This window comes from Calliphora vicina, chromosome 5, assembly GCF_958450345.1.
Source record: "Calliphora vicina chromosome 5, idCalVici1.1, whole genome shotgun sequence".
NCBI lineage: Eukaryota > Metazoa > Arthropoda > Insecta > Diptera > Calliphoridae > Calliphora > Calliphora vicina.
The window spans coordinates 34,679,831-34,968,188 of NC_088784.1; the positions used below are offsets into that span (position 1 = coordinate 34,679,831).

At 30.1% G+C, this 288,358-nt stretch overlaps 8 protein-coding genes and 1 non-coding gene across 19 annotated transcripts in view; 4 read left to right on the forward strand and 5 right to left on the reverse strand.

Moving 5' to 3' along the window:
• Positions 1–26,817: 26,817 nt before the first annotated feature.
• On the reverse strand, positions 26,818–163,409 carry cora (coracle). 2 transcript variants are annotated; one of them, XM_065510647.1, is made up of 17 exons: positions 163,266–163,409; positions 162,879–163,178; positions 74,748–74,914; positions 53,941–54,148; positions 53,425–53,870; positions 50,101–50,253; positions 49,674–50,032; positions 49,481–49,608; positions 44,466–44,613; positions 44,354–44,403; positions 43,333–44,005; positions 38,417–40,674; positions 33,736–33,960; positions 33,397–33,504; positions 33,050–33,220; positions 27,322–27,432; positions 26,818–27,246 (listed from the first exon to the last, which is right to left on the reverse strand). In XM_065510647.1, exons 4-17 carry the CDS (start codon positions 54,079–54,081, stop codon positions 27,181–27,183), a joined length of 5,037 nt encoding a protein of 1,678 aa, XP_065366719.1. In that variant the 5' UTR covers positions 54,082–54,148; positions 74,748–74,914; positions 162,879–163,178; positions 163,266–163,409; the 3' UTR covers positions 26,818–27,180. The 2 variants fall into 2 exon arrangements, with proteins under 2 accessions (XP_065366719.1, XP_065366718.1); XM_065510646.1 differs by lacking the exons at positions 33,397–33,504; positions 43,333–44,005 and adding an exon at positions 48,829–48,963 and having other exon boundaries at positions 38,417–38,986.
• Positions 163,410–175,545: 12,136 nt separating this feature from the next.
• Paip1 (Poly(A) binding protein interacting protein 1) lies at positions 175,546–187,158 on the reverse strand. Of its 2 annotated transcripts, none has more exons than XM_065514217.1 (3): positions 186,872–187,158; positions 186,385–186,728; positions 175,546–178,170 (listed from the first exon to the last, which is right to left on the reverse strand). In XM_065514217.1, exon 3 carries the CDS (start codon positions 178,084–178,086, stop codon positions 176,479–176,481), a length of 1,608 nt encoding a protein of 535 aa, XP_065370289.1. In that variant the 5' UTR covers positions 178,087–178,170; positions 186,385–186,728; positions 186,872–187,158; the 3' UTR covers positions 175,546–176,478. The 2 variants fall into 2 exon arrangements, with proteins under 2 accessions (XP_065370289.1, XP_065370288.1); XM_065514216.1 differs by having other exon boundaries at positions 175,546–178,173; positions 186,872–187,157.
• A 905-nt stretch (positions 187,159–188,063) lies between these two features.
• Positions 188,064–189,899, forward strand: Rpn13 (regulatory particle non-ATPase 13). 4 transcript variants are annotated; one of them, XM_065510918.1, is made up of 5 exons: positions 188,064–188,199; positions 188,255–188,464; positions 188,537–188,862; positions 188,929–189,131; positions 189,204–189,899. In XM_065510918.1, the coding sequence occupies exons 2-5, from the start codon at positions 188,276–188,278 to the stop codon at positions 189,635–189,637; spliced, it is 1,152 nt and encodes a 383-aa protein (XP_065366990.1). In that variant the 5' UTR covers positions 188,064–188,199; positions 188,255–188,275; the 3' UTR covers positions 189,638–189,899. The 4 variants fall into 4 exon arrangements, with proteins under 4 accessions (XP_065366990.1, XP_065366987.1, XP_065366989.1 ...); XM_065510915.1 differs by having other exon boundaries at positions 188,929–189,899; XM_065510917.1 differs by having other exon boundaries at positions 188,944–189,899.
• A 10,164-nt stretch (positions 189,900–200,063) lies between these two features.
• On the forward strand, positions 200,064–260,930 carry AGO1 (protein argonaute-2). 5 transcript variants are annotated; one of them, XM_065510621.1, is made up of 12 exons: positions 200,064–200,133; positions 211,704–211,746; positions 214,918–215,138; positions 249,760–249,946; positions 254,669–254,743; positions 256,487–257,272; positions 257,328–257,550; positions 257,628–258,039; positions 258,107–258,446; positions 258,516–259,201; positions 259,274–259,443; positions 260,593–260,930. In XM_065510621.1, the coding sequence occupies exons 4-12, from the start codon at positions 249,832–249,834 to the stop codon at positions 260,729–260,731; spliced, it is 2,946 nt and encodes a 981-aa protein (XP_065366693.1). In that variant the 5' UTR covers positions 200,064–200,133; positions 211,704–211,746; positions 214,918–215,138; positions 249,760–249,831; the 3' UTR covers positions 260,732–260,930. The 5 variants fall into 5 exon arrangements, with proteins under 5 accessions (XP_065366693.1, XP_065366696.1, XP_065366694.1 ...); XM_065510622.1 differs by lacking the exon at positions 214,918–215,138 and having other exon boundaries at positions 200,115–200,133; XM_065510624.1 differs by lacking the exons at positions 211,704–211,746; positions 214,918–215,138 and having other exon boundaries at positions 200,074–200,133.
• Positions 245,331–245,631, reverse strand: LOC135959636 (uncharacterized). The gene has a single exon (XM_065510628.1). The coding sequence runs from the start codon at positions 245,629–245,631 to the stop codon at positions 245,449–245,451; it is 183 nt and encodes a 60-aa protein (XP_065366700.1). The 3' UTR covers positions 245,331–245,448.
• Positions 245,664–251,181, reverse strand: mRpL53 (mitochondrial ribosomal protein L53). Its single transcript, XM_065510627.1, has 3 exons — positions 250,936–251,181; positions 249,544–249,671; positions 245,664–245,887 (listed from the first exon to the last, which is right to left on the reverse strand). The coding sequence occupies exons 1-3, from the start codon at positions 251,079–251,081 to the stop codon at positions 245,697–245,699; spliced, it is 465 nt and encodes a 154-aa protein (XP_065366699.1). The 5' UTR covers positions 251,082–251,181; the 3' UTR covers positions 245,664–245,696.
• Positions 260,931–271,432: 10,502 nt separating the features above from the next.
• Positions 271,433–271,504, reverse strand: TRNAQ-UUG (transfer RNA glutamine (anticodon UUG)). Its single transcript has one exon. It is a non-coding gene; the product is annotated as a tRNA-Gln (tRNA).
• A 6,352-nt stretch (positions 271,505–277,856) lies between these two features.
• On the forward strand, positions 277,857–282,222 carry Snx6 (sorting nexin 6). 2 transcript variants are annotated; one of them, XM_065512132.1, is made up of 7 exons: positions 277,939–277,956; positions 278,104–278,556; positions 278,620–278,741; positions 279,353–279,797; positions 279,878–280,060; positions 281,667–281,776; positions 281,842–282,222. In XM_065512132.1, exons 1-7 carry the CDS (start codon positions 277,954–277,956, stop codon positions 281,930–281,932), a joined length of 1,407 nt encoding a protein of 468 aa, XP_065368204.1. In that variant the 5' UTR covers positions 277,939–277,953; the 3' UTR covers positions 281,933–282,222. The 2 variants fall into 2 exon arrangements, with proteins under 2 accessions (XP_065368205.1, XP_065368204.1); XM_065512133.1 differs by lacking the exons at positions 281,667–281,776; positions 281,842–282,222 and adding an exon at positions 281,263–281,446 and having other exon boundaries at positions 277,857–277,956.
• A 2,483-nt stretch (positions 282,223–284,705) lies between these two features.
• Positions 284,706–288,358, forward strand: part of LOC135960308 (uncharacterized) — a 5,664-nt gene continuing 2,011 nt past the window's right edge. The window contains exon 1 of the mRNA XM_065511566.1: positions 284,706–285,009. Within this exon, the coding sequence (XP_065367638.1) occupies positions 284,806–285,009 (204 nt within the window). The 5' untranslated portion in view covers positions 284,706–284,805. The remainder of the gene's footprint in view (positions 285,010–288,358) is intronic.

A 288,358-nucleotide genomic window follows, 5' to 3' on the forward strand; every position in this document is an offset into this window, starting at 1 on the left:
AAAATGTGAACAATTTTATTATAAAAAGAGTCACATTTCGAATTAAAATCATAAAGTAAAACCAATTTTATCAACAAAACAGTATCAACTCAAAATAAAACCAAATATAAATAAAACAATTTGATTATTTTTAACTAGAATAAAGGCTCAACTCAAAATAATACCTTTTTTATGAAAATATACGATGCATTTCTATTTCAACTTTTGTATTAACTTAAAATAATACCTTTTTGTTGTATAAAAGTAGTCACTACATTATCACGAAAATGGTATCAAATGTTGTTTTCGAGATGAAAGAGTAATCGGAATACGTTGAAATTTTTACAGTAGATAGATATTGATGTTGTTAGTTAATTTCTTGAAAAAAGTGAAATTGTCAAAATTTTGAGTTAATACCCTCTTGTTGATCAAGAAAGAAATCGCACTTCTTCATTAAATTAATCTAAAAATAATTAATTCTCATATGAATGAATTCAATACGTTTTGAAGTTCGTAGGAATTAATTCATAATGAAATCTTAAGAGAAAAAAATTAATTTCATTTTATTAACTCAAATTAAGAATTAATTCTTTGGAACCTTTCTATTTTTGATATTGATTAAAAGTGATCACAAAATTTGATTACAATTTATTAATTAGTTCAAAATTCAAATTAAAAATAGCCAACATTTTAACATACATATATACGAATATAGAGTGAAATAGATTTTGCAAAAATAAGAGTATCTGAAAAATAATTTGGTCTTTATGTTCCATTCAGAGGGTACTATATTTTAGAATAGTACATGTAGAAATATGCGAAAATTTCCGAATCGTGAGAGGCGTATTAATTTCTTACACAAAACGAAATCTTTTTCCTTTATAATCCATCATATTTAAGTAAAAACAATCTTTGAGTGATTTTATAATAAACAAAATTTAATATCGTACGTGACATACCGTACGTGACAGAATTTTCTCTTATAATAAAACAATATACATATATTCTGTAAATATATGTATACAAAAACTAAAAATATGAATATAAAATATTCATTCGGTTTCAAAAAACAATTTTATAATAGCAAATAAACAATCAGAGTCAAATTAATTTTTTACTCCATATATGATAATTTGTAGCTTAGTTTTAACCGCAATTTTAGCCTAAAACATGCCAATTAAATTAAAAAATTAAATATATTCAGTTTAAACTATTATTTTTGCCAGTAATATGTTGTAATAAGCTCTAAATACTTACACATAGTAATATTTTAGTGTTTTCTCCTATTCAAATCATCTTGAAACAAAGTTTAAAGGGTTTTTGGGTTTTCAGTCGTGGTAGTCATTCTCGTGGGATTGCCCATTTGTAGACCATATATCGCCTCTCTTTACAAGTGGTGAGACCTAGCACGTTTATAAAGTTGAAACATACAAAGTAGTTCATTGAATAGTCGACTCTTACCACTTCTAATCCCTTTACACATTCGATTTTTCCATATTTGATTTTTATTAACTACAAATTGTGCCATTGTGTTTTCTTCTTCACACAAACTCATTCTATGTTTTGAAATAAAGGGTTAAACGTTTATTGGAATATTTGAAAATTGGTCAGTTAAGGCTTATATTTTTATGGCAAATAGAGTGTGTAAATTTTTATGGCAAATGAATTTTAACAAATTGCAACAATAAATGTGCGTATTTATTGAATGTGCATGGAATTTTAAAATAAAAACAATTGGATACCCAACAACTTAGTATTCAAAGGACTAAGTATATATAGGTAGTAGCCACCACCCTCATTTCCTTACAACCATTTTATCCTTTGTATGGTTTATCAATGATTTTTTTTTTACTTTAGCTACTCTACTTATTAAACATAATTAGTTGCTAGTTTTTCACTTAATTACTCTAAACAGTATTAAGGTAAATATAATTAATAAGAATAAAACCAAAAGTTTACCAGCCCACCTTTCAACTAGATCAAATATTGTGCTAAAACCTCTAGATATGTACGTAAATATAGTAAAATAATCATTTTTAGTTCATTATTTTTATGCATTTGTCATTTATTTTATTCTCGTTATACTTACTAAATATTTTACTGTTTTTTTTTCATACTTCCTAATGGTTTTTAGATGATTTTTAAAGGTTTTGTCAAAATACTCCCTCTCCCTAGAAAAATTACAATTCAAACATTCAAACTGTCAATCATGCGAGTACGTTACCAATTGTTTTTATTCCTCATTAACCTCATAAAGCGAAATTTCAAACACGTGGTTCTAATGACATATTTTCAGAAAACATACATACATATTTATTTTGTATGTAAGTATGTACGAGTACTTAGTTCTACTAAGTATTTATTTAATTACAATTAAAAATTAATGATTTATAAACATGCGTAAGTAGTTAAAATGGCAAATTTTGGAAAATAATAAAAAAGGGTTATCAGATATCTGGATTATGTATGACAGCATTTTCAAGCATAGTACAGATTATGTTGAGAACAGCTTCCTCCCTATTGTGACAACTTATACAGATGTCGTTCTAGAGAACATTCAACTTTCCCATTTCTAGCCAATGAATACGCATCATCACAGTTACCTCAAACAGAAACCCATGCACATTAATCACAGTTTATAATGACCCATCATCTCATTAAGAGTTATTCTGCATTTCGGAAACAAAATTGATATCATATTTTACACGATATTATATATAATGGAACATGTTCTTCGCAAAACTGCTTATATATAAGGTATTGCCTATGAAATTAAATATATTTTCAAGATCTATTGGAATACCCCATTGTAGAATTAGCAAGGTACAATTATTAGAAAGTATGTTCTCAATTATACATTCCCTATAACGTCAAACAAAAGAAAATTAAAAAATATAAAAAGGAAATGCCAAAAAAAAAATAATTGAATTTAAATTTTTATTACAAAAATTTAAAGAAAAACCATATTTTTTTTAATAAGTGTGTATAATTTCAGTTAAGACGTAACAAATTTAAAAAATATCGCGGTAACAAATTAAAAAAAGTTAAGTGATTAAATATATAGTTTGACGTTTTAGGGGTGAACATTGGAAACTCTCTCTAATAATTGTACCTGGTAACTGATTGTACCATGGGAATACCCTACACTGAGTAAATGAGCAAAAACATTTCTCGTTTAAAATTTCAATAATTTATTTTTGTGAATGATTTTCGAAAGTGAGCCTTATATGGGGGCTATGAGAAATTATGGACCAATCTCCATGAAATTAGGTTGTGTGATTTATTTCTAAATGAAACTTATTTTTGTTACATTTTATTCGGAATTCAAAATGTTTGAGAGATTAATGTTCGTTAAAGTGATTATAGAAAGTGGGCCTTATATGGGATCTATGAGATATTAAAGAGCGATCATCATAAACTTAGGTAACATGACTTGGGGGCAAATTAAAATTTGTTTCGTCTAGCCATATGATCTGTTTTCCGGCTCTAACGAAATCGTTAAGAAGTCGAACATATTCCTTTCGCTTGGTTTTATTAACATAATTATCCATAGTCGTTGGTTCAGGGTGCACCCCTTTAACGATGTACATTCTTCCATGCAATGTATTACTTATCGTTGATTGAGCTACCCTTTTCTCAAATTGGGCAAATATTTTTTCAGAAATTTGTTTTAAAGTTAAATCCGACTTTTCCTCAACCCAGCTTAATATTACATTAATTTCATGTTCACTAAGGATCTTGGGTTTATGACCACCTCTTTGATGAGCACATTCTTGAGCTGTAATAACCCAGTGGTGAGCGGTTTTGTAAGAAATACCTAATGACGCAGCTAGCTCTGTCCAATCGTTGGCACGATTTGCCGCTTCTAGAACACGACTGCGATCTTGGTCACTATATGTTTTATACTTTTTTCTTTGAACAATTTCTCCATCTATGAAAATTGTTAAAATTGTAAGTGCACAAGGCAATTATTTATTAGTACTTACCGCTAATTGATCTCCTGCACAAAGGTCATCGGAGATTTACTGAAGAATAACATTTGTCATGGAACAAATGCCCACACGGGATTAGTTTTCGGACAATTCCCCTAAACATTTTACACAAACAAATAGCACATAAATCTTTAAATTCCATTATTTTATTAACACTATTTTATTTAACTTTTAACAAAACAATGAAAATCTAAGTATTGTTTTCTTATGACAATAAATTTCATAGCCTACTTGTAATTTTTGTCCAAATTCTGATTTTTGTATATTTTATTTGTTAAAACAGTAAATTAAATATTTCTCTTAAAATTCTCATTCTAATTTTCATTTATTTTTTTCTCATTTTCAATTGTTCTTTTCTGAATTTCAAATGAAAAATCTCATTATCAAATCTTTTTTTCTGAATATCAAATGAAAAATCTCATTATCAATTGTTCTTTTCCGAATTATAAATGAAATTTCTCATTTTCAATTGGGATTTTCTGAATATCAAATGAAAAATCTCAATTACAATTGATATTTTCTGAATTATAAATGAAAATTCTCATTATCAATTGGGATTTTCTGAATATCAAATGAAAAATCTCAATTCCAATTGATATTTTCTGAATTGAATTGAAAAGTTCTCATTTTCAATTGAAAAAGGTGTAGTATAAAACAAAAAAAAAAATTAATTCCAATGTGTAATTTGTTTATATATAAGATCAGGATTAAAAACATTAATTTAAAATATTATCGTTAAAAAAACGCATAAAAAAACTTACTTATTAATTTTGTTTTTAACAAAACGTAATTTTTTTCTTTATTTTTTAACAAACGGTTCTTTTTCCGATATTAAAATGGTTTTATATCAAACATCCGAAATAAATAAAACTAATTTTCCCAACAATTTTAAATGTGCGAAAAAGTACCTTTTGTTCTGCGGCTCCTCATATATTATCAAAATGAGCTGATATTTATAATGTAAATAGTCCTAGAGAAGATGTACAAAAAACATTCATAAATATGTAGGTTATCCCTTTTAGGTCAAGAGTTATTTAGGTTTATTTTTTTATTTTGCTCGATAGTTCGAATTTTTTTTAAACATCATCTATATTTGTGATAAAATTTCGAATACTGTAAAAATAACTTGCTAACAGTTATCTTTTCCCTATAAAAAGTTAGACGCATCCAAAGTTGGAACATATAAAGGGAGCAAGATTTGTAGAGCTTCTGATGAATAAGTATAAGCTTTTTGTATAAGTAGTTAGTATTGGTGCAAACCGTAGGACTTGAAGATTACCCCTAGCTCTGGCACTATTTACATATGTAAATATCTGAATTTTAAAATAGCTATGTATTTTTGGTCCGATTTGTAAATGATTTGGAGTCAGTGACTAATTTTTGACGCTCTTCGTGCGTCCAATGAAGTAAATTAACCGTTAATTTTAGCAATTTTGTTGCTTTTTCTTCATTATCTGCCACTATTTACATATGTAAATATTTTTATTTGAGGAGCTTTGAACAGAATAATTGACTTCATAGGCAGCCTAGGCCTATTGTGGTGATATTATGGATAGCTTCGCCAGTATCCCTAACGGTTTTTGAGTATCCCTAACAACAATCTACATATGAATATATAAGAAATTACATATATTTACAAATGTAAATAGTGCCAGAATTCGTAGAAAATTATTGGTGCCAGAGCTAGGGTTAACAGTTTAGTAAAATGCAGGATGCACTAAGTAAGGTGAAATCAACACCACAGCCGATTTTTATTTATCTATTTTGAAAGTGCTTGTGTTTTGTCAAACTGAATTTATTTTGAAAAATAATAAATTTTATTTTCAAAGAAAAAAAAATTTTAAATCAAAAATCGTGAATGAAAATGTGAATAAAAAGATTTCATATAATGAAATTTGGATAAAGCACTATTAAACCGTTGTTCTTTTTAATATGCAAAAATAAAATTTGTTAATTTTTTATTTGAAAAATTGAATTTTGACAAAACCTATGCTCTTGTCAGAAAGAAATAATGTGTTTGTTGTGTTTGTTGTCGAAACGCTCTCACCTTACTTATTACATCATGGTAAAATGAAATAATTTTAAAAATGGAAATTTCAAAAAATTAAAAAAACAAAATGTACATAAAAGTTCAAAACAAAAAGCTTTTTTTAAATAATAAAACAACATTTTAAATTATATTTGAAATTTGTTTTATGGTACGAAATTTAAAATAATAGTCAACTTTATGGACTTAAAATCGACTTTAAGGCTTTTATAGTTATGCTGATTGTATTTAAAAAATAATAATATTACTTGTTATATACATCGTTTTTCACCATATGCTTATACTTACTATTTAGTATTCATATCATTCTCTCCCATGGGAATATTTGCCAAAAATAATAAATATTTTTGGAAATACTTATTATTACCTTTCGAAATAATGTACCCAATAAACGAACAAAATATATCATTCCTAATTACGAAACGATTATTAGTTTTAAATATTACATAGTTTGTATTACTTGTATTAAACACCGGAAATAGTCCACTTCCTTTAAACGGAAGTAAATGCTTAGAAAGTGTTTACACTTGTCATTCATTATTGTTTGTATTAAGGGGAAATATGAACAGCTGTATAACAGTTTCAAAGGACTCTCTCTCTTAAATTAATAGAAGATTACTTTTCTAGAGTTTTTTTTTCCAGACATGCGCTTTAATTAAGGAAATTTTCTAAAGAGCATAACCTTTTCTTTACTGTAACTTGTTTTACACGAGTAATTAAAAACGTAAATAAAAATATTCGTATATTTACTACGTAATTATTATTTTGGTGCGGGTTTGTTTACAAACAAATGGTTTTGCAAACTTTTCTTTTTAATTCGCTGACACTAGAAACATTTTAAAATTTGTGAAAGTCAACACTTGTTGATGTGATGAAAAGATAACATTCATTCACAGTTTTATTTTTACAGTGTACGTATTGGTGTTACTATATGTAAGTAAATTGAAAAGTTGTAATTTTATTGTCGGAATTGACAGTTTTTTGTTTTTTTTTTTACTAAATGAGGCAACATTGTATTAAAATAAAGGAAAATTGCGCGGTTGTTCCTGGTATACATAGTAGAATAATTCTAGTATGCATGAAAATTAATGGAAGTCAGACACTTGAATTTTTGAAGTCTTCTTTTCAGCTGCAATTTTTTTAATAATTAATAATTGAAAATGTATCGTTGTTGAACACGTCCCATAAATCTAAAATTGCACATTGGTGAACATTTTCTAATAAACCTTTATCTTTGGTGAACATTTTTTATAGATAAAAATAATGTTGATAAAATATTCTGTAGGAACTGTGTCGTTGGTGAAATATTCTACAGAATACATATAATTGGTATAATATTCTATAGAATAGGTATTTATCGTTCGTGAAATATTGTATATTGCTATGAAATTTCACTATCAATTTGAATTTAACAGTCTGTAACCACTGCTTAAAATATTCATTATGTTTATAAACATTTACATCAGTAGAAATTTCGACTTATCAACAATGTTGGTAACACGCAGTTATCAGCATTGTTTGTAAGTATGGCAAAATTAAATGATAAAGCTGCTAACATTAACATTGAAGCTGCTGAAAGCTCTAGAAATAGAACTTTCTAATTTTGTTCGTTAAGATAATTCATGAAACGACTGGAAGATGATACTGTGTATATAAATAGTGGTATCGGGTTCGTTATAGGCGCTGTTAAAATTAACATCAACTGCATTACCAGTGTATTTTATAAAGTGTGTAATATAAGTGTGTGCAGTTAAAGAAAGTGACTATTCGGTCAAGCCCGACCATATAATACACTACACTAATTAAAGAGGGAAAAAAATTTTCTTTTAAAATTTCAATAATTTATATTTTTGAGTGATTTTCGGAAGTGGGCATGGGGGCTATGACCAATTATAAACCGATCACCATGAAATTAGGTCGTGTGATTTATGTCTATATTAAAGTTAACTATGTTGAATTTTGTGTGTTTACCAATATTTTTAAGCGATTTATGCACGTTAAAGTGATTTTCGGAAGCGGGTCTATATGGGAGTTATGACTAATTATGGACCGATCGTAACAAAATTTTGTGACATGAATTTTGTGTATATAAAACTTATTTGGAGCGGAATTTGTGGAGATACATATATAAATTAATCATTTATGACCGATAAAGTCCAATTTCGGGAGGACATTTGTATGGGGGCTAGGTGAAATAATGGACCGATTTCAGCCAGTTTCAATAGACTTGGTCCTTGAGCCGAAAAAATAATATGTATCAAATTTCATCGAAATATCTTCAAAATTGCGACCTGTACTCTGCGCACAAGGTTTACATGGACAGCCAGCCAGCCGACCAGACGGACATCGTCTAACACCCACCTTTACTTTAAGGTGGGTTTTAGACTAATATTTTTGGGCGTTACAAACATCTGCACAAACGCATAATACCCTTCCCACTATGGTGGTGTAGGGTATAAAAACTACATGATCTGTAAATAAAAATTAATAATCTTCAATGCGAATTATTTCAGAAACATCTAGTAGAATAAAGGCTCCTAGTTTTGATGGCAGCTCATCTTTTAATGTTTTCATATTTCAGTTCGGAAGAAAAAGCTATAGAACTGATTTTGCCCTTGAAAGGAATCTCAGCAATCGTTCTTGAATGTGTACCAATTATCTGGTGGAATAATTATGATGACTAATGGTTTCAGTATAATGTACCCACAACGTAAGAAAGGACTGTCTCCCAAAATACAAATCCATTGGGATAGACCATACATGGTGATTAAGAAACTAAACGACTCACAATCAAAATTTTTTGGAAATAAATCTGGCATTTCTAAACGGCTTGTCCGACATTCGTGTTTAATTTATTAAAATGGACTCTACAAAAGTTCGAGGGGCGGCGATATGAGTGCTTAAAGTAGGGTACCTTTGACATGTAAAATTTTTAAAAATGTTTTTATGCCGATCGGACTAGCCGTTTAGAAACGCCAGATTTATTTGTTACGAATATTTATCATTGATGAAATATTCTATAGAATATTTTTCGTTCGTTAGATATACATACATTCATTGTTAAACATTTTATACAGAAAATTTTCCAAAAATTAATTTTAAAAAAATATTGAAATTTTAATACCAGCCATTCATTTAAAAAATTTACAAAATTGCACTAACCTTGAAATCAATATTTCATTCCATTCATTATGGTTCATTAAAGTTAGACCCAAATAAATTTATTATCCTATTGTAAATTAGAACAACATACGGACTTGGAAATTATGGCTTTACAGACATGTAAATGTGTCTATAATTGGATCATTAAATTTTAAGTTAATAAAAGTTTGCATGTTGGCGGCAAATTGATGTTAATTGAAAAATTATAAAAAATAACAGAGTCAAACAAAATGACGACAAAAAAAAATTATAATAAATCTGCAAAAATGGCAAGTTTACACAAATGATAAAATTGTGAAAATCTATTTTGAAATCATAAAAAGATAGTTGTAAAGTGGTGGGTTATTAAAGGTAGTAAAATTTATATCTTTAACTACATAAAGTATTTGTAGTAATAAAGTTAGTTTAAAAGAAAGGCAAGGTTAACTGATGGTATCTCTAAACTTTCATTGAAAAATGGATGAAAAGAATGGGTTAAACTATGTGAATAACACACAATCAAATATTGATCCAGACTAAACAAATTCTTTAAATCTTACTGAATTAAATATTTTTCTTATATCCTTTTTTTCAAACGTTGCATACAAAACTCAGTCACACTTTATTCCTTTTATTATTGTAGGGCGTAATAAAACAATAGTTTTTTTTTTGCAATTACCAGCTAAATATTGTACAAGCGAAAAAATACCACAAAATCCAAGTTTGAAAGAAAAACACATCATGTCAACAATGCAATTTTGTTGCCAACATTATTATTTAGAACACTACGAGTACAAGAAAATTGCTTTAAACAAAAAAAACACAATTTTGCTGAATGGAAAGGGGACTTGCAAAATGCATAATATCCTTTTGCACTTTAGACTCTTATTAATATTTATTAGGGAGTTCACAGATACGCCACACAGGCTGTGACTCACATTTGTTGTTTGGAACTTTTCAAACATGCGTTTATTCTTGAACTTTTCCATTTAGAATTTTTCATTATATGCAATATGATTAAGTTTTTTCAAACTCCATTCACCACCTGTGACCACCCTTAATACTCTTTTTTTGTAATTCTAACTAAAAATCAAAATAAAGTGCAAAAAGCGTCTCTCTGGAGTTTTGCATGTCTATGACTGAAAGAATGACTGACCGATTGAATGAATGACTGGCTGGCTGCCTGCCTGCTATTGAATAAAGTGCATTGTGATACGTCGCGTCATTGCTGAAGCGTAATTGCGATTAGATTTGCGTTTCGATAGTGTGTTCATTTTGTGGTCTGCTAATAGTCTCATATTTTCTGCAAAAAAAAAAACAACTGAAAAACAGGCATTTCTCTTGTATTCAAATGTCGGACATAATTGCACGATAAAATATTTTTTTGTTGCTGTGAAATTCTTAAGGGGGTTTTAACTTTTTTTGAATTCGCTTAAAAGCTTATAAACATTTCATTTCATTGCTGTTTTTTGCAAATTGACATTCCATCAAAATAACAACTCAAAATGTTAAAGCAATTTTTCAGAACAAGTGAAAAAAAAACCTGATAAAAGTATAATTAAATTGTATTTTCAAAGGCGAATTATAAAACAGAGATGGGAGCTCGGTGTGGTCGCTTGAATGTTGGTATGGAGGTTACAAGGACTATCACAATTTAAATCTATCTCTCTCTATAACATATATATAAATGAGTCTGTGGTATGGTTTGTGTGTATGTTTCTAAGAGAAAGGCTTAAAATTTGAATGATTTATTTCATTACCATTATACGTAGTTGGCTGAAAAAGTGCCGGATTGGGCTAGTGGGCGTGGCACCTCCCATACAACATATATAGTTATTTGGAGAACAATAATTGTGAAAATCTAAGCTTAATACGGATTTATTCCATACCCCTGTACGAAGTTTAGCTAAAAATGGACGTGATCAAAACCGTGAGTGTGGTACCTCCACTACAAAGAAAACCGAAATTTCGAGAGTTATAAGCTTTGTCTGAACCAATTTCTTATATTTTTACGATGCACATAGGAGCATTTTACCAGAAAACCTGAAGAAAATCATTAGAAGTGGGTGGGACCAGAACATTGGAGTTATATCTACCATACGAAGTATATACTTATTTTCGAATATCAAGTGAAACGTAATTGTGAGAGTCTTTGATTCTTAATGATGTGCTCAAACTCTTTGGATAACGCAGGCAATATTGAGATAGGTCTTAAGTCAACTCGTCTGGCAACAATCTTAGATTTAGGTACTACTCCTAAATCTAAGACATTGTTAATAAGATGCAATGTAACATTTCTTATCAACATAAAATATTTGAAAACAACAGACATACCTAGATTGTCTTAGAATATTATAAGGACCCAGCATATACATTAGAGTTAATTTCAAAAATTTGATTTGCGGGTATCATAATTTTTCTGAAGGTTTTTGCGTAAATAAAAATAATTTCGTACTTTTTTTAGAGCAAAAACGGTTGAATATATTGCAAATCTGATTTCACCAATGGATTCTGCATCAAAAATTAATACAATTGATGTGCTTTGAATCCTTAAAAATAGTTCCACTAACCCACAACAGGGGGCGCAAATCTCATAAAAAAATGTTTTGCTAAGGCAAACTAATACAAAAATTTCTAAACTTTTTTTTACCAAATTTTATTTTCTTGTTAAATAAATAACTTTGAAGCCTTTTTAATGGGTATTGATAGAATGAAAATATTGGTGCCGTTTTGCTAAGCTTAAAATGCCTTTTCATCGTGCATGTTTAAAAAAACTAAAAATCTTTTTTTTTGTTTTATGAGATTTGCGCACCCTGTTGTGGGTTTGTGGAAATATTTATAAGGATTCAAAAAACATCAATTGTATTAATTTTTGATGCGGAATTCATTTTTGAAATCAGATTTGCAATATATTCAACCGTTTTTGCTCTCAAGAAAAATGTGCTTAAAATCCGCGTCTTTAGGTGCGTTGAACCACCACACCACAAGGAGTAAAAATTTTCCAAAACAAAGGACGACGCAAAAAACTTCAGAAAAATGATGATAACCGAAAAACAAATGAAGTGACCTGGTCACAAACGAACTCTAATATACATATATAATTTTGATATCTTACAAACGGAATGATAAAATCAATATATACCCCATGTTTTGGTGGTGGGTATATACATATATATATGTTTTAAATTATTCAGTTAAATCACAACAAATCATTCTCTGCAGAGAAATCATGATATATATATATTTGCATTTTAGGATAAAACATGTAAGAGAGCTATATTCGGTACAGCCGAATTATACTTCAAAATAAAAATTTTAAATATTTTTAGGTAAACAAAATTTATATTTTTTCCAAAGTTGCTTTTTCATTTTTTGGATTTTTTTTCGAATTGTTTTTTTAAAGTATTTTTTTTAAATTTAATTTTTTTTAAGTTTTAAAAAATGTTTTTTTTTGCTTTTTCCATTTTTTTAATATTTACCGAAAAAAAACCTTTGGTGAAAAAAATCAGTTTAAAAAATATAGTAATCCAGATTAGTTCAAAAAAATCGAGGTTGTCCTGGTTTTTTCCTTATGTTTCAGCCATTTTGGACCGATTTTCTCGATTTTAAATAGCAACCGAGTCGGAAGAGTTCCGGAGATATTGATGTATGAATCGTGTATGTAAGGTATTTCGGGGCTTCGGAAAGTTGATTTCAACAGACAGACAGACGGACATGGGTTAGTCGACTCCGCTATCTATAAGGATCCAGAATATACATATATACATTATAGGGTCGGAAATGTAGAAACTACAAACGGAATGACATTCTTATATATACCCTTCTCACGAAGGTGAAGGGTATACAAACATATTTATTTCCTTTTTAAACAGTTGTTCTTGTTTTGCAGGACATTCATGCTTGAATTCCAACCCTGTACAATACTGAAGAAATTTCATATCGAGGTAAAATGCACTTTATCAATATTGAAATGAAAACATGTTTCGTGTGCAATTTGCTATATAAACCACATACATACACATCTACTATAGCAGTACATATAACAGTGGGACAGAATAAAAATATTTTGGAAATAATTATGCCATTTCTAAGACCTCTTTCATAGAAGATATTTGCGAAAAAAAACAAGAATTTCAAAATTGAAACTTAAACTACAAAACTGGTCACAAATTTCGTTTCCTTAAAGCATATGTCTATCTGTACGATTTGTTCGCACATCATTTTGCAATCGGACCCGTAGTTTATAAGATACAAAATTTTTACCAATATTTTCCGATCGACCCCACTATGCACTGTGTGGTCTTATAGTATGGCGCCTTAGAAATGTTTATTGTTTAACTAACAAGAAAAATCTTAATAAAATCGGTCATAAATAGTGTCCGATATTTTGAAAGCCGGACCAAGGTATGTTAAAATTTTTAAAGATAAAGGGCTTTAAAAATATATATTAAATATATTTTTGATTTCGGAGGAACCACAAATAATTTGCAGGCTTTCAAAAATTTTACAAGTCCCACAGGGCCGCTATTGAGGATACTCTGAAATCTGTCATAAAAACTTAAACTCGAAAACTCCTCTGCTAATTAGCCGGTTAGGAATGACAGATTTCTTTCCAAAATATGTTCATTCAGCCCTACTGTGCATAGTTACTAAAGTCATACAGGGCTCATTTGTATACATATGCACGTGAATGCAATTGCTATATTATTTCAATTTGCAAATGGTTTTAAATTGCAAAACAATTTCTATTTTATAAAAAAATGTAACTATTACGAGGATAAGAAAATATATACATTAGACTACTGCTAGATTATATGGAGGGAAAATATATTGACTGTAGCCCCCCATATTGTTCATTTTATTTCAAAGACATGTTCTGTCCCAATTTAGTCTGATCGGATTGGCTCTGAAGTTGGGAAATGAAATTACAAAATATATTTATTCAATTCTTGCTAAAATGGTTGTGATTATGGTGGATAGGGAGGATAGGGAGGACATTCTAAGTTTAAATTATAGATCCTCAATATACGGAAATATGTTGAAGCAACCTAATGCCCTTATGAGGGATCCATGATCATCTCCGTAAAATGAGATGCTAAATATGAAGAACAACAAATAACATAGAAGAAGGCTAAATAACTTAGTACCGATGGATCCGCAAGAGATATTACCCATTCTAACAATACAGGTAAGAAATCTAATACTACAATTAATAATACCAAAGTATACTTTAAGAAAAATATTAAAAACAATTTTTGGTTAAAAAAATTTTGCATATATCTCATTTGTGGGCCGATTTTCTTTTCTTGAATAGTAATGTAAGTTGGACTATAGCGTATATATTGATGTATCAATCATTTATGTAAGTTATTTGGTGGCTTCGGAAAGTTGATTTCAAAATAAAACCACTGATGAAGTGGACAAAATGATTAGTAAGTGCTACTCTCCAGGGAAATATAGCGAAAAATAACCGAATGTAAAGTCAATACAATGCTTTATGACCCACAGAATCAAAGATTTTTGTAAATAAATCAGGCATTTCTAAACGGTCGGTCAGATCAGGATAAAATTTGACGTGGGCGTATCCAAGGATTATTCGAGTTTAAGTTCTTAAAATGGACCATACAAATGATCCAGGGGCGGCGCTATGGGTACCTTCGACATGTAAAATTTTTAAACACGTGCCATTTTTTTGTTTCCCATCCGATTTCAAAGATTTTTCTATTTTTGGAATGCGCTCGGCTAGTCTTCATTCCGCCTTTCAAAAATATTGCACTTAATCGGACTAAAATATTTGTATAAATTTGCATAGTATTTTATTCAATGGTTCTGACTTAGAGCTAGTTTCTGGGATAGAGATAATCTACATTCTTCGCTTAAACCTAAATTAAACTAAAAATTGTGTTTCTCACTTATTGTTTATATGCTATATAATCTAGGTTTAACTGAGCATCATTGGTGAGTTAAACCTAAGTATAAAATGCCAAAGCACAAACAGATGGAAAATAAAATAAACAATTCAGCACAGCAGCTCTTTGTTTTTATTTGCTTTATTAACATCAATATAATTTTTAATATACATTTTATATACTTTTATGTCGCTTTTTCTTTTAGAAAGTTAAAATTTACAAAAAAAGTTATGTACGCGGTTGCTTTTTCTTATAAAATTTAAAGTGTTGCCATATTTATATGAACAAATTTGAAGAATAAACATGTGATTTGACTGAAAAGTATGGCAATGCTAACAAAATTAATCCACTAGTGAGAAACACAATCATTGGTTAAATTCCGGCAAAATATGTTTCAGGATTAATATAACAGCGTGTTAAGCTGAGTTTAACTGACAAGTAAGAAACTAGCTCTTAGTCATTTTAAAATATGAAAAAGTCACATATTTTTGAATCTAATTGAAATATTGACTTGAATTTGTCATTCTAAATAACATAGGAATTAATAAAAAAAATGGAGCGAAAATCTCAAAAATGGTATTTTTAATGTTTTGCCTATAGGGTGAGAAAATACTTTGGAAATAAACAGGGAACACAAATTTGAAATTTTGTTAAAAAAAATAGGTCAAATTCCGAAGGACGTAGTTTCGACATATTCGAAAAATAGGACATGTTTTTTATACCAAAATTTTCTCAGTAAAGATACCGGAGGTTTTTCATAAAAGGTTGGGGCAGAATGTAGAAAACTGATGCTATTTTTGGAAACGTTCGGCAAATAGATAATAAATGAGTTGTTTAGTCAACTGTTCCATGACATATCTAGACAGAATGGTGAATGATTTGTTCACAACTGCGGCCATCTACTCTAAGGTAGGCTTGCATTATCTAAATGCCACAATAAATGCAGATGACAAAGAAGAATCACAATCAGCAATACAACCATGGGAGTAAAACGGCAATATAAGGTCTGATGTAACAAAATACACGTTGTTTTGCTCCATGAATGATCAAAATTACCAACTTTTGTTTAAGTTTTCTTTTCTCGCCAGAGTTGTCAAAGACAGATACCAATTACTTCGGAGTTCAGAGATCTTGCCCCATCAGCCAGAAATATAGATAAGAATATGTGGAAGGGAATAATTTACTAGATTTTCTAAGCGAAAACTATCATAAACAGGAATAAGAAAGAAAAGTCATAGGTGTGAAATTATCTTAAATCTGAACCATTTTTCGGACACTCGATTAATAATCTTTACTCAGAATTACCAACCCTCACAATTCATAACGTTTTGGTCAAAATTACGGGCATATCCTAAGATCCGACTCTCTGGTCACAGAGAACTTGCAGACAGGATACAGGCCATAGATAGAGTGATCGAATTGCTAACACTCAACTTAATTGGGACTTTTGAGGAGTGAACAACACTTAGAAATAGAAGATCAACGAGAAAAAACTTGGATCGATAGGAAATCCTCGAGAGCAATATAGCGTTCAACGACGTATTCAAAGTTGTAGCATCATCTGATATTGTGAACCATTTTTGGGCCACCTTGTAATTTAAATTGTAATGTTTGAATATGTTAAGAAAGCACCACCCTTTCACGTTTTATTTGTTGTGCAAAAACTAAATGTTAAAATGTAACTTTTAACTTTTTTGTGTCAATAATTAAAAAACCGTTATTAGCGTAATTGCTACTTACCTTGACTTAAGCGCCACCATGGTCAATAAGGGTTCTTTGTTAGCATTATGTGTACGTACGTTATTTTGTCTACTAGCTAAAAAAAATAATAATTTCTATGTCAAACTGGCTTTGTGCAGGTAATTTACTTTAGTCTGTATGTATTCAATAATATTTGCAAAGGTTTTGAAATTACATACATTGCAACAATAAACAGTGGGCGATTATGTGTTCTCACAGAAAGTTTTAATGGAAAAAAGTTATCACTGAAATCTGATTTTGGAAATATAAATATTATTTAGATTTTTTCGGGAATCTTTGTTTTAACTACTCTATCTGCATAAGTTTATTCGTTTCAAGTATTTATATTTAAAACTATATAAACTTAAATTCCCCTATAACTAATTGTTTAACCATAGATAGGACGAATCCTTATGTCTAAGGATCTTGTTCGAAGTAATATCTGTTATACTGTAAACAAAGTGTACATTCCATTATTATCATTTTACTAAAGTCACTCAATGTTATGAAATATTAGCGTAAAGGGTGAAGTTTTGGAATTTAATGCAAAAAAGTGCAACAGAAAATTGAAGGCGCCTGTCAATGTGTGCAATAATATTTACTAATATCTGACATTAGTCGTAACAATTTTTACATGTTTGAATTTGTGTTCGAGTAAATGGTCATTTTATATGTATTGCATGATTAATGTCGTAAGTTTAACCAACTTCTCACCCCAATTCGTGTATTGTTCCTTGTGTATGACGAGTTTGTTGTTGTTATTTTTAAGGAAATAAAAAAATCACTTTTAGTTCTTGAATACACTATGAACACTTTATTAGTGGAGGGAAGTCGCTGGGTTATTTTAATTATATTATTAACAATTAGGAACAAAGAGAGTATTTATGCTGTTGTTGGCAATGATAATGGTCCAACACTTACCTTTAATTAAGTAAACCGTTCGATTCTGAATCTCTTATTTAGTCGATTTAACGATATCCCTCAGTCTGTCCATGTAAACCTGGTTATGTGATATTTGCCCCATCTTGTTGAAATCAGTCCTTCTGGAACCGACCAAATTCTAAACTAATCATTAGTTGAGTATTTAAAAATTGGTTCCCTATTTACTCTCTAAAATAATATAAATCTATAAAATTTATTATATGGAAAAAAAATATATAGGTAATTACTTTTTATTAATTTTCTTTTTTTTTAAATATTTACCAAAAAATTTCCATTTTAGGATTTCGAGTTGTATGAATATGAGTTATTGGTCAAAAACCAGTATGTAGAATGTAATAAGGTGCTAAAAAATGGACAACATTTTGGTGATTATAATTCTTTTACCAGTGCCACAAGGCTACATTACATAGACTGGTTTATTGCGTGATTTGAGTTTTTTGTCTACAAAATAGTATGAAATAATTTGTTCCACCAATTTTTATTAGGATACATGGTCTAAGATATACATTTTTGTAAGCGGAAAACAATATATTTTGCAAAGGTACATTTAAGATCATTCGTGAATATTTCCAAACTTGACTTAAATATAAACAAGTAAGAGAGCTATATTCGGCTGTGCCGAATCTTGTATACCCTTCCCCAAATTATACTTCAAAATACAAATTTTAAATATTTTTAGGTAAACAAAATTTATTTTTTTTCCATAGTTGTTTTTTCATTTTTTTTTAAAAAAATTTTTCGAATTGTTATTTTAAATTTTTAAAACTATTGAAATTGCCAAGGTTTTTTATGATTTTAAAAGTTTGGGGTCATTTTAACCCCAAGTGCCATTTAAGAGTTAATTTTAATTTTTGTTCTATTATTATAAATACTAGACTTCATGTTATATTTCTCTTAAGTTTCATCAAAATCGACAAAAAAATAAATAACATCCCGCTATCTTAAAATTAGAAATTCCAAATATTGAAAAATTTGAGCTTTGACCGTCACGACTTAAGGTTTAAAGTTCCAATTTTAATAAAACTTCCAGAGTCTATTTAGAATTATTTGGGCTATAATATTCTGAATAGTTTTTACTTAAAATTCATAACAGTAATGAAATAGAGCACATTCGCCAAAAAATGGCCATATAATTGGTTTTTCTCGAAATTTTCAAAATTTAAATCGCAGGTACGGAAAAACTATAAGGGATATTTTCATAATTTTTTCATATTTTTATTCCCTATTATGTTCTCAATAAATCCCAATGAGATGATCAAAAAATTCTGAAATTTGTTTAACAAAATTTTTAAAAATTTGTAAATGGAGTTTTGAAACTGCCGTTAAAAAATTTTTATTTTTTTGTTCATACCTAAGAATAGGTTAACGGTAGCTTACGAAGACAAAAACTCATATACAAGTATATATGGACATATTTAAAGCTTTTATTTTAATATTTATCAAAATATGTTAATTTTGTTCCTACCTTTCTTGTTTTAGTGGCCTGAGACACGTTAATGGCCTGGCGAATTTTTTATAACTTTAACATTTTTTGACCAATTTCTGTTTTGTATGTCTCATTAGAACGACAATTACGTACACATTTCTATTATTTTAAATTAAATTGTAAAAGTAATTTTTTAATGGCAAAATTTTTACAAAAACTGAAAAAAATGCTTATTTTTCCCTTGTAAATGCATCTCAAAACATCAGAGGGCTTGCGGCACGTTTTAACCCCAACCGATTTACCTAAAATTTTTTCAGGATGATTTTTTTACTAATGTTCACCAAACTGGGGGGTGAGAATGGCCAAATTCCAACATTCGTTTATTAAGTCCACCCTAATGTATATCAGGGAATGGTATAAATGTAATAATATATTCGGATCCTAAAGATACACATTTTTACACTTACTAAAAGTTCAGAATTTATGGTAGTTCACACTTCTCCTGAAGTTATGCTCAAATGCCTCTATATGACGCTGATACCATTTCGGAATGGTATCGGATATATGCGCTTGATATAAGAAGCCTATAGTATTACAGTCAGAGATTCTGTTGATTAAGGAAGTTGAGCTTATCTATATAATGGGGGGATTGCATGGATATATCCTAACTCTCCTGTAAACTAAACGGAGTGTAAAAAGACGATGAATAATCGACAACGGTTTGGGTAACAGTTCAAAAAATTTTGTAAATATTATCTTCACCATGATGATATTTAAAAAACTTAATTTTGTTCAAATTTAAGTAAATTTTTTTCTTGATTTTTTTATTGAAAAAAAAAAATGATTTTTTTAACTATATTACAATAAAGAAGTACCTTTTACGTTAGTTTTAAGAATGAAAATCAAAATATCTTCAATATTATATGCATTGTAACAATTTTAACGGTTTTTAAGAGTATTTTTGAATATAGCTGAATATGAGCAAAAATGTATTGGTTCACTAATCGATTTATGTTTTAAAAGAAATTATTCAAAGAAAGTTTGTCATAAGCTCTATTGCATTCAGTTTTGAAGAGCGGGTGTTTAACCTTTGGCTATTATAAGGGGTCAGTTTTGGATGGTCCCAAGTGGGCTGCTGAACAGTGTCTGCCCACGAACCTAACCACCCTTACTTTAACTAAACTATATATTTATTGGCGGATTTTGATGAAATTTCGGTGAATTGTTTATTGAAGTTATTAAAAAGTTTGTATAATTTGGAACCCAAGTGAATAAAAATATAAAAGATACCACAAAGGTAAAACTTATACTTACCATTTTAAACTATAGCTTTGCAGTAAAACTTGAAATACTTTAATTGTATAATATTAGTAATTTTTAATAATTTATTAGCTTTTATGTTTTAAACTTAAAACTGATGTCAATCGTTAATTTTTTTAATGGGATCACGTACATTTAAACCAGTTTTTATTAGTTACATACTTTCAAAAAGGCATTCAAAATTTAAAAACAGCTAATATTAATGTTTATTTCAAACAGTATTTTAAATTACATCAATATTTGGTTTAATAAAAGTTTTTAAAATTGTAAATTTTGTTTCATAAGCTATCATGTCTAATAGAAAACATTTTTAAATTAAATAAAACTCTATTAAACTGATAGATCGGTCGTTATTAAGTCGTTTCTAATCGGGCGTGGAAAGTTATGCATCCTTAAAGAGTTTCTTCAATTAAGTTAAAAAGAATTGAAAGGATATTTAAGTAATTATTTTAAAGGGATGTTTTTCACATTTTTGAATATTTCAAGGAATTTTGAAAACCTTTTTTATTGTAATTTGGTTACATGAATAAAGGATTAATTAATATTGTATTAAAAGACTACATAATTTGAATAAAGTGCTACATAAGTTTGACTTTTACAATGTATATAAAATGTTAATTTAACAGTTTGTAAACATTTAAATAAATATTTGTTTTTTTTATAGATTTTATACCAAATGATAGTCAATTTTTTTGTAAATGGGAGTTTTCTTTTTTTTGTCAAATGTTTGTTTTATAATAAATTTTTCAAGTCCAACAATTGAACACAATTTAAGTACAACAAATACATGCATTTTTGTTAGTATTTTTAATTAATTTTTCATTATAATTTTTGTTTTTGGGGGTTAAGCTTGTTAAAGGGTTAATAATTTTAGGTTTAATAAAGGATGGCCATTATATATTTTGGTATTTATTATTTTAATATGAATATATGTATGTATGTATTTATGTATAAATAATTGTTAATTTTTGTGTTTAAATAATTTATTTGTTATTGTTTTGTTTAAATATTTTAACTATTTCTTTATTAGGAGAAGAGGTTTTTTAATTATTAAAGATTCAACATCAAATATAAGGCTGGAATGGAATTTATTATTAATTTTTGTATTGTTTAATTTAAATTTTGTATTTGTTTTAGCAAAAAAGCTAAGAGTTTATTATACATATATTTATTTTATATTTATTAAATATAATTTAGTTATTATTTTGTATACTTTTGGTCTTTGTTTTATTTTATATAGTTTTATTTCACTTTTTTTTTAATTTAAAGGACCTTTTTTGGTGGGAGGATCATATTTAATTTTTTTTTTTTGTTTGTTTGTTAATAATTTGTTATAAATTTTATTATGTAAACTTTCCCTTTTGTAACTATTTAACTACTTAAAATAGTTGAATTTGTTTCATTTAATTTGTTGTAAAACCTGAGTCCTCCCTTTTTTTTAAATATTTGCATAAATATAGATAAAACACATTTATATACAACTAGGGACAATTAAAAAGAAATTTATTTAATATTTTGGTATTGTTCTAATTTAATTTCTCTTTGATTTTGTAGCATTTTGATTATTTTGGTTTCGAATTTAAACAAGAATAATGATAATAAAGCAGTAATATTGAAATCAGCTGTTAGGTCTTCAGTCCTTAATACTGATTCTCTTAAGATATTTTCCAACTTCATATGTTATTTATGTACTGCTACTTTTGATGTCTTTCTGACACAAATAGGTTTGTCAATTACACAGGGCAACAAAATCGAAAAAATGTTGGAGGCATTTTAAACTACTACACAATTTTGATGTATTGTTGTTCTAGTAGTACAAAAATTTTTAAATTATTAAATTCTATGGATAGATTTTTTTTCCTAAAATTGTGTATTTTTTTAAATGTTTCTCCACATAATTTATGATAACTCAAAACGGTGAGTCCGATATTATTGAAGTATACTTAAAAAAGTTCAAATTTCCATAACCTTTAATCCGGTTATATATTGCGTTTTAATCGGCTCAGTAGTTTCCGAGTTATAATAACAAATTGAAGCAAAAAATATATTTTTTATGTGAAAATATAAAATTTTTTTGTTTTAAAAAAATAATGAAAAATCGAAAACGGTAGAAATTGTTTAGATTTACTGCTTTACCGCAAAGCCACATGTAATTGGAACAAAATGAGATATCGATCATAAAAATCGATGGATTATTTTCGATATTCTTAAAGTTACAAATTCAAAAAAATGATGTTTTTAAATTGATTTAAAATTGTTTATTTAATTATATTATGCTTTACCTTTCAAACAGAACAGACTTTTTGAAAATCGGTTTGTGAATCAAAAAATTAAATTTTTTCAACAAATTTTAATTTTCTTCACACTCTAAATTGATCGTGAGGAAGTATTTCTTATCTTAGTGAAAAAGCATAGTTTCCATGCTTTCAAAAACACAAAAGTAACTAAAAATCAATTAAAAAATGTTATGCTAATTTTTGTGATAGAATGTTTTTTGGCTTTTTCGGTTTTTTCTCATAGCTGATAGTATTTTGCTTTAGTTGGGGATTATCCTGACTTTAAAATACCGTAACTCAACCATTTTCCAACCGATTTTTACAAATTCTTTTTCTGTTTACCCGTAATTCAAGATTTTGAAGATGTTTGGCAAATTTCAAAAACAGATTCTTGTTATATTCGATAACACCTACAAGAAAAACAGATTCACTTCCCAGGTATTTCTACTTCATTATTCTAAATTGTTTATCATTAATGGCATAAACATTCCAATTCTATTTGATTTAATAGTTTTTTATTCCAAACTGAAAAATTTTATTCATTCGATTAAAAATATTTTTCTACGATTATTCGAATGACAATCCTAGACACAAATATAAGAGCTTGTTTGATGGGTTTTTGCGCTTTTTAGAACTCATGACATTTCAGTGTTGGCAACTTTTGCATTTTAGAATGTACTGCGCATCAGATGCAGCGCATGCATTTCCGAATATTGGAATAATTTTTTCCACGAATGGTGACGTTTTGCCTGACATGAACAGACTTATACAGCAGTTACGTAATATTTATTTAAGTATTTGATAATCTGAGTTTAAGCTATTTATAATTTGAGTTCTGTGGTGCCATCTTCCTTCAATTGTTCTCCCCGGCATGTCCATTTCTGCATTTGTAATAGTTTATTCGTCAAACCTAAGTTTCGGACCCAATATTGGATAAATAATCGATTGAATGAACCTTTCTGTGAAGTGATAACTTCTTGTACTTATTGGCTTTAGGTATGGGATAGAAATCAAGTGATTTATAATAGTTAAAGGCAATAAAGATATACTTGCAACTTGACCAAATTGCCGAAGTCCGAATAGAATAAGTGTTTCTATGAATCGGCATCTGTGTTCATCCACATTTGAGTTCAATAATAAAACTAGAAAATACTAATCAAACGCGTTTTGGAACAAAGTATTGAACTCCTATAGCAAATATAAAATTTAATCGTTTAGAGTCTGCCTAAAGGAAAAACTATGCTTTCGTTTATTTCATGAATTAAATGCTAACTACATATCGTCACCTAAAATGCAAAACAACGTGTCATCAAAAAATTCGAAACTGATTTTATTATTGATTACGATTCAATACTTCATATTACATGTGTACAAAATTTTAAAATTTTACTATCAAAAATAACCAAGTTATAACCAAAATTGAAACTAAAGTATCATCAAGTATATGATTTTCTTGAACAAAATAACGTATACGCTTTGAGGAATTAATTAATAAATCGTTTTTACCTTATTTTAGGTAGTATCCTAATTTTTTTTTAATAAATTTGTTGCAATTGAATATTTTTTGCAGTCTTAATGAAAATTTAATGAAGAAACTTTTTTAGTTTAAAAAAGTAGTTGTTAGTAATTAAAATAAAAAAACATAATAAAATTAAAAATGTATATATAAACAGCTTTTATTTAAAATAAAAAAAATATTTTTATTTAAGTTTTTATTTTTTCATAAAAATTTATATTGATGATACGTTTTGTTGTTTCAGAAAATAACAATTCAAGCTTTAATAATTTTTTTTCAAATTGTATAAATTTTAATTTTAAAATGTTGAATGAAAGTTAAATCTTTGGAACAAACGGTGGTATACATAGTTTGGAGGACTTCTAGCTGTTGGTTAATGTTTTCATACACAATGTCATTTAATACAATCATTCTGTTCCAAAGTTACACAATTTTCACATGCACACAATTTTTATATTTTATTTGATTTTTATTTCTTATAAATAAAAGTAAACAAAAGCAGCTGATTCATCAAATGCACAATAAATTCAAGTTTGCGAGTCTAAATTGTCGCGCAAACTTATTGGAGTTGTGCAAACGAATTTCCATACATTTTTTGACATTTCATTTGCGAGAGTGTAAAAATGCACAGATTGCACAGTTTGCGAGGCTTTTAAGCGTTTACATGAGGACCCTTATTATATTTGATTGTATATCGACCGTTATTTTTAAATGTTTGTTAAAAATGTTGCATATTTTTAGGCTTAACAAAAATTAAAACAGCCAAATACCCTTGCAAGCAACTATTTACTATAATTTGTGGGTAAAAGAGCCAAAAAACTGGTGATATCACAACCTCTTCGAAAACTCGTTCTGTGGAACAATATTGTGATTCTGAAATAGTTATTATACATTGGTTGTAGACTACATTGTTCAATAGATTACAAATCAATTCTAAAAAAATTCATAGAACCGATTAAAAACCTTTTAAATTGTCCTTAAAAAAACATGTTAAGAAAATCGAGTCAAATGATATGTTTAACATTGTGATAATCAAGTATACATATGTCAATGGTGTATTTACCATTCGTACATTTTCAGGGAATTTGTAAAGTGGATTTTTAAAATCGAAAGAAACGCTAAATGAATTCAAGAACCTTTAAGTGAATTTTTTTCAGTAAATATAAGTATCTAAAACGATTTCTGTATTGCAATATAACAGCCTATTTTTATTTGTTGAGTAACGATTCCTAAAAATAAGCCTGACAAATTCGAACGATAAACATTCTTAAGAACTAGTTCCCAGGCTTACAATTCCAACAAAAGCTCATAATAAAGTTTTTACTTCATCGTGAAAATTTACGTGCTATGATTTATTACGACTTTCGATATTGATTAGAAAGACAAAAGTTACATTAATAACATAACAACCAGTTTGAACGGTAAAATGGTATCCTGCGACAATTTTTCTACTCGTCATTACAAATATTTTTTAAAACTTATTTTAAGAATAATTCAGTATTTTATCATCTCAAAAACACGATTTGCATTTTCTCCGAATAGAGCTGATTACTATGTAGACTAAGTCCCATTTTCCCAATATCTGGTTATAGTTTTTCGTAAGGATATACTTCCAATTAACATAATAGTTGTATGAGAACCGTCAGAGATTGAGAAAAGGGGGCTATTAATTATTAATATTACAAAGAGTATTAAATATATTCTGGTTATCTGTTGGTATACCATTTTTCTCAATTAGAGCTGATTATCGTACTGATCTTGGATTTATAAATAAATTCTGCTAGTTCTTAGTTAGAAAACTAAATGAATTCATTAAATTAAAAGAAAAAAACAATAATTTAGTGTCACACAACATAATTTAAAATTATGATTTAACCATTTGATTTGCGGCTATTAATCTAGGTTTTTTTAATTTACCAAATTTAATTATGAAATATCTTAAACAGATTTCCATTTAATTGTCCCTAACTGTATTAATTGGTATTATTTAATTTGTTTTCTTTTTTTGTTTAAATATATTTATTTTGTTTTGTTGTTGTTTTTTTTTTAAATCGTAATATACAAATAAAAAAGAGAATATAAACATTTAAAAATAATAATCAAAAGAAATATGTAATTAAATGACATAAAAAGTTACATTTATATATAATTTCAGCTTGAATTCTCAAAATACGTAAAATTTTTAATAATAATTTTTTGTTTATTGTAATTCATTTCATTTCATCTTTTTTCTTTAAACTTTAAATATTTATTTATTTTGTTTATTTATGTATGTAAATAGTATTGTGAATGTATATTTTTCTTTACTTTTTTTGTTTTATTTTTTAATTAAATATTTATAAATATTTTTCAAATATATTCGGTTGGTTTGTATTTGTTGTTTTGTTTTGTTTCTTTTAAATATTTTTAACATAAAAATTATAAATATAAACATATAAAAAAATGTATTAATATTAATTGTAATTGTATTATAAACAACATTAAAAATTTATAATTTTATTTCAATTTTTTTTAGTGTTAAATTTAATAATATTATTTTCTTTTTATTTTACTTTCAACATTTATAAGCTTAAATTTAATTATAATAATAATAATAAAAAAAATTAATAAAAAAATGTATAATTAATTAAATAAAAACATAATTTGTCATATATATTCATTCATTCAAGTATTCTTATTGTGGGCTTAGGTATATAATGGTGTGGAGAAGGAAATAGAGAGGGCGTGGTCGGTGTTTATTCTATATTTTTTATTTTTTTTTTTGTTTAATTTAATTAAATTTAAATATTTATTTTGTTTCTTGTTTTATTTTACTGTGCATTCTGTGCTCGTTTAGAATTTATTTTATTTGTTTATTTCAATGAAAAATTGTTTTTTTTCAAATTCCTACATTTATTGGGTTTGTTGTTGAATTTCAATCTTTTCCACTGTCATGTCTGGATTCATAGCTGTTGCCTCCTGTTGATTTGAAAACAAAATAATAATTATTTTAATAAAATTTCAAAGTTTTAGTGTGTTTTAAAGTAACTTTACCTGTATTGCCTCAGCTAAAGCTCGGTCATGATCAATTGGATCTCCATCTGATTGTATGGTAATCTTTTGTTCTACACGGGTTTCAACAATGCCATCTCGTTCGGTTTTATACTGAAAATTTTAATTGAATAAATTAAATAAGTGAACAGGAATTATATTAAATAATAATATTTTAAATGTTTGACCCAAATTTTCAGAAACATTTATTTAAAACACAAAATTGGTCTTAATTATTCCAGTTCTGAATGTCCTACAAAACCCTTATACTTTTCTAAATATTAATCTAAAAGACATGACTTAAAACGATATATATACTGTTATTATTGAAAGATCGTCAACCATTTTAAAATGATCATGTTATGTGAATATCATGTAGCAACCACAATTTCAAATTGTTCACTCCAGATTTTCACTGCGACAACTAAACTCAAATGACACCAAACAAATTCCTAAATTTTCAACTTGCTAAAATTTTACCTATTCAAGAAAAGGACTACCAGACGATAAAACATTTCTAGAATTCGTTATAAATTTGGTTTTTATAAATCACAAAAAATTATTTATGCGGAATTACTGCGAATCCAGGTTATCAATAGTTAATTAGAAAAGCTTAATGGGTTTCACCACATATGGTTACACCGACGATTTGGTTATATCTGTTACCTAATGTGACGATGGTATGATATCTGTGAATATTTACGAGGTTTCATAATGTATATTGAGATGTTCGATATAAGTTTGATTTCGATCAGAGCTTCGAATTAATTAAGTAATACAATTTGAGCTTAATTCACTAAAATCTTAATTCGGAATTAAAAAATGTTAGTCATTCATTACATAAATCCAATCACAACATATAATTCTTTAGATTCCTTTAAAGGCTTTTATTTAATTAGAATTCATTCATTGTTGAATTAATTCATAACAAAATTCATTCCAACTTCGAATGATTCAAATTTTATTAATTCAACAAATTGAATTCAAAATTTTTCTTTCACTCTGTTTTGTTTATGTTTTGTTTTCAATAATTTTCAAAACGAATTGAAAAAAATGTACTCAAGTCTTTTTGTAATAGATTTGAATTAAAGAAATATTTGGGGGATTCAAACGGTCTCCTATTAGGTCGTATTGTCATAATGTCCTAAAATATTTTTTTAGTTTAAACAAATTTTTGTTGGATTTTAAACAAAAAAGTTATAAACTAATAAGACTTTTTGAACTATGTTTATTGGTTTGTCACAACATGTTTAAACTAAAAAAATATTTTACGACATTATGACAATACGACCTAATAGCAGACCGTTTGAATCCCCCAATTAAATAATTTTTAAGCTATTTTTGTAATGGATTTGAATTCAAGTAAATTTTAATTATTTATAAGGAATGAATTCTCAAAGAATTAGAATTAATTCTTTTGATCTGGATAATGCTGTAGACAGAGTTATGAATTAACTAATTTAATATAAGTTTAGCTCAATAAAAAGTCATTCCGTATAACCACTCCCAACATAACAAATTCTTTAGCTTAATACAAAGGTTTGTATTTAAATATAATTCATTCACTGTTAAATTAATTCATAACAAAATTCATTCAACCTTTGAATGATTAATTCAAATCTAATTTTGAATGAAATTTGAATCTAAAATTGAGTGAAAATATTATTTCATCATTCAGTTTAGTTTTGGTTTAGCTCGTAATCACTTACAAAATTAATCAAAAACAAGTAAGAGAGCTATATTCGGCTGTGCCGAATCTTATATACCCTTCACCAAATTGTACTTCAAAATAAAAATTTTAAATATTTTTAGGTAAACAAAATTTATTTTTTTAATTTTTTTTATTTTAAATTTTGTTTTTGTTTTTTAATTTTTTTTTTTTAATATTTAGCGAAAAAAATTTTGACCCATTGTAGGTCCAACTACTATGCACTTATATACGTCGTTGCAAAGGTCTTTGAAATATCTATCATTAGATATCCATATTGTTTATATTAATGACTTAGTAATCCAGATATAGATCGAGGTTGTCTTGGTTTTTTCCTTATATCTCAGCCATTTGTGGACCGATTTTCTCGATTTTAAATAGCAACAGAGCCAGAGATATTGATGTATGAATCGTGTATGTTAGTTATTTGAGAGCTTCGGAAGGTTTATTTCAACAGACAGACATACGGACATGGCTTAATCGACTCCGCTATATATAAGGATCCAGTAGCCCGTTTCTGTATTTCTCGAATCGAAAAACTTTCCGCAAATGAAATGAAACAAAATATGTTTTTTCTCGCACAAGTGTTTCTGTATCTTGAGTTTGCGAGAATTATCTGTCATTTAAATAATTTTCTTGCAATTATCGGAAGGATGTGAGAAAAAGTGTTTCTGTAACAATATTTTGCGAAAAGTTTCTCACAAAAACTGTCAAAAGAAGTCACATTTGAAATTGGTGTGAGAAAAACAAAATTTTAAAAAATATAGATATTTTTAACTTCGTATGTATAAATATGGAACCCAAATCAGCCGAAAATGTAATTAGCACAGAGTTTGAATAAAATAACTTTATAAATAACACTTTACTTTTTGTTTTATATTTAAATGATGACAATCAATAAAACACAATTGTTATATTTTGGCATTTTAAATTTTTTTAGCCTTTCACTGTTCAGGTTTTATTATATTTCTTTCGTTGACGTTTGTCTTGCATTTGACACTTAATTACTGGAAATATTCCAGTAAGAACAGAATCTGTGTTGTCTGTTTTCGCATTCAAATACAGAAACACTTTTTTCTCGCACATCGAGAAACGATGGTATTTTTTTCACACTTCATGTGAGAAGTTTTCCGATGCGAGAAATACAGAAACGAGCTACAGAATATATAGTGGGGCAGAATCGGAATTTTTTGGAAATAAATCTGGCATTTCTAAACGGCTTATCCGATCAGGATGAAATTTTACATGGGCGTAGACAAGGAGTATTCGAGTTTAAGTTATTAAAATGGGGGCTCAAAGTAGGGTACCTTCGACATGTATAATTTTTAAACACGTGCCATTTTTTTCCCATCCGATTTCAAAGATTTTTACATTTTTGGCTAGGTCTTGAAAAACAATGCTTGCGTATGCTATTTATCTCTTAAAATTTCCAAGTATTTATCTCTTAAAATTTCCAAGTTATAGGCATTTGAAAATTGAAATTTAAAAATTTTGCCATACCTTTTTTAAAATGGAATCGATTATTTTTGTTAGTTAGACAACTAAATTACCAATAATATGTAAAAGATTTCAGAGCAATTTCAAATGCGGATCCAAAAATAAACGATTTTCAATTTAAAAATTAAAAAAATAGTAGATTTTTGCTGTTTTTTTGGGAGAAAAGGTGATTTAACCAATTTTTTTTATTAAAAAAAAAACTTTCTTTAAGAACGTATACAAATTTTATGTTTTTCTGTAAGGTATCTTTACGGAGAACATTTTGATATAAAAAACATTTCCTATTTTTTTAATGTTTCATCTTTGGGCCACATGTTCTAAAATCCCAAAGCTGGGATCAGAAAATTGAAAGTAGTTTTGGAAACCCTTGTGTATTCCCTATTTATCCCCAAAGTATTTTCCCAGCCCCGAAGGAAATGTGGACTATATGGGCAAAAATGTAAAAAATAAAATTTTTGGGATTTTCGCTCCAATTTTTAGGAATTTCGGGATTCCCCTTGACCTTTTGACAAGTTTTTTTACAATTTGTTATTCAGAATGACATGTAAAAAACAGAATGTAAAAAACATTGAAAATTTCATTGAGTTTTGTTAATAAATAAAGATTTTATTACATATTTATTGAGTTTCTGAAACGAAAATTTGCATACAAATTTTAATAGGAATGCAATATTTGGAGCAATTTTATCCGCATTTATTCCGAATTAATTTTTTTTTGTTTAGACAAGTCAATATCTCAATTATATTCAAAAATATGCCACTTTATTTTACTCAGAATCAATAATTCAAATCTTTTTTAAGGATTTTTGCGATTTTGATCTTGAAGATGAACTTTTTTGATTTTATATGTTTTTCTTTATGACATGGGCTACATCTTTTCCTCAGACAGTAAATGTAAATTCCGAACTGTTTGCAAGATATGAGCCTGAGAAAATAACACTAGTTTACAAGGTTTTTGCTCATGAATTGTATTTAAGTTTCGGAAAAAATATTCAAAAAAATCCTGGACGTCAAACTTTTGAGATATTTATTAAAAACGAAACATAAAAATTTACATTAAATTAGGACAAAAAAAATTAAAAGTGGAGTGTTTTAGTCACATTTTACACCCATCAGTTCAAAATTATGTAATAAATTCCACAAAGCAAACTAATATCTCTGTAATTTTTACTTTTCTTATTCCCCAAAAATTCATGTACAACAAGTTTAAAAGAATTCCATGCTGCTTTTTCAACATCGGTTAATAGACGCTCAAATTTGGTATCACCCAAATTTTTTCTTATTTGAGGACCCACAAATATCCCTTCTTTTAATTTAGCCTCAGAAAGACTCGGGAACACGCTGCATAAATATAGAAATGCTGGTTTTGTCTTATCTAAAGCTTTTACAAAATTTTTCATTAAACCTAATTTAATGTGGTGTGGGGCGGCAAAACTATTTGTTGTGGGTCAACCAAACTGACATTTTTAATGTTTATTTTACCTGGAATATATTCACTACAATAATTACCACAATTCGGTACACTACAGTATGCATTAATTAGTAGTACTCAGGGCTGGTGAAAAATAAAAACCCATATATCTCAAAATTTTTAAGTATAGGTGGGAAACAAAAAATGGTCAATTAACTAGCGCCCCTAGCTCTTCTCAAAAATATAAGTTTCATTCCATGAGCAAACAAAAATGTTTGATTTGTAAACTAGTGTAATTAATCGAACAATTTCTTACGAATATTTTTTTTCTTTATAGCAAGGGCTACAACTTTGCCTCAGAGAGTAAATAAAAATTCCGAACTGTTTGCAAAGAGCCTGAGAAAGTTATCACTTTTTTGCAAAAATGACATCGAGGCCCCAGATCTTTGGGGGCTCATAAAAAAGTCTTGCTCTTTTTTTTTGGGCAAAACTGGGAAACACGGGTCTTTTCTTTTTTGGTCTTTTATCACGTACTGGTGTCCGTATATGGTTATATTTCCATGATTTAAAAAATTACATACAGTGCTATCGAAAGTAGAAATTTATACAGTCAGATTTTATGTTCAGAAAGATATTTTTAATGTAGACATTCTTCCATTAGCACTCAACTAGTCTAATTGGGTTGTCAATGTAGCAAACATTTGGTAGGTAAATTCTTATTTTAATAACAAATTCTTTGTACAAATTCTGCTTTTAAGTAGCAGTTCTAGTTTTGTTTAACAAAATTTTAAATATTTTTGTTAAAATATTTAAATTTTTACAATATAACTTATTTAGAAAATACAGTTTTAGTAAAATAACTGTCTCTACTGGAAGACAGGACACGACATAAAATACAAAATATAGGACAACAACATTTAAGGACACAATTATTGAAAACGTCACAATATAAAATTACAGCTATTTTGGTATTTACGTTATATACAAACGATTCTGAACACAATCGTATCAAGTAAATTTACAAAACTTACACAAAACTCTTATCCCAAAATGCTAGAAAAGAATAATCGCCCAAAGGAATTTGTTAAGAAATCCCCGTATTTAAGAAATACTTACGGTAATGGTTTCGACGGTACGTGTTTTGCTGCTGACCGTTTGGCTGGAGACAATTTCACCTTCGGCCGTATAGCCGGGAGAATTTTCACCTAAAATAACGCGGGTTTGTTCAACACGAGGGCCGGTGGTGGTAGCTGATGTAGAGGCAGATGTTTGATACATAGGAGATTCCTAAATAAACACGGGATTAGTTTTGTTAATAATTTAACAGATTATATGGATTAGAAACCTATATTAGTAAGTAATTTCTTTTAAAAGAATATAGTTAATTCTACTTTAATAAATTCCAAGTGTTAAAAGTTGCTAAAAAAAATGTGTTTAATTGTTATTAACTAAATAAAACAAACCTTATATGAGGTGGTATTATAAATAGCAGTGGATCCATCATAAGGACCATCGATGGGTGTACCAGAATCTCCAGAACTTGTGGAGGAAATACTGTCACGTCTTTGGAACTGGTTTTTTTTTTGTTATATGCAATTGCATTCCAAATTTTCAAGTTTTCAAACATTAACAACAAAACAATAACGTACAAATTACAAACATAAAAATCAGGCAGTCAAGGTTTTTTTTAACAAAAAAAAATAAAACATAAAAACAAATAAAGAGAAATAAAATAAATTTGTTAAAATCATCATGCTAATTATTTAACTCATGCCTGGTGAGGAGCAGGTCCCTACACTTACCTGATCTCCACTGGTTACTGTTGCTGTGGTCTTAACTTCTTGGGTTACAACACGTTGCTCTTGTTTGTTGGGATCGTGGGTTCTTGTGGTGGCCACTGTTTTCTCTTCCAACTGTTCGGTTTTGGCTTTTTTACCCAAATCTTCGTGTGTGGTGGCTGTACGAGTTGTTACTGCGGTGGCAGTAACATAAGCACCACTGGTCAAATCGACGGCTGGAGCATCAGCCTTTATTTTGATATTTCATACGATATTATGGATTCAGTATGGGCATCAGTTAGGAACAAACGTTCGTTAGTTTGAAGGGATATTTTTTATGATTTTTTTTTTGGTTTGGGTGGGGTGAGGAACAAGCATTATTTAATAAAAACAAAAATAAATATATATTGTTAATTATGGAACAAAAAACAAAATTTTATAAAATGTATTAACAAAACGTATAATATAATTAATATTTACACTAAATGTTAGCTGACGAATTAAGTTTTTTAGGAAAGCGAACTAATTTAATGGGACATATTTTTAAATTTAATAAATTATTGAGCTTTAGGTCACTTTTATAATAAACAATGTTTATTTTATTTCCAATATTTCACTACTACATTAATTAATTCTTAATTCAATGTTCAAAATCCAATCAACATTTATATTTTATTCATTCCATTAAAGCTTTCATTATGAATTAATTCATAGGCTTAACTCCTTACTACTTCAAACGTATCGTATTTATTCCTATCAGAATCCATTATTTATAGAATTAAATTCAAATTGTCTTTTATTTAAATCTATTACTAATTAGCCAGGCAACCAAAAATATGCAACATCATATTATTTTCTGTACGTCTTTTAAACATATGAGTTAGTTATTTATCCATTTCAGAATATTTTAATAATTTTAGCATTGATTTACTATTGCATATTTTTGCATATATTGCTCTTTACAGCATACATTTGCATATGCTTCTATCGGCATAATTTTGATGCATATACCAAAAAACCCAAATTGTGATTTATATTTTTGTGATAAAAATAAATCACTGAAAATAACAGTTATAAAATGATTTTTATTTAAATGGTTTGGTATGATCTTTATTCGTTTTTGTTGTTTTTTAATGGTTTGGTGTGAGATAAACAATTCATTTGTTCTTGTTCTTAATAACTTTTACTTTCTCTTTTATTTACATACAATAACATATTTTTAGTAATTTTTAACAAATTATGGAATGCGAAATGAGAATTTTTTTAAATTGTTATTAATATTTTGATAAATTTTATATATTTAAGCGTTGATTTGCATCAAATGCATTTTGGCGATTTATTTTTCATGTTCGCAAATAAAAGTTACAAGCTGACCTTTACGAAAAAAATTAATTATAAATCACTCATCCAGATTATTTGTGTTTGCTTCTATTCTGTTTCTCTCAACCCTCAAAAAATTATTTTTAAATGGCTGCGAATGAGAATTTACCATTGAAATGAAAGTGAACCCGTTATTTTCGGTCTCTGATAGAAAGTGCCATAGTTGGTATTTTGAGTGCGATAAATCATATTTTTGTGATTAAAATAAAAACAAAAACAATATGTAATCAAAAAATATTCTAATTCAATTTGGAAAGGAATTCTGTTATGAATTAAAACCTTTGAATGAAGCCATATAACTATGATCTTGGAAATGAAATTGCTAACATTATTTTTACTTTGAATTAAATAATGCGAAGCTCTGTTTGATATTTTAATAATTCCACTAGAATATTAATTACGAATTATTTCATAAGCTTAATTCCTTGGTACTTATTCATAGCTTTAAGAAGTCATTATTTATAGAATTAAGTTCAAATTATCTATAATTAAAAACCAAACATATTGAATCATTGGGCTTTTCTTTATTTTTCAATTCGTTTTGAAAATGATTAAAATAAAACCTAAAACAAATTGTATGAAGAAAAAATACTTATTTTAATTCAATTTGGATTAGATTAGGAATTAACAAAAATTTAACCATTTAAAGGTTGAATGAATTTAGTTATGAATTAATTGCTTTATGAATTATAATTCAGCAATGAATGATTTATTTTTAATTAACATGAATTTTTTTTAATTTAATGAAGCTAAATAATTTGGTTTTTTGGTATGATTTTATGAACTGAATTGCTAACATTATTTTTATTCTGAATTAAGATTTTAGTACATAGTTTAATCATTTAATTAAAGCTTTCATAACGAATTAATTCATAGACTTAATTACTTAGTACCTTTAAGAATTCATTCTTTATTGAATTTAAACCTTATTAAATCATTCAAATTGTCTTTAATTCAAATGCATTACAATTTAGCTAAATACAACTTGATTAAACTTTAATTTTTTTCTTAATTGAAATTTATTAAAAATTAGTTTTGAAAATTATTAAAAACAATATTTTAATTCAATTTGGATTCGATTTGAATTAATTAAAAATAATAGGAATTCCATTCAAATTAAACCCTTTGAATGAAGCTAAATAATTATTTTTTGGAAATGGTTTTATGGAATGAATTAATTGTTGATATGATTTTATTCTGAACTAAGCTTTCAGTGAATTAAGCTGAAATTTCCAAATATTTTAACAAGAAAACAATGTTGAAATTTTTTCAATAATGCTGCTATTAAGTAGCACAATTTCTGCCAGAGGACTGTTTCTATCGAAATCCATTTTTTTTTGGATTTCCGATGTTCCTATAAGAATCATAACCGATAAAAATAGTCTGAGTCAGATTGAAATCATCCCAATTTTTACTGGAATTCAAGTTGAAAGCAAGCCTTGAATTATAGTCAAGCAATTGTGGTATTACACTTTATTTCAATAGCATTCTCCAGTAAAATGGAAACATAAATTCAAGGCATACATATGTTTTATATAATTTTTCAAATATTTTTCAGGTTTAAAACATAATTACATTTGCATTCAAGCCAAATTCCAACAAAATGTTCAAGTGCTTGAATTTTTAGGGCTTTGGTGGTTATTGGGATAATTTTTCTGGCATAATACAGGAAATGGAAACGATTAATGATGACTCATGGAAACTAAAAAAAACTCTGAACAGAACATCGATCCTAGCAATGTAATAAAATCTGATGCCTATTTGAATTTTACTTTCCAATGGGCTACGATGCATCAAGATCGAATTCTGTAACTACGTAAATCTGCATGATCTATCTACATTGAAAGAGCACTCAGCAAATTTGGGATCAAATAGTGAACGATTTGTGCTTTCAACGGCAAATTCATGCCGAAATAGGTGGAAATGTAATGTATGCCAAACTTGTTGATTCTGGCTAAAAATAAATTCTTCTGGATCTCTACACACTTTTAGTAGGTGTAGTAGCATATTCTTAGAACACGGAGATGGTTTTATTCACAAGGAGAACAATACCGAACTTCAGGACAAATCTCTAATGGTTTCAAAGGATGCAATGTTTTTAGTTGTGAATAGCGATAGTAAACTCGAATAGACTACTAAACTGAATAAATTGCCAGCATATGTCAACTATTTATATTTGAAAAGTAAGGTACAATTTATTGGATTATTACACCAAAATTGTCACATGGATCTCTGCTTTGATGCCAGAGTTAAAAGCAAGAGAATAGAATAGTTACTCAGAGTATTCCAGGAGTTAGAAAGTCTACAGCAATCGAGACAATGTGTAGAATACTGGAAATCGATCGGTTTCATCTCTACATCAAATAATATGCTCTTAGCATTCAATACAGATTGAGAACTCAATAGTAGAGGAAGTGAACACAAGAATTCTTCCAAGAGAAAGTCCTTGAATCATAATATTGAAACTATTAAACCATACTTAAATCCATCGGGACAAGGAGATCACCCCAAGAATTCTTCCAAGAAATAACTGGTAGTCCTTGAATCATAATATGTATTGAAGCTATTAAAATAAGTTAAAGACATAAAATGGCACCAGAATTTTGGGATTAGACTATAACGTTTGGTGTTATTAAACGTTTTGCTTTAAAATCTCGATTAAATTATTGAACACAATTAACACTTTCTCTAATAGAGCTAATTACTTTCATGTTTAAGAAAATAACTTTTTATCACACATTTTCAAGAAGAAATTATTCTATAATTTTGGGATCAGTAGGACAGTATTGTAACAGACTAAATTATAAATACAAAATGCCAAAGCAGGTAAAACTTAAACAAGATTACAATAAATTAATTGAAATTATTATGAGTAAATTTGTAAAGCATTGCAAAACTTTATAAAAAACAAAACAAAATAATAACACTAGGATGTTTCAATTACTATTTTCAGATTCCGAGGAGCATGGATCAGCTCTCGAAATTTAAAAAAAGTATATAAAACACCCTATTATAACTCTATATATTATTTAAGGGGGTCTCAAATCTGACAAGTTTTAATTTAAAAAAATCATGCTTTAAATAAAAAAAATCTAACCATATACTTACTTTACTTTGTCTAATTAAACTAAGAAACTGTTTATAAAAATTAAATTCTAAAATTAACCAGGGGTTGGCAAACTAAACAAATAACAAATTAAAAAAAAAACTTAATAAAACTAACGCTCTAAAGCCAGTAATTACTACACAGCTGCCAAACTCTATAAAAGCTTTTTTAACACTAATAATAAATTATGAAAAAAAGCTATTATGTTATCATTCAAACCTTGTGTTCCTGTGTTGAATAGGTCACCTCACCGGTACCCAGATTGCGTACTTCTTCCTCAACGTTATGTGTCACGCCATCATCGTTCTTGGTCAATACTTGTTTGGTTGTTGTCTTCACTACCGTTGGTGTGCTCACATATTTGCCCAGATTTTGTGTTGCGCTCTTCTTCGGACTGCCCATCACCATTTCCTTAACATTTTCCGTTTCGTATTCGTGTGTCATGTCATCTTCAGAGCTAGCCTCGGAATCACGTCGTAGCGCATTCTTGCCCATGTGTTTGACGCCATCGAAGAATTGTTGTCTGGTTATAGGTACAGTTTCAGTAGTAGTGCTCACTTGGGCCTGTTTGCCAAAGTGTGATGGATCGATTTGGGCATAATTCAAGATCAATTTACCGGTCACGGGATCCTTAATAGCGGTAGCCGGATCAATGTCTCCGGTATTGGGATCAATGTCACCGTATTCGCTCTTAATGCGTCCGGTTACTGGATCAATTTCGCCAGTCAAGGTCATGGTGTGGGTAACGGTAGTGCGGGCACCAGCAAAACGAGGATCGTTGGGGTCCACCTGTACAATTTCACCGGTAATGGGATCAATCATATTGTATACATAAACGGTTTTATTAAAGAATTTCAAGACGCGACCCGATACTGGATCAATTTCGCAGGTTTGAGGATCTACTTCTTCGGGACGGCCTCTTTCGTCGACCTTAGAGATAAGCAAGATTCTGACAACAATCAGTTTGCCTGTCTTAGGATCAACGCGAGCCAATTTCGTGTAAACTTCACCAGAGTCGGCATCAACTTGTGTGGTAGCATAGAGTGGTTCACCGGTAGCAGCATCTAAATCACCAGTAGCTGTGTAGATTTTGCCAGAAGAAGGTTCAATCTTAGTGGTATTAGGATCAAGTTTGGTTTGTTTTTTGATTTCGTTGGTTTTGGGATTGAGATAACCGTAGATGGTGATGACATAGCCAGTCTTGGGATCAACAGCACTGGAAATATATTGTTGTTCCTTGGTGGCTGGATCGAAAGCTCCAGTAGGCATCCAAATTTGATTGGATTTGGGATCGATAACAATTTCCTTGTCCTTGGCCGAGCTGACTTGGCTAATAGGTGCCTTTGTCTTGGGATCCACACGTTGTTGTACAATGCGCAGCGATATTATGCGAGCATAGTCTTTGTCTGGCTTATTGTTTTTGGGATTAATTTGATTCTTTAGCACAATTTGTCCAGTAGCGGGATCGATTTTGATGTCACGTGTAACTGATTTTCCAGACTTGGGATCGGTAAAGGTAATGGTGTGTTTCACTAAATCGATTTGACCATATTTGGTATCAATCTTGCCGGCCCTGGGATCGAATTGACCGCCCGAGGTTTCCACAAAAGCTGTCTTGGGATCGATTACGTTCTTCTTTGAATCATATTTACCAGCCAAAGATGTAACCTCTACAATGGGATCAATCTGTTGACCCACTTCAATAAGGCGTGCTTGGTTTGAGTCTAATTTACCTGTCTTAGGATCTAATACACCCATAATGGTAAGTTGTCCAGTGGCTGGATCAACCTTGACATTCTTGGTGACAATAATTTTGCCTGATTTAGGGTCAATAGCCTTAAGTTCGCCAGTTCTGGTATTGATTTCACCGTATTTAGTGTCCAACAAGCCAGATTCCATATTCAATACACCCAATGATCTCTCAACCTCACCATTAACAGTGTCAACTTTGCCGGTGGCAGGATCGATACGGCTTGTAATCACGGTCAATTCCACAACGGGATCATCTTGAGGAGTAATGGCCATAACAAGACCCAAGGATTCATCCAAACGTCCGGTAGATGGATCAGTGACGCCAGCAACCAGTTGAATATGACCCGTTTTGGGATCAACTTCACCTTGATATGTTTCATTATTGCCAGTCTTGGTGTTCAAGGCCATTAAAGTTCCCTTCTTAGGATCAATCACACCATATTTAGTGTCAATAAGTCCAGTAGCAGGATCTAAAATGCCAGTAGAGTGTTCAACTTGACCACTTTCGGTATTAATTCTCTTGGTGGAGGGATCAAATCTAGAAGTGATAACCATGATCTTAACACGTTTCTTCTTGGGTTTACCAACCGCTGTGGCGCTACCAACTCCAGAGGCAGCAGTTCTAACGGGTGTTGGTGGAGGAATAGAAGATTTACCCACAGATTGAGGGGAGGCAGTTGATGAACGACCTTCCTTAGTGGGAGTAGAATCAGTAGAGGAAGCACCTCTACCACCAGCCAATTCCAAAACATCTTCATCTAGAGGAGCAACTGTAATGAGTTGTCCCAATGAACCATCAGAACGACCAGTCTTGGGATCGACCACACCGCTAACTAAATGGATTTGGCCGGTCTTGGGATCTACGTTGCCATTAACATTTTCATGCTTGCCTGTGGAAGGATTGTAGGCCACCAATGTACCCTTTTTAGGATCTATCAAACCATATTTAGTATCGACAAGGCCAGTGGCGGGATCTAGAATGCCAGTAGTAATATCCAAAGTACCATTATCGACATCAATTTTCTTCGACTTGGGATCGATTTTGGAAGTGATGATGGTGATCTTGACACGTTTTTTCTTAGGATCTTCTTGGGTGGTGATAGCCATAACTTGTCCCAGGGAACTATCGAAGCGACCAGTCTTCGGATCAGTAGCGCCATTCAAGAAATTAATGTTACCAGTCATAGGATCTACTAGACCATGATGTACCTCTTTCTTGCCTGTCTGGGGGTTCAACGCCACTAGAGTACCATTTTTAGGATCAATTACACCGTATTTGGTATCAACAAGACCAGTGGCAGGATCAAAAGTACCCGTAGAGTGATCTACAGTACCTTTGTCGGCATCAATTATCTTAGTCTTGGGGTCAACTCTGGCGGTAACAACGGTAAGCTTAACAGGTTCCTCTTGAGGAGACACAGCAATTACTTGTCCAAGTGAGTTGTCCAAACGTCCAGTTCTAGGATCTGTAACACCGTGCAACATATGAATATGACCGGTTTTGGGATCAACATTACCCTGAATGGTTTCCTTCTTGCCACTCTTGGGATTTACAACCACCAAAGTACCCTTCTTTGGATCAATAAGACCATATTTAGTTTCAACCAGACCAGTAGCTGGGTCCAAGGTGCCAGTGGTTTGATCTACAGAACCATTCTCAACATCAACGCGCTTAGTTTTGGGATCAATTTTCGAGGTCACAATTGTTATTCTAACAGTCTTCTTTTTGGGTCCAGCCAATGACACGTCAGAGTCATCCAAAGGAGTGACAGCAATTATTTGACCCAAACTATTGTCGAAACGTCCAGTTCTGGGATCAGTAACGCCATTAACCAAATGAATGTTGCCATTTACGGGATCAATATCGCCTTGGTACAATTCCATTTTACCTGTCTTGGCATTAACAGCCACCAGGGTGCCCTTTGTGGGATCAATTAAGCCATATTTAGATTCTACAAGACCAGTTGCAGGATCATAAACACCGGTTGTAAGATCCATAGAACCATTTTCAGCATCGATCCTCTTGGTGGTGGGATCGAACTTCGAGGTGATGACGGAAATTTTAACACGTTTCTTTTTGGGATCATTCAAAGGTGCAAAAGCAAATATTTGACCCAAAGAATTATCCACACGACCTGTCTTGGGATCGGTAACACCATTCAATAAATTAATATTGCCAGTTCTGGGGTCAAATTCTCCTTGATATGTTTCCTGTTTGCCAGTCACGGGATTTAGAGTAGATACGGTGCCATTCTTAAAATCGAGCAAGCCATATTTAGAATCGACGATACCGGTGCTAGGATCGTAAGTACCAGTAGATTGGTCAACAGAGCCGTGATCAGCATCAACGGTGTTAGTTCTAGGATCAATGCGAGAAGTGATGGCGGTAACCTTAACAGGTTCACCATGAGGGGCAACAGATATGATTTGTCCCAATGAATTGTCCAAACGTCCGGTTTTAGGATCAGCCACACCATTAATCAAATGAATATCACCAGTCAAGGGATCAATCTCACCTTGATAGGTCTCCTTTTTACCGTTTTTAGGGTTCAAAGCAGCCAATGTTGCCTTTTTAGGATCAATTAAGCCATATTTCGAGTCAATAAGCCCAGTAGCAGGATCTAAGCTACCAGTAGAATGATCCACTTTGCCATGTGCGGCATTAATTTTCTTAGTTTTGGGATCAAACTTGGCAGTGTTGACGGTAATCTTAACATTGACCTTCTTGGGAGAGTCTTCCAAAGGTGTGATGGCTAAAATTTGGCCCAAAGAACTATCGGGATGACCAGTTCTGGGATCAACCACGCCACTCAACAAATGAATATTGCCAGTTTGTGAGTCAACTTCACCTTGATGAGTTTCCTTCTTGCCCGTCTTGGGATTTACAGCCACCAAAGTACCCTTTTTGGGATCAATTAAACCATATTTGGAGTCAATTAAACCAGTAGCAGGATCCAAGGTGCCAGTTGAATGATCCACAAAGCCATTTTCGGCATCAATTCTCTTAGTTTGGGGATCGAATTTAGAGGTGACTGCGGTAATCTTAACCACTTGAGGAGCAAAAGCAATAATTTGACCCAAAGTATTATCGGGAGCACCAGTTCTGGGATCCACGACACCATGCAATAAATGTATATTGCCAGTTTGGGGATCGATGTCACCTTTGTGGGTTTCCTTTTTGCCAGTGCTGGGATTTATGGTGACCAAAGTACCCTTTTTGGGGTCAATTAAACCATATTTGGTATCAATGTGACCGGTAGCTGGATCCAAAGTGCCCGCAGAGTGTTCAACAAAACCATTTTCGGCATCGATTTTCTTTGTTTTAGGATCAAATTTACCAGTGATGACCATTACTTTGACTTGGTTTTTAGGTTTCACCAGACCAACATAGGCCGGCTCCTTGTTATACCTCTCGGAATCCAAAAATGCTGAAGTGGGATCCACCAAAGGCTTGTAGCTGCCTGGAGCACCAGAAGCATAACCTTGTGTAGGACTCTTGGAGGGAGAATATGAACGCTTTTGGGCATCACTTAATGGTATGGCAGCAGCATCTACAGCACTGCCTTGCAATTTGGCCTTTGTGGCGGGCGAGAGATTGGCTTCTTTCAAAAGTTTTGCTTTTGTTTTGGGCGACAGTTGGCCCTTGTTGAGCTTGTCACGGGTACGTGGTGATAATTGTCCAGATTTTAGCTTTTCGGCTTGTTTTTTCAAATCCTCTTCATTGCCGGGAGCATAATTGAAAGCCAAACCAATTTTCTTTTGCTGAGAGCCAGGCGACAATTGTTCTTGGCCATCATGGCCACGTTTGCCATCTGGATCTTGATCATAACGGAAACCGCCAGGAATGTAAGATTTACGGGTGGGACTGTTGTCACCATCGGCATCGGTGTATTCGTAAGGTTTCGTGTAACCTGGAGAAGTAGAATTGTTCTGATCACCAGAATCAGCCACAGCCAATTCTAGTTCACCAGGTCGGCCGGATTTATTCTTGTCCTTACCCTCTTTAGAAGGTGAACCACTCTTGCTCTTGCGACCCGAAGAGAATAAACCAACACCCTATTGTTCATAATAGGATTTCGATAGTATGGACGTTGATCAAGTCACAAATTATAATGAAATTATAAAAAAGGAAATGAAAAAAAAAGAAAAGAAATGGGAAAAATAAAAAAAATTAAACTACAATAAAAAAATTATAAATATATTTAACTAAAATAAAAGAAATCATATTAGTTGAATTAATAAAATAAATAAAACTATATGACTACATACAAAATTAAAATTAAAAATTTAAGAAAAATTTTAACTTTTTCATATTGATTTTTGATAACGAACCACACTATACTTATTTTTATGATATAGCCTATTTATAATATACAATTTCAATCAAATTCAATTAATACTTACACGTTTACCAGGTTTATCCGATTTCTGAGAATCATTCAAATCATCATTGCCTAAGAGAACAGAAATATAAGTTTCAAAAATTCTATGTATTAAAAGGAAAATCGAAATTTACCATTCATGCCTCCAGCTGCCTTGTCCTTAGCAGCCTTTTCCTTGGCTTCCTTTTCTTTCTTCTCTTTTTCTTTCTTTTCCTTTTCTTTGCGTTCCTTCTCCTCCTTTTCCTTTTGTTTCTTCTCCTTCAATTTTGCTTCTTCAGCAGCCTTTATTTTAGTATTCAAAAAAGAGAAAGTTTTAAGAAATTATTTATATATCATGATAAAAGTTTTGTATATCGTTTGATAACATTAAGACATTAAGCTTTTAAGCATGCTTTCATACAAATGAGAGAAATAAAATAAACAAACAAAAAAAAAAACAAAAACTAAAAGCTTATTTCGTTTGAGAAAGCAAACAAAAAAAGAGAAGAGTTTAAAAGCGAGATTTATATCATTTAATAAGTATCAATGATGAGATATTTGGCGGATCGGTGTGTTCCTCTTTAGGGATTTTTTATTATCAAGAGTGTACTATTTGTTTTAAAACTTGATAATATGATTGCTTGAATGAAAAAGTCATAAAGCTTGGGGTTGGGCACTTTTGAGGTTATGAAGTAAATTGCTTATAGAATGATGAAATGTTAAGAATTGAGCTGTCAGCTTTTGACATTTATTTTGCGAATTTTAACCATGCAACTTCTTGAATACATAAAACGTTTGTGAATTGGCATTTTAAAAAACTGAAGACCTTTCGTAAACAAACTAATGTTAATAAAACCGATCTTTGGTATCAGAAAGACGCCACCATGAGCCCCACAGCCAGACAAACTATAATATTGTTTAATGAGCAATTTTCCTTTAGCATAATGTATCGGTTTGGCAATGTTAATTGCCCGCCTCATTCTTGTGATTCTAGCGGCGGGAATATATATTTTCAGGTACTATTTGAAAGGCTGGGTTAACGAAAACAAACTCAGACAGCTGATACGGTGAAATTCGATGTCAAATTCACCAAATAAGCGAAGCTTTTTTCCAAATTGTTGTTCAAAATTTTATGATAAGAGCGGACATCTGCAGATGTGCTTGAGGTGGACATTTGATCGACATCACATTTCGTTATTAATTCCCATATTTCTCCTTTATATTGGTATCAATAAAACTCAAACTCAATAAAAGAGTTTAAGTTATTGAAATGGGTCCAACAAATGCTCCAGGATAGCGCTATAAGGGGTAAAATTTTCGACATATAAAATTTTTAAAATCTTTTTTGTTTTCCATTCGATTTCAAAGCTTTTTATATTTTGGGAAAGCGCTCGGCTAAATCTTGAAAAAACATAGAGTCCCCATTTCCTTTGGGGCTGGGAAAATACTTTAGGGATAAATAGGGCACATATCAAGGTTCATAAAGCTGCTTTCCGTTTCTTGATCCCAGCTTTAGGATTTTAGAACATGTGGCACAAAGTTGAAATTTTGATACAAAAATAGGACATGTTTTTTATACCAAAATGTGCTCCATAAAGATACCTTACAGAAAAACATAAAATTGTTATATGTTGTTAAAGAAAGTTTTTTTTTATAATAAAAAAAAGGGTTATGTCACCTTTTCGCCCAAAAAAATGGAAAAACATTAAATTTTTAAATTGAGAATGTCCATAATTGATATTGCTGTGAAATATTTTGTTGTTGTCTAACTTACAAAAAAAAAATCGATTCCATTTGGTCCAATAGTATGTCCTATATTTTAAAAAAGCGGACAAAGGTATGGAAAAATTTTAAAATTTAAATTCTGAAATGCCTCGGAAATTATAAGAGATAAATAGCACACGCATGTTTGTTCAAGACCTAGCCGAGCGCTTTCCAAAAAAATTTGATTCTACCCCACTGTGTACTGCCACACAGTGAGCAACAATAGTCGTAATTTAATTTATTGTTCTTGTATTTTTTTAAAAACGTTCGATGTCCATTTAATATTCGAAAATCGTGGTGTAGTAAGTCCTTTTTAAATGTAACACAACAGCTAATATAACCTCACTTGAACTGAGATTCGAAAACAAATGAATGTTCTCTAAAGTGAAAATTTCTCGAAACTTAGAGACTCGCTATTGTCTTCAAGACGAATTTATATACAAGGTGGTGTTGGTGGCGAATTCAGGAAAATACAAGCGAATTCATTAATTTTTTATATATGGAGTTTGACATTCAAAACCACTCTCTCATTGTTTCGAATGTCAAACTCCATATATAAAAAATGCGTGAATTCGCTCGTATTTTCCTGAATTCGCCACCGACACCACCTTGTATATAAATTCGCCTTGATTGTCTTCTTGTCGTCTTCGTTAAATATTTTCGAATGTTTTATCCCGAAATGTTCAATGGCGATTTCATTATCGAAAATCGTGTGGGTTATTTGTATTATACAAAAAGTAGTTAGCGATATTGCTAAACACTCAATTGAAAGCTTGATATTTCCAAAGCATCAAAATCGAAATATTTGCTGTCACATAGAGAGCTCTAGGAGTTCGCACTCTTGTCATCTTCGATTATCGTTCCCGAATGCGTTATTAGAGAAATGTTCGAAGTTGATTTCTTAATTGTAAATAGTGATCAAGTGACAAGTCTATTATATAAAGTTTTATTTAAAAAAAATTAAAATTCTTTTTAAATTAGTCGCTTTTCCATGCCAAATCTCTTACTATTTTTCTCACTTTTAAACTCTTGAAAACTTTTAATGTAAATTTGTATAATTGATTTGAAAAAAGAAAATAATTTTATTTTTTTTTTTGTATATTAAATGCAACTTGGATTTGTGTGTGTTTTAAGTATAAATGTATTGTAGTAAAAACTGTAAGTGTATTTCAAAATAGTAGTATAATTAGAAAAAGAGGTGGTAGAGTGTGGTTTGTGTTTAGACAATTTTGAAACAAAACATTTAAAGAGTTAAAATACACATGTAGTAAATGCCAATTATGGTAACATGGACTCACACAAATCCTATTTTAAGGTAAATATTAAGTATTTTTTTATAAATTTGTATATATTAATATTGAATAAGCTTGGTTTTGGTATAGGTTTTATTAAATAAAAGCAAAGTTAGTAAAAACATTGAGAGCTTTTAAAAGACATATAAATAAAACCAAGCGATATTTTAAAGGGAGGATTAGAGATAATTATTATTTAATATTATTTACATAATGAAGAGTAAGGATAGTTATTTATTTAATAGTAATACATATATTTAAAAAAAGAAAGGTCAAAAAGCATTTACAGACAGATATAATGGAAGAATTATTAATGTTTTTTTTAGGTAGTAAAACATTAAAAATATTAATTATATAAAAAAAGAAACACATTTATAATAAAATAATATATAAATTTGAAAAGTTAAACAATTTTGGAAATAAAGACAGAATTTGTTTTTTATTTATTGAAGTAATAGTTTTGCCTTTTAAATAAAAGATCATAAGTCTTAAGCGTTTAAATATTTGTGAACTGGCAAATATTTATTTTTGTTCTCAATACAATAAACTACTTTAAACATTAACAAAAAAGTTTAATAAAGAAATTATAAAACTAAAAAAGCCTCCAGTGAACTGTGGTTCCAAATCAAAATCTAGGTGGACAAAATTATAAAAATCTGTATCTTCAGAATTTGGAAAAATTAAGTATTTTCAGCTGATTAAAATCAAATTTTAATTGTTGATAAAAAATAGGTCAAATTCCGAAGGGCGTAGGGGCGACATATTCTAAGAATAGGACATGTTATTTCTATCAAAATGTTCTCCGTAAAGATATCTTTCAGAAAAACATAAAATTGTTATATATTCTTAAAGAAAGTTTTTTTTAATTTAAAAAGAGTTAAGTCACCTTTTCGCCCAAAAAACAACTATTTTTGAATATTTAAACTGAAAATCGTTTATTTTTGGATCCAAAACTGATATTTTGAAATCAGATAAGAAAAAAAAAATTTCACGTGTTTAAAAATTTTACATGTCGAAGGAGCCGATAGCGCCGCCCCTGGATCATTTCGATGACCCATTTTAATATCTGAAACTAGAATACTCCTTGGCTACGCCCACGTCAAATTTTATCCCCATCGGACCAGCCGTTTAGAAATGCCAGATTTATTTCCAAAAAATTTAGATTCTGCCCCACTGTGGAATAGGAGACACCAATTCTATATAAAAAGAGCGTGAAATAATGTTGTCCACCTAGATTTTGATTTGGAACCACAGTGCAGTGTTTGAATAACAACCAAATCAATCAAGTAAAGCCAACAAAATCTAACTAAAGAGAGAAAACAACTAAAATTCAAAACTAAAAAGTGAAAAAAACAACTCAAATAAATTAGAAGTGGAAAGAAAATAAAATAGAAAAAAAATACATAAGTATCTATGTATGTATGTTTGTATAATTATAGCAGAAAAGTTAGAAGATGTTAACCTGATCATCAGGGCCCATTAAGGCGGCTGCTGCTGAGGCAGCATCGGCCGCAGCACCGGTATTGGTCTCGTAATCACCTTCGAGGGAGCTCTGCGAAGAAGCCGAAGCAGTACCAGTGCTAGATTCACGTATCAACTAAGAATAACCAACCATAATTGTAATGTATTTTGGAGACACATACATAAAATACCAGGGCAACATAGTACAGATTTAATTCATTTATTCATTTATGTTTTTTTAAGGAGTGTATTGTTTTTAGGTTGTTTTTGTTTTAAAGGAAAAAGGAAGAAAAGTAAGAAACGCGTTTTAAAGCGTGTTACATGTATTTAAAAATGTGTTATAAATTTTGATTATTTGTGTTAAGTGTAAGTGTATTGGTTGATATATAAGAGTGTGTGGGTGGGTGTAAGGAGTTGCAAATAAATAAATGCAGGATTAGTGTTGTAGTTTAAGTAACAAAACAATCAAACCGTTGTAAAGGATTTATTAACGAAAGTAAACAAAAAAATAGGGGAATAGAAATCAAGGATATTTAGAAAAACGTTAATCAATATGTTTGTTTTCTTATTCATATATGAAAACGTAAAGAAAACTGTTTAAATTAACCATAATCTCTAAGTTAAGAGGAAAACTAAACCTAAACTAAACTTACCTTCTCCTTTTTATCCTTTTTCAAAGGACTGCGGCTACGTGGTGAATCCAAATCGGGTATATGCTCTGGTGGATGGCCCATGGTATGACGTTTTTGTGAGTCCTTCTCCTTTTCAGCCAAGGCCAAAGCTTTATAAGAATAAAAACACACATTTTTAGTTACAAATAAGTTTTAAACTACCATATTTACATACCATCCATTGAGCGTGAGGTCAAACGTCTGCCCGACAAACTTCTATCGAATTTGGGTGCCTCACGATCTACCGGATTCTTGCGGCTCTCATACATGGTGCGTCCCGAGTAGCGATATTTCGAACCAAAACGTGGGAATAGCGTAGATTTGTTTGGTGGCTCTGGTGTCATCAAACGGAAGAAGGTATGATGCTCTACACAAGATTTCCACAACTTTTTCGCTGCTCTATGATTGGCCAATTTGAAACCAATGGTCACCTCATGCTGTTCAAATTCACCGGGACGTATTTTGATATAGAAATGATGACGCTTATAGGAGATTTTCAAGATTTTTGGCCATGCAAAACGATTAATGCGTAATCTGTTTAAAAGCATTTTAAAATATTAATATTTATGTATTTAATTAAAGAAAAGACAAAAGATACTTACTTGTCTCTGTACACCAATAAACCGGAGGCACAAACGCCCAACATGATGTCTACGCCTTCAGAATCCTTGGCTGGATGTAAGTCCACGCCATACATGGCCAATTTCTTGGCATTTTCCAAATAATGTAATTCGGCCTCAGCTGGTGATTGGCCCCTGCAAGAAAAAAATAATATTTGTTAAGGAGCAATTTATTTTAAAGTAATTATTAGAAGCACAAATAAGTCTGCTAAAGTGAAATTAAAATAAAAGTAGTTCAAATACGGCGTTACTAAATCAATGGTATGCGAAATATCATCCACTTACAGCAATCTTAAGCCTCTAACCGGCCAATTTTATTTCGTGGTAAAATAATATACCAGGTTATTGTTTGAAAAAAAAAGAAATACGTTGGAATAAAAACAAACAAAAGACAAGTGCACGTTATTGTTTATCACTATAAGTAAATTGTTTGTCTCTTTACACATATTTACCGTTATAACGGGAAAAATAACCAAATAAAGCAGCATTTCATATATTTAACATACCCGCCTAAAGGCAGCCTTGCCGGTTAGAGGGCTAAGATACCAGGGAAGCAACCAGAGTCTCAATCGACCAAAAATTGACAACTTAGCGACAACTATATAAAACGGAAGATTTTTTCCCCAGAAGAACGAGAACAACAAATTCGTAATTTAATGAACTCCAACTTTAGGTCTTGGTAAGTAATGGTCTACAACTCTCTTTAATTACTGTGTTAAGGATCAAGGTGTCGCTGACCTGACAGCACACAGTGGTTTAGATACTTTTTTTTACGCATTATATGAAAAAACGTGCAAATTTGTCAAAGGGGGCAAGGTTTGTGAAACTTCTGAGGTGTAAATTACGACCTTTTATATAAGTATTTGATACTGTTTAAAATATTATGACTTTAGGATTGATATTTTAGTAAAATTAAATAATTTTATAAAATTTTGGGACTTCATTTACCTTAAAAACTAAAAAATTATAATATGGTGATGTTCCACGAATGAAAATATAAAATTTGAATTAATGTAAAATTTTAACAGTTAAAAATATCATAACAAAATGTGGATCCAATATAGACCTAAATGTCCTTAAATCAATGGTATTAGAATTTTTGACATTTTTTATTTTCAAATACCGAAATTATCTTTCCGGATCATATAAAAATTCTATATAGTCCCAAAGAAAATTTTTTTCTACAAAGGATAAAATATATGGGCTTTTTTGGGAAAAAAACGTTAATAATACGACCCTTTTTACAAGTTCCAACTTTGGATGCAAAAAAACTTTTTATAGGGAACAGATAACTGTTTGCAAGTTGTTTTAATTTTATTTAGAATTTTATAGCCAATATAGCTGATATTTTAAAAATAAATTTCGAACCGCCATATCTAAAGAACCATAAAAAGATCGAGCAAAATTAAAAAAATAAATCAATAAACCTGAATATCTCTTCAACTAATAGAGATAACCTACACTTGTAGGCCTTCTAAATGACTATTTATATTTAGAATTTCAGCTCATTCGGATCATAAATGAATTTTTGGCGATTTTTTTAAAAAAAATTTGAGACCGACAAATTTAAGACTCGACAAATCGCTAGGACGCTGAACAAACGTAAAACACCTCAGCTCAAACCATTTGAAATTTCGTAACAATATCTCTAATAGTTCTTAAGATACCGTATTATTTCCAAAAAAAAAAGAGTTTCTAAACCACTGGCAGCAGCTTCTTAAATAGAAAGACATGCAGGAAATACACCTCCGTTGCCAACAGGATTGAACATAAATTGACTCATAGATCTCATGCTTAGAATGTGAACATGGGTTAAAATGCTAGTGTCTCTCGGGTTTAGCTATTGACGATCATGAAGTTATGTAAAGTTCGACGCGAAAAGAAAATTCGTAGGAGCACTGCCATCTTTGTCGACAGTCTTTCTTAATTTGGCAGTGCAAGGAAGAACTGTGAGCTAGGATGTCTATCTGACAGGCGATCTATGATGTAGTTTGGGTCTCTGGCCAATGAAAGATCCATGACAATTGGATTTTCGCTCCGGAACAACCCGAGCCTCAGTCAGACAAAAATTTAAATTCAGCTACTATTTTATGCAAGGAAGAATTGCTGTCTATTTGTGAGCTAGGATGTCTATCTGACATCCGATCTATGATGTAGTTTGAGTTTCTGGGAATAGAGACTACTACGGTAAAGAGCAGTTGGGCGAGCTGGCCAAAGAAATATCCATAATCACAAGATACTAACGATACTTTTCGCATGAAAATTGGATTTTCGCTCCGGAAGTCTTAATCAGACAAAAATTCAGAACTCATCAACTATTTTATCAACTGGAAGGGGTTTTCTCCTGAATAACACTCCAACTTTAGGTCTTGGCAAATAGTGGGAGCTCTGCCATCACTGAAGTCGGACTAGCTGGCCATCTGTGAGAGGCAGTATATGTTGCAATACCACTTGGTAATATACGATCTCTTCAGACACTATTTTCCAAAGTCTGAGAATAGATTTTGCAAACTTAGACATGAGAAACGAACTATACTACTCTTGAATAGAAATCGGTATAACATTTCGACTCTAATGACAGTGTTAATGGGCCAATGTTGATCGGTGAGCACGCATGCACACTTGAACTTCCAGATGTCCAAGCTGACGGAACCACGGAAAGGAGTAAACTGTTCTTCGCCTTCTCGGAGAATGTCTGGGTCTTAATTTGTGACCTTATTGAATAGCTTAATGCAACAGGAACTAATGTTACTAATATCTAGTCTTAATCTAGTTAATCAACCTTATTGGGTGGTGTTATCTTCCCAAAACATGATGTACGTCCTTTATTTCAGAGTCGCCAATTACTAGAACTTTAACACTCCCATTTCAGATACCTTAAACAAATTGAATGTCTTCTGGTCTTCATAAATTCTGGTTCTCAATCTGAGTATAATTGATCTTGGCTTTGACTACTAAAGAGAAGCTGGATTGGAGCTACTACAACAAACTAGTATTGTTAACTCAAACATATTTGATTGAGTCTAACTCATAATGAAGTTATGTTATTTGAGTTCCAGCTATTAAAGATTTCCAGCTTATGATAAATCCAAAGAGTTTATTAGGGATTTCATATGGGAGCTGGTCGTCTTGAAAGTAAACTTATTGAATAATTTCAGTCTCCAAACTAAAACAATTGTAAATCGAAATATAAGGCTCCTTTACTAAACCAATCGCTTAAAAAGCGAAAATTTTCCAGCAACAAAACAAATCCTAAATTAATTATTTTTAAAAATTCCATCGTCATTTTCCCAACTCTGTACTCACTTGTGTGTTTTATGTAAATCCATAACTTTATCCTCCAATTCCGTAGATTGATTTGGAGCAATTTTGAAATCCTTCAAATAATTGCGATTGGGCATATCCTTGGGATCGTAATCACCCATTTCCGATTGTACCAAATACGAGCCCAACAAGGCATGCGTGACAAATGTGCAGGGCAGACGGCCCTCCAAAATATCATTGCGTACTTGCAAGCACAAATGATAACGGGTGATGTCCTCTTGCAACTGAGATGGCTCGGGAGGATAGAATTTCACAGCGAAATTCAAAGCCCAAGGATCAGTGCGAAAGAATTTTGATACTGGCTTCTCCAAGTCCAGCCAATTTCTGGGATCTGTGGGCGTTTCATAGGTGAGACCAAAGTAGTCTTTCTCCAGGATATTAAGGCCAGCACAAATGGAATTTATTAAATCACGGCCCTTGGCTTTGCGCTATAAGGAAAAAAATGTACAGATATTAACACTTAAATATTAAATATGTTCAATCAGAGAAAATACTTACATCAATGGTTACATCCAAAATGGAGCCATCCAATAAGGTGATGCGCGCCAAAGCCGCCTTTGAACTATTGGCAGGCGATTTTTTACCCTTTGTGGGTGTTTCCGTTTCTGCGGCGGTTGCTGTTTTAGTTTCCGCCGGCATTTTATCTCCTTTTAATACTCCTTTTAATTGTTATAGTTAAAGTTCTCTATTATAAATTATATTTAAGCTGAAATGATATAAAGCAACAAATAAATGGATTAATTAAAACTGACATTAACCAAATCAAACAATATTAAATGATTTAATCTGTTGTGTTATGTTTAAAATAGATTAAAATTTATTTCAATTAAACCCAGAATGTGAGCAATTCTTTCTAATTGAGTGTACAAGAGATGTGTCATTTGAACTTCAGCCAGTCAGTCATCACAGAACTAAAATAAAATACAGTTAAATTTTGTAAATCATTTTAATAAATGCTGTCATATTTTTTTCTATAACGTCCCACCACCAACAACACCACAACCGTCAATTGTACTTGGTTACAAATACAGTGAGTTGCATAAGTATATACATCTTTACGAAATATGGAAGTGACCTAGGCAAGGTTTGAAATTCTACATATTTTATTTTAGAGATGATTCATTACAGCTTATATGAGGATTCATTAATGAACAATTTAACAAAAATCCCAATAACTGATTGCTTTTATAACTCACTGTTTTGAGGCAGAGTATTTATAAAAAAAAAAAATACAAAATAGTAATTGTATTATGATGATGACCGCAAATTGTTAAATCAAGTGTAAATTGGTGCAATGACTGTTTTTTATAAAGCCTCAATAAACGTTTACATTTCAGTTAAATATTCTATTTGAAAATAATAATTTATTTATCAATAGCCACCGCGTATTTATTGAGAAAAAAACAACAGACATTCGATAATGCAATAAAAAAATGCAGTGACGCGCCACTGTGATTCCATGTTTGAAACATCATTTAAAAGGAAATTAGAGAAGTGGAAGAAATTTGCATCAATTGTAAATTTTAAACCGTATTTTTTCTTCGTTGGACTTTAAGAGCTCATATAACCAGATATATTTCTAATCCAACATGACTTTTTCTCTTGTCTGTAACATTCTTAAATTCTCAGAGGCATCATCGTGCATCGGCATGTATTTTATTCCAACATTTCCTAAATCAACTTGATGCTATCCAAGACCACAATGTGGGGTAAATATTCTTATATCATTCTTTCCGAACAATAACATATTTTGGAATTCTCCCCTGGACAGAGTAATGTATGGTTTAAACTGCCTGAGACCAAATAAGTTACCCTATTGTAGGACCAATTCTGACTCATTCCAAGAACGAACTATTTTCCTAGCGTATCCCCACAAGATACCAAAGAAAGTTCGTCAGGCCGCCTTATTAGTGGAACTATCGGTCGATTAATTCTCAGCATATCCCTCTCCAATGTCAACACATTAAGCGTTCCGTATTCGTTTAGAGCTGTAACTCTACACCCAACCTTACTTAATAAGTAAGCCCCTTAATCTGCTTCTCAAGCACTCAATAAATCTATAGGCGAATAGTTCTTCGAAAGATTTGGTTATAAATACAGGTCCCAAAAGACCTGATCAACATTATCATTATAATAAACTTGATCCGACAAATGTTTCGCTTCAGAATATCTATATACCGATATCTCTTCTACCAATAGCTGACCTGACAGCAGCTTCTTACTAGCACGATTGCCTCAAGGATTGTACATAACTTGACATAACTTGGGTAAAAAAGCTAGTTTCTCTCTCTATCGATGGAACGAGGCTATCAATATATACGGATGGGTCCAAAAAGGGGGAAAGGGTCGGCGGGGGTATATACATTCCTGAGTTCGGAATAAGAATATCTTTTAGACACCCAAATGGATGCAGCATCCTTCAGGCCGAGATATGTTTATACAACATCGAACATGGTCCAGGAATGCCGGACATCCTTAAATGAGATGGCGAGACATTCGACAGTTGTACTCACTTGGGTACGTGGACACAGGGATAATGAGGGCAATTGTATTGCTGATTACTTGGCGGGAAGAGGAGCCTTGATGTCGGATGACGAAATAGACTTCCTCTGCGGAATCCCGCTGTCTACTTGCAAGGGAATGATACATGACGCATATTACGAACTTGGTGGGGAAATGAATCCACCTGTGCCACCACGAAGATGATATGGCCTGCGTTGGACTGTAAATGCACGTCGTACCTACTTCGATTGCAAATAATACGACTGAGCAACATGGTGGCAGTGATCACCGGGCATTGCACCTTCGGTACCCATGCTGCAAGACTTGGGTTACCTTACCACGACTACTGTAGAAGTTGTCATAATGAGGAAGTGCCGGACAGTTACACTTCTTCTGTAACTGTCCGGCACTGGGTGATCTACGTGCCAGGCATTTAGGTGAACGATGCTTTAGCACCCTTTCCGGGTTATCCGTGAAGTATAGACGCCTTTATTAGGGAAAGCGGATGGTTTATAAGACCAGACTTGCAAATTATGCCTCTTATGGACCCAGCAGCCATCCCATGATGGTCTGCGTTATTTCGAATTCTATGAATTCTTGACCCCTCTCCTCCTTCTTTTCTCTTTTCATATACATTCTACTCTTGAAATTTCACTATAACTTTTCTATAGATTTCCCTTTTCCTAACTTCTATTTCCCTTTTCCTTCTTTCTGTTCAAATTTTTCTTCTTCAGGTAACACAAAGGGAACTTTCATTGGAACCAAGTGAACTGTACGAGACGAAGGTTTTGGACGGCTGCCTGTATACCATACCATAGGCTGAGTTATTGACGATCATGAAGGTATGTAAAGTTCGACGCGATAACAGCATTCGTAGTACCACTGCCATCTTTGTCGACAGTCTTTCTTAGTTTGGCAGTGCAAGGAATAACCATCTATCTGTGAGCTAGAATGTTAATCTGACATCCGATCTATGATTTAGTATAGGTTCCTGGGAATAGAGGCTACTACGGTAAAGAGCAGTCGAGAGCGCTGTCCAAGGAAAGAGCCGTAATCACAAGATACCAAAGACACTGTTCGCATGACAATTGGATTTTCGCTCCGGAACAACCCGAGTCTCATTCAGACACCTGATCATCATTATCATGATAATTAACTGGATCCGGCTAATGTTTCCTTCCAGAATTTCTTTAAAATTCCACTACACCACCAGAATAGGTATAATATTAGCTAATACTTTAATACAATACTCATTCTCAAAGATCCCCAGTATTCACCAATGTTGCCTGGTTTTGCTAAGGATTTACTGGTAGATACTCGCACTTAAAATGGTTGGTGTTAATTGGAAATGTTTTTCAAAATTATGAATCAAAATGCAAGTGGTGTTAATTGGAAAATAAAGCTACTCGTGTATGTACATGAAGGTCAAACAATTAAGTAATTTAACTTAACTCTCGTCTTCTTAAGAACATCAAAAACATTTCATTCTCCACAAAGGTCACATTAACATCTATGTACATTAGGGAGGACCCAAGAAAAGTCCATAATCTGGTTCCTTTGTGATCTATGAAAACAATCATGCTTCGATCCTCCACGAAGATGTACGGTTCGATGCCACACCCATTGCAGTGAATCAACGAATCGATCCTCCGATTATACACCACCGATTAGAAAATGCAGAAATGTATGGATCCAAAGATAGAGGTGGTGTTTCAATGAATCCTCCTCATCATTATCATGACAACTTCTATAGTATTTATGAAAATGTAGATTAAACTGTACCCTGCAAACAAAGCTACCAGAACCCATAACCAATGCCAAGCCACTGATGTACAATAGGTAATCATATTGGAGGCAACCAAGCCTCGATGACGAGCATGTCATCCCATGTGAACATTCTCAACATGTTAGTTACACATTCCAGTATTTGGCATGACCAGTATTTCCAGGTTTCTGTGGCCCTGCAATACTAAATCTGACTTCAGAGTTCAGGAGAGGTCATAAGTTCAGCCTGCAGCCAATAGCTCAGCTCTGATCATCAGTACAGAAGTCCACAGGATCCTTTTGATGATCCGGCAGTGGGAGGATTTATAGAGTGTTATCAACCCAACTACTACATGCATTCCTTGGTTCCCTCAATTGGGTGTAAAGGTTTCCACGACTGTTTGAAGTCCAGAATGATTCCCAGATAAGCCTGATTTCCACCCAATTAAGGTACGGTAATGGAAAAGGTGGCTTCTTGTACTTTCTTGCGAAAATTTCACACCTTTAGACTTTATGAAGTGTGAAGGCATGGTGAAAGAGTCACCAGAAACAGCCATAAGCTAAGAATTAATCGGGTTGTCAAACAATCCAATCATTGTCGGAATCGGTTTTAAAAACGACAAAAAATGGTACATTTGACTTATGAAATTCAATGTAATTTTTTGTTTAATCGATAAAGAATTTAAGTCTAGATCGAATATAAAACCGATAAGTTTCTATTTCATGAGACCAATGTACTTTTTCTATCGTTTTCAAAACCGATTTCGACAATGATGGGATTCTATGACGTCCTCGAATGACAATGTTGCCGGTTCGCTAATCTATATATACAAGCAGTCCCCATTAGTAGAGATAATGATTTTATCTGCAGAAATCTTTTGAGGCTGAGACCCAGTTCCTCTAGTACAATTATGACCGATATCGTTTTCGCATAATTAAAGGGCCGTTCAATGTCGAGAAAGGACACTAATTCATACACTCCATGCTCGAGGTATTTTTGTGGATTTGTCAAAGGCCAACAGTTATTTTATTAGCGGTAATCGTACTGAATATATTATTATTATTATTATAAAGAAAATAAACTTTAAAATCAATTTGATAACATTTTAAGGGCCACCCTATTGCAAAACACATTTGACCTTTTTCCAGTCTTCAGTTCAAACAAAATTACTCAGAAAATTGCTTAATAATTCTTCAAAAACAACATGTCTTTGAATAATTAACACAATTTTTCTTTTGTTGTTGCTAAATAATTAACTGCAAATTGGGTTAATTTGAGACCTTTGTAAAGTTTTTAACTAATTGAAACTCATTAAGTATGAAACATCATTGTTGGCATCATCAGCTTTGAAAGTGTCATGTAAGTATTTAGAAATGAGTGCATGAACATGACATGTTTGTAACCAAAGAGAGTGATGTATGAAGCATAGAAAAATACACATAGATTGGAAACTCTGCTGTCAAAGACCTAACTCAAAAAACTATGTGAAAACAAAATCAACACTCGTATGAGTGATCATTGTGAGTTATTTTTTTGTTTGAGTTTTTTTCAAGTTTCCACTCTATGTGTACTTCTCTATGGTATAAAGTATAAGTGTCTAATAAGTTAAACGTTATAAACGACTTGTAGGAGTAACTCGTGTAACAGTTAAAATTAGGGTGCAGAAGTTAAACATTTTCAGATAGATTTCAATTAATGTTCAATTTGTCGACTATTTGTTTTGGAAAATCTCTAATTTTTTATATAACAGTGGGGTTTGTAGCAAAAATAATGACTTGTATATGGCCTAGTAGATGAACCAAATGAAATGTCTGGAATTAAAATTGACTTAGAATCAAAACTGTTTCAAATTGAGCAGATATGGAACTTATTTTTGATTGATCTTGATGCCAGCCTTTACTAGGGATGTCAAACGGGAAACGGATTTTCAATGACGGTCTTAGTCACGGGGTCTTAGAGTGTTTACCGCTTGGCACACGCTGTTTATAACAAAACAGGATTTGACGAAAACCATGGTTCACAGTCAATGAAAAATTATTAATAAACTAGTGTATAGGCCTGACAATGCCAAATAAACCTGCAGCTCCCGGATTGAAATGTGCGATTAATATTATATGTGTTCCGAATTTTAGTATTTTGGGTCTTTCTCCCAAATTATCAAAAATCATTGAATCATCATTAAATAGGAAGAAGGTCGGAAGAGGAGAATAGTATGTCATTTGACGGATACTAGGTCACTCCGTGGATTACTATTCCTAATAATGACATTGATGTGATCTAACTTCATGTCCGATAGCTCAGAAAGAATATTTAAGGAACGATGTCCCAGAAACCTGATGCTTAGATCATCTACTGCCGGACAATGACAAAGAAGATGAAAAATGGGCTCATCCTTCTCTTCATTTTGACAACTTCTACAGAAGTCATTATAAGGCAGGCCTAGTTTCCTCGCTTGGTTGCCAAATAAGCAGAGTCCGGTTCATAATTGTGAGCGTGACAGGCCAAGCAAATATATTGTCCGCCATCGGTTTAGTGAGGGCCAATTCATTCTGGTATAGTCCCCATCTTGTTTGAGCGAGCTCATAATAAAATTTGCTAATCCCGCATAGGAAGTCTATGTCTCTGTCAGGCATCATTACGCCTTTTTCTGCCAACTCATCAACATCATCGTGTCCCAAAATATCTCCGTGTCTACGCACCCACATGAGTACCCGGCATTGCTGGACTATGTTCGATGTTGTGTTCACACCTGTCAGAGATTTCATTACGGCTTGACTATCAGTAAATATAAGAATATCCATATTTGACATCTTGTTACAACTGAGCCACCCTTTTAATAGCTTGAATATTTCAGTTTGAATAATGCTATATCATTTGGAATTCTAAAAGATAACCTAATTCCGTATTCCTAAATGTAGACACCTCTGCCAACTCGATCTCCCTTTATAGCCGTCTGTATATACTGAGACACTCGTTGTGTCGTATGAAGGTCCATCCATTAATTCCATGTTGTATGGAATTGAGAAACCGAAGGTCCTCGATAGGAAGGGCCTGGAAGTGCAGTAAACCAATATTATGTGGAAGATTCTGTATACTTCCGATTATACTGGCGTGACCGTATGGTACATGTTGTAATGCAGTTTAATTTTCCAGCTGAGTTATGACTCAGTCTGTCCAGGTTCGATTCAGAGGTTTCCTTTTTTTGGATGTTATATATAATCTACTTATTAAATACTTAAATCTACGAAGGTATTCAGCAATTTAAATTCGTTGAAGCGATGAAACGTAGTAGCGGCGGGACGTTAGAAACTTATACGATGATGAAACGGCGGAGTCGGTGCACAAGGTGAGTGGTGAAGCGATGATGGAAAACGGTTGATCCTCGGCTTAGTGAAAAACAGAAAACAAACGAGAGTTTGTAATGAAATATTAAAAAAGTTCGGGTTGTTTAGCAGTCTAACATCTACAGTTAGCTAAACTACAATTAATTCAAGAAGAATTCGGCTATGAATGCAAATATACGATTGTAAGAAGAATTCGGGAGTTCTTACGATCGGTTAAAACTACAGCTAATTCGGCTACGTATGCAAAAATACGATTATAAGAAGAATTCGGGAGTTCTTATGATCGGTTAAAACAACAACGAAGTCAAGAATTCGGGAGGCTAAAACTACAACGAAGTCAAGAATTCGGAAGTTCATGAATTCGGCTACGTATGCAAAAATACGATTGTAAGAAGAATTCGGGAGTTCTTACAATCGGCTGCGATAATTCTATAATACGGTTAGTACGAATGTAAGAAAAATTCGGGAGTTCTTACAATCGACAAACTACAAGAGCAGGTATTGGGTTAGATTCGGGTTATACTTTGCAAGTACAGCACGAAGGCAATCACAGCTCTTCCGTTTACCATAAAACTATGTCTACTTATCTAAAAATAAAAATAAACTACTTGGGAATTATATCAACACACATCAAACTGTAAATACTTAAGTGCTTAGACAATAAGGTAATTTTTGAAATGGTTTTAGAGGCCTTTCCAAAGCAAGTCACACCTTGTACCAAACCAATCTCATGTACCCCATTTTCTTTAAAGAAATCATCTCAAAATTCGCTTCTTTTCGAAAACAAGACATAAAATTTTAAGTTAAATTGTAGGGTACAAGAAGAAGTTCACCCAAAACCATGTAAATAAATAACTAAGAAGCTTTCATAATTGTTTGTTTTTTTTTTTAATTTTTTTGCCTTTAAATTGAAATGACCCATATGGTGGGTCTTTAATTAATACACAATTATGTCTTGCAACATTTTGTTACTTTATTTAGCAATACTACATGCTCGTGTGCAACATCCATACAATAGAGCAGAATATATTGTATTTAAGTGCCGCATTCAGACAAGTATTGCTGCACACATGAATAGAGTTAATGCCAGCCAAACTTAAAAGAACATGTCTGCGTAGTCGTCGTACCCATGCATGAATGAGTGGAGTGGATGGATGGAGAATTTGAGTCTTAAAGTTGTTTTTCTTTGAGGGAAGGTAGGCTCAGCAACAACTATTTCTCTAAAATTCCAATATGATTTTAATACAAATATGGTGCAGAGTTTCCATTCCCTTGTCTTTTAGCATTTACATGCTAAAACCTAATTGTTAAGAATAGTAATAAAATACACATAAGAAATTAAATTTGATTGCTGTTCTTTTTTTGTTTCCATTGTTGTTTCTGTTCTTAAGTAAATTTACCATGTCGCAAATGTAGGTAAATGAGTTTACGGCAAAGTTTGCAAAATTCTTGCATAAAAATTTAATTTTGCGAAGCACAATGACTGACTGACAAGCCAACAAAAAACGACTTAAATAAAGCCCCAGGAAGCAAAACAGAACAAAAAGAAGAAAAAAACATATCAAAACTAAATGAGAAGAACAAAGTAGAACTTGTAACGGAAGTATATTTAACGGAAGTAAGTATCATTATTTTTTTTTGTATTTTTAACAAGATGAAGTGACTTTTTGTAAACTCACACCTACTTGTTAGTTAAAGGAAATGCTTTTGTTATCCTTTTCAGCTCTTTATTATGCTGGCAAAGAGAAAACGCTCCAACAGGTTGCCAGAAAGTTAATGAAATATTAATTTAAAAATTTTGTTTAGATATTTCTCTAGGTATTGTTGCAAACCTTTAACTTCCTCACACATTCCTGGACTAAAAACTTTCTTTCCTTACAAAATTGCTTACAGTTTATAATCTCCCTAAAACATGTCTGCTGTTACCAATTGTTGGCAGTTTGAGGTCACAACTCCCTCTCTCTCTCTCTTGCAAAAATAAAAAAAACTCCTGCCGTACATTAAAACATTTTAATTACACCTTGGGGCATAATAATTGAACTCCCCACAGTCTAGACTGGTGCGTACATTTCAATGTATTCAAATACACTTTAGAGCTCTATTAAATACTTAATTCAATTTGTCTGTGTCTTTGGTTGGAGAAGGCCAGGAACTGTAAGTGATGGCGTGTCTACTGGTTGTAATTTTTGTTTGTTTTGGCAAAAAGTTGCCCAAAATTTCCGCATAAACAAAGTTGTAAAAAAATGTATTGCTAGTTTTTGCTCAAATATTGTTTAATTATTGCTGTGTTACAATTAAGGTTAAGGCTAACAAAGGTGTGTTGAAATGAAACATAAATAAATAATTGCAGTAATTAATGGTGAATTAAACAATTTTAAGGGAAATCGTTGTCGTGTCTCTTAGGAGATTTCAAGGAGATGGGGAAGATAGAGGACTAACAGTTTTATTAGTCAATCAGTTCATTGTACGTACAAATATGTTATGTTAAGTTATTTTCATATACACTTTTATCTCAGATACAAATATAGGCTTTTTTGAGTCCACTAACTACCTTAGAGGACTCAAAAATGTCTGCATCACCTGTTCATAACAGTGAATATAGGTAGTGTTAAACATAGGTTCCATTGTGATCTCTGTAATAAGTCCTTAACCAAACCATTCAGTTGTACGAAGTTCATGGAAAACAAGACAACATGGTGTCTCGAATCTCCGCTCTACTAAGGCGAGAAGATGCTCAACCGTTTCCCCCTCTTTCTCATTCCAACAACTTCTAAGGAAGTCATATGTTATATTCAACATCGTGGCGTGCTAGCTCCCGCAATTAAGCCGGCGGAATATTCGTTACAGCAATCGTTCTAGGAAAATTATATTCAGGCCATATCGCCCTTGCCACCCTTCAACTAGTCTTTGTGGACCATTTGGTTTGAGCATAATGTAGAACCGACCGAAAGTTTTGAAACAAAAGCAGCAATTAAATGTGTACGAGTGAAGACCAGCGAAATTTATGTAATTCTATCTTTAGCTGGAGGGTATTTTAAATTTGGCACAGCAGCATTCAAACTTGTTAATACAGAAATTGCTGAAAATATTTCCTGAACTTTCCTTTAATTTAATAAAATATGAATTTTGTTTGCATGTTCTTTTGTTTCACAGTTCTTAATTATATTTGTCATAACATTTTTTTATATTTTATGTGTTATTTGCTGCTGTCACTGACGCCACAAACAAATCCTTTTAGACTTTTGCAAATTACACACAAGTCAGTCTGTCTGTCTGCTGTGTGTAGTCACAGTCATATAATTTTGAGTCAAACATTTTGCCGCCAGTTGGCGTCATAAAATGTTCCTTTTGCTCTCTTTCTGTTTGTTTTCATGTTATTATTCTTTAATTTTATAGACAGATCCTTTTAACTAAAGTAAAAGCGGAAGTTTTGTTATTATTTTTTTTTTGTTAGTTTGTTTGTTTTATGTTGTATGGATGGATGGTGGTATACAGGAAATTAAATTCAAATTGCTTTAATTTAGTCCTCCTTTCCCTGCAAACAAACACATGTAATAGTTAAGTTTAATGTTGACAGTCTTCAATCATGCTATCATCCATGTGTGGTCCTAAACCATTTACAGTAAAATTTTAAAAAATGGCTTTAGGAATCATAGGAATTTTGATTCAATTGATATACAATTTTTTGTTGAATTTTTACTTTTTAATTAGAGTTCATTTAATATGAAAAATAAGAAAAAATAAAAAACAGCTAAAGGTTTTTATGGAATAAGGTGGTTAGTTTATTAACCACCATTTTCAATTTGTTTGAAAACTCATCGTATTGACTAAATTCTGAACAAAACAAACGAAACAGCCGTGTAGATGAGACATTCTCCAATTATTTTATATAATTTGGTATAATTTTGTAGATATTTCTTAATCCGAATCAAAATCTCCATCATATTTTGACTGGATCCCCGAACGTATGTCACCGAGCCCCATAATCAGAATGACTTGCTCCTAATAATTCTCTTCTTCGTCCAGTTCAAGACTGCAGACACATTCCATCCGAAAGCATACCTTCGAACATAATATCGTCAATTTGGGTACATGCGGCATCCTTACAAAATAACATAATATTGTTGGGAGGATCCATGTGAAAGCGGGCAGCAGTCGGATTTACAATCTCCGATTTTACTGAAATTTACCACATACATAATGTATCCAATATGTTCCTCATATCAGTGACTTTTTCAATGGAAACTCATTCCGATGTAAAAATATCGCGATTTAAAAATTGAAAAATTTATTAAATTTGAATAAAATTATATACACATAATTGTCCATAACTTTGAAACTACTCAAAGACCAGCATAATTTTTGACTCCATTTTAAAGCCAAAGATATTGTCCTTAAAATGGTGTGAATAAAATTGTTTACTTCCAAAAGGTTAAAGGTTAAATTTCGGAGTATATATGTCAATGTAAAAATATCAAAGATCGCGGTGTTAAAAATTAATAAAGAATTTGATTAATAAAGGTATGAAAACGCCTAAACTCTCTACTATATTCCTGCTAAAAAATGTCGATAGAGACTCGATTAGTTCAGGAGTTATAAAGAAAAACGTTATTAAAAGTACGTTTTTGCATATAAATTCATGAATTTATAAAGAAAAACATTATTAAAAGTACATTTTTTCATACAAATTCATGAATTTATATGCAAAAACGTACCTTTAAACTCATCCACGACTGCAACCTCTGCCACTATTTATAGACACGCCATCTTTCGTGAACCTTCTCTCAATCATCTTAACGGACAACTACTATGTTAAACTTTCAGTTTTGCCATACATTCAAACAATGCTAACAACCGCATGCTATCAATATTGTTGATAAATAGAAGCTTATACTGATTTACCGTTAAATTCAAATCGCTAGTGCAAATTCGTAACAATATTATGTAGAGAAACATATTATATAAAACCTATTTCAGTCACAGTGGTTAGTATTCTAACCACCCTGTTTATTACGTTTCTTATCTCAAAGAGTATAGTAAAAAATATTACACTGAATAACAAAGTAACACTGAATTTGATGAACAATAAACCCTTAGAAAATCTGTGATTTACTATATTTTCAAATTAATATATTAATCTAACCACAGCAACTTGACGGCAAGGTTTTGCCAAAAAACTTAACATAAATTTAACTTAAACGATGACTTAAAAGGATTTTATTGTTTAGCAAAATGCCAATAGATGTAACTAAACTGGAAAGAGATGATGTCACTAATAATTTTTTAAAGACTCTAGAAAAGGTGGTTATAAAAGTACCACCACTAAACCGGAAAGAGTTAAGAAAACGTTACAATTCAGTATATTTTCATAATGGTAATACATATATCGTTTAAATACTATAAACATTTGATTGTAAGCCATTGCTGTTTGGAAATGGTGTAGTTCTAACGTAATACTACAACATGTCCTGTTCTCTATTTAGTATTCCAAGTACATAGTAAATATCTACATACATATGAGTACCTAAATGAATATGTGTTTCTATGTATAAATGTATTTGCCTAAGTTTATTTTCTAGTTCGTTTTATGTCTTGACAGGATATTGTGTTTTAATTTGTCTTGTTTGTAACGCACACAATATACACTCAACCCTGCTTTAAACCCCCCATAAACCCATAAATTTTGGCGTCACATTTTATGTCACTTTCAGCTAAACTACTCGTATATCTGAGTATAACTGTTTGTCTCCCATTTTCCATTAAATAGTTACTACTTGAAGTCTCGTTGTCTACGGTCAACTATATTTATGTCTGTAATTTACGCGCTTTTCCTTTTATAGTTCAACCATAAAGTTTGCAAAAATTTATTATGTTTGTTTTAGTAAAGAGTAAATTGCATTTTAATGACAGCTATTAAATCATGGTAAAATTGATTTGAAAGTTTAGTATTTTTTTTTAAAGGAAAAAGTTTTAAAATAACATCATCACTTTATGTTATTTTGCAGAGGGAGCTTTTATTGAGCGCAGAAGGCTAATTAATATTAAAGAGTTACATGGTAGAAAGCCAAAATGGAAACCACTTTTCAATACTAAATGATGTCAGAGTCTCTGCTAAACTTTGCTCTGATTTCATAGAAAACCAAAGTGTCGCTGCCTGTCTTGCTCGTACCTTGGTTAGAAACAGCAATGAACTTATGACATCAATGGTAAAATACATGGAATTACAATATTGAATCTATCCTGCGAAAAATCTTCAGATGATTATCACAGATTATTACAGATATGAAACAAATGACAGTTGTCAAAAAAGTTTTCAATGGTTGTGATTTGAAGAGCGGGAGAAAAAATTGAATTTTCAATAGGAAACGTGTATGAAATATATGTATTTGTCGTTCTTTTCAAACCACAACCATTTTGACATTTTCTTTCGTTATTTTTCTATTGCCATATTTCTGAAACCAGCTGATTCATATCTGTATAATTTGTGTGATTATAATAAATCTTTAATACGTCTTTTTAAAAATTTCACATTTTATATAAAATTGGTATTATATCATTCGACAAATTATTCAAAAATATTACAAAATAAATACTCAGGCCTATTCCTGTTCTTACTTTCACCATTTTGGGAACTAATTTTAACAATATTATGTAATTTCCTCAGCATTTCTAATTACAAATAATTTTAGAAACTTAATTTAATAATCATTCAGAGATTTTCGAATTCGCAAACGCGATGCACGTTTTCTCGAATAAGACCAATTGATTTAATTAATTTAATTTAGATAATATGGTTACGAATGTGAATTAGCGATTTGAATTTAACGGTCTGTAACGACTGCTTGCAACATTCCTGTTCTCGAAACGAAACTATTACTTATCTACAGTGTTGATAACACGCTGTTATTAACATTGTTTATAAGCATAACAACATTAACTGTTAAAGCTGCTAACATTAACATTGAAGCTGCTAAAAGCTCTAGAAATAGAACATTCTAGTTTTGTCAGTTAAGATAGTTCATAAAGCTACTGGAAGATGGCGAAGTGTATAAATAGTGGCAGTGGTTACAGTCAGCAATTAGTTGATCATAGGCGCTGTTAAAATTAACATCAACTGTATTGCCAATGTATTCCTGTACATTATAAATTGTGTAATAAAAGTGTGTGTATTACAACACAGAGTGACTATTTAAACAGTTTTTGTGTACATTTGAATAAATAAAGACTTGTTACAATTTTTAAACTGTTTTTATTTGCAATCAAAAGAATACGGTTTACTTAAAGGAAATAAACCACCATTTTTAAAAGGTAAAAACTTAACAATATCACATTTGAACTTCACACATAGTTTTACGATGTTGGTTCTTACAAAATGCATGTTTGTGTTGCAAATGCTATTTTCTGACTTTTTACATTGTTCTTCCTTATAAATAAACAATCGTAATCCAGATATCGTACTACAGGAGTTGCTGTAGATGAGATTTTATTAGACGAGTTCCAGATTGAACTAGGGGTACCACCAGACTCCGATATTTTTCATATATTATTTATTATTTTTCCTAATGACCTTTTTTGTCATATTTCTAACCCTATCAGTTCTTTTGCAGATAATAGCATAATTTGGCATTCGCACTCATTCAATTATAGGCCATGCCTGTCAGAGAATTGAGCAAAATACGCCTAATAGGTGTATTGTGACAATAACTGAATGGTGTTGTGTCAAAAATGCACGACAGATGGTGTTGCTTCATCTGTTTTTATGGCCTATATAAATATTAAGGACTCAGAAACTCTTGATATTCTAGACATGCGATAAACTCTGAACTAAAAACATTTTTCAAGAAAGAAACACATTCAAGTATCTCAGTTTTTTGTAACAGTGTTTGAATTACTTCACATCATTTGATATCCTTACAATTTACACAACTTATATCCGATCGAAAATGTAATACAACTCGCATGTATGGACTGGTTAAACGAAGTCAATTTTGGAGTTACACCACTGGCTACAGGAGAGAACGAAGGTGCTTATCGGTGACATTATTCAATACTATTGATTCACTGGAGTATCTTTGAAATGTGAGTTGTGTTTCACCGGTGTATTGACACTACAATGAAATGTTCTGCTGAAATTAGGCAACTTGTTACTGATAACAATAGTACCCAAAATATGTAAGTGGAAGAATCTTTGACGGAATATCCAGTCACGGATGCGGGAATCACCAGAATGTTTTCAGTATCGTAATTGTTTATTGCCTCAGGTTAAGTGTTCAGAACCAAAAAATGAGGTTAGAATTCTTACTACAATGTGATGTTCAAAATACTTTAAAATTCATTAAAATTTTTAATGTTCGAAATTGGAATATTTAATAAATAGACCTCAAATTAAATTAAAATAATTTTTTTAAGAATCCTCATAATATAGAGATTATTATAACTGTTTTCAAAAATGTTCGAACATAATTTCGAATTTAATTTAAAATTTTCAAACATAATATAAAATGGTTATTATAATATTTCAACAACTATAACAATTTTCGAACATAACTTCGAAGTTTCCAATTTAGTTACGAATTTTCGAATATAGTATTGCATTGTCAGCAGAAATATGCCAAATTTCAGTCTATTCGGGCTACGAGAACTTGTTCAAAATTCAATTTTAATTTTTTTTTAACATTTAGTGAAAAAAAAATTCGGGTTAAAAAATATTTTTTCCGATTTTGACCCATTGTAGGTCCAACTTACTATGGTCTTATATACGTCGACGACACAGTTCTTTGAAATATCTATCATTAGATATCCATATTGTCTATATTAATACTTAGTAATCCAGATATGGGTCAAAAATAGGTCAAAAATCGAGGTTGTCCTGGGTTTTTCCTTATATCTCAGCCATTTGTGGACCGATTTCTCGATTTTAAATAGCAACCGAGCCGGAAGAATTTCGGAGATATTGATGTATGAATCGTGTATGTAAGTTATTTGGGGGCTTCGGAAAGTTGATTTCAACACACAGACTGACATGGCTATATCGACTCCGCTATCTATAACGATCCAGAATATATATACTTTGTGGGGTCGCAAATGAAAAATATGTACACCCTTGCCACTCATGCTGAAGGGTATAAAAATAATACATTGAACTTAACAAGTTCTTGAGTTCTTTGCTAGGTTTATTGAATTTTAACGGATTTTAACATTGAACATAAATGATAACTCAGATAGTCGAAAAGCGGCTTTATAATTGTGATTTAAATTTACAAATGCTCAGTCAATTTTGTATCTTAAAATTCCATTTAAAGCTTCGAATATAATTATGCAGAATAGGCGATATACAAATGTTTGGATCCTCGCTTTTAAATTCTTCAAATTCCTATGTTGATCGTCTACAGTTTTGGGTTAATTGTACTTTTAATGTCTCCAAAATAATTTAAAGTAGGCAAATTCTGCCATTTGATTAATTAAATGCAGACTATTTATAACAAGTTCAGATGTTTTTACACAATTTGTAAAAGATCACTATATTAACCTTCAAAAATTTTAGAGAATATAATCATAAACTCTTTCTTAACAGCAAAGGTTGAGCAATGTGAAACATTTAGCATAATATGAAAATTACCCATGTAAATTGTTACATCATTGCATAATTAACATGATTCCATACAAATTCCTTAAGGTACAATTCTTGTTTAAAATACATCATAACAGTTTAATTTTATTCAGTTTATTTTTAACATTTAAGGCCAAATCACTGTACAACAAGTAGTTGTTGCTCCTACGTAAAATAAATAAATGAGATAAATATAATTAAACCATAGTTGGCAATTGGTATCGAAAGTGTACTCAAAAAGGTACAAAGGATTTTACCTGAACTATTGCAGTTTTATCAAACTATTTAAATTGCTGCAAATAATGTTTTGCAAACGTGCAGTGTGTCTTTGCTTATTCGGTGTCTTAGCTAAATGTTTTCGAATACAAAATGGCGTTTACCAATGCATATTCAAGACACTTAGAACATAGTGGAAACACTTCCTCAGGATTTGCACAAAACTGGATAAAATTTCTGAAGATTATGTGAGCAGTCGCAGAACAAAAGGTACTTTTTTGAAAATTTAAAAATTTTGGGTATTTGTATTTTCCCGAAGATTTCAACCCAAATATTATAAAAATACCAAAAAATCAATTTGTAAAAAATTCGAAAAAGTACCTTATGTTCTGCGGCTCCTCATGTAGAAGAATAAAAACTATTTCAAATCCACAAAATTTGGAAAAATCATTTTAGGGTTAAACAAATATTTCGTTTTACATTTTCCTTTATTAACAGCATTTACATTTTAGGCCTTTCTCTGTCTCTCTCTCCAACATATTCCTGCATACAAATAGATAGATGAAGTTGTCAGCTTATTGCTCTAAATGGGACGATAAAGTGACAATTTTGTTTTATGTGTACTGGCGGCAAAACGGCATCGTTAAAATGTTTTAGCAGTAATTTCTTTATTTGTTTTCGACATGCGTGAGCGTATGAGCCAGTGCTTAAATGGATGTATGTATGTATGGATATCTTATGTTGTGGTATGCCACATTATAAGGCGTTAAATTTAGTAGACATTATCATTGTAATATGATTGTCACAATATATGACTATGTAATGTTGTAATACAAGAGGGAAAACTTACATTAATCATATGCGTTATGTACACAAAGTTGAAATTAATTTAATTAAATCATATTTATGACAGGGAAAAGAAATAAATTTTGTGAAACTTATCATTTCAATTGAAGACAAGAAACAGTGGCACTAATGAAAAGGATTAAATTATTATAAAAAATTGTATATAGATTAAAAAAAGTCATGGGGGTGAGGAAAATTCATGTAATGAGATAAGAAATGGTTACACTTATTCAAGAGATTTGCTACATGATTTCCTATTCGCTGCAAATCAGGTTTACAATTGTGAATGCAACACTATATTGTGCCTTCGCTAACTTGATTAAGGTGTCTTTGCTAAATGTCTTCGAAAATAAAATGGCGTTTGTCAAAGCATATTTTACAAAGTAATATCACTAGTACAGCCGATTTGTTGTGAAATAAAAACAACAGACAGAATTTGACAGTTAAACAACACTTTAGAAAACAGCTGCTTGACTTTTGGCAAATACCTTATTAAAAGCACTTCGAATTAATTTCGAAAATTCGAATAACAAAAAACTTATGGTAAACAATTCGACATTATCTACCCAAAACTACTTGTTTTGATCATAATAGAAATACTATGGTTCCACTATGATCAAAACAAGTAGTATGTAACAAATTATATCATTTCATTCTCAAGTAAGGAAAAGGTGTCGACGAAAGTTGGCCTAGCGGTAAATCAAGATTAAACCATGAATCCTCGAGACTGGGAAAATATGTGAACGTTGGTCACTATAGCATTGATGGGTACTTGCGCAAGCAGATGAATCAGTTCTTGGAGTGTTTGAGAGCAAAGTACCTAGAAATATATATGGACAAAACTGCGACGGAGAGTATCGATATCGAATAAATCATAGTTAAACGAATCAAAAAACAACGGCTGATCTGGCTAGTACTGCGCAGGGAAGACTATGATTCAGCGATGAAATCATTCGTTTTTAAACCAGAAGGAAAACGTAGAACGGGACGACCAAAACTCAGGTGGAAAGATCATGCTGAAGTAGACCAATCAAAACTTGGTGTGAGCAACTGAAGAGGAAGTGCATTAGTTAGACGAGCATGGAAAGAAATTCTTAATCAGGCGACTGACCTAAAATGTCTATTGCCATTCCAATAAGCATTTTTACTGGAATTCAAGTTGAAAACAAGAGTAATTCAAGCCTTGAATTATAGTCAAGCAATTGAATTACAGTTGTATTACACTTTAAAAATATTAAATTTTTTCAAATATTTCTCAAGTTTAAAACATAATTTCATTTAAATTTAAACCAAATTCCAGCAAAATGCTAAAGTTCTTGAATTTTGTCTCTAAATTAGGTGATTGCCAAAAGCTGATGATGAACTGTCAAATTCTGCCTGATGATTTAGCTGTATAGGAAATCAAAAAATTACAAAAGCCTTTATATTTCCAAATACATTTAGCTAAGACACCAAATACATTTAGATAAGTAACCAAGCGAAGACACAATACAGTGTTGCAGTGACAATCAATGAGAATGAAGTATAAAAACAATCAACATTATTATTGGCTTAATTTTTTCATATCGTTTGTTTAGATGAACGTAAATAAGGAACTGCATTGATAGATCCATTTGACATATGACATTTTGATTTTAAGCCCTAACTGGAAGAGAGATTTCTTAGATTTTCTTCAAGTAGGTCAATGTTAAACGTTTGTTTGAATGAACATAAAGGATGAGCAACATTTACAGATCCCTTAACAGTTGATACCTATGTATTTGATTCCTTTCAAGTAGGATAAAGTTAAACCCAGAGTCTCTGGCGGGAATCGAACCCGCAACCCTTGAATAGATAGTCCACCACACTATCTCTCTGGGTACCCTGTACATGTTTTTGTATGGCCCATTTGAAAGGGAAATTACAAATGTCTTTGATTTCCCTCCAAATAGGATAAAGATAAACGCGCTAGTATGAATTCAAATGTAACGATTTTAACGGCTGATTTAAAAGTAACCTAATGCTTTCAAATAAGAGTGCTGTAATAGCAAACTGTAACATATCTGTGGGCATTATTAACATTGAATAAAAGCTTTCAGTTGACCATTGATCGTAAGTTGGCAACGCTGTTTGCTGCGACCGTATATTCGAATTCGAATATTCAGTTAAAGAACATTGTAGAAAGTATACCACAGATGGCGTATGTATTAGAAACCTCTAGACAGTTAAAGAGAAATCTAGAGTGAAGATGGCAGAGGTTGCAGTCGTTAGTCAGTTTATCAGAGACGCTATTTGAATAAACATCAACTGAGTGCCTTAAAGTGTGCTGTGTTTTTCAGGTGAATTCGTGTACATTATAAAGTGTGTCTGTATTTCTGCGAATTTATAAAAAACATTGAGTGGCTATTTAATTCTGTTGTTGTACATTTTAAATAAATAAAGAGTTGTTACAATTTTTAAACTACTAAACTGCTTTTATTTGCAATCAAAAGTATCCGGTTTATTTAGAGGAAATAAACCAACGTTTTGAAAAGGTTAAAACGTAACAATATTTTACAATACATTTAGCTAAGACACCATAGGCAAACCAGCGAAGACACAATACTACAGTGTTGCAGTGACAATTTTAGATAGGGTTGATAAAAACTGTAATGTGAACGCTTGACTATTTTGAAAAATCTCAATGTGAATGAAGTATAAAACAATAAACATATTTGCTCATGGCAACAATAAACAGTATTTTTTGATTATTTTTTTTTAATTTGAAATAATTTAAATTTTGTTTAATAAACAAACATAATATTTAAATTGAAATTTTTGTGTTTTCCAAAACAGTGGCACCTTTCAAATTTTTAACATATGTATTTTATTATTTTATTATTTCTTTAATATTTCTTTATTATTCCAAGTGAATGTTTATAATTTGATAAATCTAAATTCTATATGAAAATTTATAATATTGTTATTGTTATTTATTTAGAAACAAATAAGAGAACACAATAATAAATAGTTATAGATATAAAACAAAGAAAGATACACTTACATTATAAATGTTTATTCTGGTTTTTGTGGGTTGTTCATGTAGTAAAAATTTGTATAACTCAGATGATATTTTTTAGTCGTTTTCAAGATGATAGTGTTGCTGTCGGTCTAGATGTGCTTGTTTTGAAAATGATGTGGATGCTAAATTATTGTTGTTTTAAATAAATGCTGCAAAGAGAGAAAACCACAATAAGAAAAAAAACATTATTAGAATAAGATAAAAATATGTAAAATATAAAATATATTTACAAAAATAATTTCAAGGTTTTCTGGTTGATTTGTATGTTTAGTTTATTTCTCTCTTACGTTTATAAATGAAAGGGAAAATGATGGCATCATAATGAGATAATAAAACTTAGAGATACAACAAATAAACAAACAAACAAAAACCGGTATAATTTGTTATTTTTTTGTTTTTTGTTTTTACTCTGGTTAAGAATTTGAAATATAGATTTTGTTTTTTAATTTAAAATGTTCTACAATATACATTTCAAAACGTTAAAATAATGATGACGTGTGTCACGCGAAGAAATACGAGTATAATATGATGAGGTCATTTTACTTGAAGTTTTTTTTTGTTTGTTTCTAACCAGTCTAGTCTGTAAATCAATAAAACTCAGAGATATATGTTTAGATAAAATGTAGAATGTAAATAAGAAACTTGTATAAATTTAAATTTTAACAATAAAATTTAACATTAAAATAAGCAGTAATTAAAAAGTTAAGATTTATTACAATTTTGAATGTCATTTGATTTATATGAACTTTAAAATGTTGAAACTTTTCAACAAGAGTTCTAATATTAAATATTTTAAACTTTAGAATTTGAAAAAATCGCCTTTCCCACTTCAAAGATTTGGTCCAAGATACATAATTTGTTCAAATCGATTGTTTTGCTATATGATTTCTATACATTGAGATTTCAGATACTCTGTATTGTGTCTTCGCTTTCTTGCCTAATGTGTCTTGGCTAAATGTCTTTGTAAACAAAATGGCTTTTATGAAAGCATATTTCACAAGTAGCTCAGCTGATTTCTTGTATAGCTAAATTAACAGGCAGATGATGATAGTTATGCACTACTTTAAGCCAGGTACTCTGTTCAAAATTTCGTGCGAAATGCTGTCAAACTACATATAAAATATTTGGAATGAAATATATGCGAAATAATTTCGCAAAAGTTGTACTCTGTTTTTATTGTGGAAAACATGTGAAATACATCTGGCAACCTTACACGAAATAACATACGCAGCACTTCTTTCGCACGAAATTAAAAGCAACAGCTAGCTGTCAAACAGCATATAAAATTTTTCGCATGAAAAAACAAATATGAACAGAGTACTAGGCTTTAGAAAACAAAATTTCTGTTGATTTGCTGTTGACAATATGAAAATTGCCAAAAGCCAAACACTAGATAATTTGTTTTAAAATCTGATGCTTAACTGTCAATTCCTGGCTATTATAAGTGATATCAAACGCCATTGTATTTTCAAAGACATTTAGCTAAGACACAATGAGTAAATAAGCGAAGACACACGACAGTATATCATAGACAAGTTATATTTTGTAGTAACTCAAGTTTTTTCCATCTTTATTTACATAAACGAGCAAATTTGACTGACCTACATGAAAGAAAATAAATGAAAAAAATTGCATTGATAAGAATCACTCGCTGCTTTTTTTCATAAAGATTTCTTTGATTTTTTTCAATTAGGTCAAAGTTAAACATTTGTTCAAATAAATATAAGGGATGAGTAACGTTTGCAGTTCCATAAAACTTAATCTATTTGATTCTCTTTCAATATAACGTTTGTTTAAATAAAAGTAGGAGCTGCATTGATACATTTGATATTTAACTCGAAAATTAAGACATGTTAATTCTATCCTTTTTAAACATTTGTTTAAATGAATTTGAATACGAAACTGCACTGATAAGTCCATTTGATATTTGACTTAATAAAATATGACATTTTGATATTAAGCCCTACCTGAAAGGGAGATTTCTTTGAATTTCTTACAAGTAGGTCAAAGTTAAACGTTTGATTAAATGGATATGAAAGTCGAACCTTTTTTTACAGATCCATAAATCTTGATATTTCGTTGATTTTATTTCTAGTAGGTCAATGTTAAATGTTTGATTAAATTTATATAAAAGAGAAACTATATTGATTGATACAATTGATAAAAGAAGCATTTTTTTAAACAAACTCAAACTGCGAAGCGATTTGATTTTCTGCAGAAACAGTCAGAGTCTCTGGCAGGAATCCAACCTGCAACCCTTGGATTGGTATTCCAGCACGTTATACATGTTTGTTGTATGATCCATTTGAAAGGGAAATCACAATTTCAAGTAGGTCAAAGATAAACTTTTGTTTAAATAAACATAAACAAGAACAACTTCGATAGAAAATACAAAATTAAATTCTTTTTAAAAATTCTAATTATTCAATGATTGCACTGTAAGTAACTGTATCTCATTCGCTCTATAGTTTTATTTGTATATCTTCAGCAACCAGTGAAATGATAATAGGAACTAGCTTATCCCCCAGCAATAAATTTAACTGAATTTATCTGGGAAGAAAGCACGTTGTTAAATTTCAAAAACTTACTATTGGGTGTATGACTTAAAAATACAAGATTTTTTAAAATTTTGAACAATATAAATTTATTCAAAGAATTGACCATTGACTTTGGTTGGCCGAGCTTCACATAAGATCTCTTACGTTTCGGGTAATGATTCCGAACATCGTCTTTCAAAGTCTCTCGGCTTCAATTCGTATGGTACCAAATTACTCTACTTTTGGATGACTCCTGCTGCTCGCAAACCTTTTGAAATTGCTGCTTGAGTTTTTCCCAATGACTTTTCAAGCTCTTGTTGAGTTTGACCTCAATCTTCATGGAGTTATGTCTCCAATTCTTGGTCTCAAACTTTTTTGGCAGGCCGGGGCGATCTTTGTCTTCCGTATCAAAATCACCACTTCTGAACCGAAAAAACCATCTCACGAACGTTGAAACCGATGGAACACATTCACCGTAAGCTTTGTTGAGCAATCGGTGTGCTACAAATTAAAGAAGAAAAGCAAAACTTCCAGCCTATAAGAGCTGTAAATGAATCATTCATTTTTGAATTAATTCGCGAATTATTCATGCACTGAATTGGCAAATTTTGAATTAATTGCAATTCGTTTCCAATTCAAATGAATTGCAATTTATTTCCAACTCATTTGTATAGAATTGATTGAAATTTGAATTGATTTGGTAAGTAAATCTACAGTAATCACTGTCGTTTTGTTATTCAACTATTTTTTTATGTAAAAGATAGTATAGTATAGTCCAAAGACGAAAAATTCTTAGATTTGAAATTCCCATGATATACTGGAATTGTCAGGTAGCGGCAGAATAGGAATTGAATTATTAGGTATCGGCGAAAATTATATCAAAATGGAAAAATTTTGTTTATTTGCTAAAAGAAACTTAAATTTTTATTTTTCATTCCCCCTAGATCTGCTCTTGAATTTGATTGATTGCAACTCATTTTTGATTTCATTCACTTGAATTGCAATTTATTGTTCCAATTCAAACATATTGGAAATGAATTGCAATTCACTTTAACAAAATCCATTTGAATTGAAAACGAATTGCAACTCCTTTTTACAAATTCATTTGAATTGGAAATGAATTGAAATTCATTTCTGCCTAATTCATTTGGATTGATTCAAATTTCTTTCAATTATTTTTTGTTGTGAAAAGAATTAATTAAAAATTTTGCTAATTCGTAACGAATTAAAATCAAAATGAAGAATGATTCATTTACAGCTCTGCCGCCTATGACGCTTTGTTGTTTACACTATAATGTTCAATAACTAAGTGAGAATAAATGACAGATATGTACACTTCAAAATGACATATAACACATTAAAAACAAAAACCGCTTTCAAAAGATACGCCATCTATTGTAAATCCCGCATTTTTTTAGTCATGCACCCAATAAAATGTCAACATTTGAAATGACAACAAAACGCCTGATTTTAAACTTATCTTTTAAAACGGAGTATACCAATAGAATCTACGACAATATGAGAGTAAATTTATTAATCTGCATACAATTCACAACATATTAGATCGTTGATGATGACCTTGAGAGGGTAGAAAATTCATTCCAAATTTGCCAATTTTCTAAATTACTTTTGAATTTATTCTTTGTATTTAGTCATATATTAAAAGTATCATATTAAAATTTATAAGTTCAAATAATTACAAAAACATCAAAAATTATTAAAAACATTCTAAAATATAGATCATTATTTATCTAAATTAGGGCGTGGCTGAAATTATCAATTAAATATTAAAATCGTTTAACAATATTTACCGCAAAAATGATTTATATTTGCCTTTGTTGCCATACGTTTTAATAATGCTTGTATTTCTTTATTACAAAAAAAGAATTAAACTATTTTTAAAAACTTAATGCCGGCATATTATAAATAATTTATTATGAGAATGAAAGATCGTTATTATAATTATAACTTTATTTGTTTACTAATAAAGTTTAAGTGAATAAAATCACGTTGTTATTTTATAAAATTGTTTCTGTTTCTAAATTAATTCTTGTTTTTTTATAATTTAAATTGTATTGTTTTTTATAAATTAGCTGAATTTTTTTATAACAAAATCCAATGATGAGGTTGCTGATGATGATCATGTTAATGATGACATAAGCCCCACAAATTCGTCTTATTCTCTCGATCTATGTCTTTATCTTCTTCTATAGAACTAAATAATAAAGAACGCAAAAAACATTACGAAAAAAGCCGGCTACTGAAAACAAAAATTGAATAACAAATAAATTTGTTTTGAAATTATTTCATGTGCAACACATTTTTTATTTTTATTTATTTTTTTGTTTGTATCCACTTTTGGTTTAGAATTAATTTCAAAAATGTGTTTTTATTTTGGTGGTGTCTATAGAAATTCAAAATAAACTTGAACTAATAAGAAAATGTTTTATGATGAGTGAGTATTTTTTGTGTGTAAATTAATAAGAAACACAAATGACGTAAGATGCCAATAATTTTGCTTAAATTAAAGAAAACCAAACAAATTGTTAAGATTTTATTTGATTGCAAGATAATCAAGGCTGAAAATAACGAGCTGTTTTTCTGTGACTTTAAACTGATAATTGCGTTTTTTACATTAAAACTTGGTAGCACCTTAAGTAGTAAATAGCTGAGTGTTGATATTTAGCGATTAAAATTTGGCTTATTAAACGATTTTGAGCATTAAATTAGTTTTAAATAAAAAGTAACTCTCATTGAAGAGTATTCAGGTTTATTTAATTCAATCATGTTTTCATTGAGAACCTTAAGAATATTAAACTTTTTCTAGATTTAAATTTTTCCTTTTAGATTCGTTACACTCAATTTACAACGCAAAATAAATTCGTTAAATTGTATTCATTCCGGCGTTCAAGTATTTATAGTTATATATATATTTTTTTTTTTTAAATGCCAGACATATTAAAGTGAAAATATTGTTGGTTTTTATTTATTTATTAAATAAATAAATGAAAAATAAAAAAAAAACTAAGAAATTCCATTGAAAAATGGGCAACAAGTGGTGGCAGTGGCAAGCAGGCATTAAACATTGTTTGGATAAATGATGATGAGAGTATGTGCTTCTCATATAAATTTCATGATTAATTGAACAATTTCAGCTGCAGTCCGATGGTCAAGTGGAAAGAAATGCTGGCTAGCGGTGGCGGTGATGAAGAGGCCTGACTGCAATTTATGAAAAATTAATAGAAAAATAAAAAAAATTTCAACAAATTTGTTTTATGATTTTTTATGAATTTTATATGCAAAACTCAAATGTAGAAATATTGGGAAAATGTAAAAAAAATCATAGAGAAAAACATAGAAAAGAAACTTGGTTGATAAAATCCTAAGTAGTGACAATTTAAATAAAAACTTTATTCGCAGTTTTAATCTCAAATTGAGAATAATTGGAAATCTAAACCTTTCACAAATGTGAACATTTGAAAATAAATTGATAGAATTAAAAAAAATATGACTTTTTTCACAATTGAATCGTTTATTTCAAAAACCAGTCAAGCAACAAAAAATTTAAAATTGAGTTATTGGGCGATTAATGTTTTGCAAAGGTAAATGCATCGTTTAATGCAAACAAAATTAAATATTGCCCCCTATTATGGTGCCGCAAAGCCAAGAAATCCTTGTTTAGTGCAGAAAGAAGACAAGTGACAGCGCTTGACTGGTATCTGCATATGTAGTAATAGGACCTAATCTATTTTTTCATAAATCTTTTAGGTCTCAATAAATGTGGAACAAAATAATAGATTTACAAGCTCTAAAATCCTACTTGTTGGTTAGTGATGAAGAGTTTTATCAAATCAAAGCCTTTCGCAAATGAAAACGTATGAGAATATATTGATAGAATTAAAAAAATTATGACTTTATTCACAATTGAATCGTTTATTTCAAAAACCAGTCAAGCAAGAAAAAATCTAAAATTGAGTTATCGGGCGATTAATGTTTTGCATCGTTTAATGCAAACAAAATTAAATATTGCCCCCTATTAAGGTGCCGCAAAGCCAAGAAATCCTTGTTTAGTGCTGAAAGAAGACAAGTGACAGCGCTTTACTGATTTCTGCCTATGTAGTAATAGGCCCTAATCTATTTGTTCATAAATCTTGTAGGTCTCAATAAATGTAGAACAATATAATTGATTTACAAGCTCTAAAATCCTACTTGTTGGCTGGTCATAAAGAGTTTTATGAAATCAAAGCCTTTCACATATGTGAACATTTGAAAATATATTGATAGAATTACAAAAATTATTGATTTCTTTACAATTGAATCGTTTATTTCAAAAACCAGTCAAACAACACAAAATCTAAAATTGAGTTTTTGGGCAATTACCGGTTTGTAAAGGTAAATTCATCATTTAATACAACAAAAACGAAATACTGTCTCCCTATTAAGGTTTCGCAAAGCCTAGAAATCCCTGTTTATTACAGAAAGAAGACAAGTGACAGCGCTTGACTGTAGTAATAGGCCCTAATCTCTTTTTCATAAATCTTGTAGGTCTCAATAAATTTGAAAAAAAAGATTACAAGCTCTAAAATCCTACTTGTTGGTTGGTTATGAAGAGTTTTATGAAATCAAAGCCTTTCGCAAATGTTAACGTTTGAAAATATATTGATAGAATTAAAAAAATCATGACCTTCTTCACAATTGAATCGTTTATTTCAAAAACCAGTCAAGCAACAAAAAAATATAAAATTGAGTTTTTGGGCAATTACCAGTTTGTAAAGGTAAATTCATCATTTAATACAACAAAAACCAAATACTGTCTCCCTATTATCGTTTCGCAAAGCCTAGAAATCCGTGTTTAGCTAGGACGATATCTTTGATTTACTCAAAATCAATAATTTGTTACTTGACTGGTTTTTGAAATAAACGATTCAATTACAGATGGTTTTCTCAAATATTTTTAAAGATTTCATGAGGATATTGAAATTATATTTGATATCAAATGACAAAGTCATAATTTATCAAAGGTTTGAGTTTAAGTTTGCTGTATTTCAGCATTTTGTAAAAAGCATTTTTGAGTTTCTTCTCTATGTGCATTACTCTATGCCTACATACTAATAAAATGTGAAAATTTTTAGTATTTTTAATGTAATTATAACCTTGTTTTTTTATTATTTCATTGTATGAGTTTTATATTGTATTTGATTTGCAAGTCAATTCAAATGATAATAATGTGAATATTTTCCATTAAACAACTATGTTCAATTGTTTTTCCTTGGGTAAGTCATTCGTTATTTTAAAAAGTTAGAAAAAAAAACCTAACGAATTACGCAAACGGAAATAACAGAGTTTTTGTTTAAATTTTCGTTACTATTTTTTTTTTTTGTAAATTTCAAACAATAATAATAATAATGATAATGATATACCTAAAATAGCAATGTATTTAATTAGTGAATAATTAGCATTCTTATTATTTTAATATAATTTACAACTTTAATTAATTCTCACAGCTAATTTAGAGTTAAAATGTTTTCTATACTTAAATTTTAATGAATAACTTTATTGACATTTTGAAAATTTTAAACAGAATTATGAGTCATTATAAATTTGTTTGCTAAAAGCTAAATTATATATAAATACTGGTATTTTTAAATATAAAAAAGCAAATTTTACTTTATAAAAAATTACAGTATTTTGTTGTTTGATTTGCTGATTTCGAGAAAAAAAATTGACTTAATTTCTTTCAAAATGTCAAATTAAAACACCCTAACATATTTTTAGTTATTTTAACCATTTAAATTGTTATTTATTTAACAGCTTTTGTCATTTTCACACCGTTATGGAACAATTCTGCAAACAATAGCAAATTTAAGTAAATAAATTCAATGTACTACTTAAGTCAATATGTTGCTCGTTAAGAAGATTAATTTGTTACAAATTAAATGAATTTTCTGTTATTCTTTCAACAGTAAAAATAATATATTGTTAAATACATATTCTGTAGTTGTATTTATACAATATTTTTCAAGTTCTATTATTTATTTATGAACATAAATATACTAAAAATAACAATACATAATTTCAAAATTCTATTTGTAGTTTTTTGCTTGTTTTTTCAAAATAACAAAAAAAAATAAAGAAGCCATTTTAGTGAGAGATGCGTTGCGATACGTTACGCATTATTCATTTGCACCGTCACAAACTAGGGTACTAGTGATGGTGGAATTATAGGTAATGGATAACGAGTATTTGTATTTTCAATGGACTTGAATTACTCGGTGATTTATTTTGAGAATTGCATGTTAAATATTAAACTAATTTAAATCAGTCAAATCTTTAGATGAAATATTAATATTAACCTTAAATAAATATCAAAAATTTACATTAACCATTGAGTTAAAAATACTTTATTATTTGCTTGGCGCATGGGACAACTATTTATTGGGTGTATGACTTAAAAATGGGGGACTCTACTTTTTGAAACTCCCAAAAAATTTAAAAGTCTACTTTTTGCGGGAACTGACAGACTGACCATTTCTTAATTTAAATTAATTTTTTATGTATTTTTATCTTTTGGGCTGTACGTTTTGAGTACATTAGAGAACTTTTTTGTGTTTTTTCATGTGTGTGCAACATTCATCGTTAAGCTGGTCATTCATTGTCTTGATACATTTTGAATAAAAAATACTTATATTTATGTATATGATGAATATACATTAAGACCTTCAAAATAATTTGTACATTGTACATGTAGACGCATGTTGGCATATTGTTTGATTTAATAATTTATTTGGTTTACAAGAGTATCTATTTTCTCATAATGAAATTAATTTAACATATTATTAGGGATACATTATACAATACAATTTCAATTAAGTTGTTGAATATGATGTGTGTCTTTCGAATATTGTGAGAAAATGTGGGAATCTAAGACAATGTTTAAATTTTCATATTTCTATATGCTTCATTTTGATTAAATACTGATACCTTTAGAATTTTAAACAATTTAATAAAGAATCCATTAATTAGTTACTTTAAACAAATTTCAGTTTCAAAGATACATATATTAAAACTCAGAAGAGTTTAAAAATAAATGGGCTTAAAACTTAATTAACAACGCCTAATAAAATTGCAGGGTGAAAAATTTTAAAATTCATTTTAATATTTTGCATTTTCTATTGATGTTTAAACATCAAAATATACAGCGCCATCTTCCAGCTGCTGCATGAATCATTTTAACGGACGAAACTAGAATGTTATATTTCTAGAGCTTTTAGCAGCTTCAATGTTAATGTTGTCATACTTACAAACAATGTTAATAACTACGTTTTATGTTAATAACTGCGTTTTTCTCTAAACCGAGTGACGTTTTCAAAACGAATTCATACATAGGTATGCCGGTAATTAGGAAAGTTTTGGCACATGGTCGAACGCAATCATGCTTTATTCGCGGAACTAGTGAGTAGAAAAAGTATCTGAATATTACCGGACCATGACGTTCTACAGATACGGAGGAAATAGATCCTTTGCATCTCTACATTAAAGAATGTGTTCAATTAAGATTAAGACAGTATGATCAACTCAATATGAGAAGATTCTGACAATGATCATAATATCCAAATATCACTTAGAAATCTCCAAAAAAATCTGCTCAAGTTCATTGAAACTAGGAGATCAGCAAAAGCTTTCCCCCTAGAGGTAGCTAGGAGTTCAGGAACCATAATATTTTGATATATTTTTGGACGGTTCAAAGATATAAAATGGAACGGGAATTGAAGGTTGTTGTATGAATGTGAAGTAGAGTAAAATTTATTTAACATTTTTCTTTTTTTCCTGTTTTATATTAAAAGTTTTCGGTTTTGGGAGGGGAAATTTCTTGTTTTACCCTCCCCCCCCCCAAGGATCCACGAATGTTTTAGTGATTAGATATTTATAAAATTTTCAAAATCAAATAAATTTTGACAGTTTAACCTTTCAAAGGCCTAATTCCTTAATACTGCAAACTCATTGAATTAATTTCTTCAAGAATGAATGAATTCAAATGAAATCCTTTAAAAGAAGCTAAAGAATTAAACGTTGGGAATGGTTTTATGGAATGAATTCCTGACATTTTTAACTCAAAATTATGATTTTAGTGAATTATGCTCCAATTGAATTGATTAATTCGAAGCTCTGGTCCAGACTGAGAAGCACATGTAACATGTAGCAGCTAAGCTGATATATTCATGTGATACACAATATTCATAGATAGTCCGGCAGTCATAAAAGCATTAAAATAGGCTCAAATTTGTTGACTCATTTTTCAGCTTTAGTATTATCCATTGGTAATACTAAAGCTGGCGAAACTTTCTTGAAATAATCTAAGGATGACTAAACAGTGGGATCCTCTTTTAATGTAACAGAAAACTGTTTGAACAAAATTCATGGGTTTAGAACTCAGCACTTTAATATTCCATTCTTTTCAGAGCTGTATTTAAAGTTTACAAATTATGGAAAAATATGTGTTAATCATACTCCAAAAACTACATACGTATTTTTACATCTGAAGGTTTCTGTTAGTTTCTCAGTTTAGCTAGAAATTGTTTAATATTTTTATTTTTTTTCTTCTTTCCAACCCTCAGTGGATGCCCCTACTCATGCAATGAGAACTAGGAAAATAGGTTATTGAAGGGAGAATAGTGGAGTAGTGTTTGCGGACTTTTGATTTGAATTTTTCTATATTGAAAGTGACTGTCTCAAGAACGAATTTTCCCTGTAATGTGTTGTGCGATCCACTGTAAGTCGACAACGAATTGATGAGTCCTTGCCGAAGAACGTGAATTGCGTAAAATACTAGGGGTTTCGGGAACATGCTCCCTTATTTCAGCTAAGAACATACCATTGTAGTATCGATAGAATACTACAACCCACATTGCGACGATGTTCCAGTGAGAGCTGGATACCCTACTGTCACCGATAAACTCCATTATGGATCGGATACAAGTGGTGTAAATAGTAAGAAGATTAGATCGAGTGAAATATTTCCTACACCGTTTTAGAAAACCAAGGCACTCTTTCGACACTTGAAAAATGTGGATCATGATGGAGCAACATGATCTGCTGTGCGTTTAACATACAACATTGAGTCTGGCGTGTATTAAAATTTACTATATTCCCAAAACCCCATTCAGAGATGGTCACAAGATCTTGGTTAAGCGTAACATTCATGTTTTGCCTTATTGCCCCCAATCTCCGACAGGCTTGATTTATAATTTAATGAATATGAATGGCAAATGTTGCTGTCATCTGCAAAAGAATATATAGGGTTGGAAGTTTGACGTAGAAGATCGTTTAGAAAGTGACCATGTGTTTGGTTAAATTCTGCTGGTCTACAAACCTCAACTTTGTTAATTTTCCTGTTAAATTAATCCTATTGTTCAATGTGAAATTGGGTGTAAATCGATTGTTGTTACGAGTTTTAAATTTACACAATTAGTTTAATTAATTTTGAAGTGCCCCTTTAAAAGATCTTCATAATATGTACCATATCCCTGTGGGTAATTTTCTTAAATGTATTTTTAATTACAGCAATTTCCTCTACAAAAACTAATAAAACAAATGTGTAGCTAAAATTTCAACAATCAATTGTTGCAAGACTGAAAACTAATTGTAAAAACAACTACAATGTACAATTTAAAATTAACTTTAAAAACAATTGTTAATTTAACAAAAAAAAAAGTTTCTCCCAAGTTCCAGCAAACACTAATTAAACTAAAATGTATGTAAGTGGAAATTAGTTTTTAGAAAGTTTTAAAAGGGTTCAATTGAAAATTGATGGTCATCATACATGAGCCAGCAATAAAAAATCAATTGAATGGATTGTTGCATGGTGAAAAACAACTTGAGGCAGCATTGGTTAGTTTAAGAGTTTGCTTTAAAACTATGTATCGTCATAAACTTGCAACAATTGAACAGTTTTATCAGACACTAAACAGCCACGGAGAAGCCCTCCTTTTCTTCTCTCTCTTTTTGGTTATCAGCACTATGGGCATGACCGAGCTGCTGTTGGTTGGAATTTAATCACAAATATTGTTTGAAATATACGATTTTCTCATTGTTTTCTAACTCTTGATGTGATTTTTAATAGACAACACAATTGTATTGTATGGCCAGGCCGGTCAGTATGGAGAATTTTCTTATTTGAGGCATGAACCAGCAAACAACCTTTCCTCATTCTCATCATACACAAATGTAATATTGTTAGAAAACTTATCGACTTTATTAAGGCACCAACCAGTTGCGTGTTGCAACATGTCTTTGTATTGTATGTGTATGAGTGTGTAAGTGCGTGTTGAATGCAACATGTACAGTTTTTCTGTTTAATTTTTTTAATTGTTTTTACAATTTACTTCATCATCTACAGCAACTAAAAGTGGCCTGATAGTATGGTAAAATAAAACATCAGCGACGAGGAAAAATTTCAAACAAATTGAAACGTCAATCAATCATGAAAGTTACAAAAGCATATAAAAAACAACAACTACAATAATAATAAAAATAATATTTCTATCGTTTTCAATGATTTATTACTGCTGCGTAAAGAAAGAGAAAACCTAAAACCAAATACTCATGTTCATATGCAACATTGTGTGGCACAACGATCTTAAATAACAAAGTTAGTTAGAGACAAGACAAACAAAAATGCTTAAAATACGAATGACAGCTGACAGACAGTAGAGTGTTGAAAGTGCCCTAATTAGCAGAGGCACAAACCGACAATCATATCATACTGATTTAGGAACAATTTTACAACTGTCCAGTTATATTAATTTAATTGCAAATTTAGTAAACTGGGGATTTGGTAATCAGCACACAGTGGGGAAGAATCAAAATTTGTTTGGAAATAAATCTGACGTTTCTAAACGGCTGGTCCGATCGAGATAAAATTTGACTTGGGCATTGACAAGGAGTATTCGAGGGTCGCTATGGGGCTAGAGTATCCAACACTGATACCGAAAACCGGTCAACCGATTGTTTCATCTTTGTAAACTCCACCGGTTTCGGTTTTTTGACAAACCGGTTTTTGTAAGACGGTTAACCGGTCTTAATGAAATGTATTAAGCTCATTCAAATACACATATTTATGAAAAACTATGATTTATTTTATAGAAAATTATAGTATTTAACAATAGATCCTTAAGAATTAAAAAATGCTACACAGAGAAAACAGATTCGTGATAGCAACCGAATTTGTTGCCAATCGAATGATTCTACCTTAGTGGCCGAATTTTACAGTTGTGGCTATAGAATTTTAAAAGGGTTAACAAAAGTTTTTGTTGCTTTAATCGAAATTCTTCTTTGTCAACTGGAAACCGGTTTTTCAAATTTGCCGGTTTTTTGGGCTCAAAAAATTTTTGTTTCCCATCCGATTTCAAAGATTTTTTTATTTTTGGAAACCGCTCGGCTAGGTCTTGTAAAATGCTTGTCTGTGCTATTTATCTCTTTTAATTTCCGAGTTATAGGCATTTCAAAACTGAAATTTAAAAATTTTGCCTTACCTTGGTCCACTTTTTTAAAATATAGGGCGTACTTTTGAACCGAATGGACTGGAATTTGTTTTGTTAGTTGGACAACTAAATTACCAATAATATACAAAAGATTTCAGAGCAATATCAATTACGGATCCAAAACAAACAATTTTCAAAAAATAGTACATTTTTGCTGTTTTTTTGGGCGAAAAGGTGACTTAACTCTTTTTTATTAATAAAAACTTTCTTTAAGAACATATAACAATTTTATGTTTTTCTGTAAGGTATCTTTATGAAAATCATTTTGGTATAAAAAATATGTCCTATTTTTCGAATATGTCGTTTCTACTCCCTTCGGAAATTGACCTATTTTTTATCAAAATTTCAACTTTGGGCCACATGTTCTAAAATCCCAAAGCTGGGATCAGAAAACGAAAAGCAGTTTTGGTAACCCTGATGTGTTCCCTATTTATCCCCTGAGTATTTTCCAAGCCCCGAAGGAAAAGTGGACTATAAGGGAGAAATTGTAAAAAATACCATTTTTGGGATTTTCTCTAAAAATTTTAGGAATTGCGGGATTCCCTTTACACTTTGTTTTTTAGAATGACAAATTTAAAAAATTTAAATTTAAAAAAGTTTTATTGAGTCTTGTTAATCGATTCGAATCGATCTTTTAATATCGATTATGGATCCAAAAATAAACGATTTTCAATTTAAAAATTCAAAAAAAATAGTACATTTTTGCTGTTTTTTGGGCGAAAAGGAGACTTAACACTTTTTTTATTAAAAAAATACTTTCTTTAAGAACATATAACAATTTTTTATTTTTCTGTAAGGTATCTTTACGGAGAACATTTTTTTATAAAAAACATGTCCTATTTTTCGAATATGTCGCCCCTACGCCCTTCGAAATTTGACCTAAGACCTTTTTTATAAAAATTTAAACTTTGGGCCATATGTTCTAAAATCCCAAAGCTGGGATCAGAAAATTAAAAGCAGTTTTGGAAACCTTAATGTGTTCCCTATTTATCCCTAAAGTATTTTGCCAGCCCTGAAGGAAATGTGGACTCTAAGGGCAAAATTGTAAAAAATACCATTTTGTGGATTTTCTCTCCAATTTTTAGGAATTGCGGGATTGCCTTTGACCTTTTCACAAGTTTTTTTACACTCTGTTATTTAGAATGAAAAATTTAAAAAACGTTTAAAATTTCATTTAGTTTTGTTGATAAATAAAGATTTTATTACATATTTATTGAGTTTCTAAAACTAAAATTTTTATCAAAATTTTAATAGGATTGCAAATATTAGCAACAATTTGATCCACATTTATTCCGAGTTATATTTTTTTTGTTTATATAAGTTAATTTTTAATCTTAGAAATAAAAAATTCAAGTCAATATCTCAATTAGATTCAAAAATATGCCACTTTAAAACTCCGTCCTTCAGAAATATTGCACTTTTTCATATTTTAGTATAAAATGTCAGAACCATTGACTGTTAAATAAAATATTAAGAAAATTTATACAAATTTTTTATTATGAAAAAGTGCAATATTTTTGAAGCATTTATTTCCAAAAAAATTTTAATTCTGCCCCACAGTGCAGCATTATTTAGCCTTTTGAGTTCATCTTCATTAGATTGTTTAACAATTATGTTCTTTCATAAGGTAGAAAATATGACAACCAAGGAGATTTTATACCAGGTGGTGGCAGTGGCGAATTCAGGCAAATACGAGCGAATTCATTAATTTTTTATATATCGAGTTTGACATTCGAAACAATTACCCTTATCGTGATTGGCGTAAACGTCTTACGCCTATGACAGTTTAGTATTAGATTAATGAAATAGTTTTCATTTTATATTTAATCTAGTACGAAACTGTCGTACCACGATAAGGGTGAATGAATTTAATGAATTCGCTCGTATTTGCCTGAATTTGCCACTGTCAGAACCTGTTCGCATTGATGCCAAAGCAAGTTTTATTTGTTTATAAAATTGGAATTTTTAAGAAGTGCAAGTCGGATTATTATGACATTTGATATAATAGTTTCAAATTTCAGAGCCGATGCGAACGAATTAACTTTTTTCGATTTATGTACTTCTAATTTTCAGCGTAGCAGTTTTATACCAAGTGTCACACTAATCCGATCGTAGATCCTCCGTAAGAAGGAAAAAACGTTTAAAAAAAGACCTAATGTGAATATGAATATATTATCCCCCTGCCTATACTTGATAAATATTTATCATAACAATTAATGATGTTTGTTGTCAAGACAAAGTTTTCTGAGCAAAAGCACTAACAATTTGGTACTAACGAAGTAATAATACTAATAAATGAAGACTATACCTGATGATTTTTTATTTTGACAACAATTTTGACGTTTATCATGATAAAAATGTATCAGTTATAGACTAGCAGTAATTGATAATTTAGCTGTCAGACTCTTCTAAATAAGATTTCAAATAAAAGTATGTAATTTTAATAAATTTGTTGCATATTTTAATTCAGCCACTTGCTACTTAAATGACATCATTACTACATTATTTTCCAATATTGCATATTCATATTTTTTCACACTTAAATTCTCAACTTCATGGTTTTCCACTAAAAACAAACAAATTAATTACAAATAGCTAAAGAAACTATGTACATAAATAGAAAAATAAATAAAATACTGTATTTTCTTAAACTAAATTCAGTTCATAATAAATCACGTTCATTTCTTAACGCTGAATGGAAATAAATTATTTCGCTTTTTTTGCACTGCTTGCTACACAATTAATGTAATTTTACTGCAAAATCAATATTGTATTGAAAACAAATGATTGTTTATAAATTGAATCGAACTAATTAATATTCATGCAGTATGTATTTGTAATCCTCTTTTAAAAAATTAAAATAGACTTCTAATTTATAGTAAACAGAAAATAAAATAAATAAAAAAACTAAATTCCAATTGCTATGAATCATTGCAGCTCAGCTCAGTGCAGGCAGGCAGGCAGGCGTTTATCTCATTTTGCTAATTTTATAAATGAGTTGGTATACTAAATATATAATAAATATTATGGAACGTGGTCAAACCCCTAAACCCACAAAACAACAAGAGTTCTATATTCAGCTGTGCCGAATCTTAAATACCCTGCTACAACTACACTGCACAGTTGGGCAGAATAGAAATATTTTGGAAATAAATCTGGCATTTCTAAACGGCTGGTCCAAAAATAAACAATTTTCAATTTAAAAATTAAAAAAATAGTAGATTTTTGCTGTTTCTTGGGCGAAAAGGTGACTTAACTCTTTTTTTTATTAAAAAAACTCTCATTAAGAGCATATAACAATTTTATGTTTTTCTGTAAGGTATCTTTACGGAGAATATTTTTATATAAAAAATGTGTCCTATTTCTCGAATTTGTCGGCCCTACGCACAGTGCTTTGTTCAATGGACAAAAATCAAAAATAAGAACATGACATTGATGTTAATGAAATTACTATTTTTGAATACCTAACTAAATAACTCAATCGTGTAATAAAGATTTTTTTTATAAATATCTCTTTTTGTCGTCACTAGAGGTCGCTAAAGTTAGTACATTTTTAACATAAATTTTATTGAGAAAAATATATTTTTTTAAGGTTAACTAAAATAATTGTTAAAAAATCGTTTTAAAAGATATCAACTTACTATTGGCTGCAAATGAAAGAATATGAATGTGAAATTAAGGGACATTGCCGTTTTTATCCAAAAAAGGTTAAATGTTTAATCTGCGCAATTTTTAATAATTAACTTTTTTTTATTGTAAGCCTGAAATTCCAAAACTTTGTTGGAATATTAGTAAAATACGTGTTAATCGATTTTTATTATGTTGTACCTTAGAATAGCTTTAGGTGTTATATTTAAGAAAATGTAATCATTGGTTGTCCTTTCGTATGAAAACTATTAAAATTTAGTTTTTGGTTAAATGTCTAAATTCACATTTTGGAAATTTTCAATTTGATGATTTGGGAAAATAGCTACAGATTTTTTGTTTTTATAAAATAATACCGTTTTTTTCTTTTTAATAACTAAGAAATATTGCATCATTTGATAATAGTAGTTTTATGACATAAAGTGTATTAATAGTTCTTTATTTGGTTTCTGAAGTTGTAAATTTTTTAGGTGAAATCCAAAAAAATACAAAAGTTTGATTTAATTTTGCAAAAAAACATGTTAATCAATTTTGATTTTTCTTTAATTTTATCTAATGCCTATCTCTTATTTATTATAATGTGAAATCATTATTTGTCCGTTTTGACTAGAACTTTAAAAAAAATTGTTTTTGGTGGCACCCATAAATAATACATTTTTACAGTAAATGTAAGTAACTCAATCATTTTATATAACCTTAGGTTGAGATAGTAATATGAGCTTCTGCTGATATTATGAGCACATAAAGTATAATCCAGCATTCAGTTTCTAATATTACAGCTGAACTATCATCTATGAACATTTCAAAATGTCCGTCCATCCGTCCTTCCGAATTTAGAAATTCGATACAAAACGGGAGCATATTTCAATAGCCTAATTTTAAATAAATTGTGTACTTATTTATACAAGTTTGTAGGGAATGATGTTAATTTGTTTAACTTGGTACAAATTTTGAAATAATTAGATGATTTTAAAATCATTTGTAGTTTTTTTAAAAAAAGGATATATAGCAGCTATGTAAATCCTTGCTAGAATTGAAATGATAATAACTAAATTAAAGCTTGGTTCCAAAATAGTAAACGATTTTTACGAATTTGTAAAAAAAAAAATAAGATGTTATACAGGATATTGAGATCTTGATGTATCGGAATTATGAATATCCTTCCGATGACATTTTCATAATTTTACATCTAATATTATAAGAGAACAATAATTTCTGAAAATTAATGATTTTATTGAGGTTTCTAGGTTTTTTAAGGAAAACGATATATGGCAGCCACCCGAATCCTTGCTGCGATTGTAATAAAAATTTTCAAAAACATCAATAACTTTATTAAAATGAGTATAACCAAATTTTAAAATGTTAGGAGTATAACTGTAAATTTTATTCAAAATTATATGTTCAGGATATATGGGAGGTACCCGTATCCTTGCATGGATTTTTTTAAAATTTATATTTTTTCTTAATCTTACCAAAAGGTAATATCCTACTAATTTTTATTCGTCTGCGATAACTCCTTCTATTTTTGTCCATTGCTTATATGAAAACAAAGCACTGTGCTACGCCCTTCGAAATTTTACCTATTTTTTTATCAAAATTTCAACTTTGGGCCACATGTTCTAAAATCCCAAAGCTGGGATAAGAAAACGGAAAGCAGTTTTGGAAACCTTGATGTGTTCCCTATTCATCCCTAAAGTATTTTCCCAGACCCGAAGGAAATGTGGACTCTAAGGGCAAAATTGTAAAAATACCATTTTAGAGATTTTCTCTCCAATTTATAGGAATTGCGGTTTTCTTTGACCTTTTTGACAAGTTTTTTTACACTTTGAGTTTTGTTAATAAATAAAGATATTATTACATATTACATTTTTATTGAGTTTCTAAAATTAAAATTTGTATCAAAATTTTAATAGGATTGCAAATATTACCAACAATTTGATCCAAAAAAAAATATAATTCGGAATAAATGTGGATCAAATTGTTCCTAATATTTGCAATCCTATTCAAATTTTGATACAAATTTTAGTTTTAGAATCTCAATAAAAATGTAATATGTAATAAAATCTTTTTTTAAAATTGTCATTCTAAATAACAAAATGTAAAAAAAGGTCAAAGGGAATCCCGCAATTCCTAAAAATTGGAGCAAAAATTCCAAAAATTTCCTTCTGGGCTGGGAAAATACTTTGGGGATAAATAAGGAACACATCAAGGTTTCTAAAACTGCTTTCAGTTTTTTGATCGCAGGTTTGGAATTTTAGAACATGTGGCCCAAAGTTGAAATTTTGATAAAGAATAGGTCACATTCCGAAGGGCGTACAGGCAACATACTCGAAAAATAGGACATGTTTTTTATACCAAAATGTTCTTCGTAAAGATAGCTTACAGAAAAATATAAAATTGTTATATGTTCCTAAAGAAAGTTTATTTTTAATAAAAAAAGAGTTAAGTCACCATTTCCCCCAAAAAACAGCAAAAATAAACTATTTTTGGAATATTTAAATTGAAAATCATTTATTTTTGGATCCATAATTGATATTGCTCTGAAATCTTTTGTATGTTATTCGTAATTTAGTTGTCTAACTAACAAAAAAATTCGAATCCATTCGGTCGAAAATTACGCAATATATTTTTAAAATAGCGGACCAAGGTATGGCAAAATTTTAAAATTTCAATTTTGAAATGCCTATAACTCGGAAATTATAAAAAATAAATTGCACACGCAAGCATGCTTTTTCAAGACCTAGCTGAGCGCGTTCCAAAAATATAAAAATATTTGAAATCGGATGGGAAACAAAAAATGGCAGGTGTTTAAAAATTTTACATGTCGAAGGTACCCTACTTTGAGCCAATATAGCGCCCCTGGATCATTTTTAGGGCTCGTTTTAATAATTTAAACTCGAATACTCCTTGGCTACGCCCACGCCAAATTTTATTCCGATCGGATGAGCCATTTAAAAATGCCAGATTTATTTCCAAAAAATTTCGATTCTGCCCCACTGTGCACTGGCGCAACGCCTTGAAAATAGTACAGTAGCAATAAAAACAATAGGATATTGCTACTCAGAGTAGAGTCTTTAATTTTCAATTATCACCTTTATTAGTTGGTAACATATTTACCCCCGTCTTGACAAGTCATAAATTTGTTTACTTATAAGACATGCATTTTTGTAGTGTGGACAGGAACATAACACTGACAAGAGGTGTCCAAACGCGTCAAATTCATATGTGGACAATAAATTGTGCATAAGAATTGAATTGAAATGGGTTTTGTCCCTTTAACATGCTATAAAATGAAAAGTATTGGCATCTTTGTTTTTTCAAATTCTACTCCCTTTTCTCTTTTAGCTCATTAGAAATGTAATTTTCTCAATATAAAAAATGTTGCAAAATTGTTTGTATGAATTTTTTATAATTTCATAAAATAACAAATATTATATTATTTCAAAGAAAACTGCAAACATACATACATATGTTTACATATGTAAATATATATTAAATAATACAGTTCAAGTACTAGATTACTAGTTTAACTAGAGAAAAAAACAGTATTTTTTCTTTCTATATATTTATCAGGCGCCGCAATTTTTTCCTTTTATATCCGGCGCTCTAAATTTCATACTAAATAGTATGAATTTTACTACACAGTAGTAGTAGTAGTAGTACAATTTTATATAATAGCTCATCTAAGTATGTTTGAATGTATGTTCATGCATGCCTGACATGCACTTGGTTTTAACATTTTTTATATAAATTATTCATTATAAAGTGTTTTTATATAATATGAGTAAAAATATATAGAAAAAAACTATTAAATAACAAGAAAAACTAACGAGAAACGTATGTTTTTTTTATAAAAGCATTTGTTTGTATTGAAAATTTCATTATTTTGCATGTTAAAATGTCATTTTCTTTTAGTGAAAACTTTTCTTTTTTTCGCATGAAATTTGAGTTTAGTATAAAAATATTTTAAAATAAATTTAATTACTACATGTGATGACACATTTACAATGAAATTTTTGTTTAATGAATCTGCAAAAAGAAATTAAAAATTATTTGACATTTCATATGTTAGAAAAGAAAATTTTATGACTGTACAAGAGAAAAGAAAATTTGGATATTTATCAAAATGGTTTACTGTCTATACTTGACAAATATTTATCATAACAATAAATGATGTTTGTTTTCAAGACTGAGCAAAAGCACTAACAACAATTTTATCATGACGTAGAAATAAATGGAGGTTATACCTGATAATTTTGTATCTTGACAACCATTTTGACGTTTATCATGACAAGAATAGACATTCGTCAATAAAATTTCGGATTGTAAGACCTATTTTAAGAAGTTCTAAGTTTTTTATTAGAGTTTTAATAAATATAAAAAGTTGTTTATTAATTAGTTTAATACCATTAAAACGTTTACAAATTATTTATATCTATTACGCCTAAAATACTAAAAACATATTAATATGAATTGCCCCCAGTTTAAAAATAAACAACCATTTAATAACAAATAATTTATGGCCATTTATAAGATCAAACGTCATTGATATTTGTATGATAAAATTGAAGAAAAAATAGTGTTTTGTATATTTTTTCTAGAGAATTTGTTTCAATAAACAGCATGAGGTGACAAAAAAGGTTAAACATTCTCAAAGATTTTATTGAAAATTTATTTAAAAAAAACAACAAGAAATGTGACATATAGGCGGTCAATAATAAAATAAATGCATTACACAGAAAGAAATAACAAATTAAAATGAGGTCAATAAAAATGATTTTATGCTTAAAACATGAAAAATTAAATTAATAAAAAACAAGTAACAGAGCTATATTCGGCTGTGCCGAATCTTATATACCCTTCACCAAATTATACTTTAAAATAAATATTTTTAAATGTTTTTAGGTAAACAAAATTTAATTTTTAAATTGTTTTTCCAAATTTTTTTAAAAATTTTTTTTCAATATTTTTTCCAAATTTTTATAAAAAATTTTTTGAATTTTTTTCTAGTTTTTAAAAATTGTTTGATAAAAAAATATTTTTCCCGATTTTGAACCATTGTAGGTCCAACTTACTTATGGTCTTATCTACATCGTTGCAATGGACTTTGAAATATCTATCATTATATATCCATATTGTATATATGAATGACTTAGTAATCCAGATATAGGTTTTTCCCCATATCTCAGCCATTTGTGGACCGATTTTGCTGATTTTAAATAGGAAACTTCTTGAAAGGTTTGGATCCAGAAGATATCTGGGGTCTTCAGAAAATTGATTTCAACAGACAGACGGACATGGCTTAATCGACTCCGCTATCTATAAGCATCCAGAATATATATACTTTATAGGGTCGGAGAATTATATTGTGGAAATTACAAACGGAATGACAAACTTATATATACCCTTCTCACGAAGGTGAAGGGTATAAAAAACTTTAGAGAAAGAGTTGAGGTCTGTTAATATTTTATATAGGAAACACTGCCTGTAACAGCATATCAAACAATTTGACAGTTAAGTACAAATTACAATTGCGAGTAGTCAGTGACAGAGCACAGTGGGGCAGAATCAAAATAAATCTGGCATTTCTAAACGGCTGGTCCGATCGAAATAAAATGACATGGACGTAGCCAAGGAGTATTCGAGTTTGGGCAATAGATATGCTTCATGGGCGCATAATTCATATCAATATCTCAATTAGATTCAAAAACATGACACTTTAAAACTATGTCCTCCAATAATATTGCACTTTTTCATACTAAACATTTTTTTAAAATCAGGGACATAACTGTTATAACCAATATTGGAAAAAATCCTGAAATAATTGTTTATCAAGAATTTTTGAAAAATGGTCCCTGAATAACAGTTAAAAATAACCAATATTATTTTGGTCTTTGGTAACCATTATAAACGATTTTTATTCTATTTGGTCTTCAATAACCATTATGATAGATTTTTATTTTTTTAGGTCTTTAATAACTATTATTAAAGATTTTTATTTTTTTTGGTCTTCCGTAAACATTATGAGTACCAACAAAGTTTTTTGGTCGCATGGACCTGGTTTTCTTGTATTTTAAAATAGACAGAGAAAGATAAATTGGTTCAGAATTTCATAAGAATCAAGAATATTTATGATTATAAGCAGTTTTCTTTTAATATGTGCAATATGTGGTAGCTATGACTAATTATGGACCAATCGGCATAAAATTAAGTGACATGTCTTCTGTATATATGAAAGTTATTTGTGCTAAATTTTATTTGAATACCAACTTTTTTAAGAAATCTATACTCGTTAAAATGCTTTTCGGAAGTGGGCCTTGTATGGGAGCTATGACTAATTATGGATCAATCGTCACAAAATTTAGTAGTGAGAGTTCGGCTTATATAAAACTTATTTGTGCTGAATTTGGTTTGGATATCTATATAACTAAGATATTTATGAGGGATTATCTATTTTCAGATAGGACAATCGTTTGGGGGCTAGGAGAAATAATAGACCGATTTTAACCAAATTCAATAGACTTTGTCCTTGGGGCACTATACGAAATATCACTATGGTGGTGTAGGGTATAAATATTTGTAATAGCTATAGTCTATCGAAGACCAAAAAAATAAAATTTTTTTATAATGGTTATCAAAGACCAAAAAAATAAAAATCATTCATAATGGTTATTGAAGACCAAAAAAAATAAAAATCTTTCATAATGGTTATCAGAGACCGAAATAAATAAAAATCTTTCATTGATTATTGAAGACCAAAAAAAATAAAAATCTTTCATAATGGTTATCAAAGACCTAAAAAAATTAAAATTTTTCATAATGGTTATCATAGACTAAAACTTTTTTGAGTTATTTATAATTGTTATTACGGGACCTATTTGTTTGCAGTTATTTTTTCTATAACCAATTGCTTATTTAAAAAAAAAATAACAGTTATTTCGGGTCCCTGTTTAAAATTTTCTTAATATGAATATGTCGGAACCAATGACTTGTTGTTGAATAAAATATTAAGAAAATTTATAAAAATTTTTTAGTATGAAAAAATGCAATATTTTTGGAGGACAGAGTTTTAAAGTGGCATGTTTTTGCCACTTTAATATGAAATTTTTGTTTGACCAAAAATTAACTTATCTAAACACAAAAAAAAAATAGTTTGGAATTAATGTGGATCAAATTGTTCCAATTATTTGCAACCCTATTAAAATTTTGATACAAATTTTAGTTTTAGAAACTCAATAAATATGTTATATGTAATAATATCTTTATTTATTAACAAAACTCAAAAAAATTTTCAACGTTTTTTAAATTTGTCATTCTAAAAGTGTAAAAAAAACTTGTCAAAAGGTCAAAGGGAATCCCGCAATTCCAAAAATTGGAGCAAAAATACCAAAAATTGTATTTTTTACAATTTTGCCCACAGAGTCCCCATTTCCTTTCGGGGAAAATACTTTGGGGATATATAGGAAACATATAAAGGTTTTCAAAGCTGCTTTTTGTTTTCTGATCCCAGCTTTGGGATTTTATAACATGTGGCCCAAAGTTGAATTTTTGATAAAAAAAAAATAGGTCAAATTCCGAAGGGCGTAGGGGCGACATATTTGAAAAATTTGACATATTTTTTATACCAAAATGTTCTCCGTAAAGATAACTTACAGAAAAACATAAAATTTGTTATATGTTCTTAAAGAACGTTTTTTTTTTAATAAAAAAAGAATTAAGTCACCTTTTCGCCAAAAAAAACAGCAAAAATCTACTATTTTTTTTAATTTTTAAATTAAAAATCGTTTATTTTTGGATCCATAATTGATATTGCTCTGAAATCTTTTGTATATTATTGGTAATTTAGTTGTCTAACTAACAATGAAATTCGAAAAAATTGCACGTGTTTATAAATTGTACATGTAGAAGGTACCCTACTTTGAGCTCCCATAGCGCCGACCCTGGAGCATTTCTAGGATTCATGTTAATAACTTAAAATCGAATTATCCTTGGCTAAGCCCACGTCAAATTGTATCCCGATCGGACTAGCCATTTAGAAATGCCAGATTTATTTCCAAAAAAATTTCAATTCTGCCCCACTGTGCAGCGTCAGTTTTCAAACAGCAGATATGTTAGTAAGCACAGTGAATCAATTACAATTGCGCGTAGTCAGTGGCAGTTTTGAAAAACATCTGGTGCCGAATTACCGCATACGTGAGCGAATGATCTTTCGAATCGAAAAATAATTTCGATATCGAAATTATATTAATTTGTAATAAATTTCTTGCTCGATATCGAATGCCGTAATCTCAAATAAGAAAATTACCATAAATTCGAATGCGGTTGATATATTTTGGGTCATTTGTCACGTATGTGCTCTTTGTAGTGCAGAGAGAAGTCAATTGGTTACGTTACACATCCCAGGTAATCTAGCGTGAAGTCAATTGTCACTTAGGTGTCTCTAAGTAATCTAGAGTAAAGCCACTTTAAACGTTTTGCGAGTAATTCATACCAACTGGTTTTATACAAATTCTATTGATATAATTCTCATACAGTTTATTTTCTTTTGGCTTAAGTATACTGAGATCTCATGTAACTTAACGTGAAGTCAATTGTCACTTTATTGTCTCTAAGTATGTAGTTATTTTACACACCAGAAGTAATATATTGGAGCTAGTTATGTAACTACTACTTCGGGACAGTCTCCTAGAACTCCTGAGGTATTATGGAGTTATTGTACCAATATTATTTGTGAAATTTTGAATTTTTATAAAGTTAGAGAAAATCTATGCCATGCCTAAAAGCAACAATAAATAGTTCAATATTTTATTAAAACATTTGTTAATTTTTTATTGAATTAAAATGACTTTGAGAACCCCGGCATTTCACACGTTCACATTGAATTTTCTTTTTTTTATTAAAAAAAAAAAAAACTGCCTCGTTTTTCTCCACACAACTGCATGATGTCAGAAAGAAATTCAATTAATATAAATCAATTTTTGCTGCTGTTATTAATTCAGTTCATTATTAGCACATTTATATTCATTTTACATTTTACATTGTATATTTTATTTTATCTTTCTTTTACTCCTTTTGCACAACACTCAGCCATATTGAACTTTGTGTTTTTCCATAAAAAAAATCTATGATTTTTTTATCAATGAAAACAGTTTTCAATGAAATGACATCATGAATGAGTGTGAATGAGTTTAAAATGCTACCATATTTTGTTTTATCAATTTGAATTAAATAAATTTAATTTAATAATTTAACAGTAATTTTACACTGAGGCTTTTTAAAAATTTCTCTGGATTATTTCTTAATCTACATTTAATATAATTAATGCCATTTTTTGTTTATCAATTACATTAAATCATTAATATTTAACAAAAAAATATATTGTTACACTTTTAAAATAAAATTTTTTTGCTTCACACACATGGCGAAAGGAAATAATTAGCAACAATTTCCGTTTTAATTCTCAACGGACATTGAGGTTTTATTTCTATTGATTAGTAATAAATACTATTTTCGTATTTTAAACAAATGAAGAAAAATAAACAAAATGACGTTTTGTTTTCATTTCATTTGCTTTGATTAGATTTCTATTTACTTTTTTATTCATTATTTCAGTATTATTTCTATTTACATTTATATTTTTGTGTGCCAAAATGTCAATAACTATTTAATTTTATGCTTCATTTAACAATAAATTGTTGATTAAAGATTATTTGAGTAGATTTTAACAAGATGTTTATGATTTTCATTTCAATAAACATGAAAATTTAAGGTGTAATGGAAAATGTAAGTAAATGGATATTTTAAAATGGTTTTTATTTACTTATTGTAAGTAGAAATGAAAGATATGAAAGTTAATCACAATCACTTAAATTGCACTTAGTTAAAGCAGAGAACTTTAAATTGGCCACACTGCTTTCTGTGACAGCCAGATTTGACAGTTGTTGGTTGTTTTGGAGTAACAGCTTGATTACAATTGGAACCACAGCCACAAAAATGCGTTGTGGCTGGTGACATCGTTGCCAAAATTACAAATTGCAACTGAGTGTGAGTAAAAACAAATAAGAGAGCTATATTCGGCTGTGCCGAACCTTATATACCCTTCACCAAATTATACTTCAAAATACAAATTTTAAATATTTTTGGGTAAATAAAATTAATTTTTTATTCCAAAGTTGTTTTTTTTTCATTTTTTGGAAAAAAAAAATTGTTGAATTGTTATTTTAATTTTTTTTTTATTTTAATGTTTTAATTTTTTTTTTTAAATTTAACTTTTTTTTTAAATTAAAAAAATTTGTTTTTTTTTAATATTTTTTCCGATTTTGACCCATTGTAGGTCCAACTTACTTATGGTCTTATATACGACGTTGCAATGGTCTTTGAAATATCTATCATTAGATATCCATATTGTCTATATTGATGACTTAGTAATCCAAATATAGGTAAAAAAAATCGAGGTTGTCCTGGTTTTTTCCACATATCTCAGCCATTTGTGGACCGATTTTGCTAATTTTAAATAGGAAACTTCTCGAAAGCATGTCTGACAGAATTATTGAAGATTTGTATCCCGAAGATATCTGGGGTCTTCAGAAAATTGATATCAACAGACAGATAGACGGTCATAGCTTAATCGACTCCGCTATCGATAAGGATCCAGAATATATATACTTTATAGGGTCGGAAAATTATATTGTGGAAATTACAAACGGAATGATAGACTAATATATACCCTTCTCACGAAGGTGAAGGGTATAATTAAGCAAACTGCCACAGCCATATTATAATTGACTTACATCCCCATCTCGACTAGCCATAAATTTGTGTTTGCCCATGAACTTGTCTTGTTTGGACACCTTTTTGCAATGTTATGCTGCTGTCCACACGATACAAATTCATGTTTAGACATCAACAGTTGTGCTCTTTAAAATATCAGCTTTTTTAGGAAAACTGACATTGCAACCGATAATTTTGCTAAACTGCGGATTACAGCTGTTTTCAAAGGCAAATGTCAAACTCTATACGTAAAAAACAATTTCACGCTTGTGCGATTGGAAACCCCCATATATAAAAATTAATCGAATTCGTTTGATCTCTTCCAGCTGTCAACGTGTATAAATTGGGTTTAGGAATTGCATATTAAACAAGTAAGAGTGCTATATTCGGCTATGCCGAATCTTATATACCCTTCACCTTTGTTGTGGATGCATTATTATTTTTTATAATTAGTATATATGTATGTACATTAGAGTGCTCCAAAAAAATAAAATTGCGAATTTTGACCGTCCCCCCCTCTAGAATTGTTCTATGTATTGTAGAAACACGTTGTGTAAAATATTAGGATGATAGGATAACGTTAACTGGTGGCGCAACGACGCTGAAGTTTTGAGGTGCATTTACAAGGGGAAAATATGCAATTTTTTCAGTTTTTGTAAAAATTTTGCCATTAAATAATGACTTTTACAATTTAATTTAAAAGAATCGAAATGTGTACGTAATTGTCGTTATAATAAGATATAAAAGACAAAAATTGGTGAAAAAATGTTAAAGTTATTAAAAAATCGCCAGGCCATTAACGTGACTCAGGCCACTAGAACAAGAAATTTATGAACAAAATTAACATATTTTGATAAATATTAAAATAAAAGCTTATTTTTACTTAAAATATATCCATATTTACTTGTATATGAGTTTTTGTCCTCGTAGGATACCGTTAACCTATTCTCAGGTATGACCAAAAAAATTAAATTTTTTTAACGGCAGTTTCAAAACTCCAATTTCAAATTTTTAAAAATTTTGTTAAACAAATTTCAGAATTTTTTGATCATCACGTGGGGATTTATTAACAACATAATAGGGAATAAAAATGTGAAAAAAGTATGTCAATACCTCCTATAGTTTTTCCGTACCTGCGATATAAATTTTGCGATTTTCGAGAAAAACTAATTTTTTTGGCTATATTTTGGGGAATGACCAGAATTTCCTTACTCTAATGATTTTTAAGTAAAAGCTATTCAGAATAATATTGTCCAGGTAATTTTAAATATAGTCTAAAAGTTTTACTAAAATCGGAAAACTATAACCCTTAAATCGTGAAGGTCAAAGGTCAATTTTTTCAATATTTGGAATTTCTCATGGAAAGATAGCGAAATATTATATATGTTTGGGTCGATTTTGATGAAACTTAAGAAAAATATAAAATGAAGTCTAGTATTCACAATAACAGTACAAAAATGGAAATTAACCCTTAAGAGTACTTGGGGTCAAAATGAATGTGTTTTTCGTGATTTTAAAAGTTGAGGGTCATTTGGACCCCAAGTGCTATTAAGGGTTAATTTCCATTTTTGTACTGTTATTGTGAATACTAGACTTCATTTTATATTTTTCTTAAGTTTCATCAAAATCGACCCAAACATATATAATATTTCGCTATCTTTCCATGAGAAATTCCAAATATTGAAAAAATTGACCTTTGACCTTCACGATTTAAGGGTTATAGTTTTCCGATTTTAGTAAAACTTTTAGACTATATTTAAAATTACCTGGACAATATTATTCTGAATAGCTTTTACTTAAAAATCATTAGAGTAAGGAAATTCTGGTCATTCCCCAAAATATAGCCAAAAAAATTAGTTTTTCTCGAAAATCGCAAAATTTATATCGCAGGTACGGAAAAACTATAGGAGGTATTGACATACTTTTTTCACATTTTTATTCCCTATTATGTTGTTAATAAATCCCCACGTGATGATCAAAAAATTCTGAAATTTGTTTAACAAAATTTTTAAAAATTTGAAATTGGAGTTTTGAAACTGCCGTTAAAAAAATTTAATTTTTTTGGTCATACCTGAGAATAGGTTAACGGTATCCTACGAGGACAAAAACTCATATACAAGTAAATATGGATATATTTTAAGTAAAAATAAGCTTTTATTTTAATATTTATCAAAATATGTTAATTTTGTTCATAAATTTCTTGTTCTAGTGGCCTGAGTCACGTTAATGGCCTGGCGATTTTTTAATAACTTTAACATTTTTTCACCAATTTTTGTCTTTTATATCTTATTATAACGACAATTACGTACACATTTCGATTCTTTTAAATTAAATTGTAAAAGTCATTATTTAATGGCAAAATTTTTACAAAAACTGAAAAAATTGCATATTTTCCCCTTGTAAATGCACCTCAAAACTTCAGCGTCGTTGCGCCACCAGTTAACGTTATCCTATCATCCTAATATTTTACACAACGTGTTTCTACAATACATAGAACAATTCTAGAGGGGGGGACGGCTTGTACCTAGAAAGTTTTTTTCGTCCATACAATCTTGGAGGACTCTAATGTACATTGCCCACTTTCAGCGTACAGCATCCTAAATTTATCAAGAACACAAAAAACAACAACAACGCCAAACGAAACAAAACACCAAAAGAAAAAACAAAAACAAAATACGCAAGGCAATGAAACCAACACTCATCCAAACATACGTTTAATTGTATAAAAAACAACAACAACGACAAAAGAAACAAAATACGCAAAGCATGCACATTCAAACATACGATTTGTTGTTTTTTTGTCAAAAAAACCAACACACAACCAAACAAACGTTTAGTTGTATAAAAAACAACAACAACGCCAAAAGAAACAAAACACAAAAAAAAACAAAATACGCATAGCTTGCACATCCAACCATACGTTTTGTTGTTTTTTTGTCAAAGCATGCAATACATTGTGTTTTTTGATGAAATTTTCAGAGGTTGTCTCGGATTTTTGCTCATATCTCCGTTATTTATGGACGGATTTTGCTGATTTTAAATAGCAAAATTCTCGAAAGTATGTCTGACAGAATTGTTGAAGATTTGGATCCCGAAGATATCTGGGGCCTTCAGAAAATTGATTTCAACAGACAGACAGACAGACAGACGGACAGACAGACAGACAGACAGACAGACAGACAGACAGACGGACATGGCTTAATCGACTCCGCTATCTATAAGGATCCAGAATATATATACTTTATAGGGTCGGAAATGAAAAATGTAGAAATTACAAACGGAATGACAAACTTATATATACCCTTCTCACGAAGCTGAAGGGTATAAAAAGCTATCTCTTTTTCTGCAAAACCACAACTATGGTAAGAAGGTGAATTTAACACGGTGACAGCAGTGGTGAATTCAAGCAGTGATATCCCAATAAGCTTTTTTACTGGAATTCATGTTGAAAGCTAGTATTATTCAAGCCTTGAACTATAGTCAAGCAATTAAATTACACTTTATTTCAATAGTATCCTACAGTAAAATGGAAACATAAATTCAAGCCATATGCTTATTGTTTGAAAAATATTTGATTTATTCAAATATTTTTCAAGTTTAAATCATTTGCATTCAAGTCAAATTCGAACAAAATGTTCAAGTGCTTGAATTTATGGGGCTTTTGTTCTGATTTAATAAGCTATGTCTATACTTGATACATTTTTGTCATGATAAACTTCAAAATGTTTGTCAAGATAAAAAATTATAAGGTATAGTCTGTATTTATTAGTGTTATTGCATCGTTAGTGTTTCAGCTCAGACAACTTTGTCTAGACAACAAACATTATAAATTGTTATGATAAATATTTTCCAGTATAGAAAAGGAGTTAAGAAGAGTGTATGAAAATTGAACCACGTCCAAAATAGGTCATATATTCCAAATCATATTCAAATATTAATCCCGAAACAGAAACTGATTTCCAGCGAAAAGTATGAGAAAATATGACCTCCAGATTAGGCCATTTAATCCATTTAATTAAAGCTAATATCATCCGATTAGTAATACTTACAGCTAAAAATTTAAATATTTATTTTGTAGTTTGTACCTGAAAATATAAAAGGAAAAACAATTATAAGTAAATGTGTTGTTATATTAAATAAGATATACGTATCTATTAACGTTAAATTAAATAAATAATATTGATAATAATATTTAATCTTATAACCCGTTCACATTGAGTTCAGATTGCCAAGTGATTTATCAAACGTCATCCAGTGATTTAATGAATACGGCCGTTCACATTGTCAAATTAATATCAGAAGTAACTAAGGTGAATTTATAAATGGAAGAAGTGGCGAATTCAGAGACATTTTTGTTGAGAAATTTCTTTATATTTCTGTACAGATGAAACAGATTCGCTGTGATTTGTTGTCAATCTAATAACGCGATTATAACCATAAATAATTAACAGAATTCTTGACAAGAACAGAATTTGTATACCCTTCATATAAGACCATAGTATGTTGGACCTGCAATGGGTCAAAATCGAAAATTTTTTAACCCGAATTTTTTTTTTCACCAAAAGTTTTTTTAAAAAAAAAATTTAAAAAACAAAAAATTAAAATTTAAAAATAAACAATTCGAAAATTAAAAAAAAAACAATTTGAATAAAATTTTTGTACAAAAAATTAAAAAAAAACTACTTTATATATAGCAGTCTTGCTTGTTTTTATTTAAAGTAGGAAAATTAACATTTCTAATAATTTGGTACTAACAACGAGCTTTCAAAAGTTAAAATTTAGGTAACTTTAGTCAGGCTGAAAAGCTAATTTAGGGACAATGATTAAATATGAACTACGTTTAATCAAAAAGATAACGTTTAAATAAATGTAAGCTTGGAAGCTACAGTTAATTTAGGCAACAGTGGTCGAGCTGAAAGGTTATTTTAGGGGTAACGATGGTGGCTTAGCGATAACGGTAGCCAACATTTTTTTGCAAATATAAACTACGTTTAACCTACAATTAAAAGTTTAGTTAAACGTTTGCTTTTATCTTAATATAAAGTATTAAATTGATAGAAATTATAAATTCATTTTCAACAGGAAACTTACTTTTACTTTTTTTTTGATTAACACACTAATTAAAAGACTTTTTTATAAATCATTGCTAACTTAATTACACAATAATTTATTGTACTACAGGCTTTCAAAGAAAAAGTAGTGTAATTTAAATAAATTTTCCTTTAAAGCAACTACTTTTTTTTAATAAACTAAATTTCTATTTATGTTGATGATTAAATGTTAGCGGACATTTTGACATGAATGTTTTTTTAACAACTTCTTGTTAAAGTTGAAACATAAAACAAAAAAAATTATTAATTATAATTTCTGTAGTTAGTCAGTTGGCTGGTTAGTTATGAGCAGCAATTTAGTTTAGTTAAGCTTTCTCTTTAATATTTCTGTTTTTTTTTGTTGAAATTATTATTATAAAGAAAAACAACAGGTAATAGTTTTTAATATTTTTTTTTTTTGTTTAATGTGTGTAATAATTTTTATTTTATTTTATTTATCTATGTTTTTTAAAGTTTATTGACCATAATAAAGCTGATGTTTAAAAAAAATAAACTTTAAACCTCCAAAAAAATAGAATAGAAATTATCAGGGGTTTAAATTCAAATATCTGGGAGAAAATAATGAAAACTCATGCTAAGTATACATTTATGAGAAACTTTAATTTAAATACTGTTTATTTGCTTTATATTTGTTCAAGAATTTATTTTGTTACGTTTGAAAAGCTGTAATATTTAAACCTCAGCGAAGCGTAACATTTCACCTACACAGCGGATTAAAATGTTCATAATAAGCTTTGGTTTTTATTTAATTTTCCTGGTTTTATTTAAAAAGCAAACTAAATAGTTAACATATGAACCTTTAGATTTACCAGCAACCTTAATATTTTATGCAAATAATAGAAATAATGTTGTTTTTATAACTCATGTAGAAACATTAAACAACCTAAGAGAAATGTTAATAAAATATCATGCTGGTAATCAGATATTCTTTTCTGCGGAAGTCTTGTTTCCTTAAAAGTAAATAAAACACCCTTAAATTCAAACTTACAAAACTCGCTTAATAATGATGTCTATTATTTGTTATTAAGAATTTGGTAACACTTTTTTATATGTAAATAAGCTGGGAATACAAATTTATTCTTTTGTTCATTTTAAACAAATAAAACCTCAAAAAACCGGTAATTAAACGGTCAAGACTACTAACTAACAGTGTAATGTTTGTAATGTGATATTTTTGGTCAAGTTTCTAATTCGGAAGTAACAATCACGGTCATTTGGGGGAAACATTTGTTTAAAACATTTTACAACAACCCCTTAAAATGTAAAAATCAATGGCGTCATATTTATTAACACTTTGTAAACAATTAAACATTTTGTTTAAAAGCTTTAGATACTTATTTAAAAAAATCAATATGAAATGCTAAATAATGCTGTCATTGTTTTACATTTCTTTCGTGTAGACCACTTCCGTGTTACCAAATTTGCAAACATAAGAGATTTAAATGTAAACAAAGCAAAAATACAGAGCTGTATTTCGCAATTAACAATTATCTTAAAATGTTTTCTTTAAATCTAATAAGACTTAAATTGGGGCTTTGTTTTGCAAATTTATTAATACTTTTTTAATATTAAAGGGTGTCTTTTTCTAACAAATATTTTATTATCATTTGTTATTTATGTTTGTCAACTTGGTGGTGGCCAGCCATTAAATGTCATTTTATGTTGTCATCAGTTGACAATGGAGAGAGAGCCTCTCTCATATATCCGTGATAAAATATGTGTATGACATAATTTATTTTTATGACATAATCTACAAATATTCACACTTGTTGTGTTATTATTCTATTGCCATTTATTTCGTCACCCTCTATTTTATTGGATCATTAAAGTTTATTTCTTATTCATGTTTACAATTTGTTTAAGACAATCAACTACAACTGCTACTTGTTACAAGTTAATAATAATAAAATTATTAAATTATTTAAAGCTGAAATTGTAGTTCATAATGAATACTTGAACTTGAATTTTAAGTGTAATGAATTAAACGAATTAAAACTAATTGCTGGGGTGCGGTTTTTAATACACAAATATAATTTTGAGATCAAATCATACAAAATGTTTAACAAATTCTTTGTATTTCTTATATCTTGTAGATATTTAAACTGTCAAAAGTATAATAGGGACACAAATCTGTTAATGTTCATTGGTGTGGGGAAATCATATAGTTACTCTTGCGCATAATTTATATTTTAAAGGCGGTCTTTTTATATGAAAATGACATCGACAAGAGTTGTACACACGAGACAAATTAATATGCGGACAACTGATTGTGTTCTCACGATAAACTTCAAAATGGTTGTCTAGATAAAAAAAAATTATCAGGTATAGTCTCCATTTATTAGTATTATTGCTTCGTTATGATAAAATTGTTACCCCCTGTCTATACTTGACAAATATTTATCATAACAATTAATGATGTTTGTTGTCAAGACAAAGTTATCTGAGCAAAAGCACTAACAATTTGGTCCTAACGAAGCAATAATTCTAATAAATGAAGACTATTCTTAATAATTTCATATCTTGACAACCATTTCGACTTTTATCATGATACAAATTTATCAGGTATAGACAGGGGTTTAGTGCTTCTGCTTAGACAACATTATCTTGACAACAAATGTCATTTATTGTTATGATGAATATTTGTCAAGTATAGACAGGGGATTAGCAATATCTCGTTGTAATATGGTATTCAGAATAAATTGTTTTGCTAAAAACTAATTGATTTGCTTTTATATTATGATTTACGATCATGTTTTCCCCTACTAAACCATTTTTTTTATCCTGTAAACGGTACATTTGTATCAATCAAGTGAGGTGTAGTCTTACCCTATTTTAAAGCCATCAATTTCTTGTCCACACATAAATATTTATCCTGTGAAAAGGAACATAACATTGACAAGAGGTGTCCAAACGAGACAAATTCATGTGCGCAAACAAAATTGTTCGTAAATATTAAACAGTTTTGCATTACGTATTTGCAACACTTAAATGGTTTCAGCTTCTTTGAGCATGACTCGTTTCTTTTAATGCGCCGTGAACGTCATGCTTATGTCAAACCGTAAATTAATCTGGGTCAATAGGATTGTTCAAATTTTTATTTTGACATAAATTAATTCATATGTGCATAAATACATATGTATTTAATTTTAGGCCAAAAAGTTATAAATTTAAAAAATATGATAATTGAAAATAAATAACTTAAGTATCGTTGCCAAGCTGTGTCATTAAATAATTTTGTCTAGTGACTAACAATCTATTAACACGTATGTTTAACCTAATCACCCCTCTGTCTGATGGTATATAACTGTGCGTGTTAACAAGAAATCTTGTGGAAAAAGAATTAGGTCAATCAATAAATTTTTAAATTATGTATATATGTACGAGGAGTTTTCCCCTAAAAATCATACAAACTTTGAGAAATAAAAAGAAAAGCTATTAGAAATTCTGTTAGAAACCTTCTAAAACAAATTGAGTGTCTGTAATTCTCATTCGCTCTATAGTTTTATTTGTATAATAGATTTAGTTTACCTAATGTATTTGGAAAAATGTTTTCTGAAAATAAATGTTATTCCCAACAATAAATGTCAGTGAATTTATTAATAATTAAATTGAGAATTTAGCTCAATTAAACTAAATATTACTAAATAAAAATTTTGTATTCGTAAAAATAAGTTTTGAAATTGAAAATATCGTGGCTGACATTTCTATCGATTTGTAAAAACCCTTATTAAGTTTGTCATTCCGTTTGTAATTTCTACATTTTTCATTTGCGACCCCACAAAGTATATATATTCTGGATCGTTATAGATAGCGAAGTCGATATAGTCATGTCCGTCTGTATGTTGAAATCAACTTTCCGTAGCCCCTAAATAACTTACCAAAGTATAACAAGTAGTCCAACTCTTTGACAACAGTACCTAACTCTATACATGTGTTAGTAAAAAAGTACCTAACTCTAAACATGTGTGAGTAACAAAATTACACATGTGTTGGTAACTTTTAAATTTTCTACAGGCAACAGAGTTTTATAAATATGTTCTAAATTTGAATTTGTATGAATTTTTAATATCAAAAATTGTAACTCTGTCCTATAGTTTAAATTCTACAATAACAAAAAATTACATGTCAGAATTTCCAAAAATATTTTTTTTCTTGATTTGTGCAAAATAGAAAGTTTTTAACAATGAAAGTGTGCTAAAAGTTTTTAAAAAAAATATAAAATTATATGTGTTAAAGTAATAATGTGTAATAGAACGTTATTTTATCAAAAATTAAAATTTCAAGACATTTCATTTGTTTACATTTCTCTAAGCTCACACGGTACCCGTATATGTGAGAGAGTAATTTGAAAAAATTGAGAGTTGGACTACTTGGTATACATCGTAACTTACATACATGATTCGTATATCAATATGTCGGGAATTCTTCCGGCTCGGTTGCTATTTAAAATCGACAAAATCGGCCCACAAATGGCGGAAAAAAACCGGGAAAACCTCGATTTTTGGCCTATTTTTTATCTATATCTGGTTTACTAAGTCATTAATATAGACAATATGGATATCTAATTGACTTTAAAATTAAAGTCAATTGCAACAATTCATATAAGGCTATAGTAAGTTGGACCTACAATGGGTCAAAATCGGGAAAAATATTTTTTAACCCGAATTTTTTTCCATCAAAATTTTTTTTTGTCATTAATTTTTCCAAAAAAAAAAAATTTAAAAAAAAAACTTTTTTTAAAAACAATTTCGAAAAGAAAAAAAATTTAAAAAAACCTTTTTATAAATAATAATTTGGTGAAGGGTATCTAAGATTCGCCACAGCCGAATATAACTCTCTTACTAGAGTGTCCAAAAAACCGGCAAATTTGAAAAACCGGTTTAACCGAAAAAGTGTATTTTTGAAAAAACCGGTTTTGATTATTGTATTTTAAAAAAGTCGGTTAAACGGTTTCGGTTTTTGTCTTCAAAAAACCGGTTAACAGGTTTATATTAAATTTTTATTTAATATTTAATATGAAGAAGGGCTCCTTAAATTTATTTTTATTTGTGGACGCTAATAGAAAGTGTGTTACGAATTGTGTACTAAATCTTTGGAAATTTAGAATTTTTGAATTCTTAATGCTCTATCTTTATGCAATAATTTTATATCTTCTACAAAATATTGTCAAATACTAAATTTTCTATAAAAGAAATCAATATTTGTAAAAATGGTATGAAAGTATTTCATAAATATATTTGAATGAGCTTTAGAACATATATTTCATTAAAACCGGTTAATCATCTTACAAAAACCGGTTTGTCAAAAAACCGAAACCGGTGGAGTTTACAAAGATGATAAAATCGGTTGACCGGTTTTCGGTTTCGGTACTTGTTTTCATCTACATATGTGAAAATATCAGCTGACAAAGTCTTTTGTTCATAAAGCGAACAATTTCTTGTGCGCACATGAATTTATCTCGTGAGGACCACTCTTGTCAATGTTATGTTATTGTTCTAACAGCGTTGCCAGAATATTTGTAAGCACAAAGATGTCTGCTATCTAATGTTATTTTCTATACAAAAATACAGCTATTTACAATAACAAAATTACACAGAAAATTATTCTAAAACATTAACAAATTTGTGACCGTTATTTGGCCGATTTTTTATATAAATCTCCTTATCTCCACACCATCTAGCCTAAACTTAACTTTTCCCCATTAAATAGTATTTCCATTTTTAAATATTCATAAAGCTTATTTTTTGCTATTAAATTCCATTTAACCAAGACAACCATGTTAAACTAAACACAGTTTATGTCACTTGTTTAAAAATTTATTGAACATAAAGACAACCAAAAAAAAAAAAAAGTTTCCTGTCAAACGACAAGTGTTTACTCCTGAAATTAATCAAGTTTTTAGTTTTTTAAAGTTTGAGGTTTTTATTATTATTTTTTTTGTTTCTTCTTCTTTATAATAAAAAACATAATAATAAAACCCGTTTTAATTTCTTGTGGAACGTGAGAAAAATTGCCTGTCAAGTGTAAAAGTACGAGTATGAATGTTTGCCATGTACATGACTAACGGCACAGTTTGTTAAGTTTGCACTTGTAAACTTAGCGCATTGATAAGGTTGGCAACTTTTAACAGTTCCGTTCCAATTACTCTTCAATATTTTTTTTTCATTTGCATTTTTTTATTATTTGCAATTGCTTATGTACTGATGATACTTGTATTTAAATTTATAAGAAAAATTAATCAACTGCGTTTTAAGATGAATTTTATTTATTGATCTGATCATTTGAGTACGATGACTAAAAGAAGATGAAAGAAGAAAATTGCTGTTAAACAAATTTGTGGCTGCAAGCTTAAGAGAAAATTTGCAATTAATTAAAAAAAACGAGTTCATGAAGATTTATTAAGCCAAAAACACACTGAAATAGATAATAGTTAGGTTTTAAAAGTCTGATTTATATATGATTTGGTCATAATAAATGAAATGTTAGGAGATTCTTAAATTTTTTCGATATTTCCGATCTGAGATATCGTTTTTTGACAACCAGCTGATTGGTTACGAAATTATTCATTAACAGAAAAGAACTTCAAAAACAATAACAAGAAAAGCTGTTTAAAAAGTGGTGCCTTTCTAACCCTTTGATAAAATTGAGTGTAAAACATGTAGCATATTTTCGGGGTTTTCGGGCAACATTATGTGAAAATAACACGGTATACTCTTGTCAGAAAAGAACACAAAGAAGGGTAACAAACTGAATAAAGGCATAATTTATGCCAGAAAAGAAAACGCCATATCAGAATAACAAGAAAAATTGGAGAAGGACGCAAAATGTTTCTCCGTGCGATATTTATTAGTTAATTTTTATATATTTATTAATGAAATTCCATATAGTGGTGGGTACTGAGATATTTTTCGATGTGTAAGAGTTAATAGCGTAGAATTTTCCATCCCAGGGATAAACTGTCAAAAAACTCGTAGCTATCAATATTGCCAACTATTTATTGTACCATAAATGGTATGGTAATCAGGCAGCCGTCCAAAACCTTCGTCTCGTACTCTCAATCCCATCCAGTAGGAAGAAGGGTAATCAATATACCATAAATAGTTTAAAGCAGTGGTCGGCATTCATAGCAATCATTCGTAGTATGACTATTTAGATGCACACATCAAGAATGAGAGCGATTCTCGTTAAAATTATAAAAAGGGGGACAAATTGAAGATTGAGCATCAAAACTTTAGCAGAAAATAAATTGTAAACATTACATTATTCTGGTCTGTGCCGACCACTGGTTTAATGGAACACAACTCAAAGTTATTCACCCCTATCGCGAATCAATATTTCACATGAAATGTGTTCTCTTTTCCCATTTTTCGTACATAAATTTTGTTCACGTAAAAAAATCATCAACATGGGAATTGTTGATGGAATTTTGTAAACAATAAACAGCTGTTACGAACTAAATCAACTATTGTGAATGAAAAGTTCAGGGGAATGTCACAATAGCAATTTTACCTTCCAGGGAAAAGGATATTTCATGGGAATAAATTTCACATGTTTTTCACGATAGGTGTGATTAATTAAACCAAAATAATTCCCAAAGAGTTTCCAATTGAATGTCTAAGAAATATTTTAATAAAACTTGCCTGAAACCACAATTATCAATTTAAACCCAATTGACCAACTAATTGTTAGCGTAAGCTTAACTGTCCACATCGCTTAAATAAAGTTTAACTTAACCACTTTAATCATTAAGATAAATGATTATTAAAAACTACAAGTTTAAATTAAATACTTAGATATCAACTAACAAACATAAATAAATAAATAATTTAAAAAGACTTGTAGCAAAAAATATTAAAAAAAACTTTTAATAATTAATTATATTTTTCGCAATTTGTCTTATTTATGTTTTTTTTTTGTCTTTTCCTCAATGAATTTCAGTTTTCATTGACTTTGATCGACAGTTTAATAGTAAAAAGACTCGTTTAAAAGAGCTGTCAATTTTGGTACAACTTTTCATCATGACGTTTCTCTGCGACACCATGATTGTTTGGAGTTGAAACAGGAAATTTTTTGCTCTGTTAAAAGAAATTGTAATTTACTGTTAACTAAAGTATACATTTTGTTGCAAGTAGTGTAAAATAGTAAATTGGATTTTTCACAACCACGCACTAGGCTTTGCATAAAAAAATATGTTAGTTTAGTTTAGCAGTAGTATTTCCTTGTCTACACACACGCATTTGATTTACAAATTTGATAGATAAATTTTGTTGGGAGGCGCCACAGTTTAGACAATTTAATAGTAATTAAATAACACAGGGCAACAAAATCGAAAAAATTTCGAAGGCTTTTTAAACCACAACACATTTTTGATGTATTGGGGCTGCAGTAGTACAAAAATGGTAAAATTTTTTTCATTCTAAAATTTTTTTTTCTAAAATTGTGAATTTTGTTAGATGTTTCTCCACATAATTTATGATAACTCAAAAAGTGTTAGACCGATATTATTAAAGTAAACATAGGAAAGTTCAAATTTAAATAGCCTTTAATCTGTTAGTATATTGCATTTTAATCGGCTTATTAGTTTCGGAGTTACAATAACAAATTGAAGCAAAAAATATAATTTTTACGTGAAAATAGAAAATTTTTTTGTTTTAAAAAAATCATAAAAAAACGAAAACGACAGAACTTGTTCAGGATTATTATTTTGTCGCAAAGCCGCATATAATAGCAACAAAATGAGATATCGATCATACAAATCGATTGATTATTTTCGAATTTATTCACAATTAAGTGAATTCGCACATTTTCACAAAATTTAACTTTTTTGTTTGATATAAATAAAATTGAGTAGTTAATGTTCTTCTTTCGAAAACATTTTCCCCATGCTATATACAAATTTTCACATATATAATGTGTTTCAATCGACTCAGTAGTTTCGGAGTTATAATAACAAATTGAAGCAAAAAATCTATTTTTTAAGTGAAAAATGCAATTTTTTTTGTTTTATAAAAATCATGAAAAATCGAAATCAACAGAAATTGTTTAAATTTATTGCTTTATTGCAAAGCAATAACAATGTTTTTGATAAAATTTTTGTTACAATAACAAAACACATGTAAAATTTACACTCAAAGTACACGCTTGTACGCACATACTATTTTCTGAAAATAAGCGAATTCACTTAATTGTGAATAAATTGGAAAATAATCCATCGATTTTTATGATCGATATCTCATTTTGTTCCTATTACATGTGGCTTTGCAATAAAGTAATAAACCTGAAAAATTTCTGCCGTTTTCGATTTTTCATGATTTTTTTAAAACAAAAAAATTGGATTTTTTTACATTAAACAATATATTTTTTGCTTCAATTTGTAATTATAACTCCGAAACTACTAAGCCGATTAAATCGCAATATATATGTGAACATTTTTAACATAGCTTGGGACAAATGTTTTCAAAATTCAATTAATCGAGAGAAGATTATTAACTATTCAATTTTATGTATATCAAACAAAAAAGTAAAATTTTCTGAAAATAAGCGAATTCACTTAATTGTGAATAAATTCGTAAAGAGTCAATCGATTTTTGTGATCGATATCTCATTTTATTGCTATTATATGCAGCTATGCGAAAAAGTAATAAACCTGAACAAATTCTGCCGTTTTCGATTTTTTATGATTTTTTTTAAAACAAAAAAATTTTATATTTTTACATAAAAAATATATTTTTTGCTTAAATTTGTTATTATAACTCCGAAACAACTGAGCCGATTGAAACGCAATATATATGTGAAAATTTGTACATAGCATGGGGAAAATGTGTTCAAAATTCAATCAATCAAAAGAAGATTATTAACTACTCAATTTTATGTATATCTAACAAAAAAGTTAAATTTTGTGAAAATGAGCGAATTCACTTAATTGTGAATAAATTCGAAAAGAATCAATCGATTTGTATGATCGATATCTCATTTTATTGCTATTATATGCAGCTATGCGAAAAAGTAATAAACCTGAACAAGTTCTGCCGTTTTCGATTTTTTATGATTTTTTTAAAATAAAAAAATTAGCTATTTTCACGAAAAAAATATATTTTTTTTCTTGAATTTGTTATTATAACTCCGAAACTACTGAGCCAATTAAAATGCAATATATTAACAGATTAAAGGCTATATAAATTTGAACTTTTCTAAGTTTACTTCAATAATATCGGAATAACCATTTTTAAGTTATCATAAATTATGTGGAGAAACATCTAACAAAATTCACAATTTTAGAAAAAAATTTTTTTTTAAAAAAATCTATCCATAGAATTCAAAAATTTTACCATTTATCAAATCTATATAGTGGTTAGTGAAGCCTTTTTTTGCTGTTGACCTGTGTAATATTTATAAATATATACTTAAAGAAGTAAGAGATTGGATAGAGTTTCGAATTTTTGCTGTGAAAAATTTAGAATTTGAAAAAGTTTTGCACCAAATGTCTTATTTGAAAACAAGTGAGCGATGAGATTTTTTGATCACTGTTAGAAATAAACTTTGACATGCCAGCTGTGTTTACTTCTCGTTAATCCAGAATTGACCATATGCCTAGATGTCTAGGTACAATAAACTAGTACATTCATTAATTTATTCTCTCCATTTCAGCCACACATTCATTAATTTTATTTTGTACAGTCTAGAACAATGATGTTTTTATTTAATTTTTTTTTATTTTACATATAAAAATAAACGTCTAATAAATTTAAATTTTATTATGTTACTGATGCATTACAATTCTGACCCATTTTCTGCCCTAATGAATTCCACAAAACAAAAAAAAAAAACAGCAATAAACAAATTTTCTCTATGTGCCACAAATAAATATTATATGTATTTAGTACTTTAGCATTAAATTTTTATGGAAATTTGCATTTCATACTTTGTTTGCTTGCTGATGATGATGTTGATGACAGCTTTTGTGATGACGACAATGATGATGTTGATGATTTTTCACAATGTCTCTTTATAGATCATTCAACTTTTGTATTCGTAGAAACACAAATCTAATGTTTAGGAATTTAACCTAAAAAAAAAACATCAACAGCCAGCAGCAGCAATGTAGCTAAATTATGGAAAACTATTTGAATTATTTTTGTGACTATAGAAAGAAAAAAAGAAAGCATACATGAATGAATGAATGAAAATGATACCGAGTAAATTTTGTAGTACTAGCAAGTTTTACTACAATAGCGTATAATTATATAAATTATAAACAATGTCGGCTTTTGGCAAAGATTTGTTACGAGTTCAAACAAAAAGCCAGCTGATTAGAGAATAAACAGGGTTGATTCAAAACCGTATGTTAAAGAATTTTGTGAACAAAATATCGAAGTTAAAAGCTGTATATTAAAAGTCATGGAGAAATACACATAGAGCGGAAACTGGAAAAAATCTCTAAATAATTACACATACGAGTCACAACTTCCCAGCTGTTCTAGGAGACAATCCCGAACTAGTGATTTTACCCATCATTTAGGGTGACAATAAGTTATATAACTAGCTACGTGACTAGTTATTTTAACAAGTGCATGACCCTTTTTGATTAAAAAGAGACTGTCCGATAGCTGGTCCAAAGAAGTCGATGCATGTGATTCACATTCTTTTTAAATAGCGTCAGTTATCTTACTAGCGACCTAACTCAAATAGTCAGCTAAAAAGACATTTCATAGACAGTCCAATAACCGATTGCTTATAAACAAAACTTCAGCCGACAAACTCTCTAATAGATTGCTTCTGGTGGGTAAAATAACTACATACTTTCTAAAGTACAGTACAAAACAAACGCTTAAAGTGATTTCACCATAGGTTACTAAGAGACACTAAAGTAACTATTGACTTCACGTTATGTTACATGGGATATCAGGATACTTAAGCAAAAATATAAATAAAATTATATCAATACAATTTGTATGCAACCAGTTTGTACAAATTACTCACAAAACGTTTAAACTGACTACACTCTAGATTACTTAGAGACACTTAAGTGACAATTCTCTACAAGCTAGATTACCTGGGATGAATAAAGTAACCAATTGTCTTCTCTGTACACTACAAAGAGCACTTAGTGTCAAATTACCAAAATATATAAATTGGAGCCAGCCAAGTGAACAGACATTAGTGACAAATACTGTCTATAAGATTTAAGTTTTTGACAACTGAGTTAGGTCTTTGACAGAAGAGTTTTCGATCTGTGTGTATTTATCTATGGTATTACGATTTCAATAAAATTCTGAGTATATCATTCCTATGGTTTTAGTAATAATATTCTCCGGATTGATTTTATTAATGCCGAGTAAGAATATAAATAATAATGGCTTATATGCCATATATAGCCTTTTTCTCGAAATTATAAAAGCTTTTGACCTAATTTTATTGAATTTTATGATCGATTATATTCTGAGTAAATTCATATATTTTTAGAATTTGTTAAACACTATGTTAAAACTTTGAAATTGAAGTTATGAAAATGCAATAAAATAATTTTTGGCCGCAGACCTCAAGTGAATAAAATGGTAATGACTAATCGTTGTTCTATTGGGTGTTTTTTTTTTGCTTCGAAAATGTCGAATTTTGTGCCAACAAAGCGTCATATGCGGGAAGTTTTGCTTTACATCTTTAATATTGTTACGAAATTGTACTTGAATTCAAATATAACGATTTTAACGGCTGATTTAAAAGTAGCCTAATTCTTTCAAATAACAGTGCTGTAATAGCAAACTGAAACATATATGTGGGCATTATTAAATAAAAGCTTTCAGTTGACCATTGATCGTAAGTTGGCAACGCTGTTTGCTGCGACCGTATATTCGAATTCGAATATTCAGTTAAAGAACATTGTAGAAAGTACACTACAGATGGCGTATGTATTAGAAACCTCTAGACAGTTAAAGAGAAATCTAGAGTGCAGATGGCAGTGTTATAAATAGTGGCAGAGGTTGCAGTCGTGAGTGAGTTTATCAGAATAAACATCAACTGATTGTGCTGTGCTTTTCAAGTGAATTCGTGTACATTATAAAGTGTGTCTGTATTTCTGAGAATTTACTAACGTGTATAAAAAACATTGAGTGACTATTTAATTCTGTCGTTGTACATTTTTAAATAAATAAAGAGTTGTTAGAATTTTTAAACTACTAAACGGCTTTTATTTGCAATCAAAAGTATCCGGTTTATTTAAAGGAAATAAGGATGAAAAGGATAAAACGTAACAATATGAAATAAAATGACGCTGAAGCCACCGATTGCTCATCAAAGCAGAAGTGGTGATTTTGACACGGAAGACAAAGATCGCCCAGGTCAGCCTAAAAAGTTTGAAGACTAAGAATTGGAGGCATTACTCTCTGAAGATTGTTGTAAAACTCAACCAGAACTTGCAAAATCATTGGGAGCTACTCAAGCAGCAATTTCTAAACGTTTGCTAACAGCTGGATTCATCCAAATGCAGGGAAATTGGGTACCATACGAATTGAAGCTGAGAGACCTTGAAAGACGATTTTGCATGTTCGAAATAACGCTTGAACGCCATAAATGACAAACATTATTGCACCGAATCATTGCGATAACCCGGTACCAAAATGGCCCTATTATGAGCTGCTGAAATCTGACCAGACCATTACAGGGAAGTTTTGCCTCACCCGCCTCATAGTACAGACCTTGCCCAGTCTGAATAATATTTGTTTCGATCGATGCAGAACGCTACGGATACGTTTCCCTTCAAAAGAGAGTATCCGAAATTGACTTGATTCGTATTGAAGCCAAGATACCTTGAAAGAAAATCATTTTTGCACCGAATTGTTACTTGGGGTGAAAAATGTATCCATTATGATAACGCGAAGCGTAAGAGACCGTATGTGAAGCCCGGCCAACCAGCTGAATCGACACCAAAGCCAAATATCCATGGAGCTAAGGTAATGCTTTGTGAGCTATGAGCTGCTGGCCAAACCATCACAGGGAACCTGTACCAAAGGCAACTGATTCGTTTAATGAAATCATTGGCCGAAAAACGCCAGAATATGCAGCCAGTCATGAAACCTTAAAATGTCATCATGACAACTCATGGCCACATGTTACAATAACTGTTAAAAAGTATTTAGAACGAAGTGGTTGGGAAATTTCGCCTCACCCGCTTTATAGCCCAGAGCGTGCCCCGCTCTCTGGGATACGCTTCACTTTGGAATAGAGTATCCGATATTGGCTTGATTCGTTCTTGGGCTCTTTCTTTTGGCTCAGAATCCATATGTTTTCAAAAAGATGGTAAAATGTCATAGCTAACAATGGCCAATATTTTGAATATTATTATATTCGGTAACGATTTTTGTTAATAAAATTTACAAAAATTAAAAACAAATGGACATTTTACATCCATTTTGATCCATTTTCACGAGTTTGGTTAAATTTTAACTTCAATTTGTACTGTCTGTTTTAGAATGAAAACTGTCACTATAATTTCAGGTTAAAAAATAAATAGATTCAGCCCAATTATGAAAAAAAATCACCGGGAGTTTTTACCCATTTCTTACACAAAAAAAAACAGATTCGTGATAGCAACCGAATTTGTTGCCAATCGAATGATTCTGTCTTAGTTCCCGAATTTTACAGTTGAGGCTACAATATTTTGGAAGAGGTAACTAACGTTTGGTTGCCTCAACTGAAATTCTTCTTTATCAACTGACTTTCTGTTATTAGAACTTAAAAATTCAATATGTGCAACCGAATCATTCGATTGGCAACAAATTCGGTTGCTATCACGAATCTGTTTTCTCTGTGTATTTTTAACATTGAATTTGTATAGGAAAAATGGCAAAAGGGAAAAAACTCCCGGGCAATTTTTTTCATAATTGGGCTGATTATTAAACATTGGGATTAAACTTGTATAGATTTCAATAGACTCAATCAGGGAATATAACAATGTGTGTTTTAGTAATTTAGAACTATTAATGGAATAACGGTATTTTATATGGTAATTGCAGTAACGATAGTCGAACAAGCCAATCTAGATTTCTCCCTTTGCATCTCGGGTTAACATTATCGGATTTTACCAGTCATGTCGCAATACAGAACAGGATCAAAAGATCTCATAAGTGGTTCTAAACTCTACTCAGTCAGTACCAGGAAAGTTGAGAATATTATCTCCAATTTGAAAACCTTGAAAGCTCTTTGGTCCATTATATCTTTGTTAATACTGAAAACTTTGTACAGTAAGTTTGGAATACCTTACACAATCGTTCGGTACCTTCGATATCATTCAAAATTGCTGTTTTATAGCAAGTTTAATACTAATCCGACCCGTACTCCTCGATTTTCAAAAACTTTTTATAACTTTTTGTTGAAAATCGAGGAGATCAAACGTGATTTACAACCATGAATATTCTTAAAGACAAGTTTAAACATTAAATCAACACTTTCATAACATGATTAGCCATCTTTAAGTGAAAAAAAAACTATAGAAGACATGCAACTAAATTCAAATAAGAATAAAAAAAAAACGAAAGAAACCTCAAGAAAAACTATCGAACAACTAGGTAAACAACCAACAACAAAACAACAACACTTTGCCATGACAATGAGCTTAAACTTAAAGAACTAACAAAGAATGATGAAGGAAGGGGGGGAAAAAGAAAAACTTTCTTTGATTGTAATCTCAAAACCTCAAAGAAAGCTACAACAAATAATGAAAATATAAGAAGAAAACAACAAAAAAAAAACAAGCTGGTCAACAATTGCTACCAGCAAACATGTGTAAATATTCTATGAATCCAAATAGTAAAACGATTACAACTTTAGATACATAAATACGTACAGAGAAATGATTATTAACAATGTGGTCTTTAGTAAATGGTAGTAGAAATTTAGCAGTGGTAAGAGTAATGACTGCGAGTAGTTACCAAAAGCCACTTAGTACCAAAATCCAGTCACGCACTTAAAGTTAAAAAAAACAGTTTTTCATTTCAAATGAAAACTAACAAGAACTACAAAGCAACCTACAATTGAAACCACAAATTGGCCAACCAACTACACACCATCATCTTCCTCAACCTGTTCAACTACCTCTACTACTCATGCAACTTGTAGTTTAATCTTTTAAATACTTTGTTACTGAATATCAAGTAAATGATGAATGTACTCTCGCATCTAGAATCTAAGTAGTTTCTTCTTTTAGCCACGAATGTGTTGCTTACATACGCATTTGTTAAGTCGGGAATCCGTTTGAGTTTTACTTCAAAAGCGGCATGAGGTAGATATTTGTTGTTGTTGACTGCCTGCACTTTTATGGTAACTCCAACATACGACTACAAACTTGGCTAGTGAATAAACAACGAAATAAAGTTTATAATAATCCATGTTTGTACAAACGAGTTGTGTAATAATGTGTACATTTTTTGTTTTGTTTTAACTACAAAATAATGTGGATTTATGGCTGTACTAGGGCTATATTTGGCTAAGCCGATTTTATTTGTTGGCTTCGGAAAAAGTTTAATAAAACAGGGCCCTACTTTAGGACTGATTTGTACAATAAATCGATGGTCACATGAGCAGACCTTGTAACTAACAAAATATTTGTTCAAATTAACATTGAATGATCCGCAAAACTTTATATTTAGAGTAAGTATCCCCCAGAAACAGTTGCCAATTCAGCTATTCCTGCTCAAATAAATCCTTGCAGTGTTGTGCAGACTCATACGCATCCTCTCCTTCTCAAATTCAAACACTCTGAATTTAACATCTCCATAAATACTGGAGATATGTACTAAATGGACATCATTGGCGCCAGTTATCATCCGAGCAAATCCCATCACTTGCAAAGTGATAACAATATCATATTTGGCGATTTCAATACACTCATTATGAGAGAAGAGTTGGTATTCAGAATAACCGAATGATCCTCGCGGTATATTCATTGGAAACAAGACAAATGACTGCAATTAATGAGTATAACCGCTAGAGGCTCAATTTCCCCATTGTTTACTGGGGCCACTTAGCTACTCCGCCTAGCAAAACCAAACTTCCCTTCGCTTAGACCACATTTCCATTTTGATCACTGTACAGAAGTCCAGCAACTTTGTGGAGCTGGCAAGGCTTCATGAACTTTAATGACAACTTCCACCGTTGCTTGCCGCCGACCACTTAGGAGGAGGCTCGATTCCTGCAGGAAGATTCCCGAATATTCCATCTCATGCAGCACGGCTAGCACAACAAAACGATATCCTATGTGCTAGCAACTCGGCTAATGAGCAAATTGTGCAATAGTGATTTACGAAATCGTCAATGAATATCGCCCTAGTAAATGGTTAGACCGTCTCAACCATGGCTCAATCTAATAATCGAACCCAAAACCAATTTTTTTCTTAACTTTGACCACATTCCCATTTTGATCACTGTAAAGAACTCCAGCGACTTTGTGGAGCTCGAATAGCGAACGTTCGCAATTATAAGAAAGGCTACTGGCAAGGCTTCATGAACTATAATGACAACTTCCACCGTCACTTGTGCCAATTAAGAGGAAGCTTTATCCCTGCAGGAAGATTCCCGAATATTCCATCTCATGCAGCATGGCTAGGACAACAACACGATCTCCTACGTGCTAGCAATTTGGCTGATGAGCAAATTCTGCAACAACCAAAAGCGCACGTTCGTAAGTGAAATTTAGGAGGAGTCTTTATTACTGCAGGAAGAGTCCCCAATATTCCATCTCATGCATCACGGCAAGCAGAACAACACGATCTGCTACCTGCTACCATCTGGGCTGATGAATATATTGTGCAGCAGATATTTACGAAATCGTCAATGGATATCGCTCTATTAAATGGTTAGACCATCTCACCAATTGCGCAATAAGCTCTGGGATTCTATAAAGAAGTAATATATACAATATATACAAGGAAATATGCATCACATTTCAATTATTAGAACATCTCGACATGCAGAATCAAACCAAAAGCGCTGTAGTTCGGAGAACTAAGAATCGGACACGTTATACTGAGCTCTACTCATTTACTTCCAGTGAAGAGGAGAATACCATCTCTAACCCGAAAGCTATTGGTACTGGTTTCGCATACCTTACACCTTACACAACGTCTATGTCTCCCGATTTGCCAAGTACTTAGTTGTTGCCGATATCTGGAAAGTTGCCTGTATAATTTCCAGTATGAAATCCGATTAAGCCGCTACTCTTAAGAAAAGTTTTGATATCCCGAGTACCTATTACAATCTTAGAAAGAGCATCTTCGGCATGCCACTCACCATCAAGGATTCAGGGAGACACATACCACAAGAACAGCTCTTAATTTGATAAACTAACAGATCGCCAACGGCCTCACTAAGCATCACCCATATTAGTGTATAATTGATGTTGCTCAGGACTTATTCAACTCATCTAAATCCATTTATAAGGTTGATCACTCCATGCATCACGAACTCTTCCCTTCCAAATAGTATCAAGCGATTAATTGCTAACTTCTCAGTGGCAGATAACCGTTCAGAGGCCAGAAATGCAAAATAATGGGCTGTAGCATGCCCAGTTTAAGTACTTTCACAATTGCTCTTCATTGTATATCTTGCAAGGCGAACATGAAACCCAAGAACGCAGATCAGCTCTAAACTTCAACAGCATAAGTTCCAAAATTACTCAATATATAACAACCATGACAGACTTTTTTCAGGAACCTAAATTTAGGTTATCAACTTCGAAATCCACGGTATACCTTTTCATATCTTGGACCAAGAAAGTACAGATTGTACTAAACATCTTGGTCGAAGTCAGACTTATAACTACGTTGCAATAACCGAACAATTTAGTTGTAGTCTTCGACAGTCTGTTTCACTTTTACTCGCTCACCACGTTGAGAGACCAAACTAAGATCCTAAAAGCTGTCGCGAACCTCTTGTGATATGCATAAATAAAGCAATTGGTTGCCCTCTTCTAAGAAATTATGCTAACCCAGTATGGATCTCATTCCTCGGCGGAATCCAATGGTGAGATTTACAAACAGTCCAGAATAATGGACTCCGTATCCCAACCGGATGTGTCATGCTGACAAATGTGGATCATCTTTATGAGGTGACCATAAAGTCTGCTGTCGGCCAGACAACACAATGTGTTGTTTACCAAATACTTCATATTGGTTTGTCACACTATTCAACCATCAAATTCTAATGTAGAATCTCATTCCTCGACGCTTTTGTAGTAACACCCAAAATATTCTATAATAACTGATTAGGAATCGTTGCATCAAATGGCAGTCTTCGGGACTGTAGATGCAACAAGGTCCTAAACGAACTCTCGCCTGCAATCTCGGATAATGAGAAGCTATTTCGCAGGTATACAGGAATTGCATTTTGCACTTTATCTTATCATGAATCTAAAATTAACCGTCTGCTTTAATGCTCGGAACAAAAGAATCTCTGTGACTCTCTGAGTTGTTCAACTCAAAACAATTTAAAAAAAGTTCGCGTACAAAGCACTTGGAAGCAAATGTTCGCCTGATTCTTCGGATCGGCTATGTAACAAAAATATGTCTCCAACGAGACAAGGACTGTTCTCAACCTATTTATCCCAACCATCCGATTCTGATTCCTCGACACTAATGCATTGACTTCCGATGCTTTTGTATTAACACGTAAAATATAATAATAATGAGCGTTGCATCAAATGGCGGTCTTCGGGACTTTAGATGCAACAAGGTCCTCAAAGAACACTCGCCTGCAATCTCTGATAATAGGAAGCTATGCTTTTTGCACTTTATTTTATCATGAATCTAGAATTAACTGTCTGGTTTAATGCACGGAACAAAATAAACTGTTAGACTCTCGGAGTTGTTCAACTATAGTCAGTGCGTACAAGGCACTTGAAAGCAAAATGATTCTTCGGAAAGGCTGTGTACAAACATATTTCGCCAACGAGACAAGGACTATTCTCAAAATTAGGCTTAAACTTTGAGTGAAGTTTTGGAGATTTCAAAACTGATTTGATTCCCAATATTTTTTTTCTCGAATTAAGACAGAAAACTAATCTGATAAGTTTAAAACACCATGTTCTAAGAAATTCTTTAAAAAAATGTGTAATATAAAAGAGCTCCTTTTGTTAACTTATGTATCCTTAGTACCTTCCTCTGAATACCCATATACATATATTATTAAAGTGAACGCAAAATTGTTTACAAAGTAATTAGTTACTCAAAGTAATTTTCTTTTCTAATTTCTATCGTTTTATACGCATTCGCAATGCATTAATCATTTTACTGCAGAACATTTTTCAAATTTATTTAAAACTTAAGTAAACGCACAATAATGCGTTCTAAACAAAATATTTAATTTACCAATTAAATTGTATTTTTAGAAATGCAATCATAAACACTAATTATAATTACAACAGAATAATAATAAGAATAATGATGAAGAATAGTTTATTGGTGGTACATATATGATGTGAATTTAGAAATAAATTTCTAAGGAAATTTCATAAAATTTGAAAAGAATATTAAAAACTACAAAGTATTATGAAAATATTTAGCAATGTAAAGAGTTTTAAGAGGAATTTTGAAATGTAACACATCTTATTGAAACCGACGGAAGAATTAATTTTGAAATGAATTTAAAAATAAATTCCAAAACAATACATATTCAAAATAAATCTAAGTATGCAATATTTTTATACAGCTTTGAAAAGGACTCCTTAAATTTTTTTTTATTTTTCTACATACTGACTCCAATTTATATATTATGGTCATTTGGTACGTATGTGCTCAATTGGTTACTTTATACATCCCGTGTAATCTAGAGTGAAGTCAATTGTCACTTAAGTGCCTCTAAGTAGTCTAGAGTTTATAAAAATTGTCAATCGTCATTTTAGTGGCTCTAAGTAACCTAGAATGTAGTCACTTTAAACGATTATTTTGTACTGCACTTTAGAAAGTAGTGATTTAACAAACCAGATGTAATCTATTGAGGAATTGTCGGTTTGTTTACAAGCAATCGGTTATTGAACTGTCTATTAGATGTATTTTTAACTGACATGCACCCGTACATGTTAAAATAACTAGTCAAGTAGCTGATCAAGTAACCAGTTAGGTAGCTAGTTAGGCAACTGACTCCATGTATCCGGTATGTAAATACAATGCGTTGACTACTTTGGACCAGCTATCAAACAGTCTCACTGTAATCAAAATGGGACAATTGACCGCTATCTAATTTTAACACGCACAAGTCCTAAGACCAATTGACCCTTTGGATTACAATAAGACTGCCTGATAGCTGGTCCAAAGTAAACAACGCATTGGATTCACATACCGGTTAAATTATGTAGCTAGTAAGGTAACTGACCTTACTAGCTACATAATTGGTTATTTGATAACCGATTGCTTGTAAACAAATCTTCCACCGACAAACTCTCCAATATATTACTCTCTAATATAACTTTTTAAAGTGTATTACAAAACAAACGTTAAAAGTGACTACACTCTAGATTACTTGGAGCCACTTATGATACAATTGACTCCATGTAAGATTACATGGGATGTATAAAGTAACCAATTGACTTCTCTATGCACTACAAAGAGCACATACGTGTCAAATTATCCAAAATATATCTATTAGAAGTGATAGCCAAGTGATTAGACATTACTGTCTATAAGGCATACATTTAATACTTGCTTAATTCCTGGGTATTTACTTAATTACAATTGCCACTGATGAGTAATTTTTTACAAAAATTATTTGGTTTTTTCAAAAACAAATGCCTTATTTATACAATTCTTTTTTCAATTCTACATATCTACATGAAAAAACCCATTGACAAAATGTATGTCAAAATGCGTAAACAATTCGCCTCAAATCCGTTCAATGCACTTTTACATTGAGCTCAAATGAAATTGATTGAAATTTTCAATACGCGTCTCACAAACAAACAAATATGTATGAACGTGCGTACCACAACAACATACAAAAATAAACAACAACACCAGAATTTTCTCGGTTTTGAAATGCTGGTTCTTTGGCTATGTTTTCATTTGTGTTTGACATGTTTACGAGCGACCGTATGCAAGTTGCAGTTGAGAGAGGTGTGTTGTCATCTGTTTAATTTTCATTTTATTATTTTATTCGTTTTATTTTTTGTATTTTACTTTGTGTTTTGTATGTTAATTTTCCAATTTTACTTCTTGTTCTTTTTCATTGTTTATATTATTATTGTTATTCTGATTGTGTCCCACTTTAACAAGTCATTAAATCGTGGACAGAGTGGCTGAAATGAGGGGACGCAGTAATGAATTTAGAGAATATTTTGTAAACATTGAAAACACATATTGTGTGAAATCTGGTCGGTGTAAAATATTGTTGAGTTGGAAAGTGCGTCAGAAATGAAAAAGGGGAGAGATTTCATAAAACATTCCAATTAATTTAACAAATCGATATCTTCCGATCTGTGCTTCGTTACTTTTGCATTAAAAATATTTCGTAATTTTTTATTATTAATTTATTTTCTTCTTTGAATGTTTCGAATTTAAATTGGAATTTTAAAAAGCTTATATTCTTAAACTTCATTGAAAATACTTTAAAAATCATGAAGATTTTGAATTTTGTTTTGAAAATTTTTAAGTTCGAATTTGGAAAATGTAAGAAATTGACATCAAATAAACTTAAAATTAATTTTTTAAGAATCCTCATGATTTAGAGATTATTTTAACAGCTTTTAAAAAATTTCGAACATAAGTTGGAAAATTCGGATTTAGATTTTTCGATCATCAGGTTTATGTATGGTCTACAGATTATTTTAGCAGCTTTAAAAAATTTCGAACATAAGATCGAATTTGATTTCGAATATTAAATTGTCATCAGGAATGCCAAATTTCAACCTATTCGGGTTCAAAATTCAGTAAATAATTTTGATCAACAAAATAACAGGCTATAGTCAAGATTTGCAAAAATTTAAAAACCAAAATAATAAACGATTTTAATACTGGATAGAAGCAAAATATTATTTGTGATAAATATTAAATTAATGAATCAACATCGTGAGACAACACTCCATATTTGGGAGCAAGACTTCGTAGAACTAGTCCAAGACAAATTAATATAATAAATTCTCAATATATTTTAAGAAATTCTCAAAAACGACTCCCCAAGAGATTATCAATAATCTATGGTTATGGTTTTTAAGGCATTGTTTAATTTTTTAACATTGTTTATAAGTATATCAACATTAACTGTTAAAGCTGCTAACATTAACATTAAAGCTGCTAAAAGCTTTAGATAGATAATTCATGAAACTACTAGAAGATGGCAATGTGTATATAAATAGTAATAGCAAGTTGCAATTAGTTAGCGCTTTTATTTGCAATTAAAAGAATACGGTTTATTTAAAGGAAATAAGCCACCATTTTTAAAAGGTAAAAACGTAACAATATTAATGAACAGGACAAGTTTTTAAAGCTTTTAGCCTGAATACTAAGTTTCTGCATAGGTTTTAGAAAACAATGCTATTTTAGTTGAACCTTGCATTAATATAAAGTTGGAAAGCCCTCTGAAGTGATTACTGAATTTCCAATCAGCTCACTACTTTCTGCCATTGGTCAAGTATTCCCTGATAATGTCGCGCTGATTACCCAATCTGACAACAGCTAGAGTGAGAAGGCGTTCACTTTGCTGAGTAACCTGAATGGAACTTTCAGCGTGTCACATTAGCCGCATGTAGGGTAGCCTGCAAAGAGGCTGTTGGCAGCCCCAACACTGTCAGCCATCCAATAAGTCACCCATCCTAAACATCAATAATTAGGGAAACCACAGCATGTAATATAAACCAACATGACGACATTTAGCATGAAAAGGACAACGAGAATCGGAACTTGGAAAGTGCGCTCTCTTCTTGACCCTTCAAAAGTCGCTCAAGTATGCAGAGAGTTCACGAAATTTACCCTGTTACTCCTAGGATTGTGCGAAGCCAGATGGCCAGGAATAGGCGAATACAAAACATCTGACAACCTCGCACTTCTATACTAAAAGAGGGTCGGACTGTTTTTCCGATCACCACCTTTTAATAGCATATATCCATCTTAAGGTCGCTGCAATTCAAAGACCCTAAACATGTAAGGAACCTGATAATAACTGCTACGAGATATAACTAGCGCATTTTGAGGAAGCTGCTAGAGAGCATATTGGTTACAGAACACTAAGGAAAAAGCAATGGATATCTAATGACACCTGGCATCTAATACAATCAAGAAGAGAGGCTAAATCTTAACTTAAAGCTGCCAGAACTCGATCGGAGAAAGTTGCGCATAGGAAGACTACAACATGAAATATGGAGAACACTCCTCTAGCTTGCTAACCAACCCACCCTTTGCTACGTCAGACAAGAGGCTCCAATTGAGGCTCCCGAATTTAATGAAATATTAAACACTGTCTCAGCCTTATAGACAAATAAGGGCCCTGGAGCAGATAACATTACTACTTTGAACACTGCCTTCGCAACAATATTGAGAATTTTAAAAGAAAATGATTAAGTATTAAAAATTGCTCAAGACCTAACCTACATTAATGTTCTCTTCATATACCATAATATTTAAAAGCTTTTTTTTTATAAACAAATCTAAAACTAAAATAAATGAATTTTTAAATACTTTACGATCTAAAAAAAAAAAAATAAAAATAAAAGAAGACATCGCAACTAATAGAGTCTGTTTAAGATATACGATGCCCTTATTTGTCTGGATTTTATGATGGATGCACGTAAGCAGGCACGTGTTTTACTTCAATTTGGCTAAAAGCCAAATACATAAATACAAAACAACTTATATTTAGACTAAATAAGGGAGATAAGAGGAATGAATATATTAGTAGATATTAATAAAAACACCTGTGAAATATATAAAACAATACTTAAATGAAAATAGCTAAAGGAATTTAAAGTGTTTTTAAAATAAACATTAAATTACTCGTATAATGATTTCAAAAAAAAAATATTTCAAAAAAGAAATAGAGGTGTGAAAATCGGGCCTTGATTTTAGTTCCATAACAAGTTAATTTAAATTACATTTTAAATAATAAAACTTAGCAGATATGTTGTTGGGTAAAAAAACATAAAAGTGTTTTAAAATCTATAAAATTTGTTATACTCACTAGCTATTCTTTTTAAAATTTCTGTTTCAAATATTTACCTGTAAATAAAAGAAATTGAAATAAATTAGATTTATTGTTTCTAAATATGTGTACATCAAGAAAATTAAATTTTCTCTTTATTATTTTAAATTAAACTTTGTGACATTTTCTGCTGACTTTTCTCAACCCAAATGCCACACAAAATAAAATAGCTGTGATTTTATAGAGGCTGTCAATCTGACATTTTTTTCTATTTATTTCCTAATACCAAACCACTCTATTTTTAAACTTCAAATATTTCCCCCATCTCCAATAACAGCTAGAGAGAAGAAAAAAACACCCAAATAAAAGCCATCCATTCATTCATCCATAATCTCTGAAAATATTTTCTGTGCAGACATGTAGCCAGTGTTTTAAGGAAGGAGACATTTTTTGCTGACTGACACATGCATGAACGAACGCATTTTATTTTTATCTTAGAAATATTAAAAATATTGTTTGCCTTCTTTTTTTTGGTCTGTTAAATCTTTTTTAAAAAAAGTTTAATTTTAAAGCCTTTTAACGGTTCATTCACTGTGACATTTTAATAATAAGTATTGATTTTTTGTTTCCTTTATTAAAAGATAGAGAAAATAAAGGCTACAAAGTGTTTTTGTTCTAAAGAAATTGTTTAAAGAATTTTATAAGCCATTAATAAGATAATCAGTAATTCAAGCATGTCGCAGGTGTCGTACGAAAGTTCACATCAAATTGTAACATTTTAGCAAGTTTGGATACCGTTTATATACCCTTTCAGCTCAATTACCGTTACCGCTAAGCTATCGTTGCCGAAATAACTGTTTAAAATACCGTTACCCATATAAACTCCTCTCGAAGCTAATTATACAGGACCCTAAATGATGCCTTCGGCTTTCAACTGCTCAATAATGAAATCGTTAAGCCTCTCTTGTTTACCCTCGAGGTTGCGGCTCAGTTTATCTCAAACAATCATGGAAGCCACTACCTACTAATACACCTCGATAACAACAATGTGAAACCTTATATAAAATATTTCCTCTCCAAGAAGGAACTTAAAGATTCCAATTGCCCACCCAATTTTGAAACAAAAATTCCGTCATTAGTAAGCAATTCAAAATTAAAGGAAACTCCTCCAAAAAACCAAAAAGAATCCGTAGAGAAAAGAATGAAATGGCTGCTTAGAAAGTTTTAAAAAAAAAAACAAATAAGAGAGCTACAGTGAGCCTCAAAAGTGAGTAAACACCAATAATTATTTGATTTTTTTAAGATAATGAAAATCCTAAAATCTATCCATGGATTCAAATTTAAAAGTTTCGGTTTGTTGGAGATTGAGTTGAATAATAGATTCGGTTCGAAAAAAAAAAGATTTAAGTCGGAATATAATGATTTTCATAAACATAAAAAAATCAAAAAATTCACTGGTGTATACTCACTTCTGAGGCTGTGTGTATATTCGGCCGTGCCGAATCTTATATACCCTTCACCAAATTATACTTCAAAATAAAAATTTTTAATATTTTTAGGTAAACAAAATTTATTTTTTTTTGGTTTTAATTTTTTGTAAAAACAATTTTCAAATTGTTATTTTAAATTTTTTTTCTTCTAATTTTATAAATTAATTTTTTTTTTTTTTTTTTAATGAAAAAAAAATTCAGGTTCAAATTTTTTTTCCGATTTTGGCTTATTGTAGGTCCAACTTACTATGGTCTTATATACGTCGTTGCAAAGGTCTTTTTTGAAATATCTCTTATTAGATATCCATATTGTCTATATTAATGACTTAGTAATCCAGATATATGTAGGTAAAAAATCGAGGTTGTTCTGGTTTTTTCCTCATATCTCAGCCATTTGTGGACCGATTTTGCTGATTTTAAATAGCAAACTTCTCGAAAGCATGTTTGACAGAATTATTGAAGATTTGGATCCCAAAGATATCTGGGGTCTTCAGAAAATTTATTTCAACAGGCAGACAGACAGACGGACATGACTTAATCGACTCCGCTATCTATAATGAACCAGAATATACATATATACTTTATAGGATCGGAAAATTATATTGTGGAAATTACAAACGGATTGACAAACTTATATAAAAAATAATTTTTAGCGAAATTAGAAGAATTAAACCAGTTACCACCTAATTCTAAAGTTTTCTACAAATTTATTTTTGCAGGTAATGAATATTTCATGGCGAAATATATTGTTAAGAAATTGTACTTGAATTCAAATATAACGATTTTAAGGGCAGATTTAAAAGTAGCATAATGCTTTCAAATAACAGTGCTGTAATAGCAAACTGTAACATATCTGTGGGCATTATTAAATAAAAGCTTTCAGTTGGCCATTGATCGTAAGTTGGCAACGCTGTTTGAATTCGAATATTCAGTTAAAGAACATTGTAGAAAGTATACGACAGATGATCTAGAATATTCAAACTTTGACAGTTAAAGAGCAATCTAGAGTGCAGATGGCAGTGTTATAAATAGTGGCAGAGGTTGCAGTCGTGATTGAGTTTATCAGAGACGCTTTTCGAATAAACATCAACGTTCGTGTACATTATAAATTGTGTCTGTATTTCTGAGAATTTATAAACGTGTATAAAAAACATTGAGTGGCTATTTAATTCTGTGGTTGTTGTACATTTTGAATAAATAAAGAGTTGTTAGAATTTTTAAACTACTAAATGGCTTTTATTTGCAATCAAAAGTATCCGGTTAATTTAAAGGAAATAAACCAGCGTTTTGAAAAGGTTAAAACGTAACAATATTGCTACGAAATTGTATTTGATTTCAAATATAACAATTTCTAACGCCTGGTTTCAAGATACATCATGTTTCTCAACATTTCTATTTCTTTAGACTTCTAATTGTGGATAATGTTGTTTACCGACCGATTAAAAGCAGTTAACATAACTGTGGACATTATTAACATAGCAGTGAAAAAACAGCTTAAAAGCTTTGATTTGAAATAGAACTTTCATGAAACATCGAAAGATTGTGCTAGAAACATCTGGATGGTAATGCAGTGTATATAAGGCGGCCGTGAGAACATCTACCAATTAGTCTAATTTGAAGAATTGTTAAAGCAAAGACAAATTAACTGCCTTACAGTGTGCTGTATAAGTTGTGAATTATAAACGTGTGTATATATTAAAACACAGAGAAACTATTTAAACTGTTGTTGTGTACATTTGAATAAATAAAGAGTTGTTACAAATTTTAAATTACTAAACTGCTTGTATTTGCAATCAAAAGAACAAGGTTCATTTAAAGGAAATAAACCACCATTTTTAAAAGGTAAACGTAAAAATATCTTTGAAAAAACCTTCATGGTAAACAACCAACACTCCAAAAGTTTTGGTATCACTAAATACCTTATCCACACTATGAATTAAACACCTGCTGAGGTAACAAACACAATTTAATATTCATAATCTACAATAACATGTAATGCAATTCACTGAGAAGTGACATCAAAAGACACAGTCTTGCCAATACAAAGCCAATCGTCTGAGGGATATCATTATGTTGAAAATATGAAAATATTTCATTTATTTAATAGATTTGAAGTTAATTGAAATATAGCCAGAAATCGAAGCTCAATATTTCGATATATTAAAATATATTTCATGATTGAACCAACAACTGCCAAAATATTTTTAATTTTATGTGAACTTTTTTGGTTGAATTTTAAAAACTTTTAACATTAACCAACCCAATAGAATTAATCTCATGACTCACCTCTAAGAAACTTTATACGCGTACCACAAACAATTTGGAACTCCAACGAAATCTAATATTGTTTGGAATATTAAGCCGTTTTTTTTTCAAACCATAAACCTTTGTTTAATATTTAGCAATCAACCAAATAGTTTTTTTTTTGTTTCTTGTATTTCTTTTACAATTATTTAACATATACTACATAAATAAAATCAATAATTTTTGTTTATCTTATCACAATTATTACAAAAAAAAAAATATCAATATAAGAATTGTTTGAATTGTTAAACACGAATGACTCAATAAATATTATTAAACTTTATTAAAAAAGGGAATTTCTAAACAATTAAGACAAAGTGTTAATGCACTTGTTTTAAACTAAATACAAAAATATCTACAAAAACAATTTATTAAATTGAATTTTGCAATAAATTTCTACCAAACAAAAATGTAATAAAATATCTAAATATTTATACGTCATTTTTATAAATGTGTTGTTTTTGTAGATAATAATTTTGTTGGTTTTTGGCCATTATTTTTCTGTTTTTTTTAAGTATCTTATTACAACAAGTATTTGTATGAAACTTCTTGGCACAATTTAGTTCAATCGTTTTAAATTACTCATTTATTTCGATAGATATGAGTAAATTTGAAAATAAATATAGAAATTGAGCATGAACATGAATTTTTAGAAAGATTTTTTTTATTTCATTTAACCCTGAAATTATTAGTCATACACTAGAACAAAATTTGATTTTATATTTGAAATTGTTAAAGGTATATTTAAATCCCCATTAAATACAACTTCCGTTGCATTCCCCTACAGTATGGCGATTTTTTCTAGCACTAACCATCTGGCAATACATCTAACATAAAATGTAATTCACTGAGAAATGACATCCCCAAAACACAGTGTTGCCAATTTTCTGTCTTAACAAACTTAAGTTCGCAGGATTTGTGCTGGATTTGAGACAGACATATTTTGAAACTTGAAGCAAGTCTGAGTTTATGGGAGAGAGGAGAGAAAGTTACTTTAATTCTCTTTTATTACTTCATTCTCATTAGTGCGTCTATTAGGTTTTGACATACCAAATTGAACACAGACTTGCTGTGTAATTTTAAAAGAGAATTGAGGAGACTTGCTTCAAGAAAAATTGCTATGTGCAGACTTAATAATGTTTAATATCTATATTACGGATGCCAATCCCGATTCCGGCACCTTGCTAAAGCTAAACTTCTTAATAGTCCATTCAAATGCTATTACCATTTCCCTAAGTGTAGTTTCTTAACTGATTTTTCACTTAAGTTGTTATTTTTTTTTTTAATTTTGCTCTTCAAAACTTTAAAGACAATAAATAAATGTTGACATCATATTTCAATAACAAATAATGGAGAATACACAGCACAACAACATAAAAATTTATCTTATCTGCTGTCAAGTCAACTTTATTTTACACATTTCAATTGAATTTCAATGCAACCACGATTGTAAAATGGGGGTAATATTGTTTTTTTTTTCAGTTTGCCATTTTTTTTATTATTTCTTCAAATATTGTAATTCATAACATTGCTGTGTGTTTATAGAAATTGTTATGATTTTATTTTCCCTTTCGGAGTAAATAAATATTTATTTATTTGTTTGTATATTTCAGATAAGAGTCAGCGAAATTTGTGTACAACATGTGTATTGGAAACAAAATAAATAAAAGTTGCAATCTTTTATGAAATGTTATAGAAATGTTAGACGTGTTTTTAATAAAATGAATCATTTATTTTATTAGACTTTGCCAAAATAATTTAAGGAAACAAGTTCAAGGTTGTTTTGAAAATTGATTTGAATTGTTTTTATCAAAGTAGTTCTGAACTTAACTAAATTTTAATTACTTTTATTAAGTGTGTTTTTAATTTCTTTGTTTTCTTATAATTGAACTCCTTTTGTCAATGTTGAGTTCCTGTCCACACCAGACAAATTCATGTGTAGACAAGAAAGTGTCCGCTAAGTAAACAAATTGATGGCTTGTCAAGACGCATTAATATTTTCATATTTAAGTTAAAATTACTGAAATATAATTCGAAATTTTTGTAATGACAATTGAACATTTTTAAATAGAATTGGAATCTAAAATATAATTAGAATTTTATGAAGTTTAAATAAAAATTTCTGAAATATAATTGAAAATTTCTGAAATTTAAAAGAAAATTCTGAAATATATGTAATTGGAAATTTCAATAAAAATTTCGGAAATTTGAATATAAAATTCTAAAATAATATTAAAAATTTCTGAAATATAATTGGAAGTTATTGAAAAATATTTAGAAAATTCTGAAAATATAATTAAAAATTGGAAATTTCAAAAATAAATTCTGAAATTTGAATATAAAATTCTAAAATGATATTAAAAATTTCTGAGCACAATTATTAGAAATTTCTGAAATATAATTGTAAGTTTTTGAAAAATAAATAATTAGAAAATTCTGAAAATATTATTAAAAATTTCTGAAAACTTAATTAGAAAATTCTGAAATACAATTGAAATTTTTTTAAATAGAATTAAAAATGTCTGAAATATAATGGGAATTTTCAGAAATACAATTAGAAAATTCTGAAATTTAAATATAAATTTCTGAAATCCAATTGAAAAAGTTTCTTCCAACTTTAAGGCCAAATATTGTGTTGAAATCTTTTAATTTTTTTTTTCTAATATATTTCAATATGTTTCAACATTTTATGTTTGAACTTTTTTTACATTCTCATATTACCTTCATATTGTACTAGTTTTGTTTTTTCTCGTTTGCTGTAACTCTATAAACCATATTTTGATTTCAAATAATACAAAAAAAAAAACAACTAACAACCGCAGTTAACAGATGTTACAAATAAATAAATAAAAAAAAACCATGCTGGTTTTAAACTCAAACTCGTTTAGAAAATAATACTAAAATCCATCAACTTATTTGACAATGAAGCTTCAAAAAGAAGTTTGACAATACAACAAACAAGTTTTCAAAAAAATAACAACAACAAATTAAAAGGAAAAGATCTAAAGTATAGCTACTTCAAAGAACAAAGTTTCTTTTTTTTATTCGTTAACATTTAATTTTGTTCAGTTTATTGGTTTTGTGAAGATGTAGAAAGAAATAAGGGTTTAGGCTTGAAATGTAAATAAAAGAAATTTTGTTTAAGAAACATGGTTTTATTTTATTATTGAAAGCACAAAATGAAATATTTGAAGTTTGTTAGTTGTATTTTTTAATAAGTTAATATCAATATAAAATAAATAGTTTGAATAAACTAAATCTAGATCTAGTAATCAGAAATTAAATTGCCAAATTCGCTATAGATTGAAATTTTCATTTAAATACTATAAAATGTAAATACTAAAGGCCTAGATGACAACTAGATAGTTAACTGAGAGCCGAAAACCTAAGTCTAGTGTCAAAAACCTAATTAATTAGAATGTGTTGCCATGTATTTTGTATTGTATCACACATATGGGCAATTCCACGAGAATCGCTACCACGACTGAAAACCCAAAAACCCTTGAAACTTTTTTTTAAAAATGATTTGAATAATAAAATGTATTTAGATCATATTACAATATTTTAAAGACAAAAATAATAGTTTAAACTGATTATATTTAATTTTTAATACCTAAATGTTTTAGGCTAAAATTCCGGCGAAAACTAGGCTCTCAATTAACTTGTAGTATGAAATGAATTTGACTCTGATGGTTTTTTTGCTATTGTCAAATTGTTTATTGAAACCGAATGCATATTTTCTATTCACTTTTTTTAGTTATTGTATACATATATTTACAGAATATATGTATATTGTTTTATTATAAGAGAAAAATCTGTCACGTACGATATTAAATTTTATTTATTATAAAATCATCGAAAGATTGGTTTTATTTAAATATGACGGATTGTAAAGGAAAAATATTTCGTTTAGTGTAAGAAATTAAAAGAAAACATAACGCCTCTCACGATTCGAATATTTTCGCATATTTCTACATGTTCGTCAAAATGAGTTCCGTTTTATGTCACGTACGATATACTCTTATTTCGCTCAATATTTTGGACAACAATATTTCGAAAGAACTTTTTATTATTTTAAAATATAGTACCCTCTGAGTGGAACATAAAGACCAAATACTCTTATTTTTGCAAAATCTATTCCACTCTATAGGCGTACAAATGTCACGTACGATGATATGAAATTGCCCATATGTGTGAAAAGAGAGCAATTTTATTTGATTTTTTCATTGACATTTCTCTCTTCACCCGTTCTATGTATTTATTCTATGACTAACTGTTTTTCAGTTGGGAAAATATTGCTGATATTTTAATAGATATTAACAATACTTAAACCACCACCAAAGAACTCGGCCTATAGGATATTTTGTGTAGCCTTAAATAGTTCATCCTAACAGATTTACGCCAATTATTCTATTTGGTGAGAGATCAATTACATCTCCCGGGGCCATAAAGACCCTTCCGAGCCATTTAGTTCTGCATATTGCCAGCATTGGGCAGTCGCCTATGACATATTTAGAGGTTTCAGCTGGAAGTTCACAAAACCAGCATTGTTCATTCTCAACATTACCTAAAATAAATTGGTGATACCTTAAACCACAGTGTACGGTGAATCCATGAAGTATTCTCAATTGAGATCTACGTTTGGATAGAGTAATGAACCGTTTGGACTGTATAAGTCCTGGAAATTGACCCAAAATCGGGCAAATTCCAATTCAACGAATTAGTTCCATAGTATATCCACGTGGGATGCCAAAGAACGGTTCAGGACCTATAAACCATTGTCGGTCCCTATTGGCCTAACAATCAGCACTTTTATCACCAGCTTGGCATTCATGTCCAGGTACCCAGCAAAAGGTTAGTTCATTGTGCTCACCGAGTTTATTCAAAGATGTCCAGCAGTCCATAACAACAACAGACCTCACTTGGCTATCCGATATAACAAATATCTTAGTATTCCTCAATTTCCTTCTTTAACATTCATTAGAGCATATAAGGAGGTCGTAAATCTCGGCCTGAAATATTTATGGGAAGCTATCCATTGGGCCCATAAATACCAGCCCAAGTGTCAACATTAGCCACTTTGAAACTATCGGTAAACCACATTTGATCGGCATTATCCTGTCACCATTTCTGATTTATCCACTCATCGCTTTCAGGTATAATGACCCTAAACTTCCTATGTAACACCAAAGTTGGTGACATATAGTCTGATATTGCAATACTAGGATCATTTCCAAAGATGCCTAGAATACGCCTGTGCCCAACCAGATCACTCGACATTACACGGGATATCCCTGGTAATCTGGATGCACTCCTATAGGCTTTCTCCATTATCAATATATGTAAGGGTGGGATATGTAAGATTGCACCCAGAGTGGGGCAGTTCCACATGGACACAGTAATAGAAATACAGATGAGGCGATAGACCTTATCAAGTACTGATTTCGCAGTTCCTCTTTTTTCCACCATACCAAGGCGTCATATGTTATTATTGGCCTTATCACGTTTTAACAAAAAGTCGCTGGCAGGCATATATTGCCCTAGTAGCATTTTTGATAGTGTTGTATAAGTGAGGGTCCTATCAAGAAAGCCCTATAAATGAGTCATTCAATGTAGGCTCTATGACACTTATAATTGTCTTGGCTGGGTTGATGGTCAACCCTCGTTCCAAGCTCCACTTGGTAGTTATATTCAGAGGAGTATGCATCCTATCCGATATTGTTACGTCATCCCACCCAGTAACTACCTAACCTAAGTTGTTAAGTTCTTCCAGAAGTTCATCAATAACCAGAGACCACAATAGAGGCGATAATACGCCACCTTGTGGACATCCCCTACTTGCTCGTATGGTTCTCTACTTAATAAGCCTCGATGACAGCAATTCCAAAAATCCATCTCTTTATGATGTACGGAACCCCTTTCATTTCCTATATGGAGCCAATTCAATCGTAACATGATGAATCGCAGTCATAGTAGATTTACCAGGTTTATACGAAAACTAGATACGTTGTATTGGATTCATCAAAAGATAAATATCCCTTATATAACTATCGAGTAGTTTCTCCATTGTTTTCAAGAAAAACTAGCAGCCTTAGGTATAAATACCACATTAACATCATGCAATACAAAGTTGTTTAAGCTTAAGCACTAACAATTTTGTCATGATAAGACATCAATTTGTTTACGCACCGAACAATTTCTTATCCGCACATGAATTTGTCTCGTGTGGACAACTGTTGTCGATGTTATGTTCTTGTGCGAACAACTATGTCTGACATCAAAAGTCATTTTCACATAAAAAGACCGCCATTATAAAAAATTACAAAGAAACCTATGCACATGAATATCGCCACGTTTTCCCCACATCGAAGAACATAAACAAATTTGTGTCCATAATTATGTATCATCATGTCTAATTCCCAAAAGAGGCCTCATGTAATTACATAAATGTGAAAACTCATTACAACTTAATTATGTGAATGTAAGCAAATAAGTATTTGTTTAAATGTAAATAAATAAACATATTTATGGCCACAAACATGTATATTTTATTAAGTCTCAAAAGTCTGCATAATTAATGCACTTAAATAATGGAAATAACATTATGGAAATTGGTCATGTTTCCTCTAATCCAAAGACATTCACTATGACTTCTTTAATAAACTGAAATTGGTCACTCGTTTGTGTAGTTTATTCCAATTTGAACTCATGCGTGTGTTGTCGTCTTCTTAGTTTGTGGTTGGTGGTGGTAACGGAGTTGACACTCCCTATTAGATGAATCTTTGTTTGTCTTTTAGGCCAAAAAGTTTGTGTATTTAAGTTGGTTGTATCGCGTGTTAACAAGTTTCTTACAAATATTCATCTCTTGGGTATTTCTTGTTTTTGCTTACTACTACCTGATGTTATAACACTCTCAACACTCCCACATTTATTTTGTTAATATTTATTATGTATGTTTTTTATTGCTGTAATATATGAATACTGTTGTTAAAAGGATTGCCATTTGTTTTTTATAGAAACTGAAAACAAACGAAATATATTTACAAAGCTCTTGTTAAATTTGTTATTTGAGCTGTGATATTAATAGTGGCCAGCTATCACAAATATTCCAACCCCCTGAGGGCAAAAAAAAGACGATGCAAAGTGGACAACGTTTGGCATCAATGATAACTTAATCTGTTTCTTATGAATTTCTAATAAATTTCTAATATTTACTCCATATCAAGGAACTCAGTATTAAGTTCGAACAGCCTGGCATCCAACCAAGAACCCTCAGACTGATAGTCCAGCACGATATCACCAGTTCTATTAAGGCCTTTGTATTGGAAATATTGCGTTAAGCAAAAGAGGAAGGTTTTCATCCTGTTTTTCAAATGCCAATTGTATTCATTAAATTTGAGGTCCAGCAAGTCGGAGATTGGAGGCACAAGGATCAATATGAATGATACGCTTAATCAGCTTAATATTTAACAATCTCAGAAGCTCTTAATATTCTGTCCATAAGAATTAAGTGTGTTATCCGCTTAAAATATGGAAATAATAAAATAGATCCTCAACTCCATCTAATATTCTTACTGTTTATATCATCAATATCCGACCAAAATTGGAACAGATTTGGTGATACCTTAAACCACAGTGTCCGATGAATAATCAAGTAAGTATTCTCAAATCACTCTTTCCGAGCGATAGCAACAATTGTGATTTACATTTGGGTAGAGTAATAAACCGTTTGGACTGTCTAAGTTCTGGTAAATAGGACCAAAAACGGGCAAATTCCAATTCAACACAAGAACGAATACGTTCCATAGTGTATCCATGTGAGATGCCAAAGAACGGTTCATGACCTATGAACGAGTGTCGGGCGTCCCTATTGGATAGACAATCAGATCGTTTATTACCAGCGTAGCATTTATGCCCGAGTACCCAGCATTTATTGTGCTCACCAAGTTTATTCAAAGCTGTCCAGCAGACCATAACAACACCAGACCTTACTTCATATGATGATAAGGCGCTAAGAGCGGTCTGGCTATCCGACATAATAAAATCCTAAATATCCTAGTATTCCTTAATCTCCTTCTTAAAAATTCATTAGAGTATATAAGGATGGTGTAAATCTCCTCCTTAAATATTGATTGGAATGTACCCATTGGGATACCCCTTTGAAAATTGGGTCCATAAATACCAGCCCCAGTGTCAACATTAGCCTGTTTGGAACCATCAATTTATCCTCTCATCCCTTTCAGGTATAAGGACCCTAAACTTGCTATGTAACACCAAAGTTGGTGACATATAGTCTGATACAGCAATACTAGGAACATTCCCAAAGATGCCTACAATACGCATGTCCCCAACCAGATCACACGGCATTACACGGGGTATCCCTGGTAATCTGGATGCACTCCTATATGCTTCCTTCATTATTAATATATGGAAGGGTGGGATATGTAAGATTGCACCCAGATCATGAGTGGCGCAAGTCATCATGGAACCAGTAATACAAATACTGATGCGACGATAGACCTTAACAAGTAATGATCTCGCAGTCACATGTTCCACCATACCAAGGCTGCATATGTTATTATTGGCTAGTAAATCTTCTTCCTTTTAACCTCCACGTTTAACCAAAAAGTCGCTGGCAGGCATATATTGCCTTAGTAGCTTTTTTGATAGTGTTGGATAAATGAGGATCCTATCAAGTGTAACTGCAAGATGTTTTACCTCCTTAGAAAACCCTATAAATCCCCATAACAACATGACGGTGATTGGTAGATGTCACCCTAAACAGAATTAAGACGAAAAACGCTAAAATCTGTAAAACAAAAAAATAATCACAATTTTAACTCTTCAATACTTGGATAATGAAGATAAAACTTAATCTTTTGACTGCGAGTTAACCGAAAACAAGGTTCTAAAGGTTCACATGTGAAACCTATATATCATAGCTACCGAAGGTACACTTATATACTGTCCCACGAGCTTACAATTCAGTTGCACTTAGCATTTAATCGGAAGAGTCGCACCGTTAAAGTCTCCACTGAAACATATTTGGAAAGAAATTTATGTATAGGAGGAGAACATGGTTAATCTATGAGATAGCAGATTTAAGCGGAATACTGCTAACCAAACAAAATCGTACTTCTCTAGGTCCAGTCGACTTATGGAATAAGCCTGTAGGTTGTTGTTGCTGTAACAGTTCCACTGTTTCCCAAAGTCCTTTCATGGGGAAAAAACTTTCGGTTGATACAGCTGTCGCTGTGTTGACAATCTTTGGTCGAGTAAGACTCGGATCGTTCTGGAGCAAAGATCCGATTGTCGTGGAAGCGATGTAATTTAAACCCTGTAGGTATCTCTTATTGGTGTCTACACGACATCTAATCTGGTCCTAAAATATATTCTACAGTTGGTCTCTTCTGGATATCGGGAAACCAAAATGTAAATTGTATTGCAGATACTTTTGCTAAAAGAGAAGCCTCAATCTTGTATGATCAGGTTGACCGTTTGGATGGTATATCGCTCTCATCATGAAAATTATGGGTCCAGAGTAAACTTGGTAAATTTGCGCAAACCAGCTGGTCACTTGATACCAGAATTGCGGCGACAAGGGCCATATGGTCTGAATATGACTGTCGCCTAACCTCAACACTGATAAATATTCCACCTGATCGACTACGGAATATGGTTGAGGAGATCACAGGTCACTGCCTTATCGGTGTGCTTACTAGGAGATTTAATCGTTCATATAAAGACTACTATAGTTGTTGTCATGATGAAGCAGAGGATCAGACTGTAAAGCAACTCCTCTGACAGTGACCGACCGAACATCTGGCCGAAATTTTCCTGCACGACCTGACGGATTTATTAAGAATAGACGTGATATGGCTAGATGCCTTCTGTTTGAATTCTTAACTCAATCTGGTCTTTTATGGGGAATTATTTTAATCACTATCTCTTTCTAACTGGCTATATCAATGGCTGCCAGTTTAACCTAACCCAGTAGCAAGATTCCTTAGCATTAACTTCAATATAGAACCCCTGGATTGGAAACAATGCTAAATCCCTTTTGGATCATACAAAACTTCAAGTCAGAGAAATTAAAACTATCTGGTTGTTTAGAATAAAATTCAGGCTATTTGGCAACCTTAAGCACCGTTGCCTTTTGATTTTCCTACCAACATCTGGCCTTCCTAAATTACTATCGAAATTTATATCTTTTTACTAAATTGAATTCACTTTAGGTTAAACTAAATGTTTCATTCAAATTATTCTCTACAAAAAGTAGTACTTTCTTTTATTAGTTATTAATCGTATACATTAATATTTAAGAAATTAATCCCGTCCACTCCCCTTGGCGTTTTAGATTTCTCAACATGTTTTCCCCAAAATATGTATAAAAATAATAAAAAAACGATAATTTATGATGTGTTGTTAATAAACATTTCCAACAAACCAGCATTACCTTTTTCATTTTATATGGGGTTTGGGTCGAAACAAACAAAACAAGGTAGAACGTTGTCTAAATATTATAAATGCAAACATACTTCATCATCAGGCTCATTATTACCAACATCATCATCATCATTATAATCATTATATCCATTATTAACATTATTCTGTTAGACGTTTGAAGTTTTGTTTTATTATAAATATTCAATCATACTCTTAAAGGTAAGAAATAAACTGAAAACGGTTGGCTGGATCTAGAAAATTACACACATAGATAAATACATTCACACATTTCCATATACATAGATACTCGTACATAGATTTTGTAAACATTTTCATATTTAGGTCAAAGTGTCATTTTGTTGTTTTTTACTTATTTGTACATATTTATACATGGCTGACTGACTGACTGAGTCTCTCTCTCTATATGTCTATGGTTTATATAATAAACACTCATACATACTAGTTTTCCTTTTAAACCATCCTTCTTTCTTAATTCCGTCTGGGTATCGTTTTTTTTTTCATGTTATTTGTTGGCACATTTGATTAACACTCTTCTCATTATGGCCCGCATGGCCTTTCCAGCCATTTATGAAGTGTGATTATTGACCATTTTCGTAAACTTTATATTTGCTTGTTCTTGTGCCTGGGACTGTGTGTGTTTTTCCAATTGATATTCTTTTGCCAGTTTTTTTTTTTTTAACGTTGCTTCCCATTTGATCTTATAAGGTCAATGGCATACATTCTTGTTTTTCTTTTTAATTTACAATTGAAAATTTCAAATTAACAGTGGTTTCTGAACATGTGGGAAATTGGAAAAATTAACGTCAATATGTTAGCAGAGAACTTTAATATTCCTAACTGGATGTCTAATGTATTTTTCAGCTGGATCCAGTGTTAAACTCCAAGACGAATTTCCCTGAATTCGCCTTGATGAATTCTATCAATAGACTTAGGTTAGATTAAAACCCATGGAGAACCTTGAGATCCATTATGATGCCCTTCAGGAATGGATCTAGTTGTAATAGAATGAAAGAAGTTAGGGGAATTGAGAATTAATTCTTTCGGACCTTTGGAAAAAGTCACCAAACAAGTACGAACGTATTTTGAGGATGGTGAGGGTTATGAAAGCTATCCTGTTATAATTGATTATCAACAGACATGATGGCAACGCAAATATCCGCGCGAACACGTCAATGAGGCTAAATGCCACGAAATCATGGAAATATATGGACTATGTTCATTCAATTTTAGCTATCATCAATATAGATCTTCCTCTTAACTTCACAATACCTGAACCAGTTTTTGATTCAGATTTAATGACGAATATACCGGATATATCTGACTAAGACAATGACATCTACCTTCCAGAGAACCTGATGCAAATATTCACTGAACGAATAAGGTCAGTGAATAAAATTAAAATTAAAAGGTCGAATGGGGTTTCTATTCGGACCAGTTGAATTTGAGACTCTCCCTTATGGTAGTGTCTTTCAGAGAGCAGGGATACTAACATATTTACAGTTAGCAAAGCGGTCATTAGATCCCTAGAAAATGTGTCTATTACATGCATGAATGGCTAATGTTTCCAGAACGAAACTGAAGAGCTAATGAACTGGCGAAAGTTAGCAACTCCTTAAATTTTAACGAATTCGGTCATGATATTAGCATAACTCTCTTAAGGATAAACAACACATACTTGTGTGGGTTCTTGGACCTGTAAAAGCTTCAAGCTTCAAGTTCTGTCGTGACATTGACATACCACTCTTGAGGGATAAACAACTAATTTCTCACAAACTTCATATCATTGCAAAAGAAATATTGTAGAAAGAACCCCCTTGCAAGGAGACCAGCAATATCTGGTCAAATATGGGAATGTGTAGGACATGACTTGCATTATAGCGGTCATAGTGAATCTCTTACAGCGATTTATGTAAAGTTGTAACCACGAGGAAGAAGAGGAGACAACTGAACATCTTATATGCCATTGTTCGACATTTGGGAACTGTAGACGTAGAATGTTTGGTCAACAAATACTTATCGAAAAAACCTGTCTCTGTAGGGATGGCTATATAACGAGTTTAAACTATTCCTGAGAGATACATCAAGGATTTACAGCATCAGCCGAACTTAAGTTCGAACTAGAGTTGATCTACCAAACCCCCTGATTTGCCTTTTAGTTTTAGTTGTAAGATTGGAATACTTATTGTAAGGCCTAGGTATTAAACGCAAGTTCATTAGCAACTGCCGAAGTCAATAAAATAATGAAAAATTCTGAAGAAAATTAAGACATTTCTAACAATTTATACTTATAGATCGATAGGCCATTCCTTAATTAAGAAATTTTATTTATCTCAGCAAGCTAATTACTGCCAGGAATCTTATAAAAGAACACAGATTGAAGTGGAAAAATCTGTTGAAAGATCAACAATTGATTTAGAAATTTCTACGTTACAAAACAATTGATTAGTGTGTAAATTGTCGACTAAAGGTCTCACGCTTAATCCTAAATTTTGTGTGAAAATTTCTCTAGTAAAATAGCCATATTTCTTTATTAAATGTCACTAATTAGTGTGAACATTTATTTACTAATTGACCAACAGTTTGTATTGAAATTCTTTTACTAAAACCCGCATAATTATTGAGAAAATGCCTTTATTAATAGACCCACATTTGGTGTAAAAATTTCTTTACTTTTTATGGAAAGGAGAGCTAGTTGGCGTGGAAAATGATCTACTAAAATACCCTGGATTGTAAAGAAAATTTCTTTACTGAAAGATATTATTTGGCTGTTGACATCTATGAGCGGATTTAAATGGATATAGAAGGTCTTTTCCCAATCGGTTATGACGGAATTATTATGGATTATTTCAGCAAATAGCCAGTGGTATATGCCATGCCGAATCAAGAAGCTAGAATGGTTGTAGACGTATAAGTGAAGAGCTAAATCTGCCGGTACGGAATTTTATTACAATTACACTCTGACCAGTGTAAACATTTGAATCTGCGGGGTAAACGGAATAAGAAAAACCAGACAAACTGTTAAAAATATGTTCTTCTCTCCAAATCATTGACATTGGCAACATTAAACAGTTTCAGGAGTTGGGCTTAAACTGAACGCATTAGAGAGAATACATCATTGGGAGAAGAATAACAAAGATTCTTTGGAGATACCCAAGGCGAATTTATACAAGGTGGAGTCAGTCAATCAGCTGACTACTCTTTTTTCGCTTGTTTGGTTCTAACACCTGTCAAAGCTTGTTTTTATACTTCAATATCTATAAATTCTAAGCTAATTAACAAAATATTTATATTTTGCATAAATAAGTAAAGCCCTCACTATTCAATTATCTACACTATATTTAGTTTTAATACATATTTGTTTAATTTTTAATTTCTGTTTTTTGACATTTGTTAAGACCATTTGTTGTTTTTGTAGAATTACCACCACCTTGTATAAATTCACCTTGGAGATACCCTGATAGAAGAGCAATATACAGAGAGCGAAACAAAGCTTCGAATTTATTAATAAATTTTGAGCTTAATTCACTAAAATTTTAATTCATAATTAAAAATGACAGCCTTAAATCCATTCTCAACATCTAATGCTTTAGCTTCATTTAAAAGCTTTTTTTAAATACAATTCATTCATCGTTGAATTAACTCATAATTGAATTAATTCATAACATAATTCATTCAAACTTTGAATGATTAAATTTTTGTTAATTCAAATCTAATACAATTTGAATTAAAATATTTTATTTTTTATTAATTTCTGTTTTTCATTTGCAAAATGAATTGAATTGAAAAAAATTGATTTAAGCCTTTTTGTGCTTAAATCAATTCAATACATTTTTAAAGTTGTTTTGTAAATAATGAATTTTCAAAGGAATGAATTCAATACATTTGAAGTACAAAGGAATTAAACCTATGAATTAATTCATAATAAATTCATTAATGGAATGTTTAAGAGATGAAATATATGTTGATTTCGAAAATGGAATTCAGAATTAATTCTTTCGGACCTTTGGAGCGGAAACTGTTTTTTTAATTTGCATAAATTATTTTATTACTAAAACTCTTAGGTTTTTGACAGCAGAGTTTGTCTTCTGTGTTTATCTCTATGGGCAAGACGGAGAACCTTCTGAAAAGAAATAGACTGGATCTTAGAAACCTGTATAACTTCAACACTGGTCCATAAGCAACAGTGGGAATAAAATGCTTTAGAACAGTCATCTTTAGGGATTCCGAGATGGATAACGAAAGCCAGGTTTATTTTCCGTAAGCAGTACCTTTTCAAATAGCTCATTTGGGTCCCTTGGAAACTAAGCTTCCTAACTGATAAACTAGTTCTCTTATGCCTATTTTCATTTGCATAAGGACTGGGACTCATAAAAGCCGGGGAAATTTTTAATAACTCGAAATTTTTTTAACCGACTTTTCACTTTTATATATTTTTTTAATGATAATGCTGTATTATTATGATTTCGTTATAATTAAATGTCAAAATTAATTTTTAATAACATTTTTTTTTTGAAAAAATCAAATATTCTCCCTTGTAAAGGCATTCGATTTGACTTTTCCGCAAATTTAGAACAAATAAATTCATATTATTTTTCAAGTCGTCATACGGTATGATACAAATCTGTTCTTTTGCTTTTTATTTTTACTTAATTTTCCAATATTTTCTGCCAATTTTTGTATTAAAATTTTTCTAAAATTATAAATATTTAAAACTAATACTTGAGGTTTTAATTAGTTAAAAAGTACACAATTAATCAAACTAAATAAAAACATATATGCAACAAGTTTGAAGTGAATTTTTTTTGTTCAATTTCAATTAAAATTGTTTTAAAATTTAAAAACACTTAAAAAGTATAAACTTTTCCAAAAAAAAAATTATACATTTTATAAGGCCATTTTTGCCAATTAATTTTTCTTAAATCATTATAAATGATTCCTCGAATTAAATAATTTCCAAATAAATAAATATGGTATCACAGAGTATTTAACTCATTGGCACACATAACCAGTGTTGCCACCAAGAAAATTATAAACTACACATGCCTCATGCCTAAATTACACATACGAGAAAAAATTACACACTCAAATAAATTTTCGTGATTTCAATAGGAGAAATTGTCTAAAATTGTCATGAATATAAAAGGTTTGTCACAGTGGACTCTGGGATGTTTGGACCAAATACGATCACTTTATTGTCAATGGACAATTTTCACTTGCGTTGATTTTAATTTATCCAGGAATTGGATATATGAGGGGTATTAAAGCAAGGTTAGCAATCTCAGCCAATCAGCAGCCAAAAATGTCAATCCCAAATACGCTTTTATACAAATATTAATCAATGTCCATTCGGAAATTGTTACATTTCTATTAAAAATTTAACAATATTTAAAAAAATGCACACTGTTTGCTTTCGAATTTTATTTTATTCCTAATTTATATTAACTGCTTTGAAATCAGTTTTATTTTCAGTTTCAAAGATAAATATTTTTTACTATTTGTTTAAAAATTATAGCTCTGGTCATTTTCCTTCCCAGTAAATACTTTACCAGTAATTTATCTTGTAACATTTATATTTTTAAAATTTGTAGTTATAAATTTGAAATAAAGCTTCCAAAATAGTAGGTAAATTTTATTGTTTATTATTTAAAACACAAACCAGAAACCAGACAGACAATAGCATAAACACAAAAAAGTTCTTACGGGTATAAAAAATAACTTGTAACAATTTGTAAATAAATTTTTCTCACACAAATTCCTACGTTCTCGTTTTTTCCTCTTAAAATTGGCTAACGTTACCCCGAAATAACTCCAATTACCGTTACCGATATAATAGTTTATACCGTTATCTGTAAATACCGTTACCCTTATTCTATAAACAATTTAAAATTATAAAAATACAAATTTTCGATTTTGGGTTATCTTGAAAATTAACGTTTTTCCAATAACAATTTGTAATAACTTGTAAAAATATATTGAATAGTATTTGTTGTTTTATATTTTTGTCATGTTGGAATTAAAAGTCTTATATATATATAAACTAAAATTTAGTTTCTATTACCAATATTACGCAAACAAAACTATCACAAACGGAGAAATGTCCACCTGGAAAACCAAACTCCAAAATCTCCAAATTACTTATCCTATTTTTCTGCAAACCTTAATGTTAATTTAGTTCAAACTTGATTCTTACCTTCATCTTATATATACGTTTTTTGGTGATACACTTTTAAGTATGTTATTGTCCGCCAATATTAATAAAACACATATGGTTTTCGAATTTCGGCCACCGGGCGATCCTAGTACATATAATTCCATTATACTGAGTAACAAACGAGTACAATATAATAAATATGAATACATTTAGAGATACTGGATTTTAATTTATCAACTAAAATAGAGGATATAGCTACTTTCCCTCATATTAATGTACATATTTATTTCAGTCGGTTTTGAAATCTGAACAATCCATAATTCATTCATTCAATTAAAATCCAAAATATAGATAAAAGACATCCATTGACAATATATTTTGGATATAATTGGAATTTAAAATTACACATGAATTACACATTCACTCAATTACACATGGGCTACACATCCAAGTTAAAATTACACACAATATGTGTAATTACACATGAAGTGGCAACACTGCACATAACACAAGTAAAATAATATTCTCCCAAAAAAAAAAACACTCAAAATCTTTTTAACCCTGAATGTCTAAAAAAAAACAAACAAAAATCTGACGTCATGCCCCCCAACTACAACAACAAACATTAAACGAATAAAAAATTGTTATTTTATTTTTTTGGAGATGAAAAACCGGAATTTCAAGTCAAAATTTTCAACAACAGTTTAGTTAAAATTAGAATTTATTTAGATATTAGAGCAGAACCAACACAAAACGAATGAAAGAATAAAAGAATTAAATAATATTATTTAAATAAAATGTAAATGAATTAAAGAAAATACCTAAAGAAATAAGAATATTTTATCATTCTTGTAGTTTTTTGTATTTTCTTGGTACGAGTATTCAAATTGTGTGTTAAAGAAAAAATTTGTATGAATTTAAATTTTAAATTAAATTTAACGAACTGTTTTTTTTAGTAATGCTAACAGAGAATAATAATTAGAATCGGGTTTTGGTTTTTATGTCAAATAAGACAAAGAATTATTGTACGGCTTGAAATTTATGTTGGTTTGTGAGAAATTGTTAAAAGTTTATTCAGAATCTGATTAATAGTAAGGTTAATGGTAAGCTTCTCTTTTTAGAATGAAGTTTTCATTTCGATTGAATTATATAGTCACTGGTGTTCAGTAAAATCTCCAGTACATATTTCCTTTGGATTGATTAATAATATTCAGTATTTGATTTATAGTTTTTACAAAAGTATTGCCTAGAATTGCATTTTTCCCTAAATTCTTACCCTATTATAATATTAAACTTCAAAGAAGTTGTTGATAGAAAAAATTATCAAGTATAGTCTCCATTTATTAGTGTTATTGATTCGTTACCCCCTGTCTATACTTGACAAATATTTATCATAACAATTAACGACATTTGTTGTCAAGACAAAGTTGTCTGATCAAAAGCACTAACAATTTTGTCATAACGAAGCAATAACACTAATAATTTTTTATCTTGACAACCCTTTTATCGTTTATCATGATAAAAATTTATCAGGTATAGACAGGGGGTTATGACAAAATTGTTGGTTTTTTTGCTCAGACAACTTTGTCTTGACAACAGACAATATCGAAAGAAAGATTTCGTTCGCATTCTATGCGAAAGAAAAGGGAACTAAAATCTGTTATTTTTCGATTAGAATGCGAACGAAATCTTTCTATCGATATTGTGAAACAAGCTATTAATGACGTTTGTTGTCAAGACAAATTGAAACTTTTTAAAAACTATATTCCGTTTTACCTATTCCACAAAACAGCTTATCTACTTTTCACTTATCAAACTGAATTTTTTGGCAAAGTGATGAGTGTTTCTGTTCCACAATATTCTTTGCAAATCTCACTTTGCACCAAGTAAATTTTAGCAAAGACTTTGCATGCAATATATGAAAAAAAATTTAAAATTTGTGAAAGGGGGCATGGTTTGTGGAGTTTCTGAAGAATAAATATATGCTTTTTATTTAAGTATTTGATATTGGTGAAAACCTAAAGACTTCAAGATTGATATTTTAGTAAAATTAAATAATTTTATAAATTTTTCGAACGTCATTTAGCTTAAAAACAAAAAAAGAAAATTAAGAAAAATATAATATTTTAACGGTATCACAATAAAATTTGGAACTAATATAATAATTTTTGACATGTTTTATTTTCAAATACCGAAATTCCTAAAACAGGAAAAATGTGTTCCAATAACTGATTTTTTTTAGAAAAATGCCTACGGTGACGTTATTTACCGTGTGAATGTAAACACTTTTTTAATTATTTAAATGACATATAGGGTTATACAAATATGGCGCTTTTTCGAAGATCGATGCTTTGCGTTTTTAGAATTTTTTACTCAAAGGTAAAATTTTTTTTTTAAATTGGTCAAGTTTGGATATTTCTGGGGAGGACTAGGTCCGCTTAAGTAAGCCAAATTTTACTTTACTTGCTTTTGCATTAAGTTCTCTTTTCGGAACATATACAAATTGTATATAGTCCCGATGAAAATGTGATCTTTGCGATCTTTATAAAAAAAATGTGAGACCCGAGGTGACCAAGTTTGAGGGGCCACGCATTGGCCCCCATTAGTCCTAGGAAGCTGAACAATTGTAAATCAACTCAGAAATACCTCAACTCCCACCATCTGAAATTTCGAAAATTCCCGAAATACCGAATTATGTATTTCCAAAATATACGTTACTAAATCATATAAGAAAAGAGGAAAAGAGACTTTATAGAGATTGTCAATATTATGGTGTGAGGCTGTTTTTCTGGGCAAGGTATGGGTCCAATTCATATCATAAAAAATACTATCAGCCCAATTATGAATAAAAAATTCCCCGAGAGTTTGTTTCCCTAGTTTTTTCCTCTTGAATTTTAATAGGGAAAAGCGAAAAAACTCCCGGGGAATTTATATTCATAATTGGGCTTTATAACAGTAATAGGAAATAGAAAGTATACCCTAGTTTGGAAATTCCAGCACTACTATGACCCCTAGTGGTGTGTTTGGAGTGATCCCAAATATAGTAAATATGTAAAGTACATTCGAAACATTGTTGTACAAAATATCGAGCGAAATTAGGGTATATCGTATGTGACATAAAACGGAAGTGATTTTGAGGTACATGTACAAAAATATGCGAAAAATTGCGAATCGTAAAGTGTTTTTCTTTTTAATTTCTTACACTAAACCAAATATTTTTCCCTTACTAGCAGTCATATTTAAATAAAAACATTTTATTTTTGAAGATCTCTTATCTCATGTCATGTCAAAATACACATACCTAGCAATAATAACAACATTTTTAAATCATTGTGAAATATTAGGACAATATGACCTTGTGAATTGACCAAATCTTTGGATGATTTTACAATAAATAAAATTTAATATCGTACGGCTTCAAAAAACAAGGTGATAATAGCTAAACAAATTCCTTTCATACTAATACACGGACAATAAGAAGGCTCTTACCCTATTTCCAAACGGCTTTAAGCCGGCTGAGCCGAGCCGCCAATAAATTTTAAGAGCCGCCACCGCCAAAATTAGATTAGCTTAAATCGGCTTGGAAATAGCCGCGGTTTTTGATAAAAGTTCCTTATTAATTTTATAAAATTTTAGGTTTTTAAATTTTTATTATACCCTTCACCTTCGTGAGAAGGGTATATATAAGTTTGTCATTCCGTTTGTAATTTCTACATTTTTCATTTCCGACCCTATAAAGTATATATATTCTGGATCCTTATAGATAGCGGAGTCGATTAAGCCATGTCCGTCTGTCTGTCTGTCTGTTGAAATCAGTTTTCTGAAGACCCCAGATATCTTCGGGATCCAAATCTTCAATAATTCTGTCAGACATGCTTTCGAGAATTTTGCTATTTAAAATCAGCAAAATCGGTCCACAAATGGCTGAGATATGAGGAAAAAACCAAGACAACCTCGATTTTTGACCTATTTTTTACCTATATCTGGATTACTAAGACATTAATATAGACAATATGGATTTCTAATGATAGATATTTCAAAGACATTTGCAACGACGTATATAAGACCATAGTAAGTAAGTTGGACCTACAATGGGTCAAAATCGGGAAAAAAAATTTTAACCCGAATTTTTTTTTCAAAAAAAAAAAATTTAAAAAACAAAAAAAAAGTTTTAAAATTTAAAAAAAAAAAAAAAATTAAATTTAAAAAAAAAAAAAAAATTTAAAATTTAAAAAAAAAAAATTTTAAATTTAAAAAAAAAAAAATTTAAAATAACAATCGAAAATTTTTTTTTTCCAAAAAATTAAAAAAAAAACTGAAAAAAAATTAAATTTTGTTTACCTAAAAATATTTAAAATTTTTAAGTATAATTTGGTGAAGGGTATATAAGATTCGGCACAGCCGAATATAGCACTCTTACTTGTTTTTTTTTACAATTTGAGTAATTTTTCTTTAGTCTGCTGACAGCCGCTTTGAGCCGCCGCCAACCATTTTTGGAGTCAGCCGCCTCCGCCGTGAAATTTAGTCGGAGCTGGTTTTTGCCTATTGCATAAAAAAACCATATGTATCAAAACAAATATTAAGAAGCGGTTGCTTTTTGCAAGAGAAATATGATTAAGAATTAATCATGGTACCGGAATATAGTTGTCTGGACCGACGAATCCAAGTTTAACTTGTTTCATTCTGATGGAAAAACAAATGTGAGATGTCCTCCAACAAAGCATTAGACCCCAGGTACTTTGAAAACAGTGAAATGGCCACCAGAAATTAATGAATTCGCCTTACTATCACCTCTTACTAATAAAACCTCGTCTTGCTTAGTTAACATTCCACATAATTTTTCACTGTGTACCCAAAAAAAATGCACAAATTATCAAAATGTATCTTATAAGAAACAAAACAAACAACGAAAAAAAATTGCTAAAAGCAATTTGAGCAAAAAATTACAAACAAACACAACAACAAAAAAAGAATCCCAATAAACGAATAAAGAAAACAAAACAAACTTGCTTAAACGCTAAAAGAAAATTTAAGGTCAAAGAGAAACAAGAAGAAAAACAACATTTGAAAAACGCTCATACACACACACTCACGTATACACAAACTTTTCAAAAAAAAATAAAAAAAAGGGGCGACAAACTGCCCGGTTATAAAAACTACAGTACGAAACCGCGTACATAAATTCATATGAATAGTATGAAAGTTTGTGTTTTTGTATTTTAATAAACGGGTACCTATATTTATATTATTATTATTGTAGTTGTTGTTGCTGTTATTATAATATTTATTAAGTTATTGTTGTTGTTAATAGCAACAGCTAACGAAACGGAAAAAAGAGCACATTTCATACACTACGAATAAAAATAGTACTAAATTATAAACACACATTCATACTTACATCCATACATATGGCCAAAACACAACAAACCGAATGTCAAGAGAGAGAACAGAATAGAATAGAAAATAAAACACGTTAACAAATAAGTAAGCAAGTGTTTAAGTATACAACAACTAAATGTGTACAGACCAACAACACAACTAGGTATAGAATAAAATAAAATAAGTTTAAGCCATTTGTTATACATGGAACGAACTTAACTTGGCTGAAATGTGAACTTAGTCGAGAACTGAATGATGATGGAGTGAAAAAATGTGTGGTTAGTGACGATGTGTATGTGGGGCCCCAAACTCTTTCCGTTTTTGAATTCGTTTTGCTTGGTTTTCTCCTTCTTCTCGTTGCTCGCTCTCAAACTCTCTCGCCATGTTGGTAGCACAAACAGTGTTACTAAGGCGTTAAACTAAATGAATCCTGTGAAATTGTAGCAAGTATCCCAAAATGACGTCATTATTTTTTATGACAGTTTTTCAATATATTTATGTATGTAACTTAATGTAAAATGCTTAATATTTAAATAATAAGTATAAATCAAAGGTTCGAAAGAATTAATTCTCAATTTAATTTTCAAATTAATTAGCGATTCTCTTAAGAATTCATTATTTCGAGATTTAATTCTTTATAGAATTAATTCCTTATTGCATCATTAACATTTTCTTGAGTGAAGAAAAATATTTTCATTCAATTTATGTATATTAGATTTGAATTAACAAAAATAAAATGCATTCAAAGGTTGAATGCATTTTATTATGTATTAATTCAACAATAAATAAATTCTATTCACATAAAAGTGGGAATGCATTCCCAAAATGTCAGTACCATTGATTTGTTGTTGAATGAAACATTAAGAAAATTTATACAAATTTTTTATTATGAAAAAATGAAATTCCAAAGGGCGTGATGGCGACCTATTCGAAAAATAGGCATGTTTTTTATACCAGAAATGTTCTTAAAGAAAGTTTTTTTTAATAAAAAGAGTTAAGTCACCTTTTCGACCAAGAGAGCAAAAATCTACAAAAAATCTAAATTTCAAATGCCTATAACTCGGAAATTATAATAGATAAATAACACATGCAAGCATAACAAATATATAATATAAATATCTTTGAAATCGGATGGGGAAACAAAAAAATGGCAAGTGTTTAAAAATTTTACATGTCGAAGGTACCCTACCTTTGATTCTGCCCCACTGCGGAATGATTTCATGCAAGGAAATCCTGAAAGTTAAGCATTAAGCTTAAATTGCTCGAAGCTTTATTAATTAATTATTAAACAAATTATACTTCAAAATACAAATTTGAAATATTTTTAGGTAAACAAAATTTATTTTTTTAAATTTTTTGGAAAATTTTTTTTTTCGAATTGTTATTTTAAATTTTAACAATTTTATTTTAAAATTTAAATTTTTTTTTTTTAGTAATCCAGATATAGGTAAAAAATCAAGGTTGTACTGGTTTTTTCCTCATATCTCAGCCATTTGTGGAGCGATTTTGCTGATTTTAAATAGCAAACTTCTCGAAAGCATGTCTGACAGAATTATTGAAGATTTGGATCCCGAAGATATCGGACAGACGATCATTGCTTAATCGACTCCGCTATCTATAAGGATCCAGAATATATATACTTTATGGAGTCGGAAAATTATATTGTGGAAATTACAAACGGAATGACAAACTTATATATACCCTTCTCACGAAGGTGAATTATTACAGCACCATGATCAATGATTTTTTGTTTGAAAATATGGATGACATTGATCGGGGCGAGATGTGCCCAGAGTTTCCATAGGTTTGTCAATACATATAATAATAAATACTTTTTAGTTATCTTGTTTTCAAAATTTAATTAAATTTGTTTTTATGTTTTTATTTCTACTTTTATGTTTTCACAAAAAGCTGTGATTTTTAACAGTTTTAATGTTTATGGTATTAAACTCTATGGAATTTGAGCTACTAATTTAGTAAAATATTTTAGTATTTAAAAATGTTTGCAGAATTATACAATTGAAAAATTAAATTTTTTTTCGTCAGTAGTTTTTAACACAGCTATTACATTTAAGTTATGTTGAACACTCGATTAAGAAGGAGGGACACAGCAGACCTAATCTAGGAGGAAGAATGCCAATTTAAACAAAACAACCATGAATACAAAGTTTTTTCGTCCGGCACTGGCTGGACTAATTAAATAATAATTATTAGATATAAGATTTGAACCACTTAATGTTAGTTCATTAAATAATGAAGATACAATAAATAAATAAATGAAAAAAAAAATGTTGAATACTGCAGAATCTAAACAATTTAGCGTTTAATATTATGCATTAAAGTTCGAAAAACATTAAATATTTCTTAAGAATTTACAAAAAAATAATACACCCTAACTCTGCTTTCAAATTTCTTTTTATTATTTACATTCATTGAAAAGTATTTTCAATTATTTGAATGTACTAGGTATATGTTGAAAAAAGTCTTGAAGCTTTTTTCAAATAAAAACAAAAGTTCTATTTTAAAATAAAGTCGACTCTAACAAAAATTAACTTTAAAATTTGAAATTTTTTATGTAAATTTTGCTTTAAAACATTGTTTAATTTTAAAACATTTTTATAGATATGGGGGAAGCCTTAAATGTTTATGAGTTGAAAATAATAATGAAATTATTAAATATTTGCTTTAGACTTGCCTTATTTTAATATCCAAAAATAGATTTATACTAATACTTTACTTTAAAACACTTAAAATTTTGTTTTAAATAAATATATTAGCTGTGATAACTCTTATACAATCCTGCAAACATCCTTAAATATTAATATAAACTGTTATTAAAACATTCAGTTAAGTTCTACGTTCCTAGAGAAAAACAGTTCTTTCGTGAAAACCTAAAAGTGGAAATATCTCCGTACGAAGAGCCCATCTCTAAAATTTTATTTTGTATTTTTTAAATTATTTAATTTAAACTTGAAAAAAATAGCATTTCATCAAAATTCTATTTAGAAGTAAATTATCCCCAGATATCTTTACATTAATCAATCCAGTTTTAGTGAATAATCTTAAGAGTGGCAACTCCTAATTGGAAATCTAACAATAATTTTATGAGAACATTTATGTGTTTTGACACTTTGTAGCAGTATGAGTGTATGTGTGAGTATCTGTGTACGTGTGTATATGAGTAAGCGAGTGTTTGTTGTGTTTTTTGTTGTTTTTTTTTTGTAAATTTTAGACTATGAAGTCATACACATTGAATGTTGATTTCATAGGTTTTCTTCTTTCTTTGAATGTTGCTTGTTATTTTGTGTTGCCTGTTAGTTTTTGTTGTTGTAGTTGTTGTATTGTATTGTCGTCGTTGCCATTGTTGTTATTATAATATTAACCATTCTACTACATAAGCTTTTAAGTTGTTTTGCTGCTGCCGCTGATGTTGTTGTTGTTGTCGTCGTTACTACAGACAAGTTTTTTTTAATGAATTTTTTTTTATTAACAGCCACAGCCCCAAAAAACTAAAATTCAAGCCAGAATCAAATTGTGCTTTGGCTGGATTTTTTTTGTTATTTAATACAGAATTTAAATTTAGTTATAGAATAATTAAACAAATTTTACCTTATTTTTGATTTTATTTTCACAAAGTTCAAATAGATGTTGTTTTTGTATTCCAATAATCTTGTTGATTTGTTGTTTTTTTTTTGTTTCTTCTTTATTTTCTGTTGTAATTATAATTGTGAAAGAAAGTTGTTTTCGTTTTGGGTTCGTTTTTGTGGTATTTTCTTGTATATTTTTTGCTATTATTTTTCCACACAAATTCTTGGTAAAAAACTTTTTTCTTTTGTTGGTAATTTATATTTAATTTTTCATAAATATTTGCTTTACTTAATGAAAAAAGCAATTTGTGCTTTTGATTTTCTGTAAAAAGATTAAAGATCAATTAAAATTCTATAATTTTTTTTTTATATTTTGAATCACTGTGCTGAAAATATTTTAGTATCTTACGGATAAAACAAAAAAAATAATTTCCTTTTCTTTTTCTTGAATTTTAATAATCTTGTATGATTTCTTTTCTTACAATTCGCTTATGTTTTTGGTTAACAAACGCACGCCACGACTAAGATACTCGAACTGTTTGGTTTTGAAAACTCGTCATGTTTCTAAAGTCCCCACAATTTTACAAACTAGCAGCAGCAGAATCAACGTCGACGACGACTCTCAATTTAATAGATACATTAATAAGAAGAGCGTAATGTGGCCTCTCATTAATGGCCCACCCTAAAATCCAATTGGAAATTCTGAAATACTTTGCAAATACTCTCTGATTCTGTTGTGTGAATTTATCACTCTTCCTGCTCTTCCAAACTCAATTTTAATCAAAATATTACTGTTAAATATTGTCACAAGTATGGTAACTCTTTGTGTTATTTGTTGATTTCCTTTAGCTGCTGCTTCTACTTTTGGCAGCCACTTTTTTCTGCATAGGATTTTCTTTGTTGTTGTTGTGTTTTTCACACTTCATTTTTAGTACAGTTAACGTTTTTGTTGTTGTTGTTGTTCAAACGGTCACAAGGTGGTTGTTTACAGTGCTCCCATAAGGGGCTGCCACATGGATTTAAATGAAAATTGTTTTTGTTTTCTTTTAAGAAAATCACCTAGTCTGGCAGCTATACTCTCAGATACATTTTTCCGTTAACTCAAAAATAAAAAAGAAAATCACAAAAATATTTGTGATTCAAAAAACACAAATTTGTGATAGATTATTTTAAATATTAACCCATTAGATGCCAACCATCTTTAAAATAATTTTATTTAGAAAAAATTAAATAAAAATCATTGAAAATTTGTTTTTTTAAGAAAAAATCATACGATTACTTACAATGGAACAATATGGATAATTTATTAATTTCATTACTGAGGATTGAGATCGAAAAAATCTTAACATACGTTTTTCCTTAAAACTTTTATCCCAAGTATTATTTGACTTTTTTTCTTGATCAAGTTACCTTAAAAAAGTATGTCAGTTATTGTCTAATGTTAATTATGTTCATTTGTTGTTAATCTGATTAAAATGAATGAAGAGAAAAAATTGCGTACTAAATATTGTTAAGTTTTAATCTTTTCAAAACGCTTGTTTATTTCCTTTTAATAAACCGGATACTTTTGATTGCAAATAAAAGCCGTTTAGTAGTTTGAAAATGGTAACAACTCTTTATTTATTCAAATGTACAACAACAACAAAATTAAATAGTCACTCAATGTTTTTTATACACGTTTGTAAATTCGCAGAAATACAGACACACTTTATAATGTACACGAATTTACTTGAAAAACACAACACACTTCAAGGCACTCAGTTGATGTTTATTCGAAAAGCGTCTCTGATAAACTCACTAACGACTGCAACCTCTGCCTCTATTTATAACACTGCCATCTGCACTCTAGATTGCTCTTTAACTGTCAAAGTTCGAATATTCTAGATCATACGCCATCTGTGGTGTACTTTCTACAATGTTCTTTAACTGAATATTCGAATTCAAACAGCGTTGCCAACTTACGATCAATGGTCAACTGAAAGCTTTTATTTAATAATGCCCACGGATATGTTACAGTTTGCTATTACAGCACTGTTATTTGAAAGCATTATGCTACTTTTAAATCAGCCCTTAAAATCGTTATATTTGAATTCAAGTACAATTTCGTAACAATATATTTGGGGTATTCACATGGTCTGCTATTATTCATATTGTCATAATGTCCTAATATATTATAATAGTTGTTGTTGTGTTTTAAACAAAAAAAAGTATTATTTTATGACAAAACAATAAACATAGTTCAAATAGTGTTATTAGTTTAGAACTTTTTTGTTTGAAACACAACAAAAATTTGATAAAACTATCAAAATATATTAGGACATTATGACAATATGACCAAATAGTAGACCGTGTGAATACCCCAAATAAATATTTTGAACAAAACCAAACTTGGTCCCACAAAAATTTGGCCAAACAATCAAAGGTCTGCCGTCAAACTGATTCCAATGTTATTAAACAGTGTCGGGATAACTTGTCCGTTGATAGAAAACCTGTTTCAGGTAGAAGGAATGGTCCACATGATGTTTCTAAAGCCAATAAATAGAAAGCATTTTCAAAAGAGCTCCCAAAACATCCGGTAGAAAAGTTCCTGACAGAAATTCTGCTAAAAATTTAGAGGCCAAAGACAGAGCACGGAAATTGAAGTCAAATTTTATAAAAACAAGTAGGAGAGCTATATTCAAAATACAAATTTAAATAAATTTTAAATACAAATTTTAAATATTTTAAGGTAAACAAAATTTATTTTTTTTTCCAAGTTGTTTTTTATATTTTTGTAAAAAAAAATTTTTGAATTGTTTTTTTTATTTTTTTTTTTTTTTTGTGAAAAGAAAATAGGTTAGAAAATATTTTTTCCGATTTTGACTCATTGTATGTCTAACTTACTATGGTCTTATATGGTCTTTTCGCAGCTTCCGCGGCAATATTTAAATGTTGCTGAAGAGATACAAATCCTCCAAACTGCCTGGAGCTAAGGAAAGTGGAGAGATATTGGGCTCTTGTTAAAAGAGAATTGAAGAACAAAAAAGTTGTCCAAAAGTCTTTTAGATTTTAAACGGAGATGGACTACCTGTTTGAACAAAATTACAGAAATCTCTATAAAAACCTTAATGGAAGGGTTTCCAGAAAAGGTTCATAAAATCATCACTATTAATTTTTTGTAAGTTGTAATAATAATCAATTAAATAAAAAAAATCAAAACATTTATGTATGATAAAATTCGATCTTACTCCTTATTATTATTTATTGAATAAAAAAATACATATTAATATTAAAATGTATCATATTTTCATCTCCATGTGTTTTGTTTTGGAATATCCTGTTTGTATCTTCTAGAAATACAATTTAACAAGTAAGAGAGCTATATTCGGCTGTGCCGAATCTTATATACCCTTCACCAAATTATACTTCAAAATAAAAATTTTAAATTTTTTTAGGTAAACAAAATTTATTTTTTTTGCAGTTTTTTCTTTTTTTTTGGAAAAAAAATTTCGAATTGTTTTTATAATTTTTTTTTTTAATTTTTTTAATATTTAGCGAAAAAAAATTTTGGTAAAAAAAAAATTGGGTTAAAAAATATTTTTCCCGATTTTGACCCAATGTACGTCATTGCAAAGGTCTTTGAAATATCTATCATTAGATATCCATATTGTATATTGGTACGTTTTAACATTTTCAAAACGTTGGTTTATTTCCTTTAAATAAACCGGATACTTTTGATTGCAAATAAAAGCCGTTTAGTAGTTTAAAAATTGTAACAACTCTTTATTTATTTAAAATGTACAACAACCACAGAATTAAATAGCCACTCAATGTTTTTTATACACGTTTATAAATTCGCAGAAATACAGACACACTTTATAATGTACACGAATTCACTTGAAAAACAGGCACCCAGTTGATGTTTATTCAAATAGCGTCTCTAATAAACTCACTCACGACTGCAACCTCTGCCACTATTTATAACACTGCCATCTGCACTCTAGATTGCTCTTTAACTGTCAAAGTTTGAATATTCTAGATCTTACTAATACATACGCCATCAGTGGTGTACTTTCTACAATGTTCTTTAACTGAATATTCGAATATACGGTCGCAGCAAACAGCGTTGCCAACTTACGATCAATGGTCAACTGAAAGCTTTTATTTAATAATGCCCACAGATATGTTACAGTTTGCTATTACAGCACTGCTATTTGAAAGCATTATGCTACTTTTAAATCAGCCGTTAAAATCGTTATATTTGAATTCAAGTACAATTTCGTAACAATATCTTAATGACTTAGAGCTAGTTTCTGGGATAGAGATAATCTAAATTCTTCGCTTAAACCTAAATTAAACTAAAAATTGTGTTTCTCACTTATTGTTTATATGCTATATAATCTAGGTTTAACTGAGCATCATTGGTGAGTAAAACGTAAGTATAAAATGCCAAAGCACAAACAGATGGAAAATAAAATAAACAATTTAGCACAGCAGCTTTATTGCTTTATTAACATCAATATACATTTTATATACTTTTATGTCGCTTTTTCTTTTAGAAAGGTAAAATTTACAAAAAAAGTTATTTAACGCGGTTGCTTTTTCTTATAAAATGTATAGTATTGCCATATTTATATGAAAAAATTTGAAGAATAAACATGTAACAAAATTAATCCACTAGTGAGAAACACAATCATTGGTTAAATTCCGGCAAAATATGTTTCAGGATTAATATAACAGCGTGTTAAGCTGAGTTTAACTGACAAGTAAGAAACTAGCTCTTAGTAAACCAGATTTGGTCAAAAATCGAGGTTGTCCTGGTATTTTTCCTAATATCTCAGCCATTTGTGGACCAATTTAGCTGATTTTAAATACCAAACTTCTCGAAAGCATGTCTGACAGAATTATTGAAGATTTGGATCCCGAAGATATCTGGGGTCTTCAGAAAATTGATTTCAACAGACAGACGGACAGACAGACATGGTGAAAGGTATAAAAATACAAAAAATAGTTAATTTTTGCTGGTTTTTTGGGCTAAAATGTGACTTAGCTCTTTTTTATTAAAAAAAACTTTCTCTAAAAACATATAACAATTATAAGTTTTTCTATAAGTTATCTTTACGGAGAATATTTTGGTATAAAAAACATGTCCTATTTGTTCGAATACGTCGCCCCGGAATTGAATTCGGAATTTGACCTATTTTTTATTGAAATTTCGAAATTGGACCATATGTTCTAAAATCCCAAAGCTGAGATCAAAAAACGGAAAGAAGCTTTGGAAACCCTGATGTGTTTCCTATCTATCCCCAAAGTATTTTCCCAGCCCCGAAGGAAATTTGGACCCTATGGGAAAAATTGTAAAAAATACTATTATTGGGATTTTCGCTTCAATTTTTAGGAATTGCATTTATAATGACAAATTTAAAAAAACGTTGAAAATTTCATTGAGTTTTGCCAATAAATAAAGATTTTATTACATAACTATTACATATTTATTGAGTTTCTAAAACTAAAATTTGTATCAAAATTTTAATAGGATTTAATATTTCCAAAAAATTTTGATTATGCACTGTGGCCTTGTATGGGAGCTATGGCCAAATATGGACAGATAATCATTAAATTAGGTCGAGTGATTTATTTCTATATTAAACTTGTTTCAGCTGCATTTTATGTGGATACCAACAATTTTAAAGGATTTATGCTCGTTAAAGTGATTTTCGGATGTGGGCCTTATATGGGAGCTATGACTAATTATGGGCCGATCCTCATAAAATTAATTGCCTTAAATTAAATTTGTGTTGATTTTATTTGGATAATACCAAAATTTTTAGGACATTATGCTCCGACAATATGGCAGCTACGAGTTATTATACACCGATCGTTATTGGTGACATTACTTTTGTATATGGGGATTTCATGTCAGTGAACCAATTTTTTTCGGGATGAAATTTGCACCAAGGTTAGACCTATTGGATAGTAATTCAGATACAATTTTTCAGCAAGATCGGTCAAATTTGACATTTTGGCCAAACATGTGTTTTTTCTCATCCATGTAACTTATTACCTATTGTTCAATCTTTCGAAAAAAAAAATATTTAAAAAAAATTTAATATTTTTTTTCCGAAATCAAAAACTTTTTTGACTTTTTTTCAAAATGGGCCCTTTTTTCTTAAAATAAAGCTTAGATATTTTCCTTGATGACCTATTTGGTCCCTTAGTGGGATGCGAGTTCGATATATATCAAAATAAATGTTTTGTAACTCAAAAAAACTATTTTTGACTTTTTTTGCAAAATCAAAAACTTTGCTGACATTTTTTTCAAACTTTTTAATTTTTTTTTTTGCTCATAAGAAAGCTTAGTAGTTATTTTACTTGAAGACCTTTTTAGTCGCTTAGTGGGATGCGAGTGGGATATCTATCAAAATAAATGTTTTGTAACTCAAGTAACTTGGTGCAAATTTCATCCCGATCGGAAGACATCGATTTTAGAAATTGGTTCACTTGATATGAAATTCCCCAAATGTGTGTATATTAGGGTGTCCAGTATAATAATTTTATGGGAAATCCCGGTCGGGAATTCCCGTATCCCAAACCATAGTCTATAAGCTATATAAATTCAACATTAATGACCGATAAAGTCCTATTTCGGAAGGACATTCGTAAGTCATAATTGATTGATTTCAACCAATTTCAATAAACTTCGTTCTTGAATCGAATTTGGGTTTTATAAAAATAAACCATCACATGATTTTATAATATTTATATAGATTTAAAAAAATTAAATAAGTAAAGTTTAGATGGAAATGTATTTTCAATTAAAAAAAAATTTGAAATCAGTCCTTACCTTAAAAAAATGCACAAATGGTTTCATTTTATTATTATTATTTTTTTTAATGTAACATGTATTTCTAAATATATAATTTCATATTTTCATTCACAGAACATTACGAAGTTCACAAAAAAATATACGTATGTATGTATTAATTAATTAATAATAATAATGAGTACAATTATAAAAAGACGTTTTTTAATTCGTTTGTTAATAAACGTTACACAATAGAAAACAAGTGATTACTATTTTCATCTGTTGCGAATCGTTATTTATAATAATATAAACTACATAAACTAATGATAAATGTCTTCACCAAAATAAACATATTTGTGGAAATAAAATTTAAATTAAAATAACACAAAATATCAAATGTTGAGGACAACAATTACAGGCTACGAAATACTCGAAATAAAAAATCTTAAACATATTATGAAGGAAAGCAATTTAGAAATAAATTTACATTTTTAACACAAAAAATTTATTTTAGGAATTTTATTATTGTTTTGTTTTTTTTTGTTTGTTTTTAAAACACTAAAAATAATTACAGTCGTGAGTTTTCTTGTTGTATCAAATCAAAATATAAATTTTGAAAATTTATCTTAAACTTAAATTACTAACGAAAGTTAAGTAGTGCTGCTATAGTAGTAGTAAAGAAAATCATAAACATAAAAAAAACATCAAGAATCAAATATTAAACGAGGTCTTAAAAGGGGACAATACAATACAAACAGCTCTATAATAAGAAAATATTAAAAAATATGTATACAAAATCAGCCTAAATAAGATTTTTTATTGAATACACAAATAATTCAAGCTAAATTATTTCAAAAACTATACTTGTACTAGCTGCAAATTTATGAGAAGTTTTAATTATGCTTAATATGTATGTTTTAAAATCATTGTGTTGAAATTAGCTTTGCAATTTATTACTAAAACTTTAGAAAATGTTAAGCAACACTAAAAACAATTGTTTCTAATATTAAAATAAGTTTTTAACAATATTTAATTCATTTGTTTTTATAAAGGCATATTTAACAAATTATACTCACTAGGCGAATTTAAAGAGTGCTGAAAGCGGCCTAAGCGATCCAGAAAATGCATTACACTGTGCTTCCAATATATTTTTTAAGATTACAATTACCATTTAAACAGAACATGAGCCAGATTAAATTATTTCAATTGTTTAAATAGTAATTTGTCATTGGCATTTTAAATTTTCATAATTTGATTTTATATTCAATATCGCGGACTCTATCACGCCATTATTTTTAAAACTTGAATAGAAAGTCATTAAAATGTCTTGACAGCCATATTGTATGCGCCATTTTGAATATCGGAAATTTCATTTCTGATTTCATTGATACCAAAATAAATGCTCAATCAGCCCAATTATGAAAAAAACACCGGGAGCTTGTTCCCTTTTCGTTTATTTTAACATAGAATTTGAATAGGAAAAATGAGAAAAACACCCGGGGAATTATTTTTCATAATTGGGCTGATTGAGCTGAACATTTTAGACCGTCGAGAAGAAAAACGAATTATAATATAAAATGACCTCAACATATGGGGAGTATATTGAATATATTGCAGAGCCACATTTTTATATACATATATTATGCGTCCTCATAAGATTCTAAGACGGCAATACGGTCCATGAGTTCACCTAGCCATCATACAAATGTCCCCCGGGAATACTGCTCGATCAGTAATAAATATGTTGATTATAAAATTTTGTGCAAATTAGTTCTAAGTACTCTGAAATAATACGGTAAAGTATGGCGAAATTCGGACAACATTTGTCACTAGTCCCCATACAAGGTCCGCCTCAAAAAATGACTTCAACATTCATAATTGTCTTATAATAATTAATATCGTGATGAAAATGAAATAAATTTTATATGAACCTAATGGGTCGATTATGGTTGAAAACCGAACTTCAGTTTTGTTGCCAGAGGACAAATATATGGTTGCCAATTTGGCAACTGACAACGCAACTGAAGTTCGGTTGCCATCCATAAATCTTTCTACGTAACTATTGTGAGGATCCCCAAATTGACTACCCCTATATCAGGAATATATTTTATTTGTCACATATTGATGGTGGGTATACAAGATTTGACACAGCCGAATATAATACTGTAAACTGGTTTTAATTGTTTTTAACTGTAGGACGGACATTTTCGTCCAATTTTTATTCAGCTTTGACCGGTTTTAAGAGATTTATGTGTATTTAAATGATTTGGGAAAGTGGTCCTATGACCAGTTAAACAAATTCGTCACGATAATGTTTATATATACATATGAGGATAATTTATGTTGAATTTCAACCTGATGACGATATTTGTAAGAGATTTATGCGTATTTAAGTTATTTTCGGAAGTGGAGCTATAGTTAAATGTGGACAAAATATCGTTTTCTGATTTATTTTAACATGGAACTTTTTTTTGCTGAATTTTGTATGGATATTGTTATTCTATAGGCATTTATATACCATAGAACCATATTCCGTGAAGAAATTTCTATGGGGCCCATGTTAAGTCATATTAGAACCCTAGAACCAATTACGAAGTGTGTCTTTTACAGAAACCAGATACCGATCATCATAAAACACAATAATAATATTTGAATTTTAGAGGATCGGTCCTATTTAACTCTCATTAAGCTAAAAGTATTTGTTTCAGGATACAATTTAACACAATTTAGATTCATGTATACGAATCATAATTGTGTTAAATTGTATCCTGAAACAAATACTTTTAGCTTAATGAAAGTTAAATAGGACCACCGATCCTCTAAAATTCATAATTATATAAAACTTTGTTGTGTCGAATTTAATGTCTTGTCAAAAAATGTTAAGAGCTTTATTAGTTAGTGGACTTTATATGGAAGCTATAAATTTGATCAGGGGGTTATTATGTAACTCCTTTCGAAAGAAATGCCTTCGAATTTGTATGCTTTATACATTGTATTTCGAAAGTGCTTCGCTTCGAATCGATTAATAACCCCCATGTAATTTTATTCGAAAATAAAATCGTTTTAAATCGTTTACTTAATACATCCCCCTATTCTGTAAATCGAATCCGAGTAATGATTTAGTTTCTAAACGAAAACACATATTTTGGTGTTCTGTAAATCGAATGCCCATGATTTATATGTTTTATATTCGAGTAAAAACAATCTACAAAATCGTACGATTAGCTACCTTTTTTCATTTCTTCGTAGTCATTTATTACAAGATGAAAATTAAGGTTGGATGCTAATTTACAGCACGATCAACATTTTGCTGATTTTAAATGGCAAGTCGAATGATGGAGGTTAAGCAAGTATTAATCCCAAGATATCAGAATTAATATATTCATCGAACAATTATAATTGTCCAACTATAACTATTTAATTGTTAGTATAATTTGGGGATTGAGCGATCCATAGTTAATTATTTAATGTTTCTGCCCAAAAATAGAAGTTCATATTTTTAATTTTTTTTAAGTATTAAGCGCATATTTTTCAATAACCACCCCGTTGTCACTTCGAGTCGACATCACCTCGAAGGTAAATTGGTATTTACTAACAGTATTGTGTTGATGTCGACATGCTATCGATAACTTAAATATCGAGCCAAAAAATATTTTCCCCGGAATTGGGACTATTAGACCATACTAATAGGTTATGTTATATAGATCATGCTTTCGAGAAGTTTCCTATTTTAAATCAGAAAATAAGTCCACAAATGGCTGAGATATGAGAAAAAAAAAACCAGGTCAACCTCGATTTTTTACCTATTTTTGACATATATCTGGATTACTAAGCCATTAATATAGACGATATCTAATGATAGTTATTTCAAAGACCTTTGCAACGACGTATATAAGACGTATAGTAAGTTGGACCTACAATTGGCCAAAATGTTAGTTCAAAAAAAGAAAAAAAACAACTTTGGAAACAATAATGAATTTTGTTTACCTAAAAATATTTAAAATTTGTATTTTGAAGTATAATTTGGTGAGGGTATAAGATTCGGCACAGCCGAATAGCTATAATTTACATATAGCTATCTTTGCAAACTCTTAAACCAATAGTTATTCGAAAAAGTGTGTAAATGCTCGATAAATAAGGCTTTCAGAGTGGAATAACAACAATTTTGAAAAATTACACATAACTTTTTTGTATAAGCAGACGAAGATATACGAATAATACTAAAGGGCTAAAACCGTATCGCGGGATGATATTTGTTTGAGACCTACATGATTTTCATAGATTCACTGACAACAAGACATCGACACAAACGCACATAATACCGAAATGCCCCGAATTCACTCGGCCAAGAGCTGGCAACTCAGCAACCACTGCTGCTACATAGCATCCACACTATGGTGTAGTATATGAAAATGAATGCAATGATTTTAGAAAATAAAACTATATTTTTGTTTCAAGCATACATATTTATCAAACAAATACTGGAAAAGCAAAAGTAAATCACGAATCAATCTAAAACAGTGCTGGTTCTAAACCGTGAAAGTGTTTGGCCCAATAATAGATTCGATTCGGATTTCAGTCGTTTTAAATTATTTTACTGAATTAATGGAAACTGGCTGCTAATTCTCGCATTCGTATACAAGCGAATACTTATTCGAAGGAGTGTGACACAAATTATACATATATGAATCAGCTGGTTTCAATAGAAAAATAACAAAAGTAAATGTCAAAATGGTTGTGATTTGAAAAGAGGGACAAATATATTTCAAACTCGTTGCCTATTGAAAATTGAATTTTTTCTCTCACTCTGCAAATCACAACCATTAAAAACTTGTTTGACAACTGTCATTTGTTGCATATCTGTAATAATCCGTGGAGTGAGTTTTTTTTATTTTTTGGATTCCTTTATTCAAAAACGAATGATATGTATAGAAAGTTATAATTCGATAACAAATCCCATAATTAGCCCTCTGATTTGCAAAAATTGTGAAATTCTAAAGCATTCTATCCTCGTTAATATATTTTGTTCATGTTTAAACATAAATTTGAATGTTATTATTTGGAAATCATTAGATTTTGAAAATCAAGGCTATATTCGGCTGTGCCGAATCTTATATACCCTTCACCATATTATACTTCAAAATAAAAATTTTAAATATTTTTAGGTAAACAAAATATTCACCCTTATCGTGGTTGGCGTAAACGTCATACGCCTACGACTGTTTCGTACTAGATTAAAGATAAAATGCAAACTGTTTCTTTAATCTAGTACGAAACTGTCGTAGGCGTATGACATTTACGCCAACCACGATAAGGGTCATTATTTTTTTTCCAAAGTAGTTTTTTAATTTTTTGGAAAAAAAAATTTTCGAATTGATTTTTTAAATTTAAATTTTTTTTTTAATATTTAGCGAAAAAAGCTTTTGGTAAAAAAAAAATTTGGTTTAAAAAATATTTTTTCTGATGATTAATGTCTTAGTAATCCAGATATAGGTAAAAAATCTAGGTTGTTCTGGTTTTTTCCTTATATCTCAGCCATTTGTGGACCGATTTTCCCGATTTTAAATAGCAACCGAGCCGGAAGAATTCCGGAGATATTGATGTATGAATCGTGTATGGCTTCGGAAAGTGGATTTAGTGTAGGGTATAAAAAGAATTGAGCAATAAACGTTTGATTTTCAAAATCAGCTTTATAAAAATTAACAAAAAAAAAAAAGAATGTAAATGTCATTTAAACTTCGTCTTCTTAAAACTTGCAGCTGTTTCAATACTTTAATATAAAAAACTCATTGCTGAATGATAGTTTTTCTTTAACTGTTAAGCTGAATAACAGTTTTTTGTAACAATACATAGTAGTTGTTGTTAATGTTATTTTTTGTTTTGGAATTTGTTTATGCTAGTACAATTTATTTATGTTACTTATATATTTTTTTTTTATTATTATTTTGTTTGTTTTAAACGTTTAACATTAATAATTTAGTTTGAATTAATTAGAATTCGTTGAAAACTATAAAAGGAAGCTGAAATTACAGTTTGTGTATAATAAGTTGAGCTAAATATTTAAGGAAAAAAAATATACAAATAAAACAAAATTAAATGCTAAGGAAATAATTAAACGAAATATATAAAAAAAAACAGCCAAAAAGCATCGTGATAAAACTTAATTAAAATGAAACAAATAAACAAATCAAATATATATTTTGTTTTAAATAAATTGTTGAGGAACTCTATTTGTATATTTTTTTTTTTGCAATTGTTGTTTTATTTCTTTATATATATATATATTTTTTTATAATTAAATGAGAAATTTTTAAAAAAGTCTTTAAATATATATGTATATAGAAAAAATGTATAAAAATGGAACAAAATTTAAAGCATGCACAGCATACGAAATGATAATATGTAATAGAAAGTGTTTTAAATGTATGTATGTAAGTAATTATTAAAAAAAAGAAAAGAAAAACTAAAATGAAAAACTAAAGAGGAGCCGCCTTAAAAACAAGTAAACTCCTTTACAATTTGTAGATGTTGTTTTTTTTCTTCTTCCTTGATATTTTTAACAAAACAATAGAAAAAAAGTATAGTTAAGAAAAATATATATCACATTATTATAAATTTAAGATAATTTTTTCTGTTTTCTGCAGACTATATAACATCACAATTTTCGTGCATTTATGCATTTTGAAAGCAAACTGTAATTTCAGCGTTAAGTTTTTTTTTCGTTTTTTTGTATGATAAAAATATGTTGTTGTTTTTTGTGGTTTTTCATTTCGTTTAGTATTTTGTTGTTGTTTTTGTTGTTGTGGATGATGATTCGTTTTTAGTTGTGAATAATAACCTATGATTTGTTGTTAGCTTGTTTAAGAAATAGTTTAAAATCTCTTTCAGTCTCCTCGTCCATTTCGGGATCTAGATCGACATCGTCGTTATCATCCTCATTGTCTGAAGAGGCGGCTGTGCCGGCAGCTCCATTGGTTAAGAATTCGCATTCTTCAGCGGTTATCTCGCGACCATCTGGGCCATAGAATACGGGATCATCACTGTCACGTAGCGGCTGTGGAAGTTTCGATGTTTCGGGATCGCCCAGCGAATCTGCACCGATGGCTTTGCGGCCCCAGTTGTTCTTTTGCAGCGAAATCACATTGTTGGCCAGTGGATATTTGCCGGGATTCTGACAGTTGATGGCATCCAATTTAGCAATAATTTCCTTCATATCGCCAGCACAATCCGAAGTCAAATCGTAGCCGGCCAACTTGAGGGTCAAACAAATGCAACGCATATTATCCTTGTTGTCCTCCATCGACAGCAACTCTTTCAGCGAGAACACAATATTCTCGGCAATCAGATAGATGCGGGAATCGTCGCCCCTCAGCTGCATGTAGAGTTCGGCCAGGAAGAGGGCAGTTTCGCGCACCTTGGCCTCCTGTTTGCTTTGCATGTACTCGCGCACCTGTTGCTGGTGGAAGTCGAGCTTGAATTTGAGCAATGTGTGGAATAGGGAGTCCTTGCTGGGATTCAACATGTGCAAGAGATTGTACAGTTTAGCGCCCATGTAACGGAAATTGGGATTTTTAATCGACTCATCGAATATGTCCTCCATGGCAATGGAGAGTACATAGTGGTTGCTCTCCATGCCATCGAAGATGGTGATGAAGCGTGTGGCAATGCTATCGAATTGGCCTGGATTTTGATTAAGACATTGAATCACAGTTTGCAAATAATCCAAAGCGATATTCTCCATATCATTGGCACTTTCAGCCACAGCCGAGGCATTCGACTGTTGCTGGTATTGTTGTTGCTGTTGTTGCTGCTGCTGCTGATGTTGATAGTGATGATTGTTGTAACGATGTTGATTATGGTGATGAGGTTGCTGCTGCTGTTGTTGATGCTGATTATTATGATTTTTATTGTAACGATAGTGATTATTTTGATGATAATCTGCTTGTTGACCACCACCACCACTACCGCTGGCGCGTTGTTGCTGCTGCTGCTGATAGTGATAACCTCCGCCGCCACCATTACGACCTCCACCATTATTGCTGGTACGTAGACGATCTTGTACATTCGAAATATTCATGGAGCCCATTTGAGCGTTCATATTTTGTGATGTTTGTGGTTGATATTGCGGCTGATGCTGCTGTTGCTGCTGTTGATTACCGTAACCATTGGAATAGGATTGCTGTTGCTGCTGCTGCTGGTATGCTTGTTGCTGTGGCTGTTGCTGGTATTGTTGATAGTTCTTTTGTATATACTGTCTCTGATGTTTCTGTAAGCGTTCTTGTACATTGTGCGGCATTACATTGCCGAAACGTGGCACAAATTCGACCGCATTAATGGAAAGTCTTGAAGGTTGCGCCGCGGCTTCGGGATGATATGTTTTTGGAGGCCTCAGTGGTTTTAGTTCCTCATCTGGACTGTACATGGCACGCCCGGGTGTTATTTCCATTTTTAAGTGGTTTTCTCTTTTTTCTGCCTCTCTCTGTCTGTCTCTCACACACTATCTTTCGATCTCTTCTAATTTAGCCGGAAACTACTGGAAGGAAAATTGTGAATAAAACTTGATTAATATTATAAAAAAATACTATATTTCATTTTATTTAAATTAATTTAAGTTAATAAAGCCATGTTAAAAATTAAAACCTTAAAACTATATGCTAACTAACGATTGTCTGCTTTCCTTTATTGAAATTTACACAAAATACACGTTAGTTTGCATACAATTTTTAATTTTGAATTGAGCTGTAACTATTTAGTAAGAAAATTTAAAATATGCAGAGTATATATGTTACCGATTCAAAACATTCCCACCACAGTCGGTTCTATGTATCGAAATGACCCGAGTCGGCCAAGGGCTGTCAAATTACAACCACCGATTCAAAATGGCTAAAGGGCAACGTTTTATTAAAGTCAACCTTGAGTTTTAGTTTTATTAAAGTTTGAAATTGGTAGTTGAAAACAATCAGCAAAAGCTGTAATCAGTTTTAAATGCGTTTTAACAGTAACAATAACGAAATTACTTTGTCAAAAACATTTTATTATCGGTTGAAGTTAAACATAAAGATAAATTTGTACGAGTATGTACGTATACAATATAATTTTTTTTTTGTTCTATGAACACAGCTGTTATTTTGACAAAGACTGGAATATTTATAAATTTAGCGAAGTAATTTTTGTGTTTGTAGATGTCAGAGATAAGGCCGGGTTTAGAGAAGAAAATGTTTCAAATTTGAGTTGAGACTTGCTTCAACATTAACACAAAGCCTGGTTATGTGTTAACTTATAGTTATACTGTCGATTAAAATAATTTTTGTATGAAAAATGTCAGTTTAACTTTAAGTTAGAACATAACTGGTTTTCAGTTTAGTTAAGCCTTGCTGAATTCAAAATATCGTAAACAAATTTGTATTCCAGGGATATACACATTTTAATTCTTGTAAATTATTCCATTTATATGAAGGTATTGGAATGAACCAGAATATAATCCATCAAAATATAGTTTTTACCTAATGCTACCACTTGAAAGATATAAAAGGGACGATAATTTTCAAAAATAATTTAGGTCGAGCTAAAAGTCTGAAAATTTATATTTATGGTAATTTGAATACACTGAATCCGGGAAAAATAAAATTTTTTTCGACAGAATGTCGAATATATTCGACATACATAGACCTTCAAAGACACCTATATTGAATAGAACATCTGCCATAATATTTGATTTTTTATGTTTATTCAGTTTATTTTTAGTAAAAAAAGGATAACAAATTTACAAAAAAAAATAAAAGATTATATTTCTAATATGTAAATATCATGGTGGCCGGTCCGGTTTTTAATAACCGGTTTTTTTGTTTATGACGGTTTCGGTTTTTTTGAAAAGCTGACATTTCGAATATCGAAGAAACCGGGTTTTTATCCTCGAATAGTCGGTTTTTTCTAAAAGTGTGTTTTTATGAGTATTAGTGTATTAAAAACATAAAAAATATCCAAAAAAAAATTTTAAAACAAATACTCCAACTATTTTAGAAGACTTTTTATATTTAGACCAATGTCATAAGCGGTCTGGAACGCTTGAAAGCCAACTCAATGATTTGATAACTATATAGTATACTGATTGAAAGATCATTTTCAATGTCTAGCTTTATAAAAACAAAAGAAAAAAATCGATAAACCCCAAAGCATTTAAACAGTGTTTCATTCCAAAGAGATTATTTTAAACATCATAAGGTCTTACAATTTACTGACGTTAAGGATTTTTTAACCCAAGTAAAAACTATATTTTTGAAAAAATTTTTTGAAATTAAATAAAAGTCGTAAAATATCAACCACACATTTTAAAAAAATTCAATTTTAATTTCAAAATGAGTCAAATTTGACCGAAGATCTTGTGAAGGTTAAAAGAAGTAATCAAAATTAGAATTAAAAAGTATTTAAGCGCTTTAAAAATGCTTATTTTTTGTTATTAGAATAAATGTGTATTCTTTATCATAATTATATTATCTATTTTTTGTTTTATGTTTTTCCATGAAATGTTTTTGTTTTAGTAACTATTATTTTAATAAATAAAACTTTTATACTTCTTATTTCTAGGCATTTTAATATTTTCCCAAAAAAAAACGGTTAACCGGTTATTATTAAAAAACCGAAAACGAAATTGGTTTATATTAAATTGCAATTTTTCGAAGAAACCGGTTTCTAAAAAATGTCGAAAAATCGATCACCCTAATAAATATGTACATTATATATTAAATATTTTTGTGAAATCTTTCAAAACAATTCGAATTTCTCTTTACACAAAGACATACTTTACATTTTTGGCAACTAATGTAAGAGAATTTGCCACAAACTTTGGCTTTGCAACGACCTGCGCTTTTAGCTTGTACGAAAATTTGGTATATGCATCTTTTGATCACGACGAACCTCTTGAGGAGGTGCCTTTTAAAAACTTTTTTTCTTTTTGGGGACGGTGGCAACATTGAATCACCACTGTTTGAGGATTCCAAATTCGAAAGACTTGGTTTGCTCCTTGAATTTTACTTTACTTTTCGGTATATCATTTTGAATGCAGTATTGACGATATTCCATCCATGCTGCAGTAAGAGCCTAATAGACGTAGTGCATTATGACACGAAGCGTCCACTTTACTGTGCGAATATTTATTCTATAATATTGAATCATTTGATCTAATAAATCAACACCGCCCATGCTTTCATTGTACATCCGAACAACTTCAGGTCTATTGATAATAACAAATTCATTTTTGTTTTTATCCCAACTCGTTGCAACGCCTGGCTTTATCCTCCTTGCCAATTCCTATAAAATTGAGCCTAAATTTACAGTTTTATTATCGTACCACCGAGTGATAATTACATTGTTATCGGCACTTATACATTCAGCTGATGATCCTCGTCCTTTTCAGTTGGTAGGCGAGGATTCGCAAATCTATTAATTCGTATTGTTCCAGCAGCATTGATTTGGTTTTGCTTCAAAATTTTAAACAATTGGTACGATGGAAAATAATTATCAAAGAACAGATTATGACCAATTTCAGTTCTAGGAATACGTTGCGTTAAATGGAGCACAATTGCTGAACTAAATCCAACGTTTTTGACCCACTTTTAGTTAATTTTCAATGAAAACAATTCGAACCCAAGAATTACTTAGTAATGTATAGTAATAGGAAAGAAACAACCTCTGAAGGTAATTGTCGAATATATTCGACATTCGAAAAACGATCGCCAAGAGCCCCAGCATTAGTTTTTAATACAAATTGCTTTGAAACACGTTAGTTTACACTTGTATCAATATTTACAATTTATTTCGATATAGTACGATCTCTTAAAATATATTTTTTATACATAAAACGAGATTATTTTTATGAACGTAGTGATATTATTTTAAAACTGGTTTTAAAATAACAAAACTGATCAAATACCTTAAAAAACAACAATTGTAAATACAATTAGTGTCTGTCTTTTATTTAAAACCAAAACATTAAAACTAACTGTATTTTATTATACAGTTGAAGTCCTGTCCAAATCTTCCTTCATTAAATTCAGTAATCATCCCATTCATGCACCTCCTAAGTCACATCCTATGCAGTAGTCCCATGTCGCGGGTTTGTTTCTTTTTTATTTTGTTTAGAATTTAAATGAGCCGTAAAGTTGACCAGGAAACCAAAATTACCACCAACCCATGGTCTAGCGAAGTAGGGGAGCTTTAAACGAATCGTTTCGTTCCGAAACCACCTGAATCTCACTCAGCGGCTGCTGTATCAACCAAAATTTTTATTTAATGATAGATCTCTCGACAACAGTGGAACTGTTACAATCAAACTGAGCTATAACGATATTCGTCTATGTCTTGAGAATCAGGATAGGTAATAGAGTAGTGACAATATATAAGTAATCTTTAGCTGTGAATTACTTTACAGTTTTGCACACAAGAGCCAAAATCATAGAAGATTCGCTTCAAGATTGTTACCCTTGGCTCTTTTAAAATTCAATGCAGTAGTTATTAAGTTTACAAAAAAAAAATATGAATAAAAACATTTGTGTTAAAATTTTCCCAAACACTTGTTTTGTTTGATATCATCAAATCATTCTAAATGTAACATTAAACCGGAATGTTTGCTGGGAATACACAATAATTGTGACAAATATTAGTTAATGTATTTAATTAATAAATTGATTAATTAAGAAATGTATGGAGATATGTTGAAGCTCATATAATGAATAATTTCTATATAAAGACGCTTTTTGGTATTCTTTTAATTGTATAACTCACGTTGACACAGAGTAATGTTCTCGAACAAAGATTATAGAGAAATGGTCGGAAATTTTTAAAGTTATGAACGATTCTCGATAATTTATCAAAGCGTATATATTCGAAAAACCATAGACATTTTTTGTTGCTTCTAACTATTCATTTTATGAACCGATTTGGCTAATTTGAGTTATATTCTACAAAGTATGTATTTCTGACAAATCAAAATAATTTATTTTTTGCTCTTTACTCAGATATTTATGATCAGATTAGCCGAGTTTCTAGATAGCATACCCTATAAAGAGGTATCAATCATGTCTGTAAATTTATTTTTAGATTCCGAAAGTTAGTCGCGTTTGAATTGTTTTCAGAAGCCGGACTGACGACATCTTGTAATACCGAACATTTCTGATAAACAGTGAATATTTAGTTAAAATTTCATCTATCTCTTATGTAGGTCTATGTTAAAAACGGAAGGACAAAATCAATATACCCCCATCTTTTTGATGATGGATATAAAAACAGAAGTATGTACAACTAATTAACCCATTCTCCAAAAATATCATAAAATTAGAATGGGAAGAAAATTGACCTGCACTCCAGGTATTCGGGAAATGATAATAAAAAAACAGAGGCAAAGGTTTTACGAAAACCGGTAGATTTAGAAAAGATATCAATCAATTTGTAAAACTGTTTCCAGAATGTGAAAGATATCAGCTAGCTAGTTAGCCTACAAATTGTCATTATGAATAAAGCTGAAAGTGTCTTGCTTTTGCTAATTTCAAGCTTTAAAAATGGACATGTTCTGACGTGAATACCTGTAATGATTTTATTTTACTTTTCCAATTGTATGACCTTGCTAATTAATGTACACACGCATTTAAATTTATAATTAGTGATGCATACAATTTGCGGTTAAGACATTATTGTTATAAACTACAAATACATTTATGCGAAATTAAAAATGTTTTAAGTTCAACTAATACTTTTAGTATGAATTGGAATTGTAGTAATATACCTCTTAGAAATACACCATGTAGTGCTGAATACGGCAATAACACCGGTATTCAGCACTTTACGAGAATGACAAAATTATGATAAAAATGTAGGAGAAAAAAGTTGTTGAATAAACAAAATTCAAATAGGTAGTAATTGTATCACCGGAAAATCAATTGTATGCGACATTTTATAAATATTGATTGACCCATTTAAACAAATTTTAGTTTATTTTTTGACAGTGATTAAAATTAATAGTAATCACTGTTAGGCAACTTAAAACCTTATTATAACGTTAACTATTAAAAAAAAAGATTTTATTTTATATGTACAGTTATGGACATGCAATTAAGTTATTAATGCAAGTTATTTTTTAAGTGTAAAAAACTTGTTTATTTTTTTATATTTACATTGCAATGTTTATGCAAAAAAAAAGTTCCGTTAGGATTATTTGTAAATATAAGAATTTTTGTCATTTTAGTGCTTTGCTTTATTAATAGTCAATCATTTCTTGAAACTTCAACAAAATTTAGGTGGACATTTAATTAAGTCATTTTAATTTTAAAAGGTAAATGGATATAATAAAGAGGTAAATTGTTGTAAAAATGGATCTAATAGACAGTTTAAATATTTTAGCACCCTCCCCCATAACGTCGTTTAATTTTTCTAAATAATGGGTAAAAATAAAAGCACTACTCCCGCTGAAAGGGAGATAATTTGGAATTGTTTCCAAAATGTTGCTTCTATCGCCAAAGTGGTACAAACATTAGGATTATCCCGGGGCAAAATTGTTAACGCAATTACGCATTATAAAAAATATAAAACTTTTAACAATTTAAAAAGAAAACAACCGCGAAAAACGACCGCAGCTGAAGACCGGATTATGGTCAGAATGAGTAAAGCTGACCCATTTTTGACATCCACTCAAATTAGATCTCTGATGGAATCAAAATATGATGTTCAAATTACGGCAAGAACTGTTAGAAGACGATTGGCCGAAAATAACCTTCATGGTCGCATAGCACGTCGAAAGCCAAACGTGTCAAAGAAGAATATTAAGAAACGTATGCAGTTTGCCAAAAATCATATCAATAAAGATTCAAATTTTTGGAAAATGATAGTCTGGAGCGACGAATCTAAATTTAATGTGTTTGGAAATGATGGTAGGCCATATGTACGACGACCAATAAATGCTGAATTGAACCCCAAGTATACGAAAAAAACGGTGAAGCACGGTGGGTCATCAGTGATGGTTTGGGGGTGTTTTTCCTCGTCTGGTGTGGGTCCATTAATTAAAATAGAGGGTAAAATGACTGGTGAAATGTATAAGAACATATTAGAAAATAACCTTAATGGCGATTATGCTGAAAATTTAACACCAGGGTGGACGTTTCAACAAGATAACGACCCGAAACATAAATCTCGGGTCGTTAAGTCTTGGTTAGATGAAAATCAAATAAATGTTCTTGAGTGGCCACCACAAAGTCCCGATTTAAACCCCATAGAAAATCTATGGGGGATCATAAAACGAGCCGTTTCGGACAGAAAGCCCATAAACCAACGTTCACTTTGGGATATTATTCAAGAAGAATGGAATAATATTACTCCACAACAGTGCAACGATTTAGTAAAAACAATGCCAAATAGATGTGCGGAAGTAATTCGCCAGAAAGGATTTCCTACTAAATATTAGTTGTTAAAAATATATTTAATTTAAAATATTTTAATTTAATGCTATTTTTTCAAACAATTTTGAAATAACTTAATTGTGTGTCCACACCAAATTAGAGATATAAACAATATTTAGTACATAAAATCATTAAAAGTGAATAAATTGAATTTGTTTTGTTATAATATAGTAGAATAAGTTTAAAATTTAATAAAAATGAAGTTGTTTTTGTTTACTTTTTATTAAACAAGCTATTTTATTAACTGCAATATCAGAGACATTAAATGACTTAATTCAATGTCCACAAGTGTATGTAATATGTAGTAAGATGTAAGAATTTTTTTTGGAAATTTAATGAAGTCTTAATTTTGTAAGTGAATTACAATACTGTTCCTAGACAGAGACGACCTGTGAGGTTATCATACAACTTCGAAACACTGTGATTTCTGATTTCACAGTGTTTCGATGTCATTGTAAAATTCATGCTAAATAAATGACATACACATAAAAATGGCACTCTAATCTATCATCCTGATGAAAACCAGTTATGTTACTGCCAGCTATGTTAGCAAGTTAAAATGTCTTGCCATCTCGTTAAGAGATATATTGGATTAATAAAACAACTTGGATGTCGTGTAGACTCCCGACAGGAATTTAATTACAACCTGACTGCCGAAATACATATATATCCAGATATTTTTACCCTAAAACCATATAACTAGTTTAGGATCAGTCAATTTAAATTAACATTGCCATTACTAACCACAATAACTTAAATTATAAATTGTGGTCAGTTGTTTTTCTCTAAAAAAAAACCTAATTTAAATTACGCATTTTAAACAAAATTATGCCACAAATTGATAAGCTGAATTATTTCGAAACAATAAAAATGTATTAATTGACCATAAATTTAAAAAATAAAAATATGACAGTATAAAGAAACAGAAATTAACAAACAGTGAGTGCAATTACATAAAAACTCAAGAAATTATAAATTCGAAACACACAACAAAAACACCAAAAACAAAACTTAAATTGTATAGATACTTTAATATTTAAAAAATACTATGTTCCTCCATAGTAATGGCGTGGCTTGAAACCAACAAAAAAATCTACATATAATATATAGAGAAATTTAACAAAAAAAAATAAAAAAATAACAAAATACATGTTGTGCATTTGTATGTATAAGTATCTGTATATATATACATGTATATATAAATATATACGCTTCATTTTTTAGTAAATAAAATACAAGGCTGGCTTGTTATGGAACCCATTTTGGAGCATCATTTTTATATTTTTCATTTTGTTACGCACCTTTTTGTTTTTGTTTTCCTTTCGAATGTATATTTTGTTGTCCAATATTTGTTTTATTGTTATTTTTTCTACTTTACTGAAATTTCGTTTTTGTTCAGCTTGTTGTTGCTTTCTTTCTTCTTTATTTTGTTGCGTTGTCACTTTTTCGTTTCAAGTAATTGTTCTCTTAATACAATCTTTTACTCTCTTATTTATTTGAAAAATAAACCTCTTAATTTTTTTTCCTTTCTGTTGGAGAATTTGCACACAAAAAAAACACGAGTGAAATTATTTTCAAAGATTTGGGGTTATATATTATATGTTAAAGAAACACACACACACTTTTATTTATGAAAACACAAAGCCTGAAAAAAGAAAAAAATACATATATATTTTTAAATAGCCTTTAAAATTATATTAAGTAAAAATGAAAAACTTGTTTTCTTGTTATTGCATTTTTCTTCATATTTTTCCTTCATTTTTTGTGCTACTTTTTTTCGTCACTCACCTTTTTCTTCTAACAATGACTTCGTTAATTCAAATTGTAGTTGTTGTAGACGAACACAAAAAATTATTTGCCAATTTTTTCCTGCTTGATTTTTGTGTACATTTCCTTGAAATTCTTAAGAATTTTTGCTGAATTTCATTGAAATGCAGTTTCAACTGTAGAAATATCACAAAAATGTTAATAAATAATTGAAATTTTCAATGTAAAATGACAATTATTTTCACAAAAAAAATCCGACAAATGAAGTGTGTGCTGCTGAAGACGAGAGAAATTTCTCACGAATGCATATTTAAAAGTGCTGCCAAATTTTCTTAGAAAATAAAAGTGCTGTTAACTAACAGCGTTTTTGCGAAACACGCTACTTTTTAAAATCACTAAAAACAATGAGTTACACAATGACATTTGTTGCAAAACTGTTACACTATGGGTACACCTGAAACTATTTTGGAAATTATTTGCAATTCTCATTTTTGAAACACATTTACATCTCTAAAACCACAAATTTCTACTTAAAATTGCAATAGATATTACATTTTTAAAAAAACTTGTTAATGTCCAAATTGGTTCAAATTTCTATATAACTTCTAACTAAATGACATAAAGAACAAATAAAATTGAACAATATATGATAATGAATTTATTGCCACCTAATATATAATTATAATTAAGTTTATTTAATAGCTTAAAACATAATTTTCATAAAAAAATTCTGAAAACATTGCAAAAAGGACATTTTACTCTGTGGCTGTTTTATAAGATTAATATAAATATGTGTTCTCCTTGCTTATCATTAATATTAATATACACAAAATAGTTCCGTTATTCAGTCAATGTTCTCTCTTATATTACAACTTATTAATCGCTGTTGGAGACGCTGTCAAAACAAATTTAGCTATTTTCTGGCAATTCTTTGAAAAAATTTAGCGGGTTTTAATAAAAAAAGTTACCATCACATATATTTTTAAAAATTAAGAGTTACCATATCGTTCACGATATAAACTGAAAACATCTTATTAATTTTTATATTTGGTCTTCTGATAGCTAATTACACCTCCCAAAACTGTTAAAGTCTTCCAATAATTGTAGACTATTTTTTATTCTCATATAATTAAAAAAAATTATCAGAATTCCCTCTAATAGCTAAAATTTTTTTCCCCGCTAAAATTTCTTTAAAATCGCTACATTGTTCAAGAAAATAGCTACATTACCATCATTGCTTCTCCTATTGAAAACTGCTCGTCATTCAAAATTATAAGAAGGTTTTTTTGCAAACTCAGTGCAAAAATAAAACGAAAATTTGATTAAACAACACGAATAGCTGTTAAAAGGTTCATAATTTACGTGTAAAATAATATACTTCAACTTATTGTTACTTATTTTTAGAAAGATAAATTATAAAGCAAAATGTTCGGTCGTCAAAGTGGTCTTAGTAGTAGCGGAGGCAGTGGTTCCAATTTAGTGGAATTTCGTGCTGGAAGAATGAATTTAATTGGCAAGATGGTACATCCCGATACCCGTAAAGGTTTGGTCTATTTAACACAGGGTGATGATGGCTTAATGCACTTCTGTTGGAAGGATCGTACTACCGGCAAGGTTAGTTTAAATTGGCTGCATATCATCTGTTTTGGTAATATAGTATGTATATTTTTTGTCTTGTCATTGAAGGTTGAAGATGATTTAATTGTGTTCCCGGATGATTTTGAATTTAAACGGGTTGAGCAGTGCAAGACAGGCCGTGTTTATGTATTGAAATTTAAGACCTCCAGTCGCCGAATGTTCTTCTGGATGCAAGAAACCAAGACAGATAAAGATGAGGATTTATGCCGTCGCGTCAATGAAACAATGAATAATCCCCCATCTGCCTCTCGTGGTGGTCAAGATGGTGGCGATTTGCAGTACATGTTAAATAATATGTCGCAACAACAGTTAATGCAGTTGTTTGGAGGCGTAGGACAAATGGGAGGACTTAGCTCCTTGTTGGGTTCCATGAAGTAGGTTTATTAAGTTAATTTGTATGTACTTTTTTGGAATATCAAATAATTTATATCTACAAATAGTCGCTCTTCGGATAGTTTACGTACTCCAACATCAAATCGTACCAGTTCAAGTGCTGCTGCTGGTCTTTTAACTCCAGAGAATACTTCATCCACCCCACGTACCCCTTCAGCTCCCAAGGGTAAAAGCAGTAAGAGTGCAAGCACTACAGGAGGTGACAACAGTGGCAGCAGCGGTAATAATTCCGGAGGTACAACAGCTGGTGGTAAGAAATCATCTAATATTTTCACACCCACCAATGCATTCCAATCCTACTTATCCAACCTCTCACCCGAAGCTGGCTCCGGTCGTTCACTCAACATTGATCTTTCATCCGCTTTGGCTGGTTCGGAAATTGTCAACGAACTCATATCTGATCCGGAACGTGTGAATACTCTATCCGTTCACCTGCCTGAAACCGAGGATGCCGATGAGGATAAAAAACAGCAAATTAAAGACACAATAGCTTCTCCCCAATTCCAACAGGCTCTGTCTCTTTTCTCCAATGCCTTACAGTCGGCCCAATTGGGACCCGTGGTCTCGCAGTTCGAGCTTACTCCCGAAGCCGTGGCCGCCGCCTATTCTGGTAATTTGGAGGAGTTTGTCAAAGCATTGGAAAAAGCCTTACCAGCTGGTGCTTCTATGTCATCGCCCACCAGTTCAAAGACTAAAGATTCCGCTGCTGAAGTCAAGAAAGAGGAAGAGGATAAGTCAGGCGAAAAGAAGGAATAGTTGTCACGTTTAATTTATTCATATTTTTCCAGAAAAGGCGCATATGTCGTCAATTATTCTTATCACAGTTTGTTTTCTTTTCTGTAATGTTTTGTTTTGAAGCTATTCTAAATCTCATTCTTAAACGGACTGAGATCTTATATATAGACACACACATCATACATTCTTACACACGTGCATATATTCATAAAATAGCCATGCAAAAAGCTTTCTTCACTTTGCCTAATGAAAAATATTAAAAACCATTATATTCATTAACACATTTAGCAGAATTTTATTTTTATTTCAAATAATACAGAAGGTAGGTATTTTTTTGTTTGTTTTTAATAATTGTTAACAAATTTGACTTTCGGGTATTTCCACTGATATAGCGTAATTGAAATAATCGAAAATATTTAATGCTTAATTGCTGTTACCATACAATCGTTTCGTATAGTCAACCCGTGGTCCCGGGAATTCCCGCATGGAACAAATTATTCAATTTATTCGTTAAAAAGCTAAAAAATGTCTGGTTTAAAAATGTAATTGGATATACATAAATAAAAATCAATTTAAGTTTTTACTGAACGAAAAATTTACCACTTTTTTCGATTTATCTAAAATCGGAAAACGGCTATTTGGCTAATTTGTTTTAAAATCTTCGTAGTAAAATTCGATATTTGGCAATTTTTTTTTTAAATGTTCGCAGTAGTCCACAAAGGTTTTTTACGCCCACCTGTCAAATGCTGTAAATATGTGACAAAAGGTAGTGACATGGCATCTGGAAAATGGTTGATCGACCGCCATCTACAACATTGACCAGATTTTTTGATAAATTTGAACGAACGCTGCTATACTCCGAAATGCCAAAGTATTATACTTGGAATCAATCGTCAAAGAAATTTCAACGGCGGAAACAAGGCATTCCAGGTTTCCCCCATTTATTTTCCAACGACACATTAGGTCCATCCGAGAAACGATGAGTGTTTCTATTTGCGTTGTTCAAAAATCTATTTTTTATATAAAAACTCACAATATCTAAAATCGCTAATAACTTGGCCAGTAAGCGTTTAATCAAGAAAAGCAGCACGATCTGTGATCACTTATATGTATATCTGACAAAAACTCTATTTTTTATGCATATAAAAACTCAAAATATCTAAAATCGCTAATAAACTTGGCCAATAAGCGTTTAATCAAGAAAAAGTGCTAGATCTGTGATCATTCATATTTCAGACCAAAATTCGATTACTTATATAAAAACTCAAAATATGTACATTGATTTACATGTATACTGTTGTTACTTTGACCGGACAACGTCTGTCGGGTCAGCTAGTATTCAATAAAAATTTAATATAAAGGGTTAAACTGACTCGATTTCTAATTTTGGTTATATACAAACCTGTCACCATTTGTCATTTATATGGGAATGCCTTCAATTTTCATCAGATTTTCTTCTACATTCATTAGATTCCAATTCTATTAATTCGCAAAAAATTAAAATTTTATTTTTTTTTATTTTGTTTTGTTATTTTTTGATTTAAGTAAAAATGTTAATTAAAACTTGAAGAAAACCCAATAATATTAAACAATTCAATTCCACGGAAGGGGGTGATATTCTAAAAAATTTCGTTTTACTCTTTGTGAAAAAGCAAAATACTAAAATTCCATTTTCGATCGGAATAGAATTCTGTGACAGTCGTGAACATTTACGAGTTTTTGGAATAATTTGAATAATGAATTTGGTCTATTTGGGTTAAATAATTTTTGGTGTATGAATCATTTGCATTTGTTTTGGAGCTTTAAGCAACTTTTAGCGAAAGTCAATGGGGTCAAAGTGTGGAAAAAAAACGACAACTGTCTTCAGCGGCAGATAAATTCAAAATTAGCCGAAAAATATTCTGGTCCATATACAATTATTCGATTTCTACCATCAAACATATACGAGGTCGATATGAAATGGAAACGGAAATTATTCTAGAGAAAACTATCAAATATAAGAAATTAGCTAATTTTATTGTAAACAGTTCTTAAAATAGATAAATACACATAGATCGGAAACTGAGGTAAACAAAATTTATTTTTTTGCAATTTTTTTAATTTTTTGGAAATTTTTCTAATTGTTTTTTTTAATTCTTTTTTTAATATTTAGCGAAAAAAAACTTTTGGTAAAAAAAAAATCGACTTAAAAAATATTTTTCCGATTTTGACCCATTGTAGGTCCAACTTAATATGGTTTTATATACATACGTCATAGCAAAGGTCTTTGAAATATCTATCATTAGATATCCATATTGTCTATTTATTGACTTAGTAATCCAGATATAGGTAAAAAATCGAGGTTTTTTCCTCATATCTCAGCCATTTGTGGACCGATTTTGCTGATTTTAAATAGCAAACTTCTCGAAAGCATGTCTGACAGAATTATTGAAGATTTGGATCCCGAAGATATCTGGGGTCTTCAGAAAATTGATTTCAACAGATAGACAGACGGGCATGACTTAATCGACTCCGCTATCTATAAGCATTCAGAATATACATATATACTTTATAGGGTCGGAAATTAAAAATGTAGAAATTACAAACGGAATGACAAACTTATATATACCCCTCTGACGAAGGTGAAGGGTATAATAAATCTACATATTTGTTTCGATTTTTTTCTAAGTAAAAGGAGTTTTTAAAATAAATAAGAGAATTAAAATATATTTTATTTAGTGGTTACGTCTATCTGGTTTTATATGAAAAATCTAAAATCATTCATACATCGTTAATAAGAGGTCCTAGAGGAAAAACGACAATAATCCGTGATCAACTTTATTTCCCACCAAATATCGATTTTTATATAAAAAAATCTAAAAGCACTCATAGATTGTTAATAAGAGGTCCTAGAGGAAAAACGACAATAATCTGTGATTACTCTTATTTCCCACCAAATATCGATTTTTATAAGAAAAATCTAAAATCACTCATAGATCCTTAATAAGAGGTTCTAGAGGAAAATATACAATAATCTGTGATCACTCTTATTTCCCACCAAATATCGATTTTTATATGAAAAATCTAAAATCACTCATATAACGTTATTAAAAGGACCTAGAGGAAAAAAGACCTAAGTCTTGCAGCAACAAAATACATATAATTCAATGTATTTTGTTGTTGTGTCAGTCATAAAATTTCTGAGAGAGTAACTTTTTTACTCTCTTGTAACGACTGCCTGCAACATTCATCATGTTTATAAACATGCCCATCAGTAGAAGCTTCTACTTATCAACAATGTTGATAGCATGCAGTTATTAGCATTGTTTGTAAGTAAGACAACACTAAATGTTTAAGCTGCTAACATTAACATTAAAAGCTCTAGAATTCGAGTATTCTAGTTTTGTCTGTTAAGAACAATCGAGGCTACTCGAATGAAGATGGCACTGTGTATAAATAGTGACTGGTTTTGCAGTAGTTACTGAGTTAATTATAGGCGCAGCTAGAGTTAATATCAACTGCATTCTTGTACATTATAAAGTGTAATATACAGTGGTTGACAAAACAATGGAAAGTTTTCCAAATATTTCATTAGTGGTCTAAAATCTGAAATATTTTTTTAAAAAATTTTAACATTTTTGTAGTATGTTATTTGTATACTTTTATTAACTTAATTTAACAAAAAAACAAAGGACGTAATTAATTAAATTCTAAAAATGAGAAAACAAAATTAAAAGATTTCCTTATTACGGCATTGACAAAACAATGGAAACTTAGGCAGTATTTTAACAAATATGGTCTAAACTTAGCAATAACTCAATATTTTGTTGGGTATCTCTTATTTTTTATAACTGCTACACGTCGACGATGCATTGAACTAGTTACAGAGTCAGTGGTCTCCTTTGAAATATTTTGCCATTTCCTTATAACCGCCTCCGATAAATCTTCCTTCCTGGTGTAATTTTGGGTCCTTATTTTATGATCTACAACATCCCCATATCATAATATTGCCACCGCCAAATTTTACAGTCTTATTTGTGTACTTTGGATATAATCTTTTTCCCATTGGTCGTCTTACAAATGTTCTCCCATCACTGCCTCTTAAATTGTATTTGGATTCGTCGGAAATGAGGACAGTATTCCATTTCTGTATCGACCAGTTTAAATGACCCCTGGCAAATTGTAGACGAGCAGAACGGTTCCTTTTAGAAATGAGTGGTTTTTTCACAGGACGATAGCAACCAAGACCAGCCTCATTTGCCCAGCGACTAACTGTTCGGGTACTTATTTCTAAATTTAGGCTATTAACAACCTCTCGAGGAGTTATTTTTGGGAATATCTTGAACTCTCTCGCTATTAAATTATCTTGTCTAGGAGTAGTCTTACGAGGTCTTCCACCTAAATGTTGAGTTTTTACAGAACCGGTCTCACGAAATGTCTTTATAATTTTTGAAACTGATGATTTATTTATTGAATATTTGTCACAGATACTTTTTTGTTTTAACCAGCTTTAAAATCGTTAATTATTTTATTTTTTAAGTTTTCACAAATCTTAACTTTAGCCATTTTCGTTAACTTTGAAAAAAGCAATTATGCGAGAAACTTAGAAAAAGAAATTGTGAAAAATTACCAGAATTTAAAAATAAAATAACTGTAAACAGGATGCTTTTTACATCGTTCTTTTAAATATTATTTTCGTTTTACACTACTTTCTTGCAGAAATTTAAAAGTTTCCATTGTTTTGTCAGTAGCGAAATAGTGAATATATTTAATTTTGTTCCCTTTTTTCAGAATAAAATTAATTATGTTGTTTGTTTTTCAGTTAATTTATATAAATAAAACTATACAAGTAAAATACTAAAAAAAAAAAAATTTTATTTAAAAAAAATATTTAAAATTTTGGGCTACATATGGAATATTTGGAAAAGTTTCCATTGTTTTGTCAACCACTGTATATAAAGATAAATCACACCAGATAGATTCATAATTGACCATATAAGGCCCACTTCCGAAAATGACTTTAACGATCATAAAACTCTTAAACATTTTGGTATCCAAAATAATTCAACTGAAAAAAGTTTCATATATGAAAATTATCACAATTGGTCATAGCTTCCATGTAAGGACCACCTCCGAAAATCACTCACAAAAATAAATTATTGAAATTTTATAAGAAAAATATTTTTGCTCATTTACACAGTGTAGAGTCGATCTTGACCGTAATTAGTTCTAGATTACGGATGAGACTTCATTATTGAAAGTAAAAATTACCTTCTGGTTAGTGCGGGTCTTCGGAACGAATCTCTCAGACACAATACTCTAATACTTAAATATGATATGGAACTTGAATATACATATAGCTAGTGGTGACGGAGTGACGGAGACGGAGTGGTATCATTTATATTTGATTGCTTGAGTACTGACAACCAAACAACCTAACCAAACATATATTTAACCCTAATTATATTTGTACCGTTACGTTAAAGATGGCAACCTTGTACCGTTAATAATAATTACCGCGAATTTATTAACGAACTCTCTTTATTTGTTAAAAAAGTTTTATTTTAAGAGTGTTTTCTCTAGCTTTGAATGAGCGTGAATGAAAGAAAGAGTCAGATATATGAGGAGAAAACAAAATAAACTTTTATTCACCAACACATTGAAGAATGCCGAATAATAACAATAAATTTGCAAAACAAACGAGAGAAACACAATTTTTGTAAATAGCCATCCTTGTTTAACTGCAAAAAGCCGCTATTTAAAAAGCATTTTCAATTCAATAAATTTGAATTATTGTTTGTTGTTGCTGTTGCTGCTGCTGTGGTTCTACAGAGGCGCATAACACAATTACCAATTTGACGTACTGCGAAATATGCAAACACACTCACACACACACATGTTCTTACATACATACATTAAGATACATTTGCAAAAAAAAAAAGTATAAAAAAAACAAAACAATCCGAAAGAAAGAAGAAAACAAAAATATTCGAAAGATATTTTGAGAGAGCGTAAACAGAAACCAAACAAAAATTTCCAGTAAGAAAACGAAGAGACGAGCAAATTAAAAACAAACAAACTCTCAGCCGGGAGAGTAATAAAATGTTATTGTTTTGTTTATATGATGCCTATAAATGAACGGAGATGATAAAGTGGATTTTCATAATGGTACCAAAATCAATGGCTTTGGTACTTTCAATTTTTTCACTTTTTCTCGAAAAGTGCCATTAAAAGTTTAGAAATTTCAATAATGCTTATCTATATGGGATCGAATTGCTCGAACAATCGACTTATACGACAATAGTTCGTACTGGGTGTATAGTAGAGTATCCAAAAAACCGGTTAAAAAAACCGTTTAACGGTTGTGGTTTTTGTCTTCAAAAAAACCGGTTAACCAGTTTATATTAAATTTTTATTTAATATGAAAAAGGTCTCTTTAATTTGTGGACTCTAATAGAAAATGTATTATGAATTGTTTACTATATCTTCGGAAATTTAGCTTTTTATGAATTCTTAAGGCTCTATCTTTATGCAATTATTTTCTATCTTTTACGAAATATTGCCAAATGATATAGTTTTCTATAAAATAAATCAATATTTTTAAAAATGCTATCAAAGTTTTTCATTAATATGTTTGAATGAGCTTTAGAAAATATATTTCATTAAAACCGGTTAGCCATCTTACAAAAACCGGATTGTCAAAAAACCGAAACCGGTGGAGTTTACAAAGATGAAAAAACCGGTTGACCGGTTTTCGGTTTTGGATACTCTATACCAGCAGCTCGTCACCAGCGTGGATTCTGTAAGATGCATATCACCACCACAGCATTATCCGCCATAGTCACTCAAATCTCACATGGCTTAAATCAGCAGAGGCCTTGTGAACGACTATCCTACTCAAAACTCCGTAGAGTTAAATAAGGAGTCCCTCAGGGCGGGGTCCTGTCGCCGTTCTTGTTTTACTTCTACCTCTCTAAACTCCCAGTACCCCCACAAGGTGTGGAGGTAATCACCTATGAGGACGACTGCACCATTTTGGCGACAGTTCACAACGTTGATGAGTTTTACGGTTTGGTAAATGGTTATCTCAACGAAATTCACAATTTTTTCACTGTCCAACTATCACCAACGAAGTCATCGGCAACACTCTCACCATCTGGACGAAGGAGGTAAAACTAAACTTAGGCATCATGGTCGACGGCGTACAAATTCCGACAGTGAACCACCCGAAAATCTTGGGTGTTACTTTTGATACCCTTTTTACATCCTCAGCACACGACACTGCAAGCAGTCAAAATGCAGCCTTAAGGACTGACAGGCTGAATTCAAATCACCTCCGAACACCACCTTCACAAGGAAACTAACTAATTTTTATGGATTTTATTAAGTTTTTTTCCTTCTCCTATAAAGTAACAAAAAAATCAAGTTACGCCTTTTTTATCGATATGTATATTTAAAAAAAATGTTTGTCAGGTTATAGAAAAACCGAATATGTTCGTGATGAATACAACAGCTGAATAAAACACACTTGTGATTTAAAACAGTCCTTATGGATACATATTTGTGGAAATATTTGAAAAATTAATTATGAATTACATACATGGAATTTAGTAAACAATTTTGTCCGTAATTAGCTGGCCACCACTGTATATGGGGGATCTCATGTCAAGTGAACCAACTTTTGAAATCGATGTCTTCTGATCGGGATGAAATTTGCTCTAAGGTTAGTCCTATTGGATAGTAATTCAGACACAATTCAATAAGATCGGTCAAGAACTCTCTGAGTTAGAGGGGGTGGAAATTTGACATTTTGGTCAAACAGGTGTTTTTTGAAAAAAACTTTTTTCTCATCCATGTAACTTATTATCTAGTGTTCATAGCAAAATGTGTCCCAAATAGTTTACATAGCTATTTCTTCAATCTGTAGAAAAAAAATAAAAAGTGTTTGATTTTTTTTTTCAAAATCAAAAATTTGTTGGACTTTTATTTCAAAATATATCTATCAAAATAAATGTTTTGTAACTCAAGTCATACAATTCTTGATTTTTTTTGCAAAATCTAAAATATTTTTTTTTTCAAAATGGACCCTTTTTTTGATCAATAGAAAGCTTAGGTATATCCTTTAAGAGGTTTTTAGTCGCTTAGTAGGATACTTTGGAGCGAATTTAGTGCCGATCGATTTCAAAATTTGGTTCACTTGACATGGAATCCCCCATATATACCGTTTGAATCCCAACGGTGTGCTATTATGTCATATTGTCATAATGTCCTAATATAGTGAACTCGCGAAAACGTGAACATTCGAAAGTGTGAACGTCTCAGAAACATGAACAAATTTATTTTTATACAGAATATTCTAAAACTGGAAGCTCTAAAACGTGAACACATTTTTGTTTTTTCTTTACTTTTTAAACTTTTTTTTTTTAAAATTGGGAAATCCCCGAATTGAGTAATCCCCGAATTGAGTGATGATGTAAATATACTTGAATTATTGCAAAATGGTTATAGTGTCAGTGGTTTGGCAAGAAAATATGGTGTTGCTAAATCAACAGTATGTTCCATTACCGGAAAGCGTAAAACACGTACATCTGAACTTCCGAAAATGGAAAAAAAAACTGTACAAATAGTTCCTTAGCATGCGAAACAAAAAATGCAGGTAAGCGGAATGATGCTAAAAGCAAAAGCTTTAGAAATTCACTAACAAATTAAAGAAAGTGATCGTGGTTTTAATGCCAGCGATGGCTGGCTTCAAAAATTTAAGCCAATTTTCCTCAAAATTTCCGGAGAAAAGCTTTCGGCTCAGCCACAACATATTGACCCGTTTAAAATCAGCTTTATAATGCTGACGAATACGGTTTGTACTGGAAGCAGCTACCAGATAAAACATACGTGTAATCATTGGAGGAGAGTGCTCGGTGGAGCTTTTAGATTCTATTAAAATTGTATCTTTAAAAGATGAAATAAATCTTTTACAATCTGCATAGAGCCGAATTTCACAAGAAATTTTACATAAATGCTGGAAAAACCTTTTACATTTATTTATCTTCAACCAAAAAAATGTTCGTATTAGTTTCTTGTAATTTGAAGTGTATTTTTTTTTGTTATTTATTTTTTTATTTATCAAATGCAAAGTGAGTGAACAAACTCATAAACGTGAACCGTCTTGGTAAAAATTAGTTCACGTTATCGCTTATATGTTGTATATGTTGTAATTTAATAAATTTACTATTTTTATTGTCAATTTATTGGAAAAACAAAAAAAAAATTAAAAATATAAAAAAAATTTAAATTTAAATTTAAAATAACAATTCGAATATTTTTTTTTTCTAAAAAATTAAAAAAACAACTTTGGAAAAAAAAAATAAATTTTGTTTACCTAAAAATATTTAAAACTTTTATTTTGAAGTATAATTTGGTGAAGGGTATATAAGATTTGGCACAGCCGAATATAGCACTCTTACTTGTTTTATTTCAAATTTAAAGAAAATCAAAATGAATAAAAAATAAATTTTCTTTATTGGAAGAAGAAAAAATAATAGATTTTGTCAAAAATAATGAAATTCTATTTAATTTCGTTTCTGTTTTATGCCGCAACGCACCCAACTGAAACGAAAACAATTCAGAAAAGAGACGGTGACGAACACCAACGTTTTTCAGTTTTCGTTATCGGCGCCGGTTTATGCGGAAACCCAGCTTAATTTGGACATGCTGATTACAATTTAAGTTAGTAGATCACAAATCACAAAAGGGATCGTCGACTTGTAAAATTATAATTTCCATGCATGCTGGTACAATTTGCAATTCCCACTTTTCTCAGTACTAATTGGCGAGCTTTTGGGCCGTCACGTTATCACTATCAGAAGCAACAACAACGCACACAAGTATTCATACTTTTGAACACACATCCATCCATCCCACTGTTTTGTTTTGATGGTGTTGTGTATCTGTGTGGTGGGCCATTGTGTGATACAAGCTGAAATATTTTTTGCACTGTATTGGACTTTTCTGTTTTAAAACGCAATAAACCTTGACAGGAAGCATACGCAAACAAATAATAACGTGTATTAACAAAATAAAAGTAATAAAAAAAAATTATTCAAAAATAATAATTTAACACAAGAATGAATAAAAAGAATTATAAAATTGTGTGTTTCAATACAAAAATAAGAAATTTAACAAAAATTTGTTTAAATTAAAACAAAAAAATAAATAAATGATAAGAGAAATACATAGTATTATATTATGGTGTTGAATTTTAAAATATTCGCCAGTGAAATTCGTGCAAAATAAAATAAAATTTAACAAAAATCTCTATTGAACATAGGTACAATTTATTTAAAATGTTTGTTTAAATAATTAAAAAGAAAATCGTCATTATCATCATAACAAACACAGTGGTTAAGAAAGAAGCTTTTTTTGTTTGTTTTGTTAAAAACATACATACATATGTTTGTAAGTACATATACCTATATATTTGTTGGTTTGATAAAGCTTACATTAATTTATTTAAAGTGTAGAGAGTACAACAACGTTTGGATGTAAGTTTGTTGTGAATACATACATTTCTGCATACATATGTATACATTTAACTTTTTATTTATATTTATACATACATACATTCATACATACATATGTACATAGTTGCAAACTACATACTCTCACTTTTCTTCGTCTTCTCCGTTTGTCATCTTGTTTTTTGTTGTTGTTAGTGAGGAGTTAGGTGAGTGGGGTACCTTTTTTCTGTTCATTCATTCCACTTCTATCAAAATACAAAATAAAAACATTTATGTATGTATTTTTATTTGCAGGGAAGTGTGTATTTTCGTATTTGAAAAAAATCGTCAACAACATTTTAGATTTTTATATTTTGTATTCGTTAAAAACAAACCTTTTTAGCCTTCCATTATACAGTGGGGCCAATAACAAAACAAATGTCGCACAGTGGCGGAATTAAATAAAGTGGGAATAATACTGTAATTTCTAAACAATTAGAGAAGGTGTAGTTGAGTTTAAGTTTTTAAACAGGACGGAGTCACAAAAAAGATGCCAAAATTTTGTACTCGATCGGATTTGAAAGATTTTTATATGCATTAAACACATTCAAGACAACAGGCTACACGACTACACGAACACAAATTCTGCTGGTTACAGTTGTAGTCGTGTGGCAGCTACTGAATTATTTTAAAGACGACAGCTACAAAGTAAACAGCTGATTAATAATTCAGTGGTGCCACTTTAATAAAAAATAACCGTACAAAATTCCAAAGTAATTAAGACTGAAACAATTATTTTGAGTAAAAATATATATATGGTTATAATTAATCTGAAACTTCTCTTAATTAAGTAAAAAAATATATTTTTTTAAGCACTAATTTGATTTACATTTTTTTTATTATTAGCAACACTATTTCTGTTTTGTAGTTGACAAAAATAGAAATTAGCCTAATTCGGCTACATCGGCATGAGTAGTTGTGTGGCTGTGCTGTCGTTAAAATAATCGTCTCCATATAAACGTGTGCATTTTATTTTTGACAGATTGAAGTTGGTAGCCTGCTGTCTTGAATGTGTTTAATGCAATAGACATACATATGTATATGGAATATAATGCTTTAAACACATAGACTACAGCAGGCTACCGACTGCAATCTGTCAAAATTAAAATACATTATTAGTTTATATGAAGACGATTATTTTGACGCCATCACGGCTACACGACCACCGCACAGTGGTATAGAAAAATAATGAAGGAAATAAATCTGCAATTTCTAAACAGTTAGTAGGATTTGAATGAAATTTGACATGCACAAAGAGGAAGTGTTGTCGATTTTAAATTTTGATCTCATGGGCCCTTAAGTGGCGTGGCCAGGGATCCCCAGAGTAGGGTACCTCGGGTATGTTAATTTTTTAAAATTGTCCTATTTCTTCGTTTGTGTTCTCGAATTTATTTTTCATTGGACTAACAACAAATGTATATGTCAAATAAAAAAAGAATTGGTTAAAAATCATGACTGACTCCAAAGTTATACTTCAAAATACAAATTTTAAATATTTTTAGGTAAACAAAATAGTTTTTTTCTCAATGTTGTTTTTTTTAATTTTTTGGAATTTTTTTTTTTTTAAATTTTTTAAATTTTAAAACTATTTTTTAGTGAAAAAAAATTCCGGTTTAAAAATATTTTTTCCGATTTTGACCCATTGTAGGTGCAACTTATTATGGTCTTATATACGTCGTTGCGAAGGTCTTTGAAATATCTATCATTAGATATCCATATTGTCTATATTAATGACTTAGTAATCCAGATATAGGTCAACAATCGAGGTTGTCCTGGTTTTTCCCTCATATCTCAGCCATTTGTGGACTGCTTTTGCTGATTTTAAATAGGAAACTTCTTGAAAGGTTGTCTGGCAGAATTATTGAAGATTTGGGTGCCGAAGAAATCTGGGGTCTTCAGAAATTTGATTTCAGACAGAAAGAAAGACAGACAGACAAAGATCCAGAATATAATAACAAAATTTCTAAGAAGATATATAAGCAATTTATACTTTCTGAAAAGCTAAATCTACATAAAATATTTTAAATGAAAAAATATTTAAATTTTTGATACCGAATTCTCAAATCGCATAGGCCCAATATGTTCTTAATTATTTTGTAAAGGGTTCCGATAACTCTGTCCCTGATATGGATATTATAGCCAAAAAAATAATATTATAACTGTAAAATTTTCATAAATAAAAATTTAATTTCAATTTAAAAATTTGTATCTTCTCAAAAACTCAATAAAGGTACGGTCACACATGGCAAATATTTACTCAAAAAAGCGTAACCACATTTTTAGCACAAATTTCTTTGACGTGTTTACTCTTACAAGTGTTTTGTAAGATCAAACAGCATCAAATAAAATAAAACTAAATATTTTTTTTGGATTGTCTTAAGTATAAAGAGTTTTTGATAATAAATAAAAGAATTAATATAACTACTCTTCACCACTTATATTGGTATTTTAACACGGTGATGTCATTGGAGGCAAGTACTTACCACCTTCGCTTACAAATAGGGAGTTAAATAAGTATAACATACAAAATATTATTTTTCATCTCATTCATATCACATGTGCATATTTTTTGAAAATATTTGAAAGTTTTCAAGAAGTCTTCAATTTGTATTAGATTTTAATCAACAACAATTTAATCAATAAAACGTTAAAGCGTTTTATTATGAAATAATTCTGAATTTCGTAAATCAGCGCATAAGCAAGTACTTATGTATCAGATTATATGACAGCCATTACTAAACTACTTATATGTAATGCAGATGATATGAAGTAGTCCATGAAAAGTAAGCTGATCAGTAATTGCAAGTCATTACCAAGTTTTTGCTGGGTAGTTGTCATCTATAGTTTACTGGATAAAGTAGTAGGTATTTAGTATAAATTTAACAGTTCTTACTCCTTTATAACAATATTAATGTCGTGATGGTATTATTTTGACCACAGCTGTATATTTCCAGAGAAGTTTGTATTTTCGTGTTTGAAAAAAAACCAACGTCGAAAACATTTTAGATTTTTATATTTTGGGAGAATCCATTGGGTTATCTCATTTCCGATTTTAACGAAATTTAAAATAGTTATTATGTATCAGGTGCAAAAATATGAGGTCTTAAAAATTGAAAAAAATAAACAATTTCACGAAAGTGTAGATAAAAATATCACTTTGAATCCGATGGAACACATTCACCATAAGCTTTGGTGAGCAATCGATGTCTGTAGCACATTTTTTTCAAATTAAAGAAGTAAAGCAAAACTTCCCGCATATGACGCTTTGTTGGCACACAATTCTACATTTTCGATGGAAATAAAAACGTTGCTGTTTACACTATAATGTTCAATAACTATGTGAGAATATATGACAGATATGTACCCTTCAAAATGACATACATATATGTTATTAAAAACAAAAACCACGTTCAAAAGATACGCCATCTATTGTAAATCCCGCATTTTTAAGTCATACACCCAATACTATTAACTTTTTTCAATTCATTTTGTAAATGATTAAAAGCGAAATAAAAAGAAAACTGATTTGAATAAATAAAAATTTAATCATTCAAATGTTGAATGAATTCTGTTATAAAGTAATTCCATTATGAATTAATTCAACGATGAATGAATTATATTTAAATAAAGCTAAAGAATTAGATCTTCAGAATGGATTTATGTTTTTATACCCTTCAGCTTCGTGAGAAGGGTATATATAAGTTTGTCATTCCGTTTGTAATTTCTACATTTTTCATTTCCGACCCTATAAAGTATATATATTCTGGATCCTTATAGATAGCAGAGTCGATTAAGCCATGTCCGTCTGTCTGTCTGTCTGTCTGTCTGTCTGTCTGTCTGTCTGTCTGTCTGTCTGTCTGTCTGTCTGTCTGTCTGTCTGTCTGTCTGTCTGTCTGTCTGTCTGTCTGTCTGTCTGTCTGTCTGTCTGTCTGTCTGTCTGTCTGTCTGTCTGTCTGTCTGTCTGTCTGTCTGTCTGTCTGTCTGTCTGTCTGTCTGTCTGTCTGTCTGTCTGTCTGTCTGTCTGTCTGTCTGTCTGTCTGTCTGTCTGTCTGTCTGTCTGTCTGTCTGTCTGTCTGTCTGTCTGTCTGTCTGTCTGTCTGTCTGTCTGTCTGTCTGTCTGTCTGTCTGTCTGTCTGTCTGTCTGTCTGTCTGTCTGTCTGTCTGTCTGTCTGTCTGTCTGTCTGTCTGTCTGTCTGTCTGTCTGTCTGTCTGTCTGTCTGTCTGTCTGTCTGTCTGTCTGTCTGTCTGTCTGTCTGTCTGTCTGTCTGTCTGTCTGTCTGTCTGTCTGTCTGTCTGTCTGTCTGTCTGTCTGTCTGTCTGTCTGTCTGTCTGTCTGTCTGTCTGTCTGTCTGTCTGTCTGTCTGTCTGTCTGTCTGTCTGTCTGTCTGTCTGTCTGTCTGTCTGTCTGTCTGTCTGTCTGTCTGTCTGTCTGTCTGTCTGTCTGTCTGTCTGTCTGTCTGTCTGTCTGTCTGTCTGTCTGTCTGTCTGTCTGTCTGTCTGTCTGTCTGTCTGTCTGTCTGTCTGTCTGTCTGTCTGTCTGTCTGTCTGTCTGTCTGTCTGTCTGTCTGTCTGTCTGTCTGTCTGTCTGTCTGTCTGTCTGTCTGTCTGTCTGTCTGTCTGTCTGTCTGTCTGTCTGTCTGTCTGTCTGTCTGTCTGTCTGTCTGTCTGTCTGTCTGTCTGTCTGTCTGTCTGTCTGTCTGTCTGTCTGTCTGTCTGTCTGTCTGTCTGTCTGTCTGTCTGTCTGTCTGTCTGTCTGTCTGTCTGTCTGTATGTCTGTCTGTCTGTCTGTCTGTCTGTCTGTCTGTCTGTCTGTCTGTCTGTCTGTCTGTCTGTCTGTCTGTCTGTCCGTCTGTCTGTCTGTCTGTTGAAATCAGTTTTCTGAAGACCCCAGATATCTTCAGGATCCAAATCTTCAATAATTCTGTCAGACATGCTTTCGAGAATTTTGCTATTTAAAATCAGCAAAATCGGTCCACAAATGGCTGAGATATGAGGAAAAAACCAAGACAACCTCGATTTTTGACCTATTTTTTTACCTATATCTGGATTACTAAGACATTAATATAGACAATATGGATATCTAATGATAGATATTTCAAAGACATTTGCAACGACGTATATAAGACCATATTAAGTTGGACCTACAATGGGTCAAAATCGGGAAAAAATTTTGAACCCGAATTTTTAAAAAAAAAAAAATTGAAAAAACAAAAAAAAAATTTTTAAAATTTAAAAAAAAAAAATTTTAAAATTTAAAAAAAAAAAAATTTTAAATTTAAAAAAAAAAAATTTTTTAAATTTAAAAAAAAAAAATTTAAATTTAAAAAAAAAAATTTTAAATTTAAAAAAAAAAATTAAAATAACAATCGAAAAATTTTTTTTTCCAAAAAATTCAAAAAACAACTGAAAAAAAATTAAATTTTGTTTACCTAAAAATATTTAAAATTTTGAAGTATAATTTGGTGAAGGGTATAAAAAAGCACTCTTACTTGTTTTTTATTCCGAATTAAGATTTTAATGAGTTAAGCTAAAATTTAATTAATTCAAAGGTACTCTACTAGTAAGATTTCAAAATCGAAATTGACCATGCTTGCTTTTATGCAAAATTTAACAAAATTAATATTATTTTTCGCTTCGCAAATTTGTTTCCGAAATAAACAGATTCACAAAATATGAAAATCTCCTCTCTCACATTTTAGGTACCCCAGCCGAATAAAAATAATAAGACAAATAAACAAAAATAATAACAACAAGTAATAGTGCTATATTCGGCTGTGCCGAATCTTAAATACCCTTCACCAAATTATACTTCAAAATTTTAAATATTTTTAGGTAAACAAAATTTAATTTTTTTTACAGTTGTTTTTTGAATTTTTTGGAAAAAAAATTTTTTTTTGTTTGTTATTTAAATTTTTTTTTTTTAAATTTAAATTTTTTTTTTTTAAATTTAAAAAATTTTTTTTTTTTAAATTTTAAAATTTTTTTTTTTAAATTTTTAAAATTTTTTTTTTTTATTTTTTAATTTTTTTTTTTAAAAAAAAAAAATCTGGTTCAAAATTTTTTCCCGATTTTGACCCATTGTAGGTCCAACTTTCTATGGTCTTATATACGTCGTTGCAAATGTCTTTGAAATATCTATCATTAGATATCCATATTGTCTATATTAATGTCTTAGTAATCCAGATATAGGTAAAACAAGTAAGAGTGCTATATTCGGCTATGCCGAATCTTATATACCCTTCACCTTTGTTGTGGATGCATTATTATTTTTTATAATTAGTATATAGGTATGTACATTGCCCACTTTCAGCGTACAGCATCCTAAATTTATCAAGAACACAAAAAACAACAACAACGCCAAACGAAACAAAACACCAAAAGAAAAAACAAAATACGCAAGGCAATGAAACCAACACACATCCAAACATACGTTTAATTGTATAAAAAACAACAACAACGCCAAAAGAAACAAAATACGCAAAGCATGCACATTCAAACATACGATTTGTTGATTTTTTGTAAAAAAAACCAACACACAACCAAACAAAAGTTTAGTTGTATAAAAAACAACAACAACGCCAAAAGAAACAAAACACAAAAAAAACAAAATACGCAAAGCTTGCCCATCCAACCATACGTTTTGTTGTTTTTTTGTCAAAGCATGCAATACATTGTGTTTTTTGATGAAATTTTCAGAGGTTGTCTCGGATTTTTGCTCATATCTCCGTTATTTATGGACGGATTTTGCTGATTTTAAATAGCAAAATTCTCGAAAGTATGTCTGACAGAATTGTTGAAGATTTGGATCCCGGAGATATCTGGGGCCTTCAGAAAATTGATTTCAACAGACAGACAGACAGACGGACAGACAGACAGACAGACAGACGGACATGGCTTAATCGACTCCGCTATCTATAAGGATCCAGAATATATATACTTTATAGGGTCGGAAATGAAAAATGTAGAAATTACAAACGGAATGACAAACTTATATATACCCTTCTCACGAAGCTGAAGGGTATAAAAATAGGTCAAAAATCGAGGTTGTCTTGGTTTTTTCCTCATATCTCAGCCATTTGTGGACCGATTTTGCTGATTTTAAATAGCAAAATTCTCGAAAGCATGTCTGACAGAATTATTGAAGATTTGGATCCCGAAGATATCTGGGGTCTTCAGAAAACTGATTTCAACAGACAGACAGACAGACAGACAGACAGACGGACAGACAGACGGACATGGCTTAATCGACTCCGCTATCTATAAGGATCCAGAATATATATACTTTATAGGGTCGGAAATGAAAAATGTAGAAATTACAAACGGAATGACAAACTTATATATACCCTTCTCACGAAGGTGAAGGGTATAATAATTATATGTATGTATGTTTGCACTAAGTTGTATTAACTGTCATTCGAATAATCGAGGAAAAAATATATTTTTTATTCGAATGAATAACATTCAATTTAGAATAAAATAAAATTATTCGATTAGTAGAATACTCGACTACTAAAGACATACATACATAGGAATGTTTATAGTTTCTGCAATAGAGTTGGAATGATTGTTTCCAATTATCAATTAACAATATACATAATTCATAATCTATTTTAGTCAAACACCTTAATAATTCACCGAAAGCATTATTCGAATTTAAAAAGTTTTTTAATCAATAATTGGTCAATTCACAAGGTCTCATATCAGTCTTATTGTCATAATGTCCTAATATATCATGACTCGGCTGCTCGGCTTAACCGACTCTTAGGCATTCGGCACAGGTGTCTTCTGGTTGGTTACGATAATACAATAAACATAACATACAGAGTAGTATTATTTTAGGATATTTTTTCCTTGAAAACCAGTCAAAACCGTTCTGATATATTAGGACATTATGACAATATGACATGATAAGAGACTTGTGAATTGACCAAATATTTTCATAAATTATTTTGACACTTTAAAAAATTAATATGCTCTAATTTATTATTATTATTAACATCTTTTTATTATTAATTTTTTATTTTTATTCTTTGTTAACCAATTATTAAAATATCTCTGGTTTTAAATATATTTCATTAAATTATTCGAATAATATTTTTTACTCGTTATTTTTTCGAATAATCAAGGAAATTTTAAAATTGAATCGATCACTCGAAAATAAAAACTACTATAAACTTTTATTCGATTAAAATAAAACCCGAATAATTGACAACCCTAATGGCAGTACATAGTAATTATTTTCACTGTTTACAAGTGTGTATCTGTATCTAAAATTCTGAGCGCCGTATCTTTACAGTTAAATTGCAAGACATTTGTGTGTGTGTAATTCACTCGTAACCGTACTCTCTACTTGTAGACATTTATAGCCATATAAATACAACTGCAGTCAAAATATTAGTAGAAGTAATAAAATATATTTTAATTTGATAAGATTAACAATTACATACTAGCAAATATACAAACAAAATTTAATTTTTAAAAAAAAAAAATTTTCCAAATTTTTTTTTTTAATTTTAATACCCTTCGCCTTGAGTGGCAAGAGTACATACAGTGGTTGACAAAACAATGGAAACTCCAAATATTCCATATGTAGCCCAAAATTTAAAATTTTTTTTAAAGTAAACATTTTTTTTTACTTTTTACTTGTATAGTTTTATTTATATAAATTAACTGAAAAACAAACAACATAACTAATTATATTCTGAAAATACGGAACAAAATTAAAAATATTAACTATTTCACTACTGACAAAGCAAAGGAAACTTTAAACTTCAGCAAGAATGAAGTGTAAAACGAAAATAATATTTAAAAGAACGATGTAAAAAGCATCCTGTTTACAGTTATTTCATTTTTAAATTCTGGTAATTTTTCACAATTTCTTTTTCTAAGTTTTTCGCATAATTGCTTTTTTCAAAGTTAACGAAAATGGCTAAAGTTAAGATTTGTGAAGACTTAAAAAATAAAATAATTAACGATTTTAAAGCTGGTTTAAAACAAAAAAGTATCTGTGACAAATATTCAATAAATAAATCATCAGTTTCAAAAATTATAAAGACATTTCGTGAGACCGGTTCTGTAAAAACTCAACATTTATGTGGAAGACCTCGTAAGACTACTCCTAGACAAGATAATTTAATAGCGAGAGAGTTCAAGATATTGCCAAAAATAACTCCTCGAGAGGTTGTTAATAGCCTAAATTTAGAAATAAGTACCCGAACAGTTAGTCGCAGGGCAAATGAGGCTGGTCTTGGTTGCTATCGTCCTGTGAAAAAACCACTCATTTCTAAAAAGAACCGTTCTGCTCGTCTACAAGTTGCCAGGGATCATTTAAACTGGTCGATACAGAAATGGAATACTGTCCGACGAATCCAAATACAATTTAAGAGGCAGTGATGAGAGAATATTTGTAAGACGACCAAAGGGAAAAAGATTATATCCAAAGTACACAAATAAGACTGTAAAATTTGGCGGTGGCAATATTATGATATGGGGATGTTTTTCAGGGCAAGGTATGAGCCCAATTCATATTATAAAAGATACCATGACAGGTATAGGATACAGAACCATATTAAACGATGTTATGTATCCATACGCTGAGGAAAATATGCCCCTCATTTTTTAGATTCCAACACGACAACGACCCGAAACACACCTCTAGGGTTGTAACCGAGTGGTTACAATCCAACGAGGTACTTGTTTTGAAGTGGCCTGCCCAATCGCCAGGGGGTTACTCTCTATTGCGATGCGAAAGTTAAATGCGATAAGAATACAATTTGGTATTCTGTATCGTTTTCGCAAAAAGAAACAACACTGGCACTACAAAATAATCAATAGCGAAGAATGACAAAATAAAATGTCAAAACTTGTAAATAAAAACATTTTAAAATCATTTTTTGTGCGATGCGAAAACGCATCGCAATAGAGAGTAACCCCCCAGATCTCAATCCCATAGAAAATCTATGGGAAATTGTAGATCGTAAAATAAGGACCCAAAATTACACCAGGAAGGAAGATTTATCGGAGGCGGTTATAAGGGAATGGCAAAATATTTCAAAGGAGACCATTGACTCTTTAATGGGTTCAATGCATCGTCGATGTGTAGCAGTTATAAAAAATAAGGGATACCCAACAAAATATTGAGTTATTGCAAAATTTAGACCATATTTGTTAAAATAATACCGAAGTTTCCATTGTTTTGTCAATGCCGTAATAAAGAAATCTTTTAATTTTTTTTTTCATTTTTAGAATTTAATTAATTATGTCCTTTGTTTTTTGTTAAATTCAGTTAATAAAAGTATACAAATAACATACAACAAAAATGTTAAAATTTTTTAAAAAATTATTACAGATTTTAGGCCACTAATGAAATATTTGGAAAAGTTTCCATTGTTTTGTCAACTACTGTATAAGTTTGTCATTCCGTTTGTAATTTCTACATTTTTCATTTGCGACCCTATAAAGTATATATATTCTGGATCGTTATAGATACCGGGACAACCTCGATTTTTGCCCTATTTTTGATCTATATCTAGATTACTAAGTCATTAATATAGACAATATGGATATCTAATGATAGATATTTCAAAGTCCATTGTAACGATGTATATAAGGCTATAGTAAGTTGGACCTACAATGGGTCAAAATCGGGAAAAATATTTTTAACCCTAATTTTTTTTTTCATCAAAAAATATTTTTTTGTCCTAAATTCTTTTTCAAAAAAAAAAATTTAACAAAAACTTTTGTAAAAAAAAAATTTATTTTGTTTAAATAATAATATTTATAAATATTTTCAAGTATAATTTGGTGAAGGGTATATAAGATTCGGCACAGTCTTACTTGTTTTTAAAAAAGTTTTTTCATAATTTTTTATACAGTTAGATGAGCTTCAATCTGTATTATAGAGTCATATTTTAGCTTAAATCAAAGTTTTTTATATAGTAGAATTTTAGATTCAATTGAAGGACTTTATACAGTGATATAAGAACAAGGCTTTAAATTTGCAAATATTTTAGCCTATATCTCGGATACTATCAGCTTAATCACAAAAGCAGGAAAGTTGATTTAAAATGAATATAGTCGACTTTTATTTTAAATTCGTACCATAAAATAAATTAATTTAATTAATATAATTCAAAATTTTGTTTAAATATTTTACATAAAATAACCTTTTTGATTTGTTTTTCTTAATTTTTTGAAATTCCTTTTAATTATTTACATTCATTGACAAATATTTTCGACTATTTGATTGTATGTGTTGGAAATAGTTTTGAAAGCTTTTTTAAAAATGTTTCTTATGGTACGGAAAAAGCAAAAGTTCTGTTATAAACGAAAGTCGACTTGAATAAGAATTAACTTTTAAATTCTTTTTTTGGTTAGGCTGTATGTTTTTCAAATAGCTTTGCGAAGTATAACACAAATTAAAAATTTGAATCGATGCTATAATTTTGACTGTCACTATGTTGACAATTGATATCGTACAATAATAAAGAACAAATTATTATATAGTGCAGTGTTAATATGTTAATTTATTTTTATTTTTCTTTTTGTACTTTCAGAAAAAGTCATCATACAAATCAAGAGAATTTCATATTAAATTGTGTAAGTGAAGTGAATTAAAGTGATAACATAACAACAAAATAATACAAGAAAATACAACAAAACAAAAAAAAATCAAAGAAAAAGAAAATATAACCTCAAAACATATTGTAACCGCAAAAAATTGCAGTGTTGCTTCAATGTTTATTATATAAAATAATAATACAAAAAAATAAATAAATAAAAAAAAAATATTCATCTGTAAAGAAAAAATAACAAAAAATATATATATAATTCAATATAATTTTGCTGTTATCGGGTTTAAATAAAAAGAAGAAAGAAAATAAAACTTCGTTAAATATTGTAATCGTGTGTGAGTACAGTGTCAGCCGAAAATAGTTGAACAAATATTACAAACAGCTTACTAGCAGCTAGTTAGGAACCTACAATATTTTTTTTTTAAATTTTATTGAATTTCTCTTACATCACTTACATCTTCCAAATTGTAATGTAAAGTATTAAATAATTTTGGTCTTCATATGAGAAATAAACCATATACAATATGGACCTTGGTCATATTGAACCGAAACCCTTATACTCAGGACCATAAAATATACCTCCGAATAAATTGATTAATTTACAATATTTAAGGAGCGCAATAGCATACTTCCTAATATTAACCAGTAAATTTCCAGAAAAGATTAATTAAATTAGAAAATGTTTTGTTATATTCACTAAATAATATGAAAAAAAACTGCTAAATTGACCGTAGTCACAAAATTAATCCAAATTGTAAAGGGAATTCTTACAATGTATCTATAATTTTTATTTATACAAAAAGAATATTTTTGTAGACAAAAATTTCAATAAATTTGTTAAAAATTCAAAATCTTAAAAATAAATAATTTATTAGCCGCTTTAAAAATATATTGTGGACGAATGAATGCAATATTTGTAACCCCCTGTCTATACCTGATACATTTTTATCATGATAAACGTCAAAATGGTTGTCAAGATAAAATATTATCAAGTATAGTCTCCATTTATTAGTATTATTGCTTCGTCATGACAAAATTGTTAGTGCTTTTGCTCAGACAACTTTGTCTTGACAACAAACGTCATTAATTGTTATGATAAATATTTGTCAAGTATAGACAGGGGGTAATAAATAATCGAAATAAACAGTTCTTTTTCCTCTCCTAAAAAATTGTGGAAATTGAACATTCGAGTTTTTTCCGTTAGATTACACAGGGCAACAAAATCGAAAAAAATTTTGGAGGCTTTTTAAACCACTACTCAATTTTGATGTATTGTGGTTTCAGTAGTACAAGAATGGTAAAAATTTTAAATTCTATGGATAGATTTTTCAAAGTACGCGCTTGTACGCGCATACATACAAATTTCTGAAAATGAGCTAATTCACTTAATTGTGAATAAATTCGAAAATAATCCATCGATTTTTATGATCGATATCTCATTTTGTTCGTATTACATGTGGCTTTGCAATAAATTAATAAATCTAAAAAATTTCTGCCGTTTTCGATTTTTTATGATTTTTTTAAAATAATTTTTTGTTGGATATTTTTACATAAAAAATATATCTTTTGCTTCAATTTGTTATTATAACTCCAAAACTACTGAGCCGATTAAAACGCAATATATACGTAAAAATTTGTACATAGCATGGGGAAAATGTTTTCAATATTCAATAAATCGAAAGATGAACATTAACTACTCAATTTTATGTATATAAAACAAAAAAGTTAAATTTTGTGAAAATGAGCAAATTCACTTAATTGTGAATAAATTCGAAAGGAATCAATCGATTTTTATCTTCATTATCTCATTTTGTTCCTATTATACGCGGCTTTGCGACAAAGTAATAAACCTGAACAAGTTCTGCCGTTTTCGATTTTTCATGAGTTTTTTAAAACACAAAAATTTGCTATTTTCACGTAAAAAATATATTTTTTGCTTCAATTTGTTATTATAACTCGGAAACTACTGAGCCGATTAAAATGCAATATATAACCGGATTAAAGGTTATCTAAATTTGAATCGGTATATATCCGATAATATCGGAATAACCATTTTTGAGTTATCATAAATTATGTGGAGAAACATCTAAAAAAAATCACAATTTTAGAAAAAAAATTGTTTAAAAAAAATCTATCCATAGAATTAAAAAATTTTATAATTTTTGTACTTATGTAGGTAACCATGATGCATCAAATCTATATACGGGTTAGTGAAGCCTTTTTTTGCTGTTGACCTGTGTTATCCATGAGACTTCTAGAAGATGGCGCTGTATATATATGTAAATACTAACAGCGAGTTGTGTGTGAGTCAGTGTATCGTAGGAGCTGTTATAGTTAACATTAAACGTATTACCAGTGTGTTTTTATAAGTTTGTGTATTAAAAAAGAGTGAATATTTAAACTGTTCTGCAGATTTTAATAAATAAAGAGTTGTTACACACGTTTAAACTACTCGTCGCTTTTATTTGCAATTAAAAGAATCCGGATTATTTAAAAAAAATAAACCACCACTTTTAAAAGGTAAAAACAGCATATCGCACACCCAGTTCAAAAGTGACACAATTCAAAATTAATTTGTCGGGTTATATAAACCCTAAAACTATGCATAATACACTTGTTTATCTTTACAAAAGATATCAGTGTATTCTGTTGTTGTTAACTGTGGCTAAAAAAGACACTAATGTCTTTCATTATGTTTCAATTGGTATATATTTATTTTCGATTTCTGAAAAATTAAAATTTTGAGTTGTGTCACTTTTGAACTGGGTGTGCGATATGTTTATATGCGATTTTTGTTCAATCTATTTTGGCCGACACTGTATGTATGATTGTTCATGTATCAAGTACCCATGCCGATACTCAGCGTGTTATAAAATTGTTTTTGTTGTTGTGATTTTCCACAGTTTACTATAGTACTATAGTATACTTACTTGTATTATCATAAATCGCTAAACGAGTTGAAAAGCAAAGTCAACAAACCGAAAACCCACCAACCAACCAATCCATCTCAATAAAATATAACATACACAAATACATAAATAACTATATATGTAAATATATTCATGCACATGCATGCATGTGTGTAACCCGTTACTGCGCACCTTATTGTTATTATTATTATGCCTTTGAGCCCTTTATATTAAACATTTAAACAACAACAAAAATAATAAGAATAATTTTTTGAATAAAAACGCAGTTTATCGAATCGTTTGTGTGCACATTAGCAACATTTCAACCATTTGGCAACAATGTTCATCAAATTTCAACCAAACAACAGAACCAGCAACAAATGCATATTTAATGTCACGAAATTAATGAGGGATTTGAATTAAATTAAATAACAATCACGTTTTTTTTACAAAACATTTTGGAATTGTATCAAAAAATATTGTTTGGAGAATAATTTTTAAATAAAAGGTAAGATTTTGTATCTGTTATTTTATGTATTATTAAGCCCCTGTCTATACCTGATACATTTTTATCGTGATAGACGTTAAAATGGTTGGCAAGTTAAAAATCATCACCCCCAGTCTATACTTGACAAATATTCATCATAACAATAAATGACATTTGTTGTCAAGACAAAGTTGTCTAAGCAAATGGTGACTATACCTGATAATATTTTATCTAGACAAACATTTTGAATTTTATCATGATAAAAATTTATCAGGTATAACCAGGTGGTCAAGTTATAACAAAATTGTTAGTGCTTTTGCTCAGACAACTTTGTTTTGACAACAAACTTCAATGTCCCTGTCTATACCTGATCAATTTTTATCATGATAAACATCAAAATGGTTGTCAAGATAAAAATTATCTGGTATAGTCTCCATTTATTAGTATTATGATAAAATTGTTAGTGCTTTTGCTCAGACAACTTTGTCTTGACTACAAACGTCATTAATTATTATGATAAATATTTGTCAAGTATAGACAGGGGGTTAATTGTTATGATAATTATTTGTCAAGAATTGAATAAGTATTTAATTATTAGTGTTTTAATACCGATTTCGCTTTAACTCCTGATTTTTCAAATCTGTAACATCAAGTTATTAAAGAATAGTGTATTTTGAACTAACTTCATTTTATAGCAATTCCATTTTATTGGAGTTCATAGAGTACGGAAATATACTTATAGTGTTTCTAGATCACTTTGTTTAGCAATTTTTTATTAGCAAATGTAGATATTCTTAAAGTTACAACTTCATAAAATCATACATAAGTGTATGTATGTTGTTTTGAAATTGATTATAAACTTATTTTATTTGAAAGATATAAAAACCTTAAATCCTTTTGAATAAATACAGCTTTTCTTTTAGTTGGGAGCACCTACAACATTTTTTGGGGACACCCTAATGTAAAAGGTGTTTTAGAAGTTCTGGGCGCATTCTGAACGTCCAATTTTGAGCTCATTTGTGTCACGAAGAACACCTTTCTGTTTATCAGCATAAACCAGTGACCTCAAGTGGCCCCACAGGAAATAATCGAAAGGTGTCAAATCGAATGTCCTTGGCAGCAGGCGCGGATCAAGGTCAACAACTTTGGGGGACGGGGGTCTTTAAAAATTAACATTTTTTCTACATTTTTCTTTTTTTTCCGTTTTTATATGAAAACTTTTCGGTTTTGGGGGGAGAATTATACATAGAGACGAGAAACTACGAATTGTCCAACAAAAATACAACAAAAAATATGTTTGATACAACAACAAAATACATTGACTAGCATGTATTTTGTTATTGCGATAGATAGGTTTTTGATAGCAGACTTAGGTTTTTGACAATTACGTCTCGTCTCTATGTTACCCTATGGCACAAACCATTAAAGTTAACAGAGTTACGTTATAATGAAAACATAGTACTGTTAGAAATTTCAAAAATAGTTATAACTCTTAAAATTTGTGGGAAAATATCAATCGACATTAATTTTAAATATGTGGAATATTTTTCCACCTTTTCGAATCTTTCATATTTACGTTTTAGATATTATTTCCGCAGTTTCTTGTGACAGCGGCAATTTGACTACACTCAATATCACCGTATCCTCAAACCAATTTAATCGTATTGTTGAATGTATCGCCAGTAAGAGACGAAGTTTTGATTTCAAATTACTCAAAGAAGGTTCCACATCCTTCCTCTTTTGCAGCCATCAATGAAATACACAAACTGGTTCCATCTGTGGAAGAGAGCTCTGAAATCCTTCCGAAATGAATGAACCAAATTCCCTTGGAAATAAGGGCTTTGGATTACAATAAACAAAATTTTCAGAGATGATAGAAAGGTTCTCTGGTATCCTCCGTAGTGGCCGTTGACGTTCGTGACAATATATTCTAGAATGCCAATGAGTCCAAATTCACTATTAACGGATTTGACATAGATAAGTCAGTCCTGCAGGTTCTCAATGGTTTTCTATACAACGGTTTTCAAATGTGGAACTTTAGGTTCCAAACAACTTAGGAAACCATTAAGCTTAAAAACTGTATTCTAATTTATTTTTCAATTTTAATTTAATAATAAATCTTTACATTATTTTGACCGTGCATGATTCTATTCTAGATATCTGGCAAAATAATTTACTTTCCTTTTGTAATTTCTGTTGATGAAATACCTTATGTATTCCAAGAAGCAATAATTGAAATCAAACTCGTATGCTAAATTTGATTTTGAATCAGTTGAAATCGAAAGCTTTGGTTGATACATTACAAACTATTTCCGCTTGTAACAGCGTAGAAGCTGTCATCGACATGAAAGTAGCTTTTCTGCTCTTTTATCTATCAAAACAAAGAATCGATCACGTAAAGATGCTGAGCATAACCGAGCTTGTACCAAAGCAAACCCGAGCTTGTACTGTGCGCAAGGATGTACATGATTCCTCATTTCTCGTTACGTCAATTAAATGGTGTTGAACTAACACTATCGAACAGCGCAAAATACTTGGGAGTTATTCCAAAGCATTGTATGTCTGCAGGAAGACCATATGTACACATTGGGGTATTTTATCCCAGTATGTAAATTGGCTATTCGATACGGTCACCAAGCCGATATTATTCTATGGAGTCTCAGTATGGTGAAAGGCACTAGACAAAGGCTCAATTTGTATGCTATACGAGAGAGTTTTAAGGAGAATCGCATCCTGATAACATGAGCCCTAAGAACGACTGCAGAAATTTCGCTCTTTACTATATTAAACTGGATCACTGTGGATCTAATGGCCAGAAAAATACGGCCTTCAGGCTGAATGCTATTGGTGCATGGAAACATGCTCCATATGATCACGCCAGTATAATCGGAAGTATACAGAATCTTCCAGATAATATCGATTAGTGCATCTGCAGTCGCTTCCTATCGGTTTCTCAATTCCGTACAACACGAAAGGGAGATCGAGTTGGCGTAGGTGTCTATATTCAGGAATTAGGACATATTTTAGCATTCCTGGTATTGAAGTTGTCAAAATGAAGATGAGGATGAGACCATTTTTCATCTTCTTTATCATTGTCCAGCATCTATGCACAAGGTTTCTGGGACATCGTTCCGTAAATAGTCTTTCTGAGCTTTTCTATTCCTTTATCTGGAATAGCAATTGACTAATCAAACCAGACACTGGAATCTCCACGGAGAGACTTAATATCCGTCAATTGACTGGTGCAAAATATTCTCCTCTATTCTTCTAACATCCTTCCTCTTCACTTCTTCTATTTCTTTATTCCATCTGACTATCCCCTACTCTTTTCATTTATATCTGTCCCTATTTTATCTTTATGTCAGGTAACATAAAGAGACCTATTGCTTTGGCCCAAGTGAGCTGCTCTCTTTCCTTTCTCCATCATGCGGCTGCCTGTTAACCTAACCTAACTTTTTACCTGATTTTTTTAAACTACAAAATTAAATTGAGAAAATCCAAATTTAAAGTGAGATAAAACAAATTGAAATTGAGAAATCCAAATTAATATTGGGAACATACAAATTGATAATAGGAAGTCCAATTTAATATTGAGAAAATAGAAATTGTTATATGAAATATGAAAAATGAGGGCTGTGCTTTCAATGAAATGGGTCAAGGGGAGCGTAAAGAAAAGCTTGTGAGATGTCGTGCTCTAACAGGCAATTCCATTCGGTATATTTATTTTCTTTGTTCGCCACCATACTTTCGTTGCAGATCAAAGGTAATGCACTAATTAAACTTTCAAGAACTTTCGCAGCGTTTCATTTCGAAGCCAAAATCAACTCTATAGCCTTTAATTCGTTGTTCTATAAGTTCCTAGGGTATCAAAATTAGTTCTAAAGATATGTACATTAAATAATATAATGTCCAAAACAGATATCACAGTAGATTTTCATAAATCTTCTCAACGAAATATCATGAAACGGTCACTGACGTCTAGTGAAAATTGTCAAACATATTTGTACTGATCTCTGCATTTGAGGCATGATACTCTTCAATCCATGTTAGTATAAACAAACTTAAATTCATTCAAATTTAAAACATATGGCCAAAACGGCCAGAGTCAAGACATAGAAAATAATAATTATTTTTTACATAACAATATGGTCTAACGAAATTGAAGACATGCAAGGCCAAATTTGGCAGTGAAATTAAACAACTGACACCATCCATACACATACAAACAACGTACTCCTTAAAGAGTTAGGGAACGAAGAAACAAAAACACAGACAGAAAAAAATGAGTTAAAAAAACACACCAAATTTCCAAAATAAATAATAAAGTAATGAACGAGTTACGAAAACTAGTAAATGACATTTATAACTCTCCCTTTTTACCGGTCATGCCAATATACAATACAAATGTACGCTCATACATACAGATATGTAGAGCCATCCCTATATATAAACAAAATAAGTATATAATAAGTGACGTGACGTGCCAAGTAATGTCAGGCAACAACAGTTATTCGTTCCACACACTTACGAGTACATATCCGACAGGGTTGGACAGCTGAGTTTTACGAATGTTACTGTGGTACCAAAAATAGTGCACTATGTTTACAGATTTGAAAAAGCATAGAATTTTCCATCCCTGCTACATGGATACATTCAAACTTTTTCGTGTTTAGGTTTTTTTTTTGTTTGTTAAATGTAAATGTTTACAAAATGTTGAGTACCTTTAAAAACAGCTGAACGAAACCACCAGAAGGATAAAAGTTCAATCACTGTTTTCGTGGTGGTTGGGGGTATGAGCAGACGCAACAAGGACTTTCGAGCAAAACATTACCAAAGCAAGAGAATGCAAAATTCTCAATGAGAGGTTAAAGTTTTAAGAGCAAAGTAAATATGTACAAAAATAAGTATACATAACTATATACATATGTATGTACATATGACATGGCTAGACTAACAATAATAAACAGAGAAACCGTTTAGTTAGCAGACATCAGCCAGCAAAACCTACCTCAAACCCTTATAAATTGAACCCACACATTGAGCACTGGTTCAACTAACGAAAGAAAGAGATAAATCTATATCTATAGTTTAGTTAATTTTATGAATTTTTATATAATAATTCTCTAGAGATGACAAGTTGTTGTGTTTTATAAAGTATAACTGGTTGATTTAGTGTTTATTTTTAAAATATTTTAAATACATATTTAGATATTTCTTAAGATCCACAGGTTGGATTTGTTATAACTACTGTATTTATAGGTTTTTCTTTCTCAAATTTTAACATTTACTGGGGAAATGGTAAACATTTTCGATGTTTCCGGAAATTATGGTTTAATACATCAAATTATAAAGCTCAGCATTAGTCTAACAGAGCAAAGTTTTTCAGTTGGAGTTCTTTATATGTTCTAGGTTAGGTATTGTATCTCCAAATTAATATTTCACTTTAATTTTACCAAAATCCGGAAACTGGCATAACGTTTCCAACGTTTTGTCCTCTTTCCAACATGATCTACAGACTTTAATCCAACGTTAGCAGTGAGGACTCTTAAAAGCCTTCTCAATTCGGGTCTACTTAATTTCAGGAAGCTCTCTCTTTTATCCTTTTATCCTCGTAATCTCACCATTGTCATTGTCTGATATGCTAATTCCATGAGCTTTTTATTGAACTCCCAGAAAGGTTTAGCATTGTTGGATACCATGCTAATGTGGGACCCAAACGATCTTGAATATACATTTATTTTCTTCTTACATATTAGTAGTATTTATAGTAGCATCAGTAAGTGCTCTGATAGCAGCTTGTCTGCCTATGAAAATTCTGACAATGTCCGTTGCACTTTAACCATTTAATACATTCGGCGCAACAACATTTGCCTGAAAGACCGTATCGTTGGAGAAGCGAAATGGTTTGCCACATTCTTATATAGAAAGCATAAAATAAAACAAATAAGAAACAGAATATCACATATTGCTATCTCTGGTCATCGATTTGGATTTAGAAGGAAGCACAGTTCTAAGTATTAAACAGATACTTAGAAAAACAACTTTTATCCGAAGAGAATTTGAGTGTTAACAATATAGATCTAACATGATGAACAAATACAATATTACAAGTGGAAATATCTATTATTCAGGAAGGATATGACCACAAGCAGATTGAAGATGCCGCATTTGTGAGTATTCACAAAAATTAGTTAGTAGGATCCAAAAAAATCAAGTCTTATATTCGCGGAAATGCTGCGTCATGAACGGAAAATAAAAATTCATCTCGACTGTTGTCTAATAAGGCCCCGCTATCTTCAATGCAAACTGACCCAAATAAGGTTGAAGACTGCTCAGATCCATTGGCTTATTGTAGACTATAAAGTTCTCTTGAAAGCTGTTTAATTATTAAGTCCTAGACTCTCTTCAATAATTTGTAATGAGCAACTGAACTAATGCAAAATATATTTGCTCACTTGTATACATAATAAATATTTACCCTTTATTTTTAAAGCAACAGCTGACACATCAAAGTAATTTACACAAAGTTTTAAGGCTGTTGCAATTACAGTTCTTCAGATATTTTTAAATAACTAATTACTTGTGATAGGCTGTGCCACACCCACTATTCTGGTCCCATCCATTTTCATTTCATCTAAGTATAATGGTAACAAAATAACTCATGCCAAGTTTAGAGGCTTTAACTGTTATAGTTCTCCAAATATTCAATAATAACTATTTACTGATACGGAAAAAGCCATGCTCACTAATCCGATTCCGTCCATTTTCAACCAAACTACGTAGAATAACAGGAAGGTGATTCGGACAAATTTTGAAGACCTTCGAGATTATAGTCCTCTAGATGTTCGAAAATAACTATTTACTTTGTAAGGGACGGACTATCCCCCTTGTTCTGATACTATCTGAAAATTTGAAGAGATTATAGTCCTCTAGATGTTCGAAAATAACTATTTACTTTGTAAGGGAGGGACTATCACTCTTGTTCCGATGCCGCCCATTTTAAAACGAACTACGTAGAATAATACGAAGGTGATTCGGACAAAATAATAAAATTTGAAGACCTTCGAGATTATAGTCCTCTAGATGTTCGAAAATAACTATTAACTTCGTAAGGGTGAGACTCTCCCCCATGTTCTGATACTGTCTGAAAATTTGAAGACCTTCGAGATTATAGTCTTCTAAATGTTCGAAAATAACTATTTACTTTGTAAGGGAGGGACTATCACTCTTGTTCCGATCCCGCCCATTTTAAAACGAACTACGTAGAATAATACGAAGGTGATTCGGGCAAAATAATAATATGTGAAGACCTTCGAGATTATAGTTCTCTAGATGTTCGAAAATAACAATTTACTTTGTATGTGAGAGAGTATCCCCTTTGTTCCAATCCTGCCCATTTTAAAGCAAACTACGTGCTGTGATAGGAAATTTATTTGTAAAAATTTGCCCAGTCGTATATAGATTTCAAACAAACCAACTTATTTATATACCCTTCACCTTCGTGAGAATGGTATATATTAGGGTATTCAATTAATCGGGTTTCTAGTTTAATCGGTTAACCGAGCAAATAATTAATCGGGGTTTAGATTTATTCGGTTAATAATCGGTTAATTTAAAATTATTCGATTAACCGAATAATGTCTATTTTAATTTTACATTGAAAATACAACCACGAATTTTGTGTACAAAAACATAAAAAACAAACAAAACATAACAATTCAACCAAAAAATAATAGCAAATAAGATATTTGAGATCCTTTTTGTATACAAAAAACTAAATTTTTTTTAGGATTTTAGTGAGATCTTCTGAAATAATGTTTTAAAAAAAAGAATATAATTTAATTTTTTTCCTCTTAAACGATTTTTTTCTTTAGATTTAATAAAACTTGACTTGGAAAAAACTCTCTCGATGATTGTAGATGTTGGAGAAATCGAAAGCATGATAAAGAATATCCAATATCTCAGCTTTTTTAGTTTTTTCTAAGCATGTCAAATATTTCGTTATATCATCGGATTGTTTTAAATATTGAATACTTTTGATAGTTTCGTTAAGTTCTGTACATGTAAAAGCAAAAAAAGTTTCAAATACATGTAAATTAAATATGTCAGTTGTTATTCTCACTAAACATTTTTCTTGGATGTTTGAAAAAATATATAATTTTAATTTGAAATTTGTATTTGAATTGAAATGGAAAAATAAATACAAAAAGATATGTTAAAGTGCAAAAAAAGGAATTTCGATTAATCGGTTAATCGACACAAATTAATCGGTTTATTTGTTATTTGAAAATCGGCAATTTTAAATTATTCGAACAGTTAACCGTCCAAAATTAATCGGCTAACCGATTAACGGTTAATCGATTGAATACCCTAGTATATATACATAAGTTTGTCATTTCCACAATATAATCCGTCCCTATAAAGTGTATATATTCTGGATCCTTATAGATAGCGGAGTCGATTAAGTCATGTCCGTCTGTTTGTTGAAATCAATATCCCAGATATCTTCGGGATCCAAATCTTCAATAATTATGTCAGACATGCTTTCGAGAAGTTTCCTATTTAAACTCAGCAAAATCGGTCCACAAATCAGGACAACCTCGATTTTTGACCTATTTTTGACATATATATGGAGTACTAAGGCATTAATATAGACAATATGGATATATTTGCAACGACGTATATAAGACCATAGTAAGTTGGACCTACAATGGGTCAAAATCGGAACATTTTTTTAAAATATAAAAAAAAAAAATTAAAAAATTAAAAAAAAATTTTAAAATAAAAAAAATTGAGCATTCGGCGTTCCATTTAAAAATAGTTAAATGAAAATATCTGGCAACTCTATAAGCATCTGTAACAGCAACAAGGATAATAAAAAAGCTCCTAGAGAAAACTTAAAAATATATTTATTTAACTTTATATTATATATTTCTGTTACTAGTTAAAGGTCAAGCAATTCCATTTCATTAAATTATTAAATAGGTACTTTATACTGTAGATAATTGAACAATTGCTAAATTTATTCAACTCTCTTTAATGAATAGTCCTGTTCTCTTTTATGCCAGTTCTCTCATATGTTCCTAGGTAGGTATATGCTCTCTAAATGAAATTGCGTTTTGCGGTTTTTTGCTTCTTATTATTATTTATTTTGTTTTGTTTGGATTTTTGTTTTTTTTTTTGGACAATAATATTGTTATGTGTCTCTTTGCTGTCTGGTGTCTTGTGTAGCATATTTTTTACTCATATTGTATGTATAAAATTCAATTATTTCGTAATATATACTAAATATTAGATACATATATATGTATACATAGTTAGTTTCTTTTATATACATATGTATACATAGGTGCAAATGTATATACAATATATATGTATGTATACGCCAACCACATTCCCACGTAAAAAACACAAACTTTATATGCTGTGCAGTAGATATTTGTATGAACAACTCCTTCCATCAATGACATTGACATTGAAAACGAAAACATAATGATGTTTAAAGTTAAAGTTATTTGTTTGTTATTTACATTTGTATACATATGTATCTTTTAGTTCTTCATGTTTATTTTAAAGTTTTACAAAAATATATAAAAAAAACTAAGGCAAGTTCTTAGTACATAAGAATTCTTACAAAGTTGTATGCTGTTTTGTATTTTTTTACTCAACGCCACAAAAGTTTGGGAGGATATTCTAAGTTTGCTCTGATGCTATACTATATCTTTATCGAAGTACAAAGCCAGACATTACCAAATTCATTACCGTATCGTGTTACACCACAGCGTATTAGGCCTTTAAAAATCAAAATGGGGTGTCCCGATAGACCAGTCGATAGTGTGCTGAACTATTAATCTGAGGGTTGCGGGTTCGATTCCCGCCAGAGACTCTGGGTGTATCTACAGACAAGCAAAACGCTTCGCAATTTGTGTTTGTTTTTTTAAAAAAAAAAACTCAAATTAGGCAGCAGTGTGAGTATTCAACAATTATTTCATTAAATACATTATTATCTACTGTAAACTCGTAACGGGTGTTGGGTATTTTTTAGTCGGACATGTCCGACTATTCTTATTAAGTTGTTTTTACTTGCAACATTTTAATGTATGTAAATGTAAACATGATACGGAAACCACACAATTTCTTTAAAAGCAACTACAAAATAACTTTAATTGCTTAAGTAACTTCAATGTTTATTTAAACGAAGCTCAACGAGTTTATAAATTAATACAATGTTAATAAAAATAAAATGATACCTACTTAAAAATATGGTGAAAGTTGAAAAATGTAAGAAAAGAATACCAAGCAACTTAAAAAGGATCAAATCGGTCCACATATATGTAAGTATCAAATATATCAGTATCTAGATAAAATTTAGCACAATTATGTTCTATATGGTCGGCTCATAATCGGTCTTTACTTTCATATGGGTTTACTCGGAAATTACTTTAGCGGTTATAATTTTATTAATTGTACTTGAATTTAAATATAACGGCTGGTTTAAAATTGCATAATGCTTATCAACCTTTCTATTTATGTTAACAGTAGTTGAATACATTGAATAAAAGCTCTGATCATTGTTTGAAATTATGACAACACTGAATGTTTAACCTGCTAACATTAACATCGAAAGCTCTAGAATTCGAATGTAACTAACATACTAGCATTTTAACTCATTATTTTTACACGATTATGTATTTGGAGGCAAGTACTTACCACAACTGCTTATAAATATGAGATTACTTTAATAGTTAGGTCTCATGGAAGCCGTTATAAGTAACAGAGCTATATTCGGTTGTGTCGAATCTTATATACCCTTCACCAAATTATACTTCAAAATAAAAATTTTAAATATTTTTAGGTAAACAAAATTTATTTTTTTCCAGTTTTTTTTAATTTTTTGGAAACAAATTTTTCGAATTGTTTTTTTTATAAATTTAAAAACATTTTTAATTTTTTTTTTTTAAATTTAGCGAAAAAAAACTTTTGGTTTTATATAAGTTGGACCCATTGTAGGTCCAACTTACTCTGGTTTTATATACATCGTTGCAAAGGTCTTTCAAATATCTATCATTAAATATCGATATTGTCTATAATAATGACTTACTAATCCAGATATAGGTAAAAAATCGAGGTTGTCCTGGTTTTTTCTCATATCTCAGCCATTTGTGGACCGATTTTCTCGATTTTAAATAGCAACCGAGTCGGAAGAATTCCAGACAGGCAGACAGACAGACATTATGGAACTACTTCTTGAGTAATTGGGATAGGATGTAATTGACTGAAATTAACCCTCTAACCGGCCAACTTTATTTCGAGGTAAAATAATATATGTATCGGGTTATTGTTTGAAAAAAAAAAGAAATACGTTGGAATAAAAACAAACGAAAGACAAGTGCACGTTCTTGTTTATCACAATATGTAAATTGTTTGTCACAAAAATTCGGGTTAAAAAATATTTTTCCCGATTTTGACCCATTGTAGGTCCAATAGCCTTATCTACATCGTTGCAATGGATTTTGAAATATCTATCATTAGATATCCATATTGTCTATATTATGACTTAGTAATCCAGATATAGATCAAAAAATAGGTCAAAAATCGAGGTTGTCCCTGTTTTTTGCTCATATCTCCGTTATTTATGGACCGAAAACTTCTCGAAAGCATGTCTGACAGAATTATTGAAGATTTGGATCCCGAAGATATCTGGGGTCTTCAGAAAATTGATTTCAACAGACAGACAGACAGACAGACGGACATGGCTTAATCGACTCCGCTATCTATAAGGATCCAGAATATATATACTTTATAGGGTCGGAAATGAAAAATGTAGAAATTACAAACGGAATGACAAACTTATATATACCCTTCTCACGAAGGTGAAGGGTATAAAAATGCCTGAGAAATTGTTGTCGGGACATTTGGAGATTTCTTTATAATTTTTCTTCTTAAAGTTAAAGTATTATTTCTGCACATATTAATCAGATTCGTTTGGATTTGGTGTCAATCGAATAATTTATAATCGAATCAGTGTTTTTTTTATCGGTTATAGCAACAGAATTTCATTTGGCAAAGAAAAGTTACGGAGAAAGAAAAAGAAATTATTTGAAAAGTTTTAATATGAACAAGTAAGAGAGCTACATTCGGCTGTGCCGAATCTTATATACCCTTCACCAAATTATACTTTAAAATACACCTTTTAAAAATGTTTAGGTTAATAAAATTTCAAAAAAAAAATTTCAAAATTTATTTTCAAATTTTTTTTGTAAAACTTTTTTCTCCGTGGTAAATCCGTGGTAATTGAAAAGTATTGTTACAAATTTTAATTTAACGGTCTGTAAGGGCAGCTTACAACATTCATCATGTTTATAAACATTCCATCAGTAGAAACTTTTACTTATCAACAATGTTGATAACACGCTGTTATTAACATTGTTTATAAGTATGACAACATTAACATTAATGCTGTTAAAAGCTCTAGGTGATCATTGTGAATATAGAACATTCTAGCTTTCTAACATGAAACTACTAGAAGGTGCACAGAGAAAACAGATTCGTGATAGCAACCGAATTTGTTTCCAATCGAATGATTCTACCTTAGTCACCGAATTTTACAATTGAGGCTATAAAATTTTAGAAAAGGTAACAAAAGCTTCAAGAGAAATTCTTCCTTATCAACTGACTTTCTGTTGAGAGAACCGAAAATGTCTATGAGTGTAACCGAATCATTCGATTGGCAACAAATTCGGTTGCTATCACGAATCTGTTTTCTCTGTGTGGCACTATGTATATAAATAGTAACAGCAGAGAGTTTGTGTATTGTAGGCGCTGTTAGAGTCACATCAACTGTATTACCAGTTTAATCTTGTAAATTATAAAGTGTGTTATTAAAGGAATAAACCAGCGTTTTAAAAGGTATGTCGCGAGTTTATGAGTATGCATTAGAATCGACATTATTCGTAGGTCTCTGATTATCACAAGTTAACAATTAGGCGTATCATTCAAGTTTTGTTTCATTTCCAACGAATGGAAAATTTAGCTATCATCTGAAAAAGAGATGGAATTGAAATTTTTACGTAGGAGGAGAAATTGCGAAATAAATTGTAATGCTGGATTTTTGTGTTAAATTTTTTATCAATATCGATATGCTTATTTTGGTTAAACTTCGTCTCGATAACAGTATTAACAATAGTCTTTTTATTGTTACAGTTATTCTAGGAAGTGGATCTTATATGGGAGCTATGTGCAATTGTTGACTGATCGTCACAAAACTCAATAGTATGATTTTTGAATACAACTGATCTGTGTAAAATTTGGTTTCGATGTTGATACTTATAAGATTTTAATATAGGTTAATGTGTTTTTCGGAAGTGATCCTTATATTGGAACTATGACCAATTATGGACCGATCTTCATAAAATTAGGTACGACGATTCTTGTACACTTTGATATCGAATTTCAAACTGATAACGATATTTATTTTAGTCCATAACTCTGGTTCTACTTAACCGATTTTGTCCAAACATTTCTGATCAACAAAGGAGAAAAAATATTTTCTTTCTCCCTACATCCTTGCCTCGCAGACCTTTTATAAGGATCAAGAATATATATACTTTTTGGTTCTACGTCCAATATTTCGCTATGTTACAAACGTAATGGACAAACTCAATATACCCCCCATCTTTCTAGTGGTGGTGGGTATAAAAATATTGAATTTAACAATAAATAATTTGTGCTGAAATTCTTCCGTTACCACCCCAAGAGTTGCCTCACAAAGTTTTTTTACATTTAAGCAAAAACCATTCGTTATTCGTTAAAATGGCATCAGTAATTGGCATGCATTTCTAATTTGCAGTACGAGTGCGTAAAGAATTGTTACTGCAGTAAATGCAATCGATAATGTGCAGTAACCGTTATTATCGCATTTGCATATTTAAACCTTCAACAGCTGTACAACTTGTAGTAGTGATATTCGAACTTGAGAAATCTGTGTATTAAAGATACAATTTTCAAAGATGAATTTAAAAAAAGCGATTGTTTACGAATTTATGTAGGTAATCGAATATATTACCGATCGTGTAGATAACTATGTCTTTCTCTGTCCATTACTATTGATTATTTTTTTGGAAAAGTAGAGTTAAAGTAGTTACATGTTTATAGAGTTTATGGGCCCTCAATTAAACATTTAAGATACACATGTCATTATATTCATACAATAATAAATATGTATATATTTAGAATTTATTGCACTTTTCATTATCCTTTTTTCGAGACATTCATTCGCATGAATTTATTTTAAGTTTTACGTTTGCTCTGCTTCAAAAATCCTTGTTATCCATCCGTTCATTTAGTGTAATTCAATCGTTTTTGCAACACTTTCTATTAATGTCTCCATAATGTTGCAGACATGTTTTGTGTCCGAAGGCACAAACTGTTACATGTAATTGAATATCAATTATAGCTTAATCAATTCTTCGTTTCAGTTTTTTTCTCCAGTATCTACTGAAAAATGCCACAGGATATTACAATGTAATTACATAAAGGACAGAAGTAAAATATGAATATGTATGAGTGCTATGATTTTACATAGATTTTATGTCATATGTAAATTCATATATACAGACATATGTATTTATGTACGTATGTATGTATTTTGGGAGATTGCAGAGATTTTTTACACTGTTAAAATTTTTCTCGAAATTAAATGTTGAACAATAATGATATATAGGGGAAAACTCGCTTGCCGACTGAGATTGACATGATCACCTCAAATAGTTAAAAAGACATCTCACAGACAACCTTCCATCGACAACTCTCCAATTGATTACTTCTGGTGGATAAAATAACTACTTTCGTTTAATGTGACTACATTCAAGGGTACTTAGATACACTAAAGAGACAATAGACTTCACGATATGTTACATGGGATGTCAGTATACTTAAGCAAAAAGAAAATAAACTGCATGAGAATTATATCAACACAATTTGTATAAAATCAGTTTGTATGAATTATTCACAAAAAATGCAGTACGAAATAAACCTTTAAAGTAACTACACTCTAGATTACTTAAAGACACTTAAGTGACAATTGACTTTACGATATGACATCACATGTTTAATGTATTTGATAGGTTTAGGTCTCTGAAACTTTCCATGAGGATGGGAAATCTCCAATGCGTAATATGAAGGTAAAAATAAACAAATTAAATCTCAGTGTAGATTACTCATACAGTAGTGGTCAAAACATTTGGAACTGAGTTCTCATTTTAACTTTTCGTTGACTATTTTTCTCCAAGTCACATTTCGTTACTAACATTTTTTTTGTTTAATGCCATTATACATTGTTTTTGTTAAAAATATAAAAAAAACAAATTCCGTTAAAGTAAAACAACAAAAAATTAATTTTAAAAGATGTATTCAAAATGCAGCTGTTCAAAACATTTGCAACTCTTATTACTCTTAACTAGGAAATAACGGTAATCGTATTCCTTTTATTAATTCATGATTTAGATCTTTGCATTTTATTAAAAAACTCATAATAATTATTTAGCTATAAGAGTTTTAATAAGATATTGGAAGCACTAACATCATTAATTTTGTGAAAAATGGCAGGAAACAAATACAATTCTGTATTCAAGGTCAAAGTTCTAAATGACTTTAAAAATGGAATTTCTCAAAAAGATATTTTCATAAAATATTCGGTACCAAAATCAACAATTTGCCGCATTGTTAATAGTGGTAACATCTATACAACTCACAAAGGAGGAAGACCCCGTATTACTACTGTAAGAGAAGACAGAAAAATTAAGAATTTTTACACGAAATATCCTAAAGCAGTTCCTAGAGAAGTTAAAACTGAACTTTCCATCGATGCCAGTCTTTCCACAATTAAAAGAAGAGCCCGAGAATATGGTCTTAGAAGTTTTAGATGCACAAAAAAACCCTTTGTGTCGGAAAAAAATAGAAAAGCTCGGCTTGACTTTGCCCGCACCCATTTAAATTGGACTCAACTGCAATGGAAGAACGTACTATGGTCCGATGAGTCCAAATTCAAATGGAAGAGCCTACATTCGACGACCATGAGGCGAAAAGTGTAATCCCAGATACACAACCGCCACAGTGAAGCACGGTGGTGGAAACATTATGGTGTGGGGGTGTTTTTCGGGAAATGGGATTGGCCCAATTCACCGGATTACTAATACAATGACGGCGACAATATATAGAGACCTTTTAAGCTCAGTTATGCTTCCATATGCAGAATGGGAAATGCCACTTTCATGGACATTCCAACACGATAACGACGACGGCAGGGATTGTAAAAGTATGGTTGGAGGAAAATAATAAGGGTCCTCATGTAAACGCTTAAAAGCCTCGCAAACTGTGCAATCTGTGCATTTTTACACTCTCGCAAATGAAATGTCAAAAAATGTATGGAAATTCGTTTGCACAACTCCGATAAGTTTGCGCGACAATTTAGACTCGCAAACTTGAATTTATTGTGCATTTGATGAATCAGCTGCTTTTGTTTACTTTTATTTATAAGAAATAAAAATCAAATAAAATATAAAAATTTTGTGCATGTGAAAATTGTGTAACTTTGGAACAGAATGATTGTATTAAATGACATTGTGTATGAAAACATTAACCAACAGCTAGAACATAAACAAAGTCCTCCAAACTATGTATACCACCGTTTGTTCCAAAGATTTAACTTTCATTCAACATTTTAAAATTAAAATTTATACAATTTGAAAAAAAATTATTAAAGCTTTTGTTGAATTTATGTATTTTTATTTGACAAATATAAATTTTCTGTATAAACTTGCACAAAATTGAAAAGGTGGGTTCATGAAACATGTCTCGCAAATTTGCCCATTTGCACAAATGGGAAACTTAAGCGATTAAATGAGTACCCTTAATATTAGTGTCATGTCGTGGCCGCCACAATCTCCCGATCTCAACCCGATTGAGAACATGTGGATGATTGCAAAACGGAATATTGGTAATAAAGTATTCCGAAATGGTGATGAACTTTTCGCCGAGTTGGAAAAGCAGTGGAATGAAATTCACGAAGATTATATTAAGAGGTAATAAAAAATAACGGCTATGCTACAAAATACTGAATATTGAAATCAATTTTTAGATTTGTATAATATTTTCTTTAAGATTTGCAAATGTTTTGAACACTTGTATTTAGACTAATTTCGTTAAACTTGATTTTTTTTATTGTTGTAAATTTATGAATATTTTTTTTGTTTTTGTAAAATAATATGCAATAACTGAATTTAATATAAAAATAAAAAAACGTACACTGAAAGTCTTTGTTAAATAAAGAATTAGACAAAATGTGATTTTAGTTGCAAATGTTTTGAACACCACTGTATATTGATAATGAAGGAGGCCTAGTGCATCCAGATTGCCGGAGATATCCCGGGTGATCTCGTTGGTGAATCCCGCAATTCCTAAAAAAGTCTTTAAAAATCCCCAAAATGAGATTTTTTTAGTTTTTTGTCTATAATACAAAATAATTAAGAACATGTTTGGCCATTTAAAATGGTTTACTGTATTTTGATGTAGACTATGCGTAAAAAATACTCGTTTTTTGGATGGAATTTTTTCCATTTGAAATATTTGATGTAAAGTTAGTTTTTCTAAAAGTATAAATTCCTTATACATCTTCTTAGAATCTTTTTAGATAAAAAGAAAACAAGTAAGAGAGCTATATACCCTTCACCAATTTATACCTCAAAATAAAGAGTGGGTAAAAATGTTAAAATATAATTTTCAAATGTAAAGAGGTAATAATTGATAGATACGATGTGCTCGATGCGGAGAAATGTAATTTTATAAAATCGGAACACAATCGAATCGATTTAAAAATTTAACATATGTACCTGAAGTGTGCTAATTTGGGGATCCCTGTCCGGCCCTTGGTGGGCCCATGTGGCCCATATTCAAAATTTAAACTCGAAAGTACTTCATCTTTACGTATGTGAAATTTTCAATCCAATCTAACCATTTAGAAGTTACAGATTTATTTCCCACTTTTTCGCTTACGATAAAATTCGTTTACTGTAAAATGTAAACTTTGACTTACGATACCCTCTATTGAATTTACTAACAATTTTGATATTCTGAGAACGCTAAAACAACAGTCGGTAAATAGAATTTTAATTTCTGCAATAAAAAAATTAGAAAATGTCACTTATGATAATTTGGCGCTAAGGGCTCGATATGTTACCAACTTTGGTGTTACTTAGGAAGTTTAGGGCCCTTATACCAGAAAGGGAGGAGTGGTTAAATCAGACATGGTGGCAGGATAATTCCGATCAAATGCGGTTTACTGATGGTTTCAAACAGAAAGAATATACCAAAAATCAAATTGGAAAATAAAAATGGACTGTCTTATTTCTGTTTTTTATAAATATTTTCATATGTCTCCCTCACGACACTCCCACTATAATCTAATAGCATATGCTGGCCCCAAAATCCTTGATAATTCCGTTGAAATCCGGCACAGTGAGGTCGATCGAAAGAAAAGTGGCAATAAATGTGTGTCTTCTAAACTTCTGATCCGAATGCAAAATTATGTACAAACTAATCATACTGGCTTTCATAAAATTAAAGTAGTGAGCATCCTGTTAGAACACAAGGTAAGATACAGGGTACCACGTATTAGAGTTTTTCACGAGAATTCACGGTACGGGAAATCCCGGGAATTCTGCAAAATTTCAATCCCGAAATCCCGGGAAATTGTGCGAGAATTCCCGGGAATTATTTTCCTTAGATTTATGTGATGTTTTTAGAACTAGACTTTCTCTAAAAGAAGCTTAAAGCTCCAAAACAAATGCAGAATTCTATTCCTATCGAAAGTGGAATTATTTTATTATGTTGCTTTTTCACAAAGAGTAAAACGAAAATTTCTGGAATAAAACCACCTTCCGTGGAATTGAATTTTGTTTAATATTCGTCAAGTTTTAATTAACATGTTTTCTTAATTTTTGATTTAATAAGCAAAACTTTTTTTTTTGCGAATTAACTGAATTAATTGGAATATAACGAAGGTAGAACAAAATCTAATGGAAATTGAAGCCAAGGCGATACAAATGCCAAATGGTGACAGGTTTGTATATAACCAGAATTAGAAATCGATTCAGTTTAACTCTTTATATTACATTTTTATTGGATTTTTTTATTTGTATCCTATTATATTTTAAAACCAAAACATTTTTTAAATTTTTAACGAAAATTGAATAATTTATTCTAGGCGGAAATTCCCGGGATCCCGCGAAACTTTAAAATTAATCCCGATTTCCCGGGAAATGAAAAAGTGCGTATTTCTAGTACATATTTCTATCATATAAAAAAACTCAAACCAAAAACTTACTCAAAATAATCACACATACGAGTGTAGTTTTTTTACTAATACATTCTCACCAATTAGGTTTTTGACAACTGAGTTAAGTCTTTGACAGGATAGTTTCCGATTTATGTGTATTTATCTATGGTTTTAATATGCTTATGTTATTTTTTTTCAATTACATATTTATGTATATTAAATTTTTAATAGCAAATTTAAAACAGCCCATAAATCAACCGTGACAAAAATATAATCCTTCAGATAAAAACTTGTTTAAAAAAAACTTCTTAATTTTCTTTAAACTCCAGCTAAACTTACATTACAAGTTTTTGAAGAAGTGAACGAAAAGTTTGCTTTAATGATGCGGACAAATACGCCAGTACCCACTAGAGCATACATGCTACATACATACATATATTTTGCATGCATTTACGTTTTTTTTTTTCATCCGTATAAATGTATCTTTACTTGGATTCATGTATCATGTTTTACCCCAGATAAGTTAACAGTTTTGAAGTTATTTTATAAAACTGAATTCTCAAACTGATACATTCAATTTTTTAAATGAGTATTTTAAATAAGTTTTTTTTTTGTTTTCTTTAAAATATTTTCGTTTTCTTATACCATAAACATATGTACCCTTTTTAATCGTCTTTACTACCAGTAAAAATATATGCATACATATTGTGTTCCAAAATCGAAACTGTTTATACACAGTTTACGCTCTGTGTTACAGAGTTACAAATAATAACACTATGCAACAAATGGAGACTTTTGGAAAAACACAAGATCATGACAGTATAGGTTCGACTCTACTACCAAAGGGTAGTACAACCCTATACTCAGTTTGCCCATTTTGGTGACCGATTTTTTTTATGGGCCCCCAAAGTTTCTGAAAATCAGTGGGGCCTCTAAAAAAGGTGTCATCAGGTTTTGGTTAACAGCTAATTCAGACTTTGTGCTACGGTTTAACTTTATATGGCAATAATATAGCTAAGAGTCCGCCAAATAAATTTTGTTAAAATTTGTTTCCAAAAAATAGCTTTTTCGTGCACTTTTGTTGAAAAAATATAGGAAGAAAATTTTTTTTTTTTACTTTTTTTAGAATAACTTCCAGGGACTCCTAATTTTTCAATAACAATATCTCGCAAAGTTGTAGATACGGTAAATTTGAATAACTCTTGTGAACATATCAATGCATTCTGAATGTGTCTAGTCACTCTACATAGCACATAAAGATCACTTTGTACCTTAACAATTTTCGTTTTTCCTATTTTTTGACGCTAAAACAAAGATTTTTTTGTAAAAATAGTATTATCAAGTCCACACTTCTATGTTGTGCTGTATTATTTACTCGGCTGAGGTGTTCGGAATGGGGATCAGTGGGTGGACCTTCAATGTCACACATTTATAAAAAAATTGCCAAAAAGTCATTTATGATCCGAATGAGCTGCAATTTCAAATATAGATAGACCTTGAGAAGGTCTACAAAAAATATGATTTTATCTGTAGTTATCTCTTTTAGTTCAAGAGATATTTGGGTTTAATATTTTTTTAAATTTTGCCCGATCTTTTTTTCGTATTTTAAATTTGATGGGCCTACGAAAGGTCGAAATTTGTTTTTTTATATATGACGTATATTTGCGATAAAATTCTAAAGAAAATAAAACAAATCTGATAACAATTATTTCGTCCCTATAAAAAGTTACACGCATCCAAAGTTGAAGCATCTTTTTATATATTTCAACTTTGTATGCGTGTGTTTTTTAAGTTTTTTCCCAAAAAAGTCCCCATATTTTTTCTTTTATAAAAAACTAATTTTCTTCGGGACTATATAAATTTTTTTATGATCTGGTAAGAGAACTTAATGCAAAAACATATAAGGTAAAATTTGACTAACTGAAGCGGACATTGTACCCCCCAGCCCTATCCAAACTTGGGCAATTTTGAAAAAAAAAAAATTAGGTTTGAGTAAAAAATTCTAAAAACGCAAAACACCGAACCTCAAAAGCTCATCACATTTATATAGCCCCATATGTTGTTTATATACATACAGAACGTTTTTACTATCATGCAGTAAATAACGTCAAAGTGGGCTATTTTCTAAAAAAAACTTAGTTTTTGGAACAAATTTTCGCCGTTTTAGGAATTTCGGTGTTTAAAAACAAAGGATGACAACATTAGTGATGCCATTGACTTACGAATATTTAGGTCTATATTACTTCCAAATTTTATTGTGATGTCTGTAATTGTTCAAATTTTACATTAATTCAAAGTTTTTATTTTTCTTGATGGAAAATCACCATTTTAAAATATTATTAGTTTTTAAGGTAAATGACGTCACAAAATTATTCATTTCACTAAAATGTCAATCTTTAAGTCATAAGGTTTCCACCGATATCAAAAACTTATATAAAAAGCTTATATTTACACTTCAGAAGTTCCACAAACCTTGCCCACTTTCAAAAATTTTAAAGTTTTTTCATATCTTGCATCAAGCCGGTCTTGCATGATCAAGATTGGATAAAGTTATGCGCCCGGATCATACCGATAATGATTTGCCCATTCTTCATTATTCCAGCACAATAGAGAAGTATACACTCGAACATACATTTTTAACAAAAAATTATTGTTTTAGAGTCAAAAATTAGTAAAAAACTAAAAATTTTAAGCTACAAAGTGATTTTTGACAGCTATTTAGAATACCTAGGTATGTTCGGATTGCTTTGATATGTTCACGAGAGTTATTCAAATTTACCGTAGCTACAACTTTGCGAGATATTGTTATTGAAAAATTAGGAGTCCCTGGAAGTTATTCTAAAAAAAGTAAAAAAAAAAAATTTTCTTCCTATATTTTTTCAACAAAAGTGCACGAAAAAGCTATTTTTTGGAAACAAATTTTAACAAAATTTATTTGGCGGACTCTTAGCTATATTATTGCCATATAAAGTTAAGCCGTAGCACAAAGTCTGAATTAGCTGTTAACCAAAACCTGATGGCACCTTTTTTAGAGGCCCCACTGATTTTCAGAAACTTTGGGGGCCCATAAAAAAAAATCGGTCACCAAAATGGGCAAACTGAGTATAGGGTTTTACTACCCTTTGGTAGTAGAGTCGAATCTATACTGTCATGATCGTGTGTTTTTTTCACTGTTGCACTGTGTAACTAGTCCCTACTTTGATGATTTATTTATGATAGAATTTAAAATGAAATTGTAAGCATTATTGATTTGTTCGACATCAAGTATTTCTATTTTATCCAATTACACTATGCAACAAATGAAGACTTTTGGAAAAACACAAGATCATGACAGTATAGGTTCGACTCTACTACCAAAGGGTAGTAAAACCCTATACTCAGTTTGTCTGGTGACCGTTTTTTTTATGGGCCCCCAAAGATTCTGAAAATCAGTGGGGCCTCTAATTTTTCAATAACAATATTTTGCAAAGTTGTAGCTACGGTAAATCTGAACTCTTGTGAACATATCAATGCAATCCGAACATATCTAGGCATTCTAAATAGCTGTCAAAAATCACTTTGTAGCTTAAAAATTTTAGTTTTTTTTACTGTTTTTTGACTCTAAAACAAAAATTTTTTGTTAAACATGTATGTTCGAGTGTATACTTCTCTATTGTGCTGGAATAACGAAGAATGTGCAAATCATTATCGGTATGATCCGGGCGCATCACTTTATCCAATCTTGATCACGCAAGACCGGCTTGATGCAAGATATGAAAAAACATTAACATTTTTGAAAGTGGGCCAGGTTTGTGGAGCTTCTGAAGAGTAAATATATGCTTTTTATATAAGTTTTTAATATCTGTGGAAACCTTATGACTTAGAGATTGACATTTTAGTGAAATGAATTAATTTTGTGTTTTTTCGGACGTATTTTACCTTAAAAATTAACAATATTATAAAATGGTGATTTTCCATCAAGAAAAATAAAAACTTTGAATTAATGTAAAATTTGAACAGTTACAGACATCACATTTGGAATTCTTTGTTTTCAAACATCGAAATTCCTAAAACGGGGAAAATTTTTTTTTTAGAAAATAGCCCACTTTGACTTTATTTACAGTATGATAGTAAAAACGTTTTGTATATAGGGCTATACAAATATGATGAGTTTCTGAGGATCGATGCTTTGCGTTTTTAGAATTTTTTACTCAAACCTAAAATGTTGTTTCAAAATTGGCCAAGTTTGGATAGGGCTGGGGAGTACAATGTCCGCTAAAGTTAGTCAAATTTTACTTTATACGTTTTTGCATTAAGTAGATCATAAAAAAATGCATATAGCCACGAAGAAAATTAGTTTTTTATAAAAGAAAAAATATGGGGACTTTTTTGGGAGAAAACTTAAAAAACACACATACAAAGTTGAAATAGATAAAAAGATGCTTCAACTTTGGATGCGTGTAACTTTTTATAGGGACGAAATAATTGTTATCAGGTGTGTTTTATTTTCTTTAAAATTGTATCGCAAATATACGTCATATATAAAAAACAAATTTCAACCTTTCGTATATAAAATACAAAAAAAAAGATCGAGCAAAATTTAATTTAAAAATTAAACGTAAATATCTCTTAAACTAAAACAGATAAAAGCATATTTTTGTAGACCTTCTCAAGGACTACCTATATTTTAAATTTCAGCTCAAGGATCATAAATGGCCTTCTGGCGATTTTTTTTTTAATGTGTGACATTGAGGGTCCACTCACTGATCCCCATTCCGAACACCTCAGCCGATTAAATAATACAGCACATAATAGAATTGTGGACTTGATCATACTTTGTTTTAGCGTCAAAAAATAGTAAAAACGAAAATTGTTAAGGTACCAAGTGATCTTTATGTGCTATTTAGAGTGACTAGACACGTTCAGAGTGCATTGATATGTTCTCAAGAGTTGTTTAATACCGTAGCTACAACTTTGCTAAATATTGTTAGTGAAAAATTAGGAAGTTATTCTAAAAAAAGTTAAAAAAAAAAATGTTCTTCCTATATTTCTTCAACAAAAGTGCACGAAAAAGCTATTTTTTGGAAGTTATTCTAAAAAAAGTTTAAAAAAAAATGTTCTTCCTATATTTCTTCAACAAAAGTGCACGAAAAAGCTATTTTTTGGAAAAAAAGATTAACAATATTTATTTGGCGGAATCTTAGCTATATTATTTCCATATAAAGTTAAGCCGTATCACAAAGTCTGAATTAGCTGTTAACCAAAAACTGAAGACACCTTTTTTATAGGCCCCACTGATTTTCAGAAACTTTGGGGGCCCATAAAAAAAATCGGTCACCAAAATGGACAAACTGAGTATAGGGTTTTACTACCCTTTGGTAGTAGAGTCGAACCTACATAGTCATGATCGTGTGTTTTTTTCACTGTTGCACTGTGTTACCAGTGAATTATTTGATTTTTTTAGATAAGGAAATAAAGATAATCTATCCATCGATTAAAATTTAAAAGTTTCAGTTTGTTGCAGATTAGGTCGAATATGTATTAGGTTCGGTTCTGAAAAAAAGGGTCGTACTATAATATTGTATTTATTTTAAACAAGAGAGCTATATTTGGCTGTGCTAAATCTTATATACCCTTCACCAAATTATACTTCAAAATACAAATTTTAAATTTAAAAAAAATTTGTTTTTTAAAGTTTTTTTTTGTAAAAAAAAAAATTTGCGTTAAAAAATATTTTTTCCGATTTTGACCCATTGTAGGTCCAACTTACTATGGTCTTATATACGTCGTCAAAGGTCTTTGAAATATCTATCATTAGATATCCATTTTGTCTATATTAATGACTTAGTAATCCAGATATATATCAAAAATAGGTAAAAAATCTAGGTTGCCCTGGTTTTTTCCTCATATATCAGCCATTTTGCTGATTTTAAATAGGAAACTTCTCGAAAGCATGTCTGACAGAATTATTGAAGATTTGGATCCCGAAGATATCTGGGTCTTCAAAAAAATTTATTTCAACAGACAGACAGACGGACATGGCTTAATCGACTCTGCTATCTATAATAATCCAGAATATATACACTTTATAGGGTCGCAAAATTATATTGTGGAAATTTTCACCAAAATTCTCAAGCAATAACATGTTTCGATTTTTTCAGTTGTGTATTTTATTATTCGTTGCACTGTAGCAAAATCTACACAAGACAAAATAACATGCGTAAATATGGATATAATGATATTGAACTTGACTATAGTGGTTTTTGTTGTTTTTCATGGGTGGATGTTGATACATTAAATTCATGTACATGTGCATTAAATTTGATTGTGTATGAATATTTGTGTGGGTAGTTTAAAATTTCATTTTGATTCATGTACGATCACATTGTACTCATTCACGTCTTCAATTGTTTTGATGCGAGTACTGAGTTGTTTTCATTTTTTAGAATTCAATTATGTTATGGGTAAATGTGAGGTTAATTGTTGATTATTGCTTCGCAAACTTTTGTGTTGTGTATTAGGTGTAAGCAAATTTGTTTGTAGCATTCATTTTTTTGAAAAAAAAAAGTTTTTTTTTTAGTTTTTGATTATGCAGAACTTATCTGATCTTTCCTAAAGTTTGTATATTAGACACATCTCCAAAAGAGAACTCTGCACAAACCCGCACACCCATCCATATAACATGCTAACGCATAATTCCTCTGATCTTTCTTAAATTTAGTATTTTAGATAAATCTAACTCGGTTTCTAGTAATTGAATGTTTCAGATATTTCTAACTTCGAATTAATTAAATTTAAGCTTAATTCACTAAAATCGTAATTAGGAATTAAAAAATTTCAACCTAATTCTTTATCTGGATTTTATTTAAATAGAATTTTTTCTATATTTTTTATTCATTCAGTTTTGTTTTTGTTCAGCTTTTAATCATTTACAAAATTAATTGAAAATAAGTAAGAGAGCTATATTCGGCTGTGCCGAATCTTCACCAAATTATACTTCAAAATACAAATTTAAAATATTTTTAGGTAAACAAAAATTTTTTCCAAAGTTGTTTTTTTTATTTTTTGTAAAAAAAAAAATTTTCGAATTTTTATTTTAATTTTTTAAATTTAAAAAAATTTTAGTTTTTTAAATTTTTTTGGTGAAAAATTAAAAATTCGGGTTAAATAATATTTTTTCCGATTTTGACCCATAGTAGGTCCAACATACTATGGTCTTATATACGTAGTTGCAAAGGTATTTGAAATATCTATCATTAGATATCCATATTGTCTATATTAATGACTTAGTAATCCAGATATAGGTAAAAAATCGAAGTTGTCCTGGATTTTTCCTCATATCTTAGCCATTTGTGAACCGATTTTGCTGATTTTGGGATCTTCAGAAAATTGATTTCAACAGACGGACGGACATGGCTTAATCGACTCCGCATCTATAAGGATCCAAAATACATATACTTTATAGGGTCGGAAAATTATATTGTAGAATGACAAACTTTGTATATACCCTTCTTACGAAGGTGAAGGGTATAAAAATAGTAAATATTCTTTTTGTAATAGATTTGAGTTGAAGAAAAATTTAATCATTCAATACATTTTTAAGGCTATTTTGTAATGGATTTGAATAAAAGAAAATTTGAACGATTCAATAAAGAATTAATTTTCAAAGAAATGAAGTCAATAAGTTTGCAGTACTAAAGAATTAACACAACGAATTAATTCGTGCTGAATTGTTAAGAGAATATATTTAATTTGATTTTCAAAAAATTTAATTAAGAATTAATTCTTTCGAACTAAAGACTCAAATGAATCTATAGCCGTTAATATTTGCTGTGAAAGGCATAAATATGAATACGTCTGTCTTCGAATGAGATATTGCGTTCCATCTCTATTTCGTTTATCCAAGAAATGAATAGGGGCAATGAATTGGAAGCTACTCTTCAAGGAGATCACTTTGGTCCATTCAAACTGATACCATTGTGAAACACAAGAAGTTAACTGCAGCTTTCTCAATCGACACTAGTTGTTTCCATAGTGAACCAACAAGATTATCTGCTCCAACCACGAGATAAAGGGGACGTCAAATACACGCTATACTGTGAGACGGTAATCGTTGAATTATATCCCAGTTTATAGCATGCATTCCAATAATACAGAATCCTGTAATGGTTGAAATCATTAACCTTATCTGATAATCATTTTGTGGTTGCAGTTGTTGTGATTTCATTACAAATTAACTCTTTCAGCCACGCTTTTTTGTGTATAAGTTTAAAATCAAAACAATTGCATTTTTACTTTAATCAAGGTTAGTTTATTATAAAAAGTAAGAAACAATTAATTAAACCAGGAAAAAACCACCCCATTCCAAAGTTTTTTGTGGAATGAAGTGGTTAGTTTACTAACCACCGTTGTGGTTGGCATTTTTGTTTCGTATACATTTTTTGGAAATCGAATATTTTTGACTAAATTTTCTGACCAAACAACCGAAATATCAAAGTAACACTGAATTTGATGAACAATAAACACTCTGTGCTGTTTTTTATTGAATGAGTGAAAGTCTCTTAAAAAAACTGATTTTTACAATATTTTCAAATTAATATATTTATCTAACCAAAGCACACTGATGGCAAAATTTTGCAAAAAAAACATAAACGATGACTTCAAAAAATATAAGTGCTTAGCAAAATGGCAATAGATGACAATAAACTATGTTTTAAAGACTATAGAAAATATGGTTAGTAAACTAACCACCAAACTGCAAAGAGTTAAATTTACCGATTTAATTTTAATGATCATTTGGTATTTTTATTTTAGCTTTAACAAACATATTATCTCCAAAGTAAAATACCCCAAAATATTTTTAAGACCCCCAAAGATGTATTAATTTCATTGTGGTATCTTGTTAGTATTTAACACTCACTAATTACAATGTATGTTTTTTTGTATCAAAAATTGCAGTCTGAATCATTAACTTTAATTAATTTCAATTAATGTCGTTTGGTTCTTGGAATATACTGTTTACGTTTCACAAGAACAACTACACAACATTCATATTTAACCCTTCACAGCGCGATTTTTTATAACTTTTTGTTTACTTCTTTATATTATTTAAACAATTAGATACATACATAAGTAAATATAGAGATCACAATATTTTATGAAACGTTACAAATATCATTGGCCACCCTTTGACTGTTATAAGTTAGAACCTAAATTAATTTTCTTTGCAAGAAGTGGATTTTTAACTATGAATTTGTGAGTAAGTTAAACTTAGTAAAAAAGATAAAGTTGACTAATATTGGATCTGCATCTGTCGTCCGTATATTGGATCACTTCCACTCTCTGTAGAGTAGTAATTAAACAGAAGTAGCGACAGGACCCAGCCTGAGGTACTCCTTGTTAAACTCTACGGGGTTTACAACCCATCTATTCAAGTTGTTCAGCATTGAGGAGTGCAGGATATTCTGGAGGATTTCACAAGGAGTGTTATTGTGAAAGAAAAAAATTTCGAAATTTACGACAAGTTCCAACATCAATGTGTCAGCCCTTCACTACACTATATTCATCACTATAATCAGAATGAATGAATTTGGCTACTATGCTTGATCTTGACGTGAAAGCTTGTCTGACAGAATTATTGAAGATTTGGATCCCGATGATATCTGGGGTCATCAGAAAATTGATTGATTTCGCTGGAGCGATTTAACTGATTTTTTTTTATTCGATTCGAAATTTTAAAATTAAACGATTTTACGAAAACTCAAAGAACTAAATTTTACTGACTCCTTTCACTTCTTTGGAGAAACTTGAAGAGCTAACAACACTGCCTCAATAAAAGAACAAAAAACATTGTTTACCATCAAGCTTTAAAATGAATTTTGTTTGTTCGTTTTTATACCTTTCACCTTCGTGAGAAGGGTATATATATGTTTGTCATTCCGTTTCTAATTTCCACAATATAATTTTCCGACCCTATAAAGTATATACATACATATATTCTGGATCCTTATAGGTAGCGGAGTCGATTAAGCCATGTCGTCTGTCTGTTGAAATCAATTTTCTGATGACCCCAGATATCATCGGGATCCAAATCTTCAATAATTCTGTCAGACAAGCTTTCGAGAAGTTTTCTATTTAAAATCAGCAAAATATCTGGATTACTAAGTCATTAATATAGACAATATGGATATCTAATGATAGATATTTCAAAGACCTTTGCAACGACGTATATAAGACCATAGTAAGTTGGACCTACAATGGGTCAAAATTTTTTTTTTAAATTTAAAATTCGAAAAATTTTTTTTTCCAAAAAATTAAAAAAACAACTTCGAAAAAAAAAAATTTTGTTTACCTAAAAATATTTCAAATTTGCATTTTGAAGTATAATTTGGCGAAGGGTATGTATATAAGATTCGGCACAGCCGAATATAGCTCTTATTACAACAATAAATTTCAGTGAATTTATCAATAAAATTGGGAATTTAGCATAAAAACAATTTTACTAAAATATTAATTTTGTATTCCCGAATAACCTTTTAACGTTTCAATTATTGTTGCAAATAATAATAACCGAATTTAGAAGCAAATTTTTAAGCAATAAATTGATAAAAAAAAAATTGTTTTTTCTTTTACTTAAATTTTATGTTTTAATTCTATATGAAATACAAATCATTAGTATGTAATTAGCTACTGAGCGAAGACGGTCAGCTAGTTTTTAATAACTTTTAAAATGTTTATAGGCCATTTTGTCTTTTATGTCTCATTAGAATAACATTTGGATAATTTTACATCAAAATACAAAAATAATTATTTTATGGCAAAATTTTAGCAAAAACCGAAAAAAACATGATTGTCAAAATTCGCACTTTTTTACTTTTACTAAAATAAAACAATTTCAAATATTGGTTTCTTTACATTACAAATATAATTTTATTATGATTAACAAATTGATGCAGTTTGTTGTTGTTTTCATTTATTTATTTTTTATTATTTTTTAAGTTAATTAGAAACGGAAAGAAATTAAATTTCTACCGGTTTAATAGTTATAAATCTAGATAAAACAAATGCCACCAAAATAGTGGCACCAGCAAAACAAAATGCAAATGTATAAAATGATTCCTCCGTAAAGATGTCAGTAAAGGCAGGAATATCACTATAAATTTGCTCAATAACAGCTAAGGTGCCCTTATGTTTGCGAGCCATTATTATTTTTTCTTATAGTTTGTTGTTGTTGGTTTGCTTGTGTGTCCCAGCAAAATGTGATTGATTTACTTCTTCTTTTGTGCTTTTTTGCCACCAGCACCACCAGCTAGTTTTTGCTTTTCAGCTTTAGTTAAAACTTTACCTCTCTCCTCTTCCTCGGGTGCTAAGGGTGACACGTGTTTATTACACAGTTGTAAGATTTCCAAAGTATTTAAATTGTTGCTTAAGAAACGTACGTCTTTAACTTTTAATTGTTCTGAAACGAAATGCATGTGGAAATAGTTAGAAAGATTAAACTTTAAGACTCAACACGGAATTAAATACAATGTAGTAGTAGTTTTTCCAAAAAAAAAAAACAAAAAAAAAATACATGGGTAATGTGATGTGTAAGGGTTACAATTTTCTGTTGTAAGATTTTAAATGAGCTGTACTATTAAAAAAAAGTGTGTTTAAATTATTAGCATTTCTTTTTGGGCTTTAAATACATAGCACATACATTTGAATATACGTATATAAAGGAAACCTAAGAAATCTGGCAAGTTAAACATTTTATATAAGAATATGAATGTTGCATAAGTAGTAAATGTTTTGAAAAATAACACTAGTTTACAAATCAAACATTTTTGTTTGCTCATTGAATGAAACTTATATTTTTGAAAAGAGCTAGGGACGCTAGTTAATTGACCATTTTTTGTTTCCCACCTATACGTCAAAATGTTGAGATATATGGGTTTTTATTTTTCACCTGCGCTGAGTACTAATAATGCATACTGTAGTGTAGCGAATTGTAGTAAGTAAGTATTTACAACATTTTTGGGTACTCAACACTCCATCGAAGCAACTACATACTTTCAGAGTTGTCTTTTTTAACAAATTCAAAAAAAATTAACGGGAAAACAATAAATACTGTTTAAAAGTACATCTTTTTTGTAGATAAACGATAAATACAAAACTCTAAACTAAAAACTATTTTAAAATGTCTTCTAGAAAGTGTAAAATAAACCCAGACCATTTTGGTTTTATTTGCGGAAAAATTATTCAGTCAAATAGAGGTTTTCCTGTAACACAAACACTGCAAAATTCTTATTTACATTAAAAAATTTCGTAAAAGCTTTAGATAAGACAAAACCAGCATTTCAATATTTTTGCAGCGTGTTCCCGAGTCTTTCTGAGGCTAAACTAAAAGAAGGGATATTTTTAGGTCCTCAAATAAGAAAAATTTTGGTTGATACCAAATTTGAGTGTCTATTAACCGATGTTGAAAATGCAGCATGGAATTCTTTTAAACTTGTTGTTCAAGAATTTTTGGGGAATAAGAAAAGTAAAAATTACAGAGATATTGTTGCGAATTTATTACATAATTTTGCACTGATTGGTGTAAATATATCCCTCAAAATTCACTTTTTACAATCTCATGTGGATTTTTTCCCGGAAAACCTCGGACACATGAGTGACGAATGGAGAGCATTTCCATCAAGATTTGAAGTTTTTTGAGAGGAATTGGTTTTTGGGATCAGAATATACTAGGAGACAACTGTTTGAGTGTCGTGAGGGAGACAAATCAAAATAATTATAAAAAGAGGACTAAACAATTCATTTATAATTTTTTTGTCCTAATTTAATGTACATTTTTATATGTTTGGATTTAAAATCGACTTTTAGGCTTTTATAGTTAGGCTGGTAGTGTTTTTAATTATTTATTTGTCTATTTTAAATAATATTTATAAAATTTACATATTAAGGGTCCTCATGTAAACGCTTAAAAGCCTCGCAAACTGTGCAATCTGTGCATTTTTACACTCTCGCAAATGAAATGTCAAAAAATGTATGGAAATTCGTTTGCACAACTCCGATAAGTTTGCGCGACAATTTAGGCTCGCAAACTTGAATTTATTGTGCATTTGATGAATCAGCTGCTTTTGTTTACTTTTATTTATAAGAAATAAAAATCAAATAAAATATAAAAATTTTGTGCTTGTGAAAATTGTGTAACTTTGGAACAGAATGATTGTATTAAATGACATTGTGTATGAAAACATTAACCAACAGCTAGAACATAAACAAAGTCCTCCAAACTATGTATACCACCGTTTGTTCCAAAGATTTAACTTTCATTCAACATTTTAAAATTAAAATTTATACAATTTGAAAAAAAATTATTAAAGCTTTTGTTGAATTTATGTATTTTTATTTGACAAATATAAATTTTCTGTATAAACTTGCACAAAATTGAAAAGGTGGGTTCATGAAACATGTCGCGCAAATTTGCCCATTTGCACAAATGGGAAACTTAAGCGTTTAAATGAGTACCCTTATTGTTATCTCAGTATGCAAACGTACTTTTATTGTTTAATATGATTTATAATAATAATAATTAATTACAGTTTAGCAGAAATGCGTTGGCGACTTATAGGTCCTTTTTGGGATATAACTAATTTCATTATTTGTATCGTTTTAACTCTGTTATTTGATTTAAAGTCTATAAAATTTAATTTTTAAGCAATAATGTGTACAAAATTATTAATTTATCAAGAAAATATAAAATAAAAATAAAATTTTCAGAAAAATATCAATCAACAAAGAAATAAAATATTTGTAATACTATCGTGTAAACAATAAATGTTTTTTCGAAACGATTTTTTGAAATACCGACTGATTTTAATAATATTTTAAATTTGAAAAGTGTTAATACTCAGTATTGCCGTCTATAAATACCTTAAGTAATTGCTCAACTAACAATCTTCAGATTGCATAATAATAATAATTCCTATATTTGTTTCCTTTTATTTTTTTGTTTTAGTAATTTTTAGTTTTACCATTATTACTTTTATTCGTTATTTAATTGTAATAATATTGTATTAATCGTATATATCCCAATGGGCTCGATTATATAAATAAATAAAGAATGAAATGAAAATTTTAGAAAAACAAATAATTACAAAGAAATAACAATTCCACTTTGAAAACTGAAAGTGGTTTCATTCCGAAAGAAATTTTCATTTTACTTTTTCTGAAGAAGCGAAATACGGAATTAAATCCACTTTCGATCGGAATGGAATTCTGTGACATGCCTGTATATGAAGTGCAAAGTTGTCAAAAATGAACAATGACATTCTAATGTAAAATTTATTGTTTTTCACCGAAATTTTAACTACTTCAAGTCATCTATATGTCGTGTTTTTCTACTTCTTTTTCCTCACATTTTTTGCTGGGTAACGATATGATTAAAAAGTTTAGGAATTATTTTACTTTTCAACTTAATATAATTTAGATTTTAATATATAGGCGTGTATTAGAATTCAAATTATGAATTTTTTATTCAAATAACAGGGAAACATTTACAAAAACCTTGTGGAAGTTTGGTATAATATAATTTTTATTGCTTTGGTTTGGGATACCTGAAGTTTATTTAGGCGACATTTTGGCAGAAGTTGACTATACTGAAGCACAATTGAAAAATATAGTGAAAAAGATAGCCTTTAAAGTTAAGTTTTTTATTGGTGACACTAATATTTGAAAAGAAGTACATAATTGCGTTGATATTATTGATTTTGTAGTTATAGTGTTTCGGTAAATTCTATAATTATTTCAAAAATTATCTGTTCATAAAAATTCAAAGATTCATTCTTAGAAAAAAACATATTTGCCATGTAAATTTCGTTGAAATAAAAAATTTTACAAAGATCTTCCTATTGCAATAAACGAGAAGATTGTATATTCATCAACGGTTGTTTGATTTTACAAAAAGCTAGTTTGTCAACATACATATGTATGTATGTAATAAAATATGTTAATATAAACTGGTTCGATTATTAGGAGATATTACTGTACTAGGTTATAATCCAACTATTATAATCAAAATATTTAATCAAAATATTTAATCAAAATATTTTATTATTCTGTAAAACTTACCTTGTGCCTTTTCGATTAAAGAAAATTTAACTTCAGCTGGTTGACGATCGCATACAATATCAGTTTTTACCACACACTTGGGATTTGTGGCCACCACACGGGGATTAGACAATAGGAACAAGAATTCTCTGGAATACAATAAAATATAATTAATTTAAGTATTTTTCAAGAACTTAGATGTCTATATTAAACTATATTTTATATCCTTTTTTGCAGTGTTTTCCTTTCAATTCTATTCACATTGGCGTGTAAAATAAAAGCTTCAAACTGACGCCAACGCCGACGAAAATGTCAACGGAGCGTGAGCTGGCTCCGGGTGGGCCAGCTCAGCTCCATAGCTTACCTATGACGTTTCCCGATATAGGAGCTACACTGGCAGTGGGTATTATTGGAAAAGTGTACGGTAAGTATATTTAAATTTAATTTGCAAAAATTTATTTAAGTTTTTTAACTTTTTATTTTGTTTCTTTTGCTTTTGTAACCATCTGCCTCGATGGAAAGTTCTGACAGATGAAAAGAAAAAAGAAAATGTATTTTATTTTCCCTTGTCATTTTTTTCGCGCAGGCGTTTTTCATTGAAATTCGGGAAAATTTTGTTGGTACTATACATGCTATGAAATTTAAATAAAGGCCGTTTAGGTATACAATTATATTATAAAATATTAACAATTAAAAATAGCTTTTGCCAATTTTATCAGATATTACAGGGGTATAAGATATATTTAATAGTTATTTTAAAATATAATTGTTTCACAGCACTGAGAAAAATTACAAGAATATCTATTTTATTCATGACTTGAATTGTGATATCAATTTTAAACTATTTATAACGTTTTCAATAAAATATTTAAAGTAATTTTTATTTGGACCAACATTGCCTTTCTAGTTAGTTAAATTTGTTAAAATTGTATATTTGTTTAAATGTTAATAGTTAGTTAAATGTTGAGTATTTAATTCGATATGTAATGTTTTTATTTTTTGAATATTTTTAATTTTATAATTGAAGTTTTTAGTGCAACATACAAATAATTAAGGGACAATATTCCTAATATGATGTGGTCAACTTAAATTTCTTTTTTGGCTAATTCAATATCTTACATAATTGTAACTTATCTATCCGTTAGAAGCCAATTGTTATCCAGACACACCCATTCTTAATATACTACTATTCCTGATTTACTCTTAATCTTTTCAACGTTGTACAATCTCATTGTAATAGTCAATAAACCGACCAGGTTTGTGGTAGTGTAACCAACAAGAAAATAAAATTCTTTTAAATTTATTTCACCGAGTGTAATTTATAAACAAACATTTTGTACATGCCTTGGCAATTCTCTTTTGTTATTGATTTTTTGTGGTTCATTTCAATTGCTATTCGTCTCTTAAACTCACCTCGTTGCTTTAACATTTTCGGCAAAGGGATCAAATGTGATTGTTACGCGTTTTACTCCTTTTAGATTTACTCGTTTCAATTCTTTGCCAATGGCCGAAACAATACCTTGTGAACGTTTTAATGCTCCACTATAATATATAGACATTTTGTTTTTAGTTTATTAATTTATACACTTAAATTTTAATTTAACTTTTTTTGGTTTTATAATCTTTTCCGTGACTTCTACGATTTCTCTACAAAAACACTATCTCTTAAATGTCAAAATTGACAACTTCAAATAACCAGTAATGCCAAGTTTATGTTCGAATTGTCTGTAGTAATTACTAATTTCACAGTCTGCAGCTTTTGTTTATACTATTACAAAACGCCATTTTTCTTATATCATTTCAAAGTTGCCAGTATTGTTTTTTATATTGTGAAAGAACGAACGTCGAGAATCGTGCAAGTGAAAAAATAAATTTATAAATTTTCAATTGGATTTTTTGCATAATGCATGCAAAGCAATCGTAGTTATTTTACAATAAAAATAAATTGTAATATTTAAATAATAAAATGTATATAAATTTATAAGCCAAATTGTAAGAATAAAGCCTGAAAAACAAAAGGAAAATTTTGTGAAAAAACGGGCCATCAGCAATTCAACACACATACACAACACATTGTCATAAAGAAAAAAATAAATACGTACTTCTAAATCGTTGTCCGTGGCGTTTGTGTAGTCAGTTACCCACCGTGTTGTATTTAAGATAATCACAAAATAAAAAAATATATGTATAAAAATTAACGAAAACAAAAAGCCAATAGAAAAGTCTCATCTCGATCTTGCAAGACTCCGGATAATATCAAATCGGCGATTCTCGACAACAATAAAAACAAGCAAGCATTTAACAAAAGTGATTCTTAGAGTAATAAATAAATAATTTTAACATAAGCAAATGTGTTAAATTTGTGCCTAATATTGTGTTCTTAATTTGCTGTGTTTCAAATACAAGGAAATTTAGACAAAAATTCTTTTTAATTCTAAGAAAATTAAAAATTTGCCATTTGTGTAAACGAAACCAAACGAAAACAACAAAAAAATTCTCTACCACAAAGTGATACAACAAAAGGCTGAAACAAATCCATTAATTTATCATACAAAAAACATAAAACTAAAATTAAAGGCTTTTAAGTACTAGATTAAACAAAAAAGTTTATTAAAATGTATCCCGTTGGACAACGTAAGTTTATTTTTAAGTGTAACCAAAAAGTTAAATATGTATGCAAAAAGAAAAAAGTTTATTCATATCAAGTTTTTATATATATTTTCCGTCTGCTTTTTTACGTCTTCTTTGTTATAAGAAAAAATGTGTGTGTATATTCTCTTTTGGTGTTCTAATTCGTTGCATTTTATAAAATCCGAAACAAGATGAAGAAACTTGGCAGTACTGTTTATTGCAATTCTTTAAAATGTGATGATACAGTGTTGCATTTGTTTTAAGAACTAGAACTATGTAAATAAAGTAATTTATTCAAAAAAAAATTATTAAAATTATTTATATTTAAAAATGTTTGGCTTTATGGGCCCCACTACGGATCTATATAAAATTTTGGCATAAATCAAGATCAGCGAAACAGTGCATTTTTATAATTTTTTTTTGGGGTTGATAGCTCTCATAATTAGAAAACTGTAACATTTTTGCCTGCTCTCTCTTAGTTTAAGATTTATAGGAATTTAAAGTCAATACATATAATAGTACATTTCTCATATATTTGGAAAACAATCTGATCGTAAAGGGTATCATTGAATAGTGCTTCACAATACCTTTAATATGATATATAATATGGTACAGTTTATTAATATTGTGAACCAAAAATTCCTTTTAGAATTTATATGACAGTACTTCCGAAAATGTTGATATACAGAAATAGTGATTTTAGCGAAGTCGGTATTCGATACACCCCAGAGTTTAAAGTCTCTTTGCCCGGCCGAAAGCCGGCAATACAGAAAATATGAATATTAACAGAAAAAAATTATGAAAATATAAACTGTTACGGGGATCTTGATTTGTTCCAATTATTTGCCTCTTCTCTCTTAGTTTAGGAGTTATAGGAATTTTATGTAAATATATACCTATAATAGTAAATTTCTCACATATTAAGAAAATGATCAGATCATTATGGGTATCATTGAATAGTGCTTGATAATAACTTTTATATGATTAATATACATATAATTACAAACATTGTGAACTTTGAATTCATATGACAGTACTTCCGAAAATTTTGATATACAGAAAAAGTGATTTTAGCAAAGCCGGTGTTTGATACACCCTTCGAATTGCCTTCGCCAAGTCGAAGGATGGCAATACAGAAAATAATATTAACTGACAAAAAAATTATGAAAATATAAATTGTTACTGGGATGTTGATTTGCTTCCGAAAACTATTTTATGCGAAACCGGTGTTCGACTTACCATAGAGTTTAAAACCCTTTCACCCGGCCTTAGACCGGCAGTCAACAAAACTATTTTATGTGAAGCCGGTGTTCAACTTACCATATAGTTTAAAACCGTTCCCAGCAAAACTTAAATATAATGAAAAACAGAAACTTACTATAATATTAATTTTGTATTCCCGTATAACTCTTGATAAATTGGCAGGTACCCGAGCATCAAGACTAAACTGGCAACTCTCTTTATTTAATAAAACAAGTTGTTTTTATTTTGTTTTGCTTTTTCTTTACCCACTACAACTACAGTTTGAGTAGGAAAAAAGCCAACCAATTGTAAAGGGAATGTAAGAAATGATATACTCACTGTTTATTGTTGGAGTTTTGTTTAAGCTTTGATATTTTTACAAATAAAGCTTGAGTGTCTGTAATTCTCATTCACTCTATAGCTTGATTTGTATAATATCTTTAGTTTTTCTAAAGCCTTTTGGGAAAAGGTTTCCTGATGATCTGGCCTAAGCAACCAGTGAAATGCGCATAGGAACTAGCTTATCCCCCAACAATAAATGGCAGTGAATTTATCAATAATTGGGAAATTTAGCACAATTCTTACTATAAAAACTTAATTAGTTGGAAGTTTAATAAACCCTTTTAAAGGTACTTTAAAAAGCTAGCAATTGATATAAAAAATATTTCAATCCGATAACAAATATCGAAGATATAATATAATTTCAACGTTTTTTTTTCTTGTCGCCCCTAAACTAGATTTGTTTCACATATTTTGATGGAAAAATGTTTATTAATTAATATACTACATATGAAACGATTTCAAAACAAACAAAATTGACTTTTGACCGCCACATTAAATCAAGAAAAGCATATTCAAACATGAAGTTTTATTATTCAAACCCTAATTAGTATTTAACAATAATAAGCATTTATGGGATAATCTTAAATATTTCCAGGATTAGATGTCTCGATTAAGTAATCAGCACAGATCTACATAAAATTTATTTAAAAAAACTCACGGGATATTTTCTCAAATTAATTAAGGATTTTTCTCTAGAAATATTATACCTATATAGTTTACTTTATTAGCTATTAATAAATAAAAGCACTTTCTTTTTAAACATTAAGATATTCCTTTATTTAAAATATTTTCTAAAAATAAATGTATATAATTTTTTCCTAATTCCTATTCCTATTTTTTTTTTGTTAATTTATATTTACTTTTTTGTTTGTTTTTATTATTTCTTTTATTTTATTTTTTTATTATTTTTAATTTCATTTCTCAATTATAGACACACAATGGACTCCTTCGCCCACAAGGCCTCAGAGCCCTTCGCAACAGCAGACTAGCTTCGATACACTCACATGTAAATTAAAATTGAAATCCTAAATCCTTAAAAACAATTTGTTTGATTGAAATTTGTTATTATCCCCTGTTTAATTTTTTTTTATTTTATTTTTTATTTCTTTAACATACTAACAATATTTAATGTTTATTTTGTTATTAAAGTTTTTTGTTTATCAAGATTAAAAAACATTCAAAATTTTGATACAATTGATCGAAACATACTAACTAAACCTAATGTCTACTAACAATAATTTCGGTATATTTTGTGCACTGCTAGTATAAAGATTTTAGATGAATTTCTGAAATGTTAAAAAAGATATATAAAATACAATTTAATAAGTTTGACAAGAAAAGGAATGTATTTGAAGGTTTTACACATTTATTACATTTTAATCGATTGAAAATCGATTAAATGTTTTATGCTGTGAATTTCAAAAAAAAATCTTTTCAATCTATGCAAAAAGGAAATGAATAAACATTTTAGACTAGTAATACAAATGAAATAAAGAACCTACATAATACCTAATTTCGAGAGATTAACGACTCTTCAAATTACTATTTAAAGCTACTTGAGAATTCAAAACGCCGAATTTTATAGAAATTCGGCTTATAAATTATTCGAAAAATGGCATTATCTAATAATAAATCGGTTTTAAGTACGATTTTAGCTGAAAATCCCGGTTAACCAGTTTTTCATTATTTGAATATTATTTAAGTTTTTTTTTTAACCTCAAACAACCAGTACCTTTAACGATTATAATACTGTAAATCAGAATTTCTACTGTTTCTCTTCGAGGCGAAGTCGAGAGTCTTAAACTGCCGGAACATGCGCCTTTGGTTGATTAAAATTTGGTTGACTAAAATAAAATGCTTTATTTTCTTCATTTACATACATAGCTAAACAGCTGAAATAGTAAATCTCTCCTCAAATAATTACTCGATCTCAATATCATTTAAATGGGCTTTTATTTCCAATTACGATATTCCCGGGAGTTTTTTCCCTATTCCCATTTTTTCTATTCAAATTCAATGAAGAAAAACTCCCGGGACATTTTTTATTCATAATTGGGCTGATTATCAAATATTATTTGTCAAGAAATTATTTTGAAAAATACAATTATTGTTCATCACAATGGATCCTATGGGCCTCCAACTGGAAGTGTACTTCTTATAGTACACACGATAGTATAATGTTTTATAATTGTTTTAAAAAATGTATGAATGTTAATAAACAAATTATTAGAAATTTTCTGGTTTTAAATATAGTATTTGAAATTATTCGAATATTTTTTACTGGCTAATATCGAGGAAATTTTAAAAATTATTCGATTCCTAGATTTGGTTTTATAAGTCATTGATACATTTTAAAATTGATTATGAATATGGTGTTAAAAATTAATTAATCTATTATAAAAACAATGTTTACATACCTCAAGAAGTTTGCAAGACATCTTCAAATAAATTCCCTTTCTTACTAACTAACTATCTGCATATTTTATATATCGTTTGGTAAACTTTAGAACTTTAGCTTTAATTAGGTTTTTAGCAAATCATAAATGTTTAGAAAATGTTATTAAATACTCGTATTTTGTTTACATACTGTAAAGAGGCATGTATTTTCGTTAAATATTTATTATTTATATAAATTTCATTTGTTTTGTGTATATGTACGTAATTATTACGTATTTCTGCTCCCTTTATATGTGTGTGTAGTTTCATGTTTAATGATTGTTTTTTGTAATGATTTTCTTTTGGTTTATAGCACCACCAGCACCTGGTTCATCTGTGAATCCCACCGCTGTAACCAGCCCAAGTGCTTCTAGTGTTGCTGTAGGTGGTGCCGTGGGTGGCGCATCGTCCACCCAAGCAGCTGTTGCCTCCGCTTTAGGTGCTTCATCGACCGTAACCGCAGCAACAGCAGCAGCGGCAGCTACTCCCACCACCCAACCTGAACTGCCAGTATTTACATGTCCTCGTCGTCCCAATTTGGGTCGGGAAGGTCGTCCCATAGTACTGCGCGCTAATCATTTTCAAGTTAGCATGCCCCGTGGTTATGTGCACCACTACGATATCAACATACAACCGGATAAATGTCCGCGCAAAGTTAATCGGGAAATTATTGAGACCATGGTACATGCGTATAGTAAAATATTCGGTGTCCTAAAGCCGGTATTCGATGGTCGCAACAATTTGTACACCCGCGATCCTTTGCCGATTGGTAATGATCGTTTGGAATTGGAGGTTACTTTACCGGGCGAGGGTAAAGATCGTATTTTCCGTGTGACCATTAAGTGGATGGCTCAAGTATCGCTCTTTAATTTGGAAGAAGCTCTAGAGGGTCGTACCCGTCAAATACCCTACGATGCTATATTAGCTTTAGATGTGGTTATGCGTCATTTACCCAGTATGACGTATACACCGGTAGGCAGGAGTTTCTTCAGTTCACCGGACGGCTATTATCATCCTTTGGGCGGTGGTCGTGAAGTATGGTTTGGTTTCCATCAGAGTGTACGTCCCTCCCAGTGGAAAATGATGTTGAATATTGATGGTGAGTAATAAAGGCAGGTTTTAAAATCGTAATTCTAATTTTAAATTGTTTCCAGTATCTGCTACGGCATTCTACAAGTCGCAACCTGTTATTGATTTCATGTGCGAAGTCTTAGATATAAGAGATATTAATGAGCAGCGCAAACCTTTGACAGATTCTCAACGTGTCAAATTTACTAAAGAAATTAAAGGACTTAAAATCGAAATCACTCATTGTGGTCAAATGAGACGTAAATATCGTGTCTGTAATGTTACCAGAAGACCAGCACAAATGCAATCGTAAGTTTAAATTTTCAAATAAAAATTTAAATTAATTTTTCCCAATAAAATCAAATTTATTTGTTTTTTATTTAAAGATTCCCCCTACAACTTGAAAATGGTCAGACGGTAGAATGTACCGTTGCGAAATATTTCCTTGATAAATATCGCATGAAATTACGTTTCCCCCATTTACCTTGTCTACAAGTGGGCCAAGAGCATAAACACACTTATCTGCCCTTGGAGGTATGTCACATTGTGGCCGGACAAAGATGTATAAAGAAATTGACAGACATGCAAACGTCTACCATGATTAAAGCCACCGCACGTTCAGCTCCAGATCGTGAACGTGAAATCAATAATTTAGTTAAAAGGGCCGATTTCAACAATGATTCATATGTACAAGAATTCGGTCTTACCATCTCAAACTCTATGATGGAAGTAAGAGGCCGTGTTTTACCGCCACCTAAACTACAATATGGGGGACGTGTTTCAAGCATGACGGGTCAAGTGAGTTTAATTTTCTATTGTGTATTTTAAGTAAAATGCTGAACATTGTTGTAAACTTAATTTTCAGCAACTCTTCCCACCACAAAATAAAGTATCTTTGGCGTCACCGAATCAGGGCGTTTGGGATATGCGCGGTAAGCAATTCTTTACCGGTGTAGAGATTAGGGTATGGGCTATTGCTTGCTTTGCTCCACAACGGACGGTAAGAGAGGATGCTTTACGTAATTTTACTCAACAATTGCAAAAGATCTCTAACGATGCTGGTATGCCAATAATTGGCCAACCTTGTTTCTGTAAATATGCTACTGGACCCGATCAAGTTGAACCCATGTTTAAATATTTAAAACAATCATTTGCCAGTTTACAATTGGTGGTGGTTGTACTACCGGGAAAAACGCCCGTCTATGGTAAGTTTTTTTATAGTTTATAATTAAAAATATTGGATTTAAATATATTAATTAAACTCCCAAAAATAGCTGAAGTAAAACGTGTGGGTGATACTGTTTTGGGCATGGCCACACAATGTGTGCAGGCCAAGAATGTGAATAAGACTTCGCCTCAGACGCTTTCCAATTTATGTCTCAAAATCAATGTTAAGTTGGGTGGCATCAATTCGATTCTCGTACCCTCTATACGTCCTAAAGTTTTCAACGAACCTGTTATTTTCCTGGGTGCCGATGTTACCCATCCACCGGCCGGTGATAATAAGAAACCCTCTATTGCTGCTGTAGTTGGCTCAATGGATGCTCATCCCTCACGTTATGCCGCCACGGTACGCGTGCAACAGCATCGCCAGGAAATTATACAGGAACTATCGAGCATGGTTCGTGAATTGTTAATAATGTTCTACAAGTCAACTGGCGGCTATAAACCTCATCGTATTATTCTATATCGTGATGGTGTGTCCGAAGGTCAATTCCCTCATGTGCTACAACATGAACTCACAGCCATACGTGAAGCTTGCATTAAATTAGAGGCTGAATATCGTCCGGGTATTACGTTTATTGTCGTACAAAAACGTCATCACACCAGGCTATTTTGTGCCGAAAAGAAAGAGCAGAGCGGTAAATCTGGCAATATACCAGCTGGTACAACGGTCGATGTTGGCATTACACATCCCACTGAGTTTGATTTCTATTTGTGCAGTCATCAAGGTATTCAGGTGGGTTCAAAAGCAGTTTATATATACATATGTTTTTTTGTAGTAACCATTACTTATTTTCTTTTCTTTTAGGGTACAAGTCGACCTTCACATTATCACGTTTTATGGGATGATAATCATTTCGATTCGGATGAATTGCAATGTTTAACATATCAACTGTGTCATACATATGTACGTTGTACTAGATCGGTTTCTATACCAGCACCGGCATATTATGCACATTTGGTTGCTTTTAGAGCTAGGTGAGTACAAATAACATTTTATATTTACATATACATATATGAAATTAATTCACAGTGGTAAAGTTTAGTTTGGAATATCAAAGTCGTTTTTGTAAATTTAATGGTTTATAATTTTTAGTATTTTTCGGAACTTTACAAAAGAATTTTGTAAGTGAAACATGTATGTTTAGCTAATCCTAACACAATGCCAAGGACTTTTATTTTAATATAAAAAGTAAAAGCAGACACTGTTCACTTATAAAACGCCCTTTTGTTTGAAATGGATTTGAATTTCTGCTGCGGACCACTTGAAATCAACCAATTGGTTTACAATACAATGGAAACATTTCCAATGTTCAAACAAAAATATTCTTAATTTTTTTTATTTTTTTTTACAAGAAACAATTTAAGAATATCTATTGTGGATTTAATTTGAGATCCCCTTCTACCCTGTCTTTCCCTTCGGCATTCTTCCGAAAACGGAACTGTGCTCCATTTCTTTCTCGACCAGTTTAAATATTTTCTCTTCACCATGAGTGTCATTCCGTTTGTAATTTCTACGTTTTTTCATTTCATAAAGTATATATATTCTAGATCGTTGTCTAAAAGCGGAGTCGATATAGCCATGTCCGTCTGTATGTTGAAATCAACTTTCTGAATCCCCCAAATAACTAACATACTTGATTTATACATCAATATATCCGGTATAGTCCCGAAATAGAAATGGCTGCAATATAACCAAAAAAACACGACTACAACATTTTTGAAATTATCTTAGTATTAAGTAATTTTGACTTGCAGATGTTTAACGAGATTTTAAAATTTTTGTAAATCTTGAGTTATTGTGCAAAAAATTATATAAATATTGAAATGACGGTTAAACATGATGATTTGTATATCGTTTTCTTACGCAACTGCCATCCATAACCGACCCATTAATTATATTATTGCTAGTTTTATACCCTTCACCGTAAATAGTAAGGGTGTATATTAGGGTAGGCCCAAACAAAATGTTGTGGATGTTCGCAAATAAAATAAAAATTCATTCTATGTTACCAAATACTGACCCTGATGAAATTGACACTTATCACTGAACATAAGTTGACCAATCTTATTTCAAGTTATTTTTTAAAAATTTCCAAACTAAAAATATTCTATATTTAATTTCAGATATCATTTGGTTGAAAAAGAACATGACTCTGGTGAGGGATCCCACCAGAGTGGCTGTTCTGAAGATCGAACACCAGGAGCAATGGCACGAGCCATCACTGTACATGCAGATACCAAAAAGGTTATGTACTTTGCTTAAATTTACATACAAACAAAAGTCTATTTATTTATTTGTTTAAACGGTCTCTCTCTCGTACACAATACTAAATATATTAACTCTCTTATGAAAGAACAAAATGCCAAAAAAAAAAATATTAAAAAAACTTTAAACTACGAAATTTTAAACAAGACACAAAATCTTCGAATAACTCAATACAAACACAAATGAAAGCATTTTTTAACAAAGAAAAGTACATATACAAATAAAAAAAGAAGAAACAAAACGACAATTATGTACAATAAATAATTGAAATTAATTAAAATTTTTCTTACAAAAAAGAAAGGAAATTAGTTCATTTTAATTTAATGAAAAAAAAATACACAAACATCCAATAAAAAGTTTATAATTTAAATTAGTATTAAGTTTTAAAAAACATTCATTTGAAAACAAACAAAAAACAAAAGAAAGTACACATTTTACACTCTAAATAGTACATACACACAGAATAGAAACTAAAGAAACAAATTTTTTTAAACAAAACCTAAGTATGGATTTGCTGAAATTAAATATTGAAACAAATTTCAAACGTTTTCTAAAAACGAAAAGAAATATGTGGTAAATAGGGATCAATAAAGAAAAAAGAAAAATACATTTTAGATGAAATTATAATTTAACTATTTTACTTCAAAAAAGAGCGCATGCTAAATTTTATTTAATTATGATTTTTTTTTTATTTTTTATAAAATGTTTATTTTAAACCAAAGTTTTTTTCATAGATAGTTATATAGTTTCCTATATACAGGCTTTCAAGGTCAGTGATTTGATGTAAATAAAAGATTATTTATATCATTTTCAATATAATCCGACGTTTCGTTGGTATTATTTCCAACTTCTTCAGGGATTGAATTTCATTTTAATCTGGTAACATCATAAATATACAAAAGGAAAATTCCGGTCAATAACAACAATAATTATAATCTACATATTCAACAAATTTACTTACATATAATCCTTCTTGTCAAGTTTACATCATTTATAAAATATATCACAGTTTTTTGCATAAGTGGACAACACAACACAAAACCTAAAAATATTAAAATAAATGTATGCAAAAATAAATAAAATATCACAGTAAATTTGTCTTATTCGATCACAGTTGTTGTTATTACTAAAATATTGCAATGGTGTAGATTGCATTTGTATTATCCTTATCCTCTTTTGTATTTATTGCACTTTCTGATTCTTGCTGTATTCTCAAGCTCCCCAACGTACATCTCCTATTTTCCCTTTTTTCCCTATCTAAAATCCTCACTCCCTCAAAGTTTGGTCTGTGTCCGTTTCCAATGCAGTGTTGTGATAGTGCAGTTGATTGTCCCTCCCCCTTTATGTCCGCCTTATGTTCATCTATTCTCACGCCTAAATTTCCCCTTGTTGTGCCAATGTACACCTTCCCACACACCTCACTGTCTCCGCCATCACATTCAATTCGATACACTACATCACCCTGTTCTCTGCACTCAATCTTCGTCCTTGTTTGTGTAAATAAGCTGTGTATTGTTCCGTTCGGTTCATGTGCAAATATCATCTGTTGGTCCTTTATCATCCCCCTCAATTTGTCGTCCCCAGTTAGTCTTGGGATAAAAGGTATACTGTAATATTTGGCGTTGCCAGATGTGTCCTCTTTGTCATTTTCCCGTGAAGAATTATCATTACTCCCATTTTTGACCTTAATTATCAGTTCATCCACTAGATCATTTGGAAAGTCATTTCCCTTCAGTATAATCTTAATTCCCGCCATATTTCCTATTTCAAATTGTCGGTCACTCATCTTCATAACTTTGTTAATTAGATTCATCGCTGTATTCATCTTTTGTCTCATGGGTTGTGTTGAGTGGAAATTCAATAATCGTCCAGATGCAATTGGTTTCATATACCAATCTGTTATTATCCTCTGGTTTTTTTTATTTACATGCTTTTATTATTGTTACTTATTAGTTTTACTATTTTTTCCAAAAAGCGCTCTTTGTTTTTTAATTAATACGGAAGATGCACCGAAATTATTAAAAAAAGTTATTAAAAAAACATAAAAGCAAAATAAAAAATGTAATAAAAATTTTGGTGTGATAATCTTATATTTAATATACATACATACATAATATTAAAAAATAAAAGTAAATTTATTTATTTGAGTTTAATTAAACATACACTTCACCAAAACCATCATAAGAAACAAATGCAATATACACATAAATATATTATATTACACTTATGAAAAAGTTAAAAAGTAAAATATTTACAAAGAAATAATGATAATAAACTCGACTTTCAATTAGTTTTATGTATTTACAAAACGCTAGAAATGCAAAATGTTACAACTTAAACAAACAACAAAATCAACGGCCTGAACCAACAACCTACACCAACAACCACAAGCAACAATCACTTCAAATATTATTAAGTTAGTTTAGTGTCGAACATACCTATAGATACACTTTAGTTTATTTCTTATATTTGTTTTCATCTTATGATAAGTTTTACCAAATTGAACCGGAAACAGCCAAGCATAATTATTTTTAAGTAGTTTTAGTCGATTGCAATTAATTAGTTTCTCTACTTTTTAAAACAAACAAAAAATACATAATTTTAAAATGGTGTACGGGTTTTTTTAAATACATATAATTTAACTTAATTAATTTTATAAATTTAGTTTAAATTTTTCATACATACATAACAATATGTCAGCTAATTATTTCTTTAATTATTATTGTTATTATTACTGAGAAATTAACTAAAAGAGGACACAGTTGAAGTTAACATTTGATTTATTTATTTTTAATATACTAAAAGAAAAACCAAACAAAAAAAAAATTATGAAAACAACAACAAAATAAACGACAGAGCAATTCAATTAGCCACAAAACAAATTAATAGGCCGTAATGAAAATTCTTCTTAATTTTAACATACATAATTTAATATGCATACCTATACATATATAGAGAGATATTAATTTAAATTATAAATAATTTGCCTAGGCTGAATATATTATATCCTCCTTACATTTGTTTAATATATATTTTTTTCGAATTTTTTGATTCTTTTGTAAAATTTGAATCCAAGATTGAACAAACTTTATAGACTAAAAATAACTCGAAAATGTGATAAGCCGTCTAAAATAACGTAACTCGAAAAAAAATTATACCACTGTTTTTATAAACATAATCGTTTTAACATTTTCAAATATGAAAATGTTACTGTCATTTATTTTTTAATCTCCGTTTTTTATTAAAACGATGTTCGAGCTTTGACCACAAAATTAAGTGTATATATGTTGTTCTTTCTCTTTTGGATACGAAAATGTGACAGTCATTTGTTTATCCATTTCAATCGTACAGCTACTTGGGTCCATTCCGTTAGTCTCTTTGTTTCCTGAAAATGGACGAAAAGACAAGGTGAAAGTCATATGTCGGTAACGATAACCAATTGCTATTCCTAATAAAGGCATCAATGCACTCTATCATCATATCAGATAGTTCAGACTGCCGAAAGAACGTTATCCCAGAAAACTATTTTTCGGACAATGGCAGAGAAAGTGAAAAATAGTTTCATCATCTTCTTCAATATGAGAACTCCTGCAGAAGTAATTGTAAGACAATCAAACACTCCTAGCCATATTTACAGTGTCCAGAATCAGTTTCACCATATGTAAGAGCTACATTACTGGAAACGTAATGCAGTTGTTGTAACAGTCCCACTGTAGTCGAGAGTTCTTTTCTGGGGAAAAACTTTTGGTTGAAGCTGCTGTCGCTAGATTGACAATCATTGGTCGAGTGAGACTCGGTTCGATTCAGAGCGTAGATCCAATTGTCGAGGGAACGTTTTTGAAAATGCAATGCTTTAATATTTATTGATGGTGTGATTTTTATTCAAGCTCAATACAAAAAATGACACACTCAAATATAATGGAGGATATATGCCCATAAGGCCATAGTTTTTTCTTTTTTTTTCTCTTCTCTATATTATCGTCTTGATAAAACACATAACCAGGCCCTAATTAAATAAATAAACATAATACATAATATAAAATTGCACTACATTTTAGTACATAATTATTTTCCATTGTCAAATTTGTTCTAAGTTAATTATTGTTTCTCGCACAATTTCCTGCAGTAAGATCAATAAATGTTTAAAACAAATGTATAGATTTTTAACATTTAACATTTTATTATTACTAAGGGAAATAAGTGTTTAAATTAAATATTTAACGAAACAATGCAATCAAATAAATACTTCAATTTTCAATTATAATTACATATTAATACGAGTATATACTTACATAAACTTTTAATTGTATTTCATTTTTATATTATTATTATTTTTGTTTTCTAAAAAAACACTACACAAGGGATTTAATTTAATGTTTAGATTTTAAAATTAATTTAAAAAACAACAAAAAAAATACTTAAAATTTACGTAAAAACACGTAAATTTAAACAATTTAAAAACAAACAAACAAAAAATACATCATTTTAATTAATTATAATAAATACAAAAACCAACTCTAAACAAATATATATTTAATAGTTCTTAAGTTCTTTCAGTAGTTTTTTATGTTATTTTCTAAATAAACAAACAAACAACTATTAATCAAAGTCGTTAAGGCCAACAATTTGAAATTTCAATATAAAATAAAACAATCAATAAAATTACATATTTTGTGAAATTATACATATAAAATCTTAATTTTTAGTATTTTTATTTAATTTTCTTTTGCAAGCAAATACTTTATTGTTTAAAATAAAACAAGGCATTCACATAGTAATATTAACACTTAATATGGCATGTTATTAATTAGTAAGCTTTAAAATAATCTAGATTTCTGAAAACTAAACTAAAAACAAAGAAAATTAAGTACTTCAAAAGCCACAAACCACACATTTAAATTTATAAAGACAAAACAAAAAAAAATTATGTGATTTATTAAATTAAAAGCAAATTAAGAATGGAATATAACAAATACATACTTACATAAATACTTTAAAAGCAAATAAGAATATTCAGAAAAAGGTTTCTTTAAATTAAATTAGACATAAAAAAACAAACAAACAAACTAATAACTACATATATTTAACTATAATTCAAAATTAACATTTAAAATATAAAAATTGCTTCAATATTATTAATGTAAACAAAGTTTCAAGTCTTCTTAATAAATAAAATTTTCTATGATTCTATAATTTTTATAAAAAAACTGCAAGATTTTAAATATTTTGACTTTTTTTTTGCGATGGGAGTTCAGTCATACATTCCGTACGGTTCCGATTCTGCAGTTACTATTCCAATTTATTCCAAATTGTTCCCCTAAAGGGAAGGCAACTGACACAGAAATAGTCCCGTGATTGGTTCTTCGTGGATTCGATTCGAAAATGCAAAAGTTCAAATTTGTATCTTTAATACATTGTAATTTAAAAATGTTTTCTTTCGGATTACAGATTATCCACAAGACGAACGGTAAGGCCCTGAAGATAATTAGCGGAAATTGTTTTAAACTTATCAGTCCCTTGTCATGTGAATACAGAACATAACTGGTATAAATATTTTAAAAATAAAGGGACCAACCAAATAGAACCACGTGAGCTGTGTAAATTGAACGGCTACCTGTTAAACTAAACTAAATATTAATAAAAACAAAAAATCAGGGTGGTTATTACTCCTAACTCCTTTCGAAAAGAAATTCGTTCGAATTTGTATGCTTTATACATTGTATTTCTAAAGTGTTTTATTTCGAATCGAATTCATAATAAACCACCTGAATTATAAAATCTCTTGAGATTTAATAAAATCGAATGGTATCTGAAGAAGCTAAAATGAAATTTAATGTGTGATAGGTTTGATAAAACATCTAAACCAGTAAAGTGATATATCCCCTATTTACATATCACGGGACTAGTTCGTTTAAAATAGGGTGTGTCGTAAATGCTGTAAATTTGTGCATCACTGAATGAACTTAATGATAGATTGGTTGCACGAATTTGCGGCATCACTTCCAACAATTTGCATTAAAAAACGTTTGACGTAAAGCAATAATCCCAAATATGCTTTTTCAAACGCTAAACATTTAATTTGCTGTAGTGAATTCATACTGAATTTACGAACACATCCACAATTGATGCAAAATTTGCTCAGGGTCTGAACATTCGATTTTGCTAATTTGTAAAAATTTTAATAATTATTCACCCCTAAATCACCCCGAATCAATATTTCACATGAAATGTGTTCCCTTTTCCCATTTTTCGTTCATTAAGTTTGTTCACGTGAAAATATTCCTCATGTTGTGAAATTTTTAGATGGAATATTGTTAACAATAAACAGCTATAGTCCAATGGAAAATCGGCCCACAAATGGCTGAGATGTAATTATAGCATTTTATCTATACACTCAGGTCTCGTTTTATGCGGATTTTTTTTTATGCGAATTCAAATTTATGCGATTTTTAATAATTTTTTTTTTAAAGATTTTGAAATTTTAGATGTTTGTTAAAGCTTTTTTAAAATTTTAAAATTAAACCAATCGCTGATATAATGGTTATAGTTTGTTTTTTACAAAATCAAATTCTTAATATAAATTCGGTTTTCCGGATATCAAGCAACTTAAGCAACTTAAAAATTCAAAATCGCAAAGTTTAATGACAAATTATTTTGCAAGAAAAGAAGCAATTGCAGCTCCTAAAAGTTCTTTGATTTCGTCTCCTATTCACAAGATTAATACTAGTGATGAAAATGAGATTTTACCATATGATGACAATATGATTATATCATCTAGTAATGAAAGTGACGTTGAACCAATTCCAAAACGATGCAGACAATTATTCAGTGATTAACGTATTTTGTTTTTATTGTTTAAGTAAATTAAATAAATATATTTTTTTTTATTTTTTTTATGCGATTTTGTACTGATTTTTTAATTAAAATCTGAATTTATGCGGTTTTTCAGAATTTTGGAACGAATCATTAGTTTTTATATGATGCGATTTTTTTTGGAACGCATCTATTGCATAAAATGAGACCTGAGTGTACTTAAAATTAACATCTAAATATCAATATTTTCCACTGACTGAATTACAAAGTTGTTAAAAATTAAAAACATCCCTCCAATGACACTCTAATATAAAATTAATTGGTTTTTCACCAACATTTTAAGTACATCAGGTCATGATTTCCGACTCCTTTTTCCTCACTATTTTTATGGGATTTTATTAATAAAGTGTGGCAATGTTTCTAGTTTCGTTAAAAAATAGTTAATCGCGAATTCGTTACAATGTATTATTTATCATAGAAATTCGATTTTTATTTTCGTATTGAGTTACATCGAATATTGGAGTGTTTTAATGAATGATTTAATTTCGACTTAAAACAATTAAAATTGTGAAAATTTGTTCTACAGAACAACAAGTACTATAATTCTTTTAAAAATCGAATAAAGCATGTCAATTCGATTTACAAATTCATTATTGGAAGCTTTCACAATATCGTCTATAAATACAGCAATATCATAAACAGGCTGTTTTAATTTTATTAAGAAGATTTGAAAATTTATATTTTTTGACATAAAATCAGACTGTGTTAAAAGAGGGAATAATAATTTCCACTGCAACAGAACAATTGCTTAATGTAATTTTATTGTAGCATTGTATTTTATAATATTTAATAAAAAAAAACTAGCTAAAATAAATAAAAAATATTGACAAAAGCTTAACATAAATTAAAGTCCATTAAAAATAATGAATCAACAATATATTAAAATTTTACTTTTAAAGAATTAGTTGATACTTTACTTTTCTTAAATCATATCCTGCGATATCCTACCTACAAACTTTGAAAACCTTTAACTTAAATTTCCAAAATAATCTATAAACTTTTATTATTTAAACACATATTTACCAAAGCCAAACACGAAAACAAATCTAAATTATGTATTCCAAGAAATTATTTACTTCCATTTCAGTTTTCCCTATTTTAAATTAAAGAAAAATGAAATTGAATATAAACGTTTCTTTCCAGCGAAAAATTTCGTTCAAGCGAAAGAAATGTTTTATTCTTAAATTAAATAAAATCTAAGCATCGTTATATTGAAATTATTATTATTGATTCTATTAACCCATATCACACTCTATTGTGAAAATACGCCTAATTACTAATTTATTTGGAAAACATAAAGTGTTCTCAATTTCAAAATCATTTTATATTTTAAAATTAAAACTTTTTTATTATTAAATATTTTTATTTAATGTTGGGAACACTTTGTGCATAAAACACAGAAGTTGGTGTCATAAAAACTCTGCTTAGATTAACTTTAGATTTTAGTAGATAAATATTTAAAAACTTAAAAAAACCCTAGAACAAGTTTATTATAAACAAAGAGTAACAAATAACAATTATAATGAAAATGGATCATACAAGTAATATAAAGGAATTGTTAATCAACAAGAAAAAAAAACATTTTCCAATATATTATTTTCTTTTAAATGCCGGGAATAACATTTAAATAAGAAAAGAGAATCATGAAATGTACTAGATTTTAAGTTAAATAAAAAGCAAAAAAACTTACAACTTCAATTTAATAATTATTAAGATACAATTAATTAAAAATAATTATAAAAAATTAAACTAAAAACAAGAACCACGAAAAAATGATATCCAAGCAAAATAGTATTTAAAAAGGCGCGGTTTACACTAATCAAAAAATAAACAGAAATAAAAACTATTTATTGTTAAATGTCTAAATATTTCAAATACTGCAAACAAAACTGATAGTCAAAACATTTGGATTCAAAATAGAAACACATATTATTAGTTGTATAAATCCACCTTTTTAATATTTATAAAACGATATATGGGAATTATTGTTAACTTTTGGTGATCTATTTAAAATGTATAATGTCTGTATGCTTTCATTTTAAAATGTTCACATTTTATGTTTTAGAAATTTCTCAAATTAATCCAAAAACTGAAAATTCAAAAAAAAAATAATAATAATAATGGTATTTATATTTACAATGTATGCTACATACTAGTATATAATTATATTTTTAATAATAAACCATAATAATAATAATAAAAACAAATAAATATCGAAACATGAATAATTCAATAATTTACGACTAAACAAAAAATACAATTTTATTCTAAAGAATATAAGTCAACAATTAAGAGAAAAAAAATACATAAATATTAAATATAAGTCTAAAATGATAAACAAATTCATGTAATGAATCAAATAATTTTTTGGATGTAGTAAACTGAGAAATAATCAATAAATTATATTTAAAAATAATTACATGTTGCTTTCTTTTCTGAAAAAGTCTAGTGCAGAAAGGGAGGCAGTAATAACTACCAATTTCTATATCACAATTGCACATTTAACATATATTTTGTTAAATGCGGCGCAAAGTAGGGTACCTTCGATATGTAAAATTTTTAAAAACGTGCAATCTTTTTGTTTTCCATACGATTTTAATATTTTTGGAAAGCGCTCGGCTAGGTCTTGCTTGCATCTGGTATTTATCTATTACAATTTCCGAGTTATAGGCATTCTAAAATTCAAATTTTAAAATACCATAGAGTAGTAGATTTTTACTGTTTTTGAGCGAAAAGGTGACTTAACTAATTTTTTTTTTTAAAAAACTTTCTTTAAGAAGATATAACAATTTTATGTTTGTCTGTAAGGTATCTAAACATTTTTGTAGAAAAAACATGCCCTTCTAAAATCTCAAAGCTGGGATCAGAAAACGGAAATCAGCTTTGGAAACCTTGATGTGTTCCCTATTTATTCCCAAAGTATTTTCACATTCCCGAAGGAAATGTGGACCCTATGAGCAAAATTGACCTTTTGACATGTTTTTTTACAGTTTTTTATTTAGAATGACAAATTTAAAAAACGTTGAAAATTTCATTGAGTTTTGTCAATAACAAAGAGTTTATTACATATTCACTTGCTTATTTTTGTAAACAATTTTATATATATAGCAATTTTATATTATATAAATAAACTATTAAAAATCTAAATTTTCTTAAGTTACATACATATATTGATAACGGTCAACAATTTAATAGTTTTTTGTGTAAATTTATAAATATTAATGCTTAAATGGCAACAACATTTTTTTTTGAACAATGTTTTCTTGTGATTTCGGATTTTAAAATCACACCGAAAAATATTAAAATGTTTGATTTACAGAACAGACACAAATCACACGTGTGATTTAAAAACGATTAGTGATTTGAAATCACGTGGATTTCAGAGCACGCCTGATTAAGAACGATTTGATCCACATTTATTCCGAACAATTTTTTTTGTTTAGAAAAGTTATTTTTTGGTCTTACAAAAAAAATTTCAAGTCCATATCTCAAATAGATTAAAAAATATGTCACTTTAAAAATCCATTCTTCAAAAATATTGCACTTTTCATACTAAAAAATTCCGCGGGAATTTGTAAAAAAACAAGGGATAGTCAGGAAAGTAATGAATCACTAAAATGGCAGACAGAAATCAAACCTAAGTTACTTACCAATGTTTTTTGTCAACGCTTTGCTTATACGGAGCTTTTGAATTACCTTTATAGAAACCTCGGGTCTATACATGTATGCAATAATGAATACATTATAAAAAATTATGAAATTTTAAAAAAATATTTCTTAAATTTTTAAGAGAAATAAAAATGAAAACTATAAAAAAAAACAAGCAGGTTCTACCGAGATTTGAACTCGGATCGCTGGATTCAAAGTCCAGAGTGCTAACCATTACACCATAGAACCTTGATGGAGGTATTTTGACAAATGCGTCATAAAACAGTTATGTAAGAAAACATAAATACTATTGAAGCAAATTCATTTACCAATTTTAAATGTACAGCGACATCTACATGTCAACGTTTACGCCTAGAACTTGGCAGCACTGCCGACTAATTGGAAAAAAATTGAAGAAAACTGACGACACACACACCCACCAATTTTAATTCAACATCCCTGTACTGTAAGTAGTAAGTAAGTAAACACTTTATTGAGACTTTTTTTTTTTTTTAATATGAGATACAAACGACCGTATAACAAAATATAATCTTAGAACTATTATTGTCTTATTCTAATACACTATGTGTGAGGCAAAAGCAACTTGCTTAAAAAAAATGAATAAGTAAAAGCGAACAGCTCAATATATGAAAAAAAAATGCTTGCTCCCGGCATTAGGTGTGACGAACAGAGCGATAGTCTGTAAACAAAATAAATAAACATAAAACTAAATAACACTTAAACTAAACAGCTGTTAATAACAATAACAAACAGAGAACATTTATATCACAGAATGTTAACGAATTGTAAATATTACAAAGTGTAAAAAGTTCATAAATTGGAATAATTAAAATTAATTATAATAATATAAAATAGACAATCATTAGTATTCGAAAATACAAATTGTATAATAAAATAAATGTATAAATAAAATATCACAGTTTCTTTCTTATTTCCTTCCTTTCAGCCCCTATGGGAGCCTGGGAGTGTTTCCCTGTAGAAATCCGGTAGTATAAGCTGAACGGGATCGTCGTTGTCAATTAATTGGTTCAAAATACCTATTGGAGACAGGAAAGTACATCTTGACCACTCTATTTCCTTCTCAAACTCATACATATCGTTCATCAGTGTATTTTCATGGAGAGCTAAATTATCAGCAAATTTCCTCTGGAGCCGTAAGGCGTATTTGCAGAGTGGTACCACAGCAGATTGTCCATAAATGTATGTATTAGAAAATCGTTTTGTATAGCTTTGAAAATTCCTGCCAATACATTTCCTTAGTATTCTTCGCTCAAAAATTTCCAATTCCCTGGCCACCGTTGGAGAGATAGAGAACCATATGGGGAATGCATATATGAGTGTCGGCCTGATAGCTACTTTATAAAGAAGAAGTTTTGTCGCCTGTGGAAGATATTTGCTGTTCATTAAACCGGAAAACATACCCGATATTCTCTTGGCCCTCGTTAAGAACAATCTGGCATGATTATTAAATTTCATTAACTTGTTAAAATTAACGCCCAGGTACTTAATGGTGTCCTTAAATGGAATATCCATACCGTCAAGAGAGAACTGCAAAAGTTTGCTCTCTGGAACCACAAATCTGGCACATTTACCAGAAGCATTTCTCAGGCAGATGGCTTCAGATTTGGCTGCATTAATCCTGATTCCCCAAGATTTGTAAAAAGAATTTACAACACCAAGATGGAACGCCGCGTTAGTAAGCGCTTGTATTGGAGATTCATTATGTGAGTAGATTAAACAATCGTCTGCATACAATATAGCCTTTGAGTTCTCAGTTGAATGCGGAAAATCGTGGAGAAATAAATTGAATAGAAAGGGTGCCAAAACACTACCCTGGGGGACACCACTCTTTACGCTATCGAAACTGGAGGATGAACCGTTTATCTGAACACAAAATTTACGGTCGGAGAAATAACTTTGAAATAGCTTTATAAGATAAGGATCAACTCCTAGCTCCACCAGTTTATACAATATTCCCTTATGCCAAGCGGAATCGAATGCTTTTTCAATGTCTAACGATAAAGCTACCGTACATATTTTATCTCTCAGTTTTTTTGTGATGTCACCGTGGAATTTCAGAAGAGCATGTTGAGTCGAGTGAAATTGTTTGAAGCCAAATTGAAATGCAGATATCGGACTAACTATGAATTCTCCTTCCAGTTTATCCTTCAAGACGTGTTCAAATATCTTTCCAATGTTTGAGAGCATTGAAATAGGGCGAAAATCTTCAATATTGTTGCTGTTCTCCTTTTTCCTCAACGGAATTATCTTAGCCGATTTCCACACAGCTGGAAAATAGTAATTGTTAATACAATTATTAAAGATGATGGTAAGTAGCTTTATTGCCGTATCAGGTAGCTTTTTTATAAGGAAATTTGAAATTTCATCCATGCCGCTTGATTTTTTGTTGTTAATTTCACGTATAATATCTTTTACAGACCCAACATTAGTAAAGTGGTATGCATCTTGGTTTTCAACAGAGTTAAATAATCCATCGAACGAGTAAATATGCTGGGGAATGACATCAACACAAGACGAAATACGGGCATCTATATCCGCAATGGCTCCTTCCGGAATATTTTCGCTGTATACTGTTGCATAGTATTCTCGGAAGTGCTCCGAAATTTCAGATTCATTGGAGATAATGGTGTTGTTGACACAAACTGATTTGCAAAATGTTGACTTTCTTTTTCCCATTAGTTTATATACTTCCTTGAACGCAGATGGGCCTGGTTTAATTTTCTCAAGTTTACTATTAAAACTCTTCGCTTGTTCGATAATTACTAGTTCTTTTATAATCGTCCTTAAAAGCAGGACTTGCTTCGATAGTATAATATACTCCTGACTCAGCCTGTTTCCGGTGCGATGATAAATCCTTTTTAACTCTTTTTGCCATCTATGCTTTACTTTAAAGAATTTTCTTATATTCTCAGAAAGTGGTAATTTGTTGTTCTTTATTTCAATTTTTTCCGTGTGGTTGTTATGAGCAGTTATTAAGTTGGTATTAAACACATTTATCAATCGGTCAATTTCATGATTCTTAATATTTCTATTCTCAGAAGGTAACAGACTGCAAGAGACATTTTCCATTTCGCGCTGAAAAAGGTTCCAATTGGTATTCTTGTAGGATGTATAACGGCGAGGTATTTGTAAAATGAATTCACAGGATTCTAATCTTAATTCCAATTTGATGGGATAATGGTCTGAGAACGAAGAAAGACTTGATGTTCTAAAATTATCAGAGCTGGTGTTAATTACATGAGGACTTAGTAAAAAGTGGTCAAGAAAAGATGAGCCATTCGGATACGAAGGCGTAATGTCGCAAAGCCGAACCACATCTAAAGCGTTATCAAGGAGCCAACTTTTGAGTACCTTTCCGTTGCCATTTTCAATTAAATCGCCCCAAACCGGATTCTTGGCATTTAGGTCACCACCTAATATAAAACCATCAAATCCACTGGCCATATCTAAAATTTTACTTAGTCCATCGGAGAGAGAAGAAGAAGTATAGTTGCACGGAATATATATGGAACCAATTAAAAACTTTTTACGTATTTCATTTATGTTAAAATCCACTTGAATAAAAATTCCATTGAATCCAATGTTGGAAATATCTATAAGATTGTAAGAAATTGTGTTCTTTATTGCTATAGCCACTCCAATATGTGAGCCGTCATATATGAAACTATAACCATTAAGTCTTACATTACCAGTTCTGCGTAGATGGCACTCTTGGATGAATGCGATGTCAATTTGGTTATGAAAAAGAGTATTCAAGAGATCAATTTGTCTACTTGTATCAACAAGAGATCTGACATTGAAGGTAAGAAAATTTATGTGTCTAGGGCCCATAAACGCTTTTAACTTTGTTAAGGAGGCTCAAAAATAAAGATTTGGCCTCAGGTTTTGACATAGATTTATATTCACATAGAAATTTATTTATCTCACGATCCAATGACTGTTCTTCTGGTTCCATAAAAAATTCAGCAAGCTTTAAAAATTCGTCTATAATGGTCGATTTTTGTTTCTGAGGATTTACGATATTCCTCTGACTATGGTGGAATAAACTCGCAAAAGACTTTCCTGGAGAAATTAGAGGGGAGTTGATAGCCCTATGGACGTTTTCCTTAGCAATAGTTTTTACCTCCCGAGCTTTATTAATCCGTTCATTTCTTCCCGACACAAACTTCTTATAGGCTGAACAACCTCTCCAATTTGCTGGGTGGCCAGATTCGCCACAGTTGACACAAGTGGGCTCAGTGTCATCATTAAGTTGATTGCGGGGGCAAGCACCAGGATCATGTGTCGCATCACATTTTACACATTTAAAAGCAGAGTTGCAGTTTCGGGAAATGTGACCCCAATGCTGGCACCTGTGACATTGTATTTCCTTTTCCTTCCTTTTCGGTTTTTCCCACCCTATGCATTGGTTTAGTAAAAATTTTATTGATGAGACATCACCCAATTTTTTACCGGGTACCAGTGTAATAAGAAAAAGACCTGTGTCCAAATTATTTTTTTTGGAATAAGTTGTCGTAAATTTAGTTACTTTAGAAACTATGCCAGGAAATGTTTCATCCAATGCGGCTTTTATGTCATCTACTTCGGTACTGTAATATAGACCACGGAGAACCAGCGACACTTGTTTCATTTCTTTTGGGGTAAATGAATAAGAATTAATTTTCTTTTCCCTCAATAAATTCATCATTTCAGCATGAACGGATGCATCTGAAAGATAAAGTTTGGCTTTATGATTATTAACATTCTTTATCTTAAAACAAATTTTAGGTGTTTTTGCTTCCAGCTGCTGACACAAAAGTCCAACGTTCACATTATATAGAAAGACTAGCTGAACCCGGTCCGCGTTGCTGGCCTTTAGAAAACATCTGTTTTATATTGCATATCGATCTCGATTTTAATATACAGTGTCGGTGAATCAACCTTCAATGTTAATACATGTAGTCGCATTTCGGCTGGTTCTAATGAATTCAAAAATTCAGTATGGAAATATCTTATTCATGACCCTATAAGCAAACCAAATTGTTTATTACAGACAGAAAATTAAAATCTGACTTTACACTGTTACCTAATAGGCTTTTCTGAAGACACCGTGAAAATATCATCAAAATAGGTCCAGCCATTTTTGAGTCCATACGGAACATATATACACACATCCATTTTTATGAAATATAGGGCATTAGCGGTATAATGTAAAAATTAGATTTTTACACACCCCTCCGCCCACAGACCGAATATCAAAAATCTGACTATACAGTGTTACCCGCTGGGATATTCTGAAGATTCCCTGAAAATTTCATCAAAATCGGTGGAGCCGTTTTTTATATATATAGATAGGCGGGCAAAAAGGTTTATCAGCAGGTTTCACAGGCTGCGCCTTTGCAATGTTGTTGCGTTTAGCAGTTGTGGCAGTGTTGTTGCATTCAAATTCTAAGTCTGCAAGAATAGAAAATCTGTTTTGCGATGTCGGGAACCTTCCGTTCAAACTTGAAACGTCAATACTAGTTGGTGGAGTCGCATCCAGTCTCTTCCTCTTCACACATATGTCCTCCAAACCATTCTCGTCATCAGTGGCTGAAGGTAAATTAACGACAGGGCCATTTTCCTCATATTCAGCATCCATCCCAAGAGAAGAAAAACACTTCTCCATACAATTACGGTTGTTGCCAGTACAGGTTTACTGATCGTAATCTCCAATAAATTAAATTCAGGTAATAAAATACCAAAATTCGCAAAAAAAAAAAAAGAAAAATTAAATATATAAAACAAAATTTTGTTATAAGCACGTCTATCCAGCTCAACGTCAAGATGTCAGTCCCCCTGTACTGTAAAAAAGTTCAAAATTGCAAATGAACTTAAAAAATTTGACATAACGGTATTTGTCGTGAATTTCCAAAAACTCACCACGATTTTTTTATTCACCGCACTTTTTTACTCACCAAGTTATTTTCCCTGTCCCGTTCTCTCCGTCCGTCCCACCATCATCGTCCGACTTCTTCTTTGTGCTGAATTTCAAAAAATTCAGTATGATTTTTTATACACCACACTTTTTTCACTAAAAAAATTTTTTCTTGCGGATGGTTTTTTCACTTCCCGCACAGCGTTCTTCTTCTTCCCGTTCGTCCATCTTGTCTCTTCGTTCGCTCTCTTTAGTTTTTGCTAGAAGTTCGTGGTATTTATGCGAACTTTAAAAAAAATGTTTACGGAGGAGGTAGAAATCCACCCCGTTCTTTTTCGATCATCCGTGTTTTCGTCCTTCTTCTTTTTTTCTCTCTCTGTCTCTCTTTTCTCTGTGTGTGTGGCTGACTCTGGGTTTTTCGTTTGCTATTTAAGAAGACCGGTTTCGTGGTATTTATGCAAACTTTAAAAAAAAGAATATGGGCATTTTTTAACATTTCGTTCATTTTGTTTTCTCTAAAAAAAACAGAGTTGCATAAAGTAGTAGTAACGAGTTCGTACTACTACTAGTAAAAATCGCTAAAAATACATTAAACAGCTTTCAAAATCGCAAGATTTTACAAAAATATCACTAAATTATCATCATTGACTATTTTCACAACACAGTGCACTTGTAGAAATAAAACACAAATCATTTAATAGTTTTCGGCAATAAAAAGGCAAAAATATTAAAGTTTTGATAAAGAAATTAAGCGGATAACATGGTAAAACATAAGACATCCAATTGGAATTAATCAATAATATATTTCTAAAGTTTTCAAGCGTTAATACGCCTTATATTTTTGGCCTTATCGCTTTGTTTTATCATCGGCTATTTTTTTTGCATTATATTTTTTCTTGTGTATTTGTAGGATTTAACAACAGAAGAAATTAATATTAACAATACTGCGGGCGACGAAAATAATACAATAATACCAACGTCAGCACCTCTAACTAGCAGCAGCGCAGCAACAACTGCAGATGATGCTGAACTTACTAGCAATAGTCTTCAAAGAACAAACTCAACGCCCCTACTTCCTGCAAATACATCAACAGATGTTGCACAAAACAATGGTGCCAGTGGTAGTGCTGCCTCCTCTGAGTCATCGTCATCGGTCATATCAGCAACCGCCCTGGCCGATGACACTTTGCATGTCGAAATTTCGGACGCCTTAAGTGAAAAGGATAAAGTTAAATTTACCGTACACACACGTACCACACTACCGGGATTCTCGAAACCGGACAACAATGTTGTGAGACAGCATGAAGAATTCGTTTGGCTGCACGATCGTTTCGAAGAAAATGAAGAGTATGCTGGCTATATTGTAAGTCAAATTTTTAACAGTTGCAGTTGACAAGTATTTAATGTTTGGGTGTTATTGTTTTAGATACCACCTTGTCCCCCTAGACCAGATTTTGACGCTTCCCGCGAAAAATTGCAACGCTTGGGAGAAGGTGAGGGTAATATGACGAAAGAGGAGTTTAGAAAAATGAAAACAGAATTGGAAGCGTAAGTTGTTATTCATTCATGGCTTAAATTAGTAAATTTTGTACCAAAATTCCTTTACTTAAAATATTTTATATGCATTTTGAGGGACTATTCAATACCCTCTATCATAAATTTCCATGAAAATTAGCCCACATTTGTGATATACATTTTATTAAAATTTTTATAACTCATCTATCTTAAAAAAAATATATTTTTGAATGCGCAACCTTCTATATTTTTGAATAATTACTTTTTAATTCAACTATTTTGTATAATTTTCACTTACGAAATATATCTTCGTAATAATTTAGACATGCTGATGATGAATCTGACCAAATATTTTAAATTGACTAACTAGTGTTTTGGAGATATCACACATTTTACTTACACTTTAAAGAGTAGATTTTTGGATTTTCTAGGATTTAAAAGACGTAATATTGTGTTTTCTAATATAGAGGGTTTTTAATATAAATATAGTTCCTCGATATTTAAATTCATGTAACATAAGGTCTCTAGACAATTACAAATTTATTAGAAAAGTATTTTTGGAAAAATCTTTATCGTCCCAAAACTTTTTCCAAGACATTTTAAGCAAATTTGTATTGCATTGATAATTATTTTCCTCATTGCAGCGAATATCTAGCTACCTTTAAGAAAACCGTCGCTATGCATGAAGTTTTCCTAAGACGTTTAGCTAGTCATCCCGTTTTTCGCAATGACCAACATTTGAAAGTGTTCTTGGAGTATGATCAAGATTTATGCGCTAAACCACGTAAAAAGACTGCCATATTTGGTGGGCTTGTCAAATCTCTGGGTAAAACCACCGATGAAATACTTTTAGGTGTAACCGTGCATGATGTTAACGATTTCTTCGAAAATGAATTTCAATTTTTAACCGAATACAATGGTCATTTGCGTGAAGCTTCATTGCGTACGGAAAAAATGACACAACGTCATAAGGATGTGGGCGAGTGTCACCAGAAAATTTCGAATGCTTTGAGACAACTATCAACCGCCGAAAAGGGAACAATGGAAACATTTTGCGCAAAGACCGCAGATATTTTTGAGAAAATTAAGGTACAATTTATCAAGTTATATATTAATTAATGACGAAATCTGTTGTAAATGAATTTGAATTATTTTTTTATGTATTTCAGAATCTTGAAGTTCGTGTGGCTAGCGATCAGGATTTAAAACTTGGTGATACTCTGCGCTATTATCAACGTGACAGCGAAGCGGCCAAAGCTTTGTTAATACGTCGCTTGCGTTGTTTGGCTGCTTACGAAGCCACTAATCGTAATTTGGAGAAAGTTCGTGCTAAAAATAAAGATATTCATGCGGTAAGTATTGAAATATATTTTCAAGCTTTTTTTTGTTTATTCCCACATTGTTTTTGTTTTTAATTTCTTCGTCTGTTTGTTTGTAAAAATATGGCATAGAGCACTATATACTCTGTTTTATACCGGCAAACAAATTGTTTCGGAATTTTTATAGTAATTATAAAGCTTGTTCCAAATAAAGTTATATATTAAAGAACATGTTAGTTCTTGTGGAAAATGTTGTTTCATAAAAGATTCGAAAATCAAGCTTTTTAAGTTATTAATGTTATTCATTTAAGAACTTTTTTTGGTTGGAAAAATTTAAAATTGCACTCAGATTTTTTTAAACTTGGTTATAGTTTGTTAAAAATAAAACTTGATGGAATTTTTTTTCTTGGTTTGTAACAAAAATTACATTTATCCACTTTTCAATTTTTCCAACCAAAAAAAGTTTTGAAATTAATAGCCTTATTAAAACTAATAACTTTTTCTCTTGATGTTTATCATGACAATAATGTACCTCGTCTAGACACCCTAGAAATTTTTTAAAATTTTCATCCCAGATTGTGTAATTTGGATTATTTCTTCTTATTTCGCTAACGATAATTTAGCGGTAAATTTTCTGTTTATTATGGAAAATAAAAATTAGTTACACATTATTGAATTATTTATAGAGTAATGTAATGGTAAATGCAGTTATTTCGGTAACGAAATTTTTATCGGAAACGGTAGATAACATTGGGTTTACATAATGGAGTTAATATACCACAACAGTTAAATATTTGTACATTTTTTTAACAATTTAAGTCATTCCGAAATAACACCAAAGACAATTAACGAAATAAGTCAGAATATCGTTACAAAATAAATTACCGTTACTATTTAACCATTCCAAATCTGTAGCCAATATTGTATTTAATAGTTTTGAAAATATTTGTCAGTATTGTGTGTAAATTTCTATTGTTCAGTGTTATTTTTAACAAGCGAAATCTGCTGGCCTCAAACATGTGTTTTGCAATAAAATTTAAAGCAATGCTTTGAAAAATTATATTTTTTTACTAAATATTTTTTTTGTTTAAATTTATACTTAAAATTAATATACACTAAATTTTATGTTTCACTTTTATTGCTTTTGAACCAAACCGAAAAAAAAACTCAAAATTACAATAATTCAATGCTTTTCTCTACAAAACTAATAAAACAAACAAAAACTCTATATGCAGCCTTTGGAAGTTCAAGAGGTATATGGTTTTATATTGTATTTTAATGTAAAATAAACTAAACCAATTAAATGTTGTTAATAACCCAGACTACAAACTATTTACATTCTTATGTATTTACAAAAACACAAATAAACTAAACCATAAACTAAGTAGATACATAAACAATACTAGGTATTAATATCATTAAGTATGATTTACACATTTATTTTATTAAATTAAAGTTTATAATTCTTTGTTTTGCAACATTACACATTTTATAAGCACCACCTACCTTCCATAAAATGGCATGCTTTAGTTTTTGTGTTGTATTAAAAACATAGTTATTCATATCAATTTATTATTAACTAACCATAACCATTTTTGTATATTTATTTATTTATTTTATAAATCTCCTTCAACAACAGGCCGAAGCTGCTCAGGCTGAAGCATGTGAAAAATTTGAAACAATGTCGGCTTGTGGCAAAGAAGAGCTAGTTGGCTTTCGTAATCGCCGTGTTCAGGCTTTTAAGAAAAGGTAACAACATATTTTTTTAAATAAATATTTTAATTTTAAATAACAAAAAAATAATCTATTTGCAGTCTAACTGAATTAGCTGATTTGGAAATAAAACATGCCAAAAATCAATACGAATATTTACGCCAGTCCTTATTAGCTTTAAAAGAAATTTAATATTTGTTATTATAATATTTTCACTATTATTACAAATTATTATTTTTATATTTACATATTAAAATATGTAATATATATGTATTATCTATCCTATTCGATTGCTCTATTATCTAACTCTCTCTATCTCTCAATCTTTGTTCATTCCACATTGAATGTTGAACATTCAGCTCTTAAATATATTTACAATTTATATTTTTTATTATAAATTTTATTATATTATAAACATCATTATATATTATAGAAAAACAAACAAACAAATATTTAAAATTAAATTAAATCGCTAATAAAAATCGTATTTGTATTTATGAACAACAACAAAAAACGGTTTTTATTTAAAGAAAAAAGAAAGCATATGTTCATTTGGCCCTTTATGTTATTGTTTTAGCAAACTAGAAGCTCTAGATATATTCTATTTTTAATGCGTGTGCAAATTAAATTGATAAAACCAAAAAAGATGAAGAGAATTTTGATTACAAAATGTGTGAATCCGCTAATTTGTAATATTGAGTAGTGGACGATAAAATTAAGTCTTCAATGACATAGTTTTATATGTTTAAGAAATTTGCATTTTAGATGACGATATATGTACAGTGAGCCTCAAAATGGATTAAACACCAAAAATTATTAGATTTTTTTTAAGATAATGAAAATCATAAAATCTATTCATCGATTAAATTTAAAAAGTTTCGGTTTGTTGAAGATTGGGTTGAATAATAGATTCGGTTCTGAAAAACAAAGATTTAAGTCTATAAGGACTATAATGGTTTTTATGATCTTAAAAAAATCGAAAAATTCACTGGTGTTTACTGAGGCTGTATGTATATTAGGGTGGCAATAAAAAATCATCTTTGATTTTTTTCAACATATTTGGGAAGATTATAATCTGAGACAAAAAAACTAAAGTAGAAAGCGGTTAAGCAAACATTTCTAAGTAAAATGCCTAGAAATGATATTTTTTCAAACATTTTGTTTTAGTACAATCTTTAATAACTTTGTCAATTTCCAATGAATTTTTAAAAACAATATTGCGTTTTACGCATAAATAAACTTGTTTTTTAAATCAATGCATAAATAGTACGGTTCCTTTATAAAATACTATGTAAAATCTTCTTCAAAGTTGGAAAAAATAAAAACAAAATATGTTTTCTGAAGAAATGCATACAAATTTTGTCAAAATACTTAAATAATAAATATTCCATTGGAAAGGCCACAGTCTCTTCTTTTTAAATCTGTTTAAAAAATTAAAATCGATTGAGAATCAGCTTAGTTAATGGCTTATAAGTGCTTAAAGGTATGAAAAGCCGGGTTTTAACCCGTAACTCAAGATTTTGGAGGTGTTTTGCTAATTTCAAAGACAGATTCTTGTTAACTCGACAGCACCATCCAGAAAAATTGTGTCACTTTCCAGGTATTATTTTTTGTTGCATAGTGTTATTTGCAACCAGATCTAAAACTCACATGCTGAAAATTTGAGCAACGAGGTCAATAAACATAGCATATGTTGATTAAACTTTTAAAAGTATTGTTATTTGTTTCTCAGAAAGTATTTTCAACTTTTATCTGCAGAATTTAAAATACATAAATTTAAATAAAATTCTGTTAACTATTTACTAGGGTATTCAATCGGTTAACCGGTTAACAGTTGGTCGGTTAACTGTTCGAATAATTCAAAATTGTCGATTTTCAAATAACGAATAAACCGATTAATTTGTGTCGGTTAACCGATTAACCGAAATTTCTTTTTTTGCACTTTAACATAATTTTTTTGTTTTTAATTTTCCATTTTAATTCAAATACAAATGTCAAAGTAAAATTACATATTTTTTCGAACATTCAAGAAATATGTTTAGTGAGTATTATAATAACTGATATATTTAATTTACATGTAATTGTCGGATGAGAACATAATAATAGACGAAACTGGAGACACTACTGAAATAAGTTTTTTTTCACAACTTATCGAAATTATTAAAAGTATTTAAAATCTAAATAGTCCAAAAAGGACTTCAATGGTATAATGGAGGATTTTATATGCTTAGAAAAAACTAAAAAAATAACTGACAAATTGGATATTCTTTACCTTGTCTTACTTTCGATTTCTCCAACATCTACAATCAGCGTGAGAGTTTTTTCCAAGTCGAGTTTTATTAAAACTAAAGAAAATTATTTACTGTTTGGTTGAATTGTTATGTTTTGTTTATTTTTTATGTTTTTATTCTTTTTATTAATAAAATACTTCAATAAGTACACAAAATTCGTGATTTAGTTTCAGTTTAACATTTAAATATAATTTATTCGGTTAATCGAATAATTTAAAATTAACCGATTAAATCTAAACCCCGATTAATTATTTGCTCGATTAACCGATTAAACCAGAAATCCGATTAATTGAATACCCTACTATTTACATATTTCAGAATTGTTATAGCAAATTGGTATGAAACATATTTTATATGTGGCAACAATGGTCCTCTGTCAAACTTTGTTTATGTTTTCATTTCGAGGCAAATTTATAGAAGGTGACGTCAGACTTACAAAAACTACAACATGTACAAAAACAACAGGTAAATTGTTTTTGTTAAATGATAATTCAACTGTCATAGTTACTTGTTGTTGTTTTTGCTTTGGGGTTTGTTGTATTTTTCGCCACAACAAATAGTAGTGAATTGACAGTTCAAACATCTAAAGAAGTGAATAAAAAATAAACAGCTGTTCTTCAGGGGTAAACTTCTATTAATTCGCTTTGATTTGTTTGTTTACATCAATACTTAGGAGAAGACGTGTTGATATCAGTGTTATGAAAAATCGTAATTTGTCGTAAAGGTTGCTAACAATAATGTAAATTATAGTTTTTTAATCATTTTGTGTAAAAAATGGATAACAGCCAAACTGCGCGCGTGTTAATTGCTTTAAAGCAATTAAAAGAATTAATGGACATCTCTGATGAGGAATTTAAAAAGGAGCGTCGGGTATGGGTCATTCCCTCTTTGGCAAAAAGGAATCCCCATAGTTTAGAAGCACACCTTTTGGAGGACAATATGATAAATATCGACGATTTTGAAAAAATTCTTGGATTAGTAAGTACAATTAGTTATTGTATGTATTATTTACACATGTATCTGCATTGTTATATCCTTGTTATGGCCTCTGTGTATGATTCCACACTAGGCAAATTTTATTTCTCAAAAAGCGAGACATTTTTTAAAATTGTTGCAAAATGCTTGGATTTTTAAAATTTACGCGGCACAAATAAGTAAAATTTATGTATTTTTTGCTCAGAAAATATACTTAAAGGTTGTACAATCGAATACGACTATGACAAACACTTATCTACAGTCCCATAGACTGTACTAAATTTTTGTTATACCTGTATACAAAACTATGTTTATAATGAACATAGGTATTAGGGAAGTTATGTACAGTTGCGGACAAGATAATAGCAGTACCACGAAATTTTTAAATATTTTAACTTTTTTCACAGTGTACTGAGTTTGACATACAGAAGAGAGTGGACGTCGAATATATTGATTACAGCCTGAACTTCCAAATAAAACCAGTTTAGACCCGCCAGTTCACAAAATATTGAGATATTTGCTTGCAAACCAGTCGGCATTCAGCGTACTCCAAACGAGTACCACTATATATTTTTTTTAATAGTGGCTTTTTCCTTGGACTTCGTTCTGTGAAGTTTGCATCTAGAAATCATCTCCTTACTGTCATATCAATAACTTCTAAATTTCATTCGGTTTTTATTAGCTTGACAGATTAAATGGATTGCATTTGATGATTCTGACGATATTTCGATTGTCCTGAGGTGCAGTTTTCCGTTTGCAGTCCCCATTTTTTATTTTTTCTTTCTTTTCAATAGCGTTTGATATAAAGTTGAATATGTGGAAAAGATTTTCCTTATTTTTATAACTTTAAAATTAATTTTCCTTAAGCAATGGTGAAATCAATGTATTGCGCGACCCACTAAAACAGGAATTATATAAAAAAGAACTATTTTTAATGTTAAATATACAATAAATTCAGCATATTTAACTAAATTGTACTTTAATCTTAAAAAATATTTACCTTCTTTAAAAAAAATAAAAAAAAATGAATTTAATAATCCGGCACTGCTATTTCAATGTTAATAAAAAAATACATATTGTCATATATAAGAGCCTTTTTTCCTAAGTTACCATTGTTTTTACAAAAAGATTACATCACAAAAAATTTACAGGCTTGACCGATTATGGGTATAAACAAAATTTTAAGTTTGACAGTTTTAAAGACGTTGTACGCTGTTTCAAAAAAATTTCATAGTGGTACTGCTATTTTCTTGTTCGTAACTCTAATTGCAAACAGTCTTGTAACATTGCAAAATGTCACAGTAATCCAATAACAAATTACCCACAAATAATATTATAATATAATGTTGCCAGGCTACTTGCATTTAAAGTTTTATAAATAAAATTGGAAGGCAAATTTTTTAACTAACAGTATCAATTTAAAAATTTTTATTCGCAATTGTAATACATACGGATATAATGAACTATATTTGTCAATCCATTCGATTTCGTTATAACCGTGATCTATGACTATATATTATCTTCTTTACCCCCAGTAACACGAAGTCTGGTTATGTTTTAACTAATAGTTATACTGACAGTTTTCATACAAAAATAATTTTAACCGACAGTATAACTATTAGTTAAGGCATAAAAGACTTCGTGTTAATGGGGGCAAGATATGAAAAACTAATATCGGGCAATAAATAGACAATTTAAAAGGGGTTTCGTAGGCCATTTATTTCATTGAAAGCTGTATTTGTAAGTTAAAAGTGATGAAATATATTTGTTAAAAAAATTCATACTGAAAAAAAATTAAAATAACATTACTTTATTCTGGTTTAGCAACATTTCCTATCAAGTCCAAAATTTCACCGTTATTAGATGTTTAGGTTGCATCCTTTTGGTAATAACTACATTAAACGTATTATACTATTTTTAACGTTGCTTCCTTTTTTATGCAACTTTGCTGGAAGTATTTCACTAGATTCTAGCGAGTAAACCGTTAACGGCTCCTTAAATATTGTTTGCCACCAAATTATGCTTGTTATTTTAGCATTAAAAAACACTTGTCAAATTGTCTTCGACATAAGCACTACGTGCATTTTACTAAGAAAACGCAATATATTCCTTTTACAAGGTAATATTTATTAACAATAAAAAGAGATCTTCGTCTCTAATTTAAACTTGAAATTTGTTTGTTTTATTTTTATAACAATTTTGGAAAACTTGGATTGATGCCAAACATTAGAATTATTGATTCTAAATCACGTATTTTTTTTGGATTTTTTGAGCTTTAAAGTTCAAAATATTATGAAATTTAAAGTAGGCATGACCGATAATAAATTTTTCGTTACTTAGAATTAATAACTCTAACAACGGTGAACTTTTGGGCGTTATTTGAATTTTTTTTGCTAAAATTTAAATAAGATGTGTATTATCTATATATATAAAAATGAAATGGTCCATGTGAGAACGGCTGGAGCGATTTGGCTGATTTTTTTTCATTCGATTCGAAATTTTCAGGAGATGGTTTGTAAAGAAAAAAAATTCAAACATTTCGGGTAAAACGCGAAAATTCTTTTTTTTGTGAGTCCAGTCAACTGTAATAAAAAAGCTCCCTAAAGTATGCAGTACAAATTTAAATATTTTATTTGCAAATAAATAAGAACAGGCTGGTGTGCGTGGGTTGGAGAAACTTGTAGAACTAACATCCCGGGCGAAGCCGGGATGATCAACTAGTTTATTATATATTTCGGCTGTGTCGAATCTTATTACCCTTCACCAAATTATACTTTTTTACTAATTTTTTGTTTACAAAGTTGTTTTTTTCATTTTTTTTTTGACTGTCCAATAAATAACACGCGAAATAGTATGGATATTGAAAAAAAATCTGTCTCGATCAGTTTGAATGTTCTTTGACAAATTGTATACGAGCAGTAAGTTTTTTAGAAATAAGATGTTTTTCGCGGTGCGAAATCAATCAAGATCAGCCTCATTTGGCCTGCGCCTAACAGTTTCACAACTAATTTCCAATTTTTGAATATTGATAACCTCTCGGGTAATTTTGGAAATTTCTTAAGCTACGTATACACGGTTGTCATATTCTTACAATATTGTCAGAAAATGTTCAATAAATGGTTAACACCCATATGTTTCAACATAAGTTCTCATGGTTGTGTTAACTATTTTATGAGCATGTTCTGACAATATTGTAAGAATGTGACAACCGTGTATACGTAGCTTAACACACTTTTGCTATTAATTTATTATTTAGAAGTTCTGCCTCCCAAATCTTGAGTATTTACTGTAAATGTCTCACAAAATTTTTGAAACTGCGGATAATTAAATGAATATTTATCACTTATTGTGA

Bases quoted from the DNA above. Each gene is read 5' to 3' on its own strand.
- Snx6 (XM_065512132.1), top strand. The intron at 278,557-278,619 runs GTAAGTCAAATT...TTATTGTTTTAG, and splicing joins AAGAGTATGCTGGCTATATT to ATACCACCTTGTCCCCCTAG. The intron at 279,798-279,877 runs GTACAATTTATC...TATGTATTTCAG, and splicing joins ATATTTTTGAGAAAATTAAG to AATCTTGAAGTTCGTGTGGC.
- LOC135959636 (XM_065510628.1), bottom strand. From the start codon at position 245,631: ATGGCTCGCAAACATAAGGGCACCTTAGCTGTTATTGAGCAAATTTAT.
- AGO1 (XM_065510621.1), top strand. From the start codon at position 249,832: ATGTCAACGGAGCGTGAGCTGGCTCCGGGTGGGCCAGCTCAGCTCCAT. The intron at 249,947-254,668 runs GTAAGTATATTT...TCTCAATTATAG, and splicing joins TATTATTGGAAAAGTGTACG to ACACACAATGGACTCCTTCG. The intron at 257,273-257,327 runs GTGAGTAATAAA...AATTGTTTCCAG, and splicing joins AATGATGTTGAATATTGATG to TATCTGCTACGGCATTCTAC.
- cora (XM_065510647.1), bottom strand. From the start codon at position 54,081: ATGCCGGCGGAAACTAAAACAGCAACCGCCGCAGAAACGGAAACACCC. The intron at 40,675-43,332 runs GTCTGGTGAAAC...CTGGTGGTAGAG, and splicing joins CAAGGAGCCGGCCTATGTTG to GTGCTTCCTCTACTGATTCT. The intron at 27,247-27,321 runs GTAAAGTTACTT...TCAAATCAACAG, and splicing joins CTTTAGCTGAGGCAATACAG to GAGGCAACAGCTATGAATCC.
- Rpn13 (XM_065510915.1), top strand. From the start codon at position 188,276: ATGTTCGGTCGTCAAAGTGGTCTTAGTAGTAGCGGAGGCAGTGGTTCC. The intron at 188,465-188,536 runs GTTAGTTTAAAT...TTGTCATTGAAG, and splicing joins AGGATCGTACTACCGGCAAG to GTTGAAGATGATTTAATTGT. The intron at 188,863-188,928 runs GTAGGTTTATTA...ATCTACAAATAG, and splicing joins TCCTTGTTGGGTTCCATGAA to TCGCTCTTCGGATAGTTTAC.
- mRpL53 (XM_065510627.1), bottom strand. From the start codon at position 251,081: ATGTCTATATATTATAGTGGAGCATTAAAACGTTCACAAGGTATTGTT. The intron at 249,672-250,935 runs GTGAGTTTAAGA...ATTGTATTCCAG, and splicing joins GAAAATGTTAAAGCAACGAG to AGAATTCTTGTTCCTATTGT. The intron at 245,888-249,543 runs GTAAGTTTTACA...ATTTCGTTTCAG, and splicing joins TTTAATCGAAAAGGCACAAG to AACAATTAAAAGTTAAAGAC.
- Paip1 (XM_065514217.1), bottom strand. From the start codon at position 178,086: ATGGAAATAACACCCGGGCGTGCCATGTACAGTCCAGATGAGGAACTA.